Genomic DNA, 250,452 nt, shown 5'->3' on the forward strand with positions numbered 1-250,452 from the left:
AGTTCTATAAACTTAGGTATCAAGGTCAGTCATTCAAGTGTCACAAGTCAAGTGCTAAAAATAAAATACTTAAAAAAAAATAATAAAACAAAAGAAACCGTAAAGAAAAGAAAAAGTGCTGAGAAAATTTCATTTCCAAATTGCACCCTAGTGACACATTTGGAAACCAATCCAGGACAACTACCCCGATTGTTCCACCTTCATGCTCACGCTTCTCTAGATGCTGATGCTGCTCCAGATCCAGATCCATTCCCATATTGCAAACCAGGCAGCGTCACCTACGCTCCCAAGACAATTGATAGGAGAAGAAAAAGTTTTGTGTTGAGCGCGACGTTTTCCGTATTTCCATTGCGAGAGAAGACGAGTTTTTCATTGTTTTTCTTACGACTCATTTCACGTTTTAATTCCTAGAATCCTCGACGGCGGCGACTTTCCGCATCATTTGACACGACAAATTTGCCAAAGCAGCTGGGCTGGGCAAAGTTCACTTGGGCGTGGCAAAATGAATGTGAAAGAGGAGAGTGGGGGAGTGGGGGAGGTGTGTCAAGGAGTTGCGTGTGTTGCAACAGACGCAAGCCGGATTTCAAAATATTTGTCTTGGCATAGCACTAAAAACCAAATTGCTTGGCCCACTAAGTGTTCAATTACCGAGAACTACGTCAAGCTCACACAGAATGATGAAGATGATGACAGTTGCGGGGGACGGGTCGAAAGGAGGGAAAGGGGAGGGGGACTATGCCAGGTCATAGGCAAAACGCTGATGGCCCACATTGATAGCAGCTGCGATTGATGGGTGCGTCCTGGTTTTGAGCTCATCGCTCGATGGGTTTGGCGGTGTGTCCAGCCAGCAAAACAGAGGAGAATTGGTTTAAATTTTATTTATGAGCTGCCATCAAATCAGCATAAGTAGGTTAAACGCAAATGTCAATCGTAAATTCGCTGACTTCGTTCCGTAAAGCGCCAAATAAATTAAATTGTCGCGTTTCACAGCTGAGCTGAAATGCTAACCAAAGTACGTGCCCTCCAGTTGACAACGAATCCAGCAACCTAACAGCGTCGCAGCATCCAGCATCCAGCATCATTCCAGCATCCTAGCATCATCATTCGCATCCCTCGACATCCGCAATATTTCATAAACTTGAGAGCTTGGCGAATGGGCGTGTCTTTCGCTCATAGAATTAGCTAATGCTGACATAGTTACAATGAATGGCATAATCCCAGAATGTCGTTTGCTTAGCCGCTCCATCCCCTTCCTCACTCCCCTCTCGAGACCCCCGCAAGTGGCAGCCAAATACAATAAATGTCCCACAAGGAATGGGGCAATGCTAATTTGCAGCCTATTGCCCGGGAAGACTTCTTGACTTGACTATAGGACCTCTTAACGTATCTTCATATGTTATAGGATTTGAGTACAGAACCTTTTAAAGTACCATTAAATATTTTAGAACTTGTCTATAAAGTAAAGTCTGTTAATATATTATAGAACTTGACTGAAAGACCTTTTTAAAGTATCCTAATAAGTTTTAGTACTTTTCTATAAGAAATTTTAGAGTATCTTATTATGCTAAACTTTTAAAAGAGTCATCTATAACTTCAGTTGATGAAAATAATGCTACTATGTTTAAGAAAAGAAATCGTTCGGTTTAAGACAAATTTTTTTTTTAACGATAATCTGGATATAAATTGTTAAGATTGAAGTTAAGAAATATTTAAGTGTTAAGGAATTTGCTTGAACTGAAGAATGTTCTCTGCATACTATAAAAAGATTCACCTTTCATAGTATTTAATAAATGTCCTCAAAAAGTAATGTAATATGTAATGGTATATTAAAATACTATAATATACTTAAGATCCTTTTTTAATACTTGCTTTCGATATTTTAAACCTTAATCAAATGTTAATCATTGTGCACTTTACTGTATACCTACTTTTAAATATTATTATTATCTTTTTTTGTTTTTTAATATTAAGTCAGCCAGTTCATTTGAAACCATCGTCTAAAATAAAAAGTATTAAACATTTCATTCTTTTTCTCGCATTTAATAATATGACATAATTTCTACTTTTGTATAATGCACAAAAGTTGTATCTAGCTTTAATTTAACTTTCTTTATTTACAAACTCATTCTTGCGGTCATTTGCAATCTGTAAACATGATCAAACATTTTGTTGAACCCTTTTTGTGTTACGTACACACGATGTATGTATATTGACCTTATCATTGAGTGGGCTGCAAAATGGACACATAAGTTCAAATGTATCTATAAGATACTTTACATTTTATGCACTTCCGCAAACTTGACGATTGCTTGAAATTTGACAGATATCTAACATACTTATGCTTAACAACTCAAATAAAATGCCATTTTCCTGCCAATGTGTTCCACTGACTGACTGACTGACTGAAGCAAACCCAAAACCAAACCGAGAACCGAACCGAAAACTAAACAAAAGAGCAACGAGAAGACTTTTTTTTTGCTTTGTGGTGAAGTGGTGGTGGGAGGGGGACGGCAACAGTATCCATTCTCTAGGGCGGTGCAAAGGTCGGCAACCGGCGAGGCAAAGGCTCCATTCAATAACTTACACACACACAAGCACACACGCGCGCTGTGTAATGTGCATGGGCAGAGCGAACTGAAGCAAACAAATATTTATAAATGCGCAAATAGAAGAGATAACACATACACCCTCACACACACACATTCGCTCACATGCATACACTAATACAGAGAGCCGCTCACTTTGCCGGGCAAAGCATTCGAGATTCGATTTCGCATCATCGTGGAGTCGTTGACGACGGCTCGACGCTTTCATTCATTCATTCATTCAGCAGCAGCAGTAACAGCAACAACTACAAAGCAACAACAACAACAACAACGAGAAGTTACATTTTTATTGCTTGGCATGGAGCATATGAAAGCGCCGCCAACGCCGCACACACACACATACGCTCGCACACACACATCCCAATCCTTCCGCATGTGAAACTTTACTGTGCTTTCTTCATACTTTTTCTCTCCTTCCTGCCAGAAAAAAAAAAGAAAAAACGCGCAGGCAGCCAAATAAAAAGGACTACCAAAGCGAATGGATGTGGAAAGGATTGCTTGCGCAGGAAAGAAATATATTTTTCCGATATTTTAACATGAATTTTGCATATTGTTAATTTTGCCTTTCAACTGAAGCAGCAACAGCAGCCAGGAAGCTTCAGACAGACAGACAATCGTTTCTTTTACGCGATGGGTGGTGCTTTTTCGTAGCATTTAGCTTCTGTTTGTCCACAATATTAAAGTGCATATGCACAACGCACATACACTGTCATTTGATCAGCTAGCCCGCTGCAAAGTCGATAGACGATACATGAGGTATTTTTGCACTTTGGTATATTTCTGTCTTGTCTATTATTTATCGGAATTTTTGCGATAGATTTTTTTCGGCAGTTATGGTGATCGCATCGTCGTGTTCGGTTGTCATATTGACAAGTGTCGTTCCGTAAATTGCAATAATTATTCGAATTGTTATTGCTGCTGGTAAAGTGCAAGTGTTTCGCGTTTGTTAAATGTAAATGAGCAAGTGCGGGTCGGGTGTGAAAATGTGTTTATGCAAAATGTGTTCGTTGTGTTTCTTACTTATGCTACGGGGCAGCAGCAGCAATAACTAACACAAGTACACAAGCAGGACAAGTGAAAATTAGACCATGCTTGCGTGTGCTTGTGCGTGTGTGTAATTATATTAAATTCTTGCAATTGAATTATTGTATTTTACACAATGCATGTACAATAAAACAATTTTGCATATCTAAATACATGAAAACACAAATGCAAAACCAAGTGAACTTTTCATTTTGCACAAATTTTTTCAGCGCGTCAACTTTTTTTGTGTGCTTGTGTGACAGAATAACGGAATTAGATGTCACACATTTTGGCGCTTGCAGAACAGCAAGAAGTGAAAGCAATGTAAGTACTTTCATTTATTATATGAATTGACAGCAATTATTATTATTATTAAAGAGAAATTACGTCGTTCGGTTTGCTTAAATTTTCATAAAATGCATAATGCGCAATGCATTAGCAGTGTAGAAGGACTGTCTGCATATTGCCATTTGTACCATTAAGTAAGAGCGAGACGTCCTTAGTACAAAGAAGTGGGTATGAAGGAATTCGGCAGCGCTGCTGGCGAAGATCAGCAGCCAAAAAGAGACAAAGGCTGCGAAGTTATTAATTTGGCGGACAAAGGGCAATAAGGAATCTAAAGTAAAAAGTATAAATATGTATGTATCTTTCTATTTTAAGAGAGTGCAAAGGGTCGCCGTCTGTTTCTTAATGCTTTCAATCATGGGACTCTCTTAATTAATGGCAAAGTGCTTGTTAAGGTGCTCTCTTAAAACTGAAGAGTTTGTTAATTGAATTTATGTGACACGAAAATGCAATTTAATAATTAATAAAGCTTATTTTTTAATGTGTTCATATGTTGTACAACACATATAAATAATTATACTTAGAGTAAACGGTGCCTATTTGGCTAATTAAAGGTTATGACACACTCGACTTCCACTGCTCTCGTTATGTATTCGTGTGCGTGTGTGTGCTTGTGTGTGGGAGAATTATATACGTATGCCATACATGAATGTACATATATTTGCTAGCTGCGTGCTGTTATCTTTGTGTATAAGAAATTTGTCTAATATTTCAGCTGCAGCATGTGGTTGTGTTGTTGTTTTGCTTAAGTTAGAGCTGCTTGTTGTGTGTGGTCCTTCTTCTGTGGTCTTTCTGCCGTTGCCTCACTGCCCTTTCACATTTGACAAACCGCTTAACCTTAACCTTAGCTTAGTTTCAGTATGGAGCTTATGCATATTTCATTTAGCATTACTCATTTTATAGTAGCTGGCTAGCAGTGTAGTTGTAGTTGTAGTAGAGTGGCTAATGCTATATTACAACAACAACTGGCCAAAATGACTAATGGGCATCGGACAGGAAGATTATGGAGGCGTTGCAGTTGCAGCAGCAGCTGCATGGCTTGATAAACATTTGTTTAACATGACCATTAAGACAAGTCAAACTGCAAATGCACACGCACACAACACAAACACACGCAACACTCACACACACACACACACATACACACATGTAGAGACAGTCATTTGGCACACTCACATAGTAATAAGTAACAAACTACAGACACGATTACAACCAAATGACACAGAAAATCACTCCCGCCCGTTATGTATTTGTATGCTTGTGTGTGTGTGTGTGTGTGTGTGTGTGTGTAGATGTTCGGGTTTTGTTTGGTTCATATGTATGGGAAGTAAATTAGCCTAGTGTCCATTGGAAGCACAGCAGCCTGCCGCATGCTATTTATGTGTATGTGTAGTCCGTCCCCCATCTCTCTCTCCCTTCTTATACCCAAAGGGCGGAGGGACGGTCGCAGTGCGTGCTTGCAACCCACAAATACGCGCCACAATTCCATTGGCATTGCAGAAAGCTATCTGAAAGCAACAATACAACCAAACACTGACTTAGTGACTCTCGCCAAGCCATTTGGCCATTTGCTGTGTTGCCCCCATCTGAAGCGACGTGGAGGCTTAAATCGAAATTCATGCGGCCATTGCGGGCACTCGCTTTCGATTTGTTTATAGCTGTGTTTAATAAATTACAAATGAACTTGCAACTCTCTCTCGAACAGTCGCGTCAGAAGACCATAAAGTATATATGTATATAGTATACATCTGCTGCTTATACTCTAAAGTAATTCTGCTAAAAGATACGCTAGGCACGATTCTTCAAAGTGCTGCTGCCGCTAGAGCCAGAGAATCTCTGCAAGGACATCCTTTGATGGAAAAGTGACTGTTAGGAAGCGGAAAAAACTCGGCTGCTATTTGGAGAATTGTTTGAAATGTTTATTTATTTTGCTTAGCAAATATGTTAAATTTGTTTGTGCATAAATATTTCTACAATTTATTCTGTTTTCAATCTATAAAAACTAAAACGTAATTTGCATTTTGCAACTCAACAGTTTTTTTCCAAAATGCTGCAAATATTTTTTGTTCATTTTTATTGCTGAGCAATTAGCATTAAATAGCGTTTGGGATTTTAAAGTATGCACTTCGTAGAATGCGATGCAAATATTTATTGTTCCTATTATTTAATAAATTTTCTCAATTATTTATTGTTTCAGGGGCAAAGGCAAGTGTAAAAGTTTTCAACATTCCTCTCGCTCTATGCTTTGATAATTTTTGTTATTTTGTTTTCACAGTCAATGTTTATTTGGCTTGCTTGGCTTTCTATTAGTTTTTGTGAGTGTTTATATGAGGTCTAAGAAATATGAGCGTACTGTGGTAGACCTCCTGCCGACCTCTCACACGCCCCCAAGCACACACACACACACACATACATTGGCGATGTGGTCATAAAAATTGTGTGGAACAGTGCAAAATAGCAAATGCTACAAGCGCCAACGAACCAAAAATGAAATGGCTTAAGCTTTGTGCAAAGCGTCTGTTTCTGTTTCTATATCGCTTGCTCTTGTTGTTTTTGTTACTCTAGTTGTTGCTGTTGTTGTTGTTATTGCTATTGCTGGTGTTGCTGCTCAAATATAAATGCATTTGCGCCCGACCACAAAATGTGTTCAACCGGAAATTGTACGTGGAGAGTGCATGAGTGGGCGGTTTTTGGCTTTGCGGAAGAGGGGCCAGGGGGCAGGCTCCTATTGCGACTGGTACTCTTATGAGTGTGTGTGTGTGTGTGTGTGTGTGTGTATGTATGTGTTGCATTGGGCAGTCATTGCAGTACGTTCCATTAGCTTTTTTAAGCGCTTATTGCCGTGGTCGCTGCCTGGTCGCAGTTTGTCTCCCAGCCCCGCTCGATGACGATGATGATGAAATTTTAACAGATTTTTGCGTGTGCGGCTTTTCTATATTGCGGTTGGCCAAAAGCGGCTCTCTCACTAATCTGCACCTATGCGCTGAGTGCTTATGTCACTCGGACAAATAGTCAGTTAGAACATTGAATCCCCTCTATCCAACTGTCTGTCTCTCTATCTGTCTGTCTGTCAATCTGTCTGTCCTGTTTGTCGAACAGATTTGTCGCTTTTCGGTTGTGTCATTCGCTTCTTATTTGCATCGATGGGGATGCAAAATGGTGCATAGCAGTTATTGGACTTGTTAACGTCATCATTGACATCAGTTGCACCTGCCTGACACAGCACACTATGCATTTTTTTTTGTCTTTTTACTTGTTATATATATCCAGGCAATGACGCGTCAAAGTGCAAATGAGCCAACACACGAACACACACACACGGTCTTTTGCATACTCGTAAGTAGGAGCTTAGCAAACAGAAGAAAATGCATCTCATGCAATATGCAAGAGGTAATCTCGTTTCTTTTAATCGCTGTTTGACATCAAAATTAGAATTTCTTAAGATGCTTGGCATGAAGCTGCAGCTGTCTCTAAGATTCTAGAGAGAGAGATAGAGTTGCCTTTTGATTTAGCTCGATGTTTGCCATAGCTATTCATGCACTTCCAGCTCGCGCCTTTCACTTCATTCATTCATTTGGGCCTCAAAACATTTCCTTTTTAAATGCGTCTTCAATGGACGCTTCTTCTTGTGTAAAGCAAGCGTCACGTTCTTTGCATAGTCAAATTGAAAATTGATGAAGCACCAGATTTGTATTTTCTTATTTTGTCTCTTTTTTTTACCTCAGTTTACTTGACATCAAATCAAAATTATGCTTCCTGTTGCTGGTTCAGGATTATTCAATGCAATTGCCATTTGCAAGCATATTTTATAATCCTAAAAGGAGTTGTTCTTTCTTATATTTTTTTGTTGTATTTTTTGCGCTGCATTGAACTTTTTCTATTGCTCATTTTTGTGTGTGTGACGTGGTGTGGCAAAAGCATTTGGGAATTTGCCCTGGTCGAGCATCCACTTCGTTACCATTGATGCCCCATGACACGGTCCAACAATCGCTCACTTTGACGTCTGCTTCAGCCCATTGTTTAAAGTTTTTTCCTCACTTGCTCTCTGTCGTTGTTGTTTTTGTTTTTGTATTTGGCTTTTGTTTGAATTTCCATTCTATTCTTCTGCACTTTGTGTGAGTGTGTGTGTGTGTGTAGTTATTGTACCCTTTTTTCGTTAGAGTATTTGGGGTATTAAAGCCTCGTTGATGTTTTGGTCAAGCTTTAATTTTATAATTAAATAAATGTTTTTTTTTTTTTTTTTAACTTTATCTTAAGCTTTTATTAAACTAGTCTAGCACTTGTTTTTATTATTTAAAGTTTTGCATGGAAAAAGTGTAGCAACTTCGTTGAAATTCAACTCGAATATTTTTGCTTTATGTTTGCCATTGTATTATGGTTTCCTTGTTGTTTAGAAGCCCCAGCTGTACTCTGGGTGCCATCTGGAAGCACTACTGCTAACTAGTATATACAGAGGGCCAGGGCCTACATGCATTCAGGTGAAACAGTTTTGCAATTTCACGCGGCCAGCATCTGGACCTCAAATACTGGAATACTTTCGCCTGGGCCTTTCGCCCACCCACAGCATAGCACTTAGTAAAAGAATTTGCCTCCTCTACATCATTCCAAATCCAATATTCCTAGTTTCAGTTGCGAGTCGCCCAACGTCAGCAGTTGACTGAAAGACAAATGGAAGCTTCGGTTGCTTGGCTACTGGCGGCAGCAATTAAAGGATTTCATGTTCTTGCTACTGATGGACCTGCTGTTGCTCTGCTTCTTCTGCCTGAGGATGAGCTCACACACACACATACATAGAAAAAAAATGATTTTTTTGTTGGCTCTTGTCTCCATTTAGTCACTGTTAGTTTTAACTTTAAGGGTCATTTGTCTCTTGCAAAAACTTTTCGTCTCACTTTGTTTCGCCAAGTTGCCATGTCATTGTGATGGTCCTTAAACTGGGTCGCCTGTCTGGTTGAATTTCATTTTTGGGTTTTGGGTTTGAGTTTGTTGGGTTCTCGGTCTCGGTCTCGTTTTTATTGTGCAGTGGACCACAAAAATGGCGCTTGACCTCCGCCAAATTATTGGTCATATTATCCACAGCTTTTGCTCTCTCTCGTGTTCATATATGTATATTTCATATATATTGCAATAAACAATATGAATTTATATGTGCTGTGAAACATTTTAATTAATCACTAGAGGGCATCAATTGCATTTTGTATGCTAATAATTTATGTTATAAATATTGCAGCATCTCCTGTTGCAACTTCCCAACTTCTCTCTCTCTCTCTCTCTCTCTTTTCCACTGCACACACCACAATTATATCCATAATTTGAGGTCGATGTGGAGAATTGGCTGAATGGGCTGAAAGGGTAAAAGCGATGGGCACGTCTATATAGAATGCATTCCTAACATGCGCCTCGTAATCCGCCCATGGCACGAATTTGCAATGAATTGATATTCAATTATGCCAATGACTCTATGCCGCCAACACAAATAAATTGTTTACACAGACTGAAGGGGCGTGGCAATCACCCATGGTGCACTTAAATCTCTTTCCACAGCACATCATAAAACACAAGAGTGTAAATAATAAATATTTATTTAGGTTTGCAGTTCATATTTTACAATATTTTATGTGGTTCTAATTGTTGTTAAAAATGCACACATAAATATGATAACATGATGCATCCGAAATGCATATACAAAAAAATAATCACTCTCCCTCTCTCTGAAAAGGAGCATTTCAAAGCTTTTTTAAATGATTTTCATGTTGAAAATCTTTATCACATCTTCATAAAATAACTGCAATTGAAGGAATAATTTTGTATTTGAATTATTATTTGTTGATGTCTACTGAAAATGGAAAGGTATAAAACGAAAGCATACTTTAATGGTTATTAAGTATAGTTATAAATCACTTTTATTTAATTATACGGCACAATTTCGATGCCAACTATATTTCTCGACCAACTCAAGAATAATATCTCGCATCAATAATTTATAGGTTCGAAAAGACTTTTGCAAACGTTCTTCATGTACTGTATCCTTTTTAATACCCGGTTTATGTACCAAAAACGCATTGTCCAGAGTGTGGAACTCGTAGTCCAACAAACATAGCGTATAAATCTGAGTCCATTTATCCCACATTCCCTCCCAAGTCAAACGCTCATAGTAGTGTGGATCGTTCTTTGTTCCAATGCATATTGGCTCCCAATATTTATAGTAAGGTTTCCATTTGGTCACATGAAAGACTTTTATATTATTAGAAGCGTTTTTGGAGTTTATCCATTCGGATAAGCGAGGTCCACTGTGACACGAGGGGCAAATTGTTAAATGAAAGGATTGAGCAGAACCCTTGGCAAGTAAATTTTGCAATTCGTATTTTGTACTCGGCATAGCAGATGTTTGCTGCACCTCGAAGATCTTTAGGGGATAAACAATCCGTGTCTCAGACTTTAATAGAGTATGATTATTTTCAAGCATTTGTAGAAATCCTTGGGCCAGTCCAGGCGAGGGATAAAGTTCGATGTCAGAAGCCAACACAAAATGTGTTAAAGCCGCATCTATGGCTATATTGCGTCCTACATTCACGGGATATTCTAATCCTTTGCTCAGTCTGTAGAGATCACGTTTGAGCAACTTATCAAATGGAGGAAGTTCTCTACAATTTATTTTCCATTTCAACAATGATCGTGCCTTTGGTATTTTCTTTGGTATTTCATTTAAATCGAAGTAAATGTGAAAACTAACCAATTCTTTTATTAGTTTCTGTTGTGAATCACACTGTCTTAGCCATAGAATGCTCTTCAGTGTGTCCATAAAATCCAAGTCGGGTGCATAGAGTGCTAAACTAATTGGCGATCGCCAACGTTCCACCAAAGGTCCAACATTGTTCAGATAACGATAATCTGCATGCGTAGTGTAGGTAACATTAGTGGAACATCTTAAATCACCGTGACTTGCTTGTATATAGTTTACCAACACCCAGAAATTGGAGTGCACAATGTTTTTGGACTCGTAAACTTGATCCGTACAATCAACCAACAAGCGTAGATTTATTAATCTTGCAGTTTCTTCAGACGATTGAGTTCCAACTGAAGGGATCGGGAAAGTGTTATAAACTAAAAACAAAAATAAAAAGCATTGCTTTCTCATATTTTGTTTTAGAATTATCGCCCTATAATTGTGAAGAGTTTAAGAAAGTATTTTAAAATTGTTTAGTTTACTTAAAATTTACTTTGATAGATGCCAACTTTTATACTTTTCTGTCAAAACCAAATAGAAAATTTTAAAAAGCTTTTTGACTTCACTGAATTGAATAATTTAATCTTTAGATTGGTTTAAAAGGCACGTTTTAAATTGCAACTGACTCTTAAATTCCATTGTGTTAGCAATTTCAAAATTCAATATGAAGGTGAATAAAAGAAATGGACATAACTTCTATATGTGGCCAATCCTAGACAATAGTTGTTTGACAATTCATCTAGCACTTAATAACACTACAGATGCGTTGACTTTATGAATGTAGTGCTTCATTTCCATAAAGAAATTAAGTGTCACTTTTGCAGCAACACAAAAATTATGCATGAAAATTGATTAGTTTTCCCATTGCGAGCGAATCAATGAAATATAAATAATCTGTTTTGAAGTGGGCCTCGTATCGATTAGCAAACATTTTAATATGCAGCCTACGCAAATATACAATTAATAAACAAAATTAATGTACATTGTTATTCATTGTACTCACCGGTACACAGTACCTCTTTCCCTCACTCTCTCTCTCTCTCTCTCTCTCTGATTCACTCACTCTCAGTGCTCACTCATTATAGTCTTCCCGGTTGCCCGTCCACAGCTCCCGCTGGACAACAAATTTTAATTATGCGCCATCGAATGGCGGCGCCAAAAATACTATATAGAAAATATTAGTAATTACGAGTTGAAAATTCATGAAAATATAATTTGCGATTATTGTTATTAGTGTCAGGCAACAGGCTATGATTATGGCTTGCTTGTGTGCTGAAGCTAAAAACCCCAAGCCAAAATTGTAAACCCCAATGCCAGAACCCAGAAACCAGAACTCGCCGACGAATAGAAAACTTTCGATGGTGTAAAAGTTTTACGAGCGCCAGCGTCGAGCGACGAGCGACAGCAGTTGAAAAATTTATAAATTCAATAGCACCTAATTAAAATTAAATCTGAAAGCTTGTTGTATCGACGCTGGCACACAGCTTAGGCAACAACAACGACGATAATAAAAGCAACAGCAACAACAACAACAACCATGACAACAATTACAAATCCAACAATGCGCTGGGCAAAGGATGCTAGGTTCGTTCGCTTTTGCTGCTGCTTTCAGTGTTGGCAGGATATGCACGGTAAATGCTATAGCCGGAAATGAACACGTACTCTGTCTGTGCGCAAAGAGAAGTGACTGTCTGTGTGTGTGTGTGTGTGTTTAAGCAAAGGAAAAAGTTTACCAGTTGCCTTTACCTGCACTGTGCGTGCTTATTTATGAGTCTTCTGTGTGTGAGTACAATATTAATTATTGAAAGATTTGCTATCAGCTTAAAGTTTTAGCTGCATTGAATGTTTTTAGGTGCCTCGCCTCGCACATTTAAACCAAGAGAAGCAAATAGAAGTCACTTGTCGTATGCATCATCATCATCGTCATCACGGGGCCAATGGCAAATCCAATTTAGAGTATCCAACATCTTTCGTTCACACCATAGTCCCAAAAAATAAAAAGGGAAGAAAGGTGGCCAGCAAGTACTGCGTGGCAACAACTTTAACCCATGACTGAGAGGTCACTTTGGCTTCGGCTGTTGGTTGCACTTACTCCACTCGACTGAGGCACTGGGAAATGAACCAATAAATCAGTTTATAATGGCAAAAAGGCAAAAGCAAAAGCAAAATGATGTCAGGACAAACTTTTTGGCGCCTCTGCAGCAGCAGCAGCAACAGCAGGAGAGAGCAACAGAGCAGCTGCATAGATCAATGTACACCCAAGTCGAAAGTGTTTTTACGATGCGCCTGAAAGCAACGCAATGGAATTATATTTACTTGTGTTGGAGCCAATAGGCAAGAGACGAGAGACGAGAGACGAGAGACGACGACAACAAGACAACAAGAATGGTCAATACAGAGCAGAGCTGAACTGAACTGAACTCATCGGAGGGATGCGGTTGGTTGGAAGATTGTTAGTAAATGGCATTGTAAGGGATACTGAAAACGATTGATGACATTCAACGGAATCAGAGAGAATAATTCATGTGAACTAACTGACTGACCAATGTATCCGGCACAGTTTTGTTGGAACTTGAAAATAGTGCGAAAGATTTGCTGTGGATAATGCTAGCTAGAGTTAATAATCGTAGGGATAGTTTATTAAAAGTAAATGGATCGAAAGAAAACGTAGTTGTAAAGGTTATACAAAAGTATTCTAGTATAAAAAAAATACCATATTTCATCTAAAAAATTCTCCGAAATATATTTATCAATTCTTCACCTCAATTGCACAACATTTAGCAATACCATTATTATGATATATGGTTTACATATCAATAGAGAAATGATTTATGGTTTCTACTTTTTGTGCAGCCCTGGAAAATAATGACGCCAGCTGTAAAAGTGCAGTCAAGCATAAAACATGAGAGCAGCAATTGGGAACTGCTGTGTAAAAGAACTAACAAGTGTTGCAAAATGCTATAAAATGTTTTGCATATGTATCTCGAAAATCGTTGTGACTTTTACTTTGCTAAATATGACTGAAAAAGTCTGGTTGTCAACACTTTGCAATTGCCAACAACAACAACAACAACAACAACAACAATAACAACAATGAAATGAAATGATATCAATTCGAACAACAACAACAGCAACAATTGCATAGACAGTGTCAGCCATGCTGCATATTTTAACACTTCCGGTTTGATTTCAAATTGCAAACAAAATGGCCGACAGACGTGTTTCCGTTTTTGGAAAAGGCAAAAGGCACCTGGCTCGCTGTATGGCTGCCCATGCACAATGCCCATATAGCAGCGTATGCCATTATTATTTATAGTACACACGCACACACACACATACATACATACCTATATGTTTATATAGAGAGTCATATATAGAGCTGCACGCGTAATCGTAAGCTCTTTCGACTGCGGCACGTGGAATGTGTCGTCCTCATCATAACTGGTTTATGGCTTAGGCCACGCCTTCTAAAGAAGGCTCATCTCTCTCACAATGCTGCTGTTGCTGTTGCTGCTGCTGCTGTTGTCATAACGATAATCAATGTGAATAGTTTCTGACACGCCGTGTGAGCTTTATTTTACATTTTATTCTTCTTTTTAGGGCTTTGGACTAGCAATGTAGGGCTTGAGTTTGGGTATTCGATGTATGCATGCATGTAGGTTTTGTGTGTTTGGGTTCGGGTTCGGGTTTTAGCGCTTAACTCTTTAATCTTGCAGCCTTTTTTCGGCTGTGCGCAGTCGACATAAAAAATTTACCAGTTGATTTTATGCTGGATTAAGCTTAAACTTTATACTAAAAGGAACTAAGCAAGCGTAAATGGAGCCTGCTCTTTTTTGTATTCACCCTTTTTTTTGTTCTTCTTTCTTCTCTCTCTTTTTTCTTCTGCTTGTTTTGTTATTGCTGTTGTTGTTGTCTTAAAATTTTTGTGTGCTGTGCCTGTGCTTTTGGTCCTGATTCTGGTCCTGGTCCTGGGCATCAAGCCCTTGTTAAAATAGCTTTAGTGTATCGAGGCCCTTCGACTCGCTTCGTAACCAGCCTAGCGTGCTTGGGCCTTGCCCTTTTCCATGTGTGTGTGTGTGTGTGTGTGTGTGAGCGGGTTGAAGGACGCTCTCAAGCTACGTCTGACTGATTCCGGCGCATTCTCGTAACCCGAACGGCGGCGGCAGCGGCGGCGGCAACGGCTGGCTTGAAATATTTGCTGTGACAGTTTTTGGGTAGCTTGTTCACCAGCAGCCAGAGTCTCTTCCACCCAATTCCCCAGCTCCCAGCTGCCATTTCATATAGGAGACCATATAGGCATCTCTACACACACATAATTCAATGCGTTTGGCGAATCGAAAGCCCATCAAGCAAGTGAATGTTTGTGTCAGTGGTTTATAGGCTTATACACATCGTAGCCAATTTTGAAGCCTGCTGCAACTCTCGGGTAATAGCTCCATTATATAATTATTGTGCATTATTGTCTGGGGTTCCGTCACGTCCCATGATCCGTTCGCTTACCTCTACGATATATATATAGTCTATTGCATAGTGCAGACATTGTCGTGCCATGAAGTTGCTACTCACCTGTTTGCCTCACGGTTGGCCTCGCCTTTGCCTCAATTGCCTGCCTGGTTGCCTGCCTGCCTGGCTGGTTGGGGCTGTCTGACTGGTCAGCTTGCGTGATTTTATTGGGTAGAAGCTGCTCGTTTGCCACATTACATTAATTTACTCCGTATCAACGACGCAGCTACGTTGAAAGGCAATAAAAATTTGTGTCATTCAACTGGCACGACGCGGCCAGCCCCGATTCACACTCACTCTTTTGGCCTCGGCTTTATTCGATAACCAACGATATTCCATTCTGCTGCCGCTGCCGCTGCCTGGACAGAATCCAATTTCATTTCAATTGACCAGGCTATGCATATATAATGTTATAGAATATGATTTGCAATCCAACGCCAATGCGACGCGTAAGTGTTAATATTATTTATTATGTAGTAGCGTTCCCATATGAGAATGTTTGTTATTTACCTTACTACTTTAGTTAGATTATTCGGATTGGAAATTAAGTTAAAGTATTCAAAAGAGTTGGACAAATTTATAAAAGAAAAGTTATTCTTAAGTTTGGTCAATTTTATGAAGAGTGTCTTGTATTCTTATACTTAATCTTTTAGATTTTCGAAGATTCTATAATGACTAACTTCTGCCTTGTTCAACTTATAAGTGTTAATATTATTATTTAGCAAATAACTTTAGCTAGAATGTTGTAAATTGGAAATTTAGTTTAAGTATTAAATATAATCGGATAACATTAATGCAGAGGAAGTCAACTTTAAGCTAGACTAATTTAAGCCAAAATAGTCAACATTCTTCATCATAATCAGCAGATTTTTTAAGTTTATCTTATGATCATAGTAAAGTCGTTAAATATTGTTTTTAATTATTAGAAGAATCAGTTGAATTACTTAATTCAGAGTACTCCACCTTCTTACTATATGCTTAAGTATTAAAAAGAATCGGAGAAATAGATGGGTCAACAATTTATCTTGAAACTATATTACTTTAATTCGATATATAACAAATTCTTATATGTAATCTAAATTTATCTATTTAGAAACTTTTTGAAGATTTCATAATGATAAATTCGTAAGTGTTAATATTATTATATTTAATATATGACCAAGACTATTATTTATTAGTTCGAGTTGTTCAATATTGTTTTTAGTTGTTAAAAGAATCATTAGAATTACTTAATTCAGAGTATTCCACCTTCTTATGCTTTAGCTATCCAAACATTTCTCCCAGCTGCTTTACGATCGGTATGATTTACGTTTCCATAATGATCACAGCAGAAGTTTCGCCAGCCACTGAAACTTGACATAAAATGAGTTAACGATCATTAAATGTTACTATTATTGCTGTTCTGTAATGGCCCAAATGTTCGGCCGCCCATTAAGAGTTTCCATTAGTTTCAGTTGACTTGAAGCATTTCATCGAACCGCAGCAATATGGCTTAATAATTACATTTCTTGTTTATTACGGCGACGTGCTGTGTATATTGTTGTATGCTATATGTTCGGACATATGTATAGTAATTGTATATATGATCAGCAAAGACATTGCAAATAAATCAATAAATACATATATATTTTATACTTTTTTTTCGTTTTTTGTTTTTTGTTAAATGCCCGCGGCTTCTTTGTGCCATGGCCAGTAAAGAAGTAAAATGTGTAAAAGAAAAGCGAGCACATTTATTTGGCTTGTTGCGGTTGCTGCCGCTGCTGCTGCTGCTCGACTTCGTCGGCATTTTGGCCCTCGATGCCTCGATATCTTCGATGTTATGCTGTAGCTGCTTTAGCTACCGGACAGCAGCACCCCCAACTTCAGTTTGGCCACAGAGCCCGCTGGGCCTTTGTTGTTGCGACGGTTTTGTGGTTTTATCCTTGCAAAAGATGAAGCTGCCCGGGATGGGAAATCTGCCTTGCCTGGCTGGCTGGCTGGTTGGTTAGCTGGTTGCTTCTCTTAAAGTGAAAATGTGACGAAAGCATTGAATTTATTTCACACATAGAAATACTTAGACATTCGCACACACACTCACACACATTCCGGGCTCGTTCCCTCCGTAGTTAGCCGCATAAATTGGTCGGCAACTAATTGAAAATGCTTCTTGTGCTTGTGGTTGTCTCACCCACACACACACACGCATACACATGCTCGCCATTACAACACCCCTGACTCACTTACATTCACATACAGATACAGGATACATATGCATGTACATTCAATAAACTACACACACATGTGTGTTTGTGTGTGTGTGCCTTGTGCGCAATCTAAACGCTAATTAAATGATTCAATGATTCTGCTCTCCTCTGCCATCTCTCACTCTCTCTCTCTCTCGTTCTCCCCCATTTCACCCTGGCGCTACACTTTATCCTTAGCTTGTTGCCTCCCTCTCGCACTCTCTCTCGCTCCCCACCCCTTGACGCTTTTGCAGCTACTTTACCTTAATTTCTTTTTATTGTTTTTCGCATGTTCTTTCAATTGCTTTTATGTTGCAAGCAGCAGCAGCAGCAGTGGCAACAGTAGTAACTGTAGCAGAAATGGCGACCAAAGTCCAAGTAACTCCTTCAAGTGAGCCTGACGAGTGCTTTCAAGATTTGCCATGTGTGTGTGTGTGTGAGAATCTGTGTGCAGGTTAATTGAATTTTATGTCTTGGTCACCAATCCGACTTGCTGCACCGCCTTCTTGTTACTTGCCCCCGATTGCTTCTCTCAGTTGGGAAATTAATTTCCTTATATTGACTTTTTTCGCTTGCCATTCGTTTCGTGTGTTTTCCATGCTCAATTCCAACTATTTATACACTACACAACAGCCCATTGAAAGGGAACCGAACAAGGTTAAAGGTTTTATTGAAGTAAAGTATATATTTGGATATATATTTTGAAAAGTTAATTGGGTGGATCACTCAAATTAGTTCTAGAAATAAATCAAGAACTTTTGTTAAATATAATCACATTATTAACAGCCATTTTCAAGTGGTTGCAGTGTATTTTCCAGTCCATATGTTCTTTTATCTGCAATCAGTCTTATTTTTTCGCATACAACTTCTTGAGAAATGTATTGCAAAAACTAGAAAATTGCCTGCGTCTAATGAGCAAATGATACAACAGGATGTTGTAGCGGAGGACGACACGAGGGGAGGGAGGGAGGTAAACATAGGAGAGAATATTGCACTTAAGAAACGCGGCAGAGAACGAGAGAGGTATTCACTTAATTTTAATGGATTCGCACTCGCAATGAACCGCAAGCATATGCAAATGTCTCGAGCACCTGCTAACAACATTAACTAGCATGAAGTGAAGTGTTGTGCCATGGCGATGATGATAATGAAGACGATGATAATGATGATAAGAGCGAGAGAGAGAGAGTGAGAGTGATGAGATGAGAGATGAGAGATGAGAGGAGTGCTCATCGTTTGCCAAGTGTGTGGAGGAGAGGCCTCTGCACTCCATCAATAATTATACCGAGTGTATGCTGCATACATTTTGGGAAGAACATCTAGCGGAAGGAAGTTCTGGGATGGAGCGTAGACGAAAAGGAAAGGCTGGAAAGCCAGTGTCGAGGTTGTCGCTATTCGCGCCGTTTGACTGTGCAAATGTTTGTACAGCACTCGAAATGTGTGTGCGTGTGTGTGTGTTTGCGAGTGTGTGTGTGTGTGTGTGCTGCAACGTTGTGTTGGCATTCTCACAAAAATAAGACGGTTAACATTTTTGAGTGCTGCAAATGCACAGATTGTGGCCGAGAGGGGGAAAAGCGAGTCACGCGGGGAGTGAATCTAGTTGCTTTGCTTTGCTTTGCTCTTTGCCGGCTGCACTTAAATATTTTGCATATGCGTGGAGTGGCCTCAACGTCGCTGCGGTTGACTACAGCAAGTCCTAAGTACGCCGCTGCAGTTTAAGCAGCACACACACACATACAACACATGTGCTTCTCTCCCCTCAACATAGCCCCAAACACACTCCCCCGCACACTTGTTCCAATTTGTTGTGCAAAAGATGCGACAAGTTTTGCATTAGTATTTACTTAGCGCCGCCTCCACACACACGCTGGAGGCCTGAAAGGCACTCTAGACACGAAGTTTGAAGTATTGGTGTGAAAGTGTGATAGAGAAGAGAGAGAGAGAGAGAGAGCACTACAACAATTTGCCAAGTAATTCCTAATTAATGATGAGACAGCGAAAGTGTTGTGGTTCGGTTATGCGATACGAATTTACAATGACTTCTATGGAATGAAATTGATTTGGAAGTTATAAATAAAAGCTGTGGAAGGTAACTCGATATTTATTTGCCGGATTGTAAGCATCTCCAATACATCTGATGTGATATTATATATCTGCCAATAATTTAATTTCAATTAAATGCTGCTATTTTATTGCAGTAATATTAGCTTACATTATAAGTCCCAGCAGTTCTTAATGATAGCAATGCTGTCGTTATTACTATTAATTTGATCATTCTATTATATCCCACACAAGATATAATATCACACACACACACACACTTACTTGAACCCACGCGGAGAGGCAAACGCGGCATAAACTAGTTAGTCTAACTTCAATGCCAGCACGCCTTCATTTAATTGTGTAACACAATAAAGCAATAAATTTATAGTTTCCACACACAACTTGATAACTTAATTTTCAGCATCATTCCGATGCCAATACTCTCTACTCTCTACTCTCTACTCTCTACTCTTTACTGCAAACCCTTCGTGTATGATGAGATTTTTCTACAGAATGAGAGAGGCAACTAATTTGCTCAAATATACAGAAAACAAGCAGCAGCATTCATTTTTCCTTTGCTGATGGTGTAATATGAGCTGCTCTCTTCTCTTCTCTGAAAAACCAATTTATTTAATTTTACGCAGCAGCATTTTTTCGGCGTTGGTGCTGCTTAGGGGTTTTTATTGTATTTATTTGAGTTTGCTTTTGGAGGGTAAGGATGGGATAAGCTGTTGCTATGCTAATCAAGAGCCAAGCAAGAGATGAAACGAAACAAGCGGATGTCATAGCATAATTTATTATAGTTTTCCAACCGCAAGCAAGACACATGACAATGCCGCATCCCTTCCATTCACTTTCCCCCCTTCGCATCAGTCCCATACTTTCGCTCTCGCAGTCTCTAATGCCTTTGTCTGTGTGGAGGGACGCGAGCTTCGCCCAAAATTAATTGAATTTTTGTACCACAAATTCTCTAGAATTTCTGGCCAGGCATTTTCCGTTTAATTGCTGCCATCATCAGCGCAGCGGTTAAATTTTTGAGATCGAAAGAGCACACAAAGCAGCACATAGTTGGAGCATGCGAAGGGAGATACGAAGGGCAACCCCTCTGTCTCCCCACACCCCCCCTTTCTTCTCTTCTGGCCAACAACATTTCATTTCATATTTAACGCATTTTTGCCATCAGTCTTCGCCTTGCGTCGTCGTCATAGTTGCGGTTGCTGCCCCTCTTTCTTCTTACCCAAAAAGGGAGTCGGAGCGCAGAAGTTGTCTGATAACGAGACAGAGAACGAGAAAGCCTTGCGGTTAGCACCGGCAGCAATCAAAGCAATTGCCGTCTAGGCCTTTGCTCTCTAATAAAATAATTTAATTGCGGCCATGTGGTATATCAAATTATTAAAATATATAGAGTACACATAGTTCAAAGCAATACACATGCAATTAGCCAAGCCAAAGCAGCAAACCACTTGGTTAAAATTTTCAAATACATTCTTTACATCATAAATATGAAGCGATATACCAAATTAAATGTAGAAAATTTTTGATTTTACTTGATTTTATAGTTTGTCAGTCAATATTGGTAATAAATAGAATAAGTTTTCTGAAATCTCAAATAACACAATATTTCAAATTGATTTTATTTAAATTATTTTTTAGCCACCAAAAAGTATGCCCCGAATTATCGGTCCATAATAGTTTTAACTTTGTCAGTCAATAGTGTTAATGAATACCACATTTGAAATTGATTTTATTTAAATTAGTTTTGTGCCTCCACAAAGTATGCCTAAAATTAAACGTATAATATTTTTGATTTAATTTAGTTTTAACTTTGTCAGTCAGATATTAATAAACTAATAGAATAGTCTAAATTGAAAAAATTTCAATTTGTTTGTTGCCTCCAAAAAGTATGCAATATTGATTTATATAAAAGTGGTCGAAATACGAATTTCAAATGCCATTTTGATAATTAAAATGTCAATTGAAGTGCTGTATATATTATATTACCTTCCACTTTGGCGGGGGATTACAATCATTGTTTATCGCACTGCAGAGAGCGAGAGAATCACATTAAAATTGATTTACTAATAAATTTCCACTCGCTTATCGAAACGCCAACGGAGAAAGAGACTTTTGTGGGGCAATTAAGATTGGGTCAGATGAGGAACCCAAAAAACCGAAAGCAAAAAAAAAATAAGAATTCGAATTCAAATTGAACTTTTTTATCTATGCGCTGAGGTAGACAACAATAAATTCTGATAAATAAGTGGCAAGGCATATAAAAAAAAAAAAATAAAGAAAAGCAGCAGCATTTGCTGCTTGCTTGTTTTGGTTGTTTGGTTGTTGGCCGAGTCAGCAATGCTTAAATTGCCCACGCAGCCAATGCCGCTAAAACCGAAAAAGACCAACTAAGTCTCAACCAAAAAAAAAAAAAAAAAAAGAATAAGGAGAAGAGTAGCCTAGAAGCAGTACCAAGTTGTCAGTTGCCGGTGTTCCTCCGCTGTTCCCCCCTCCGAGTCTGCTGTCAAAGAGAAACCATTAAAACAAACACACGCACAAAACATTTCTCGATGCATAAAAAACGGGCAAAACTCTGGCTAAAGCAAACCGAATATATACAACAACAATAAATAGAAGAATAACCGAAAGAGAGAGCGGCGCATTGTCAAATTCTTTTGACACTTATCCCTTGCCGCTGGAGAAAGGGAGAGTCAGCAACCAGCAGCCAGCATCATCCCACATTTCTTCCCTATCTCCCAGACAAACGTGCCAAGGACCTTACTTTAGGCCCTTTGGTGGAACTTAATATGCAAATGCGGCTCATGTCTAGGCCAGGGAATGTCACCTGTCTCGCTCACACGCATGCAGACATTTCATTCGGTTTTGTGTGTGCTTCATTATTATTATTATTATTTTTATTTTTGTTTTATATATAGCAGCAGTGTCTGTTGTTGTTGTTTGTGGTGTTGAGTATTTTGCTGGCTGCTTTCTTGATTTTTATTACAAGAATGCGAACGTCGGCCGTTTTTAAAGCCACCACAGGACACACACAGGACCTTACTCACACTCGCCCATACACAATCGTACATAGATATTACGAAGGCTCGGCAAGGAGCGGTTTCAGCTGTATGTGTGTGTGTTTACATGTAGCAACACTTACACGAAAATGATGAATGATTTTATGGTTTGCTTGACCTGAATTTTATAGTGTGCATGCACGCCGTCCCCTTCTTATGTCTCCGTCTTTACCTCTTCGTTCTCACCACACACACACAAACACACACACACCCCTTGCCGCTGTCGCCTGAGCATTGCGAGTGGAAAATTTTATGTTTGCATAAGAAATTGGATTTTTGCATTAGTTATGGAAATGAGAAAACTTCAACTTGATTTGTTTTTCACTGGCTGCTTGGTCTGGGTTTTAGGTTTGGTTTGGTTTGGTTTGGTTTCGTTTGGTTTGGACTCGGCTTGGTCTGGGTTTTGAGCCTGGTCAGAAACAGAAGTGGCAGCACGCTCAGCAACTCTCAGTAACTGCTTTGGTTAGGTTCATCTTTTATTTTCTAGTTTTTTTCCCTACTCTATTTTTGTGTCTTCTTGTACTCGTCGGCTTTGGGTTTTGCACTCGTCGTCGTTTGTGGTGGTCTCCCTATGAATCTATGGCTTTTTGGTGATGTTCTTCTCTCATTCGTTCGTTCACTGTGCCTAATGCTTATTAGATTTGGCTCATGAATCAAGCCAGTTTGCAAAACTACCAGAGAGACCAGACCTGATGCTGCTGCTGCTGCTGCTGCTTGCCCCCGCCTGGTATTGCTCCCCTGGACATTAGCCTCAGTGCAATCACTAGCTGCATCTCCAGCTTGAATGCCCCTATCATCTCTCGCTCTGCTCCGTAGTTTGCTTGCCAGAGCAGAAGCATATGCCAAGTGGAGGGGTGAGTGCAAAGTGCAAATACACAATGGCAGCAACTTTGGCGCTGCAACTACGAGAATATTGCGCAATATGCCACGATATATATCGGTCGCTGTGAAAAACAAGTAAGGAAGCTACAGTCATGTGTGATCGACTGTGAGATACTCGCTACCGACTTTGAATAAAAGCAAAACAGTGCGGTATTATTCTTAAAATATACCAAATTAATATACCGCTAGAATACTAAAATATGCTAATAACTGTATAGAGTGCAAAATATACTAGATTGTCAGCCAAAACAATTAAGACCCCCAGTAACTACATATTTTTTCGCAATACAAAAGTATTTCTTAAATAACTTATATAAAACATTACAATTGCTGTCGAAAAAAATTATATCCATATCTCTTATAGTTTCTAAGATCTAGGTGTTCATACGGACGGACGGACAGACAGACATAGGGACATGGCTATATCGTTTCGGCTTTTGACACTGACCGAGAATGTAGATACTTTATAGTTTTAATACCCTTCTACCCAATGGAGAGCGGGTATAAAACGAGTGTATCAAAAGTAAAAACAAACATTCGCGCAACCCACGAAATATTATATAGTATATTGTTCAATATACTCACGTAGATATATGTATAATACCTACATTTTATATGTACAAGTATTAAGTATACGTACTCATATGTTTTTATTTGGTTGAGGGAAAATAAGTAAATCCTTGAGCGGTGGCGCACAGTGGCAATAAAACGTGGGCGTTACCAGTTTTTGGGGTTTTCCTTGAGTTCTCTCTCTCTCTCTCTCTTCACATATGAAGAGTGTGGGTGGAGAGTGATGTGTGAGTACAGCTCTGACAGACACCCGGAGGAGAAAAAGTACGAAACGAAAATCTGATGAGTTCGGGGGTGTTGCCTAGCATTTTGCAGACGATTGACGCTTCTGGCCGCAACAATTGACCGATTATAACAGAAGCCAACGCAAGAAGAGCTATAACAATAACAATGAATTGATATCGTTCGAGGCCAAGTACGCTGTAGTCGCTACGTATTATACCCTATAAAACGCAGTGGGAAAATGCCAATCCACAGACATTTATGTTATGTGAAACGTTGCTAGTTAAGCTATAAAATTGCCAAGGGAAAGAAAGCTGGCAAAGCTGTAAAAACCATATTAAGATATTTTGTGTAGCCAGTTTTGAGTGAACGTAAAGTTGTAAAATTTTATGTAGTTGCTGCTGTGATAAGATGCAGATAGTATTAAATGCTATAAATATGGAAAATTAGTGTTGTTCAATCTATGGTTGGTTATAAAAATGTAACTATTTTATATACAACATGTTTAACATCACTGTGATGCCATTTGATACTCTAACTACAGCAACACATTTGGCAACGTTTCGTCGCTCCGTTTTAATATTGGCAACTTTTTTAATTATTTGCTTGAAACGTTTGTCGATTTGTTCGACTTTGCTGTTGATTTGTAGCATTGTTGCTGTTATTCTTGTTGTTCTTGTTGTTGCCACTGCTGCATGGCAGCAAACTATGGCGGCAATATGTGCCAACGGTTGAATAATCTGTCAATAAGCTTTTGTCATCGTTTGGCTACCAACAGAAGCAGTTACATTGAGACTAGAACGACGGCTGCTGCTGCTGCCGCAAACAAACATTTTGCTATTGGATGCCACAGTTGCCAGTTGCTGGCCCTTCGGGTGCTAAAGGTTTTGCTTTGGAAAGGGAAGGAAGGAGAGTGCAGAAGAGAGCGAGAACGTTCATATATTGCGTCTTGGGCGCGGCTTCTTTTGCGAGCCAAGGGCTAACAAACAATAAAAAAAAGAATGAAAGTAGAAAAGTAGAAAAGGGCATCAAATTGAGAATGGGGAGAGAAAACTTTTTAATAAAGGTCGATAGCTGCATGTCAATTGGCATGTTGCCGCCTCAGCCGAACAGCAGAACAGCAGAATTGAGCAGAACTTTGTGGCTCGTCACGTCACATCACGTCACGATTAGCTTGGCAATAGTTCACTCTTTTGCCTCAGCAATGGCAACGGCAACGTCGTTGGCATCCGCATCCGTATCCGGTTTTCAAGTGGGCGTACTTCAACTCTGAATGTTACTTTGTCATCCGTTTTATCACTTATTACTTCCGTTGCGACACTTTTACGAAGAAGAACACTCTCTGACTTTGACAGCAGCGGCAGCCGCTTAATTTCTATCACCTTTTGCATTTTAATTCACTAGTTTTTCTATAGTTGGGGTCTGCTTTTTTTCTGTGACTTGGCTTGTAATGAGTTTTTCGGCCAAACCAAATGAGAAATGCAATTTCAGTTGTTATTTGCATTGCATACTTTGTGGCGTGCGGACATTAGCATTTATATGGGTAACTTTTCATTCATCTAATTGCTGCTTGGGAGCTGCCAAAATAAATCTTGGCCGTCGGCTAGAACTACTCAAAAAGTTACGCTCTTCGCTCTCACTCTCTTTCATTGCCTGGCCAATTTCAAGTTGCCACTTGCAAGTCTCTCTCTCTCTCCACCTAGTTTGAACGGTTTCTGTGCCCCGTTTTGGGGACGGCGGGGGAGAGCGATAAAATATACATAAATAACCTTTATTACACATGCTGCCGCTCAAGTGCTCGAACTTTTTCAAGTCCACTTTGCACAGTTGTTTTCGAGTAGTTCGCTCTGCTCGGCGTTTTTCGGCGTGCCTTGTGTTTGCTGCTGTTGTTGTGGCACGCGTTTTAGCCAGCAAACAAACGCTTGATTCCCACAACGCGGCAGCGCAAGAAAGTCAATACTCGAAATCAAAACCCAAAACACAAAACCCTTACCTACAGTTCAAGGTACCAAAAAATGGTTTTGTAGCCAATTCAACTCTTATGTTTTATGCTTAGAAATTAAATGTTTAAATCTACACAGAGAGAAATGAATTTGGATTGAAAAGAAGATTGAAAATTATAATCTAAGAACTTTTTTCGATCTTAAAATAAAATAATTCTGTTCTTATTTCTTCAAAGGGTGGAATTTCCTTCCTTTAAAATTAGACAGCATACATAAATCTATAAATAGCACGCAATCTATTTTTCTGTTCTTTTATTTTACACAATCTAAATTTACGATTGTTATATCCTGATTTAAGATTTTGGCTTCTTTGTTCGTTCCATTCTTGAAACAATATTATAATCTTGGATTTCAAGGGCAATCGAGATTTTTTGTAGAATTTCGATCTTGATTTAAGAATAAATTTTATTCTTGATTTTAGCACATTTTTTCTTTCTGCGTAGTTCAACTTTTGATGGCTGTGAAATATCTCCCTAACTAAATGTTTAATTTCAAGCGTCCTCTTAAACGTTTTTGATCTAGTTATGATGGCTGTGAAAATCTGTCTGTTTTTGCTCGCCTTCATGAAGTGCCGCCAATATTAGTTAATTAAACCCGGAAAATCCTAATGTGACCTAATTGGATTCAGACGTTGAACGTCAGCTGTACGGATACACGTTACATGGCAACGGAGAGACCAAACACGATGCTGATAACATCCTAGCGTCAGTTTTTTTTTCTATTCAGCTGGCCGGCTTTATGTGTCGCACTCGCTGTTGCTTTTGTTATTGTTGTTGTTCTTTTGGCTTTCTTTTGCTCGCCAGTCAGCTCCAGATATGACCCTTTTGATATGTGCAAAAGAACCGTCCATCAGCAGCTTGTTGCTTTTGCAAAAGAACGCAAGGACATGCGGCGTCGGCGGCTGCTGTTTCCATCGGCTTCCCTTTGCTCCAATGCTGTTGCTGTTTTTCCTTTTCGCCGCGCTTCCTAATCCTACAAGCAACAATAAGCCTTGGTAATTATCTGCAAAGTGACCATTAGGCGATTAGTTGACGCTGCTATGCTCCCTCTCCTCTGCATCTTCTTTCTATATAGTTTACGCCCTAACTGGGCTAATGTCGACAGTTGTAAGTAGTGTAAGTAGCAGAGCGTCTAACTAAGTATTTGTGTGTGAGTGTGTTACTGAAGCACAAACTTTTAATATGTTCAATGTTAGTTAGTAGAAAAATAAAATAAAAGTAATCTTTTATGCTATATTACGACAGCGAAAGTTTAATATTATGAAACACTCTGCTAACTAATTATTAAATATATGTAGGTACTTATATTAGAAGTATATAGCTATTAACTTTATATAATAAAATATAACAAAAATTGCATATAGCAAGTTAGGTTTATTTTGTATTCATTAAAAAGATCTTCAACATGTTTCCCTTTTTATACCCGCTACCCATAGGGTAGAAGGGTATTATAACTTTGTGCCGGCAGAAAATGTATGTAACAGGTAGAAGGAGGCATCTCCGACCCTATAAAGTATATATATTCTTGATCAGCGTCAACAGCCGAGACGATCTAGCCATGTCCGCCTGTCCGTCTGTGTGTCTGTCCGTCCGTCCGTATGAACACCTAGATCTCAGAGACTATAAGAGATAGAGCTATAATTTTTTTTCGACAGCATTTGTTATGTTTGCACGCAGATCAAGTTTGTTTCAAATTTTTGCCACGCCCACTTCCGCCCCCGCAAATCAAAAAATCGAATAACAATCGTAATTTTAAAGCTAGACTAGAGTATATGCAAATTACAATACTACTAAAAGCGTAATTCCTACTTACTATTGCTGATAATCTGGTATTTTTTGCACTTGTTGGTATAAACTTGAATATGATGTATGAGTATTATATATATGTATAATCTATTAATTAAAATATTCAAAAAGTTCCTTACCCTGTCCCATTTTTATTTTGCAATTCAAATATTTTAAGGGTTTTTTTTTTATCACCAGCAAACCTAAATAACCTATTACTTAAAATTATTCTATATTACTCAAAATATTTGTTGCCCGTTATCGTTATTTTATCAAATGCAAAGATAATTAATTTCATTTGCTAGCTTTCACTGTCTCATAGTTTTGTGTTTATTAATTTGGTTCATTCATCTAGCTTTAGTAGATTTCTTTGTTGAATTTCTTGATCTACTCTAATCTTATACAATCTTCAATTTAGTCTCTCACTCGTACTTCTGTTCATTTATCTTTATGTCTTCCACCTTTGCCTTGCCACAGCACAGCTCCCCAAAACACGACAAAGAAGTTTCATTTTCTTGTGCGCACTTTGCGCATCGCATTGCTTTTGCCTTCATACTCATTTTTATGTTCATCTAATTTGCATTTGCATAGTTTCCTTTCCTTTCTTCGACATTTGCGACATTTTCATTTTGCTTTGTGTGTAGAAAGAAAATATGATGAGTGGTGTTTTAGCTTAAGGATAAGAGGGCGCCAAGCGTTTCCCTGTTCTCTTACCTTTAGGCAACGTTAACGTTGATGGTTTATGAACTGTTGCATACATTTTGGTTTGGCTAACAAGCTGACTTAGTATGTGATAATTTTGCTGGCCAATAGTTTCATTTTCCATGTTTTTGTCATCAACTGAAACGACGACGACAATTTTGCAGGGATTGCGGCAAATGCTTTAGCTGCTGCCGCTGCAGTTGCTCAAAGTCACAAAAATTACCATAAGCAGGCCAGCTAGGAGAAAGGAGGTCGCTTTTTTTTTCCACTCGTATTTCGATGTCTAAGTCTAAGCACACGCGGCGCATTGAAAATTATTTACGATAACGATCGCATAATCATAATAATAATCACATTATAATAATTCTTGGCTTTACGGTCGGCCACTTGGGGGCTCGATGCGGCGCACTTCGGCTTCGGCCTGCGGTCTTTTCGCTCTCTCTCTGAGGACGTGTAATAATAAAATGCAATGCCCATCTGCCTCAACTGGTTGGTTGGTTGGTTGGTCGCCCAGCGTAATGTGCGCTGGGCTTATAAATAAGTCTACAACGCACACATTGGAGGCGGGTGCAAAAAACCTCAAATAAAAAAAAAGCAGCAAAATCGAAGGACATAAAAGGGGGCAGTAACTACATTTTGAGGTGGCAAAAGGGGCAAAAAATGGCAACTGCATTGATGTTATTACCTGGGCTGCCAACTATTTGCTAAAGTCAATAAACCAAAATGACAGGCCCGACAAACTGGGGCGGAAAGGCGACAATATGGGGAGTCGCTCTTGCTCCATTGGGGAGCTCTTCTCTCTCTCTTATTTGGACGGACGACACGAGACGAGACACCCTCACACACACAACGCGTGGCAAGAGGCCAACGGACGAACGGACGGACGGAGCCGCTTTTCATATTTCCCATTGCAGTTGTTATTTTATGTTTTGTTCCGCTTGCAGCAAATTATTGTTATGCTTCTGGATTTTGCGCATAATTCTGCAGTTTTCGTTGTTGTTTGTTGTGTTGTGCCTGCTACTCGTGTCGTTGCCGTTGTTCTTGTTGTTGTTTGAGCTATTTCGAGTATGTTACTCATACGCCATGTGAGCCCTGCTCTGACATGCAAATTTGTATGCACTTTTAAATGAGCCATAGCCTCAAATATGCCACCACCAACCACCAACTACCATCAACAATAACAACAACATCAACAACAACAGCAACTATAGTATTTTGCATTCTTTTTTTCCAGTTTCTTTTTTTATGCATTGTTCCCCATTTTCAATTTGTTTTCTGGCCAGGCATTTGGCACGACCAGCTGAGGGTAACCAGAAGAGCAGCTGTCGTCGTCATGGGTTTGCCATTTTTGGGTAAAGCATGGTGAATGCATGACGAACTTTGTACTCTTCCATTGAATACCCTCTAAAATAATACTATTTACGTTGTGCGTATACTTAATATCAGTAACAATCAAAGATATCAAGTATACCCGCACTTGTCAGCGTTGTCTACTTGATCTACCTCAAACAAAAATTAAACGTATTCTCAATTTCAATTCAATTAATTTAATCAAATTTTATACGCTCGCGATATCGCAGAGTATAATTTAAGCTAATAACTATTACTGCCCAATGGGTGGTGTCTTTTATCAGTTATTTGCCCATTGACAGCATTACGAAGTACTGAAATAGGATTTCTTTTGCAAATCCATCAAGTCATTCTTTAATCGCATGCACATTGTATTTAACAATGAGATTGTGTTTACTCACATGAGTATTATCTATCGCTGGAGGTTAATTTGATGCCGTTTTATAAATAGCCTACTTAATTATGAGCAATAGATAAAAGAAGAGAAACCTTCCATGCGTAAACTATGAAATACTTTAATGAAACACACACTTCGATAAACGTACGTCACAGGTGTTTATCTATGCGAATTCACGTGGAGCAAATCTTTGTCGAATCTTAATCTTAAGAGTATTGCGTTTTCGGATTTGTGTTGCCGATTTCGAATTGCTTGAATAAGTATTTTGGTTTAGTTTAGCACGCTGCGGTTGCAAATTCATTTCACAACAAAAAAAAAAAAATGGAGAAAAAAATGTAATCGACAGCAGGGAGAAGAAAAAAGAGTAAAAAGACTTTGGCAAGTTTATTTATGCTTTGCGTGTCTGCTGTGAATTAGTGCCAAATTTGATTATCTATGGCCGAACACAGATAGACACTTACTCATACAAATACATTTAGTATCCTCAGACACACACAAACACACACACTTACACACAGAGAGCCCACACAGCTACAAAACACGCCTAAAAGTAAGTCACGATGTTTCCGCCAACTGCTGACAGTTGTTGTTGCTGTTGTTGTTGCTGGCGTGGGTGTTGTTGTTGTCGTTGTTGTTGTTGTTGTTGCTGTTGTCACTGTCTATCTGCTTTTATAACGCCCATATTAAATTGATTTCTTTAATCAATTCAAATATTTATGGCTTTCTGTAATTTTTCATGTGAACGCGCTTCTCATTCCCCGCCCCAAGCATGCTTTTTGATATCCATTCATTCAGCTTAAACGATTTGAATCGTGGTGTTTTAAAATTTTTGTTTGCCCCAAAGGCAATTTTTCCAATCTACATTTTGCAGCCAGGGGGCGTGCCTCGCGCCTACATTTGCGTGTTGCCGCCATCAAGAAAGATTTTTTGAATGTCATAAGTCACATGCCAAGCGGTAATTAGTGTAAACTCGTTCTCTTTCTCCTTTGACCTTTAAGAAGGCGCAGCTTGCGGATGGAACACAAAGTAGTTCAAGGCTTTAGCTGTGGCAAACAATTATTATTTAAGCTATTAATAATAATGAAATTAGCTGCTTTCTTTGCTCTCTATCTCTCTCTGTGCTGGCTCTGGTGGTGTTAAAGAATTAGTTAATTTATCAAGTTCTTGTCTCTCGCTGAACTTTTCAAAGCAGCGCCAACAAATTGTACTTATTTCAAGTTAAGTTCTTCATGTCGACTTTTTTTTTCTTTACCTCGCTTAGAAACTAATTTCAAAGTTTTTGAAGAGTTCAGCTGGGTTGACAAAGGTCAATGGCTTTAGGGGGCGGATTGAACTAGTGGAAAAGTCTCAAAATAGATGTGATAATGTTGACGTAGCTACCAATTACCTCGAGCAATAATTGAAAGGGGAAAACTATTTAATAAAATATTATGCAACAATGGAGACAATGGTTGCAAATCAAAAGAAATTGCTGCCGCCGCTGTACAACACAAATTGAACTATAGAGTGGCTGTCACCTTATCGATTAGTAGTGCAATATACAGTATAGTCTATATACTGTTTATATGTATGCATGTAGATGAGGAGGAAGATGAGGACATGGCTCTATCAATGAATTTGTCTGCTGTGTTTCTTTGTGAACGAACGAACGAACGAAGGAACGAATTCAATGGCTTACGCCAGCAAGGAAGCGCATTATGGCTTCCCGGCGGAGGCTGAAGAAGACTGGTGGCTGCCACAACAATGAATGGCGCGAACAATGTCTAAATCTTTATTAATTCGACTATTTTGTGAAGCTGTTGCCAGACTGCACAGCTAACACAGCTGAACACAGTCGAAGGAAGCGAGAACGTGGCTACTCTGTCAAGTCTGTCTCTCTCTGGATGTTGGATGGGAGTGGACCACTCAACAAATAAATTAATAGCCATCAATCAGTAAATCCGCCAAAAGGACCTTTTGCTTTCAATGCAAAAGGTTCCTGCTCAGCAAAGAGCGTGTGCCTGTCTCCCTCTCCCTCGCTCTTTCTCTTTCTCTGTATGTGCGTGTGTGTATGTTCGTATGATGGAGACGCACAAAAGCGCGCTATAAACGCGCTCAATGAATGGCTAATATGCCCACTGCACGCGTCCTCCGCATTTTGGTTAAGCATGGCAGGGGATAGTGCGGAGTGAAGTGGGATTAGAAAGGGAAGAGTGGAGGCTGCTGTTTCCTCTTTGAGGTCACAACCTAAAGCTGCTGTACGTGGCAGCAATTACGGTGAAGCAAGCAAAAAAAGTGTGCATAAAATCCGATTAAATTATAATGCAACATTTTTTCGATTTTACAAAAAGTTGGTGCAAAAAGATACATATTATATTTGTATTTTGTTTTGTTTATGTTGAAGCAAATGCGTTGTTCTCAGCGCACCCAAATAAGCTATATAGCAAACATATTCAATGCGCTTCTGAGAATTGTTTACATGGAGACTTTTGTGAACTGACTTTGTGTGATCAAGCGAGCGGATTCTGTTGAAATAAGTCAGTCTATGCTGTCAGTCCTTGACCTAAAGCACATTTGTGAAACAATAAATTCAAAAGTTATTTTTTCCTACGGTAAATAGAAAGTATGAAAATGTATAACAAATACTTCATCCTTCTTATTTGTAAATAAGAAGAAGAAATGATTGTCTAGAGATAGCTTTTAAATTTTAATTTTTATGATTCCTGAAAATTCGGTTGCAATCAGATGAAAATTGTAGAAGTTATTCAAGAAATATTTTGTATAGGATTCTATGGTATATTTTAAATGTAGTACTATATAAGTATACCAATTATAGCCTTTGACATATTTTAGAATTTTTACAGTATATTTTATAATTATGGTATATTTTAAATGTACTATACCAAATACAGCTATCGAATTATTTTTAAAATTATCTTGGTATATTTTAAATTTAGTACGCGGGTATCTCACAGTCGAGCACACTCGTCTGTAGAAGTTTAACTTATTTTATCTGTATCAATATCACATTTTTTGATACTCATTTCGTGGCAAAAAAACTATAAACCATAACATTTGTAAATTAATGAAATTTAAAAAAATTCAATATATCATGATGATGTTTAGATTTCATTTATACTTTTTTTTTTATCAGAATCAATATTATATTTTGATATTTTTGTTGCAAAAAACTATTAACTCTAAATTTGCAAATTGACGTCTATTTTGTTAAAAAGAATTCAGTAAGTTCTGATGATTTTTTGATTAAATACATTGTCGTTTTTATCTGAATCAATATCATATTTTTGATGCTTCATTCTTTACCAAAAACTATTAACTGTCAATGGCAAAGAGCATTTCAATTTCTGTCGCTGATCCGATGGCATGCGATGGATCATTTCATATTTTTGTGTTGCGAATAACTTGACAGTTTGCAGGAATTAACCGATTACATGCTAAGGGGGTGTGACAGTTCAATTTCTTTAAGCGACATCTGAGGGCAACGCTGGCAACTGGCAACCGACAAAACAGGGAAACTGGCAATCTCCAGCTGGCAAAAATGCTGCACACACAGACACAGAGAGCAGGAACAGCGTATGACAAAAGTAACAGCAAGCAACAACAGCAACAAGGAAGAAGAACAAGAAGCGACTCATAAATCATTCGCGACGTCGATGTCGAGTATGATGACGACTGGCAATCGCAGGATCTGATTGACTACTGTCAGACGAGAGGGACAAACCAATAGAACCTAGGATAGAGAGAGAGAGACTGCGAGTGTATGTGTGTGTGTGTGTAGACGTATTACAAGCATTGATGCTGTAAGCATAGACCATATATGAAATGACACACAAATATATGCATAAGTGTGTGTGTGTATGTGTGTGAGTGTGTTTCTAGTACAACGTGCATTTATTTGTAGGCGACACAGAAGTGAATAGAAAGAGAAGGCAGGAGAAGACTGCTGATGTCGAGAGAGTTCTATGGAAATGCTGTGGCATTCATATGCACAGCTTCATGTTGTTGTTGCTGCTCTTCTTATTCGAGTTGCTGTTGTTGTTGTTGTTATTATTGTTGTTATCGCTGTCGCAGTTGGCATTGTCGTTGACTGCGAAGCCAGCAGAGCGAAACAAATGAAATGTGACACATTATGCGACGAGGCGTATAACTGTCTCTCTATATCTGCTTCTGTATCTGTGTATGACTCTCTATGCATGCGCGTGTGTGTGTGTGTGTGTATTAAATCACATCGAAATGACTTTCGTACTCTATCAATGTCGAAATTATGCAATAACTTCAATTGATTACAAGTGCGTGAGTAATTTAATGGCAATACTCTCCTCCACCATATAGAAGCTCGCATATCGGCAATCAGTGGCAAATGTTGCCCTCCGCTCGCACCGATTTTCGGAGGACAGTAAAACGTTTAAAGTGTCATGTTGCGGCCTCTTCTGTTGTTGCCTCGTTACGCGGCACTTGGCTGCCTCTTTTTTTTTTTTTGCTTTTTTACTTTATTATTATTTGCTGTTCTCGTTGTTGTTGTTGCTGTTTGCTTTGACAACCCACTTACTTAGATAGACGGGCACCTGTCTTGATTGTCCTGGTTCCATGCTGAGCAAATCGCACACATTTCGAAAGAGAGAGTTGGGTGTAAAACCCTTCAAGTTGACTTGGTAGCCGTAGCCCTTGCCATTGGGACGCTGTGTGTGTGTTATCTGTGTGGCAGCGCTTTTTGCTTAGCTGCCTGCTTAGCTGATGGCTCCTGGTATTTGGTATTTGCCTTGACTCAGGTCCCGCATGTGCTGCGCTCTGCTGCTCGCCGCCCATATCCAGTTAAAAGGATAATGGAGCACAACAATTTTTACACGCATATATTTTACAAATATTTGCATTTTTCCCTCGCTGCCTGACAAGTGAGCCGAGCCAGCCAGCCAAAAGGTAACAACCATGTGTGTTAGAAGTGAAAGGAATGTAAAGTGAAAGAAAGCGAGAGAGAGAGCGAGAGAGAGAGATAGCTAGCCCATAACTTTGGTAAACCTTTTGCATTGCTTCTTTTTAAGACACATTTGCGTCGTACTTGTGTCGGGGTTTAGGCCTGAAAAGCCTCAACTGCACATAAAGGGATTGAGTTTGTATGTCTCGTTCTCCCACTCTTTATCTCTGTCTCTGTCTATCTCATGCCATGTTTAGCAAAAGGATTTGTGTTTGTGTCGCCTTTTGTAACAAAACCTTACGCATTTCTCTACTTATGCCGTTTTGTTGTTAGTTGTATGTCTGTTTGTACTATGATCGAATTACGCGCCCTTTACATGCTTTTCTACAATGTGATCGGAAACATAAGATATTTGCATAAATGCAAATAACATTTACATTCAAGTGCTTCTCATGCTGTGCTTTGTGTGCATTCAGTGCAGTTTATGGTCAATTTGTAGCTAACAGGTTAATCGCTGATGTCCAACAGGGAAACAGTTTATTGTTAGGAAATTTGTAATGCAATTAAGCGGGAAGCTGTGATAATAGAAGAGTAGTTAAAATAGTATAAAGATTGCAAAAATAAATAAAGAATTTGTTTTAGTAGCATAATATTTTATTTATTTGCTGATCACTTGAAAGCTTAAAAAATATATGTACAAGAGGCTTTTGGAAAAACTTAATTTTTTAACGAAATTTCCGAATTATTTTTTAAGATTCATTTTTAAACAGTACAACTTTTTCAATTTCCCAAATGTGAGCCCCTTGAAAATAATAACAATTATAAAAAGTAATTATATATAATAGAGTTAAACAACGCTTGCTTCACTCCCAATCACATAGTCCACTTATTGTGCCAGAAACATTTCAAGTCCTTGCTTACGCATGAATTTGCCATTGGCATTGAATGGCAATCTGTCCACGAAACGAACTCCGGCATGCAGATGCTTTGTTTCAATCGGCAGCCGCTTGATCACATAGTCAACGATTTCCTTTTCGCTAATCTCACAATCGGGATTCTTGAGCACCAAAGCACCAGCTGCATCGCCAATTAGATCATCTGGAACGCCAATGACACAGCAAGCCTTGACTTGTGGCAACTCCAGAATTGCATTCTCAATTTCCGTAGGCCAATAATGAATGCCCATGTACTTGAGGGTTTCCTTTTTGCGATCCACAATATACAGATTGTTGTCATTGTCAAAGTATCCCAAATCTCCCGTATGAATCCAACCTTCAAAGTCTTGCATTTGCCGTGTTGCAACTGGATTGCCATAGTAGCCATTCCAACGCTTACCCGTATGCACATAGATCTCACCCACCTCATTATGGCCTAATCTCTTTCCAGACTCGTCGACAATGCGTATCTTAATGCCCGGATTTGGATGGCCAGCTGTTGCTGCATTGCGGATGCCAAAACTCATTGTAACTATGCCAACTTCGGACATGGCATAACCCGAATTGTAAGTAGCTTCCTTGAATAATTCCTGTGTGCGTTCCAGTGTCGATTGCGACAAAATGCCACCGCCATAGTTTAGATTTCTCATCGAGGCGAGCGCTTCGGGTGTGGCTTCTTTGCAGGCGGCAATGGCAGCCAAATGCACCGGAGCCAAGGTGGCATAATTGATTTTATATTTACGCACCAATCTCACAAAGTATTCCGGGGAGAAAGGTTGGTCTGTGATGATGCGAGTGCTGCCAAAGAAGGTGCTGAAAAGGAAAGCCCACAGGCCGCTAATCCAATCCAAGCCGCTTGTGATGAAGAATATGGTTTCGCTATTGACCAGCCTGTAAAATGTTGCCAAAGTCAAGCATTAATATGTTTGTTGAAGAAGTTCCTTTAACTTACATTTTATCCTGCACCAACACATTGTTTGAAACACAGACAGCTTTGGGCAAACCCGTGGTGCCAGAGGAGCAGAGTATAGCAATGGTCTGATCACTGCCATCTTTAAGTGGTTCCGGTCTAAATTGAGATTAAAGTTATAAAACAAAAAATAACTCACACACTTGCTAAGCACTTACTGATAAAACATTTCAGTAGCAGTTTTGGTCAACAGACTCTCAATAGTCAGAACATCTTCAATGTGGCCAGAAAGCAATATAATTTCGGGATTCCATTCCTTGGTGGCTGCATGAACCTTATCATAAAATTGTGCATCACAGAATATCAATGCAGGTCGTGTTATGTTGTACATGTATTTGAGAGTCTCTGCAAGGCAATTGATTAGTTGACTAGAATGTGCTAGAATAAAAGAGTTTTGTACCTTCATCGAAAATGGGATTTACACCGTGGAATGGTGTGCCATTTAGCAGGCATGCCAAACCCATGGGCATTACATAGGTTGTATTCCTGCCCACGACACCGACGACACTTCTGTGATCCAGGCCACGTTGCTTCAGATGCTGGGCAATGCGAATGGCCCAGGTGATGGCCTTCTCGTTGGTCACAACAATGCCATCGCTATCTGATATCTGTGACATTATATTTCGGTATTTATTTCGAGGATATTTCTAGGATTCTTTACTCTTTTGTTCTTCACTCTCACCTGACACACGTTCTTGGGATAATTATTCATGGTATTGAATATAATTCTACCCACTGAAGTGTCATCACTGTACATGGAGGATCGTTCAGGACCACTCCAGAGCTTGTTAACACTATCCCAGGTCACTGTCATTGCACAAAAGATTTGTCAACTTTAACGTTCTGTGCGATCCAAAGTCTTTAAATAGACTAACCACAGAATCGTGATTTATTGCCTTATCAATACGAAGTTACCCCACGGTTAGTTCTTTTATCAAATCACAAGAAAATATGCTCAACCAAAACACTTAACACTTATAGATATTAAAGCTTATCATTTATAACGTACAACTCAAAACGAAAGCGAAAAGATTAAAGTTGCTTAATAAAGCTGCGCATACCCTATAATTATCAATTTGCGTATTTCATTGAATAAAATTCCAAGCTAATCAACAAAATATGTTTGTGCAATTGATAGAATTCCACAAGTTCAACAACTTTGTCAAGTGCCAAGATTTAGATTGTCATACATTTATGTTTAAATGATTCGGAATGTTTCCTTTTTACATTGATAATTTTGCATTTGTTAATTCCATTTGTCATTTGTAAGACAGCAAGTTGACAAATTGAAATTGCTTGACATAATTTCAGAATATCAATTCAATTATTTACAAAGCAGTTATTTGGTTGGTCATCTGTAATTATATTATTCATCATTCACATTTGAATAACTTAAATTACAATATACCTTGCTTTTGTGTCTGTGCATAAGAGGGTATAATTAAGTGAATATCAAAGATAAAATGTAGATTTGGTTAAATGTTGAGAGTGCGGTGCGGTTTTAATTAATTTCACAAATGTTTATTTATAGAGTTCTTATAGTCTCACAATATATAATTAGATGAACAGCAAATGCAGCAAATTGAATTCAACTGAATGCTCATTTGGGTACTTTTTATTTGAGGGTATTTTTTATTGCCATTCAACTGACTTGAATGGCAAAAAAGTACACTAAAATGTGCTAAATAGCATATGAGAGGGTCACAAAAATTAAAAGAAAATTCATAACTTTAAAGTTACAGAATTTGTGCTTGGTAACTTGAAGTTGAGCAAGTTTCATCAGAAAATTATTATGATTTACAATTAAAGTTGAAGATTCTGTGCTTGGTAACTTAAAGTTGAGCAGCGTAAATTCCCATTATTTGATTTTATTATTATCACGACAATTGGTTCGTAATGTCATCAGTGAATTATTAATATTTACATTTAAAATAAATAAATGCAAAATGGGTTTACGAAAAATAATCAAAATTTATGAAATGAGTTTTCGATTTCGATTTCAATTGTAAATTTAAAGCAACAATTTCATGTTTTTTTACTTTTCTGATAATGTTGCTGTTGATTATTATGCTAATATGCAAATTGTGATGCCGATTATAGACAGTTGTGCTTGGAAAAGTGCACAATATTAATATAGAGATTCATTAACATACACTGTGCAAATTTGCTTTATTTTACATAAATTGCGTATACGCGATGTGTGTCGACTTTAATTAGCTTTCACACCCTTTCACACACATACTGTCGATGGATGCTGCTCCAGATGCAACAACAATAACAACAACTAAGGTCAATGTGCACATGCTTATTAGTTGTGCAGCAAACTCGTTGTAGGATATGGGTCAAGCAGAGAATGAACGCTTTGGGCTTCGTTTGGATACAACGAAAAAAAAATGATGTGTGCGTGTTGCCAGTTTGCCGGAGCATAACAGCCATGCATAAGTGGCAAGCAGCAGCAGCAATAGCAACAGCAGCAGGTCAGGTGTTAAAGCTGACTTTACTCACTCTCTGTTGTTGTTGTTGCTGATGTGGCTGCTATCTGGCAGGCTCTGGCATACTGTCGACGTCAACGTCAACGTCGAGCCGCACTCATCCTAGAAACATAGAAAAGGCGAAAAAAACAGCAAAAAAAAAAAAATGAGAGAAATATGTGTTGTTGGCCTAGCGAGAATACTCTGCGTGCGAGGCAAGTGGCGCCAGTTTGTATTGTCATCCTTTAGCCGTCACTTTTTGTCTCCGCTCTCGCTTTGCGTTGCTTTACTTTGCTTTGCTATTTTTCTTGCTTTCTAGTTTGAGTTTTTTTTTTTTTTTTTTTTGTTCTTCACGCTTTGCACTGAGCCTGCTCTGTCTCTTTGGCTCAGTGTCTGTGTGCGCTGGAGCGCTTTTTCTTTTCTATTATTGTCTCACTTACAAGTGTACCCGATGTATTATGCATATCCTGTAACACTCCACTTTTGTTGTGCATTAGTCAAATGTGCGCCGCCGTTTGGGGCGAAGAAAAAAGGGGAAAAACTCTGAACTCAAAAAGGGAAAGCGCGAAGTGATGCGAGAAAGCAATGGTCATGGAAATGGAGCACATTTAGTCACACAATTGGCTTTGCATGGCCAACGAGCTAAATATGGTTGTCAAGACTGACTGAAGCCTTTTGTTTTTGCAGGTGAATGGAAAACAAATGAAGAAATTAAAGCGCCGAATTAATAAGCACTTTATCCATTTCCTGCTGGGCACTTTAATTGGCCTGGCCTGGCCTATGCAAAGGTTTTGTGTGTCCCAGTCGTGTCCAAGTCGAGTCTTTAGCTTGCTTATGCGACTATTAATACGCTGCCATAAGCCACTGTAAATGTCTTTAGGGGCCTAGTCTCTAGTCTCTGGTCTCCCTGAGCTCAGCTCTCAACCTTTGCTTCGTTACCGTGTGGCAATTATCAGGGCAAAGGCGTCGGTGTTGACGTCGACGTTGACTGTGGCAGCGACTGCGACTGCCTCTTGGCAATGCCATAAAAGTGCCACTTAAACTGTTTTAGTTTCTCTTTTTGTGTGTGCGTGTGTGTGTGTGCGTTGCTTTGAAGTTGCACGTGGGCAAAAATAGTCACACTGGACAACAGGAACGCATATTAAATTGGTAGCGAAAAGTCGGAGCAGATAATTGCTTCACAAGTGCATAAATTTAAAGCGCGGCAAATGAATAGTTGAGTTTGCAATGCAGTTGGACATTTGCTGAATATTTAATAGACTTCATCGGTTTTATGTCAGTTTTATTAACACCGATTTCAATTAGCTTTGGCTTACTAAATTATTAATTGGCATTTTTGTATACGAGTGTGTGTATGTGTGTGAAATTGCTGCAACCTGTTCGTCGTCGTCAGCGTGAGCTTGTTTAAGCCAACTGTGGCAGTTCAGGCAGTTGGCCGACAGCCGGGCCCAAATGCGAGACGTGTTTAATTGCTCGATTAGTGAGCAGTTTTCCTGGGCAGCCTGCGACGATGTTGCCGCCCACAAACCGCCCTCCTCGAGGGGGCGTTTTGTCTGTTGTCGCTTTTGTGTTGGGCAAATAAAAACCTGGCAGCGGCGTCCTCGACGCCGTCACCAAATTCCCTAAGCCATAATCTTGAGCTCCAAACGCAAGTGCGAGAGAGTGCGACAGAATGCTAGAGAGAGGGAGATGCTTGGCAAAAATCTGGTTTTCAATTTCATTTTCACTCGAACAACACTTAAAAACAGTCGCTGAATTAAATTATTCAAAATGTCAAACAATTATTCAAACGCCAACGGAACTGTAACTTTGGACTTTATGCAAAAGGGAGCGATGATTCTCTTTCAAGGCCCTCAGGGGGTACCTGTTATGCTTGTGCCTCTGTCACTGTCTCTGTGTGCCTTGGTGTCTCTGTGTTACTGTAGAGAGAGAGAGAGCAAGTCAAGTTATGATTTAAAAAGATATTAGCCTTGTTCACAGTTTGCTGCCGGTTCCTCTTGCCCTTTGTACTTTATGCAAAACAGGGCACAAAAAAAAATGTATATGAAAAGATGGAATAAACGTGGTGCAAGCTTCGGCAAATTATTTCTGCAAAGAAATATGAAATATACTAACGTAAATATACTAACTTATATACATATACTTTACTTGGCTTGTATGTGCGTACGTTTAGAGGGAGCACATTGTTGGGGAAATTTAATTATATCTAAAGTTGAGAGGGCAGCTTTATTGCTGATATTCTACGCATAAACTTTTATTAACTGTGTGCGCGCTCGTATTTTGCAATTTTCTTAACTTTTTGTTGATTTTTTGGTTTTTTTTTTTCTGTTGGGTTCCCCCGCAAAACCTAAACTGAGTAGATTTTTAAAGCGCGCACCACAAAAGTATGCAACTGAACTTTGAACTTTTTGCTATTTTTAAAGAGCCGCAAATGCTGCGCCACAAAGAATGCTGTAAATATTGAATGTGCGATGCGAGCGCAAGAGTAACGTAATTTGTGCAACTCTTGTTTCTATCAATCAAAGGCTCAGGCCACAAAAGCCGCATTGCCACGTCACCCAATTCGCACCCCTTTTTACACACACACATTCGACAACCAGTCGGAGAGAGAGTAGAGGAAATGTGTCGTGTTAACGTGCAAGTAAAATAAAATGTAATGGAAAAAGTGGTTTTTATTTTAATTTGGTGGATGGAGTGACTACGAGAGATAGATAGAGAATGAGGAAACCGGCGGAGAGTGAGGGAGAAAGAAAAGCTTTTGATTAAAACCAAGGCCTAAAAACCGAAACTAATAAAAGTTTCTAATTTCTCAATTTAGTGTCGTGTGTGATGTGTGTTTCTGTTTATTGACAAATAGTGTCAATGCTAATCAGTTCCACGAATCGAGTTCGGTAAGAGTTTTGCAAACCAAAATAAGACCAAACTGGTTCAAAGTGGTCGAGCAGATCGTTACTAGCTAAAAGAGTTCTACGATATTAGGATTTGAATTTCATCAGCAATCTCTGCTTTGCCTGATTTACATCTGAAAGAAGTAACTAGAATCATTGTAAAGGTAATAGAAAACCTTCCTCCTCAGCTACTCGTCATCTTCAGTTCGTCTTTTAATAATTCTTAAAATTTGTATATTGCTTTTAGTTAAATTGTCTCTATAAATTTACAATAGTTTACTACTAGGGTCTTAGTTGTTTTAGTTCACAATTTTGTATTATTTGTTTTCTATGGTATATTTTGAGTGTACATCAATATACCAAATATAGCATTTCACAGTAGAGCACACTATTCGATTCTTACTGGTTTTTTTTATTTAATAATTTTTTACACAAATTAAATTAGTTTCTTAGGATCATACATAATGAGCGTGTGGCAAGTTGTAAGTTTGACAATCAATAATGAATGCGTTGGCGATGGCGAAAAAGCATAAGCAATGTTTATAAATCCATAACACAAACTTGGCGCCATTAAAACAAGTTTTCTAATGTCTTTCAATTACACTTGACGCTCATAAGTATGCTATGATTAATGTAAAGACTCAACTCCCACACACTTTGGCACACACACATACACACTGAAAGAGAATGAAGCACGCGCCCTCTCATTATCGCATCGACAATATCCCAATGTCCATTTATCATTAGCGCAATGAGACAGAGCCACACTTTGAGTGGGCAGCAAGCAGTAGCAAGAAGGGAAAACTGGGCAGTGGTAAGTGTGGGATAAGTATAAGGGAGCTCAGGATAAGGAATAGCTCTTTGGCAAACTAAGTGTATATATCTTGCTGAGAGTTCAAGTATAAGGCTGGCAACTACAACCATAGAAGCTGCATTGTTTCCACTGACTTGCCATAATTACAACCAGCTGCAAAAACTTGACTCGGTTGCCTGACAAAATATTCCATTTGCTTTTGGGCTTGTGCTTGAATTTTGGACCAGTTATGTCTGTCTGTCTGTCTGATTGACATACATTTTGAGCGGCAGCACTAATTGATGTTAATTTTGGGCATAGCGCAAAGCGTTGATGGATTGCCACAGTCAAAATTATGTTTCGGAGATCAACTCGTTGCCAAATATTTGTGCCTTGGCATTTCCTCAATTTGCCTTCTTCGTGCTCGTGTTGTGTGTGAGTGTCAGGATATTTTAAAAATAGAATGCAAAGCTCAATCGACGGGAAAAAGTTAAAGCGACGCAAATCGAATCGCAAACGAGTTGGGATTTAGTTGGGTATACATACATATATATACTATATGCCTTCTGTGCGTTGACGATGACGACGACTTAAAGCATCAAGAGGTAAAAATACAACGGGCGAATGGAGAAGAAGGAGAACAATCATTGACGACACTTGAGCAAAAGTTGCCAGTTGCCAGTTGGCAGTTGTCCTTGGTGTTTTGCTGCTCCTGCTGGTGTGAGAGTCGAGCAGAAACGGTAGCAATTTCTGAATTTATTTTTATCCGTTCGGATGCCGCGGAAATCCTGTCACTGCTGCTACTCCAGCTACATCTTCTTTTCCTTTCCATCTCTATATATAACCCCCACTCCTGCTGCTCCTTCTACTTCAGCTCGTTGTCACCATTTGGCGTTTGTGCCTTGTCGTCATGTCGTCGTTGGATGTTGACGCGTTTTGCGTGCCTCATTCGCAGACACTTTGATAACCGCATTGCAACCGGACTGCCTGTGGGTCTCAACTGCCATCCGGTGTTGCTGTTGCCGTTACTACTGCTGCTCATCGTCATCGTCTCAGTGTCTATGATAACAAATGCAGCACCAACAGAAGCAGCCTTAATCAGCTACAGACTGTCCACTGGACTTCGACTTGGAGTTCGAATTGAAGTTTATGTTCCACCCCAACTGCAAAACAATCACTCAATGTTTGACTTAAGTTAATCGCCGTTGGCCTTCACGACTTTGACGAGACTTTGACTTGGACTTGACAGCCAAACTCATACGCTAGCACATCACAGAGAGCAAGAGGAAGGATAGATGAAGGGTAAACAGAATTGATTGCGTATATTTTCATTTTGTGTGGCATTGAACGCAATAGCATTTCATTTTCCAAGAAGTTACTGCTGCTGTCGAAACGTGCAACATGGGTGCACTTGAGACATCTGCAGCTGAAATTATTTATGTATAAGCAGCTTCCAAGATACGATGAGATTTTGGAATAATCAACGGCAAGTAGAACAGAGAATATTATTTTGTACGGCAAAAACTATTGTTGCATTCGGGTCTTAGATTTCTTTGCATGATAATGTTGTATAGATAGATATAGCTGAAGGCCTTTGCAGCCATTGCTTTATAGCTAACCATTTTAAATAAATAAATATGTATAAAGTATGTATAGCATTTGGTATTTTGTAGTACATTTTCGGAATATTATTTTTGACATATTTTTATGTAGTAGTATATAGATATACCAAATATTGCATTTTGGGTATTTTTGTAACTTTATGTAACAGTATATCGATATACCAAATATATTCTTCGGTGAATTTTAGTATTTTTCGGTATATTAATAATAGGTAACCTGTATCTGACAGTCAAGCATACTCGAATTCAGCTTTCTTAATTATTTTTATTATTAAATTAACACGTCGAAATAGTGGCAAAGTCTTCCATATTAATTAGTATGAAATAAATGATAATCTTGATTAAAACACGAGCAATGCCGTCTGTTAGCTGCCGTTGCCAGCTGCATAAGCGTGACTTTTTAAGTGCAAATATGTGTAACGCAGCACTCTCGCTCTTTCCCCTTGAAGCACCTTTTGCAAGCTTTGAGTTTAGTTGGAAATTTGGTTTTATTTGGTTTATAAGAAGGTTCTTGACTAAATATTGCTGCAACCCTGAAACGCACTTTGCACAGCTATGCGTTATGTGTGTGTGTGTGTGTGTGTGTGTGTGTGTGTGTGAGTGTGATTCTGTTTGGCCTTTTGGCTTAACTTGCAATTTGGTCTGGTGTACGGGTATCCTTGCTGGCTGCCATTTGTGTTAGTGTTTCCTTCGACCTGCTCTACTCTGCTCAGCTTGCTTGCAACTTATGCGTGACTCGAGTGCATACTCGAGAGCCTCGAGTCGGGGGCTAAAAGTGTACGCAGCTAAAACTTTTGCCACTTGAAATTGTATTTTTTTCTCTCTGCACTCCCTCTCTCACTCTTTTTTTTTGTATTTTTTTTTGTGACTCCGTCTCTGTCTGTCAATTGCTGTCCCATTCACTCGTGGCCGACTTTTATGCAAATAAATGTTTTTACTCATTTTAATACACATTTTTATGGCACTTTTACTGGTAATGCGAACCAAACTCTCATCGCTTGCCTTTCATTTTAGCCTTTGCCACTACTACAACTACAACTACAAGTACGACTACTATAGCTGCATCCTTATCGTTAGCCTCATGCTCATGTCTCTCCTTCAGATTTAGCTTGCAGTAGTTCACTCTGGCTTGGCAATTCTCATCTCATCTTTCATCTCGTTAGTGCGTAGTATTTATACAGGAATTGGCTCAATTTGCTCTCGATTTATGCAGAAGATGCTTGAAACGCTTCTCGCTGCTTCTCTTTGATTGTTTGCACTGATGCAAACCAACCATTTGCTACTTAATTGACTTGCATTTTGTGCCCAGCGATTGCCATAATAATGGCCCCTAGAGACGGCAGCGTGAATCGGCAAAAACTAGTTTCTTTGAAAACAAGGTCAAATTTATCGCGAGCACACAAAAGTTTTCGCTCGTTGTCTTGCTGCCGTGGCGGGACTTCACCGCGAAGAGCACTCGAATATAATTTGTTGAGAAGCCCAAAAGAGAGTAAACTTTTAAGCAATATAATGTGCAGCCAAGATGCTGAACTGTCTTTAAAAACAAATGCAGACAATAGTCTATAAAAATGAGTGTTGGAAAGAAAAAATGATTGTTGGCCACATTATGCTAATATTCAGACTTTTGTTATCAAAGACAGAGTATGATTACAGTTGTATAGCTTAAAATGTCACTTGGAATGCAGCTCGTTCCTTAAAGCTGAGTTGCTATTTATAAGCAACCATTACTAAAGCTTAATTCTTAGACTGGTGTTAGATGCTTTACTAGATAATTGGTATATTTTTCACTGTTTGGTATATTTTGTAATTTTTGGTATAATTTGAAAGTCATCTGTGTAGTTTGGTATTTTTCGTACACAGACAATGAAATATTTATAATTTGTACTATTTGGTATATTTTTAATATGATAATATATAAATATACCAAATATAGCCTTTTTTACATTTTAGTCTTTTTTCGTATGCAGATAATACTCAATAAAATGATTTTTGTAAAGTAAAATTGTTGACCAAATTATGCTAATATTTAGATTTTTGTCATCAAAGACTAAATATGATTAATGTTTATAGCTTAAAATGTCACTTCTGCTGCTTCTCTAAAAGCAAGTTTCACTCGCCCATCACTAACGCTTAATCCTTGGACTGGTCTTGGATTAGACTGCCTTCGTTCCATTTACAAATACATACATATACATATACGTACTATATATGCGATATTAGTTCTTGTTGCTGGGCACAATGCTGAGCACATTTTATTGTGCAATTTCTGGGTGCGACAATTCGACTTGGTAAAGCGTTGAATGATCACAAGGGATGGCAGCAGCTGGAGGGGAGGTAAAGGGGTGAAAGCGAGGGGAGTGGGATAAGTATTGGTAAACCTTTGCCTTTTGCTTTTTGGCCGCGCTTAGCTGCATAGTAAGCGATTTCCGTCACTCGTCAAAAGGTGGCGCTTTTGCAATTGAATTGCAAATGGCGGCCGTTGACGTCGTTTGCCAAACTGATGGCGACGGAAGCGAAGCCATCAAAGGTGGGCGGAGGCGGCGGGTATAGTTGCCATTCAATGGCTTTACTGTAGTAGTACTACAACACGAAGAAGTGGCAGGGGAGGGTTGGTTGGTTGGTTGCACGTTCTCAGGACTCAGGAATCAGGACTCTTGATGGCTTCTACGGGCATTTGGCTTCAGGCTGCTGACTGCTGACTGTCGATTCCTGGCGGCTGTGTTGGACTGCGGTTTGCCTGACGCGTCGTTTACTTAGCGGCCCACGCCGCATGCCGCATGCCAGCCGGTCCACCAGCAGCAGTCGGCTGATTGTTTGTTTGCCTTGCGGCATATTTATTTCAAACGAGCCTGCACTTATCGCCAACGTCTCTCTTTGCCTCTCCCTTCATGGATTGAGGCGACTTCAGCGTGCTGTGGCTAATGCAAAATTCAAGCGAAATGCGCTGCAAATGAGAAACTCTCAGAAACTTGGCTGAATTCACGCCAAAATGGTTTCCGGCACGGAAGCGGAAGCCAATGACGGCAACGCTGACGTTGACTGTGACTGTGACTGCGACAGCGACAGCGACGCGTCGCCAATTTCTGCTTTCAGTTTATTTATGTTTTCAAGCCGCAGCAGCCGAAAAGGATTGCGCAAGCATTGCCTAATTTAATTAGTTGTCGCCTCCAACGATGGCGAACAAAAAATAAAACAAAAATGGCAAAAAAGTAACTCGGCTTTTCACTTGGCTTGGCCAAATGATTTACTCAGTATTTTTTCTCGTTGCCGTCGTTTCTGCTTTTTTTTTTTTGTGTTATTTGAGCTGCCGGCGGTTGACGTCGCTTGTCATGTTTGTGACACACACTTCAGTCAGGCAGCAGGCTGTGGCAAGCAACGATGGGGTACGGATGGGTTTTTGCGTGCTGCATGCGACGGCGGCGGGTCCTGTGGCTCTGTCGTGTCCTTGTCACAGCGCCTGAGTTAGCGTCGCACTCAGTCAAAGTCCGGAGTCTGAGTCACAGTCTCGTTCTCGTTCTCAGTCTCTGTCTCAGTCTGTTGCTGTTGGAGCTGCTCTGCAGAGCCTCTGAAGCCTGTCAACGTTTTGCAGACTGTATAAAAATGCTGTCAAAGGCGGCCATCGTCCTCATGTTCGTTCTCGTCTTTCGCAAAATCGTCCTCGCCCTCGTCCTCGGCTTCGTCCTCGTCTTCGTCGTTGGCAAGGCGATAAAAATCCTTTTGATTAGAGACCCAACTTGAGAAATTAAATTGTGCTCACCTGGCAGCTTGGCTTGAGCTGTTCCAGCCGCCGCTTTTGCTGCTGCTGCTGCCTTTTCAACTCAACCCCCCTCTGACTGCATTCCCACTGATGCGCCTCGCTTTTCGCTTTGGTTTTTTTTTTTACCTTTGCCAAAGCTGAGCTGTTGCTTCTGATAAATTTTCTTATTTCATGGTTCGTTTTTTAATTTATATATATGTATGTAATTTTCTTGTATTTCTCTGTTTTTTTTTTCTTGTATTTTCGATTTTGCTGCTTGCGGCATTTCCGCAACAGACGACGACAACGACGACGTTGCTTGTTGTTTGTTATTTGTTGTTTCACAGCCGGGCTTTTATAAGTATATAGTATAGTAGGGTAAAGCGCGTCAGTCGTATGCTCTTGTAATTACAGTTATGTCTCTGGGGTATGAAAGCGATTGCCAGTGTTCTGGGGACTGTGCAGCTGAAGCTGTAGCGGTTTGGGGGCGTGGCAAATGAGTAAAACGCTTTTTAAATATTGTTTGGCTTTAATGCAATCTCGCAATCCAGATTACTTACACTGCCAAGCTGCTTAGCGCCGAGTCTCGTGATTGCAACAGATTCTCTCTCCCTTGGCCAACCTTTGATATTGACGTATAGTAACCATATGTGTGTATTTGTGCGTGTATGCTTATCGAGATTGCGATTGCGATTGCTGTCAGCGATGTCCTTGCTGCTGTGTCTGCCTTTGCCCCCCCCCCCCCCCCCCCCCCTATATATAATGCCTTTTCGATAATGAAAGAGCTTTGCCAACCTTGCTTTAAAGGTTGCAATTGATTGCCTATTGATTGAAAATATGAACAACGTTAATACATTATTAAAATAATGAAAAGATAAAATATATATTCCATAATACAATTTATTTGCGCGAAAACAGGTCACTACATTTGCATACAGAAAATACATTTTGGTCTTGACATTTTGCCACGAATTTATATTGTTTATAAATTTGATATACAATATTTACTAACACAAATATTTTTACACTTTGAAAGTTTTGTTATTAGAACCTTATTGTTTTAAGCGCACGGCCAGCTGATGATTCTTTTTTGTGCTTTATTTTAGAAATTGAATTTAGTGACATTGGGCTACTGTTTTTTCCACGGTCTTCAGCGTCATGTGAATCTAAAATAAATTCAATGTCGATTATTATTTTAGCGATGTTATTGTTTAATATATTTGCTAAATGTTTTACAACTTCTTCAAAATTGTTAGAAACTTTAACAAGCGTTTAAACTAGAGCCCCAAATTTGGTATTTACAATAATAAGAGTTATTATTATTCCTAAAAATTTGACTGCAATAAGACAAATTTATAGCTTTGGCTGACAATCTGGTTTATTTTGAACTCTATGGCATATTTTAAATGTAGTACTCTATAAGTATACAAACTACAACCTTTGACATATTTCAGTCTTTTTTGTGGTATATTGAATTGGTATATTTTTGCTTTTATTAAAAATGGGTTACGGGTATTGATTTCATATTTCATTTTTGTTTAGATCTGTTGTGCAATTTGAAAAGCATATTTGTTAGGCTCTTCGATTATTCCATAATCTTTAAACAATTTAAACACCTCTTTACATTATTAATAATTGCATTAAAAATGTTCATACAATTGGTTTCTAATGCATAAGAATAATTATTTCACATAAATATTTGATCAGGTTGTTTGGTGGAAAAGTTCAAATACAAACCACAAAAGTAGAAAGCGCTTATTTAATAATTGTATAATAATTCTAGTAATCATACCAGCTTGTTTAATTACCTCATAAGAAATTTATGCGCCAAAATTACAAACTAATTGAATAGTCGACTCTACCTTAATGGAACTTTCGTTCGCCCACAACTTAGAGTACATGGCAATGACGTTAGAATTCGCCATGACAGCAGCAGCAACTATTTCTAGATTTACATCTATGTCTATTATTATCATAATTAAGTTTGGTGTCACAGCATTCGTTTCATGGCCAATTTTTGGCATATAGTTTGTCAACATTAATTTCAAGGCCAACAATTTTAGTCAATTCCATTTTATGCCCTGTTTTCATTTTCGGTCATTTGTCGCTATTCTTGTTGGTGTTGTTGTTGGTTGCTTTTTGAGTTTCTGCTGTTTTTGTTGTTGATGTTGCTGTTGCTGTAGTTGCCCCCGGGGCGTGATGTTGTCGTGCGCTGACATCGCTGTAGCTGTTGTTGTTCTGCAGAAAGAGGGAGAGAGAAAGAGCCAGCATCATCGTTAGCCATGGCCTTAACGCTTTGGCACCCAGAGCACTGTATGTCCTTTTCATCCAGTTTCTCGCTCCTCGCTGGTTTATTTTTCCTATCATCACACTTTTTGCATGCCTTTTTTTTGTATATTATGACAGCAGCAGTTGAGGCAACGAGCCGCAGAAAATATAATGAAAAATAATATAAAAAAAAAATAAAAATAAAAAAGAAATTTAATAATGCCATCAACAACAAATCTATTTGGTTGTTCGTTGGTTGTTGTTATACTTAGACAATGCACAGCAGCTGCTGCTGCTGCTGCTGTTGTTGTTGGTCCTTGTCCTTTAATGTTTCGGTTTTGGGTTTTGGGCTTAAATAAATCTGCGGCTATTCTCATTTTTACCTACACTTTTAATTGCATTTTGATGACGTCTTAATTTTTATTTCAGCTTTTTCTCTCTCTCTCTCTGTCTCTCTCGTTGCCCCACAAAAATCCAATTTCGCTGGGGTTACCAAGTCGCCTACTTTCTTCTCCTCCCTCGCCTACAGCCTTTTCTCTTCTAGACATTTTGTGCAGAGGGGGAGCTGTAGCATTTTATGCGCTTAATCTGCTGTTGCCATTTTTCAAGGTTTCCTTTTTTCGGCATTCTGCTGCGCGCGCCCCGCAGCAGCCACAACAACAAAAGTGATGATGAGAGAGAGTGACTGAGGAGGGAGAATGTAAAGGGAGATGTAGTCAACCGGCAGTACATTAAAACTCCGTGGCCGTTACATTTTCTGGGGCTGTGTTTTTGTGTATTGTTTTTGTGTGCGGCAATTTTTGGCATTTGCTGCGGGGTAAAACAACAACAACAACAGCAACAACAATAACAGCAACAAGCGGGTTAACATTGTTGTTGTTGTTTTAATGTCGCGTGATAAGCGATTTATGGCGAAGCTCTCACTCTCTCTCTCTCTCTCTCTCTCTCTGTCTCTCGCTCTTGAATCGGTACTCGAGTTGTTGCTGGCGTTGCGCTTGACTGACTGACTTGCCATGGCACAGGAGTTGGGGGAGACATAGACATAGAAACTGGTAGCTGGACTGACTTAATTCTGTTTAATGGCATGCCATGGTTATAAACTGCAAATGGTTTAATTGTTAGGCTGAAGCAGCACAAGAGAAGTACACCAACAATAAAAACCCCAAGTCTAGTGATAAAAACCTTTAATGTTAGCAACAATAATTCAATGATAGCCTTTGAACTTTGCTAAGCTAATTTACTCGAGTTGCTGCTGCATAATTTATTAATAATAATAAAAAATCTTGCTTCGATTTATTTACTTTTGCCTTTGTGTGATTCCCCTGAAGTTCTTTTCTTTTCGATCAAGATTTGTATACACGGTATCCGTGGGGTAGAAGGGTGTGTAGCTAGCAAAAGGATTGGTGTCAAAAGCGGAGATGATACGAGTATAGTCATGTCCGTCTGTCCTTCTGCCCGTTCACCTAGATCTCAGAGACTATAAGAGATAGAGATATAATTTTTATCGACAGCACTTGTTATGCGCAAATAAAGCCTTTGGTATATTTTAGTATTTTTGTGGTATATTATTTCGCTATATATTAAGAATAATACCGCACTAACAATATGGTATATTTTGCCATAGTACTACTATATATCAATATAAATATACCAAATATAACCTGTTGCATTTTTCTCTATTCTTTGAAGTATATTAATTTAATATATTTTAAAATGAATACCGCATTATTTTATTTTCTTCTTACCCGTTTTCTTTCTGTGTAATGCATTTTACTCAATTTTAAATTGAAAATCAAAAGACCATCAATTAAATTTGCTTTTAAAAATGTGCCACCATAAAGCGCCATTTTAATCTAGTTTCATGGGCATAGATAAGATCTTAATTGAATTGTAGAAAGAGAGCATTTCAGTGGCGCATATTTAATTGTGGAGCCAAATATACACCATGACTTACGGCAGTTGGAACTTAATTGAGTTAGCAAAGTATCTTATCGCTGTAAATGCACTCAAATGCCAGCCGCTTGAGCTTGAACAAAATACGGGGAAAAGAAAATGAAGCAGAGCGAAAAAAACCTGCTCAAAATGGAAAACTTTAATGGTGAGGAAAATAAGGAACCAGAATCAACATAAACAAATATTGTATGCATTTACATATATACACACATGTATCCTTATATATAATATAATTGTAAGTGTATGCGTGGCTATGAATGGGCAATAAATAATGCGAAATGCGAGTGCTACTCCCAACTCCCACTTCGCACATCCCACAAAAAAAAGCAGCACATACACATATAATTGTGCGACGCCGCCTTGTGGCAAATCATAAAGAAAAAAATGCCGTTATCCTCGTCATTTGTTGCCTGTTGCCATGCCAGGGAAAATGCTGGCTGTGACTGCTGGCTACGTTAAAAGCAGAAGCAGGACCTCCTGCCAGCTGGTCAGCCGCTATATTTTGGTATATAATTAATTGTTGTTGCCTCTACCTGACATCTTCTCCAGCTCCTGTTGCTATTATTGCTGCTGTTGTGGTTCTTATTATTGTTGTTGCTCGACTCGGTTTTCTTGTTACCTTTTAAAGTGCGAGCGAGTCGAAGGAGGCCAATAATGAAATTCACTTTAAGTTTTTCAACCATGGCTCGAGACATGAAAGCGAAAAGTTTGTCTTATTCTTGTTGTTGTTGTTGTTTGAAGCGGCTCGTCTCAACGAGCTTCTTTCTGCTACTTCTTGCATTGATGAAGGCTTATTTTACATACAAACTGTAAGTGTGTGTGTGTGTAGCTGTAGGTGTATTACTCGTTGTCTGTCTGTGGGTGGTATTTGTTGTTGCTGTTGTTGTTGTTAAGCAGAGGTTAAGACGTAATGCCTTAAAGCCGCCAATTAAAAGTTTTGCTCAACGAGGAGCTTGTGTCGACAACGTTGTTACAGCGCCTGATTTCAGCGCTTGATAAATCTTTAATTTTTTTTTCGTTTCATTTTCGTTTCAGTTTTTTTTGGTTGTACCACAGCTAGCGCAATCCCATTTGCCATTGACCCTCGCCTTTGATTTTGACATATACCTCTCAGTGTTTTTCCTTTATGCACCCCATTTTATCAGTGCTTTTGGCGTGGCTCTCGTTGTTCGTTCCTTTTGGGGCACCGAGGCCCAGTCGCGTGTGGCAGAAACGGCGGCAGCGGCGGCGGCTGTTATTGAATTTTTAAGATTTATCGATTTTATGTGTGTGTGTGCATGGAGAGTTACCTGACTCGGGCCTGGCAGTGCTTTGAACTCCTCGACAGCAGCTGCCGTACTTACACATGTGACTGTAGTATATGACCCGATGTTATAGTCAATGTAAAACACACACACCATAAAAAAAAAATAAAACCAACGAACGAACGAACGACAACGCCTGTTGTTCGAGGGGCTATCATAAATTAAAGGCCTTAATAATGATAAATGCTGGGAACGGGAAAGTGCTGGGAATATGGCCAATGTGAGTGAATTTCAAGTAAATCAGCGTCGTAGTGGCTTTAAAAGGTTAAACACTGCACTTCCGGCTCAGGTTATGACTCAGTTACAACTCGCTACAAATCATTATCTCACTCGATTGCTGTCCTTGCACAAGGTTGCATTTGGAACGTGATTGCAGTAATTTAGGCATTAATTATTCACGCGAATAAGTTTCCTTCACACACACTCTCAGAGGGAACTGAAGCTTTGACGTCAAACCGCAATGCAAGAATTTTGGTGTTGCTTTATGCCACATTCACAGTTTTGAGGCTTATGCGGCGTATGCGTAATGTTGCTAAGTAAGCCTTGCACTTGATTTGCTGTTGCATCAAGTGTGGTCTTAAGTTAATGGTATTGATGGAAGTCAAGGATTTTAAATGGATGTCGTATATTTATTTAACATAGATTAAGGTTCTTTTAACCGTCTCGACTCCAACGTTGGTTATGACTAATTTTTGCAATGGATGATGCTAAGAGTTAATTCTATTTTTGTCAGTTAGTAGAAGTAGGTATTTAGATATGTTAGTTTACATTAAACAAAATTGTTCAATTACACGGTAAAACTTAATGTCCAAATTTATCAAGGAAGGGTTTATTAATGTGTATAATCTCTAAGCAATCTTTATTCCATTTTGCAATAAAGAAAATCAAAGATACTTACTCATTTTGAATGTTAATCATATTTTGCTCTATCAGGAAGTTTTCTTTATCGATTCTTCTAAAGCGAATTTCTAATATGCCTTGAAAGTCGTTTAATATTGAAATCAGATACTATAAAAACGTTTTTTTTTATATCAATATAATCTTCAAAGCATATTTATTATTCCATTTTGTTATAAAGTAGAGTGAATTCATTTTAATATCGTGCTGTAAGGCAATTCTCTATATTTATACAGTCTCTAAGCAGTTCACTATTATAGATTAAGTAATTATTATTATTGAAAATCTTTAAGAGCTATTTCAACTTAAAGATATTTTCTTAAATAAATATCTAACGCATTTTACTACTATGCATCAATTTATTATCCAATTTTACATAGCTGGATATCTGCTCGACTTCATTGTGCCTTTCTACTTGTTGCTTTTCCGTAATTGCAAGAAATCTGAGCACAGCACATGAAGTCACCACTTCATTTGAGGTTGACAAACATATCTCTGTCATTTATTGCCTGATCATAACTATCCGTTAGCACAATGAGACTCATCAATATCAATTAATGAGCTGCTTCCCAAACGGAAGATACGCAAATTGTGAGTTGGACAACAGTTATTGTCGTATCTCTCTCTCTCATTCTCTCTTTCCCTCTCGCTTCATATGCTCTTCCGTTTGCATTAACACGTATTTATCAGAAATGGCAGAAAGCAGCAGCAATAACAAAGCACAGCCAAACAGACAAACATGCCAGTTGAAGCGCATTTGTCTACAATATTTTTCGTGAAATATGAAGATAATTATTGACAATATTGCCAGTGAGAATAATTACGAGAGTGCGAGTGTCGAGTCAAATCGAATCGAGTCAGTCAATCAGTCACTCAGTGAGTCAATCAATGAGTGAGTGTGAGCAGCACACACGCACGGTGTGTTGATGAGGTGTGACAGATGATAAACCATAAGTGAAAGTTGTCGAACCACAGCGCACATTGCACACAAATGAATTATTAACCCTCTCTCTCTCATTCTATCTCACTCCTTTTCCTCCATTCACTTTGACTGCCATCGTGGCACTCATCACATCAATGGAATCAGTATCAGTGTCAAGTATTTTTCGGGTGTTGAGCTTTTTGACAAATTGACTAAATATTGGTTGGTTGGCGTTGAAATTAATAACAATCGATACGTCATAAATTTATGCACGTGGCACACAAATCAGACACGCACAGCCAAAAAACAAATGACAATCGACAAGCGACTAAACTATGGGGAGTTAAGACTTCGGACTCGAGAATGAGAATGAGAATTGAAAGTCAATCGAAGGTGGTGTTGGGCAAAAGAAGGAACTTTGTTATTATTATTTAATAACCATTCACAAGACGGGCGTTGAACTTGATGAATCAATAAAAACCACAAACCACGCAGTAGAGTCAACAATTGGCCAACAGGAAAACGACTTCAACTCAATGGCACACGCTCCTAATTATTCCATATTGTAACAACATGCTAACTGAGACCGATATCTTTTATCTTTCTCTTTTAGATATTTGTTGTCAAACGACTGCAAATTGTTTTTATAATTTCTGTGTCGTCGTCGTCGTATCTTTTTCGGCTTTCGGCTTATCTGTTGTGCCTACCCGACAAAAGGAACAATGTCTGTTTTTTTTTGTTGTGCTTATTTCCAATTTGATTTGCATGGAAATGTAATCGTCGTTATTCCTCTGTGCGGAGGGGGCGTGGCCTGCCCCTCTGAATTGCGTACAACGCTAAATAAAGCAACAATAACAAGAAGCTCTTGCTCTTGCTTTGGCAATGTATTTTGTATTGAATTTTTAATAAGACAAGCTGAGATCTTGATCTGCCTCCTTGAGTCTCATCTGCTGCTGTTGCTACTGTTCCACGTTGCGTATACTTGTTTTCAAATGGGGCACCCTACGCATTTAAAGCATTGAAATTAAAGCTGGCCAAAAACTTTGCTTTCTACGAAATCAATAACATTACGGCACAGCACAAACAGTACAATTTGTGTTGTGTATATGTATGTATGAATAAATAACACTAAATAATGTAATTAATTTGTAATGAATGTGCAAATTAGCCACTTGCAAATTCTATTCAAATTGCTTGTTTGCTTAGAATTGTGCTCTTGGTTTCCTGGAAATCAATGCGATACCTGCCTCTGTCATCCATGTCAGATTGAAGAGGAGGAGCTGCCACAATTCATGCTGCTTTGATGCCCAAATACATTTATGTTGAATAGATCACTATATACTTAACACAGCTTTGATTATAAATAGCTAGTTTCACAACTCTCTCTTTCTCTCTCACTTTATTAATATTGAATTAGCCTATTATATATTGGTTTTATCTAAATTCTACTTGAATGCCTAAGCACACCTTTGTCTAATTTGCTAGCATGTTGTGACCACATAAATTAAGTTAGCTAATTTTGCAAAGGCACTCGAACTTATGTCTGACTTTAATTTAATTGTTAAATTCAATATGCTTTACAGTGGACAGTGGATAAATAAAACCAAAATTGGCAAGATTGTAGATTGTTGTATATTTTTTGAAAGGAATATAAAATACTATTTATAATTGTGTTTAAAGAAGGCTGAAAGCAAGTAAGAAAGCTTCAGTGTGCTCGATTGTGAGATACCCCAATGCGATATTATTCTCAAAGTATACCAACATAATAACACAAAAATACTAAAAATCTACCAAAGAATACATTTGGTATACTGATGTAGTACTACATTCAAAACATACCATGGAATGCAAAATAGAACAGATTTTCAGATGTTCCATTATGCCAGTTACACTAATTAGTCATAAATTTACTTCTTTGGCCATATCAGGCTGATATTTAAGTAATTTACAAACAGAAAACAAAAAAAAGACGAACTTGAACATATGCTTGAATTTAATTTAATTGCGTAATTCAATACGTTCTTCAAGACATTCAAAATGCCTTTCACATTATTCGTAGCATACTTTTAGGGGCCACATTTTTTTCTTCTTTTCTACGAGTTATTGCGTTTTGCTTTGTTTGTTTGTTGCTCATGCGAAATGGTAATAAAACAAATGCCTATAAAAAGCAACAGATACAGTTTTACAGTTACTTATTTGCATAATGTGCCCACACACTCACACACACACAAACACATTCGCAGAGAAGCAACAATAACAAATGCAAATAGCAGAAGGCAGAGCGAAAAACCCCATTTGGAATAGACAGAGTATAATTTACATTAAATTGCTGATCAATATAAATGTATCTATCAGTTGGATTAGTTTAATTTGTATTTCTATTTCTGTGTGTGTGTGTGTGTGTCTGTGTGTGGCATTAAATCGTTTACCTATTGCAAATTGTGATTCAGCCTTAGGACTTCCACCACGTATTGTTTATATGCAGATACAATACAGTTACTCCCATACACACACACACACACACACACACACTTATATGTATATTACATGCTAGATATAGTTATAGAGATTATAGAGATGGCGGTTCACGTGGTTTATGGGGAGAGGGGAGAAATATTTTTGCATAATTTCTCGCACTGATTTGGTTGGGGTTTTTGGTTTTTACGCTTTGTGGAGCCATAAATTATGCTGAAAAATTGAAAATTTTTCGGTCAGTCATGGGACGCGGAGGCTCACAAAGTAATTTGGTTTTCGGCATATTGTGGTTGAGGCGTCAAATGTTGTTGTTGTTGCAGTTGTTGTTGCAGTTGATATTGCTATTAGTATTTTGGCAGTGCAAGCTGGCAACAGAATTATCATTTGGCCGCTGATTTAATGCCTGATATGTCAGTTGATTGCTACAGTATGGGTGTGTGTGTGTGTTTGTATTCTATTTTGCATTCACATTTGCCAGCCTGATTAATGTTTGATGTGCCATAATTACATAGGTACACACACACACACACACACACAGAAGTTTGTTGCATGCATATTTTGGTTTTAGTGGCACTTTTATTGAACGCACCAACGAACAAACGACGAACGAACTGGTTTATGTTTATGCAATTTCAATTTGTTGTGCAATAAAAGCGATTTGTTTTAATTACTTACGCACATGGCATTTAATTATTTTTATTGATTAAATAAAACAATTAAGTTTATGTAAATTAAATGTGAACGCAATGAACTGCCTCTGACTGCCAACCAGACATTGGCATTGGCATTGTCGAAGGTGAGGAGTGGAGAGGGAAATGCTTGATGGACTGTCTCTCTCTCTCTCTCTGCTTCTCTGCTGAGTACCTCGAGTCAAGTTAATGGAATTACTGAGCAGCGTGCGGTGCTCGCGTAGTTGTCGCAGCTCTCCTTCTCAGTCTGGTAAAATAATTTAAGGCCAAGCATAGAAAATTAATGAGGCCATTAAATGCTGAAGACGCTAAAGGGACGACACACGCAACACACACACACACACAGCTATAACACACACACACACACACACACAGTCGCATTAATATGTCCATGTAGGAGACAACTCTTTGTTGAGCCTCTATTTATGACTGTGGGTCTCTGTGTGTGTCTGTGTGTGAGTGTGCGTGTGTGCCGGCTGTTATGCATATGTCTCTCTGTCGCTGTCTCTGTGTGTGAGTTGTGTGTATTGTGTATTATTATAATGCATGAGATGAAATGCGAAGACAAAAGCAGCAGGAAGCAGCGACAGCAATCTGCGGGCGTATTAGTTTCTCCAACAGGCCAAAGCTAAAGCTTTAAACAAGTTTTTGATATATCTAGCAAGTTGAAGGAACTAAAAAAGTAGAATATTATTATTATTAAAGTATCATAATATAAATGGTATTGGTGTATTCTAGGTGTTTAATAGAAGTTGGAATAAGTTAGAAGAATAGAAAGTTGATTAAACTACTAAATGTTTCCTTTATCTAGAATGAATACTATTTTTATACCCACTACCCATTAACTTGTGTATTATAACTTTTTGTCGGCAGGAAATGTTCTATATTATTATAATTATAAGTATTATTATTAAGAAGTGAAGTAAACCAAACCTTGGACTATTCTCCGTATTTGCTTTGGGGACTAGGTGCATTTTCAAATATTAGGAATTTATACTACTTTTCTAGTGAATAATTTTAGTAATGATAATGATTAAAGTTGTCTGAAATTTCGAAATTTTCCTTTTATGGGCTTTGGGCCTTAGGTATACTCTAAAATATTTCAAATAAATACTACTCTTCTGATATAAAAATAATCTTTTGTTAAAAAAGATAGTAAAGTTGGCAAAACTTTGAAACTCTCTTTATTAGGTTTACGTGTATTTACTTTAAATTATTGAGAATAAATACTGATGCAGGGCTCGTTAAGCAGTTTTTACTTTTAATGCATTATCTAATATATGAAAGATGTTGCTTGAAAGTTTCAGTGTTCTTCTTTAAAAGAAAACTACAACTTATACTTAAGTTCATAAATAGTTGATGAATTATATACATATTTTGCATTTATTATTCTAAAAGACACTCTAGTTGATATAACGTAAATTTCTATTTTCTATTTCTCTTATTTACTTTGGAATAGTTAAAAATATGTCTATGCCGCATTCAAAATTATTCAAAATATTATCATAATCTTTTCTGTTATTGCAAATGATAGTAAAGTTGACAAAGTTCAAAATATTCCCTTTTTTCAGAACTTGTTTTAGACTATTATAAATAAATACTATTTCCCTGTTGTCGTTAAGGAGTAATTAATTATTTTAACACATATAATAAATAATATGTGAAAACTACAATGTTCAACTGCTCACTTCCACAAAAAAAAGAAACCCAGAGCATTTGTTAGTCGTGAAGAAAGGAAAGATACGCACATGAGAAAAGAAGTCTGCTTTGCTTATTTGGTTCTTATTTAAGTTGTGACCGCTTTTGGCCGTGGGCCAGAAAAGCCTTTAACATTATTTTCTGCCTCTTTTTCTCTCTCTTGCTCCTCTGTGGAGCTTGAATCAGCTGTCGCTTTGTTGTTGCCGTTTACATCCATCAGCGAATTTCTCAGTCCTGTTTATTCCTTCTACCTGCTGCCTGCTGCTTGTGTGTGTTTGTGTGTGTTTGTGTGTGTGTGTGCTGGGCGTGTGTCTGTCCTCGCCTTGTTATATTCTCTGGCTATTGACTGATGTGCAGTTGCGGTTGTAGCTCCCAAAAATAAACTGCCGTTTTCAACAATATTTACGGTCTGTTAGCTTAGGCATATGAGAGTGTACTCTCTGCGTGTGTGTGTGTGTGCGTGTGTACTTAAGTTCATCTTGCTTGTGGCATCGCATACCCTGTATCCATAAAGTGTATTAAAGTCATGGGTATAAATAACTGCCACGCAATGCTAAATGGAATCTCAACAAAAACTTCACAAACTTTAGAAGGGGAGAAGAGATGAAGTATTCTCTAGGGTATCGCAGCGTCAACTTGTAGTTTGCTTTACACTTTGTCTGCGCTTTTTTTTTATAAATTTCTCATGCTAGGCATTGGGCCAGGTCGTTAAACAGGCCGCAATGCATGGACATAAAAGTGCGGAGGAGCACCTGGCGGCGCTGTCTTCATTAGACTTCGAGCTTCGAGATCTAAGCCAACTTGTTGTTGTCGCTGTTGTTGTTGTTTGGTGTTGCAGGCGCTCTTTTATTTTTATTTTTTGCGTTTTCGGGGGCGTGGCTAGGGGCACGTTTTGCATTTTGGTTATTTACACAGGCGGAACAACGGCACGTATACGTAATAAAGTTGAGCAAATAAAATTCACTTTCCTTCAGCGTAAAAGTTCTAATTTTTTCCACTGCTTTTGCTGTTCGTAGTTGTTGCTGTTGCTGCTGTTGTTGTTGTTGTCGTTTGTTGCTGGCTCTGTTTTGTTTTGTTTGGCTTTTGTTGGGCTTCAGTTGCAACCTAAATTTCATTTGAGGCACAAAACTTGTTTAGTTGGCAAACTTTGCGCGTCGTCAATAAGGCGGCCGGGATACGGATTGAGAAACAGTGTGAGAGAGTGTGATTAAGAGAGGGGCGAGGGGGTGACGGGTGCTTCCCACCGCCTGTGGCAACAACGAATCAGACAGTTCGACCAACCGAGCTTTGCCATGATATAATCTCGTTCTATTGTTGTTGTTGTTGTCTCGGTGGCACCTTTCCACTTGCCCCGTTTCAGTCGTATTTATTACGCGCTTTTCTCCATAACTTCTCCCTCCCCTCCACCAGGTTAATCCAACAGCACGCATGCCAAACATGTGTAGCTGCAAATTTGCAAAAGCCAGGAGCAAGAGAGAGAGAGAGAGAGAGTGAGTGGGGAGGGGAGAGGCGGCCAGACATGCCCAGACTGTCTACCTGGGGCATTGCCAGAGTTCACATTGAAAGGGTATCTGTGTAGTATCAACGAACTGTGAACTCGACTCGAGTCGTCATCAGAAAAAAAATGTGAAAAGATGAAAGAAGCTGTGCAAAAAGCGAGAGCACACAAAACTTTTGCCAGCGATATGAACAAGAATTTAATAATAAGCAACAGCAGAAGGCTGCGAACGCAATCAGACATTCGTTTAATTATTTAAGTGAAATAATTCTGGCAAAAATGTTTAGCATACTTTTGGGAGCAACTTGCAAAAAACTGAAAGAAATCTCTGATAAAATTGAATAAAGAAATCATTAAAGCACACACTCAAATGTATTATCGATCGGAATTTAGTAAAATTCCCTTCGCAGTGGAGTCGAAATTAATTTAATTACAGCACATGTCTGGACGCTAGTTGTTTGCATTATTTATTAATGCACGAAAATATTACGTATACGTGAAGTAGCACAACATTTGGCGTGTTAAACATCTCGTTCTGCGCGCTTAGCATATCGATTTATGTAATGCTTGCCATATAGTGTTGTGTGTGTATTCGTGTGGCAAAGAGGGGGAGGGAAGGCAGGGGTTAGGTTAAATGTATAATTGGCGATTAGACGATTGGCCCTAATATGCCAAACGCTACAATGGTTAACAACAAAAGCGCAGCAGCGACAGCATTCGAATTCGATTGTCTTTTCAACTGTGCACCTCTCTCACTCCTTTCGCTGTCTCTCTCTCTCTCTCTATCTCTCTGGTCGGTCTTTCGCTGTCTCTTTGGTTAATTGGGTCACGCCCCCTTTTGCTACCTACCTTCTTTGCTGGCTCGCTGTAAAAGTAATGACAACGCAATGTTCTTTCGTTTATATATTCATTCAGATATATATATATATATTTTTGTTTTATATATATATATGTATATATATATATATTTCCTTTTGCTTTGTTCTTGTTCATTCTTCATTCAGTTGTCGCATTCAATGCATTCAATGCTTTGCCTTTGTCTCGCTTTCCATACAGTTTTTTTTTCATTTTCTTTGAAGTACATACATCTATATACTATATTATTATTATTTATATTTATATTAATATGTAGTTTTTAGGTTTATATATCTATATATTTATATTTATATTTATATTTATATTTATGATACATTACAATTAGCATAACTTAAGTATTAAGGTTATTTTCTTTTATTTTTTTAATCGGGATATTCTTACACATTTGTCTTAGTTATTTCGCTCCCGTTTTACTTTAGATGCAAAGAAATTAAAGTCTTTGGTTTACCTTAAAAATACAATGTTTCCATTTTCTTTTCGATATTCATTTCTATTCATTCTTCTCTTATTTTTTTTTTTGTTTTTTTTTTTTGTTTAGGTTTAAGTACGTACAGGCAATTAATATATGTGGATATATTATTTAAATTGTCATTCGTATATTTCTTTGTCTTTCGTGTGATGTTACTTCAAGTGTATGCGTGTGTGTGTGTGTGTACTTTGTTCTCTGACATTCACAAATGTTTATTTACGTATGAATCGATGAATATGTTTGCTTTTCTTTCACTTTTCTTTTCTTCTTTTATAAACATTTTTCGTATTGTTTTCTGTGTTTGGTTGCCTAAAGTTTAATGCCAACATTGTGTGGAAATTTTACATTTTTCTTTTCTCTTGGGGCCAGCTGCTATCTCAACTTAACTTTTTAAATTTGTTAAACTGGGTCAGAAATTTAATTGAAATTGAAATTTTCTTAAATTCGAAAATCAAAATCGCATTGAATTGGAATAATTGCAATTAATACTCACTGGTAATGTGTAAAAGGAAAATGTTGTTTACAAATTAAACACAAATTATTATTAAACTATATTTATTTATAACACTAATTATTCTCTCAAGTTGAGTTTTCGCTTTAATTTTTCACTGGCCACACAAATTTTCCCATTTCTTCTAACAATGTTTCCATTTCTCATTTCTGGCATAAAAAGTTATTCAATAACATTAAGAAAAAAACGCAAAATTAATTGAGTTGCAACTATGAAAAAATTGAAAAATATTTGCTATGAGTGAAAATTAATACACAAATATTTTTGCTTATTTTGTTTGCATGTTTGAAAATTACGAAAGCATTTAATTACGTTAGTGAAATGCAAAATAAAAAGATCTTCAATAATTTGATGAAATATTACAGAATGAATAATAATGATATGCTTTTCTCGTATTTTACAGATGTAAATCCAAATTGAAAACGTAAAATATTCGGTAAGTTTTTGCTGGAATTGGAAACAGACTTGTTTTTGTTTGGTTTGTTTTTGTTTACGGTTTTATATTTAAGTATATACAGAGAAAAGTCAGACAATTAGTTAATTTTAGTACTATGCTATTTCTTAGTTATGTTTTACATTGAATTCGAAGTATGGGCCTAGCTTTTGGTTTGATCTTCTCTCTCGCTTTATTCGGGATTGTTTTCTTGTTTGGGGGAAGTCTTGAGAATGGTGGTTTTTAATTTTATAATTTAACTACGACTTACATTTTGAGTGTCTGTTTTTTGTATTTTATTTGATAATAGGGGGAATTCTTTCTTTTAGCAATTTTGGCTTTTGTTGAACAACGTTGAAACTCTCGCACACACACACATACACACTGACACAATACACACACATACGCATATACAAAATTACAATTAGAGTTTGAATTTAACATTTACATTGGGGCAAAAGCTGACTTCTTGGAGTATGTAACTGGCTGAGTTTTTCTTCTCTGTGTGTTGTGTGTGTTAATAATTTTGTTTTGTTTTTTGTTAAATTTATTTATGCTTTAGTTTTGCGGGGATTTGCGAGAGTTGACATCGTTTTTTATGCGTTTTTTTTAGGTATTTATGTACATATATAAATCTTAGGGCTTTCTAGTTAGTTATGCTTTGCTTTGTTTTAGTATTTTTAGTTAGTATGCAATATATTTAGTTTTACTTTAATTTAGTTTATTCATTCTTTCATTATGCGTTTATGCCTAAAAGTATACTTTACGTTAATTGTTATTTGTTGTTGATGTTGTTGTTGCTTTTGCTGCGCGCAATTTCTTCGTTTTCTTTTGTTTTCTTGTTTTTTTATATCTCATGGAAATTCTTATTATCATCATTCGCATTGATATCCTTTTTAATCAGACACGTATCACAAACAGTTTTTGCTTGCACAAAAATTTTCTTTTTTCAAGTTTTTTTCGTTTTTTTTTTCGTTTCTTTGCTGAGCCCATACAAAAATTACATTTATTTTGTTGAGATTTTTCAAGTTACGTTTTTAGTATTTTATATGCTTGTTAAGTTTAGTCAGTTCTGCTTGAGAGTTGGGGGTTGAGGGTTGAGGGGTAGGAGGAGTTAGGAATAGGAGAAATGGGGAGAGCTTAGACATCGGTGCCGCAGCCCTCTTGGTAGCCCTCGTCCGGTGAATTGCGGCTGCTGCTGATGAGAGCACGCTTCAGCGCTGTCACGGGCGGCAGCACGGGCACGCCCCCTTTTTGCCACACCCGTATCGTCTTGGCATTCACCGGCTGGCCATTGGGCAATATGGAGCAGGAACTGGCAGCCGCAGCTGCTGCTGAGGCGGCAGCTATTTGGGCTGGTGTTGGTGATGAGCTTGTCGAGGCATTGCTACTGCTGCCGCCTCCATCGTGTAGGCGTGGCAGTGTGCGGCTACTAAAGTGTGGACTGCCGCTGTGCGTCGAACTCGAGCTGTGATTCAACTGTTGCTGATGTTGATTGAGCGTTGTTGTCAGCTGCTGTTGCAGCTGCTGCAACGGATGCATTTGCAGCTGATGATTGTGTTGATGCTCGGCTCCCGGCACCAAAGGCAGTCCATAGTCATTCGGATAACCCGACGAACCGCCTCCGCTCGATAGATTCGTCGTGGCTGTCGATGTGCTCGACGTGGCAGCTGCTCCCACTGCCCCAGTTTGTTGCAAGTGCGTCCGTGGAAACGTTTTGCTGAAGTAATCGCTGGCCGCATTGCGTTCATGCAAATCGTACAGTTGACTCGCATCGATGATCGGTGTCTTATCCGTGTACCGCTTCATGAACAGATCATCAGCGGAGCTCGCAGCTCCAGCTGTGTGTTCCCACAATCCCGAGGGATACAAGGAATCACAACCATTGGCGCGACTGTATTCCCCGCTGCCGCTGCCCCCGAGCTCTTGGCCCAACATCGCCGGCAACTTGAGATCGGCAAACTCATCGCTGCCAAAGCGTTTGGTATCATTGATCAGATCCGGATTGTTGCCATGTCCCGTCGATGCGCTGGGAGAAATAAAACACGATGCAGTGGAGAGCACGCTGCCAGCATTATCGTAACCCTGTGTGGCATAGGGAAGATCTGTGAGTCGCGGTGGCTTTTGCACCGGATTCGCATTGCGTTGATCGTGTGAGGAGCTTGTGGAACGTCCTCCTCCTCCACCTCCCCCGCCCGTGGAGCTACCCTTGCGCTCTAGAGTGCCCACCGAGCTCAACGGATTGCTGCCATCGATGCAATTTGCCACCGCACCGTTGGCAATGACAATGCCACCGATGCTCCCGTTGCCTGTGGCCGGTTGCGTTTTATTCGTTATCGAATTCTGATGATTCACCGATGTGATGACCTCCATGTGATTCGGTGTCTTGCTGTCCACATACGGCTGACGTTTCACGCGCAACAACAGACACATAATGGCCGCCAAAGCGAACACAATAAGTGCCACCAATGCGGCGCTCAATCCAACGATTTGTCCGCTTCCCAGCGATGCCATGCCTGCGGCACGCATGCTCACGTGCAACGTGAAATTCGCCTCGGCGCTGCCTGCACGATTCTCGGCAACGCAATAGAACTCACTCGAATCGGTCTCCTGGGCATTGGTCAGGACGAGGCGTGAACGCTTCTCGAAGCCACCGGCCTCCAGCTGCTCGAACATATGCACCCGCTGATAGGCGCTGAAGGCGCTGTTGTTGGCCAACTGCCGTCCGTTCCAATACCAATGGATGCTCGCCGCAGGCACACCGCGTGCACGACACGTTATCGACGCATTCTCGCCCATGGCCGTTTCCACGTAATGCGAAATGGGCAACATTTCGGGGCGACACGCGAAATCATCCACATGCAGTTCGGCAAAAGTCCGATCAATGATGCGCTCGGGTCCCCCAGCACAAACGGGAGCAACCGGATAGGGAATGTTGCGTTGCATTAGCCAGAGTTTAGCATCCCTCAGACGGCAATCACAGAGCCAGGGATTATCATGCAACTCGATGCCGTGCAGACGACTCAATGTCTCGATGGTCTTTGGCAACAGTTCGCTCAATTTATTGCCATTCAAACGAAGGAGGGTCAAGCCCTGTAATCCACTAAAAGCCTGCGTTGAGATCGTTTGAATATCGCAATGCGAAAGATCGAGTTTGTGCAGCGAAGGTGTGCTGCTAAAAGCCTGAGCTTCGATCTTGTGAATGTGATTCGAGGCGAGCGTGAGATCCCTTAGAGATGAGATATAACTCAGTGCGAGACTTGGGACTGTCACCAGCAAATTATGCGATAGATCCAGCTCGACGAGGTTCGTTAATCCCTTGAAGGTTTCCCGCTCGATTTCGCCAATTTTGCAATTGCGTAAATACAACTTTTGCAAATTCAACAGATTGGCGCGCACAAATTGTTCATTCGCGAGAGTTTGCAGCTTATTCCCGGACATATCGAGCACTTGGGTGTTGGGATCAATGTTCTCGGGTATTTGTATGAGCAGACGATCGATGCATTCAACGGTCTGTTTGCCTCCCTTCCACTTGCATGCGCAAACCGTTTGACAGCTGCTCAGCTGTTGCACCGGATTGTTGTCCGCATAATATGGATTCGATGATGGTGGAGGTGGCACATAGCCATCATCGGTCATGGGTTGACTATCGGCTATCGGGTATACCTCATTGTGTTGCGATGACTTCGATGATCCCGATGATGATGATGATGAGGAGGAGGAGGAGGAGCTTGCATAGTGTTTGCCAGAGTTGTAGCGATTGGCCAATAGTGTGCTGGGCATTAGCAACACTAAGATAATCCTCATCATGACTCTGATATGCATGATGTGTGTGTGTGAGTGTGTGTATGTGTGTATGCGTGTGTGTGTGTGTGATAAGTCTTTTGAGATATGCGCGATTTACGGTTTTTTAGGCCATGCCAGTCGGCTAATGTTGCTGCTCTCTTGGTTTTAATTACGATAATAGTGCAAACTTCCGTGTGAATTCAGCGTCGAATGAATTTATTATATATTGGTCAAGCGGAAAATTGATTAATTGCCCAGTTTTTCGCGCTGTTTTTGTTCTTATTGTTGCTGTTGTTGTTGTTGTAAATATTTTCATGTTTTGGCGTAATTAGCGGCGCCAAGCGCGACGTTATATTTATAGGAGCGTCTCTCTCTCTCTCTCTCCCTCTCGCTTACACTAGATGATAATCGTTTTTCTTCGCACAGCCGACAAAAAATATATAATATAATAATAACAAACTGCCAAGAACGCACACAGAAACGCAAGAAAAGCGAAATTTTTGTATATATTTTTACGCAACTGGCCAGCTACAATTTTCTTCTATTTTTCTTGATATTTTTTGTTCACTTTTTTGTTGTTGTTGTTGTTGTTTAGCGAGTTTTGCCACGCAAAGCTTTAATTTTCATCGCGTTTTCGTTTTTCGTATTTTTTGTATATTTTCGTTATTATTTCTTTTTTTTTTTTAGCTGCTTCTTCTCAATGATTTTCTTTTTCGTTTTTTGTTACGTCTTTTGCGTTTTTTCGGCCTCGTGGCCTGCAATCACAACAGCGATAGAACCATGGACGAACCTTTTGCCGTTGTGTTCAAGTTACACACATTCGCGCGACGAGAAAAACACACGAAACCCCCAAAAAGCAGAGTGTGTGGGTGGGAGAGAGACGGAGCGGAGCGGAGTGGTGATGAACGGGGAAGAGACGAAGAGAGAGAGTCAGCACGATGGTAAAAACTCGTCGTCGTTGTTGCTGCTTCTGCTGCTGCTGCTGCAGTATGAGGGAAGAAGATGAGCGCTGGGGGGTGTTGAGGTCGTTGCTGGTGGGTGGTTTTGGTGGTTGGCCAGCAAAGAGCTTGCTGTTTGCGAGGTGCGCGTGATGAGTTTATATATTCACCAAGTTTTGTTGTGTGTTGCTACTTTCATTGATTTTGAAAACTGTTTCACTTTGACATCATTAGCATTACTCGTACGATTATTATTCGCATGATGATTTTGATGATTATTGAGCAACTTGATTATTAGCATTGCAAATAAATTTCACATTTGATGCACACAACATTTCAATTTCAATTTCATTCACACACTCTTTTTATGCTTTGATGCTACCACGGTAGTATTATGATTATTATTATACGGTATTGTGTAGTGGAGAGACGGTTACACACGGACTCTGTAATTGTAGTAGTAGTACAACACAACGACGCAACGCTGTCGCAAGCAACCGCTCGGTAGCAATCATCGACTTAGACTGAGCGACGAGCTGCTCAGCTGCATTGGCAAAAGCGAAAGCCTCCAAAGCGAAGCAGCGAAGTTCACGCCAGCAGCAGCAGAGCGACGGCGTCTGCTCGGTTTCGGTTCTTTTGCGCTTCGGCTTCGTCGGCTTTGCCGTTTCGCTTCGGCTTCGTGTCAGCTGATGCATGGGCCAGCGAAGGGATGAAGGTTTGCTGAGGAGCAAAAGTGCGGGTAGAGTTATATTTTTGTCTCTCTTGGCTTCCTTTTTGTCATGTGTGTGTTGCTTTAACCGATTCGTTGGCAACATGTTGCTAAGGCTCCAAACTTGTCCTAAGCCTATCAACATTTCATGCTTTGATTTATTGGTTGCGTTTACGCTGAAAGTCGGTTAATATTAAATGTAATTAATTTATTTATCTTATAGATAATTCCAAAGCGTGTCGGATGTGATAGTGCATTTGGTTTTTTTATTTACGCACGGCTTATTTGCGATTTGATTAGTGAAATTCTATTGAAAAATTTGTTGGACACTAATGATGACTTTGCTTTTTAAACACCGTAATCAACTAGCAGATAATTAAAAAATTTATGCGACAAACAAATTTTTTAGATTAGTGCCAGGAAATGTTTATTAATTCAATTGAATTAGCTTGACAAAGATGTAAGATATTTTAATTAAAATTTGTTCAATTAAAAATGAGCTGAAATTTGTATATTACAAAATATGAATGGTGTACCTTTAAACTTATTTATTTCTATAACTGCAAATTATGTCAGATTTACAGCTGAAATCATTTATTTAATTAGCACCTGTAAAAGTTCATTAAGAAGTGTTTTTTCCTACTCCGCTGCTCGGCTTTATTATAATGATCAGATGTTGGGCTTATAACGATAACGAACTGCATGATCTTGTGAAATTTGAATGAGTAAACAACAAAAGCAATCAACGAGAGTCTGTTCTGCTCTTTTTCGCCAACTAATTCTCAACGTGTGTTGTTGGAGCCAGAAAGACAGACAGACGGACGGACAGACAGACGTTTAGACTGTCGGGCAGACTGACCCAAGCGACCTACTCAAGCATGAAGAGAAGAACCCGAAAATAAATAAACATGAAAAACTTCTTTGGCTGCAAGACGAAAGCTGAGAAGCAAACATGGAACGAGACAGAAGCGAAGAGCGACGACGGCGACTGCTCTCAGTACAGTCTTGAGTCTTCTGTGGCGACGTAATTCGTATTTTGACTGAATGAGTCACATCCGCCAGATACACATGCATGCATAAAGATACAAATACAAACGAAGACGAATGTCTGAATGTGAATGTGAATGCGAATGCGAATGAATTGTATTGCATTCATAGCTGCGAGTGCAGCGTGTGCAGAATTTCACAATATCATGATTCAAGTCGCTAAAATACCAAAGCCAAAGGCAATGTTCAAGATCAGCTTACAAAGTAGCGCTGTGTGGCATGAATGTATCTACAAGATACACAGCCGTGAGTTGAATGTGTGGGTTTTGCTCATGGGACAATTCTATCTGGAATTAAGATCGCCTTGACTAGTTCACTTGAAACAAAAAAGAAGTTGTTAGAAGAAAAAAAAAGCAACAGCTTTTAATGATGATGCCAACGAAAAGAGAATAAGAGACATGAGACTAGAGACTAGAGACTAGAGACCAACTGCCAGACTATGGGGAGAGCTGTATGTGAGCCGCTAAACTAATTACCTCAACGACAAACGGCAACAGCAACAGCAACAGCGGCATATAAGTTACTTCACCTGCGTGCCTCTTTGGGGCAGGTAGCTGAACGTGTTGCTTGTGGCAGTTGCTTTTGGGAGCGGGGAGCGGGGCAGGCAACATGCTGCATGATATCGTTTCATGATGTTGTTCAGACAGGAAACGAGCTCTGCTGCAAGAAATCTGTAGCTTCTTCCCTTTCGCCAACACTCCGTGCTTATTGCATATGAATGAAAATTGTATAGAGACGCATCTTCCAGCTGCTGCTGCTTCAGATACATACACATGAATGTATCTTTATGTTTGTATGAAGCCTGAGAAGTTTTCATTGCAATCTTGTTTGGTTTAAAACTCTGCGCGTTTGTTTTTGTTTGTTAATGTTGCATTTTCATTGCGCTTCTCTTCTTCCTATGCGCGATATAATTGCAGATACTCGCTGTTGTTTGGCGTGTTTAGATTCAGATAGAAATGTACAAGCTGTAGAAATGTAATTCAATTTCCAAAGCCTTCTAAAACAATGCGTATAAAAGCAACTCAATGTGATAGACATTGATTAAGGTCAGTTATGATTGACGAAAAGTGAAATTCCCTCTAGCGTGTTATTGCGCTGCGTGTGAGGGAGTTTCTATGTGTGAGTGTGAGTGTGTGTGTGTAATGTGTGAATGTTTCACTATGTATGTGTGTGTGTTCTTAAATTACGAATCAGCGAAGCAGAAACAGTTGCTTTGTCTTGCGTTAGACGCATGCTGCGCATTGTTGTGGCTTCTTCAATGAAGTTAATGAAACTGTTAATATCATTTCATTGTTTAAATACATATCTGCTTTATAAATGCCTTTCAAATATCATACTTAACATTGTGCTGGCTAATTAAATGCCAGTCTTAATGGCTGACAGTTTAATTTCAACTAGGAAACTGTCTCGATTCAAATTGAAAGGAAATCCTGTCGTTAGAAGAAAATGTAAAAGGGAAACTAATCTACAAATCGCTCAACTAACTTGAATTCTTTTTTAATAATGTCTGGGCAGTTATTGTTACTGCAAAGTAAAACAAAAACAAAGTGGAAAACACAGAAAATATTTGTATGTTAAACTTTATCAGTAAATCATATGAAATATGCCAAAAATTCCAGCGAAAAAAATATTTAAAAATGCGAACAGCAAAAATGTATCGAAACTGACGAGCAAATCTTATTTTAGAATATCTTAGTAGCTATTGTTTAACAAAATTATAACAAAGACAAAGAATATATAAACTGTTTCATTCATTTGTTTAAAAATACTAGGAATTAATTTATATAAATCTGAAGCAAATAACAATTGAGGGAAACTAATGTCAAAATAGTTAAAATATTTTGAATTCTTTTTCTAAAATTATATAAGCAGCTAAGTATAATATATAAAAATATTTTAATGTAAGCATCAGCAGTAAAACGTACGCCATGAAAAAAGAAACGTTTTTATAAGCGCTACTCGTGGTGGTATAGTTGGAATAAAATAGTATATTGATATACCAAATGTAGCCTTCGGTATACTTTATTTGGTTGGTATATTTTATTTTGTTTTATACACGCTACTCATGGTGGTATATTTTGAATGTAATAGTGTATCGATATACTAAATATAGTTATCGGTATAGATTAGTATATTTTAGTATAATTTAAGAATAATACCGCATTTTTTTGCTTTTATAAAAAATGGGAGCCGAGTATCTAAAAGTTGAGAACTATCGACTGTAGCTTTTTTCTTTTTTTTGTATACTCAATATATAAAAATGTACTGCTATAATATCCAAATCATATATGATTTGTTATTTGTTTTTATATATTGTTTGTTTTTGTTATATATAACAAATCTGAATTGTTACTACTGAAAATTACGGCGATTTTTTTAAGGAAAATTATTACAATATTCTTAACAAATTGTTTGTGCCGAATATCATAAGTAAATCATTTGAAATATCTAAAATAAATACTTACAAGTACTTTCTAAAAATGCAACTAATAAAAATTGTGATAGCTTTTACAAAATTTCCACTGTCGACAAATAAACCGGATGACAATTCTAAAAATTATTACCGCTTAAATTGATTGAAGTGCATAAAACTATAATTCCACAATTCTCTTAGCTTTTTCTCTTTCTTTTAGTCATGTTTTAAAAGTCACCGCAATACATTGCTAATAATCGGCTAATCTTAAACACTTTTTTCATGGTTTTGTGGCGAAAGTAGAACTCGTCGACTATGCAAATCGTATTTGTTATGTTTTTTTTTTTTTTTTTTCTTGTATTTTGCACAGCGGAAGTAGTCAAGTCGAGAAATCGCTGTGAGTGCTTTATGATCGTTATTGTTGTTGAATGTTTTTTGCTGTTTTGCTGTTTTGCTTTTTTGCTTGGTTCAGTCACAGTCCATCTCCGTCTGTGTATTTTGCCTCCCACTCGCACTTGACGTTTGCGTTTTGCTCTCACGGTCACACACATGTGGCAACAAAAAAAAAAAAAAAAAAAAGAAGAGATTCTTCGACTCTGGCTTCTTGTACATTATTTGTTTGACTTTCACATTTCGTTGTACACACATATTTCTCTTTGGTACGCAACAATTAGCCGCAGTTAATTGGCCAAAATGGCTTTGCGCTACGCTTTCTGCACTTGCTCGCTTATAATGTTGGCCAAAGCTTTGCTTCGCTTTGGCTTTGCTTTGTGACTTGAACAACAAACTTCCGCCAAGAGGAAGCAACTGTAAAATCTTACACTGTTACATCGTGTAATTAAAAAAAACAAGAAAAAATCGCAAGCCGCTGAACGAAAGATGCCGTATCGAGAGAAGGGAATGAAGTGCTTTGCAAATTCTTCAAACAAATATTTGCCAACATAATTTCTAGATAGGGTCTCCAACAAAAAAAAAAAAACGAATCACCTGCCGTTCAGGCCGTTGGGGAATTTGGTTTCGCCACAAGAGACAAAAAAAGGCAGGCTACAAGTTACACACTAACAAGCAGAGGGAGTGAGAGAGAGAAGGGGAGTGAGAGAAGAGGCCCGATTCAATTGGTGGTAGCAGGATGCTGTGTTTTTGACCTTTGTGCTTGTAATTCTGCGCCTAATTGCCCTTAATTTATTTAACTTCAAGCTGTGCACCGGCGTCGACCCACAGAGATAGAGACCGGTAGAGAACGAGAGCAGGTTGATGCCTCTGCTCCTGTTCAGTGTCAAGGGTTTGCTTTTTGAACCGGCGTCGTCGCCGCTGACGCTGCGTGTTCCTTTGGACGTGGATTTCCCCTAAAATGTTTGCTATATATCTATATAAATATGTTCTTTTGCTCTATGCTGATTTTAACGAGTGTCTGGCGGCATCATCAGACTTTAGACTTCCAGTCTTTAGTCAGGGATCCCATTTAGGATACCCTTTTTGTGGGCTGTGTTCAGTGTGTCATTAGGCAAGTAGCAAAATGTAAACAAAACTGTCTGTCGATTAATATTGAATGTAGATTGCATGTGTATACAAGTGAGAATTAATTAGCATATGCATTAATCTTAATTATTGACCACATTTTGAAGCTAGTCGCCGCACAGTTCACACAATAATGACTGACTGTGAATCCAGCCAAGTGTATTAATGAGTTACACATGTAAAGGGAAAACTAGCTAAATATCTCAACTGATTTGCTCACAATAATGGAGCTTAAGTAAATTGATTTTCTTGTGCATAGTTAGAGCAGAGAATAATAGAAATTGTATTTGTATTGTATAGTGAGTGATTATTCTTTATCGATCTACAAAAGCATATAAATCAGCTCCTTTATTACTTATAATATCGGAGATATCTTCTAAACGTTAACTTACATATTCTGAAAATTATCTATAAATGTATTATGATACTGATCTAATGAATGTAAAATTTTATATTCTACTAAACATGGCAGATGATATTTTTAAAATATCTTTAGTTCATTCATCAAGATCCTTAGTTTCACATATCCTAAAATTAAAATTAAAATTTATAATGATGTTGTAATGAATGTTATGTTTATTATTAATTTTGACAATACTAGTTAATTCTTTATTACTTTAAAAATTTGTATAGCTTAATCTTCATATTAAATTAGATTTATTTAAAAAACACTTACTTTTAAGATCGCAAATTCTTATAGTTCGTTTAAGTATTATTAAGGTTGATGTGAATTCGTATAACGAATAATAATAATAATAATAATAATGATAGTTTTGTTTTGTTATAAAGAATTATTTTAAAGATTGAAAATTATTATAGTAATTCTTAGATAAATAAGATTAATGCCAAGGCAATTGAGTATTTAAAGAGAATCTTGCAGTCGAGTCCCAATATTGGTTAATTTGACTCAAATGCCGTGTCTTAACTTGACCACAATTTGATGTTAAATCTCCTGCTGATGTTGTTGGAGTGGTCGAAGAAGTCATCACTTGGCCACAATTGAAAAGGCATTTGAGCGCATCTCTTGACGCCCAACTCTCTCTCTCAGATTCCTCTGACTCTGATTTTGACTTCAACTGCTGTGACTTCAACTCTGAAGCTGAAGCTAAAACTGACTGTGGCTCTGACTCTGACTCTGACTCTGGTGTGAGCTACTGGGCACTAAACGCTCTAATTATTTTCTAACTGTTGAGATTTAAATGTCTCTCAGGCGTTGCAGTAGCAGCAGCAGCAATGGGAGAAGGAGCAACAACACCAACAACAGCAACAGCAGCAGCAGAAAGCGCTTTATCTTCATTTAGGCATTAAGCCGCTTAGTGCAGTCGTCGTTGTTGGTTGTCCTGGTTTGTGTCCTAGCTGCTGACTTGGTCGCTCTCGCTCTCTCTCTTTCTCTTTTTCAATTCCCTCTCTTTCTCCGTCCGTTTGCATTTAAACTGATTTGGTTGCTGTTGCCGACATCGCCTTTGGCCCCCATTTTGTGACCCCTCAACACCTCCTTCGGGCACAACGAACGCACAGCTCGCTGGCGAGCTTGAGGGCAATTATTCAAAGCGTCTAAATTAGGTAATTGCCCTTTAAAGAATCATGCTAATTATTTATGTTTATGCCTTCGCGTGTGTGTGTGTGTGTGTGTGTGTGTGTGTGTGTGTGTGTGTGTGTGTGTGTGTTGCGATTGTGGCTCTTTCGCATCCGCATATAGAGCCAAAGCCCAAGACCCAAGTTCGAGACCTCTTGTTGTTTCCATTGCATTTCGGCTGCGTTGCTCTTGTCATCATCCTCCCCTCGAATCGTCCTCGGGACACTTGTCCCGCGCTTGTTTGCGGCCTTGATTAATGAAGTAGTCCTGCGGCCAGCAACCAGCAACACAACAACAGCAACAGCAACACGAGTCAACGGGCAAGCTTCGTCTGCAGCTCTCTCTCTCTCTCGCCAAGTTGACTTGTTTTGTTTAGATTTATGTCAAATTGTCGGCTACGCTAGGCGAACGATAGACCGAGAGTTCGTTGGGGAGTTTGGCTGTTTTAAGCTTTTCAATCAAATCGAGTTCAAGTGGTTTTCAGTTTTCGGCCCGTGGTCGACTTGGGCGCAAAATTAATTGTTTGTCTAATCAGTTCATTGTATGCGTCTGACAACACAGCAGAATAGAACGCAACACAACGCGACGCGACATGACCACAACAAAGTGAATCGGGGGGGAAAAGCGACGGGGGAGAATTGGTAAATTGACCTCTCGGTGTTGTGTCAGCATATCGATGGTTCAAGAGCAAGCTAATGGGTCAACAGGTTAAAGGTTGCAGTTGGCCTTATTCAAGTGATTAAGTGCATTACTCAAACTGATTAACACTCGCACCTAGACAACTACACACACACACACACCCGAACACACCACCACAAGCACACAAAGACACAGACACACACGTTAACAAAAGTGAAATGCATTAAAGCCTATTAAGACTGTATGTGAACAGCATAGACAAAGTGCAGCGAAATAAGTCGACTTTATTATAGGGTATTAAATGCTTAGTAGCTGCTTTTCTCTCTGCTTACGCTTTTCTTGGGATTATTATTATACTGGTGTGAAATTATAAGTCGAATATAAATGTGTGTAATGTCATTTAAAATCTTAACAAGTAGAAAAGCTAAGAGATACCCGCTACCCATTGTGAATGACAGCAAAACAGTTCGGTATTAATTTTAAAATTTACCAAATGAATAGACCGCAAAAATATTAAAATTATACTAAAAAACTTTATTAGGTATATTAATAAACTACTACATTCAAAATATAAGAAAGATTTCAAAAAACCCCCAAAACAGTGAAATTCCTGATATCAATGTCTTAAAAAGTTTTTGCCTAGTTCAGTATATAACGTAAATCTTAGTATTTTAATCTACCACTTCAATTATAAATAAAACTATGTCGAACTTTTCATTAGCATTATTTCAATTTCGACATTTAAGTAAACTAAGTAAATGTTAGTATTTTAAAATACCAATTCAATTTCAGTGAAACCCAATTATATTTAGAACTTTATATAATAAAGTTTCAGCGAAATTGAATTGGTATATTACGATACTAAGATTTACGCCAGTTGAAGTTTTATTTCATATTATGAAAAATATATTATTTATCTTACTATTATATAGTATCTTTAGAAATGCAAATATATAGCTTAGAGGCCAAATCTTCTCAAAGACTAAAGTAGAGCAGCCCAAGCAAAGCTAATTTAAAACGTTGCCACTTTCAACTTCAAAGCGAATTGCAAAAAAAACAAGTAAGAAAGTGTGAGATACCCGCTACCCATTTTTAATAAAGGCAAAATATTGCGGTATAATTTTCAAAATATACCGAAAATACTAAAAAAAAATACTAAAAATATACCAAATGGTATGTTTGGTATATCGATATAGTACACCATTCAAAATATACCATAAACGGCACAATGTGCCAGATTGTCGGCCAAAGCAACTCAGACCCATAGTAAGTAGGCGTTTTTGCCCATACAAAAGTATTTCTTTAATAACTTCCACAATTTTTATCTGATCGCAACCAAATTTACAGGAATCATAACTACTACAGTAATTATTGTATATACCAAAATTCGTAGCTCTAGCTTTAAAATTACACTTGTTATTCGATTTTTTTGATTTGCGGGGGCGGAAGTGGGCGTGGCAAAAATTTGAAACAAACTTGATCTGCGTGCAAACATAACAAATGCTGTCGAAAAAAAATGATAGCTCTATCTCTTATAGTCTCTGAGATCTAGGTGTTCATACGGACGGACGGACGGACGGACGGACAGACAGACGGACAGACGGACATGGCTAGATCGTCTCGGCTGTTGACGCTGATCAAGAATATATATAGGGTCGGAGATGCCTCCTTCTACCTGTTACATACATTTCCTGCCGGCACAAAGTTATAATACCCTTCTACCCTATGGGTAGCGGGTATAAAAATTTTAAAATTGAAATTCCATGATTTTGCACAAATCGACAATAAACCTCAATTTATTTTAAACTGTTGTACTACATTAAACAAGTAAGAAAGTTACAGTCGAGTGTGCTCGACTGTGAGATACCCGCTACCCATTTTAAATAAAGGCAAAATATTGCGGTATCATTTTCAAAATATACCGAAAATACTAAAAAAAATACTAAAAATATACCAAATGTTATATGTGGTATATCGATATAGTACCGCATTCAAAATATACCATACACGGCACAATGTACCAGATTGTCGGCCAAAGCAACTCAGACCCCTAGTAAGTAGGAGTTTTAGCCCATACAAAAGTATTTCTTTAATAACTTCCACAATTTTTATCTGATCGCAACCAAATTTTCAGGAATCATAACTACTACAGTAATTATTGTATATACCAAAATTCGTAGCTCTAGCTTTAAAATTACACTTGTTATTCGATTTTTTTGATTTGCGGGGGCGGAAGTGGGCGTGGCAAAAATTTGAAACAAACTTGATCTGCGTGCAACCATAACAAATGCTGTCGAAAAAAAATGATAGCTCTATCTCTTATAGTCTCTGAGATCTAGGTGTTCATACGGACGGACGGACGGACGGACGGACGGACAGACAGACGGACAGACGGACATGGCTAGATCGTCTCGGCTGTTGACGCTGATCAAGAATATATATAGGGTCGGAGATGCCTCCTTCTACCTGTTACATACATTTCCTGCCGGCACAAAGTTATAATACCCTTCTACCCTATGGGTAGCGGGTATAAAAATTTTAAAATTGAAATTCCCATGATTTTGCACAAATCGACAATAAACCTCAATTTATTTTAACTGTTGTACTACATTAAACAAGTAAGAAAGTTACAGTCGAGTGTGCTCGACTGTGAGATACCCGCTACCCATTTTAAATAAAGGCAAAATATTGCGGTATCATTTTCAAAATATACCGAAAATACTAAAAAAAAATACTAAAAATATACCAAATGTTATATGTGGTATATCGATATAGTACCGCATTCAAAATATACCATACACGGCACAATGTACCAGATTGTCGGCCAAAGCAACTCAGACCCCTAGTAAGTAGGAGTTTTTGCCCATACAAAAGTATTTCTTTAATAACTTCCACAATTTTTATCTGATCGCAACCAAATTTTCAGGAATCATAACTATTACAGTAATTATTGCATATACCAAAATTCGCAACTCTAGCTTTAAAATTACGCTTGCTATTCGATTTTTTTGATTTGCGGGGCGGAAGTGGGCGTGGCAAAAATTTGAAACAAACTTGATCTGCGTGCAAACATAACAAATGCTGTCGAAAAAAAATTATAGCTCTATCTCTTATAGTCTCTGAGATCCAGTGTTTCATACGGACGGACGGACAGACGGACAGACACACAGACGGACAGACGGACAGACGGACATGGCTATATCGACTCGGCTGTTGACGCTGATCAAGAATATATATACTTTATAGGGTCGGAGATGCCTCCTTCTACCTGTTACATACATTTCCTGCCGGCACAAAGTTATAATACCCTTCTACCCTATGGGTAGCGGGTATAAAAAGCATAACAAAATATCCATGAAAAAAGTTAAAAGGCTGCAATTGATAAAATTAAAGCGAATAGAGTTGATAATAAATGTTAGGCCAGTGTTGTTGACTCTTTCGCACTTGTGTGCGAGTGAGCGTTAATTAAAAAGCTGTTGCTGCTTTGATTAGTCTATGGTCTTGGTATTTTTATGCTCGCCTCGTAGCACTAATAAATCGGAATCCTTGCAGCTGGATTTAATTGATTTCATTCCGAGCGGCGGATGTTGCATTCCAATGCGGTCTTTAATTTTCTATGATTTATGCGTTGTCGATCGATGTTCGCTGTTGGCTGTTGGCTGGCTTTAAGTAACTTGGCCTGTTGCTTCTCCATCGTGGACATGCATCGACATGTGCACCTGTGTCAGCCACATCCTGTGCCAGGTGAGCACAGAAAGAAGTCCAACAAAAACACGAAATGAAACGAAACGAAACGCAACGCACACTTCACGACCAAAAGATACAGATACCAAAATTCAGGTTTAACTAGACTTCGCACAAAGAGAAAGAGAGAGCGAGAGAAGAGTCAGGGGAGTCAGAGGAGTCAGCGGAGTGCGGATTGTGGACTGTGGTTGCCATCGCAAAGGGAAACACCTGAAAGAGACGGAATACCTAAACGGTAAGCTCTTGCATTTGCTGCTGCTGCTGTTGGCCAAAATGCTGAAGAGAAGCGCCCAAAGTAAAGTATTTAGAGCGCTTGCCCCTGTTCGGGGACCGGGGCTATTAAATGTCAATGGATTTCTGCATGAATGAGTTGTGTGACTCCTCTGGGCATAGTGCTCCCTGACTGCCTGCCTGCCTTCTTTCCCTTGTCCCCTCCGCTCTCTGTCCCTTCCTTGTCTGTGAGTTTTCGCTCTCGTTTTTACCTTTTGCCCATTTGAGCATTTGATGTTTACTGGCGCACGTAGATTCATTTAAATTTCAATTGCCAAAAATAAATCTCCCTGGCTTGACAAGTGCTTTGGCTACAGCTCCCTCTCTCTCTCTCGCTTTCTCCCTCTCCCTCTCACTCTCTCGCTCTCTTGGGCCGCCCGCAGGGAGTGTGTTGTCCACCATCCGCCTGCAATGCATTGGAATTTCATTTGCAAGGCATTTATATAATATTCCTTTTCATTTTTTGTTTTGCTGTTGTTTTTTGCTTTATAGAATTTATTGAAATATGCATATGTGTGTTTTGTTTGCGGCCTGAGGCGAAATTCTCGGCCCATTTCATCTCTCTCCCTCTCTCTCTCTCCCTGGCTGTACACGATGAACCGAGTTTGAGTTAGAGTTTTTGTGTTTTCTGTTAATTAAAATGTATAGCCGCAGTCCATGGACGGGCCTACGACGACGTGCCCCTAAAATGCTGGTCATAATTTCTCAAGAGCCAACAACCAAGAGCCCCAAGAAGCCGCCGCAGCTGTTGTTAGCGGCGGCTGCAATAAGAGGGGAGGGGAGAACTCATTATGTAATTCAGGGAAGCGCTTGGGCTTATCATAGTTGCGTTGTTGTTCTTGTTGTTGTTGTGGGTTTTGCGTTAAATCTTCAACTAAATATTAAACGTCGCCTTCTCCCATCGACATAATAAAAGCCTTGGCTTCACTTTTATGCCACTTATTGTGTTTAGGAGCAGGAGCAGGAGCCAGCCCCTGAATCAGGTCTTCAACTTCAACTCTTGTCTTGGTAATAAACGCAGCAGCCTTAATCCGTGCACAGTTGGAAATATTTTTCATTAGCATTAAGAGGCAATAGGCAGCAAAAGTAGCTAACACACAAAAAAATATAAACGGAATGAGAGTAAGAGCTGTAACTTGGCCATAAGCTTGCCACGTTTCCACGTGTCGGACTGCTAAATCTTTTTCGGGCACAAGCTGATAACGTTTCGAGGCAGCAACAACAACTACTTGCAACCTCTCCTGAATGTGCCACCGCTGCCCAATCTGCTAACTGCTAAACACATAAGTTTGCCCCCGTGTGTGTGTTTGTGTGTGTGTTGTGGCCTTTATGGCTACGTGTTTGGCAAACGGAAGTGGCCAGATAGCTACAGATACAGATACATATACTTAAGTATCTATATAATGAATGTTTGTTGCCACCTATACTACACCTATGTATGCATGAGAGGGGCAGAGGGATGCCTTTTGCACAATGCCTTCTGTGATTTACACACCACAGTTAAACGCTTTAACGACTCGACATTAGAAACAATTGCGAGAAGTTTTAATTAAACTGCGCCACTCATTAGACGATGCCCAGCAGCTTCTTTTCTTCTCCTCTTCATTTATTTCCTCAACTATATATATTCATAAGTGTGTCTCAGCTGGGTGTCTTGGTGTTTGTTGTCTCTTAAGGTAATTGCCTCGTATGCTTCTTATATCTTTTTTTTTGCTTTTTTCATTACGCTCCAATTACTCATTTCCGTTTACTATTTTTGGATATGTTAGACAATAGCACAGCATTGAGAATTGTTTTGCTATTGTTGTTCTTCTTTTGCTGTAACTCATAAATACCAGTCAAGCGTAACCCACAAATCAAAGTATCTGCGAGAACAACAAGAACAACCAGTGAAAGGCAAAAACTGAAAACTGAAAAACTCAATTGAAGAATCTCATTCTAAGCGTATCGCGTTGCGTGTTTGGCCATGCAGAACAACTTGAAGGTATGCTAATTAGCAGTTCACTCTTGTCAGATACATTATCTTTGGGGTGAGATTAACCAGCAGTAAAAGTTTCTGGTTGCTGAAAACAACTGTGGAAATTGTTAAGAGGAGTGGCAGTAGAAAGAGGAGATGTATAGAGTTGAGTAGAATTTGAACTAATCGTATGTAGAAGTGATTAAAATAATAGTATGTTAATGCTAATGATAGCTTGTAGAGAAACTTCTTAATTTATATATAAATTTTTAAGTATTTTTAATACTGAATTAGGGTTTGAATACAAATTTTAATTATTTAAAATTCAATAGTTTTATTAATTCAATGGAAATGCTGTGTAGTATATGAAAAGTAAGTAATTTTAATTTTCAATAAAACCATATTCTACAAAAATACTAAAATATACCGAGGGTAATATTTAGTATATGGCTATTGCTATTGTACTACGTTCAAAATATACTATAGAGTACAAAATATACCAGATTGACATCTAAAGTTGTGAAAAAATAGTATTTTTTGAATTTAAAAAAACCCTTTAATACCACAATGAATATATAAAAATAGTAAGTAGTAAGAGTATCTAGAGTAGGAAGGATAGATAGTAAGAATAATAATAGAAAATATAATATAATACTCAAATTGAAATTAATTAAAAGTAAATTTAAATTTATTTCATTAACATTCAAAAGCAATAATATTAGTTGTGGAAGTTGTAAGAATACAGAGAATAAAAATATATTTAGTTTAAATTCAGTTTTCTTTAACGATTTCACCTACAAAGTCAAATCGCCTTATTAAGGCCTGATCTTTTGGCTGGGTTGATATTTAACACTTTGACTTGGGAAGTAGAATGACAAGCACTTTTCTGAAAACTAACCAGATATAGCGTTGATGTTTTTGACTGCTGTGAACAGCTTGAAGTTGTCTCTGCTTTCCGGTTGAGCATTGAGTGGAGATACCTTATACGAGTGGCGAGAGCACTTCAAGAACTGCTGCAAGTTGTCGCCTTTTGTGCCACTTCAAACAAAATAACAAACTTATTATGCCCATTTGTTTTGCAAACGACAGAAGCAGAGAGTGAGAAAGTAAGTGCAACAATAGTTGTTGCACACTCTTGGACAGCAAACTGTGACAATCCACTGGGGGAAATAAACTCCACAGTTCCGAAGCAGCAACAGCAGCAGCCACAGCCGCATTGCATCACAGTCCAAGCTGGAAAGAGAGCTGACCAGGCTGAGTTCTCTGTGCTTAAGCTGCCGCGATACTTTTGACTTCCTGCGGCACACACAATCTCCCACACACACACACACACACACACACATACACATATACACACTTAGTCATAGAGACAACAAGAACAAGCAACTGGGCTTAAGCTTCCAAGTGGTAACGCGCTGCGGGAATCAACAGAGGAAGCAAGAGAATGGGTCAAAGTGGCAACTACGCTCTCTCTTTCTCACTCTTTCTCTGTCTCCACACGCCACACAAAATTGCGGCTTTGCCGCTGTGCAACAATGAGATACTTCAGAAAGAATTAGTTGCACTAAAAATTGCAAAAGTCGCACTGGACTAGACTCAACTCGACTCAACTAGACTCGACTGGACGCAATGCAACGCAACGCAACGCGACTCGACTCGGCTTGTCACCGAGGACTATATACTACAAATAATACTCGACCAGGCTAGACTTTCACTGTTGTTGCAACTCCTCCAACTCCTACTCCTACTTTTGTTGTTCCCACTCCCTGCTGTCGCTGTTGCTGCTGTTGTTGTTGTTGTTGTTGAGGCTGTTGTGTTGCGCACTTTGTGTGGCTCTCTGGGTGGCAACTGCCAACAGGACATGGGAACTCGAGTCGCCCAAAAAGGAGTCTGCATGTCTGTTCTTTTTTGCGGTTATGCTGCACAGGTTGCATACACTTTTTTGAAGGGGTATATCTAGTTGATCATTAGTTTAATTACAATTATTATTATTTTTATTGTAATAACGAATACAATTCTTTATTGAAATTAGATGAGGCAGAGAGACTAAGGCCTTCAGGTTATTAGTCTAATTAATGTTAAGGAGTCTAAAGAAAAAGACTAAGGCATCTATTTAAAAACTGTTTATTATAAGAAGAGAATTTTTGTCAAGCAACTGCATAATTTTAAATAAAACTTGTATTTACGCGAATGCAAAATGTAATTTTTGAAAAAAACAGAAAATAATTACAAATTTTATGACAATTGCGGACTTTTTATCTTTTTAAAAAGAACAAGAATATATTTGTAGGCATAAATTATTAAAATTCAATTTTATATTTCTAAATCTTTATTCTTCTGGAAATATTTCTAAATAAAAAAATAAAAGCTACTAAAATGTTAATATATTCCCGTCATCTGAGAATTTGTTGTTTATTAAATTTTCCTGTACGTTTGATATTCAAATGTAGCTGCTATAATTTTGACTAGATGAGTAAAAGAAAGTAAAAAGAAAAAGTTTGAAAACATTGGAATGAAATGAATATGTTGTAATAACATTTTCAAAATTGTTAGAGGAAGCCATCAAAGCACAGAAAAGTTTAGCTAGACTTCAATTAACGAAATTTTAGGTGTTTCTAATTACTAGAGCGATAAGAGCTTACATTTTTTTTGTGGGTGTGTCTCAAATTTCCCGTCAAATGTGTTATTACAGTATTTTTCATTCATTTTTTGTTTCATTGTCAAGCATGAATAATGCACATGTGTATATAATTTAATATTACTAGAGGGTGTGTGAAGCAACAGCAATAGTTTTCTCTGTTCTCGCCGCAGTTTTTTATTTTTTTTTTTGAAATTCCGGCCGAGTCCGCAGCATGAAGTGGCATTAGAATAAAAGGCGACGTTTTTACGCTTGCCGTTTGCCGCTTTTCTTTTTCTTGTTGTTGTTCTTGTTATTGCTCTATTTTCTCCGTCTGCCGTCGTTGCTGTAGTTGTTGTTGTTGTTGTCACTTTACATAGTCGTTTAGCCAGGGCCAAAGTTGCAGACGCTACGAGTACAAATTTTTTAGTTTTTTTTTTCGCTTTTTGAAGGCCAACGGCAATTTTAATTCAGCTTTAGCTTCAGCTTCGTTTGTTGCATTTTGCTGTTGTCTAGTTTACTTCTTTTTTTCGCTGTGTTGTGTTGTTTGTTGGTTTCTCTTCTTCAGTGCTTTTTTGGTAGTTTTGCAGTTTGTTTTTTTTTTTTTGGTTGCCGTTGTTATCTAACATGGTTAATTCAAGGCGCGTCTTTTGCCGGGAATTAAAGTCTCGCAGGCCAAGCATAACGAGCTCAGAGCCAACAGCAAACATACTCTTTGGTACCGTTGATAAATTGTCATGGTCCTACGTCTCCGTCTCCGTCTCCATCTCTGTCTCTGTCTCAGTCAACGACGACGACTCTATTCCAATCTTGTTGCAATGCATGGCAAATTTAGCGTAAAATTTTTGTCACAGTGCATGGAAGCGGGACGCCGCCCGCCAATGACTGTGATTACACTTACCTGTCAGCCAAACGTACTTTTCCCTCCCTCCTACCTTCCCCTTCCGCTTTGTCTTTCTCTGTCTCTCTGTAACTATCATTACAATTCGATGGCGCTTTCTTTACATCTCTGGCTATGCGCTCTGTTTGGCTTCGTTTTATATAAAAGAGAGAAAAACTCTGACTGTGATTGTTGTGAAATGATACAACATAATTATGCTGGTGAAGTCAAAAGGCAAATGAGCGTTAGATTTGGTAACAAAAACGGGACAAAAACAAAACCAATTGATGTCTGAGGGGACGGGAGAGGTAATAATAATAAGAAAGGCTTCCATTTGGACAATCTCGGATCGTTGTCGTCGTCGCATAAAGTCACATGACAATGACAGGGCAAACTTTAAAATCACAAATTTATGTAACCCAAATCTTAATGCAAGCTTTATAGATGGCAAGTATAAAGTGGAAGTTTGTGTGTGTGAGAGGTCATAGAGTATATGTGTCTGTGTGTGTGTGTGTTGACACACACAATCAAGCAATCAAAATCTGAAAACTTTATCCCTATTCATTTACGTGTGAGACCAAACAGTAAACGTCATTGAATTCTATCACACACACACACACAGAGATATATGTATGTAGTTGTGTGCGTGTGTGTGTGTGAGTTTGGGCCACCCTGAAGGCATAATCAAACACAGCAGCGCACACACTAATGCAGTTAACAAACTTGCGGAAATACAACGCACACATAGAAAATATTGCGTGAAGGAGTCTTAAGTGCTGTTCACACGCACACACACTCTCACACTTACACTCACACACACACACGCAGCTCACAGACACAATGATGATGATGTATTGTGTGAGATGTGAATGTGATTAAATTTCCATAGCAGCTCGTCTTTCATGCCAATTTTCCATTAGTGTTTGCCTCAGTCTCAGTCTCAGTCTTTCGGTCCCAGCATCTGTTGCCGTTGCTGCCCCCAGGCCACCCAACGCCACCCATACTTTTACACTTAAAAGCACATCAGAAAGCACACAACCATATACGCAACATATGTCCTGGTGTGCGTGTGTGTGTGTGTTTGTGTTTGATGTATTCCGTAAGTTGCTCGCGTCAAAAGTGATGATGAATAGTTTGTTTGATGTTACTTTGACCATTCTCATGATCAGCAAAAATGAATGTGCTACTTTACTATAATACTATATATATATTATATATATATGTATATTTAGTTGGCGGGTGTATTAGGCAATCCTTGTGTGCGTTTGTCCTTGCGAAAGGTAACCCGAATATAGTCAGCAAGCTTATTAGCGCAGCTCTAAAAACAAAAAGGGTTGCCGGAAGTAAATGTGTAACAACAAACAGTTGATAAATATCCGGCACAACACCAGCTCGTCGCAGCTCGACTTGAGAACGGTTTGAGTAATTAACTTATGATAGCTCTATAGAAATCAGACAAATAACAATGTCCTGACTGGCAATGTGTAAAACCGAAAACTGAAAAGTAATTGGCCATCTGGCAATGTGATGAAGATACAAACTTGTCTCTTGTGACAAGTTTCCCACAACTTATGCAAATTTAGCTGGATTAACTTTTCATGCGAAGCTTGGCAAAATTAATTCGATTATTGATACTATGAGAAAGTATTTCATACACAGAAAAAAAAAGTGCTATAGTCAAGAGTAAAATCTAGCTTGAATCAAGATTATATGAACTCAAAACTGAACCAAGAAAGTTTATTCTTAAATCAAGATCAAAATTTGCATTCTACACTTCAACCTAGATTTCTTTCTCTCTGTGTAGATGCATGTTTCCATTCTTTGTTGGAATGTTTCGAAAAACTATTCTAAAAAGTCTTTGCAGCACTTGAACTTTTACTGATGTTGTTTAACATGGCATATTATAAATCAAATTTAGCTGTTTTATCATTGACATTCGAGTTGCACTCTCTCAGCGCTTGATGGCAGATGCATATTATGCTTTGAATGTCGCTTGTCCTTTGTCCTTTCATCTCATCGCTGTCTCGCTTGTCTGCTGTCCGCATTTTGAAGCTCCGCTAAGCTGCCTTCTAAATGTGCGCTTGGAAACAATTAAATGCTTAGCTCGACAAAAGTCTGCGGTTCGCATTAAATCATCAGTCTGCTGATGCTGCTGCTGTTGCTGGTTTGCCTGCTGCTTCTGTTGTTGACTATCGCCATTGCCATTGCCACTACTCCTCTGCACACATTTTGGTGTCTGGTGTCAAGCTCTACTCCTTTTGCCATCATCCTTGCCATTTTGCTTCAGTGCTCCATCAGCGACATGCAAAATAATTTACATAAGCAGCGACCGCAAACTGCAGCTCTCAGCTCAGCTCCCAGCTATCAGCTCGTTGAATGAGATAGCAAGAGATGCTGTACTGACAAAGCGAGCGAGATCGAGGTACGCCAGGGGATGCCAAATTAAAGCCAAACCCCAAACCCAAATTTAACCCATGCAGGCGAAATCCCTAGACCAGACCAACAACATAGCACAAAAATGAACAAAACACAGAGACAAAAAAAAAAAAAAATAAAGAAGAACAAAAATTATCAGGCAAAAAGAGTATAAGGGACTTGGGAATACCATGTATGTATATAAAACTCTTACAAGACGAACAAACTTTTCTAAAATTAATTAAGATTTAAGATTAACATTTTGTTTTTTTGAGCATCGTTATAGATAAAGCTGAAGGTGTCTATAACAACGCTCTAAAAACATGGGAATTTTCAATCCTAATTAATTTCCAATAAAATGAATATCCAATCACATTAAAAGTAAAAGAAATGAATTAAGATTTCAGATTCAACAAAATTATAAAAATGAATATTCAATCATATTACAAGTAAAATAAATAAATTAATCCATACAATTTGGTTTCATCTTAAATCGTAATTAATTTTTTTTTTGTCATGTGATTGGACATAAAATGAAACTAAAATGATATTTGCTTTTCTTTCTTTTTGATATAAAAAGTTTCTCACTCGTTACAACTAAAGTAACTATGCTAACCATTAAACTTATTGCTTTCCATTCAATCATACATAAAATGCGTATATTTTTAGTTTAGTTTAAGACCTGACTAAAAGATACCAATCACAATATGTTAACTCCATATTAATGAAGTCTTTTATGGAATAACTCTTTCAATAACTAATCATTATAAATCTTTTTTCTATATCGCTTTTGTAATTCTTTGCTAGTCACTCACTTGGAAATCTATTGCTTTAATCTGTTTTTAGTTCTACCAAGCCATTATTATACTCCATTCATTTAGGGCTATAGCTCTACGGGGTATACTAAATATCCATAGGTTTGTGCTGCTTGTAGGGATCCTCTTTTATTTTCCGTTTTCGTTGTTGTAGTTTTTTATTTTTGCTGTCTTTTTTTTTGTTGTTTTTTGTTTGTTGTTAGTGGTTTTGGCTGTTTTGTTTGGATTTTCGTGCATTCACTTGCGGAATTTTTGTGTTGTTGACTCGGCGACGCATATGAATGTATCCCTGTCTCTCTCTTCTCCTCGTATGTGGAGTGCTTCTCTACATCCAACCAGCTGCTGCTGCTGCTGCTAGTTGTGTTGGTCATGGGTGTGAGTGTGCATATGTGTTGGCGCATACATAAACAATGGCAACAACAAGAAGTAGAAGAAGATTCCCCAACCCAACAAAGTACAAAACGCACACAGAACAATGACAAAGAACGCATTTTCTGTCTATGCTCCCCTTGCTTCCCCTACTCATCGTCTATCTCTCTCTCTCTCTCTGTTCTCTTCTTTGCTCTGTGTTCATTCTTGTTTCCCCGATGGTCTTCTCCGGCGGGTTTCTGGCTGGTTTATTATGCAAAAGTTATGCAAAGATAAGCAAAACTATGAGCAGCGACAGCAGCTTGGCTACCAAAAATAGCACCCCTCCCCCCGTACCAAAAGCGTCCCCAAACTTCATTGATGTATAAAGCATTTCCACATCACACGGCGTCCAAAAAAAAAACTAACGCTGATGATGATGGTGAGGTTACCAGTTGCCCGGCTGCCCGGTTGCCCAGTTGCCCAGTTAGAAGCAACTGTTTTTGGGAAGCAGGACAGCTGTTTAGGAGGTTCGCTTTGACTAGAGAACTGAGAAAGAGAACTCTCGGCGACGGTTCTTCTCGTCGTTCAAGTTAATTGTGCGGCCAAATGCAAAAATCAACTTTTTTACAAGTTTTTTTCCCCCGGACTCTTTCTGATGTTTTTGTTGTTGTTGCTGCTGCAAAGCTCGTCGGCACCTCGTGAGCGAAATGGACACTTAAACTCTAATCGAAAAACTTTTGCCCATATACAAGTCACTTTAAAATGCGCTTAATTTGATCAGCAGGCGGCGATTGTCGAACTCAGGCAGCCAACTGTTTGGTTGCTGGTAAATGGCAACTGCGAGTTGAGAACTGAGAACTGCCAGAGTGTTCTATACACAGATTAACATTATGAGCTGCTCGACATGGGCACAATGCTTACACTCTCGGACACCGGGATAAGGGCACTTGGATGTGTTTTTAGTATCCGGGATGCGGACGCGGACGCAGACGCGAATGCGGACCAGTTATAAAGTTGTTACTGCCATTGACGACAATTTGTGTGCCTTTCAATTGGCTTTTTTGTTTGCTCCAAAATGGTTATACTATATACTATAGATATACCCTAACCTCCAACAACTTTTATCGAGAGGTAGCTAATGTCCATGAAATAAAAATGATTGTAAGATAAAAATAACAATTGTGCTTCACTGCAGCAGGCAGCCGAAAGTGTGCTCGACTATGATTTTTGTTGTTCATTTGAGCCGACTTCGAGATACATTTCCTTTAAAGAATTTTTAGAAAATGGTGGCTTTGCTTTGTGATTAGAAAATTAACTATAAATAAAGTACATTGTATTACAATAGAATATGTAAAGAATTTTGTTGCAAATTAAAATAATATCTTTATATTTGTTAGCCTTGGCTTTGATTTATTGTTAGTCGACTAAAACAAAAGTAGATCGTATTACAATATAATATGCAAGGAATTGCATTGGAAATGAAGGTTTCAGTTTTCTATTTCAAAATGAATAAAATCTTTTGAGATTGGAGTTGCTGAACCCAACTTTTATTGGTAAGCTTACATGTCATCGAACTATTTTATTCATTAAAGTTTTAAATAATAGGTAATTTCATTTCAAGGATTATTGAGGATAATTTTGGTTTTTGGGATATCTTATTATATTCATTTAATTTTTACTTTTTGTAATTATAAAATAATTTGTAAATTCTTTACAAATTTTCAAATTTTTACAACGTTACAGAATATCTAGCTCCATTGAATTTATTATGTATTAATTTTTTTGGATTTCAAATTTCTTTAATTTAGTTTTTACATTTTCTTATTTATAGATCATGAAATAACTTCAGTAAAAACAAAAAAACCATATTATATAAATTGTTTACAAATGTGTAAAGTACATTTCATCTTAAGTACATCGTTACATAATATCTTGCTTGATCAAATTCGTTATATACAATATTAATTTTTGCCTACAGAACTTCGGAAGTTTAGATACTTATATACAAATTCTTAATTAGAATATTGAATAAATAATTTTTGATCATAATGATTGATTGTTAGTGTATCTTAAAGTCGTTAGAATATTCGTACCAACACAAAGATGCACATATCTTTATCTATGTATAAGTGCGAGCATTGCTGAGTGTGTGTGTGTATCATTTCAGTTGACTGTCGCTGCTGCTGCTGACATCAGATCGAGTGTGCAGTTTTTGAAGAGCGTGTGAAAGTCAAGAGGATACTTCAGCTCATCCACACACACACATATGCCGAGATATTGTGATATCGTTTTGTGGTAGCAGTCGGCACTTGACGCGTCCTGCACCTTACCACATCCACAATTCCCCTTCTATACTCGAAAGATAAATCCTCCAAAAAAAGAACGTGGCATTCTCTCTCTATTGTTCAATTGAAAAATTAAGCAGCCACTTTGTCAAAATGTTGTTTCAATGGTTGCCCCAATACATTTGCAGCTCAATATATACATCGGTGTGTATATATCCTGCGAGCAGCGATAACGCAACCCATATCCAAAGGCCCAATTGCCAGCTTTAATTGTAAAACATCTGTGCCTGACATGCAAATGCAAAAGGTTCTTCCCTATACCTCCTCCTTCCCTACGTCCCTCTCGTTGTTTTCGGGGACCGTTGTCGTCGGTTTGATGGAGCATACTCGCTTGGCACTTATTACATTGGCATCCAGCGTATGGTTTTGTCATTTATTGATGCAAATTTTCGTCACGCTTTTGCCTTCTTTTCGAAGGGGATTTCAAGGGGATATCAATGGAATGGAGGAAGCAGAAGGGGGGATGGTGTACACGAGACGCCACTTAATTGACGTCTACGTCGAACACAAGTGCGCCAAGCACTGATTAGGGTTGCCATTTGCCTTATAGTATATATATTTTTGAGCTTGACTCCTTCGACTCGACTCGTCCATGTCATTGTCACCGTTGTCAAAAGTTTTTCTTATTTTCATTTTTTGACTTTTTTTTGGGAAACCTTTTTCCGCTGGTTTCATTGGCATTTCCAGGGGAGGAGGGGGCGGTGAATGGGGTGAGCGTTTATTTTATGGCATTCGGGAAAAATGTTGTCATCTTTTTAAGCGGCTTTTTTGTTGATTGGACACACGATTGAGTTGACATTAATAGCTACTTGGAAGTGTCACCGTTGGCAGCAAATGACAAACAATGCCAACTGATAAGCAATCAATACTCTCTGTCTCACTCGCGCACTTTTTATCTCTCTCTATCTCTTTCACTTACTTTTTCTTTTTCCCAAGTCTCTCTTCATTTAACTTATAACTTCCTAAGTAGTCAGGAAAGTAAACAAAACGTGAAACTCTATCGATGCCCACACAATCTTCTGCATAATTTAAGTGCACCTAATTAAGGCCCTAATTATGAACTTTGTAATAGTGCAACATCATCATTAGCGCGGTAAGAGTAATGAAATTATAGACTTGACGGATATCCTGTTATATTTTTATAATATTATAGTTAAGATCATGCTTTTAAATTGTTATTTTCAACAGCTCTTTGTTGCCATTCATCTGGTTGCAACTCTGAGCTCTCAAGTCTTTTGTACTTCATTAGCACCTAGTCTCTATGTTAGCTACTCGGTTTGCTCCTCAGGCTCTGATTCTGATTCTGACTCTGACTCTGACTGTGGCTGTGCAACGCCCACAGTTGAACTCACCTGAACTTATTACTTGGGCGTGGGCGTCTTAAAATCCCTGCTTGTTGCGCCGCAATTAAATGGAATTGTGTAAAGAAGTGAGAACAAAGCGACACAATATTGCCATTGCTGTGATTATGGCAATACCATGAATTCACAATTAAATTAAACCTATTACGAAAAGCTTTAAAACTGATTTAAAACGAGTTAAAAAATTGTGTTGAAAATATACTTGAGGAAAATAGATGTTAGATGTTAAATGTGTTGGTTAGTTTAATGACGTGAAAGAGTTAATAAATATAAATAAATATTTCCACATGAAAAATATGTTTTTGAATAAAATTGCAATGAAACTAAGCTAAAAATATATATTGCAGAGATAAATTAAAGTAAATTGAAATAAATGAAACGATTTAAAACCTTTAAGAAAATTTAAAAATTTGATTTAAATTAGTTGATTTGCCAGAAAAAAAATGATTTAATTTAAAACCTTGAAGAAAGCATAGAAATATAAATTACTACATTTTAAAATATTGGTCGTCAAATGACAAGAAAAAGTTATCGAAAAATAAATTTTAAGTGTTAAACAAATTTGTGACCTTTATTTAAATCTACAAATTTGAGAAAACAAATTACTTATTTATTTATTTATTAAACAGGTTAGATATAATAAAACTTTTCACTAACGAATTTCTAAAGCACTTGAGCAAAGACCTTCGACTTGAAATACTTCTTAAATATATTCTAAATATAACAAAGAAAAAAGTTTATCGAATTTGCATTGCATATAAAAGTAAATTAAATAAAAATTAATAGCCTCAAAACTATTAGAAATCATACAACTTTTAATTGAATTTAGAAGTTTGAGAAATGAAATTAATTCATAAATATATACTAAAGCTGACAAAAAAGAAAAGTTTATAGAAAATCGTATTTGCATTCCAAATAAAGGTAATTGTAAAATATGCAGTTTCAGAGAATGCTAGTTAATATGTAAAGAAAATACTTCAATATAGACAAGTTTTTTGTTGCATTTTTCATTGTAGACCCTTTTTCAAAAGAATTTAGTGTATTTCGTTATGTTTTTTTCATTCCATTTTGTGTTAGATATGCTTAAGAGAACATGAACTCATGAGCTTTTCTTGTCTGGTTTGCATCAGTGGGCGTTTTGCTTGTCATTTGATAATGTGGGGCTGATTTTGCCAAGCTGCATTCCAAAAGCAAGAGCAAGAGCAGCATCATCGTAATCATCAAGTTTATCATCATCAGGAGCCAAAAGCAGTTGAGTTGACTAAGACTGTGGGCGTTCTTTTGTGGCAGGAGTGGCATGCACGCTTTTTTCATACATACGTACTGACTATGTGATCTACATGGCAATGCTAAGATGCATCGAAGAGACATCAACTCGAACTTAGCTAGATGCCAGTTCATCTTGAGTCAATGTGGGCGGTTTTCCTTTTTGCCAAGATGCGATGCTTTCATGGTTTTCTCTCTCTGGCTCTGGCTCTGGGTCTGGCCTTGTCACAAACTGTGAGGCGCACCTTGTTCCTATTGCATTCAACATTGCCAACGTCGTGTGCTGTGGCAATTCAGTTTGCTGTCGCTTTATTTTTATTTAATTAACTTCATTGCATTGCCAGGACAGAGAACTCGGCACAAGCAGCATGCAACCTACCTGCCCTCACTTCATCTCTGTGACTTGTCTTCCAATTGCTCTTCTACCCACATGCAAAGCTTTTGCCTGTTGTTGCCTGTCGACATCGTCGACGTCGTCGTCGTCGTTTCAGCACCTTGACAATGACTTATTGTCGCTATCCAGCATGAAAACACAGACCGAGACCAGGACGGAGAGCCATCTGTGGAATGAGGCCAGGCCTGGGCTCATCTCCTCAGTTCTCATTCAGTTTCATTGGCAATTCTTTTGCAAAGTGGCCTTTCTTGTTTGCTGTGTTATTTTTCCTTTTTTTTTTTGGGGAGAGTGAGTTAAAGCGTGGGTTTTGGGTTTGGCTCATGTGGAATCCACACTCTATTGAATGTAAATCAATTTATTTTTGCTGCACACAACTTGAAGTTGAAACTAAAGTCGATAAACTGATAAACTGCCAAACTGGTTAGTTGGTTAGTTTAAAAACTCACAAAACGACGAAGGTCACTTGAGACTCTCGTCAAAAACTCTCGTGCATATTTTCGGAGCATTTTGCAGGAGTCTTCAGAGCCACAACTTCCTGTGGGTTAATGGCAAATGCACATCCTCTCTCTCCCAGTGGTATTCATGACGCTGCAAGCATTTAAGTGTATCCCTGGGAGCAGTAATTATAATAACCAACCAGCCAAACGAATATAACGAAAACAACCTCAACATCAACCCAAAAAAGCTGTTGAAACTAAGTTCGCAGAGTCTCAGTCTCACTCTTAGTCGCATTTGGCTTCTATTTTCGCAGGAGGCGCACAATGAGAAACCGCAAAGTCATCTCCGGTTTATTTACTGGCTAACAGATACACATAAACCAAGCAGAAGCGCACAAAAATAAAAAAAAAAAGAGAAGACAGTTCTAGTGTGGAATACGCGACTTGAAGTTGCGCTGCAAATTAATGAAATTTAAATTGATTGACTTGACTTTGGAGTTGAAATTCTTTATAGTTTTTTAAATTTATTAATTTTAGACGAACGCTGAGAGTTGACAAATGGAAAGAGTTATTTTAGATTCTAGCAACGTTGTCTATAAAGCGATGGAATATACAAAAGTTGACTATTTGGTCAGAGAACTTTTATAGTATCTGATATTGAGAAATTATAATAAAGTAGCTTTCGATGATCTTTTATAGAATGTTTTTATACATTTTTTTATACTTTCATGAAGCCTTTTCCTCGCCTCTCGGCTGAACATAGGGTATTAACAACTGAAGCCACATGAATTTCGAATTGTATGCCATGCCACAGAGTTTCAGATGCACAATTCCAAAAGGTACACTGAGCGCACAAGAATAAGGAGAGTCTATAAAACAAAAGCCAAGCCAAAAGAGTGACTCTGCTTGTCTGTTTTCTGAGCTGGTTTCACGTCCAGAGCGATACATCGAATTTAATTTCCTGTCAAAATCGACGACGAAGTCGAATGTTAATGTTGTTGTTACTCTTGCTGCGGTGTGAGGCATTCAAGCGTTAAGAATCTGCCTGACTTTGCTTGCCCAGTTCTTTGGCGTTCTTGGCCCAAAGTTAATTTTGCGGCTTTAAGCACTGCCTTGTTGTGTTGCTTGTCTTCGACTTTATTTCACAGAATTTCAATTTTGAGACTTGTCTCAACGATGAATGAAATTCGCTTGCAATTAGCCCCCAAGGCTCAGACTGCGACTGAGGCTGAGTCTCAGTCTGAGGCTCCTCCAAGTGCAGGAGGCACAGCCTGTTGGCCCTTTTTTTTACGGGGGGCTAATGCAGCTGCCATTGGCAACAACTGCCACAAACTGGCACGTGATCAACGCACCAAAAAAATATTATATATAAAAATAAAAATAAAACATAGTGAGAGAATCATCGAGGCGACAGTTGTGTGGCAAGTTCAAGAAACACAGCCTAATACGATGAATTGCTTGAGCGGCTGACGCGTTCTTCCGTTACATCTCTTCCTGCCCTCCTCGAGTTTGGACATGTGTGTGACGCTGTCGCTCTGTCTCTCATATTTTTGCCGGCCTGACACTATTGAGCAGGTTTCGGGGGCCACATGTTCATCTGCCTTTATTTTTTTTTTAGCGTGTGTGTGCGTTCATTCTTTATTTTTGGCATTTTATTTAAAAGAAAAAAAATCGACAAAAAAAGGCAGCGACATCGATATCGTCCTTCGGAGGACTTGGCTTGGCTTGGCTATTTTTATGGGCTTCGTCTGGTCATAACTTTGGCTGAAAAATCGTTGTAGAAAACTGCCGAAGGCTAACAAATGTGAAGGATACTTGGGCAAGCGAGCTCTTTGTTCGCTAAGAAGGCCTTTGACAAACTGTACAGCATAAACGCATAAAAATAAATGGAAAACGATTTCAGTTTTGACGCAACATGTGTAATTAATAGACTTCAAGTCGTAATACCCATCTTACCATCTCCCACGCTTACACTTTCGACTGCCTCGACTGGGCAATATGTGTGCAATCAGAGAATCTATACAACCCCACGCAATGGCAACGCGGCGTATGATGAATGCGAGCTCGTAAAGCAACAAAAGTCTTTGACACTAAGGTGTCTATTGTATTATTTAACGGGATTTCATGCGACCATCACTCTCAGTTTCCCCCGTTCATTCGCGTTCTCTTTTCGACTACTTGAGAGCGTGTATGGACTAGGTATATATACGAGTATCTACCATAAAATAGTCCGATTCTCCCCTTCAACAACAGCCCTCAAGTGCGACACATGTCCTTGTGCGGCTTTGACTTGCCCCAGCCGAAAATAGCCAGGCAACAGCAGAACAGCAGCAGTAGTAGCAGCGAAAGCCGTTACAGACGCAGAACCTCAGTCAAAGCCAAAGCTACGGAGCCAAAGCCAGAGCCGGCTGTGCATGTTCTCCAAGTGTGTCACTGTCACACTCGACGATTTGGAACAACAGCAATAGCAGCAAACAAAATCCAAATACAAAAGACAATAGACGAAGCTGTCACACTATGGCTATACACTAACCGCAAGCAGCGAGTAGGAAGTTCGAAAGCAATGTAGCGAATAGAAAGTATACTATAAAGTAACATAGTTGAACTTGTTGAAAGTAACGAGTAACGAGTAGCGCCTATTGCAGTGCCCGAGCAACTGTAAGTCTCGGTATGAAAGTAATTCAAGTAATTCTTAATTATACAATTACATTTGTAGCAAGTAGGAAAAGTAACGAGAAACGAACAAATGCTATAAAATTAGTATATAGTAGTAGCGAGTGACGATTGTTTGTTGTAATATGAAAGTAGTATGAAGAAAAAGTATAGTTAATAATATAATAAGAAAGTGTTATACTATAGATCTTCAATGACTTATTTCAAAATTGAATTGGTAACGAGTAGCAAATGTAGCGAGTGACCGTCAGTCTTAATATAGTAGTGAGTGATGAGCTTTCGGTTCTTAGAGATTAATAAAAATTAACAAACTCACAAACAAATGTAACGACAAAAATTACTCGCTACTTTAAAGGGTCAATATTTGAAACTATTCTATGGAAACAACTCGTTCGTTTTTACCCAGCGAATTGTTTCATTTTCTAAATTTTCATACTAAGTATATAATTGAGCGCTAAGTAAAATGTGTTAAAGTAAACAACTCCTAACTGAAATGTCTCATTAGTAAATATTTAAAACTTGGAAAACACGTAAACACGTCCGTCGCTTTATAAACAGACTAAACTTGTGCCCTCTAATTTAACCCCAGACCCGCACACGCTTAAGACTTGTATTAGTCTCGAAGTTTGAGTCCATCGTCAGAGTTTCCGCTTGAACTAGTTGCTACACAGATTCGCAGATACTTTGCCGGATCCGATAAGCAACATACCCGATCCGATTATGTCCAGTGGAAGACATAGTCTCACACATGATGGCAGACTAGAGCAGAGCAGAAGCAGAAGCAGAGAGGAAGGCAAGTGGCTTTGGTTCCTCCTCTATATGGTGGTAGTAGTATTCAAGCCCACAAGTCGAGTGTTTGTTATCTGTCGCTTTTGCTGTACGCTCTTGACGCCGTAGCAGCGATGCTTGTTGTTCCAACAGTTGTTGTAAGCTGGCAAGGACATGTTTGTAGGCTGCAGACTGTTAGACTATTTGGCCGGGCAGCTGCGTTCACGCAAATAGAAAAGATACTCAAGGCACTCATTTGAGCGAGAGACGAGACGAGGCTTCGCACAAGCACAATCACACACACATAGTGAGGCACACACTCACATACACGTAGGCGAAAACTGTTACGTGATGAGTGCGCGTCATGCGGGCGACCAGAAAACAGAACCACAGGCAGCAGCAGCAACCACAGAGGCACAGGACGAACTCTTAGCTAAAGAGACACAGATAGAGAGAGAGAGAGAGAGAGAGAGAGAGAGAGAGAGAGAAAACAAAACAGAGCACAACAAAACAGCCATCAGTGGGCGTTTAAGCCAAGTCGCCTGATGTCCGCAATGAGATTTAAATAGAATCAAATTAGTGTGCCATTTGCATCGCCCCACTCATTTTTGGGGAAACAGACGACACACAGGATGCAGGATAAGAAGATGCGAGGTAACTCAGAGAGAGAGAGAGTTTGAGCTTGGAAGTTTAGCAGTTCAATGGACGAGAGCTGCATGAGGAATTGTTTGCCGTGCAGCTTAAATCGCTTACCGAAAACATAAATCCAAATACACAAATATATATACAATATATAGACAAAATGGAGCAAACGCAAAACGTAAAACGCTTCGATGGTCGACGGTCGACGACATTTCAGTTTTTGGCCCTTTGTCAACGGTTTTTTGCCTTTAAGTCAGGTGCACAAACACAAACAGAGAGACGGGGCTAAAACAGACAGCCAGCCAAGAGTTTTGGCAAACCAGAGAGAGAGAGAAAGACAGAGAGAGAGAGAGCGAGTGCCGAGCATCGCACCAATGTGGCAACGGCATTGACAGTTTGAGCTTAAAAATCCAATTAGTCTTTGATTTGCATACAAACATACAAAAGAGGCAGCAGACGCAGAAAGCAACAACTACAATGAGAGCACGAGAATGACAACGACAACGACAACGACAACGACAACAAACAGAAAAGCAACAGCAACAGCAGCAGAACGAAGGAGGAGAGACAAAGTCGCAGCATTTCTTGCTAAATATTTTAAGACCTACATTCGGATTTGGAATCGGCCAGGTTACAAACATCTAAAGCTTAAAAGACAGCCGGGGCCCCCAAAATGTCGCATATGCCATTGAGATGGGGCACACACAGAGGACCGAGGAGGTGGTAAGTGTGTGGCAGAAGTGGCAGGAGGTTGCGGCGTTGGGGTGAGGAGGGGGTGGGAAGCATCTTCTTCTTCAGCCCGCACCACAATAGACAATTGGATTTTTGCGGTTTCTAATCCAATTTATTTCGTCTTAAATACGAAAACCTGCTGCTTGCCTCGATTTTGGTTTTGCCTCAGCAGCACTTGGCTTTCTCTCTGGTTCACTCTATGGGTCCTCTCTATGTTGTCCTTTTGCCATTCATTCTATGTGTATGCGACAAAGTATCCTGTTTTTTTTTTTCTTTGGGGTGCGGTTCAATGTAATTTAATGGCTAGCAACGGTCAGGACACATGCACACATTAATACCATATACATATACACACAAACAAACACACACACATTCACACAGTAAGTCGCAAAGTTAAGCCCTCACAAATACACACAGACAGGGGACTTTTCCGGACAGCGGGAGAGCGAGGGAGGGAAGGGAGGCATACAACTGAATCACCTGCTCACTCAAATCGCCGACGACAGCTCTCAGCAAACTAATTTAAATATTTCAACAATTAAAGAGTCCAGGCAATTAAAATAAACCAAACACCCAAAAGCGCCACCGCAGCTCACAACACAACAAGAACAACAAAATCCGGCAAAACAACCACAACAACTATAACAACAACAACAACAACAAGAACAACAACGAACAGCAACAGCCAGTGGAAATGAATTTTGTGGGCATCTCTTTGTAAGCAGTCGAACTTTACATACACTACGATGACTCGACCAATTTGAGCTTATTTAGTCAGACGTAAGCATAGATTGAGAGTTAATCAACAAGGATATTCCACAACTCTTCTTCCTTGCCCAATTCTATATTGTTTTGTTGCAAAATTTCACAGACATTTGCCATTGCATACTTTTAGGCGTGCTGGGAAATTCATTACACACGAGCAGTAGAAGTTGAAAATCCCAAGTTTTGTGCAATAAATTTGCAACATTTTGGAAAAAGTAAAGTTGTTCGGTTTGCAACGAAGTCTAATAATTGTAAATAGAAGTTTATTGACTTATTAGAATGTAATTTAAACATTTGTGACAGCTGTAATTCGTTTGCAGCCAATAAGAAGTTAGCATGAATATATTATTTTTGTTATTTTTGTTTTAGATTTATATTTTTAATAACTTGAAATTTGGAGTGCTTATGTAGAATACACATTTATTTAATAATTTGTTGCTTTAAATTGAATTCTCTAGTAAGAACATGCTGACAATCCTGTTACATTTTTTTACTATTTTCATATATAGAAGTATAGTTTTAATATATTTTTCAATTCTTTTCCATTGGGAAATATGCTGCTCTCCCATCGATATGATATTTTAGTAGCTTGATATTTTCATTTATTATTTCATATTTATAAAGACTTTGACTTTAAAGATTTTGAGATTTTGACAAATCTCTTTTATCATTAAATATTTACATAATTTTAGTACAAAAACAAATTTGAAAAAACTTGCGACTTTAAGCTAATATATTTATGTAGATAAAGAATTTCCGATTTTTTTTTTATATCGTTTACTTTCTGTACAGATTCATACATATCTGTTAAATAAATCTGTTTCCATTATATATAGAAATATAATTTATTAATATTTTCTTTTTTCTTTACAGAAATGTTCTGCATCCCATCGATGTGAAATTTGATCAACTGTAAGTAATATAAATTTCAATAATTGTTATCTCATATTGAGCAATAATTTCCAAGCCTGATTAATTGACAATTAGCTGAAATTTCTTTATCGATAAGAATAGATTCGATAACTGAGACAGTTAATTGGAAATGGCTTGCATAAATTAAGCCAAAAGCTTTGCTTAGCCATATTCGTTAGACCCGTTTATTATCAGGGCATAACAATCAACACCGTGTGACTAACAACCTGTGCACAGTCTTGGCTTTACTAGCTTTGTCCCTTGTTACCTTACCCCGTTGCCACTTTCTCTCTCTCTCTCTCTCTCTCTCTGGTTGTACAATTGGCCATCGCTCAGAGTGCGTTGTTTGTTGTGGACAACGTTCAATCAATGTCAACGTTGTTGTCATCCGGCTGCCCGTGATCCTGCGTTACTGCTTCTGTTTTGTGGCCGTGTTGCTCCCATTTGCCAGGCTAGATATCTGCTTTTGCTTTTGCTTTTACGTTGCTCTTTTGGCCAACCGCCATTCACATTTAGCTAGCATAATTTTGAGTTCTGTTGTGTTTAGCGGGCGACAATTGCTTGACGAGAGAGTGTCGTGTGCTTTTTTAGCTTTTGGCCATGGCAAATTTGCCACAATGTTGAGCAATTGACGTTCACTCAGCGATTACAGCTGCCTCTCTCTCTCTCTCTCACTCTATCTCTCGTTCACTCTCTTATCTCTTGTCTCGTTCCGCATCTCTATCTGGGTTGCTATCGCCGGCTCATTGGAGCCTTGTGGACCCAAACAACTGTCAATATCACACGCAGCGCTGGACACATGACCGACACATTGACACATGGCGTACAAAGGCAAAAGACACACTCACACACACACAGGCACAGACATATGCGCTTGCTATCTAATGTGCTATTGCTGTCTCTTTCGACGTTATGTGTGTGTATGTCGTCTGTCGTCTGTATTCTGTCTCTGTCGATGTATTAAGTGGAAACACCTTGTAAAATGGCTGACAGGTGTTAGAAGACTTTGCAAGATTTATGCGCTGACATTAACATGAATATGTATTAGTGTGACAGCACTGCAAGTTGTCTATGTGTATGTGTGTGTGTATATGCCGGTGTTTGTGTGTGTGCTGGTCGCCCAGGCAGTTAAAGGATAACAGCGCATTAAGTTAAGCATTACAACAACGGCAACAATTCACACAGCGTCTCCACACACACACACATAAAGAAAGAGAGTGAGAGAGAGAGACAGACACACACACATAGAAACACGTGCCAGGACACGCTGTGGTTGCAACAATTAAAGTTTATTTGCTGCGCCCACACACACACATACACACACTCGCACACACACACCTAGACACACGCACTTATTCAGAGTCAGTCAGTGGGACATAAACATGGCATGTGTATGTATTTATAGTCGCTCCACCTTGCCACAAAATTAAATAAAAGCAAAAGTCAACAAGGAACATAGATTTGCTTTGCTTACCTGCGCTTTCTGACCAGGCAAACAACAACAACAACAACAATAATACAACAACAGCACACACATACATGTAAGCCATCATCGTTATAACGGGACAACACAGACCTAAAGAGACACGCGGCAGCCTTAAACAGGACCTCACCTGGCCTCTAGACAGACCTCTTTAACTGCTAGCGATGTGTGCGTGACTCAGGACAAACGATCATGTAGAGGGGGGAATAAACTGCGATAGTTATGCGTTAAGATGTATTGAATATTTATATAGGAATATTGTTGATTAATTTTAAGAAAGTTCACTTAATCTAGTATTCAAATTTAGATCGTCAATTGTGCAGCTTAATTTGATTTTCACTCGGTTTCTCTTACGTTCTTTTGATATATGTTAAGCTTGAGGTTTGTTCCGAATACGTTCCCAGAATGTTTTGGTACTATGTATGTTGCTGTTCAATTACTTAATAAATCTTTAAAACGGGGAAAATTAAATAATGTCGTGCATCTTTACATATTTATTGTGCTAAACTGGGTTTGTGAAGTATTTCCTTGATCCTTTCCTTTCCTCTGTTAACAAATGCAGAATAGATTGATCGCTTGTACGGATTTGTTAAGATAAGAGATTTCATAATACTTTAAGCATCCTTACTTTAAGCTTTGTTTTCATTTCGATGCTTATATATGCATTAGAAGATGCATACGATGAAGCTATCCACATGCTATAGCTTTAATCTTTCTTATATAAGTATCGATTGAAGAGAATTTCTTGAAACATTAACAGCATTATAAATATATTTAATTATTGTTAATGATATTCATATTAATGACCCATTTTTAGCATTTACATTTTAAATCAATCAATTCGACAATTGTTTCCCATTAAAACGAAAATCATTTCAACAATCCGTTAAATGGATTTTATAAATGTGCAGTAATGGTGTGTCGCATTTCAATATGTTAATTACGTCTAATTCAATAGCAATTAAGCATTTATACGTCAAAGGAAATTTCCAATAGATTTGCTTGCAACAAAACACATTTCGAGTGCCGCAGACATGAGTATTTATGTTAAAGTCTGTTCCATCTCTAGCTATTTCGATTGTTGTGAGACGTCCTGCAGTCAGGTTTGCTGCTGTCAGCCATTTTAGTGTATGTCGTTGTCGTTGTTGTTGTCGGTTGTTGCCATTGTTGTTTTCGTTGTTGTTATTGTTGTGTTTGTTGTCTGGTCTTTGCTGGTTGCCTCATTATGATTGTCAAAGTGACGGACTGGTCATGCAAAGGTAAACACAAAATGTGTAAATACAAAGGCATATATCAAGGATATATGTCGGTGTCACCAGTTCTCTCCTTGTGCCTCCACACCTCTCCTCTTCTCTCTCTCGCACTCCGCCTGCATCTGTCTCACTCGACTGCTTGCAGTGTTGGCATTGTAATTATCATTGCGACACTAAATATTTGTTGTTTGCTTAAGTGCTTTGTACTATGCCAACCAGAATTACAACAACTAGGAATCAGCAGCAAAAGCAGCAGCAGCTAGGCAAATCAATAAGCAGCCAGCCAGGCATCCTTTAACTTTACTTACCTTTACCTTTACAGAGAGAGAGAGAGAGAGAGAGAGAGGAATGAGAGAGTTGAGTGTGCTGTGATAGCATTGCATACTTTACGGCTTTAAGGCCGGAAATTGCTTTTTATGCGCCTTTAAGTAGGCAAAACGATTCATTTTTATGTCATTTTTGCCTGTCGTCGCCTGTTTCGAGTTCTCTCTCATCTTTTAGCCTCAGCCTCATCCGTTGTCCTTGTAACTTCTTCTTCCCATTTTTGTGTTGTGTTCTGTGTGCGTTCGTCGTCATTCATTATTTGCACTTTTTGTTTCTGCTTCGCGTTTCTCGTAAAGCTCATGAATTTTTTATTATGTTTTTCCGGCTTTACAGCACGCTGCTCTCCTTCTCCCTCTTCCCTCCTCTATCCCTCCTCCACTCCCACCTTTTACTCTAACGCTCCACTTCACACTCGCTCCCTCTTTTGCCTTTTGTTGTTTCATTTTTAAATTATTAAATTTTATTGGCGTATCATTTTTTATGTGCGACCGCTGCTGAAACATTATATTTCGATTAGCACCTGTTTGTTGTTTTTTTTTTCCTACTTTCTCTCTTTCCTTTTCTTTCTTTTGCTTGCTTCTCTTTCTAACGGTGTCAGCTTGTTGGGGTGTTTTGCTTTTGTTGTTGTTGTGGCGATGTTTGCGGCATTTCCCTCTAGCCTTCTGTCGATCGTCGCCAGACAACTTCCACCTGCTAGACAACAGGTGCCACAGCTGTGACCTTGCCCCTCCTTTTATGTCTCTCTCTCTCTCTCTTGCGCACACTCTCCCCTTCTCCTCCTCTCAAACTCTGGCTGCCCTCGTCCTTATCGTCGTTACTTTTTATTGCCCAGGCGCAGGCTTAGTTGAAATTTCATCGGCACATAAATAGCGACTCGTTTTGATTTCCACTAAATTAAATGCGATTTGTGTTTCAACGAAGCGCACCGCCTGCCAGGCTCTCACACACACACACACACGAACAAACACACACAACAAATTTGAAGTCGAAATGGTTGAGAACAAAGCCACTTGCCGCAATTTGCTGGCATCTGCAGTTTCGTAAGTAAAAGTAAAAGCATAGCAAGTAAATCACAAAAATAAAAGTGTCTGCAATTCCGCTTTACATTTTCACCAGCATTACGCCCCTTTTTAAGCTATAAATTACTGTTGCTTGTGAAAATTAATTCTGCATAACGAATATTTCTTTTACAAGTGTCTTTAACTTTTATATTAATTGTAAATTGAAAGTTTATTATTCCTCATCTGTGTGGCTTTCAAATAAAATAATGTGTAATTCTTAAAAAAAAAATAAGTGATAAATTGTAGGTTATTTTTTAAAAAGAAATTATGTCGATTCTGAAAAGCATAACATATTGAATATTCTCGTTCAAGTTTTTGACGGCATTACGGCTTTTTAAACTATAAATTATTTTTGTTTATGAAAATTAAATCTTGAACTTTATTATTGCTTTTAAATGTTCCCAATGGAAATTCTGTATTATTTGAGATTTAACTTCCGGTTTAAGAATCTGCAAGTAAACTATATATTAAATACATATATATACATATATTTCTTTTTTTTAAATAATTGTTTTTATAGTATTAGTTTTATTAGTAGAGTTCTTTAGCAACAATATTTTGAAATGCTATAGAAAATCAAACAACAAACTAATTATTTCAAATGAAATTGTTTCGAAATTGTTATTTTTATGTTTTCCCGATCTACTTTTTTATGAATTTTATACTAAAAATATATTATTTTCTTTATATTATTTAAATAGGAAATATTTCAATTTAAATTTTTAAATTCTTAGCTCATTTTAAATAAGCTTAGTTTTTTTTTATTGTGATTTTTAAAATTTAAGTGAAATTGTGGTGATTTTGAAATGCAGAACATGTTTTATATTCTTGTACCGTTCGTTAAATTATTGCAATGCATACTTAAAGCAAACATAATGCACTTTGCGGTTTTGTGCGAAGAGTTTTGTAAATCTCTATATTTAATTGACGTTAATTGAAATCGTTAAATAAATCGAGTGGCATGGTACATTATACCGTAATGGAAAACAAATTGCAGTAGAATGAGAAACGAAGAAGTGCAATGAATAAGATGCGAGAATATTTTCAGATGTATTGAAAGGACTTCGATTGCGTGTGGTCCTTCAACTCTCTCGAATTGCAGTTGTCAACGCTGAGCTTGAGTCCCCATGGGGAATAAAGGAATGCTGTTGCAACTGCTGCTGCAGCTGCTGTTAATGTTGCTGTTGACGTTGCCTCTTGTTGTGGCATGCAGTTGCCTCCTGTTGTTGTTGTCGTTGTTATCGTCAGGCCGCCTTCGACAACTGCAACTCAATGCCAACTAATTAATGTGGCGATATAATGGCCAATATACAGACCAGAGCAACCTGCAACGTGGGTGGGCGACTGTCACGAATATTTCGTGATCGGGTTGGTCAGTTAATAAACTGTCAATGTGTTGTATCTGTGTGTGAGTGTATCTGTGTGTAAACTTGTGGTCGAAGGCGTTGAATGATGCCATTTAAATTGATTTTGGTGGCTCATTCAATCGCCACGTTGACATTCTTTCTATGGCAACTGCAACTGAAACTCGGCCAACAATTATCTTCCTCTCACTCTCTCAGTACCTCCCTCTCTTTCGCTCTTTTTGCCCCCCTTTTATGCGCTGCGCTGTCATCCGGCCATTGCCTCATGCGTATTTTAATTGAATAAACAATTTGCGAGCATAAAAAAGTGAAACGAAAAAAAAATTCGGCGTCTGCCGCCGCTGCAATCGCCCCGAAGACAAACAACAGTCAATGCCAATTAAATTGGAATTTTAATTAGCGTAAGTTGCGCCGCATGACGTCACAGTACTCAGCAAATGGACGACGCAATGTCAAATGGAGAGTTCTCTATATAGCAAACAAAAAAGAGAACACAAAAAAAAAATGTTGAATTGCTAGAGAATCAAATTGAATAGCATGCGAATCCATTGACCAGTCAATAATTATAATTAACGGCTTGTCTTTGACTTGAATCCATTGTGTGAGAGCGAGAAGCAAGTTGAATAATCGATCATTATTTAGGGATTTTCGGTCAATGATAATTGACACGAATTGAATCAGACTTATTTGCAGCGCAGAGATTTTTGAGAGATTTTTGCAATGTGAAATATTTGTAGTATGTGTGGAAATATAAAGAAAAATGACATGTTTTTACATGGCTATTATACAATAATGCAGTTACAATTAATGAATGGCAATGGCTTTAATAAAGCTTTAATTTGCATTGCTTAAATGCTTATGAATGAGGGAATCAATGCAGAGAAAATTCAGTTATGAAATGAGTAACTCAGTGCAATATTTCTGGACGATTTTTTTGTAAATTTTACTTTAAAGAATTTGAAAAAGTTGAAGAATTTAAAAAAGGCTAGTCCGAAACTTTATATTTAGTACATCATCATATTACGATATAAAATAATGTTCTTAGATAAATATATTTAAGTGTACAATGAAAAAATGTTCCATAATAAAGATTTTGGTTCTCGTAGTAAGAATTTTGAAATACTGCGTCAAGAATATAAAAATCTTAATTTAAGAAAGCACGGCATGATTTCGAGAACATTTAAGATATAACACAAGTTTTTATTGATGAGAAAAAATTCCTGTCTAAAAACCTTATCATAAGATCAAAGAAAAATATTATATAATATTTTATTGAGTTTACTACTTGGTTATTATTTTGTCATTTTATCCATTTTTAGCGCATTCATTTATTTATCAGTTATCCATTTATCATCAATTCGTGTCGCATTTGAGAACTCAATACCTCCTCTTTTTAACTGCAATTAAGAACGGTTCACGACAGCTCAACTAACTGAGCTATGAACGAAAAAATACTTAAGGCTAAATAAAACCTTTATAGGCATTTCAATGGATTACAGAATTTTGCAACGCAAATTTAGTATTTATGTTCTTATTTTGAGAATTTGTCATTTTTCAAACCAATGCTCTTAATTTTATGAATTTGTTATTAAATAAGACCACTTTTAATTTAAGATCATAATTGTTAAAATTAATGTTCTGGATTTTAAAAGCTGTTTTTTTTCTCAGTATATGCATTTGAAGTTTGTTTTTTTTTTTCAACTTAAAGAAGCGTACATTTGTGACACTAAAATTCATCAATTTGAATCGTTAAAATATGCTAAACCATTGTTTCATTATAAATAATTTATTGCATTGAATCAACATCTATTTCATTTTAATCAACATTTCGACATTTAAACCTCAAAGCTGAAATTCAAATTAAAAACGCAGACAATTTAATAAAAATCTACGTAACTGATCCTCGGCCTTAGGCAAAAGTTAACTCACTTAGTTGTGGCTATGAATAAATGCGAATGAATTCGTATGACAATCGTGCTGTCGAGTGAATAGCATTTAATATTCGTAAATCGAATATGAATATATTCCAGAGCGAAGCATAAAGTAAACTAGCTATTGAAAAGCTTTACCAAATGTCAATATCAATTATAAATCGCTTGGGCATTCGGCGATGCAACTGCAGTTCTCCCCTCTCTCCTCCCATCGAACGATAGTTGCAATATCAATTATAGAAAGTTTTACGAATGTAAAAAAGTGAACAGTCAGTTGTTAGTTCGAATAAGAGGAAGAGAAAGATAGAGAGAGAAGGGGGAAATACTGATGACAGTTGTGCAAAATCGGGCAGTTCATTTGTTTAAACAGTAAGTTTATCCACACTCACACAATTTTCACACTTTACGCTTTTCTCTCTCTCACTATCTGTCTTTCTCTCCCTCTATTACTCTCGCTCTCTCTCTTTCTCTCTTTGTGTGACGTGTGTAAATAAATAAAAAAATTTCAAATTCAAATTTTCGCAGATTGTCCCAGGACGAATGTCCTTTCGTCCCTCTATTCTAGTCTATAGTTTATGCAGTTGCGAGTTGAGAGTAACCCAAAAGGGAAACACCGGGAGTTTTTACAGCCATTCCACTATTTAGTCGCTCGTCAAACATTGGACACAGGGATATATGTACCCATATATGTATGTATGTGTAGATAGTAGACTAGTTTTGTGCCATGTCCAATGCTTTCTGTTTGATTTCATTTCATCATTTGACGTCTGACAATTTGCCGGCCGATTGGACTGCACTGGACTGAGTTTTGTGTTGGGCGAGTGGTTTAAAGGATGAGGAAAAGAGAGGAGATGAGAGGCAGCTCGCTTTTGGTGGCAAACAACTCCCTGTTGCGATTTGCCGTGTGAAAATTCAACGCTATGATTTTTGTAATTTGATTTGCAGATTTCCAGCTAGGCAGACTCGCAAAACTCGTAGCTGGCGACACGTATCGACACATCAAATAAATTGCTTCCCTTCTCTTTCTGCTCTCTCTCTCTCTCTCTCAGCTCTCTGCATTCGAATTCCCAATGATGAGCTCACTATTCGAATTCTGTCAGCTGGCAGCTCGCAGCTCGCGTGGCAGCTCCTCATTCCTTCAGCTCTCGTCCTAGACTGGTTCTGGTTGGGTTTTTTGGGTCTGGCAACTGGCAACTGGCAACTGGGACCTGGTTTTGCGTTAGTTGAGTGCTTTTGGGGCTTTGCTTTTGCCTCCTAGTTTTATGATGATGTTGCTGCTTTTTGTATTTGATCAATTTGTATTCTTCACTTATAAAAGTTTATTTTGCCTTGCCATGCATTTCAATTTGCCTTCAATCTATTCCCAAAAAAAAAACGGAAAACTCTTTTGCCTGTGTGTCCCATGTTGTGTTTGTAACGTCAGTTTGCCTTGTCATGTGTCAATTGCAATGTTTCCCGTCCCTATGCTGAAGAATTAAAATTCAATTCTATTTTCATATGCAGAAAACGGAAATTGCAAAAAATGAAAGCACGAAATCAAAAGTTGCAACAGTGGAAAGTCCTTTGATACTCTTAAGATCGTTTGCAACTATTTTTGTGGCTGTCTATTAATATATAATATATGAGAGTATATTTTATGCTTGATGAATTAAGATAAGAATATGATTTTATATTGATGCTAAGATAATAAATTATTCTTAAACAATTTTAAAAATAAGCTGCTTTAAAGTTGCTTTGTAAGCCTTCATTATTTTGGATTACATTTTAATTTAAATTGGAGAATTCATATATTGATATGAATGTGATATTATATTGAATTGAAAATTACATTAATAAATTATGTTAAATTAATCTTAAATAATTTGCTTAAAGAGCTGCTTGAAAGTTAAAAGATATATTTTTAAATTCTTTTATGATAATATGATTAAATATTAAAGTCTTAAATCTGAAAGATTACTTAGTCGATTGCGTTAGATTATTCTTAAATATCTTTTTTTACTAGAGGCTTTAAAATTGATTAAAAAATTATATATATGAAATATTTCGCAGCAGTTGACTTATAAATTAAAGGATACAATATCTTATTTCTGTTATCATTATTATTTAATTCACTTTCTACAAAATTATTTATAAAGATCTAATATCAAATTAATGGATTTTGGTGATTTTCTTATAATTTACTTTATTTTCCTTGATTATTTTAAATTATTTTTTCCGTTTACACTTTATCTTTATTAAATTTATTATTTGGTTTTATTAAATAATTTTAAATTCTTTTTAGAAATTATATTAAATGGATTTATATATTTTATAATTTTTATTTTGTTTATTTTAGAATATATATTTATTAAATATATTATCGTTTTAGAATATATAATAATTTGATTTATTTTATTATTTTTTTGTTGTGCTTAATAGAATAGATATTTACTTAAATAATTATTAAAAATAAATTATTTCATTTTCTTTAGTTATTTTATAATTTTTATTTTAAGAATATTTATGATTTCTTTAGTTATTTTTTTTTTCTTTTAAGAGTACTTATTTATTTAATTTATTATACGAAAGAAGTCTTAAATACTTGACTTAAATCTAATATATGGAGCATTGTTAGCTTTCGCATTCAACTCAAATATATAAGGGTATTAAAAAGTCTTAGTCCTTCAACATTCATTAATTGTTGTACCAAACTTATGCAAAAGTTATTGAACGTTTCATCAATCTGAAGTCTGAGACGAGTTGCAAGTTTGATGCTGCTGCTGTTGCTGGTTGCAGACTCCTTTGAGTCGTGGTGCGCTGTGGCAGCAAACATCATTAAAGCGGCATCAAAGGATGTCGCTTCATCTGTCGTTTGATTTCAAGATTTAAAGGTTTTGTCAGGGTTGTTTTTTTCAATTCGTTCGATTGACGGGCAGCCATTAAGTCAAACTGTGGCTAAAACGGCAGCTGGATAACATTGTCTCTCAATCTGCTGCAGATAAACTGGAACTGCTTATAAATTCTTTTGTCTTGAAGCCAACTGTCATCAGTCCAGTCCCCAAGGTTCGAACGATGTGGCGGCGGCTTCTTTTTTGTGTGACAGTCCTGAAGATCGATGCATTCAATATGCAAGAATGCAGGACGAGTTGAAGTTGTTGTTGCTTGTGCCTGGTTAACTGGTTTTTTATCTTTGTGGGCCAGCTGCAAGCTATCTTTAGCTTCCCAGTATATGCCGAAACTCTTACTTAGTCCTGATCCGATTTCATTGGAGGCAGTTTTATGACAACAATGCCGCTATTAGGAGGCGAGAGTTGCGACAGTTTTCGAGCTGCTGCTGCTGCTGTGATTGCATTTGGGCACATGGATCATATCGCAGGCCTATGATTTGATGTCCTGGGCAGCTCTTGTTGGCCGCCCTTTATTGGCCGGCCATACGAAAATGAGCCATAAGTGGAACAAAGCTTGGAAACGTGACCAAATCAAATTTAATGTGCGTTGCCATGCCACATTATGGCCAGACTAGAAGAGAGACGGAGCAAAAGGGAGAGAGAGTGCAAGTGGCGCCCTCTTGTGGACAGTAGCTGTGAGCAAATTTGCTTTGCCAATTGTAGAAAATAGCTGCGAATTGTTGTTGCTGTTGTAATTGTGCGACCAGTTGGTTAAGCAAGCGAATGATTTATGCCCATCTCCACACATACTCACACACATACACACACACAATTCTATAGATTTCGGCGCGTATTGGGATAAATATTTAAAGAGCACGTGGCCATTGTAAATGGTATGTCATGTCAGATGGCGCACAATTAATCAAAGATTTGCTTTTCGGCGCAAAATAATGAAGCCTGGTCGATCCATCCTCAGTCTCACTGTCTCTCTCTCGCCCTCACACCTCGCTAAATGTCCCCAAGGAGGCGGCAAGAACGTCTCGATGTTGGCAACAAATGTTGCCAGCAAAGTGTGTTGCAAAATGTTGCCAAACCGTTTGGCACAGTCAACATTTCCTCAAAGTTGCGCTCTTATTCAGCAGAGTTCGCTCCGATTTGAAAATTCTCTCTCTCTTGTTCGCTCTCTCGCTAACGCTCTCAGCAGCCTGTTGTGTGTACACAGAAACGAGTCGAATTGAAACGAAGAGATAAAAAGGGGCACGAGCACAATGTGAGCACAGGGTGTTTCGCATCTTCATCATTAAACAGCCGCAGACGATGGGCGTCTGTCAAGTGAGCTTCATCATAATTTGGCCGTTAATACTCACTCATACAGTCGCACACACACACACACACATACACACGCACACTCAGACTTGGCTCATATGTGAAGCCTTTTCTGGGGCTTAGTCGTCACCTTAGGACGCTTTACATCCTTGGCACCAGGCAACACAACACATTACACATTTTCAAGGTGTTTCCTTTTTGGCTGTGCGTATTGTTAAATATTTAATCACAAAATTTAATGCGCGGTTTTTTCCCAATGCTCGCAAAAATCGACTATTCTCGACGTTTTTTCTTTCTGTCTGTGTCTGGGTTTGTGTGTGTGTATTTTTTTTTTTTTTTTTTTTTTTTGGCAACTTCCGTGTGGGAGTTTCGCATTGTTTTGATTGTCAGGCGATAGGCACGTGTCCCGAGCTCAATTATGATTGACATTCAATGTTTAAATGGGTCTAGATGTTCGATCAAAATTTGTGGAAATAAATTGAGCCCAAGGCAACATTTGAATTTTGTATTGATTAAAAAGTGCATTTAAGTGAATCACTTTTTTAAGGAGTCGTTTATTCCTACAATTTTTTGTTGTCTTAAAGGATTTAATTCAATACTGAACTTTAAAGCCAAAGTTATATATTTTTCTCACATCACTTTTAATTTATAAATTGGAAATCTGTTTCCTTATGCTTTGGACTATTTTATTGAAATGTTTATTTAATAAACATAAATATAACAAGTTTCACAAATAAATCACTTAGATTTGACCGAAACAAGTTGACAAACGAGACTAAAATCTATTTTTGTTAATTTATTTTGACATGGCTAATGGAATTTTTCAAACAGCCAATAATTTTTGTTTTTTTTTTCTTTGGTATGCATAAAATTCAGCGCTTAAATTCTAAACCACATTTTTGCATTCGTTTTGGGCATAATTAATTAACTTAAGTGTCTACTGAATATGGTATATTGAATTTTGCTTTAATTTTGTGCAATGAAATCCAAATAGAAAGTGTCGAAATATAAAAATTTGAAGTGCAGAAGTGATAAATGAATTAAAAAACCTGATGAAAATATGCTTTTAATATAATATTTGTTTGAATATGAATTGCATGTCAATTGTATTAGCAAAACTAGCTAAATTTAGCAATGGAAATATTTTTATTTCATTCTTAAAAAAAAAAATATATATATATATATATATATATATATATATATATATATATAAATATATTTATTTATGCTTTGTTCTACAATTCTTGAATCTAAACAATTTGAGTTTTATCCTGAAAGTATGCTTGAAAATGTGTCGATAAAATGTAGTTTTTATATTATTATTGTTTTATTAATTTCTGAAAATTAGCTAAATTGTTCAATGGGATAATTGTATTTGATGTGCTAGGTAATTGCGTAAATTTCTGTTCTATATATCAATTGTATCCTAAAAGTATACTGTAAAATATTTATTATGTATATAAAAAATAGTTATATATTATTATTCCTTTTTTTTAATTTCCCAAAATTACCTAAATTTTTAAATGGTTATTAATTATGATACGGAATTATTTCAACTGTTTCTGGTTTGTAAATTAAATGTTGTTCAGGAATTCTTATATGCATTGCTATATTAAAATACCAAGTATAGACTTTGGTATATTTTTAGTGTTATTGTGGGATTTTCATTCGATATATTTTAAATTTAATACTGCACTGTTTTTATTCCGTACTTGTTTGAATTTCCGAATAGCTTAAGTTGCAATAATTTTACACTATTTTAATTTATGTATATATAGTATACATTTCCCCTTTAATAAAATACCACTGAAAAGTGTAGAGCATTTTAAGATATTCCTCAAAACCAATTAGGTTTCATTTTGCTGAGATCTTTGAGAGGTGCAAACAAAGTCAAATACCAAGAATACAAAAAAGCACAACAACAAAAACAAAAGAACAGAATATTTCGCGCATTCTCTGTTACTTTCTCTTAAATGGTAATATCTTGTTTTCTCTCCATTTCATTTTTTTTATGTAATTATTTTTAATTTTCGGTCGAGTTTATGTTTGCGCAACGCGGCAACTTTGAAGTGGCAGCTAAGCCGTCCTTCTGCGTGCCACATGCCCCAAAAACAAAATACACAAGGCAAACATGTCCACATCTAGGGCTGTTGCTCAATCGTGCGAGCCGTGAAGATGCCTCCTCCTCCACCTCCCGAAAAGAAAACCAACAAAAAGTGCACAAATTGCGTGGTGCAAATAAAAAAGTCGTAAACTGAGGCTGAGAAAATGTGCAGAGAGAGAGAGAGAGAGAGAGAGGAAGAAGGCAAGCAAGGAAAGCTTTCTTCTTCGTGGTCTGCCTTGCGGTCAGTTTGCTGCTATTTCTTATTTAATTTTACACTTTCCCTGCCAAGTTGGTAGCCTTATTTACCTCTCGCCTCTCCTCTGTCCTTCCTCCTCGGGTGCCTATGGGGCGAAAGCCTCGATAAACGTTTTACATATGCTGCGCATGGGGAAAAGACTTGAACTCGGATTTCTAGCAGATTCTACTTGGTCCTTCTGCTATTTTGTTTTGTTTTTTTTTTTTTTTTTGCTGGCATTCTGTGGCTCTGGTCACGTTTGTAAAATTTTGCAAAAATTTATTTAATATTTTATTCTTCCTGTGGTGCGGCGTGTTGCAGTCAAATTGTTGTTGCTGTTGCTTCAGTTGCTGTTGCTGTTGCTGCTTCTATTGCTGTTGCTTGGCTTTTGTTCAGTTGTGCTCAGCAATTTAGTGAAATATTTTGATTGCCAAACATGGCCTGGCTATGGCTGCTGCCATGGCGTTTGCATATGAATAACCGACAGCACTTAGCACACACAGACACATACATACAGATGAATGCAAGTGTGTGTGTGTGCTCTAAACGGAAGTGGCAACATTGGCGCCACAGCAAAAGTTTTTGTCGCTGACAGGAAGTTGCAATTTTGTTTGCAATTTCCTTCAGCGCACATTTGCCCAAATAAGAGAGAGAAGAGTGTCGTAAGTGGGGGCAGAATGAGAGATGCAACTATAATAACAACAACAACCACAACAATACGAAGAACAGGAACAACAATTCGAACTCGAACTCCTGCTGCCGCTTGCAGCCTTCAAGCCTGTCGAGCTTGTTTAGTTAACTAAGTTGCGGTTATTACGACAGCAAAAGCAAATGAGACAGAGACGGAGCGATAAAACCAAGAGCGAGTGAGAGGGGAAATGGCGAGTTTTACACGTGCGTTTCGTAGCTCAACATGCCACAGCTACGCTCGCTGTTCGCTTTTCACTGTTCGCTGCCAGCGTCAACTTTGCCTGCCAAATTAATTTGCAACAAAAGTTGCGCAGCGCATTAAACAAATTGAAATACGCAACAGCAAAACACGGCCACAATAACAAGCATAACTGCAACAACAACAACAACAACAAAATGCAGAGAAAAAACTGGAAATAAAACTATGTACATAGAATAAAATGCAATATGGCTAACGTGATGCATATTTCAGTTAGCTGTTTTAGCCGCACTTTTAACTGCAATTTCCAGATTAAATATATGGCGATGAAAGTATATGGCTCTCTACGCATTCTGTGAGAACTGTCAGCTTATTGCTATTTGCGGATATTACTTAACAAATTACGATGGCAAATTATACTCGACAGCCATTAGCATATAAAAACAATATGTTAAAGGCTGTGGCACAAATCATTCAGCATTTATATAGCTTTAGATAAGTGTAGTATATTTGAAATTAATTCAGACTTCTTTATTTATAGTCACTTATATATATTGATGTATTTGAATTATGAAAATAGCGACAAGCACTTTCAAAGCTATTAATATTTTTCATAAAATCATTAAATGTTAATGTTAATATTTATGAATGCATTTGAATTTAAAAAAATTCTCACGTTCACTTTGAGAGCTTAAAATAATTATGACAAATTTTAAAAATCTACTGTCGTGTCTGCAAAACATTGCGGTATTATTTTTTAAAATATACCAAATAATATACCGTAAAAATTCTAAAATATCCCAACTGTCATTGTAGTATATCCATAAGTAACATAAAATATACCACATAATCTACCGCAAAATAGTAAAATATACCGAAGGTCATTGGTGGTATATACATAGATAAAATAAAATAAACTAAATAATATACCACAAAAATACTGAAATATGCCGACTGTCAGCAAAAATATTAATATATACCGAAGGCCATATTTAGTATACTATAGAGTTAAAAATATACCCGAATGTTAACCAAAGAAGAAGTAACCCCGATTGCATTTGGATTAATTTGCCATTCGGAAGTATTTATTAAATACATTTCCTGATAGCAGAATGTTATAATATTTATTATTATACAAGCAAATACTTACATAAATTGCATTTTTTGTTAAATTTCTGGTGTTTTTTAATACAAAAATATTTAACTTATTTTATTTCTTTAATTACAGAATAAAGCAAAGCATTTTTTCAATATGGTAAGTCAATCAACATTTAATTTTGAACTTTTATATTTAAAACCGAAATAGTTTCGTTATTCAAAATTTCACTTGTAATTTGTATATTTCCATTCAAAATTCTTTCGACATTGTAAAAATCATTCAATCACTTGAATTGCACACAACATTTTTGTTTAGTTTGGAAGCTTGATTTTTTAATCAAAAAATCTTTAAGCAAAGCACACGAAAATCTCGTAATCGTTGCTCAATAAGCTGACAAAACAAAACCCAAAAAAACAACAAAAAAATAAGAAAAATACCTAAGCCCATTTCACTTTTATATGTGTATTACAACAAAATCTGAAAGCATAGATTTTATTTTTGCTGTAGAGAAAAATTTGCAGTCGGCTGGCTCTGGACATGCCACGCCTACACGCCTCTGATTCATAGACAAATAAATTATTTGCCACAGTTGTCAGAGTGTGGCACTGAACGCGTGCGTGGTGGGGGGAGGAGTTGAAAAAACAAAGCATAAAGAAAAATATTTTTTGTAAAAATGTCGACCAGAAATTCTTTTATTTATTTATTTCATCTTCATATTTTATTTACAAAATTTTTCAATTGACGGGATTTGCTGTCACGGACAACAACTTGAGATGCTTTAGAGATGATTATGTTGTTGTTGTTGTTATTGTTGCCATTGCTGTGTGTGTGTGTGTGTGTGGAGGCGGGGAGGGGTCATAGGTCAGCTGGCAGCCGTGAAAACGCAACGAATATTTTTGGACATAATTTGCTCAATCATTTGCATAATTTTTGTAAAAAAACAGCCGCTGACTTCTCCAACTTTCACTTCAACTTCTCCGTCTCCCACTTTTCTTTCTTTTTGTATCTCGTTAACAAAAAAGATGAAAATAAAAAGTGAAGAAAAAACTCCACGCAAAAACAAACAAAATGTGGCTTGTGTGTGTGTGATAAGAACGTTAAAGAGATTTTGCCATTGCATACTTTGTGGCTACTCACACACACACACACACACGCAGTCTCCTAAACACACTTCACACGCATGCAAATGCGTTGGTGTGGGTGTCTGTGTGTATTTGTGTGTTTCGTAAAAAATAATTGTGTTTACTTTGCTTAATGCGATCAATGCGCGAGTTGTAGTCGGTCGCACATGTCTTGTATCCGCCAGATACTTGTATCTATGTGTGTAGGTGCAAGCACATATGTATGTATGCATGTATGTGTGTGTACTTTACTATGCGTATGCGTGTACTTGGGCGCATATCAATTTTGTTTCTAGGTCGAATTGAAATCAAATTTAAACGCACGTGTCTCTAGCAAACACCCACTATGTGTGTTTTCAAATACTCTACACCTTTTTTGGAAATGGTTCTATTAGTTATGTAATGTAAAATGTGGCTACGTGTATAAGGAATGGATAAGAGAAGAGTTAGAAAAGCTTTGATGGAATTTCTTGTTATGTATCTGAAACTCTTCTTAAATTCACAAATGGAATCTACAACTGAAGTTGATCTATTAGTTATTTAATATGAAATGTGACAGATAAAAGTATAAAGAATCAAGAAAGAGTTAAAAAGAGAAAGAGGAAAAGGAAGAAGAAGGCTTAGATAAGCTTTGTTGTAATTTCTTGTTAAATAAAACTGTTGTTACCTACTCAAATGAAATCACTTTATGGATTTGATACAAACTTTGTAGGGTATAGATAGAATATCTTATAAATTTTCGGACAATAAGAAACTCTTAATAAACTTACGAAATAAACCAGTTTAAGTATTCAAAATAAACTTTATTTGTATTGCTTCAATAAAATAATATTTTTTAAAAAGCTTAGATATAATTAAACATAACACTCACGTATTTATAAAGCACTGGCTGCAATAAAATAATATAGCAGAGACTTACAAGACAACATTTTAAAATTAGGTTGATTTTCTTATAAATAGTAAATTTGTGCTGATTGATTTATTATTATATATGTTTAATCATATTTGTGAAATAAGTTGAATCTCCATGAAACACTTTTCTCTAAATTGAAATTTTGAATAACCAAAGAACTTTATTGTTCTTGATCTAAATACATATTCAAAAATAAATGAAAGTCTTTTCAGAGTATTAAGACTTCGACTATCTGTTACTATTTTCTTTCCAGCCTTTTATGGTTGTACTTTCTTGTTTTACGCTGTTATCTTCTGGTGAGAATCGTGTTATTATACATATCAATTTGAATTTGTGCGTGTGCGTGTGTGTGTGTGTGTGTGGGTTTTCACATTTATCGATTTATTAATGGGATTCCAGCAGCTCATGCGATTGTCAAAAAAAAGGAGGCAGAAGAAAAACCAAGGCAAAATATTGAACATTGCCGACGACGACGATGATGATGATGATGGTGTTACCTCCTTTTCTCTGTCTTAGTCTCAGTTTCAGTTTGAATCGCACTCTCGCTCAGGTGTGTGTGCGTATGTGTGAGGCCAGACAGCGAATTCTACAGTTGCCACACACACATTTTGTGTGCCACTGAAACGAGTCTATGGCCGGACAGAACAGAACAGAGCAGACAACATTCTCTGAACATTTCAATCAGAGTCTCTCCCAGTCTGAATGTCAGTTTCGGCATGTAATGCAAATCTCTGAGGCAAGTGAAGGCAGAGGTGGAGATGGAGTTGTGATGCGATGCCACAACCATGGACATTGGTAGTCACAGTCGCAGTCACAGTCGCAGCAGCACAATACAATTGGTTTAAAATTTAAACTTTTAGCTCGATTTCAATGTACCCCGAGTAAATTGGGCAAATTCGTTTGCTCGTCTCCCTCTCCCACCCACGAAAAGCAAATTTTTCCCTTTTTCGTTTCTGCCACACTGCGTCCACTTGCTGCCCCCTTCGTATTTGGTTTCAAACTTCAAACCTCTCCCCTATTCTCTGCCCTTTTTGGCTGTTGTGCTTGTAAATTTGCGTCAATATTTAAACAAAAATTTGAGCAATTTTTTTGTGTGTGTGTTGGTTTGCTGCTTTCATTTTGCGATGCTGGGGCAAACCACTCGAGTCATTTGCGATGCAAACTTAATTACATTTTCATTCGGTTTGCCAAAAGTAGTTTTGCAATTTTCGTTTTCGGCCAAATGAAACTAGAAGTAATTCACTTTGGCAGCCATGATGTTTGTGCTAAATATTTCAAAGATATCATGCTTTTATGCAATATATTTGCAACTATCTATACGTAAATAGTTATAGTACATAAATAAATGAAATGAATATATGATGCCTGTCTGTCTGTCGGTCTGTCTGGCCTGGCATTCGTATCGAATTAAGCTGCCACTCACTTGACACACACTTAAGAGGAGCAGCAAAAAACAAATTGAAATTTATTGCTAGAAAATGATTATTTAATAACAATACTTGAATAAAGAAGTCAACCAGCCAGTCAGCTAGCCAGAGACATTCATTCACATACACACTCACTCACATTCACTCGATTCATTTATTCAGTCAGTGGAAAGAGAAGAGTGCTTGATAAGATGCCACACACTGCTGCATAAATATGCATATGAGATTGGAGTGTGCATATGATTTGTGGCAAGTGTCTACTTCGTTTCGTCTCTATTCTCTGCTCTCTGCTCACTGCATTTGGCTCGTAATTGTAACTGTCATGTTGCCGCCTCGTGTCAACTCTCAGTTAGAAAATTGAAATTTATTTGCATTTTTGATTCGCCAGTCGTCATAAATATGCACACCAAAAAAACAGATAAAGAACCGAGAGTTTGATGGGCATTTTTGTGTTTTGTAATGAAGAGGAAGCCAAAAGAATTTTGCTTTAATTGCGCTTGTCAACGCTGTGCTTTACTTACTCGTATTACGCAGTACGAATGGCTATAAATAATGCTTGAAAATCGCCAAAGTTCATCAAAGTTAGAAGCCCCGCCTCGACACTGATTGAAATCGAAACCGAAAAGGATTCCCAGACACACCAAAGTAAAACAAAGTAAAGCAAAGTAAAGTAAAGGATTGCCTAGCAAAAAACACCGGGTGCAAAGTACTTTGACTTTGGCTTATAAGTTCAATGCGTCCACTCTCGGCTTACCCTCAGAGTATTCAGTACTGAGCAGTGAGCACTCAGTATTATCAGCTTGGCCAGACGAATAAATCTGCAATGGTAAACCAATCTGTTACGTGTCGTCTAGAGTCTAGTCGGTGTGTGTCTAGCACTTTTAGCAAACATCATAAACTGGCTATTTATTCAGTTTATTTCATTATTTTGTATTGCATTGCAAACAAGTGTGTTTTATTGTTTGATTTTTGTTTGACCTTATGAAAGAAGGAATGAAGTTTGAAATAATTGTATATGGCACAAAACGGCTGCTGCAATCGGCTCTTATTTGCTTTGGCTGTCAATTTGGTAAATTTTTACTTTATGGTATGAAAACTAATAATGTGAAATGAATGTAATAGTATATACCGAATATACCAAATACATCTTTCGGTTTATGTATCTTTTATATGGCTAAAAACGGTTGGGTCTTCGTTGCTTTGCTTGTCAATTTAGTATATTTTTCACTCTATGGTATACAATTTAATAATATAGAATTATTGTAATAGTATATACCGAAAATACTACTAAATACATCTAACGGTAATTGCATCTTTTGTGGAATGTCTTAGATACATTGATTGACAGTCTAGTATATTTACTCTTTGGTATATTTGGGATGTAATGTTAAATACCAATTAATGTTTTTGGTATATTTTAGTATTTTGGTATGAATGGTTGAATGTAATAGTAAATATCAAATAATTCTATCATTACATTTTAGTATTTTTGGAATACTAATTCGGTATATTTGCTTTCATTAAAAATGGTTGGGTATCTCATAGTCGAGCATTCTTGATTCTAGCTTTCTTTCTTGTCCTTAACTGTTTTTAATCAATCAATTTTTATTTGCAAGTTTTCTAAATGCAAAGTTTTTATTTGCTGCATTCCCCTTAGTTGTAAAACTGTTAAGTAATTTATGCTTTACAATATATAAGAATGTCTGTACATATGTATGTACGTATGTATGTACAGAGGCTGACAGGAGCCTTGATTGACTGCACGTGTCTGCTCCATATCTTAGCCCCCGAGAATATCCATAGCAGAGCATTCAAGTAACCCCTCTTCTTCTATACAAACAATATACACACAAAGATGTGCACGAATTTCTGTTCTATTTATCTTATCATGCATCTGGAGAATCGAACGCTTTTGGCTTTCATTTCGACAAAAGCTGCGCGTCACTTAACATCATTTGTTTTGTTTTGTTGTGTTGTGCTGTGTGTTTTTTTTCGGGGTTTTGTTTTACCGACAGCTGCTGCCCTCGAATGGGAATTTCTTACGCTCTATTTCATCGCCCCCCACAAAACACAGAAACAAACAAACACACACACACACATTTTCATTCTCAGACTGTAAGCAGCACAAATGTGCGTGAAAATCATAAATTACTCGAAAAAGTATGCAACATAATACCAGAAATTTGTGTAAGCGCATCTCCATTCCCCCCTGCCCCAAATCTTTTAGCTCTTGTTTCCTGCAACCCTCTCTGCTGCTGCTGCTGCTGGGCCATAACAACCCTAAACGCATTTACTTTGCACTCGGCATAACCCAAAACAATGCAAACAAACAGAGAATACACACTCGACTCTTAGGAATCTTCAGGTCGTTTTGCAACTTCAACATAAGCAGAGAGCTGCTCTTTCTCCCAATTGCTGCCGTTTGCTTTAAATGTTATAAATAAATAAAGATAACTAAACGAATGCTGCTGCCTGCTGCCTGCTGACTGCTTTTCCCCCTTTCGACTGTTTGCTAAAATATCTGCAATCACTAATGAAAATTGCATAGTTTGGTCAGCCGTTGGGTATTCCAAATACGATATCATCCACAAATCTATAAAGTGTGTGTAGCATGTAACACATAACTTGCTCAGCATTTGTTGCGTTTATTTTGAGTGGTATTTTTTTCTGTACTCTGCTTTTTTGTTGCAGCATTTGTTTGATACCATTGAAATTTGGGCGTTTTTCATATTTGAAAATTCGGAAGCATTTGAATATGCTTAAATGCGCATTTGTTGCAGTTTCACAATTTATTGTTGCAAATACTATCAATTTCACTTTTATTTTTTGACGTTTTTGAATACTCTGCTCAAGTTGATATCCGGTGTAGTTAGTTGCGTTTTTTCATGCAGCGAGAACTTTTCAAAATGTGTCGAAATATTCAAGAGTTACTAATTCTCTTGAATAATTGAGTATTTACTTTACATTTAAATTCTTCTTCTATATTTGAATATTTTCTGAGATGTTTAAACATCTATAATACAATAAATGAACTACATTTTTTTCTGTTACTATTTCCCATTTAAAAACCTCAAAATTTCTTTTCGATTTACCACAAAGCTTTTCACTTAACTATTGCTCTATGATTCACAAACATTTCAAAGTCATATTCACACAGCATATTCATGTGCATATTCAGTGAAATTCATAGTCAGCTAGGCTCTACACAACACTAAAAATTTAGTTGGTTGATTTCTTTTTATTCCATTTGATTTTATTTTATTTCAATTCAATTTGTTTTTGCATGTTTCTGGTTTAGTTTTTGCGCTTGCCACTTGAACAATTATTTGATTGAGTTGCATAAATCCATCTACTCATGTATGTACATATATATGTTTGTATGTGGAAATGTGTGCTCTCAATATTCATGCATATATCTATATCAGATTCACAGCATTTACGTCCCTTTCCTACAGAAATTTCTCTATCTCCGTCTCTGTTGCGGAACTACGAGCTCACTAATTGCAAGCGGTGCGTTAAAAATCCAAAACGAATGGGAGAAAACGTATAGAAAATAAATCCAACAAGAGCACACAGCACTCAGATGGATATGCGTGTGTGTGTGTGTAGGACTTTGTGGCACGGTGGCAAAGCTAGAAGTGCCATGCTGTGCGTCTAAGGGCCGAGAGCTCTGCTGTGTTGGGAAGCAGCGGCGGCACTCATTTAAATTTCATGCTTATTGCCACAAAATAGCTCAGTTGCCTGCAACTCGCTGGCTGCACTTGCTGCTCCTGAACGTATCTTTCTATATGTATCTGTATAATACCATATATATACTATATATCACACTGACAAGCGACGATGGTTGATACCAGACCGAGGCCAGGGCCAGCCAGCAAGCCAGCCAACCAAAAAACAAGCTCGGGGAAGCACCAAAATAACACCAGGGGACGTCATATGTGTGTGTGTATTAGTGCAGTGTATGTGCGTGTGTGTCGGGATGTGCGTATGTATGTATGTGCGCGCTTGGTTAAGCTTTCAAGTAAAAATAGCAAAAATGCTGTCAACATAATAACGAAATTTTAACGCGCACTGCGACCAACTCTCTGTCGCTCTGTCTCTCATCTCATCACCTCTCTCGCTCTCGCCACTTGCCCTCCCCTCACAACTCTCGACGGTCTGGCAACGCCATTTCAACGCATCAAGTGATTTTTTATGCCACGCAACAAACAAACGTAAATAGAGCATGAGCAACTAGAGCAAACTACGTGAAATGCAACTGAAATAAATTACTGATTATTATGCAATTAAAATTTCATTGCATGACGTAATTTTATCAAAAAGAAATGGAAACTAGTTCTTAGCTCTAAATTTAAGGTGCCATTTAATACCTTACTCTAACTGTAGGGTATGTAAGCAGTCTATAAACTCCTCAGACTTCACTTGTCTAGGTTTTTCGTTGTTTTTTTGGCAGCAGGAAAAATGCTGGAAAAACGTACGGCAAACTAAAAACAGAAATCTAGATATAAATAAATTGGCGTGGCTATGACGCTTACACGGGGCATGCAACAGTAGCAGGAGTGGCAACATGATGGGAAGGTGGTACGGAGCGGGGGCGGTGGCAATGCAACTTACAGCTGGCCACAAGCGAAGCCCAGAATCAGGCTGAAGCAGCATTCACATTCACATCCACACAAAATTCGTATCCACATTCACATCCTAGCTCTAGATCCAGATCCACAACTACACCAGCTCGTAAATTCGCCACACACAGAAACACCAACAAAAAAAAGTTGCACGAATAAATTAAATTTTGTTTTGTTGCGGTGCAATGCAAGGGCAAAAAGCTAAGTGAATCATGAGCATACGAATCCCTGAGTGTCAGTAACTGTATTTAATTTTTCCATTTCAAGCACAATATTCACGCTACTTGCACCCAGAATATTCATTTTTGCATAATTTACGCTCGAATGTTATTGAAAGGCGCCTAAGCAATCGCAATTCCCAAAAACTAAAATATATTATATATGTGAGAGAGCTTAAAAATTGCAAAAATATCTGTGAAATAGGTAAAATAATCAAATATTACATTTAATAACTGCACTCGATGTAGAACGTTGATAGAAAACAGAAAATATGTTTTACATAACCCAGAATCCCATTTACTAATTGTGTTCGAAAAATACTAGAGACGATAGAGAGAGAAAAATAAAGCAGAGAATTTTGTGCTCTAAAAGGAATTTCAGCTCTTCGAAGATGTGTACTATAAGTTTTTCTAGCTTTTCTACTTCGGCTATCGAAACCCCTTTTTCTTTAATGAAGTCTACTATTTTAGTTAGTTCTCTGCACTATTAAGATCATATTTTCGTAATGGAAATGCATTTTAGAGAGTTATGCCAACGAACTTGGCTCCAAATTTTATAGTTAACTTTACTTCAAAAGCATTTGCAAAATGAGTATTTTAAGCAAGATTTTCTTTACATGGATTTTTGTGGAATGTACAAGAGTATTCAATAATCCACAGAGAAATTATTCTAATTTGCACTGTTATTACATATTCGTATAAAAAATACTTTATGGATATCATGCTGTGAACTGACATTGCGCTTTTCTCCATGGGGAATCAATAAAGTGAAGCGAACGCGACGTTTAGACGCATCTCAAAGCCTGTTGCCCAGGTGACGTGCAGTGTCATTTGAATATAGCAAGTATATATCTTACGGATATATCCTTTAAATGGACGTGCTAATATGCAGCAGAGTTGCAGCTCAAGCTATTCCACGAATTTCCATAGCCCTTTTTTTAGCACTGAGGCAGCTGTAACGCCACTTAAGCAAGCAATTGGCCATGCAACGAGCCGAGTCGAGAGTCCAACTAGAAGCGCGACAATGGCAACAACTGCGACAACAACAATAGCAATAAAAGCGCAATGATTTGACACTTGAGTAACGCGACGATGGCGATTCTGTAGAAAGTTATAAAGCATTTGTGTAAAGCTGGCATCAAAGGAGAAAACGCCTTCCGCTGCGATTGCCATGACTTCCCCTTGGGAAGCGTAGGAATATTGCTTGCCACCCTCGGTGACATTGTCAATTGCAATAAAAATAGAAATTAAATAAAACAGCGACAAAAGGCCATTGGATGTCTCGACAATGGCCACCTGGATTAGCCACTAGAACAAAAGCCAAAGACTGAGGCAGCAGCAGCCAACCGCCAAGCGTTAACGTTAACGGCAGTCAAATATAATTATGGCCATAACAAAAATGGTAGACGTTGTTAGCCGCGACAACGCGACCATTGCGTGGTCACTGACAATGGCACAAAGAAAAACGCTAAACAGCCGCAAAGCAACGAGCAAGCGACACATCCTGCTTGGTTGCAGCAGGGTACAGGCAAATTATTATCATTTCTCCTTTTTGTTTTTGTTAAGTTTTTCTACTCCCAACTGGTCGTTAAGGTGGCATAGCGAGAGCGTTGTTTAATTAAGCCAGCTGCTAGGATAGCCCAGCTGAGTTTTTTGGATGGTTGCTTGGGTGGTTTGCTTGATTGCCACTCAACTAGGGATTTAAAATATGCGACGGGCGTAGCGAAAAGCAATCGAGGCAAAGCGAAGTAAAGTGCCAGACTCAGGGATGAAGACGAGCTGCCTTCGAAAGGAAGTGTTAGGGGGAGGATAAACTGCCAAGCCAGGCCACTTAAGCTATCTACACGTGTTGTTCTCGTTGCTGTTGTTGTTATTTGTTTTCTGTTGCCTTTGGACTGGTGCTATGAAAACGAAATCAAAGTTTGCCAGCCTCACCTTTAGTATAGTTGTTCAAATATGTCAACAATGAACGACGATGCGCTGTCACAGTGGAGCAAATTGCGAAAGTCATTTATCAAGATGGGAATGAGTTTGTTATAAACTTTTTGTTGAAGCATGCCATAAATGTTCTATACTGTAATAATGATATAAAGTACTTTAAAGCTTGCGTTTTTCAACTTAATTTTGCGTAAATTTCAAAGTCGGTTTTCTATCTTTTACACCCACTGTGCGTTGCACTCACGACGTGGTGAGCTGCTAAAAATTTGCCCAGACTGACGCAATTTATGGCCCCAGTTGACATTTTGTTGCAATAACCCGCAGCAACTTGTGCATCAACAACAACAACAGCAACGACAACTACAACAGCAAACAACTACTACAACAAGCAGGGCCAAAATGAAAGCACAGGAAACAGCATGTTTCATATTTTGCCAAGATGCTGCCGTTTCCCTTGGCTTTTCCTTTCCTTTACTCTTACTTATCTGTTAGTCGCAGCAGAAGCAGCAGCAGCTCTGAGCAGAGCAGCGCAAGATGAGAAAATAGAAGAAGCAGTGGAAGCAGAAAATAAATGGAAAATTGTTGCGAATGCAGCCAAAACGAACAGTAGTTTGTTTCTCTTATTGTTTAGGTTCGCGCAGAAACAGCCAAAAACACGTGTAAGATTAAGCCAAATACAACGAGACAGAAATTGTTGTCCAACGACACCAAGTCGGCTTTTTTAATGCTCTACATTCTTTTTTGTCAGTTTCTCGTTACTTGTGGCGCGTTACTAGGTATCGATACTTTATGTTCTTCGACTTACTCGTTACTATATACTCGTTATGAAGTCCGCATTTATAGATTCTAAATTGATCATAAATTTTTGCTCATTAGTTGCTTACTTTTTCTAGTTAAGGTTTTCTTTCATAAGTGTCTGGTCATTATAATTTTTATTGATTGATAATTGACTTTAAATTAAGTTAACTTATTGAGCATTGGATGTCGTTTACTCGTTACTTTCTACTTAGTTGGCAGCAATTGCTATTCTATTGCCATTATCATATGCAGTTTGCTAATGAGTGTTTACTCGTTACAAGTTCTACTTTACTAGTCATTCGTTACTAATTTTACGGTTAGTACTCATTCGTTAGAAGTTAATTGTGACTCGTCGTTCGTTACTAGTTGCTTTTCACTATTCGCTTGTTGTTCATATTTGTTCGTATATTCTCTAATGAGTGTTTACTAGTTATTCGTCACTCGTAACTATTTAGCTTTGACTGGATTGAATTTTGGATTTTGACTACTCATTCGATAGAAGTTATTTGTGACTCGTCATTCGTTACTAGTTATTCATCACTCGTCATTTGTTATTATTCATATCCTTATATATATTCGATAATTTTTTACTCGCTATCTACCTTTGTAGCGTATTCAAATTGGATTACACCGTGAAATTACCATTTTTTAGGGTAGAGCATGTGCAGAAAGGCAGCACAATTTGCTACTGTTTGCTTGAAGATATGCAAGCAGTTTCTTTGGGCAACATTTTGCTCACAGTTACTTTCTTACTTGGGCCATCGAGCGTCGCTTCGGATAGCACGCTCGCGTTTTAGCCACATGTTATGGCCATGCCTAGCCTAGGTTGTGGTATATCAGCTCTCCTACGCTCGCGCATTTTGGGGCACGGTCACATACCATACAACCTTGAGTGAAAAATATTGTATGCGAGGCAAAGTTAATGTGTGTTTACGTTTACATTTTGGCTTTGCTCGCTGTAAACATGTAATTTTCAACAGCTGCCTGACAAGAAGGAGCACAAGCGGAGGGTGGAATGAGGTGCTGTAGCGGACATGTGGTAGGGACTCTGTCACTTATGGTGCTGCTCTTGCTGTAGCTGCTGCTGTTGCTGTTGCTGTTTCTGCGGGTGTTGCGCCACATTGCACACGCATTTGAAAACAGTCTGTGGGCGTTAACAACAAAGCCACTGCGGCGGAAAAGGTGACGAAGAAGGGGGCCCGGAGATGGAGCCAATGCTGGGGGAGAGAGCGAAGGGAGACGCTGGTAGTCGGAGACGGATACGTCGACGGCGAAAGCTAAACAGACGCAGAGTTGGACATTTGTTTGCATGACGCTTAATGGCGGTTGAAGAGGGAACTCACAGCGAAGGAGGAAAGGAAGGAAAGGACTACGCGTGTTGGAATATATCCAGGTTGCCAGGATCGAAGCGACGCAGGTGTGCACGTGACAAATGTCAAGCGTTTAACGGGAAATTGCCACCAACTGCTGCTCCAGCAATTGCTGACCTTTTCTGTTTTCTGTTTTTTATTAAGTTGACCACAACAAAACGATTTGATAGCAGATCAATGCTGAATTGATAACTGTCACTAAGTCGCACAATTTTGCTGCATTTGTAAAACTCTTTGTGGTCCGCCCACATTTACCATTGTCCATTGTTCACTCGTTGAACAACAAAGTTCGTGTAATTATTAAATTTATAACAATTATAATATTGGAATTTATAGTTATTATCTGTCCATGTAATCCCATATATTACAACTGATGTGGCGATTTAGCATGTTGTTTACTTTTGTTGTGCATTTGTTATGCATCAAATCATAATTAATATTATCACGATTGCGTTTCTATTTTCGTGCAGCTAATAAACGCTTTTCAAGTGTCCGCAAAAGTCCTCCATATGTCAAAACTTGTTTAAACTGTTGACATTAGCATTATAATTGTCAAGCCCGGTTGTTATTATTTCGCCAAAAAGTCCACAATATAGAAAAGTTTTGCATTTTATTTGCTTACAAAAGCAAATTAACATTTGGTTGACAATTTAGAAGTTTTGGTTTTTAAATTAAGAATGAGTTCAAATTGTGCAATGCAAATATATATTAAATTATTGTTGATGATTTTTGATTAGAAATTTGCGGCGAATTCAAAGTAGTTTAATTTATTATCTTATTTTAGTTTAATGAACTGATATTTTTTTCGAATTGTGATTCAATTTTTTATTCTATTTTTTTTACTAGACTAAAGTAAAGAAATTAGGAAATTTTTGCTCATAACTCATCAGTCAACGTTCTGTTAATATAATATTCCAGCTTTCGGTAACAACAAAAGTTGAAAAGTTAAAGCTAACGATGCCATCAAATCATTTAGAGCTTGCAGCTTCCAACCGTTTTTTTATAGGCCATCAAAATGTGGACTGTGTCCAGCCTCAAAATTGTTTGCCGAATAAGGTGAAAAACATTTTCAGTCAAGAGCTTTGCACCTTTTGGCCAAGTTGCCTGAGTTGGTAAACATTTCCGATTGGTATTTCTGCTCTGCTTTGGTCTGGCCTATGCCCAAGGACTCGCTGTCTTCTACTGCTCCTTCCGCTTGAGAACTGGAGTCTGGAGTCTGGAGCATGGCCTTTAATGGGCTCGCTTATTGCTGGTGGCAACATTGAAATGCAAAAATAAATGCGCTGCGATAAAATGCAAAAACAATAAGAAACAGTCGGCAGACAACGGGAGCGGCAACAACAAAGTAGCAATAATAACAACAAAAAGTAACAAAATGAAGAGCAGCAACAACAAGAAGAACAGAAATGCGGAGGCGAACACAACGACAACTTCATTACGCGTGATTTAAGGACAATTGTAGCCGACACCTAACACAAGCAAAGAGGCAACAACTTTTTGGCCAGGGTTGTGTGTGTGTGCGTTTTGCGTCACAAAAAACCCAACCCAACACAACACAACAGGACACGCCTCCATGCCCTTTCTCCCTATGCTACTCACAACGTTTGTCTCGCTCTGTGTTGCGTTTTATTTATTTAAACGCATTTGTGTAAATTATCATTTTAAATTGCTGCCGCTGCCGCTGCTGCTGCTGCTGTGAGAGAGCGAGCGAACGAACAACTTTGAAAGGTAGCATCATGACGATGATGGTGTTGAGATGGTGGAGGTGTAGTCAAAGTAATATATAAATAAATGAATGTTGCTTATACGAAAAACAGGCTTTTGCCTGTGTCTCCTCGACAAAAACATCCTGCTGCTTCCCGCGCCTCATTTTACTTACTTTACAATGACATTTGCAATGTAATTTAATGAGTCACAATCTTGTTCTTCAAACTGCCTGACACTTCCGCTCTGCGACTTAGTCGCAAAACTGCCGAAGATTGATGTTTTAACCGGCAGCATGAGGGGGAGACGAACTTTAAATGTATTTCTGAAAAAGAAAAACGAATAATTTGCGCATAATGATGATGCAAGATGATGGTCACTCAACACACACTTTTCTGCTGACCAAGTCTTTATTATGATGTGTTCATGTTTCCTTCCTTTTTTTTTTTTGAGCCTCTCGAGTTAATTTGTGGCCGCACGCCAGTTGGTCAAAAAAAAAAGAGGGAGACACACATGTGACACGAGAGGCTGTGGTGCAAATTTTTGCGCACGAGCGAAGCTTCAATTTAAGACGAATCGCAAAAAAAAAAAGGAAAAACGGAAAACAGCTCCATCGAAAGTGGAACAGAAGTTAAAGTGGCAAAGCGAGAAAGAGCGAGCTAAGAGCGAGACTTGAGGAGAGAAGCTGACTCGTCGCCGTTTGGTGTCCTGAATGCCAAGTAAGGCATCTCTAAAGGAGTCGCTGGCAAGTAAATCACTTGAGCAGCAGCGCCAGGCACGCCGCGTTGCCATTTTGATTTAGCAAAGACTCAAGGAAAAAGGTAACTAACAAGGGGCCATACCAGACAGGCAACGGCAACGCAGTCCAGTGCCATGATATAGTAGTATACTATGCTCTCTTTATTCTTATTTTTTTTACTTCTTTTCTGCTTGGACCGCACAATTTTTCTTCGTTTTGCTTGGGCTGCTGGGCAGCTGGGAATGAAAGCGTTTTTTTGAAAAATTGCTAGCTACTTTTCGGGCTACATCACGTCAGAGGTGAGACACACTTAGCTCACAACTCAGAGCTCTCGCAACGGCATAATGATGATGTCACCATAGCCAACCAAAATGTGTGTGAAGTGTGACTAGCGACAACTAGAAAGCCTGCTGCTGACTCCGTTTTTAGGATTTATTTAAGTATCTGCTACAGATTGACGCAACGTCATCGCAAAAGCAAAGCAAAGCAAAGCAAACGCAGCTGCAGAGATTGAAGCTGTTCGTAGCTAATCTTGATGATAAGCGTCGCAAAACTTTTGTCGCTGGCTTTTGGCTTAATGAGGTTTTAATAAAAGTCAAGCTGCAACTTGTTCAATCTATATACGAGGACACACACACACACACGGACTAAACGGAAGTGTAGCACAAAAAGAAAGTGGCCACGCACGCCTGCAAAAGCCAAAGTGTATAGAAAAGGTTGGCTTAGGAGAAAGGGGAGACGGAGCAAAGTGGAAGAGTGGTCGGAGGACACTCAGGAGCTGTTGTGCATTTGAGCGCAAAACTTATTTCTGTCACGGAAATTAAATTTGCTCGCTGCGGGGCCAAAAGCGAAGGCCTCTTTCTCTCTCTGTTCGCTTTCTATAAGACCGCCAAGCTGTGAAGCTCTTTGCCTAAATCATGCCCGACAGCCAAAGTATAGAAGGCCATGGCCAAAAACATGCCAACCCCGCCCTCGTTCACAAAGCACAGAAAAAAAAAAGAAAACTTCGCACAACTTCACAATGCCCCTCAACTTCCGCCCTTGGTCGTCGCTGTCGTCGTCGTCGTCATCATCCTTCTTGTCTTCCACTGCTAAGGCGACAATTATACGCTTTTAATCTCTTTTGAACGTCGCAAACGTGCTCAAAATTTTCAAAATCTTTTCTCACCCGCCCCTCAGAGTCAAGCGAGAACTTTGCTGCTGATAGACGGGCTTTTCCACAGCCTCAAACACACACACACACACACAAAAGGGGCGTGGCTTTCAAAGTGTAGCGTTAGGGGTAAATGCTACGTAAATGAAACACGCTAAAAATCTATTTGAAAATTCCCCAAACAATGCGACAGACGACAGCCAAGCGAAATCCTAATACGAACAGCGAAAACTTGAAATTCCTTCACATTAGAGTAGTAACAATTTAAATAGAATTGAAATGGTGAGCCAAAGGAAATCGTTTTGGGCTAGCGAATATTCTCATTGTTAATTTAAAAATATAAATTAATTGATATTTTTCTGATAAGGATATTTATATATATATGATATTTTTCTATATTAAAAAGACTTATTTCGCATTCGAAGCGAAATAAATACAAGTGAGTTTAGAAAAGAATTAGAAACTAGTCACAAAAGAAATAAATTATGCTTTTCTTTATTACGTATACGCAATAGAAAAAAATTTATCGAATTAGAATCTGAAATACTAAATATTAAGCATAGACAAAATTGAAAAACTGAACTGATCAATATTACTACACTAACAAGTGTTACGTATACGCAATATACTGGTCTGCTCAATATTACGTACTATATACGCAATGTCTAAATAATATCTCACAAAAAAGATTTTTAAATTCAAGAATGAAAATAAGTTCACACCTAAAAATGACTGAAGTTCTAATTTTAGATTCCTCAATCTTACGTATACGCACTGAAACTGAAATAATGTCTCTGTACGTAATGACCAAAGCATTCCCCAAAGGCAAAGCATTTAAGTTGCTGTTCTCTAATTATACTCGTAAGCAAATTGTCTGGGTATAAATTTAATGAATAGTTGACTTCGTAAATGGACGAATGAATCAATCAATATTACGTATACGCACTTGTATGTCGAATTAGATGCATGCTTGCTTTGCAATTGAAGCCAATCAAAGTGGGGCTATAATCTACGGGACATTTAATGAATGAATCTGAGCTGAATCATCGGCCAAGGCATTACAACTCAATTCACGTTAATTTCACAAAATCTGGCAGCAAATTTTTGATGCTGCACACAGTTTGTGGTTGGCCTGAGAGCGAGCCCGGGGCTGAAGGTTGAGGTTTAAAGTTGAGGTTGAAGGGACAGGGGCATAACAATTGTGTTGACAGCCGCGGGAATGCGTTGCAGCCAACAAACAAACCGCGCAACAAGGCCGCAACAAAACTGGCGCAACAATGGCGTATGTTGATGCAACATTGTGGAATGAGCAGTAGCAGTGGCAGCGGCAGCGGCAGCAAGTGAGAGTAAGAGTGATAGTGAAGGCTGTGCAAGGTGGGCCGTAAATCAGGCAACAAAAATCCACCACAACAATTGGGGCGGCAAAGCGAACAGGCGGCAACTGTAATGACAATCGACAACAATTACAATCAAAAAAGCTCAACGCAGCGACATGCAAAATGAAGCCATTGAGCCCAGCCAGAACCTTAACCAGACCCAGACCTAGAGCCAGAGCCACACAGTCGGGCCAATGGAACAGTCAACCAACCAGTCATCCACTTCGGCCAGGACCATAATTACCTTTTCAGGGGGCGGCGCAGCGTTGACGTCGCTGCCAGCGTCAGCTCTAACGTCAGCGTCTGCCACAACATTGTAATTTTGATGTGTTGGCCACAGGAGGAAAGCGGGAGAGACAGCACAGCGGAGAGAGAGAAAGAGAGAGCGAGAGGGGGCCTGGTAATGAACAGTGGGGAGTAGCAGTGTTGTGTTGCCCAGTGCGAGGTCAATAGCTAAAATATTCGCTACATGACAGGTCAAAAAGTTGATTGCCTCATTTATTTTTCAATTACGACATTTATCCCGTCAGCGCCAACTACAACAATGGAAAACAACAACAGCAAATTGCAACAGCAAATGGCAGCAACTACAAACATTTGCTGCTACACATAAAAAGCAATGCGAGACTAATTAAAAAATTCAATGAATAAATGAGAAATCACAAAACTCATTAGTCGAATGCCAAATGACAAGGCGGCAATAAAAACAACAGCAACAACAACAAAAGCAATGGCTACAACATAAACAATCAACAACGGACCAACAACAAAAACAACAAGAATGAGTAACGAAATCAAATGACCCGCAATAACAACAATGATAATGATAGCCGGAACAACAACAATAACAACAACAACAACATCAGCACTCACTTAATTGATAGGTAGAGCATTAAATGTGCTCGGGAATCACACTTTGATAACGCAATCATGTTTCTTCGGAAGTCTAAATACCCTTTACATATTCATTTATCGAAATTTTAAAATTTTCTTTTTATTTCATGAAGTGTAAAACTTCTTTAAAGCAGCAAATCTGAAAATGTCAAAAATACTCTCTACATTTCTATCTATCATTTTATTAAGTGCACTATTTTTAAGACAGCAAATCTGAGTAACTAAAAAAGTTTTTTTTTTTTTAAGCTATAAATAGAATTTCCTCAACCAACATCAATTTAACTGTGAAATATATATTGCTTATTTAAATCAAAATAGTTTTCTCTTATCACAAAGATGATTGAAAAGCACAACGGAGCAGATCAAATATTCCAATTTAATTGTGATATACTATCTCTATTAATCCAGTCGTCAATCAATGACAACAAAATTTAATTAAATAAAAACACACACATTGCTGTTTAACCTATGAAATAGTCTTCAATGCAGACAATGAATATTTTATCAACTTGAAATTGAAATAAATTAATATTTTCATAGAGAGAGAGACACAAATTTTCTTGACTTGACACAGAGAACACAGCATTTAAATAATTTTAAATAATATGAAACAATCAATGCGAATACAATTCGAAAGATTGAAGCTTTAGTTAAATGTTGAATTGACACAGTTAAATGTGTGTGATAAGATAAAATGACAAAAAACACTCATAAATAAATGCGCATTCAAATACTTCAAGCTCTTTTTTTTATGTGTTTTTGCATTATTTTTGATGACAACTTAAACTATAATTAGTTTGCAGGCGTTTTAATTGTAATCAATTATTATTTTTCATGCTACGAGTATTAATTATGACATTGATTGAGATGATTTCACGGTAAGATGAAATAAAAAACGCATTTGCCATTTATTTCATTACAAACTATACACGTTTTTTTATGTCGTTGCTAAAAGGGCAGAATAATTTTAAATACGAATTAACAGCAGAGACAGCAGAACGCAAAAAAAAGAGAGATGATTTTATAATTGCTGCTCATTTCAATAAATACTAAAGATTGTGCCCAACGGCATTAATCTGAGTAATTGAATGAAAACACTTTTACATTTATCAATCGCATTTAACAAAAGGTGTAATAAAGAAATTGCCAAAGCTGGCTGCAGGTGTTGTGTATAATTAATCAATCACTGATCAATTTATGAAGCAGTTAAAACGCTTAAGATTTAAATTACTAATTAGATTTAGATTTACATTTAAATGAAACTAATTAGCTCTATTTATTTAAAGAATATTTACTATGCTTAGCAACTTTAATGCTTGCTCATTAATTTCGACAGTTTTCATGAGGTAACACAAAATATATTAAGCACCTTTCCAACAGATACTTTTGTAAATACCTCTAAATTGGGTTAAGGTTATTCGTTTAACGTTAACTAATTTAAACAGCATATAAATGTGCTTTTGCGATGTGCATAACAAAGTTCCTTCGTACCGACTGACAGATGTAGAAAAAGAATTAAATTAGTAGCCGACATCTCTCTGCTTTACTCTCTTCCGCATGTTTGAGCGCTTGAAACCTTTTTCTATTTTTCTCATACGCAAACATTGCCTACTTTTTGGCGTTTGCCGTGATTCAGTCATTTATCGAGGCTCAGGGAAATGGTTAAAAGAAAGGCGGAGAGAGAAGCATACATACATACGTACGTATAACCCAGGCTGCTGACTCGGTATCTATGCCTAAATGTTAATATCAATGTCTGACAGTTTGGCTTCCAGTTCTCGCTCTGAGGCAGAGATGTCGACGTCGTTGCCTATCCGGTTGCCGGCTTAACTGTCATGCAACTACAGTAAAAAAAAAAACAAGTAAGAAAGTTACAGTGTGCTCTACTGTGAGTTACCCGGTACCCATTTTTAATAAATCTAAAGAGTCTTTGAAATATACCAAATATTATGTAATACCAAAATAATATATTTAAAATATTGATGTAGTACATTCAAAATATACCGCAGAGTGCAAAATATACCAGACCCCTTGGTAAGTAGGCGTTTTTCTCCATATAAAACTATGTTTTAAATAACTTTTACAATTTGTATCTGATCGCAAGAAAATTTCAGGAATTAAAAATACTATAAGTATTATTGTTTGTACCTCTATCTTGTATCTCTAACTCTTATAGTCCCTGAGATCTAGATGTTTTTCGGACAGACAGACAGACGGACATATCTATATCGTGTCGGCTGTTGACCCTTGAGGGGATCGGAGATGCTTCCTTCTGTTGCATACATTTCCTGGGGTCACAAAGTTATAGTACCCTTTTAGCCTATAGGTAGCGGGTATAAAAATAAAAGCCGATGCGAGGAGGCAAAGCATCTATGAGCTGGGCTGTTAAATGGTGAACGCGGCGCGGCGCAAAGTGATAGAAGTAAATTCGAATGCGGATGCCGCGCCGTCCGAGAGATAGGACGACGTCGACTGGGCCAAGGACTATGTCTGGGATATATTAGTGGGTATATGGTTTGGAATGAAGGATGGCGGGGGGTACTGGGGCACTGGTGACAGCGACAGCAGCCGCATCACCACCGACAAAAAAGAAGTGAAAAATAAATAAAATAGAATGCTAAAAATTCAATTTGCAAAACGTTATCCGTGGGATTTACATAAAGCAGTCATTTTGAAGTTATACGCAGACCGAATTGGGACATACTTCTTATGCGAATATCTATGTGTGTGTGAGTGTGTGTATGTGTGTGGGGAAGGAACTACAAGAACACCATGTTACCCTCGTTGAGGGTAAAGCTAAAAACCCGCTGCCATGTCAATAACTTTGCTTGTATTAGTCATTTGAGTAAGGCAGCGGATTCAGCTCTTCGCTAACGCGCACTCTTTCACTCTCTTTCACTCACTCTCTCCCGCTCGCTCACTCTGCGACTCTTTCTGTCGCTCTCTGAGCAGCTTCTCAGCCGCAAATCAGTTCGACTTGTGCGTATTTTTCCCTCTCAGCGTAATTCGAAATTTTTTACTGCGAATCGACGATTGAGTTTGGGTTGCAAATGGAAAACCATCAAATTTATTGAAATCACTTGCTGCTGCTGATGCTTCTTCGCTTCCTTCGATTCCTCCAATGAGACGTCGTCGTTGTCATCCTCGTCCTTCATTCGCAGCGTCTTTGCTTCCCATTTCTGGTGCTATTGCTGCACTCTAAAAGCAATGTCGATGTCCTTCTACTGTGCCGCATCCATCCTTTGCTATTGTAAACATCAAATCACAGACAGTAAAACCTCAAAAACACACACACACTCATCCCACACACACGCACGCACGTACAAACACATACGCATAAACATAAACGTAAACATAAACAGGCGCAACGTAAAGCATCTGGGCAAATGTCCTTTTTGGTCATGCGGGTTGTCTGCGCTTTACCAATCTCTCTCCCTCCACCATTTATTTCTCTACTACTTACTCTCAGTTCAATCCTCAATTTTAAGCATTGCGCTGTAAATTTCGTTCAATTTTCTAAAAAGTTTTCGCCCAAAATTGACTTGCTTGGCGTTTCGTTCTCGTTGTCGTCTCTTCAGCGCGTCTCGCTTGGGCATCAAAAAAACAAGACGAGAGCACTACAATAAATAACAAGCACCAATTGATCGGGAATGCGTTTGAGGTGGACGACGCTTTAATACCCTGTAATGCACTGGGTATAAAAGGAGGTTAAGTAGAAATTGTGTTCAAGGTTGGAGATATTTTAAACTAAATAATTTGATTTTATTATATAAATAAACTAACAAATATATAAGCAGTTGTTGGAGAATAAACAGAGTTATCGTAAACACAATTATATACAAGAAAATTAACATATAAATAGAAGAGCATGTCTCTAAAGATAATGCCAATAAATCAAAAAAGTTGATTGAAATTGATTAATTGATTTTATTACAATTCATTTTATCAAATTAAAGAACTGAATTCATTAAACATTTATTATTTCATAAGAAATTTACCTATAAAATAGATAGAATAAAATAGCAGTTCATAGTTAATCAACTTCGTTCCATCTAGTGTCTAGTGTCTCGTAAAACGCCATCTCTCTGTCTCTGCACAAATAAATCCAGTAATATTTTAAATTCTTTACAATAAATTCCAGTCGGAAGAAGTATCTCAATATATTGCTACATGAATACACTTAAAAGCAGATTAAAAATACTTACATATATCCGAGTGAACGCTCGTTCTTCTCTAGGCGAGGCAGCTTCCTGTTTATCCGTCTGTCTGCCTGCATAGTAAATCTCTGTCTCTACCACTCTTTTTGTCAGCATAGTAAATCTCTCTATCTCTCTTGCTCTCTACTCGTGTTGTAACACATTGTGTCACAAATCGTGACTGTTTTGGTGCTTGTGTCTGTTGCTCAAGTCTCGTTACGTGTGTCATTTGGCCGAAATGCTGTCCGGCTGAGAGCTAAGTGGAGTGCACAGTATGTAAAGCGTAAAAGAGAGCGATGGGAATCAATAAAAGAAAACTTTTCTATAGTGGTTAGCTGAGATCTCCTTGAGGCAGCATATATTTTGCTATGTTTACAATGTTTTGCTGCCCAACTGGACAGGCGTTGTTGTCTTCTGTCTTTCTCCCTTTTTGGTGGCGTCTCCTGTCGCTGCTTAACTCACCTGGCAACAAGGATTGCTGCTGCTGTTGCTGGTGTTTGCTTTTATCATGCAATAAAAATTCAATCGCACACACGCTCTCGCTCTCTCGGACAAAAGCAATGATAGTTATGTAGAGAAGGCAACTCTGGGTTGTCCCTCTACAGTGCTTAAATATTCACATATCGCAAATTCAATTGAACGCAACGCACAGGACAAAGCCAAGCCAAGCCAAGGCAATGCAAGGCAAGGCAGAGAAGGACATCCTACGCAGTATAAAATGGTGTTGACAACAACAATGGGAATACATACATACAGATACACACACTCACACACTCTTATAAGCTGACAGAAACACAGACGCAGACAGGCGTGGAGTGAGAGAGGGGGAGGCAAGGGGAGAGACAGTCGCAATCGTAGTTGAAGCTATGAGGTAAGGACGACGGCCGCAAAACGTTACTTTTTATATGTTAAAAAGGATTTGCGGTTAAGCCGAATGGACAATGGAGCAGGCAGGACACACACACGCACACACACACACTGCTGACTGTCTCGCACTGGTTGCATGCCACATTCCTTGCCTCTCGTCGGCAGGGGTGTGTCTGGCTGGGCAGTCGGATAACATCTGCACATATCCTTTTGGATTGCGCTAAGGATTGAGCCGGCTAGCCGAGCAACTTGTTTGTGCTACTAATAGGGATCAACATTGGGCAGCCTCTTGAGACGGCAACAACACACCACAACAAACACACAGACACACACAAACACACACATACGCACACACACTTTACTGTTAGTTGCGGAAACAATTCGCACAGGTGTCCTCTTAGTGTCCTCTTCAGGGAGGCGTTTTTGCCTAATAACCATCGATATATTACCAATTTGTCTTGACGCCAGGCATATTACGCATACGCAGCGTATTGCAATTATAGCGTAAAACGAGAGAAATAATCGCATCAATGTGAATTAAATTAAAAGTTGCGCAGCGCATTGCGTAAATCACGCGACAGGCGGGGCCGGGTGCGGGGGTGTGGCAGTGTCTTGAGAAAATGTGGTGCGTAAGCTGCACATGCTAAAATTCACTTAAGCACTTTTTCGCCTTCAAGCTGCGTAAAAAGGCAGAAATCAAAAGGAGCAAAAGTTTTTTACAACTCTTAGCGAGAGGTGTGTGCGGGGGAAGAGGGATAGGGGGGATAAAAAATTTGCAGCGAACGTGTTGGGTAAACACAAAATGGAGGCAGCTGCTACACGTACTGCAAAAAGTGAGAGAACGGAGAGAGAGAGAGAAAGGGAAGCGGAGAGAGAAAGCGTCGCTCTAATACAACGACCAAAGTGATTTTAACGCAATGCAAACGTATCAAGCAATGGAAGGAGAACGAGGAAATACCGAGAGGTGGGGCTCAAGTGTGTCGAAGGATGTGGCAGAGCAGCAGCAGCAGCAGCAGGAGCAGCCAAAGCGACAGCAGCAGCAGGCAATGGGTAGGTAAATTAATGGCGCTTAACTTCATGTTTACAAGACGAATGTGCAATGCGGCAGCAAGCGACGGGACAGGTGAAGGAAAGGGAAACGAGACACTTGCCTATGTGTGTGCGTACTTCGATGTGTGATGTGAGACAAGTGCAGGCAGGAGAACAGAGATCTGTGCTCGACTCCTGACTGATGAGCGTATGCAAATGTTAATTTCAGTTTGACGTTGCCTGATGACAAGCACAACGAAACGGAACGAAAACGAAACGAAACGCAAAACGACATTTTGTGAGGATTTCTCGCGAAATGCCTCAATGTTGGTTTCCAACTCCATCTACAGCTACAGCTCAAGTTGGCTGCTGCTGTTGCTACTAGTGGAGCACTCGCATCGAATCTGACTCTGATGAGCAAAATGCGCGACGCAGAGCCGATTAAAAGTTACCACGACAACGTCCCATCACATCACATCCCATCGCATCTCATCACACACATCTCTCTTAACAACACACACACACACACTCGCATACTCACATTCAGAATTACCGAAACACTTTCAGAACTACCGAGAGCAGGACCTTAATGCCTTTCCATAACACAGAACGGAACAGGGATGCAGCATGGCAAGTAGCTAGCAAAACACTTAAGCACACTGCGCAGCCTTATTAGCCCAACTTTAATTAAAGACCAAAATCTTAGTACATTAATTAACCCAAAAGCTGTACAACCTCAAAGAGTGACAACTTTTGAGCCAGATTTGAGGCAACTCTTATATACAGAAGTATCTGCCATTATTAGCATGTGCAGCTGACATTTGAGGCATGATTGATGAAATTTCTATTACAGATATTCAACATTTCTGCTTAATTTTTTTTTTTAGAAGAAATTTAGTTGTTATTGCGACATTCTGTGATTTAATTACTAACTAATTATTTGTAAGGAAGTAGAGCTTTCTTTATTCCATACTAAGCCATTATTCAGCACATCATTATTCAGTATTACTTTTCTCTTCAGAACTTGTGAAATCCAGATGTTACTCAGAAAAATTGTTTAATTTATTCGAATTTTCTTTTGGTATCTTTAGTTATTCTTTATTCTAAACGGTATATTTGTATGGTATAGCAACAAATTTAACTAGTTGCCTGATTAAGTATACGACAAGTTGGCAGCTTCAGTTCAATAACAATAGTTTCCAAACGCTATGAAATACAAAGAAAGAATACGGATAAAGGAATGAATGAATGTGTTCGAAAAATATTCAAGCTTTATAGGCTGATAAAATTAGTATATATCTGTATTCTTTATGATTTATGATTATTGATTGTTGTTGGTATTTATTTTTCGTTTCTTCAACGTAAATGTGAGAGATGCTTTTAATCCAAACTAATAATAGACGCCTATTTAGTGCGTCGCTTTTTATACTAACGAACTAGAGTTCAGGTCTTTATTTCGAAATAATTTTGCAGCCCTGTAGTTGACTTTTAGTTGACTTATGCACACACTCACTTAGTTCTTGGGTCGTTTTCCCATGACGTCGTCGCAACTTTTGCGCTGCCATTAGAATAACTGTAATAATTATATCACTAATGTGCACTTACTATTGTTGACTTGTGACGAGCCCCAGGACACACTCCCCTCCCCCCGTTCCTCTGCCCCTTCTCTGTACTATTTTTGGAGGAGATTTATCAAAGAGTGCACATAAAGTGCCTCCGCCCCTTGCCTCGGCCGAGCCTATTGCTGCTTAAAGTATTATGTACTGTCGCCTCGTCCATGGCCGGAAGGTAAATGCGTTATTTCAAATTTATCGACGCACTGGGAATGTTATTATGGCGCAAATCAATAATAAATATTGACAGACGACAGTTGAGAGGAGTTGTAAGTTGTGTGGGTTGAGTTGAGGTCGAGTTTGGAAATGGAAATGGGAATGGGACTGTCTTTAAACATTAAATATCGCATGTTGTCAGTTAGTCAAATGCGTAAAGTACGCTTCGATAGCGGAGAGCAGAAATCCATTGAATCATTGCGAACAAACCGAATCTATATTGGGAATCATTTGAGCGACTTCAATGAAGATGATGACTGAGTGGATGGGAGGGGAGGGCGAGAAGTGTGGTGCGACCATGACGAATGGCGACATCGACAGCAACGACGACGACGACGACGACGTCGACGATGTTGGCATCGCTGCAGTTAGATAGACAAATACAATGGGGGATGGTAAATTGAAGGGTGTGGGGGGAGGATGGGGAGGAGGTTTGGCACATAACAAGCTCAATCAAAGACAAAAAGAGAAAAACGAAAAAAAACATCAAATCAGCACACACACACAGATACATCCTCCCACGCTCACACGTACACTTAGAGAGTGCGCCTGAATGAAGGACACGCGATTGGATCTGTATTGATATAAATTGCTGGAGCGACTAACGCGAATTACAGCGCGAAGCAAGCGAAGGCCAAGAATGCGAAAGAGCAGGGAATGTGGCAGGGTGGAGGGGGTTACAAGAAGAAGAAGAAGAAGAAGAAGAGAAGGCGGGGGGAAGGGAAGCAATGAAGTCGAGCTGGGAGAACGCCAAAATGAGAACGAGACGTCGGCAATCATGGTGAACAAATGAAAATAAAGAAATAATAAAATCAAGCAGCATATTGATTGATTATGCAGCATAAGTAATGAATATACAAATACACACACACACACATACACACACTTTCTCTCACACTTTCTTAGCTTAAGATTTAAAACAATCGGTTGGAAATTATTCTCGGCATTTTGGCAAAAGTCTTTGGAGGCAGCTTCAGCAGCATCTCGAAGCTCTTTAACTTTGAGTCAATGAATGAATGAATGAATAAGTGAATACCATTCAGCAGCTTGCACTGACTGGATAATTTATTTGACATTACGCATACGCCACGTAATCGTAATGCAAGTAAACAATCTGATTTGCAGTTGCTTTAACTCAATGATTAATTGCTGCATTGTCTGTAAGCAGACTGTGTGTGTGTGTGTGTGTGTCGGTGTATGTGGCTGTGTGTTAAATGTGTGTATGAGTAGTGCATATATGTATGTGTGTGTGTGTGTGTGTATAGGCTGTGAGGAAGTTGCTTGTTTTGTGGTATGGTGTCTCTTTTATTTATTTGCAGCGCAATGAATTCAAATTGCTTAGAGAAGCCAACGCAGCTTCTTCTGTTCTGAACTTCTCAGGCAGGGTATCTGCACGATTTTTTAACAACGAGTCTTAGTTGCTTTGGCTGACAATCTGCACTCTATGGTATACTTTGATTGTATGTCAGTTCTATATCAATATACCTATTTGCGCTGCAGGTAATAATAACTATAGTTTTTATGATATCTGAGAATTTTATTTCGATTGGAAAAAATTTGTAGAAGTTATTTAAGATATTCATACATACTTCTGAATGACAAAATATGCATACAGCAATAGATGTCATGGCTGACAATCTGGTATATTTGACCCCTAAAATAGTTATTTATCGATATGCCAAATATGGCTTACGGAATATTTTTTGTTATTGCGGTATATTTCCAAATTGTTTTTCGTAATCAAATTTAAAACAAACTGCTGAAAATATATTTACTTATCTTATAATTTATTTATTCTAAGCATTAACAATATTTTTCTCTTTTTTATTCTAGGTAAGTGTTCTTTTTTAAATTTGTATTTCATATCATGTGAGTAATTGCACAAATTTATATTGCAGCTATACGTTTACTACGTGCATTTTAATCGAATGTTTATTTTTGTCCAAGATTTTTTGACTTAGCAATAACTGAAATTGAACAGAAATCAAATATCAGAAATTGTCACGAAATTACATTTTCAATAATATAAACTCAAATGTCTGTTGTCCAAAACTTAGTGAAATTTTGTTATTGGAAATAATGAGACATTAAATATAAACAAAATATCATCAAGATGTTAACAGAGGTAGTGAGGGAATCTTTGAGTTTTTGACGCAGTTCAAGTATCATTTTTATTATAATACATATTAAGATGTTTCTAAGTAATCACACTTAACAAATTCTTAGATTTTCTAGTGTATAGCTTTGTCGACTTTCCATTTCTTATTTAATTCCTTTGCCTGCTTCGGTTTAAATTTATGTTTACCAGCTCAGCGATTTATATTTAATTAAATAAGCGACTGCATGTGTGTGTGTTTTCATCTAAATAGGATATGCGATAAGTTATGCTAAACTCGAAGAATCTTGCAGACACTCAAGTGTCTTGTGGGGTAATTTATGCATTATTTTCCACTTAAATACGCCCGCCAGGCAAAACGATAGGCCAAGCACACACACATACAAACTTGCACACACACACATTTATAGAAGCTTTTGTTGTTTTGTATTTGCCACACAATTCGGAGAGAGAGCGTGAGATAACGAAGCAACAGCAAAATTGCATCGAATGGAAATGATGTTGCGCTAGCAACCCGGTTGGCAACTTGATTAAGTGATGTCTAATCGAAAATGTATGAGTTATTTGCATAAATGATTAGCACCGGGGCACAAATACATCCACATCCACATGTGCCACATGCCACGTGCCAGTCGACGCTTGCCACACAGCCGGCAGCCAGCAGCCAGCAAGCAATGTGTGTGTCTCATCTACCTTTTGACAAACACACAAAAAACTGCTGAAATTAAATGAAAAACACATTAAGTCTGCAGCGCGAATGTTATGTATGTGTGAGTGTGTGTGTGTGTGTGCGAAGGGGGTTTGGCCGGAGGAAAGGGATGCGGAAATTGTGCCTCACGCACTTCTCATTTATTGTTGGCCTTGGCCAACGCTCAAAAATATTTCGCCCGCTTTTGTGGAAAGTGGCAAATTGCTGGCCAGCAGGCAGAAGCAGACGACGAGTGGCGAGTGGCAAGCGGCAAGTGGCAAGTGGCCGAATGTTGCGCTGTTGCGTTGCGTTGAGTTGGTTGATTCGTTTCCCTGTGGACTGCAAGTTGAGTTGAAAATTAAATACCAATTTTTGACCAGCTGCCGTTGTTGTTGCTGGTTGTTTGTTACACAACTCTGTTGTTATTCTCGTTGTTGTTGTTGTTGTTGTTGCTGGCGTTGCAACATTTCAAATAACATTTTAACTTTCCCAGCATAGCGCAGACAATGTGGCAACCAAAAAAGAATGAAAAAAAAACCCTCCCGACGAGATGACGACGACGGCGACGACGACGGTATTTATTTATTTGTATTTGAGCGCGCAGCTCAATTACGTTTAACGCTTTTGACGTTTTACAACATGGCCAGCGCGTTGGCTTGGCCATGGCCCGAAACATAGACACACACATGTATATAGGGTTGGGCATCGCTGATTGCGGACCCTGAACTGAACCAAACTGAAACTGGTAACAGGAGAGAAAGAAGAGTGAGAACAAAATGCGCGCGAAGATAGCCCCAACATCGGCATTGGCCAATGCCAGTTGAGTTGAGTTGGTAGCAAAATGAAATGCTTGGCCAAGCGATGCGCAACGAAATTGTTGGAATTTCAACCTTGTTTCTGGGTGTATTTGGTTGCGCTTAATTGGTTCTGTCAGCAGCAGCAGCAACGGCAATAGCAACAACGGCAGCAGGAACAGCGACGCCAGGACAGATTAAAAAAGTTCTTTCCTAAAACAACATTTAGGAGCAGTGCGAAAAAGCGAGCTGCGGAATTTAAAGTATGTGTCTGAACGCGCGTTGGCCAAACAATTTGCTTAGTTATTGATATGAGAGACAGAGAGACAGAGCGAGAGAGCGTATAAGAGAGAGGAGGAAAGGGAAGCAAAGCAAAATCCTTGCCATCCTGTGAGCCACTTCATTTCCGGGCTTCCGTTTGTAATAATGAGAGTTTGCAGTAATCTCGCGAAATGTACAATCAGAAGCATTCGAGGCTCGTCGAGGCGGAGGAGAGAGAAAGAAAGAGAGAGTTGGAGAAGTGGAAGGAGAATGCTGCCGGCACGTGAACAATGTGCCATTTTCGATTTTGCTGGATTGGTTTCGCTTCGGCCAAAAGCATTTGCTCTGTATTTAGCTTTCCTTTTCGGAAAACGACAGTCGCATCGCGTCCTTGGGCATTGGCAGCCAATGTCCTGTGAGTGCGCTCAATCGTATCAAAAAAGAGTCACGTACTCTAACAGCAACAGCAACAGCAACAAAAGCAGCAACCTCACAGCCTTAACTCGAGCTGTTGCTGTTGCTGTGGCTGAGCTGTGCTGTCCTCCGCTTTTGGCTTCGTCTGCGCTTTACAGTTTTGCACTCAATTGCTTATGAAATTAATAGGATATGTCAGTGTTTAGTATTGACCGGAAGTAATACAATTGATAAGGATTATGTATGTCTCTCTAGCAACGTGTGCGTGTGCTCGCTGCTGCGTGCTCTGCTTACTGACTTGCCAACTAACGACATTGATTGCCCAACTGGGCGTATGAGTAATATTGACAGCAGCTCAAGGCACTGCCAGTGGCAGTAGTTGTGTGTGTGCTTTGGAGCTGCAAACACATTAACATATATTATATAAATGCTAACTGACAGACCTTTCAAACCTGTTCACACTACTCTTTTACTTTTTCACTAGTCTTTTTAGTTAATGGTCAGACTATTAAATACAACATAATTCAGCTTTTGCTTAAGCCGAGTTCAGTAATTATCGTTTTCAATAACTTTTATTGAAAAGTGTTTCAATAATTAGCTTTAATTTCATGTAGATATTAATTTCAATAAAAAAAGGAAGATTCAATGCTGATAAATTCAACATATTTCAGTTTTTGCTCAAAGTGAGTTGAATAATAATCACTTCGAATAACTTTTATTGAAAAGCAAAAGTAAACAAAAAAATAGTTTTTATTTCATATGAATATAAATTCGAATACTGAAAGGAAGATTTAATCCTGAAAAATTATAGTGTTTGAAGGCTTTTTGTTTTTTTTTAGTTGACATATAGATATATCGAATGTTTTTTAATTTAAGCTACGAACAGTTTGAATGATAATTTTAAATAACTGAAACCTGGAACAGAATTTAAACTAGAGAACCAATTTGAAATAGTCTTCACGTTCAAGTTCTTAATGATAATCCTTAATAACTGAAATATATTTTAAATTCGATAATCAATTTGAAGTAGTTTTTAGATTAATTTAAAAATTTATTTATTTCCAATTGTTACAAGTTATTATTGAACACATATTTTCGAAATATTTATAGTTTTATATCGTAAAAATATCATGATATCAGCATTCTTCATTTTTAATTGTAAAAAATCTGTGCGATCTCATACAAATTGCATTACAATTGCTCTGTAATTTGCGCTAATTAGCGAGCTGTCATTTTATTGCCATTATGGCCAGATATTTATTGCACGACTAGACATTTAATGGCCCTGTTTATGGCTAAGCGAAGTCCATCTCTAGTTTCCACACACATAGGCATTACAATCGCCAATTGGGGAGCTGTGTGTAGGCGTGAGTGTGGTTTGGCATACGCGTCGTATGCGTCATTATTAATTCAGAATTCTCATTATGCTGAGCTCCCCCACGTTGATTGTGCGAACAACAACGGTCAACGGGCGACCTGCTGCCAGTTGTTTTTATTTAAATAATTTAATTGCTTTTCGATTTGTTTACAAGCTGAAAATGCAAATTTCGCATAGCCCGCAAGGCAGTCAATTGACTGCGATTTAAACTCACCTCTCTCGGCTTTCTTTCCGAGTGTGTGCGTTTGTGTTGCCATTGTAAATGTGAATATTTACTGATAATAAAATTAAAAATACAGCAAGCATATTAAACAAGTAAAACAGTTACAATACTTGCGTTAAGTTCCACATTTAATGCTCGATATTGAGAGAAGTCTCTTGGCCATCTCCAACTCTTGCGCTGTGCCATCAATACTATTTACATTTGCAATCAAGTTGGCCTACGGCTGCTTACATAACCACATTAGCCAAGTGTGTGTGTGTGTGTGTGTATGCACAACCAAAGCCAATAGTCAAACAAGCCAAGAGAAGCAAACCCAAACTCAAAGGCGGCCAATTCAATTTGTTTGTCTCGCTGCGATTCAACCCTCGACTGCTCTAACTAAATCTTTGGCTATTCCCACGTCGCATTTGCAGCTCCACAGCAGCAGCAAAGCAAATGAAATAAAATAAAAATGAAAGTCGAGAAAAAGAATGCGGAAATTATTATTGGTTTTTAGAGCTCTCGGTTGCTGCAGCTTCAGCCTCAAAGATCCCAGCGGTAAACTCGCTCTTGCTCTCGCTCTCTCTCTCTCTCTCTCTCTGATGAAGCAAGCCAAAAACTTTACTGGACTTAACTTTTGCCAGGGCCAACAGCAAGAGCAATAGCAGTTATAGCCATTGTCCCGAGGAAGTGGAACTTTTGCTCATGAACTTAATGCCCATCCGGCTTCGACTGCATTATGCGTGAGGTTAGCAGCCATGCTCCCAAAGGGGACAAACACACATACACACACACAGTACACAGATAGATAGACACATGGTAAGCTTGCCGCATGGGGCAACAAAAAGCTGCTGCTGCTGCTGCTCCGGAAGTTATTGCTGACTTTGGGCATTATTCTTAAATCCGATTCAATTAAAATGCAACCAAAATTGCATATGCAATGCAATTTAATTAACGTTTCTGGAGATTTTTGTTTACTGCCGTTCACCGACCTCTCTCTTCTCTCTCTCCTTCATCTCTCCGTAGTCTACAATTTCTCTTGCTGGCCACTCTGGTCAAAGTGGATATAAATATCCAGTGAGGCGTGTGTGCATGGCAGCATATCCTTCATATCCTTCACTTCATTATGCAACAATTATGCAGAGCAAAGCATGCGTTTAATCTTTTGCCCCAGCTCACACAATCATACACAGACACATACTTACAAATGGATGCATATACTTTATATATGTATATTAATATGTATGTTCTGAAACGTGCTCGCTCTTGTCTCTGTCTCTCTTTCTCTCTTTTGCTTGCCTCTTATTGCATTTTCTGTGCGATTTAATACGCATTTAAATGCAAATTTGAATGCGAAATTATCTACGTGAAGAAATCTTCAGGTTTTAATAACATTTATCCGAAACTCCACAACTGCAACGATGATTATATGCGGGTGCATATTCAATATGTATAGACTTATTTACTTTCAGTCATCATCTACTGCCCCTTGCGTGTATGTCCCTTCCATAAAATATATACAAATATGTTAAGGCAAAATATCATTTTTAATCACGAAATTCAGTTGCCCTTCCGCTCATTAACCCTTACGAATTGCTGCAAGTAAACGAAAGAAAAATAAGTAAGAATGCTACAGTCGAGTGTGCTCGACTGCGATATGCCCGATAACTATTTTGAATAAAAGCAAAATAGTGCGGTATTATTCTTACAATATATAAAATTAATATAGCACAAAAATACTAAAAATATACCAAATGCTTTATTTTGTATATTGATATGATATACTACTACAATATACCAAATTAATATAGTATGCCTCAAAAAAACTAAATACACTAATGGCTAATTTGTTATTTTGATATGGATTGCAAAATATACCAGATTTTCAGCCTAAGCAACTAAGACCGGTAGTTAGAAGGCGGGGCTGTGGGCGTGGCAAAAATTTGAAATAAACTTGATCTGCGTGAAAGCATAACAAGTGCTGTCTACAAAAATGATAGCACTATCTGTTTTAGTCTCTGAGATCTAGGTGTTCATATAGACGGTCAGACAGACAGACGGACACTTTATCCCGAGACGATAACGTGCCGTTGACTCTGGTCAAGAATATATGTACTTAATAGGGTCGAAGATGCCTTCTTCTGTCTGTTACATAAATTTCCTGGAGGCACAAAGTTATAATACCATTCTACCCTATGGGTAGCGGGTATTAAAAAAAGCTGGCTTTATGAATTTAATTATTTAGCATAATTAATATGGCATTAATTGCGCAATTTAAGAACTCAAGTTAAAATCCCTGAAAGCGTAGCATACCCCATCCGTTGATTGGCACATTTTTTGCATACCATAGCGAGGGAAGTTAAGGGGGGCAGCTGGGCATGAAAATTGATTAACCTCGGGCATAATTGAAATGACTGAAATACAAAGAGCGAGAAGCAAGTTGTGCGAGGTGCGAGAGATGTCACTTTATTAGTGCAGAGCAGCATATTAATTGAATGCAAAAACAATGGACAACAACAAGAAGCAATAAACAACAATAAGAGGAAGAGCAATAATAAATACAGAAGCCCATAAATCGAAATCTAATCAAATGCCAATGGCTGACTATGAAATGCTTGAAGAACTTTTCTTTTTTTTGTATAGGAGGCGCCAAATGGAGCTCGGGTTGAGTGAAGATTTTATGAAATCGTCAACAACTTTATTTGTTTTCAATGGCAATATTTTTCACACAGACACGAGCAACAAGACAGCAGCAACAAGAGCAAGGGATACAGATACAACTGCAGATACATCCACAGATAGCGATACAGTTGTAGATACATATACAAAGATACCACCGCCACATGCACGAACTAGATGGCTACTATCTTTATTTTTTTTTTTTTTGGCCTCGGTCTACTCGAGGTCTGGGGTTGGCTTTTTATTAGTTGAGGCAGCTTGCGTTGAATTGATTTGTTGTTATCGCATTGTTGCGGCCAGATGGATGAATGCGGCCCAAAAGGCACGAAAAAAAAATAGAAGAAAAGAAAGTGGAGACGAAGTCGGGCAGAGAAAAGCGCTGGCCAAATGACAATAGTAGCATCGGACAGACAGTGGGACATCAAAATTGAAAATAAAAGCAACATCTGCGCTGTCAACAAATAAATCAGCAGACAATTTCATTATTTGACAGTAAACGCGATAAACTGTACCGAAAATCGAGTCAACGTGACCCCAGCAATCGGCAAAGTAAACCAGTCTCCCCCTCCACTCTCTACTCTCCTGCCTCCTCTTCAATCACGTCACGACAAATAAGTAAACAGCTTGAAATCAGGCCGAATAGAGGAGAGAGAGAGAGAGAGGGAGACACCCGCACTCCATTTCTCTTGCTCTATGAAATCTTACTTGCCACAACAAAATCGTGTAAAGTTGTCGCCTGTTGACACCGTCGAGATTTTCGGGAAAGGGAGGGAGTGGGGAAAGGGAAAGGGAAAGCGATGGGCAAGTTTTTCTGAAAGTTGCGATGGCACACACAATTAGCAGCTTCCTCTCGACTTGCTTTATTAATTGAGCTGCAAAAGTTGCGCCAGAACGCGCGCGCCACATAACCGTAAACGTAAGCGTAACCCTTACCCCCACAACCCCTCAACCGCTCACCTCTTAGCCCTTACCTTTCACTTATCCTTAGCGCATAACCTAGACACAAAACTCGACCCAAAACGCCGCACACACACACACACACACCTCGAGTAGACCTAAGTAGACCAGCCAAAAGGACGACACACGACAACACAAGCCGCAGCTTCGAGTGGAGTTTATTGGCGGACGGGGATCGAGAAGGAGAGGGAGAGGGGGCGTGTCACTAGAGTGGGAGGTGGCAATGGCGGTGGCAGTTCAGTGGCAACGTATGGAAATGTGTGTGTGGCATGTACACAAAAGTTGCTCCTGAAACTGAAAGCGGGGGGCAGAGGGTGAAGTTACCACAGAAAATGAAAGTAGCGGCTGACTGGGATTCCACACTGCTCAAAACTATGCTTAAATTATTTATGAACACACATAAATATGCCATTTAAGTATTATTATACTAAATTTATGTATTTACTCAACTGAATATTGGTTTAAAAACTATCAGAATATTGGCATTTTCAACTGCATTGAAAAACATTTAAATGTAAGACCTGACAAATTTCCAAATTCTAAAATCATTCACAAGTAAACAATTTGGAGAAAAGGGCTTCTTAAATGCCATAACAATTAAAAACGATTTAACTTTTGATTTCCCTAAATCAAGTTGATCTTAATTTCAGTTCACTTTAAGTTAAAAGCTAACAAATTTATTTTGAAAGCAATAATACATCAAAAGTGATTATAACTCATAGAATTTAATTTCAAAAGCAATACTAATTCAAAAATAATTATATACAATTTGTATATTAAATTTCATACCAAAGTGTCAATAATTGTTCTTCCATTTAGTGTTGCAATTCAGATTTTATTGACGCCAAACTTGTTATTATCATTATCAATAATTATCTGTTGAGAACTGACAAAAGCAAGCTTTATCCGACTATTATACATTGAAAATTGCTCAATATTTGTTTATAGAAAACATATTAAAAATGGTAAAAAAAGATATATCTTAATCTTGCTGTCTATAATACTTTCAGATTCTGGCTTTTGATTTCTGATTGATTTCACTTTAACTAAAAGTTTAAGTTTAATTTTAAAATCAAATTAATTCAAAAATGGTTATAATGAATTTGTATATTAATATTCAAACCAAATGTCTATAATTGGTCTTTCATTAAAGCGGGTGAAATGAGCAGGATTAAAACAATAGTAATATGATACATTGTTTATTAATTTTGTAGTTTTTCAAAACAATCTACATCAAATTCTTTTTCGTTTTGTTATTGTTTTATGCATATTCAAAATATTCCTTATCTATAATGTGCTTGCCATGTGAAACGACTATTTTTCGTTGTGTATCTAGCGTTGTTGGTAGCACTAAAATCAAAAGAGTATTTGGAGTAGGATGAATGTGCGGGGAGGGGGGACACAGGCATAGTTGGAATGCTCGAATAAAATTTCATTAAATACACCAACATACTCACAGACAAGTGCACGCAATTATGGTAAGACAGTTAAGTTTTTGATTGTGGGAATCACGCATGAGTACGCACACCAGCATACACACAAAACTAACACACACACATGTATGTATATGAAGATATACTACATACGTATGTGCATAAATGGAGAAACAGACAGAGACAGAGAGAGAGAGAGAGAGAGAGAGAGAGAGAGAGAGAGAGAGACAGACTTTGCACGCACTCTGCACGACTTTTTCTACGAAACAATTCTCAACTCAACTCGTGCACTCGCCAAGAGGCAAAGTACGCAAATTTTCATTCGTTGCGGGTTTTAGTTTTAACAATTGCCTCAATTTATGTCTCAAAGTTTCAAGGCACAACTTCTGCCAGGCATTGTCTATACACACACATGTACTCGTATGCATGTGTGTGGATGTGGCAAATGGGCGGGGGGGCTACCCACAGTCAACTACGCGTGTAATAAATTTCAATGCCTTGTCGTTTAATTAATGATAACAAATGGGGTGGAGCTCTCCTCCTCCTCCTCCTCCTGCTCAGCAGCCACTTCGAGCGCGCTCCTCGTTTCACTTACAAACAGAGACAGCAGACGGCGGCAGACGGCGAACACACGCATAGACAGTTGTACTTGGCGTTAATTCAATTTAACAAATATTGACATATGCTAATTCATATAAATGTTTGTCAACTCCCCCCGACGTCTGCAGACTTCAGGCTCGATTCCCATAATTGATTGTAAAAATGGCAATGAGCCGCATTAAAGCGCAATTATTTGCAGCTGGCATTAAGCGAGATGTGTCAGTTAGCATAGCATTTAACCAGGATTTAGTGTCACTTCACTTCTCCTTCTACTTATTCAGACTCACTTCTATATAATACCCCTACGCATTAATCATATTTCTCTCATTACGCTTGCTGATGATGGTGAATCGAATTCGATTCGAGGTAGAAATGGAAATGGTAATGAAAATGAAAATGAATGCTCTGCTCGTCAGTGGAGTTTTGTTTAATCATAAATCGCCAACAGAAATACAAATAATCGAGCCCATTATGGACATTGCTCATAGCCCGAAATGGCATTGGTAATCTATGGTATGCGTTTTCAATTAAGTTTCCCACACACACAAACAAAACATCAAATAAATGGCGAGATATATGCTATAGTGGCACACGTTTTTCATAATCATATTTCACCGCACCTTTAATTTTTTTTTGTTGCTATTCACAATAGTTAATAGTTTGCTTTTATGATATCTGACTAACTTTTGGTTTTATGGTGCGTAAAACTTTTATGTTAGATAGATTACCTGATAAGCATTAACGTGTGCGGCATCTAAAATACATTTTAATTAATTTGTTAGACACTCTCAAAATGATATTTAAATTATGACTGCAAAATAGTTAAGGTCTTGAACATAATTTAACACTCTATTAATAATTGCAGCACTCACCTATTAATCTATTTTCTAATTATAATTGATGCCTTGCTTAAAGTGTATCTTTTAGTTATCTATATTTATTTGCTGTGCACATTAGTAAAATACCTAGTATCCAATATCATTAATATGCTTAACAATTTAACACATATAAGTAGAATTTTCTATTTAAACATTTGATACTTCACCTCAACATAAGTTATAGCTTGATTCAATTTCATTTTATAACATTTCCATCAAGTTGAATTAAATTGTGTCATAAATATCAATTTGCTGCTTATTAATACTTCTAGTCTTCAAAATATTATTGCAATTTATGTGCATAGCCCGAAGAAAAACATTGGGAAATATCGTAGTTTAAATTCAACTCGTTTGCTTCGCTTTAAAAGACGGACTCTAATCCTAAAGCAATCCTGTAGATGTTGATGGTAATGATGTCTGTTGTCCTGACGACTCAATGCAGCCGAAAGGCATCCAGACTTGACACGCCATTCGGGGCATGTTTTGGGATCTGTGTGCGTCTCGTTTTAGTGCAATCTAAGCCCACTTACAATTACTATAGTCCGATTTCGAACAGCTGCAGCTCACTTACAGGTTCTGTGGTTAGCTTTCAGTTCGCAGCCAGGCAGCCAGCTACTTGCCACACTATGAGTTCTCTGGTCTGGCTGCCTGATGCTCTTAGCGCATTGTGTGGCCGAAAATCTAACAATAATTTGGCTCGAACGGCACACAATCAATGGCTATAGAAAAGCCGAGGCTCGTTCTATTCACTCCTAGTCAAAGGCGGCTGAGACTGAAGCAGAAACCATTCCCATGCTCATTCAAGTCGTTGTCGCTGTCGCTGTCGCTGTCGTCGTTCGCTCATTGACAGCATCTGAAGTTGATGGCCAGCACATAATGGCAGACTAATGACAATAATCGCTTCGCTTTTTGCTTGGCAACTCACACACATTCACTTGCTATAAGAAACTGGGGAAATTTATGGCCAAGGGCAATGGCAGCAGAGCATTAGGAGAGCAGAGAATGTGGGGAGAAGCTAGTCCCGGGTTAAGTCCAGCGACACACTCACACACACAGTAGGACATTTGATTTATAAATGTGTCGTGCTTTGCTCAAAAATATGTTAAATTATTATGCCCGAAGCGGCAGCAACGGGGTTTGTCTAGAGGTGAAGGTCATAAGCAGACACAAGAGACAGACAGAGAGAGAGAGAGTTGTGTGTTTGTGTGTGGCACTTTATTAAATTTAAAATCAACTGAGCTCTTGCTCTCCCATGTGCTGCGCCTCGTGTGTTTTTGCATGCAATATACATACGTGCATGTTGCAACTAGCTGCTGCCAAGGTGGCATTGCCCCGCCTTGCTGCTGCTGCTCCCTTCGGGGAAGTGCAACGCGACGCGACGCGACGCGACGCAGCGGCACAGCGGATATGCGGCGTGCGCACCATTATTGCGCCATTAAATTTGTAAGTCAAGCATTTTAATATTTGGGCCAAACAATGCAAACGAAGCGAAGCTCTATACCCATGGCTACAAAAGCAAACCGACTTCGTCGACGTTGCACGCGAGATGTTTCCCCCCAGCGAGTTGTGTTCGAGGACCCAAAGGGAGCCCCCAAAAGCTGTCTAAAGGAGCAACACACACACACACACACACACATAGAGACAAGGCAAACGAGGCAGCAACGACAAAGATATGCAATTTCGCATATGTACTTATATCCTAGCGACATGAAAAGGATCAATTGTGGCAAAACGAATTGCATACGAATGCGCTGTGCTCTGCTTCTGTTGCACACACTAGCGGCTGCTGTCTGGTGGGAAGGGGGTAGGGGGCAGAAACTTGCAACTGCTGCTACTCCGACTGGGGCAGCTTTCGTTGCAAAACGACAAAGTAATCCCGGATTTGCATTTTATCGGAATGTGGCGCCGTCGGCGATGCTGCTGCTGCTGCTTACCCTGCTTCCCCTGCTTCCCCTCCTCCTCCTGCTGCTGCTTGTTGTAACCTGCAGCAACAAACACTGCGGCACAGTGGACTCCAGTCAACAGTGATCATCAACATTTACTTAGTTTATTCAACTATTGTGCATTTTAATGCGCTTCGACAGCTGCCCAATAAATGTCTAAATAGTAAATTATGCAATTGTCAGTTTAATAATTCAGCCATATCAATTTACAATTATAATTGATGCACAACTAAATTAAGTTAGATGAATGCATTTAACTAATGAATGACTTCTTTGTGTTTGTTATCAAAATTTAATTACAATTTATTCTATTTGTTTAGCTTTGTTATAATAATTGTTGAATTTGTGAGAACAATTTTGAATAATAAAAGAATTTCTCGTAAAGTCTATAACGATATTGTTAATTGCTCTTAATATCCATGCAAAAGACACTTTTAAATTTGTAATTAAAAAGAAAATGAGACCGGAAAGTAGAGTATAAATTAGCTACGATTTTTCTATGAATTTTCGTATTTTACAATTCATACAAATATAAAAATTGTTTTCATATTTCTTCAATCGCGTTTAAGCCTAAAATCTATTCTCCAATTTAAAGTTCTTTATTTACGATACTTTGTATTTTATATTTTTTAATTCCTATTTTAAGTGTTATTTTAATTATTTTTTTTTTTTTGAAATTCACATATATTTTATACAAAAACTATATTATATTAAGCTATTTTATCTTTAATCATAACATTACCTAACTTTTTGAAAAAATTTCAGATTTAATACGGATTCGATTTAAAGATAAATCAACAAATTAAATCCCGAATTCAAAGCAGAATTAGTGCTTTTCTGAATAATACAATTTTTTGGCCAATCCAGTTATAATTCATTTGCTTTGAAATTTATGCTGCATGGCTTAGTTTATAAATCGATAGTCGAAAAGTCATAACTAACATGTCTAAGCTTCACAGATTGCGTGCAACTAATTTATGTAGAATGCAGAAAGTATGGTATGCTTTAATTTATCCGCATAATTGATGCAAAAACGTAATTGGAAACAGACAAAAATGTTCATGCATTTTCAATTAATGTTAAACTTTTCTTTGGCTCGCAGTTTAGTTTTAGTTTTTTGTTTTTTGTCGTTTGTTAGCATAAATAAATATAAATAATGTAAAGCGTAAAAAAAGGACTCAAAAGGAAATTATGTGAATGCTAATATGTTAGGAGAAACTTTGTTGCATTTCGTTAGTAGTTTAACTTTGACTTTATTCACTGTGTGTGTGTGTCTGTGTGTTGGGAGTTTTGGCTAATTTATTAATTTATTTGCATGAAATATTAACGCTTTTAATAGTTATTTTTAGACCAATGTTCAGCGAGTCGAGTCGAGTTGCGTCGCGTACTCTATGTAATTGCTATCTCGCTCCCTCGCAGTTGCGCAGTTGCTGTCTCTGTCTCTCTCCTGGCCGTAAGTCAGTCATTTGCATGCGTCGCATATTTGTCGTTACAACAGCCAACTGTTTGTTATGCAATTGCAGTTGACTCCCGGAGTTGCACTGCCCCGCAATGTTAGTGTATGTGTGTGTGTGTGTTTGTGGCATGCATTTGTCTCCTCTGGCTGCTGTGTGTGGCTTTGTTTGCCTTTGCTACAGCGATGGCGATGGCAGCTTATTCATATTACATAAACTGACTGTGCGCGTCTTGCGTAACGAATCGAAACTGCAATCAAGTACGTGGTGGCTGGCTGGCTGGCTGGCTGGTTGGCTTCCTGGCGTAGCAGCAACATGTCGCAACTCTCTCGCTGCTGCTGCTGCTGTTGACCACCAATTGTGGCAGCAACTAACTGCCGCAAAAGCAAAAATACAGAAAATAAAAGTGGAAGCGTCAAGTGCCTGCTAATGTGCAACGCCGTTGACAATTCTAATCAAATTTTTCGTAGCCGCCAGCAGTTGGCGACGTTGTCGCCGGGGCGTATGCGTAATAAATACATACATATTTTGACACTAGCACTCACACACACACACCCACACACATGTCGCTCACACATGTAAAATGTGCGATTTGGGCAAGTACGTGATGCTTTTGTTGTGTACGAGTTTTTCGGGCAACAGTTGCCACACAGCGTCATCATAAGGAAAACAGAAAAAGGAAAAAAAAAGAGAAAAAAGAAGCTCAGGCTTTGGCAGACCAAATACAAGCACGCAGTCAGTTTGTTGGCTGTTCTTGTTGCTGCTGCTGCTGTGGCATTCCAACTTGTGCCACACATTTTTTAACATTTTCGGCGAGAAACGCATTAAAATTTGTTGCACGTCGCATAAATGCTGCCCGTGTGTTTGTGTGTGAGCCAAATGGGTGGCAAGGCCAAACAGTTTGCCCCTTTACCCTCCCTCTCTCTCTCTCTCTCTCTCTCTCTCTCTCTCTCTCTCTCTCTCTCTCTCTCTCTTTCTCTCTCTGTACTTAGACTAGTGTGGCAGGTGCGAGCTTTGAGGCTGCCAGATTGGGCAACACACACACACACTCACACTTACACACACCTCAATGTGGTTAGAAATAAAAACAACAAAAAAATAGAAGAAAACTTTTTGGCTACGCTCTCTCTGCACTGCAGGCAAATAAATTTGCGGATAGCGAAAAACCAAAAACAGCACATAAAATCACAGCTAGAGTCTTAGCCAGACTTTTGCCGATGCCGACACTAAAAAAAAAACTCGATAGACAGCTAGACTAACAGAGACAGCTGTGAGATGAATCGATGCTCTGTCGATTTTCCAATGACTTTTCCCCGTATAAATTGTGAAATCGTATTGCTAGACGATAATTACAGTTCTGATGATGATGATAACATCATAATCTCTCTCTCTCACTGTTTTCTATTTTAGAGCAAAACTGGCAGCCTGACTGACTGATTGCCAATCAATACACAGAAGAGAATACTTCACACTCTGCTCTGGACGATATTTTCCGGAAAAATAAGGTAAGCAACATATCAGTTCTTGCTACAGACTTTGATTTGGGTTTGAACTTGTTCTTATAGTATATGAAAGCAAGCATATGCAAAGCACTAAGTGTTGTAATAAGAACAATTGATGCTAAATGATCAATGATCATAGAAGAGTTTTAAAAAAGAGAAAGCTGAAAACTTCATTTTACTTTATTTAGTTTTTATTTCACCAAAAAATTATCACATTTAACCGGACAAAACGTTAGGGGACGATATCTTCAACAAACATCTACATATAGCTGTGAACTTTGAAATAGCGGGGAAAACTAACATTATAAACGGATCCTTCAAACCAACATCTGTATTTATAGGTTGGCATGTTAATAATGTATTTGTTCCAATTTCAATGCAATAATTTTAACGAATTTTAAATTTTGAAGATAACTATCATAATAGGAATTAAACCCTTATTGAATGATATGAATTACTCCTATATCGGGTTAAAGCTGCTTTGGCTGACAATTTTAGTATATTTGTGGTATATTATTTAGTACATTTTAAGAATAATACCGCACTGTTTCGTGATTATTCAAAATGGGTAGCGGGAAGCACTCCCGACAATTGTGTAGTATGCATATGTATTGAATATTCACTGTATCAAGAGTACTTAAAGTGAACACACTGTAACACTTTGTTGAAAGGGCAAGCGTCAGCATTCCGCTCAAGTAACTCAAGTTTATTCATATACCCTAGCGCTCTAACTTAAGAGAACATAATTATATACATATTATATACTATTAGATTTACATAAAAGTCTCTCTATGGGCAGCACAGCTTCGAGACTTAGGCTTTCTTAGAATCTAAGGAAGAATGAAAGATGAAGATATGTTACAAGAAAACATTGGAAGTTGCATCTTCGCTGTTCCCAGAAATAAAATAAATATAAATCAAACTTTAAAGTGCTTTTCCGATATCACAGTAGTTTTCGTCCTTGTTTAATTGTACATATCAGATACTAAATATAGTATACAGCATTAAACGTAAACTAACATAATATTAGAGTGCTAGTAACGAAACTTTCCACATATAATAATAATGCATTTCAATTAAACTTTCAACATATAATAACAATGCATTTCAATTAAACTTTAGTGTTGCATATAATAATTAGAATTCAATGGTAAACCAATCTAACTTGGTTGAAATTAGATCTTGGAAAACGCATTATCAAACCATGAATTAGCATTGAGCTTATTTAATTACTATCTAACTCTGAGCATTTCTGTCTGCCAAATTACTTTTCCCCAGCTGACAGCACAGAGTAGAGTGCTTGGTTATTAATTCACAATGCCAATAGCCTATTCGACATTCGACAGAATTGAAAGGCGATAATAATAAGCTTGATGACGAATATTATGCTGTTGCCTGCCTAACATATTATGCGAGCTAAAGAAGAGAGAGAGAGAGAGAGAGAGAGAGAGTCAGAGAACATTCTATACACATTATTCAGGTGGCCATTAGCAATGCTTTTGTGTCGAATTACTTATGGATGGAGATAGAAGAGAAAGGAGAACTTTTCCGTTCCCTTGCCCCTTCAACTCGTCAGTTAGTGAGTGAGTCGGTTTGCTTGCTTGCATCATCTTTTTATCGTCAGCAATTACTCTAAATGGCAGCTCATCTTGGTCTTGGCCCCAACTGGGCCACAAGAACACAATTTCCCAATACGTATATCTATATATATGTATATTCGCATTCGCATTCGTATCTTGGCAATAGTTACGGCCTCAAATTCGCATGCTAAATGTGCAATCTGAGGCCACTAATTGCAACGCATCTATCAGATACGCGTCCAGGCAGGCCTTAAGAATTGACTGTGTGTTAGTATAGATGTGTGTAGGTGTGTGCGTGTGGCATGCCACGCGTGTGTATATGTGTGTGTGTATTGCTCTGATTTCTATGGTAAAGGCAAATGAAAGAAAATTGTAAATTGCTTTTAATTAAAAGCACAAACATAAACACCTGCTGTTCTGTTCTGTTCTGTTCTGAATCATGTGCTCCCTTCTCTAGTATTCTATTCTCTGGTGCCTTTGGTTTGGAGTCAAGTCCTGGTCAGGACACATACGCTTACGCACATACCAATAAAACAACTGGCGGAAATGAAATCGCAGCAGCAGCACTTCGAAATGCTTTTGCCTTTGCTGCCAGCAGCTGTCGTGCTTGACGGCGTTTTTGTTGGCAAGAGAGTTGTTGTTGTTATTGCTGGGGGCGGGGGCGGAGGCATGCTACCGCAGGCAGCACCACATACGTTTCCGCTGCTGCTTTCGTGGCACGACGCATTAATAAGCCTTCCCTCACGGCCAGAACTGCGAGCTTCGAGCGACTGGCGTCAGCTGGCTGGCCTTTGGCCTCGCATGTTGTTACTCATACGCCATGTGGGCTTTTGTTTTCTGTTTCGATTTAACCAGACTATTTGCTCGACGCTGAGCTTACAGCTCAGTCTCGCTCAGTCTTTGCTCATTAAATGCCTCGCATTCGTTTGCAATGCACTGCAAAATCAAGACTTTACTTAAAGATTTCATTAAAAAAATGTTTTTTATATTTCATTATTTTTCAGCCATTCAACCTTATTCGTTTGCCTTATTGATTCTTAAAAGTTAAGTTTACTGCCAATTTCTGTCAGTGCATTTGAGCAGTCTATAAGGCCGCGCGCTCTGCGCTGACTTGTTGCCACAATGTTGCTAGCGTCAAGTGCGCCACATGCCGCATTTGCATGCAACAATCGAGGCGATGGCGATGGCGATGGCAGTGCAAACAACGTTGTGCCCCATCGTTGCGGGCTTGCATTTATTGCATCCTGGAGTCACTACTCGAAGGACCTCTCGCTGCCTGCGCTGAGTCGGCCTCAGTTTTGTTGCAGTTGATTGTTTTCGTGCGGCTGCCGCACCGCAAAACTGTGAAAATGTGAAAATGCACGAAACAAAAATTGAAAATCCCGCCACCATTGCCGCAACACCAGCATCAGCAACAGCAACAGCAGCAGCAGCAACAGCCGCACAATGGGCTGACCAGCAGCCGTTGCACGTTGCATGCTGAATGCCTGCATCTTTGCCTGCCTGTGCTGGTTCCTTTTGTTGTTGGCCATGACCAAAGTCGAGTCGAGTCGAGTCGAGTCGAGCCGCCGCCTCAGCCATAAATAATGCAGCATTATTTTCAAATAAACTCGACGCTGTGGCTGCCTAAGGCAGCTGCCTTTTTTCCCTATTCTCTCTCTCTCTCTCTCTTTTTTCTTTCTCTTTCTCTGTGCTCTGTTCCACTGTTTTCTCGTCTGCCGCCAAATGATTTTCACACATGAAGAACGTGCAAAACTGCCCATAAATCTTGGCGGTCATAGCGTTTTTTTTCGGCGTACTTTTCTCTTTCCTTTCCTTTCGGTTCCTTTCATTTATATTTTTGCGTTGTTTTGTTGGCCCGCGATTTTCATTGAATTTGATTCGCAGCAGCAGAATGCAAACAACAATTGCAACTGGAGGTTGGCTCTTACCAACTGGAAACTGGCAACTGGCAACTGGCAGCGTTGTCGTTTGGCCTTTCTACATTTACAAGTGAAATGTTTTGCGGCCTGTCAGCCAAAGGTTTGCTCTCTGCTCCTCCTCAATTGTAGGCAAACGCCTTCGTCGTCCAATATGCAATTGTTGTGCTACTTTTGCCCAGCAGATGCCATGAGATATTTTCCATAAATGGCTGACAACAAAAAAGTGTTACACGAGAACGTGCTGCATAATAGCGAGCAAGATACAAAGACAAATCGTGGAATAAAATAACAACATATAACATTTCAGAGGGCGGTAAGAAAAGCACTAAAGTTACGGAAGTTTTAGTGTGTGAGAAGTCCCATCACATAAGCAAAAGTTTAAAGCACATTCTTGGTATAATAAAGCAAAGATAAATTTATTTTAATAATAAGTTTATTAGCTGCAACTTATAAGCACTTACAATTGTTTTGATCTGAATGATCTCTCTAGACTTCATAAGCCATATTTTGAAACACTCATTTTATATTATTGAACTCCTTACTATATGATTCTAAGATTTATCGGAAATAAGCTCTTTCTATAATAGGTTGTGATGGTACTTACTTTATTCTTCTACTGGTTTAGCTACTTAATAAAATGAAAATTAAAAAAAAAACTTCACTTAATTGTTAAACTCTCTCAGTTTCTAAGCTTTGCTTGATAAAGTTTTCCGCTGAAATTCATACATTTTTCTAGTCTTCAAATATATATTGTATTCCAATTTATTTACATAATTTACTGTTTAACTAGCGCCTTATCCAGCAACTATTCTAAACCTTTCTTATATCTTTAGATCTATTTGTAACTATAATTTACTTCCATTTCTCTTTACAATATAAATGGTTTAAATTTCCAATTAAGTCTCAAGTTTTATTATCTTCACTTACCTAATTATTGCTTTAAAATATAAGCCATACATTTATTAATGTTATTTTATTAAAATAACGAATACAATTTCTTATGAAATAAGCACAGCGATGAAGTCCTTCAGGCTACTTTTTCCTTTTATGTTCACTCAAGATTCTACATTTCCCATCATTTGTGCTGACCTGGTCTTTATCTAACCGTTTGATCTACATCTCAATTGCAAACAAAGTATTCACTTTATTCACATAGAATGAGTGTACTCACATACTCATAAGTGTGTAATTCCTGAACTGTCATTGCACTCTCTCAGTCGAGTAGAAGTCACAGATTTATAGCAAGTTAATATGCTCATTTCACCCATTTCACAGTGCCAAAAGAGGGCATAAAAATTCGCTTGTGATAGTTGAATTGCTTTGCCCAGCCACTGCCACAGCCACTGCAAGGACTTCTGCCTCTCGCCTTTGCCACTCTGTTGCCCCCTTTTCCCCGCCATCTTCTGAGTTGTCGTCCTAGCTGTGCTCCTCCTTTCAGCTTGGCACACGGAAAATTATTAGTTGAGCATGTGCCAAAAATATTGCTGAAGACGTTGCCATCCGCCACCAAGTATAGGAAGTATACCACCCCTCTTCACCCCCTCTTTCCATTCTGTAGCCCCTCTTGAAAAGCCTATGGCATTTCTATAGTTGGCAGTAGGTCGCAAAATTTATGGCCGTTGTCTGTCGCGGACAAAGAACATCTTTGAATGTTGTATAACTTAAGTGCCAGTGCAAATTTTCTGCCACTTCATGGCTAACACACACACACACACACACACACACACACACACACCCAAACACACACACATACGTGTGCAGTGAATGCAATCCTATATAGTGTGTGTATATATATGTACATAAAACTTTATATGTGTGTTCGTTTTTGTTGCCATTCGCATATTTTTAGTGTTTTTGTATGACAGCATCCTTTATGAAAAGCCATTCCGCAATTTGGCGCTGCCTTCGAGTGCAGTCGTCCTGCCAGGACGCGAGCCAGCCAGCCAACCAACTAAGGACTCTTCACCGGCAAACATCCTGCCAACTATCTATGTGTGTGTTTGTGGAGGATCGTTGCGAAAAAATTTGTGATAATATTAGGTCTTAATTGTGTTTGGCAAATAAGTACGAGGCCTAAAAACTTTAATGTTGCCATTTGCCATTTACCGTAGCAGATTCAACAAGAAAATTTAAGTGGGATAGTGGAAGATGGAGTAAATTAGACAAGGAGAAAGAGTCTAAAAATAAGCAATGAATTGGCAAAATGTAGTAGCTGAGATATAAGTTCATATAATGAGTTGATATTAGGTAAAGAATTACATAGGTGAAGAGTGAAAAGAAAATGCAATGAACAGAAAACAAAGTAATGCATTCTATGCATTAAACAAAATGCAGTAAAGGAAGGAGTAAACACTAATGGAAGATGCAGAAAGTTTTGAATAATTATGAGGAAGCACTTAGCAATAAAGAAATATAATCATAAAATAAGGCCGTATTATAATTAATAAGTTAGGAAGAATAAAAAATCTACAAAAATATTTAGATTCAAATTAATATGTAAAATTAATTATTGAAATTAAATTGGAATTTGTTCAGTAAAAAATAGACAACATAATTTAAAAGTTGAGTAATGTAAGATAAACTTAGCTAGAAACCTTATAATTAATAAATATTTATATGAAAACATATTATATATAAGTAATGCTATGACAAAAATGTTCCGTGCAACACAATCTGAGATGAAAAAAACATATACCAAAACATTTTATTATTAAAAAGATGAATCTTAAAGCTCTTCAATTAGAGCTATGGATTATTTTTCTGTTAGACGAATTAGTACGCAAACCAAAGAATGATATAATTTATATATTTTATCGTAAGACAGAATAAGTTTCTAAAATCAATCTTAGCTTTAAATATAGTGCCAATCTAGAGCTATACGAATAACCTTTACTTATTTTTTAAATAGTTTCAGTTTATGGTTTTAACTGTAAATAGTATTGCACGCAATAAATTCCCCCAAAGAACTTCCAATATAGCAAAGAGTTAAGTTTATGCTGCTAAAAATAACCCAATAGAGATGAACTTTTGCTTGTCATCTATAGTATTGAGTTCTATAAAAGTTCTCGTTGCGCTTAGAAAACCAAAATATTTGCCAGCTATAAATAGTGATATTCCATTTGCACCTGCTTACGCATTTAGCCAGACATTAGCTGCGATTTGTTGTGTGTAGCCAAAACTAAAAAGCCGCAAGCGCTCCGTTGAACCCTGATGAGACCCTGATGTTATCTAAAGCGTGAACAGCCCATTTGGTCAGTATGTGCTGCATATGAACTGTGTGATAGCTTTGTAGCCATTGTTGTCTCCAATCTCTTGCCCTCATATAATCACACACACACAGACACTCATACACTTTGTTGATGGTGGTGGTCTGGCTAATGGCAGGCCGAGACTGGGCGAGCATTACAGGTAATTTTGCGATACGCATCTCACAATTGTTGTCAAATAGCGAATGGGGGATTGGGAATTGCGGAATGCGGAATTACGGAATTGCCAACTGCTGGTCATGTGATGTCATGTGGGGGCATCTGGAGCCAGGACAAATAATTTAAATTAAATTTGAAGTAATGTTATTGCTGGCATTACAGCAACTGTTATTGTTATTGTTATCATCGCTTTTCTTTTCAGTTTCGTTTTTTTTTTTATTGTGCAAACAACTGGCAACAGGGACAACAAATTTGCTTTATTGTTTTTCCATTTGCTGTAGGCCTTAGTTGTAGGTCCTTGCCTTGGCCTTGAGTCGAGCACTTCCCTCTCTCTCTCACACTTTCTCACACTTACTCCGTCTCGCTCTGACGCTGATGATGGTAATTTATGCGCTTGATTTATGATCTGTTGCATAGTTTTAGGCGCATTCATCAAACGAATGAAGCGTATTTTAAACGTTTACAGCGAATGGCTCCATTGTTGTTACTGTTGTTGCTGTTGTTGCTGTTGTTGTTGCGGTCTTTGGGGCATCATAAAATTAAATTAAACACACAAATTATTTTCATTTTAATTTTCATTAAATTTTTATGGGCCCTCCACATTGTTATACATATTGTTGTTCTGCTGTTGTTGTTATCTCTGTGGGTTTGTTCAGTCTTTTTTGTCTTTTTTTTTTGGTTGGTGTTGTTGTTGTTGTTGGTGTCGCCGCAATTACGAGAAACAAATAAAAAGCAACAAAAACAACAAGGTAACAGCAGCAGCAATAATAATGTCACAGGTAAAATGGCTGCGCGACAACAAAATTTATGGTTCCATTGCTTGGGACAAGGGAAAAGAATGAAGCGAAAAACTGCGCAAATATTTAACGATTTGTGTAATTTTCTTGTTGCAACAAATAGCCAACATATGTTTTAACTACAGCAACAACAACACCAAGAACAACAGCTACAGCAACAGCAACAGTAACTGCAACAGCAACAGCAACAATTATGTATGGACTATAACAATAACAATTTAATGGGCTTAAACGAGATAAGCCCTCAGCCACATGCAAAGCCAAATAATGTGGTCCCAAATCTCGAGCTGCCACTGCTGCTGCTGTTGCTGCTGTTGTTGTAACCAATTGCTGCTGCTGTTGCTGCAGTTCAAGCTGTAATTCAATGTTTTATATATGCAATTATTTCTGCTTAATTAAACCACTATCGACAGGGCGGGACTTCGTGTTCATTTGCTATCAGCAGATGTTCGCCATAATCGTTGCTGCCTCGGCCATATTTAGTTGTGTTTTCTTTATGCACTGTGGCAATGTTAAGTCTGCTGTTGCTGTTGCTGTTGCAATTGCCCTTCTTAATGTTGTTATTGCACCTTGTTCAAGTGTCGTTTGAGGACTCAACTTGTGTGTGTTTAACCTTGATCAATTAAATGTAAAGTCAGCCTTACTTTTGCTCCTTCTCTTAGCTATTTACACAATTTAATGAAGAGACTTCATTACGTATACGTATGTGAAGTCAATACATATGATAGACGACTAGACTTCATTATTTGTTATAGCTCAACAGCAAAGCCAACAAATAATTCATTCACCAGCAGTAAACTTATATTTGTGGATTGAAATAAATACATTTACATATATGAATAGCAAACTCTTCTCTTATCATCAGCTGCCCTTAGCTTAACTCATTCCGTCTACAATTTAATTATATGCGCTTCCCCTACAAGTGAAGTCTCCTCTCTCATCATTACTCGAATTCTCCTTCCATTTCTCACTCATTTTCCAGACCATTCGTTGGCTGCCATCATTGAGTTGAGTTGGATCAAAACATGTTTTTATTGATCTAGCAGCAGGAGAAAGAAGCTGAATTTTGCGACAAACTAGAATATAAATTGATGGGCAAATGTGAAACACGAATCAGCTAGAGCCGCCTCACTGTCTGCAATTAGTGGGCACAATTTCGATGAGCACCTAATTTCCTCTCTTTAAATAGGGGGAAAGGAGGCGCAAAAAAGAAAACATTGCCGTCGACAACAGACAACACAGCAGCACGGCAGCACAACAACAGTCATAAGATTTTTCCCCATTGCGAGTGCGAATGCGATGCGAGAGTATTTCTATTGCTTTGCCATTCCATTCGTATTTCCATTTCCGTTTCCCATGAGCGGCCATTGCATTAGCAATTCAAATTCGATGCTCGCCATTAAACTCATTAACTGCACACAGAGATGCAGAGAAAGAGACACGAACGAGAGACACGAGAGTAGCCCTCTAATTCGATAGCGATAGAGACAAAAAAAAAAAAAAAAAACTATGTACATAAACAGTAAGCCAATTGAGAGGTAATAGAAGCAAGCTGAGCCTGAAGAAAAAGCAAGCAAGTGCGACTTTAATGACTGCAACAAACGATCGACAAATGAAGAACTCGCTCTTCATTAGCAAAAAGGGATATCAGAGAGGCAAAAACGAAACGTAAATAGTACCTATAACATAAAAAAGGTAGGCTACAAACTCCAACAACTCCTTCGACAAGTGTTGAGGGAGTTTTCAGGGAGAGAGACGCAGTTGTAGTTTTGCATAGAAAACCCATTTGCACGCCGTTGTCAGCGTCTGGGTCGAAGTAGTTTCCTTGCTGACTGGCTGCCTAGTTGCCTTCCTCAGCTAGGTGTTTGTTCTGCTGCTGCTGCTGCTGCACAGGAGGATAATTGACTTTCAAATCAGTTTGCTATAAATTTTTATCGGCACTTTTGATGCTGTCGCTGGCAGCACACGACAACGACGACGACGACTCCACAATGTCTGGCGTTGCCTCGCGGCGACTCCATCGACGATGACGACAACAACGGCTGCAATCAATTGCCAAAGTCAATGGGGACCGTGCTGGTGATAATTGCCAGGCGGCAATGGCTAAGGACCAAGGCAGCCAAGGACCAACGCCAACGCCAACGTCCTGGACAAAACACCACTAATGAGTTTTATTGAGTAGTTGCTGTAGGTCCTTGTCGTCCTCGTTATGCATGTGATCTCTCTCCCTCTCTCCCTTTCTCTCACACTCTCTCACTCGCTCTCCCCTTTACCCTTTACCCTTTGAAGCTGCGAATTACACCTGGGGGCACCAAAAAACGAATTTGATGACGCACGGAAGCAGTTAATCAAATCCGTAAGTGCCCCCGGCTAACTCGAGTGCTGCAGTCACTTCACACACACACACACACACACACATACATATAGAGTAATTGCATTTAGAAGCTCGCATGCTTCACTTTTGCTCTCCTTCCTCACACACACACTCACACACACATTGCGCATACGTTACACTTAAGTCTGGGACACTTTTAGCCACAAGAATCGACGAAAATAGCTTGAAATTGTAAAGGGAAATGAAAATTGGCATAAGCACGTAAATTATGTGCTGCCAATTAACAGTTCCAAAAATTTTTGCACGCAACTAAAATTGAGCAAAAAAAAAAATAGCACAACGAAAGCAAAAGGCACACAAAAAGAAAAAGGAAACGAAAAAAATAAATAAAAATATTCCCAAAAAAAGAATCAAGCAAAGACCGAAATCCACACGGCACAGACGCGACGACGAGACGCAACAAAAGCGCTGGCAAACGCATAGAAAAACATGTAAGAAATTAAGCACAAGCGGGTGTACTCGACTAGAAAATACCGCAAGCAGTCTGTGGCCAAAAGTCTGCTGTTTATTTAATTATTTTATGGATTTGTGTTGTGTCTGTCGGTGGCTTAAGCAGTCGATGCTGTGCTTTTAGAAAACTGAGTGTTCTCGACATCGATATACCTCTTTTTCTTCTTTATATTTGCTCATCAATTTATGCTCTTATTAGCAGCGACTTGTTAGCGTGCTTTGTGTGTCTTTTTTTCTATATTGGAAATTGTTTTCTTTAAAACGTACTCGATTGTCAAGTACTTCATAAATAAATTACAATTTAGTTTGTCTTACAATTATTCTATACTCAACACCTTTTACTTGAGTAGTATTTTAATAATACATTTATGCATTCTATACTCAACATTTTTTGAGTAGTAACACATTTATAATTTCAACATTGCACATTTACCAAAACTGAGTCACCAACAGAGCAGACTTTAATTCAACTTCAGCTTACAGGGTGTTGGCAAAAATGTACATATATATAAATAATTTCGTCACGACATAAGTGGCATCATTAGAGGAAGTGTGTGGCGCACTGGTTGACTGCCACCCACTCACACACACACACTCCTACACCTACACCTACTCCCCCTCACCAAGCACCCCCTCATCCGTCTCAAGTGCTTGACGTAAAAAAGTCAAATACCGAAATTGCCAAGCAGCCAAAGAAGAAGAAAAAAAAAATTTACTGAAAATGAAAATAAAGAAAAAGGAGAAATGCCCAGCCAAGTGAGCCTGAGTGAGTGTGTTGGGACAGGGGAGGGGCAAATGGGGGGCCGAATGAGTGCGAAGAAAACATGGTAATTTTTCATAAAAACCGCCAAATGCGCACACAACCCGAAGGCGAAAAAAAAATGTGAAGAAAAACCGCAGAAAAACCGGCAAAGCGGCAAACAAAATAAAAAAAAAAAAACAAGAAAGAAAATGTATATATACGCGTATATATTTTGCTGTCCTGCGCGGTTTTGGCTGCCTGCTTCTTTAGTTGCTTTGGAATGTAATTCAAAGACGTTATAGGGTGCTGAATGGGGGGCGTGGCAAGGCAAAAGGCGATGTTTATGCGACGTCTTTTGGCATTTAGGCATGCGAAATGCGTTGCCCCAAATCCTTTTTACGTGGCAGCCAAGGACACAAAACACAGCACAAGACAACGCGCCATATGGGCCGCAATTCTGAAGTTTTGTGGCCAAATAGCCGAAACCATTCAGCCAACAGCAAGATTGAGGCATGATGGAGGACAGCCACAAAAAAAAAAATCAAAAAAAACAAACAAACTTTTTACGCGGAAGCGGTGACGGAAATGTCAACAAAACGGCAACTCCGATGGGTGGCCAGTCTCCAACAGAGTGGCAGAGAGGAGGGAAGACGGAGGGCAATCCAATGGGGGATTGGGGACCCAGTCATAATCATTCCCTGCTGAAATATTATCAAATTGAGGCAATTGATTTAACCGCCAGCGGGCAAACGTTGCGCTAACAAGCCAACTCAAGTCAAGCCATAAAGCAAGCAACTTAACAAAGCAGCAAAGAACAGAGCGCCGCAGTCGCCTTTTGTCGCGCTTCTTGGCCAAACTTGAAGTGAAATATCACTCAAGTAAGACTTTGAAATTATTTATAGTTTTGTGATGAAACTATTACATACAAAGAAGTTACCACAGGAAAGGGAGAGCAAAAGGGAAAAGGCAATTTATAAAGTTGCAGTTTATGTTGTGAAACTATTCGCATAACTCACACTTTGCAAATTGTAAATACAAATAGAGATTATGAGTAATATGGCTAAAATATAGCACACATTGAAGAGAGAAGTTTAATAGTTAAATAAAAGTTTCCTCTATAAAAGGCGATTTAGCATCCAATTTATAGCAATACTTTTTACTGTAAGATACCTTCCAAAACAGTAAATGTTTTCTATTTTAAAGGCGATAGCAAAGTGATAAATTATACGTACAAAGTTAACACTTATTAGAATCTAAAACTTCACTTGTGTCTTCAAATGCCAAACTAATTATGTCAAATTTTAATAGGTATTATTTAAAGATTGTGAGAGGGAAATTTCACACCTGCAACGAGTTAAAATTAGTCCATTTGCTTTGAACACTTTTTCAAATTGATAATTACCCGATAAAGTTGATACAACGTACTTATGTCGAATGCGCGTCTTTGGCAACCTTCAAACCTACAGTTAAATTTAAAACGCAGTCAAAAATAGTGTGCAGCAAAATGTGACGATGTAAAATCGATATCGCTGTCGAGTGCGATTTGAAAGCAAATTGCGCGCCGTTGGACTGATTTAGCAATGGATTTGTGGCCCACGCCATTTGGCGCCTCTGATTTATTTCCGTCAAGTAATTGGAAGCGTTGCCAAGCTCGAAATGCTAGAGCATAATTAGTGGCATGCTCAAAAATAGACCATAAATAATCGTTGCTAACACATTCACACAGACACACAGCCATACAGGCATAGATGGAGAAAGGACAAGTATAAATAGAGGAAAGGAGTGTGCTGTGTACATTGTGTGCTTCTCTTGGGGCGTTTCTCCTCTCGTTTTCCTTTGTAGACGTGGTCGTCGTCGCTAACGCCGCAAATTGTCTAAGGCCCTGCATAAATTACTTAAATGTTTTCCCAGGAAATGAAGATGCTGCTGCTGCTGCTGCTACTGTTGTTGGGGCACAATGAAAGAGCGTTGGCAAAACGAAGGGGTAGCCGACTTGCCCGGGCAACGTGGCGTATGCGCAATTTTATTAAATTACATTCGTGTTTTGGCAAATTAATTACGAAATTATGTTGTCGTCTGGCGCCTAACGAACTACATAGATACACGAGTATCCAGCCCATTCCCATTCCCTAACCTTTCTCTCCACTTCTTCTCCTCTATATATCGTTTGCTGTTGCCTTGACAAAGCCATCGACCATGGCCAAATTCTCCTCTCACTGCGACCAACTTTCCATACATCTCACTTATCTTTGAATGTCAGTAGCAGCCACACACACACGAACATACAAACACGAGTACGAACACATCGAAAGGCTGGCTCGCATATTAAAAGTAATTTTGGCTCATTTTTGGCATATTTGCTTTGCCCGGCAGGACACTCGCCGCAGGACAACACACATTTAGTTGGAGAGGGGGGAGAGGGGGTCTCACATAACCCGCGCAGATTACTCAGCATTTCAATGTCGCTTTCGTAGCCATTATTCTGGCGTACAGCAAAAAAAAACTCACTCACTGCAGCGGGAAACAGGGAAGGACAAAAGCGGGGGGAGTAAAAGCGAACAAATCTCGGTCGCAATAAATTTGACTTTATGTTCATGGCTCGCTAACCAAATTATGTTTACAAATTATGGCAGATAGAGATGTACACAGTACCTAATTAAGCCCTTCTTCCTCTCCATCGCAAAGCTCGCACATTACTCATACGACGCATTGGCTGTTCTCCCAAATCACTGTCAAATAAATAACGTTAATTTGTTAAATCGGCTAAAGCGAATAATCCCCCCTTCCATCTTCCTGAAATGCCATTTAGCACAATCGAATCAGAATGTGAGCGAAGCGTTTGGCAAAGTTAAAAATCACATTTGCATATTGCGAACATAACAATAAGAAAACCAATGGCTTGTGACGTAAGCGAAGTCTCGAATCGAAGCACACAAGTTATGGGACAGCAAATTGAACGAGGAATAAAATAAAATATGAAGCAAGGGAAAGGACAATGAAATCAACTCACATGATGTTACTTTTGCTGCCGCTGCTGCTCTTTTTACCTGCTGACGAGCATTGTTCCTGCTCCGACAGTTTTGCCAAATTGCTGCTCGACTTGCAACAATCTCTCCCTCCCCTCTGCTTGCCTTCGCCTAGTCAATCTAATGGGGCACGCTTGGGTCCCCGGTTAAAACGCATGTGTACGCTTCATTTATGCATTCATCAATCAGCTAACCAAGTGTAAATTTTTGCATTTCCTGTAACTTTGAAAATAAAACAGAGCACCCGAGAATTTGAATTTGCACCCCAAAGTAACCAAAAAATAAAAGAAATGAAGAAAACGGCACCCAAAGTTAAATCAAACACCCTAACGCCTCCATTTCCCCCATCTCCATTTCCATCTCCCAAATGCCTGTTCACCGCATAGCTGCTTTGTCTTTTGGGCTTGTTGACGGCAGCAACCAGGAGGGGAGGGGGAGAGGGAAAGGAGCTGGTGAGCTGGGGAGCAGCAGCAGCAGCAAAGGAGAACGCCCTTCATTTATTTTATTTTGAAATATATAAATCGCACCTAAAAAGTATGCTACACTAAACTTTGATTCATGGCGCAAAGTTTTCCGTGCGCTTGAAAATTCGTTTTCCTTGGCCTTACGCACACACACACACACACACATACACCGCATACACATACACATGGACTTGCCCACACTTCCTTGCAGATGTTGCCCACAACGTTCCGGTTCAACGCTTTTTACGTGCTCAGCTGCCACGCCAAGTTGCCGCTTCCCCTGTGCCCCTCTGCCCCTAGCACCTTACACGTTGAAATTTGGCTGCTCTGGCAAAAAAAAAACAAAAACGATGAGAGAAAAAAAACAGCAAAGAAAATTTTGCAATTTTCCCTGACGCCCATTTAGCACTTGGCCATGATACGCAGTTTCTCTTTTATTTGCTGTGAAAATAATAGAATCATAAACTGAAACGGGGCGTGGCAATGACCAGAAGAGAGGGGAGGGGAGGGGAGCACAGTGCCTGCTAGCAGCAGAGACGCACGTGGTGCGCTTTGAAGTGTTTGATGAAATTTTCGACACTTAATGATAGCACACGCAACACCCCGTCAGCGAGTCAACAGCAACAACAGCAACCAGCAACAAGCACACTTTGGCTCCGTTGCCAGCAACACATCATAAACGTCAACGGCCATGCACCGCAGAAATGTTAACAATCGGAATGCGAAGCTGCAGCACTCCTCGTTGCTGTTGTTGCTGTTGACTCCGGCGACAAAGAGAAGTGAGAAAAGAGAAACGAGAGACGAGCAGAGGCGGCCGTGCAATGGACCGCCAATTTTCACTGGTAATGACATCGCTCCGGGGCAGTTGTGTGTTGCCTGGCGCCCAGTTATGGGCCTCAACTCTCTGCTCTGCTCTGCTGTCGCTGTCACACTGTCTCCTCCTGCTTGCTTGCTGACGTCCACTGTGACGTTGACTACATAAATAGCAGCCGTTGCCAGCCAGTTGTTGAGGCCCAATCTCCAAGCCTAAGCCCCCAGTGGGGAGGGAGGTCCAAACAACTGATGCAGCCAATAAAACCAACCGAGCCAACCAAAATAACTGCATGCAACAGCCACAGCAGCGTGAAAGGGGCAACAGCAAATGTCCGTTGACAGCGCGCGAACATTTTCGTTTAATACTTATTTTCAGCTGCAGCACATTCAAAACTGAACTCAAAATACTCTAGTTACGCTCTCGTAAAGCGCATTTAATGACAATCTAATAACAAAAGAGCTGCGATAATGATGATGGCATTCGATGGCTTACATCTGTTTGAGTAAGTGTCGTAATAGGGAATTGACAGGCTGCTGTTGTTGCTGGATGTATTAAATTTTAGAAAATATTTGTTTTACAAAATAAAACGCAATGAAAATAGAAACTACGAAATTAACACGGTTTTCATATTTACACATTTACAATTAAATAAACTTGTTGCTGGCAGAGTGACCGCATTAAGCAGCTGACAGTGTGGTCGCGATCCACATATCGAATTGTTATCGATAGCGACAAAGTTAGTATATTGTGCGTGTGACCTTGTAAAACGCACAGTCACACTGATCAAGCTTATCCTCGTTCTGGTCACTTTTAGTGCTTTTTCTACTTACATATGTTTTTCTACAAGTGCACAAGTGTTTTTACAAGTATAAAATAAAAGTGAATGTGTAATATCCAATATTGCTTAATATTGTAAAATGTAATGTGTAATAACATATTTTAATATGCTTACTTAAAACAAGCATATAAAAGAGCTGCTAATTAATGGAATTTTTTTTTTTGTGTATATTTTCAGCTCCCCTTTCGTCGATGGATTTAATGCCAACTGAAGAGATTTATTATGCTTAACATTACGGGTGAGTCTTATTTATATTATTGACAAACCATAAAGCGAATATACATATACTTTGTGCAATTCTTTTCACAACAAAAATGTATGGTATATGTATTTTGTATGTATGCTTGTAAATTTTTTTTGTGAATTTCACTTACCATACTAAAGTTGACAACTTCTGCAATATTTAAAGATAGCAATGCAAATCTTTTTTCTGTTTGAGCTTAACAAATTCTCTACATTACTTTCCTTCTTTCTTTCTGCTTGTGTTTAACAAATTTTCTATACTACTCTACCTATTTTACATATGTAGTCGATAGCTGCTGTTAAACATAATTCGCATACTTGATATGCAAGTCGAGTCGCATGCCATAATTATGAGACCCCAATTTGCAGGCTTGCCTCTCTGTCTGTCTCCCTTCGCTGCATCCTTTTTCCGCTTTTCGTCCTGTTGCCTGCCTGCCTGCCGTTGTCAGTGTTGGTCAACAGCTGCTGTTGTTATGGCTGCTGATGCTGGTCTTGTTGTTATTATTGTCTGTTGTTTTTGTTTATGCTGGAATTATGTTGTTAGGCGTGTTGTTGTTGTTGTTTTTGTTGTTATGAAAGCCCAGCCAAAATACGCTTACCAGCCGAGTAAAAATTGCATTTGTATTGTCGGTTCGGTTCGGTCATGCGAATAAGCGAAGCGAAGAGGCAAAAGTTGAAGCTGTTGCTGCTGTTGCTGAAGCTGAAGCGAGGCGCCAAACGGCTGCCAATTGCCAAATAAATTACCAAGCTTACAGCCAGCCCGAAAAAAAAACTAAACTAAACCGAGCACAGTTACCAAGGCTCTTAGCCACACACCCAGTAAAGTATGTGTGTGTGTGTGTGTGAGTGTGCTGGGCACAATCAACGGCAACATTAACGATATCGCCTTCAAACTGCCGACCTAACGACAAGGGCCCAACTTTAACCAAGCCGCATGTCAAACACGCAAACCCTTCAATGACAAACCCCAGCCGAAAAGGGGGTGGGGGTGAGACGTTGGGGGTTGCTTGGTTAGCAAGTGTGGCAAGTGTTGTGGGCTGAAGCCAGGTGAGCAGTTGAGCAGGTGGCCAGCTGGCCAGGTGCTGGCATTTGGCTCGTTTCCCAGTTTGCCCAGTTTCCCCAGTTTTGCTGCTTGTTGCGTGTCCACTTTCACTTCCATTTCTGAGCTCCATATACATATACTTAATTGTATGTGTGTGTGTGTGTGAGTGTACCGAGAAATTGCGGTTTGTTTGCTGGGTAATTACATTTTGGCATTTTCACCGAGCACTCTACTTTTTTCTCTCCTCTCTCTTTTGCTCTTGCTATATGTGTGTGTGCTTGGGCATGTCAGCGTGATAATTATGCGACTATAATCGCACTTTTACATGCCAGCAACAGTCGCAACTCCCCCTTCCCCATCCCCTCCCCATGCTTAAAGTCGTAGATCGGGTCTTGAAGTGTGTCCAACAATGTCTGGGACTTCGGACTCGGACCCCTCTTGATTGTGTGTGTGTGTGTGTGTGTGTAGGGAACACTTGAACCCTAAAACGAAATATGTCGAGCAGCGTCAAAAGTCAGCAGCCCCAACTAATTAACAGGCCGCAGGTACAAAGTGACCTCCATAATTCCCCTCCAAACACGGTTATACAATGATGATGATGATGATGACGATGACGATGATGATGATGGCACATCGCAAATGCCCAGCTCTGCCTTTCGCATACTACTTTCTCATACAATATTAAAGGCAAGTTGGCCGAGCTTAAACAAAAGCGAAAGGCATGTTTAATCATAAGAGCAAAAACAACATTGAAATTGTTGCCGTTGCTGCTGTGGCTGCTGCTGTTGCTGTTGCTGTTGCTGCTGCCTTTGGCAACGGCAACTTTTCTGCTAAAACTCGCAACGACAGCGCACAAAAAAGGGTTAAGTAAATATTGAAGTGAATAAAAACCATGAAAAAGGAGCCAGTTGGCAGAAAAAACACACCACGCACACATACCTAGAAAGAGAGAGAGAGGGAGAAGTAGAGAACACACAGTTAACTACTCTTTTCGGCCGTGTCGCGCTAACTGGGCGACACTGGACGTCCACCGTAACTGGGCGTGGCAGAGCGTCACAGCAGCAAGCTATAGTCGAGGCCTTGCAGCAGAGAAGAGAAAAGAACCGAGCTGAGCTGAGCAGAGTTAGCTGCAGCGGCTACCAATTAATGTCCTTGTTAGGCAGTGGCCTGTAAAATTGGCTTAAAAAATATGTAACCTTATGCGAAAGAGAGAGCCAGCTATGGCTATGGGCAAGTGTGTGTGCAAGTGTGTATGCGAGTGTGAATGTGATTGTGTGTGTGTGTGTATTTAAGTGTATTTTCCGCTTTGTGTGAAGCTGGGTTTATGCGCGGTATATTCTTTGCAATATTATACACAAAGTAAATTAAATATAAATTAAATTATATAAACATAAATGCATAAATTACAAAGAATTAAAAAAACATACTTTTTAATGCGATGCGAAAAAATATATAATTTCCAACTATATATGCATACAATTCGTTAAATGCTAAATTGAAAAATTTGTACGTTTTTTTTTCTATGCATAAATTAAGCATTTAGAACTTGCATTTTAATTTTTTAGTTTTACATTTACATTTTAAATTCAAAATATTAAGAGAATGCGAAATTCTTTTGATCAACTTAGATATTAGCACTAAATTATATTATTTTCATTTATATTTTACTTATTTATACATGCATTTCCAATCGAAAGCATAATTTTTTGAATGAATGCAAAATATAGTTTGAGAAACTTAGAAAAATTGATTGCATCAACATAGTTTTGTGAGTTTATTTATTGTGTACTCGATTATTTTTCCAATAGGAATGTTCACGACATCAACTTGTTGCAAGGAATGTACGTTATTTTCATTTCAACAACAATTCGTTTAAAAATCTAAAAATGTAGTTCGAATACATGCATTTGGTTTATTTTGAATTGTATTTTAATCAAACAAATTTTTATTTTGAAACGAATTCATGTTTAGCTGCCGTTTAAGCATTGTAGTTTTCATGATCATCCACAGTTTTATGGCATAAACTATAAATTCAGTTTCTCTTTGTATGCACAAGCACGTGTGCATGTATGTGTTAGTGTGAGTATGGGTTTGTGTGTAGGTGTATGTGGGTGTATGTGTTGTGGCTGCCAGCACAATGCAATGGTTACAGTTTCGCTTGACGTTGAAGTTGACGTTGCTTTTGCTATTGTTGGAGCTGGGATTGCTTTTCGCTTTAAGTGAAATAAAGTCCATAGTCGTATAGCGCATTTTATGGCCGAGCGACTGTCATTATTTAATTTGTGCATCGCGGGGCGTTTACTCGCATTGGTGACGCGACTCTGACATGGCAGCTTGGCAGTCTGGCAGTCTGGCAGCCCAGCTGGCTCGATAACTGAGCACTGCGAGTTGTGTGTGTGTGGCAACACGAAGGCTTTAGCCATGCACAGAGTTGAGTTGAGCCTAGAACAACTGGCTGACATGGCATGCAATCCGCATAACGAAAGGCTGTGGCCGCATCTGATTCGGATACTGATAGTGATTCTGATTCGGATTCGGCATTCAGCATATGCCAGCAGCTCAAAGCGGTTGCACGTCACGCAAAAACTGACCGAATGTCGAATCAAAAATGCAACATTTCTGAAGCCGAATGTGCCCCAAACCAAAGCACTCTTCAAGGCTGCAGGCCAAGTGTTCGAAAGAGCCAAAAAGCGAGAGAGAGGAAAAGAGAATGAAAGGGAGAGAGCATTGGCAGTAGAAGACACATGCCAACATACACCGCACAAAGCACAAATGTCCAGGGACATGAAACAATAACAGCAGCAGCAAAACAGGAATCCAGCGGCTGGGACGTGCATGTGGCATGTCGAAGGTGGTGGCAGTGACGGGGAAGAGTGAAGAGTGTGGAGGGGGAGGGAGTGAAGCAATAACCGCAGGGCCAGAGAGCAAGCCAAGGCAAGCCAACTGCCAGTGAAAGTGGGCGAAAGTTATCAGTGTTTGTGGGGTGAAAAAGGGTGCTGCGAGGGGAATCTAATCTGTAAGCATAAATTCCAATCATTTTGCAAATGGAATGTGCAAATGCAAACCAATAAAACCGCAAAACACAACACAGCAAATGGCAGGCGATTGAAGCAGGAGCAGCAACAGCAACAGCAACAACATCAGCAGCAACAGCAAACTCAGACAGCAACCAGGAGCAGTAGAGGGACAAACAGGACTCGTAAAGGGAACTCTGTCAATAATACCAAAATGGTAGCAAACAGTACGTGCGGTTCACAATCTCATCTAGCGGATTCTCAGGGTCAAGTGAAGCTTTTGACCAACATTATCATCGGTTTGTCTTTAGGTTTTATGCTGCAGCCAAAAACTGCAAAGCACAAAACTGCAAACTGCCAACTCTCAACTGAAAACTGAAAACCAAAAACTGTTTCTTGCTTCACTCGCACACTTGTAACTTGCAATGGCATTGTTAATGAACTCGACTGCAGCTGCAGCTGCTTTTGGGACCCTGACTGCGAATGGGAATGGTTAATGAGCGGCTTGATTCACCACAAAAAGCTAGGCACTTGGCCAAAGGGGAGACAGAGAGGAAAAAAGGAACAGAGAGAGAGAGATCATTTTCATAATTTATTTATTAAAGAAAGTTTCGTGTGCTGTGTGTCTATTAGTTTAAGCCATGCACTTGGGCATTTTCAAAGAGAAGTTGGGTTGCTCTTGGGTGCTTGACTAATTGCGGTCAATGAGCTGATGAAGCTCCCTAGTCAAGGTGAGATTTTAGAGTATCTCAGGGTTATAATTGCTGTGGAAACTTGACTAAAATTCTCATCATATTTTTGAAAGCTTAGATAAGGAATTTCATTTAAAACCTGACATAGACACATTCTTGTGTTTAGCTTTAAGACTAACTGCATATTTTTGCAATTACTACACTTCTATTCTTCTTCTTCTATTTCAATTAAAATTAAATTTCATTTACTTTAAAAACAAACAATAAAATTCTTCAAATACTTAAACTTTTCAGACCAATTGTCAACACTTTCAGTCATTTTCATTACCTTTCAAATTAACTGAAAATATTTTCAATTGACTAACGAACTTTGTTTAATTTATAACATTTTAATAATCCTAATCAAAAATCGTTCCACTACCTAAACTTTTCAGACAAATTCAAATTGTCAACTCTTTCATTGAGTTCAAATGAACTGCAAATATTTGCAATCATTCTCTTATCTAAATATGCTAAAGACATACAATAATTTATAGAATTCATAATGAACTCTTAAAATGAAAATAAATGAACTTTCATTAAATTTAAAAATAAACAATATAAATATACATAGTGAAACTCTTTTGACAAGTGCAAATTGTCAACATAATTTTGTTTCGTTGTTTGTTGTTTCGCATAAAAGTGTTTTAATGTTTATGTTTTGGTATTAACAAACAGAAATCACATTTTTGTTGTCGGTTGCGACAGCAATCTCTTTCATTTAAATTTAACTTGATTTTTGAATTAGAATTTTCGCATTTTCATTTCAATTCCGTAAATTAACTTCCTTTTAAGTTAATTATCAAATTAGACAGAAAACAATTTTTTCTCTCTGGCTGAATGTGTGTGTCTGTGTGTGTGTGCAGGCGGTAACAAAAGCGACCTTCAAGCCAATTGTGAACACGGCTTTGACAGCTCCCGACAAGGACTTGCTCTCTCCATCTCTCTCTCTCTGTCTCTAGATCTAGCTCAAAATGCCTATGGGTGTGGCTGAGGATGCGGATATGGATGTGGAACGCTACCCTCGTCGCTCTCTCCGCTGAGTGACATGCATTTTGGTCTCGAAATATAATTAATGATTTGCTACGCCTACCAATTAAAAGTGTCAAAAGCAGCAAACGGCAGCAGGACCCAAAAAATGCCAGTGTGTCTCGTGGAAGGGCAGAAAATTCGGTGCGGTGCGGTGCGGTTGCCTCTAAAATGATTTTCACCCATGAAAATTTCTCACTCAGATTTCGTCTCTCCTACCTTTTGCTCTGGCGCAGGTTAATTGAATTAATCTCGTCAGCATTTAAATTTCAACAGTCGAGAGTCAAAAGATGACGGAAAAAGTGTTGCAGGGGGCAGGCAAGGGGACAGGCAAAGGGAAGCTGTTAGCTGAACGGCTGAGTAAGTGCTGCCATATTTAAAGCGAACCCTTTTTACACGTGCAATTAAAAGCCATTTTTACGAGCAATTTGCGAAATATGATGACAACGATGACAGACAGTGTGCTGCTGTTGCTGTTGCTGCCGCTGCTGCCTGAATATAATAATGACAATAACAATGTCATCATCGCGATTGCTATTGTTAAAGTGATGATGCCATTCCGGCATTGTAACTGTAATTGTTAACCTTGCCATGGCCGCCATTTGCAATTGAAACATCAAAAAATGTGTGTAACGCCCTTTAGACAAATAGATATCGCAGAAAAATGGAGTGCAGCCCCATCCCCCCTCTCTCTTTGTCTCTCTATCTCCTTTCCTCAGCTAGAGTTACACATTCAACGCGCCATTCGTGGTGCGAAATTCCTTTGACATGTAAAACATCTCATGGAATGCATATCGACAAAAAAAAAAAAAAAATAGAAACGAAGAGTACGAGAGTTGCCAAAAAATAAAATGCGCAAAAAATCGAAAAATACTCGAAACGTTGCCGAAAAAATGGCAAAACAAATTGAAATGCATGTAAAATTCAAATGAGAATTAAAATACGAAACCTATTTGCCCTGAAAACAGGTGCGAAAATTAAATAAAAATCATTTTCCATTTCGGTTCTCATTTTTTTCTTTTGCTTTACATTACTTCAATGTAGAAACTGACAAAGCGAATATGCAATACAGTTGTAAATTTTGGCCTTTCAGTTTGTTTTCGTTATTCATTTTTTTGTTTTTTTTTGCGTTTTTTTTATTTTTGTTTGGCTGTGGCTGTTGTTAGTTATTTGCCTTTACCGTGTTTGGTTGTGTGTGTTTGTTGGACTGCTAATTGAATATTTACACATGTCTAGCACATTCAACGTGTTGCTAAAAATTAGTTACCAAGCGGAACTATCAGTGCATGTAAATTAGGCTAAGTGCATGGGAAAAACTACAAAACTAATACGAGAATTTTGTATTTTTTTCGTATTTAGTCCAATTCCATTAGCATTAAACGAAGATACACCTTGAATTAGCTGTTATTAGAGACGGAATTTCATAATTCCATTCACTGTTTATAAAGTAAAAAATATAAAACAAAAAGATTAAAGTTTTATAGAATAACAAACAACAAAATTAGTCTGCCTTCATAAGCACTGCTTGCATCGTCATGATAGTATAGCACTGCTTGCAACTTTGCATAGCAAAGCAGCCAGCTTTTGTTAGTTATACTTACGATCGCACTGCTTTCAAGAGGCTGAACCATTTGATAGCCACATTTTATTGGTTTCATTGCCAATTCAATCAAAGTGGCAAAACAAATTATTATAAACATTTCACTATCTTCTCAACTATAATCCTTTAAAGAACCTTAGACCTAGTCGAGCTCTTTTAAGCGCTCTGCTGAGCATAACAACAATACGACGCATATTGAAAACGCATGTGGAGAGAAAGCAAAACGAAATCGAATTTCGTCCCCCTCTTCTTGGAATTGCAAACTAACAATATTGAGTGACTTGGGCCCAAGCCAAGGAAACTAACTAATCCTTTTTTGCACATTTGGCTCTTTCATTTTTGTATTTTTTTTTCTTCTCTGCCGTTGTTGTCGTTGTCCAATGGCAATCGAAGCGACCAGAACGAAAATGTCATCATCAGCAGCTTGGCCCAGCTGCCCTTCTCTCTTCGCCCCCTGCTGCTCGACCGCTAACAATCCGATCCATTGCAACTCTTCGAATCTGGCCCCACACACAGTAAGAGAGAGAGAGAGAGAGAGAGAGAGAGGGAGAGTATAGTGCCACTCAACGTAACTTTTTATGTGCAACATAGCAGAATGATTGTGTTCCGTTCCAGAAATATCAGCACAACAAGCACGACAACAACAGCAAACAGAACTATAACAACTGTAGCAATAGCAACAACGACAACCACAACAACAACAATGAGAACGACTACAACAACATCTTAAGCCATTTCGCATAAAATTTCACACACCATTTTAGCCAAGTGCCACATTACCTGCACACAAGACGGGACTCAACTGAACTCGACTCGACTCTACTCGACTCCTTTCGACCTCAAACCTGGCTGAGAAACCCAAGCAGCCCACCAAACCCTTCTCCCCCTCCCCATATATGGGGAGGAGAATAGAAACCCAAAAGCAAGAAAAATAAAATGCTGGGAAAATGTTGAAAAACACGAAACTGAACATAAAAATACCTTTTGACACATGCAAGCCGAAGCAAAGCAAATGGGAAGGAATAAGGCAAGTAAGGAGAAAGTAGAGAAAGAAGGAAAGTAAGTGGAGTAGCTAGTGGCAGCTTAAAATCAGCGTCAACAAGAGCAAGGCTGAAATGGCGGTGGCCAACACGAGTCAAGCAACAACAACACACACAAAAAAAATCTTGAAAATCGCATTTTAAGAAGAAGTTCGTGTGGCTATAACGGAAAATCTATAAACACACACAAACAAACACACAAACGGAGAGAGAGAGCCATACAGCTGGTTACACACTTGCAACTAGATGTGAATGGGGGGGGGAATACATGGAATTGAAGCTTGAAATGGACGAGGACTACTCTCTGTTTGTGTCCTCACAAACAGCCAGCACAGCAAAGCATGTTGGCCCAATCCAATACAATTTTAACGATAATGCGAGCCAAGAGCGAGCCAAACAAAATTGATATGGCCAACAGAACGGGGTATTAAACGAGCACAACACACACACACACACATATGTAGCTATGCATTGACACATACACACACAGAAATACATTTGGACAATGCAATGTTCTTACGCTCTGTTTGTCTCTCTGTGAATGCAAATGAAAATATCACGTAAATGATGTAGTTGATGGAGATGAAGTTGAAGTAGGAAAAGTAGTTTGGCATTAATGAAACATGCCTAAGAGTGAGAATACGAACCCAAATACGAATTCGAGTACAAATACAAATTCGAATATTGAGTTTCAAGCACTATTGTTGGCTTCATTAATGCATTCATAGTCGAAACAATGAAGAAGAAGGAATTTTTAAGTGGTTTTGCGATTGCGAAGCTGCCTAATGTAAAAAGTTGACCAAAAAAGCCAAAACTCTTTCCAACTGCACTTACGAAATTGTCTGATTAAACGTTGGCAAATGACTATTTGAATATATGGGAGTTGCCTAAACAGAAACTGAAAATCAAAGCATTAAGGAATATTGGAATATGTAATATCAAACAAGTAAGAAACCTACAGTCGACTGTGAGATACCCGCTACCCATTTTTTATAAAAAAAAAACGTTGTGGTTTTCTTCTGAAATTAATATATGTATGTATGTACATTGAAATATACCAAAGACTACATTTGGCGTATTAATATATAACTACACTGAAAATATACCATAGAGTGCAAAATATACCAAACAGTCAACCAAAGCAACTAAAACCCGTAGTATTTCTTAAAAAACTCCTATAATTTTTAACCGATCGTAATCAAATTCTCAGGAATCATTAAAACTATAATTCTAATTGTCAGTACCAGCATTCCAATCCCAATTCTTCTTATATAAATCAGCAGTTTATCCCGTAATTTCATTTTATTCAACTCTGTACATACTTCATAGTCGAATAGTGAATATTTGAATTCTTCAATATGGTATTCTTAATGCTTCATTCATGCTGTTCTATAAATTGAATTTGTTATATGATTTACATAGAATTATTTGCAATCGCTTGTGTGCAAATAATGCATGTGAGCAAAGCGAATAATGCGAGTACTTCCTCAGACAACAACAAGTGCAAAGTGACCCAGTCTCAAAGGTGCCAAGCAAAGCTACCTCAACTCAAACTCATACCATTGCACTTCCTCTTCCGCTCTCTCTTTTGTCTGTGAGTCTCTTTCGTACTATTGCAAACTTGGCACAGAGACACGACGATACATTGTTGCCATAACAATTCGCAACGTAAGCCCAATCCGACAACCAAATAAGACCAAGCAACAACAAATTATGACAACAAATTGCAAACAAACAAGCAACAAACAAGTGAATCACCTTTAACGCTTCCTTTTGCACTTTTAGTTTACCGCAGCGTCGCCTTTTCCAATGGAGTGGTGCAGCTCCTGCTGTTGCTGCTGCAACTTCTTGTGGCGGCTCCTGTTGCTGGCAACTGGAAAAAGAAGTGTAAGCAAGTGCCAAGTGCAGAGCAGAGCAGGCAAGGCACAGGACTGTGCTTCTCGTCTTGTCATAACTTCAGTGGTTGCCTTCAAGGCGAGCAGCCAGCCAGACAGCCTGAGAGACTAAGAGACAGAGAGACAGACAGACGGACAGTCAGACAGGCATTGACAAAACTGCACAAGCGAAATGAGAGTGTAGAGTGTCGGGGCCTAAAGACCGAGACATGCATGTCAAAGGACAGCGACAATGAGAGAGTGTGTGTGTGTGTGGGTGTCTGTGTGTGTTGCTTAACACTCAAAAGCGGAAGTAAGCGTCATGTTGCTGCGGTTGAGAATGAGGCACCAAAAGCAGCCAGCAACAAGAAGTGCCAACTGTAGAACAGCAAGTGGCAAGTGGCAAAGTGGCAAGGATAATGTTGAGGAGAGAAGGAGTGAAAAGGAAGGCGACAGAAGTTTGTTTTCTTGCAGCGCATGACTGGCATTTGTGTCTGCTGCTGCTGCTGTTGCTGTTGGTGTGGCTGCTGGTGTTGCTGCTACTGCAATGACAGCAAAAACCAAGACAGCAAGAGCTACAACAACAACAACAACAGCGACAACAACAACAACAGCTGCTCGACAGGTGCGCAACACAAACCGACACAAAAATATCACTTTAAAGTTTCGTGCTCTGCCTGTCGCTCTGCTAGTTTCTGACATGAAATTGCATTACATTTCGCACAGCCAACGGCAAATAGCAGCAACAACTACAACAGCAGTAACAGCAACACCAACAACAACTTGCTGCAACAGCAACATTAGTCGCAACACAGAAGCTGCCAGAGGCAATGAGTTGGCGTTGCGTTTGCTGTGAATTGTCTTATTTTGGCAACTGTCATTTGGTTTTTGTCTCACAATGAAGTGTACAAATTAGTTGGCCTTGTCACAAACAGCAACACCAACAGCAACAGCAACAACAACTTACCTCTCTTCACCTCGCCCTCCCTTGCCACGCCCTTAGCTTGAGTTGGCCAAAAAAAAAACCTTTAAGCGAGTTTTCATCGATCCGCCAGCAATTACGTGCAACGCTCTGCGGAAACAATTTATCAGGCTAGCCAACAAGACTAAACTAGTAGCTAGTCGACTACCGAAAAATGCTGCTTCTTCTATTTGCCCCATCATCTTCATCCTTTGTCAAACACTCCCTACGCCCCCTCCCCCGAAAGCTTGCTTTATCGACCCCTTGCAAAACATCGCAATTCGAAATGTATGCCCAAAGTGCATGCCAAAGGAAATTTTCTTTAACAGCAGCAACAAACAAGCAAAACAGCAACACGCAAACATGCTGCGAATTTTGAATGCTCTTTAAAAGAGATTTAAAGTTGGTAGGCAACAATTTTATTGGTCTTAAATTATGATTGTCAGTGAAACTTCAACCTGCAAGTATATTAAAATAGTTTCTTAAATATCAACTATTTTGTTGTGTCATTGAATTATTATGATGATTGATTTATGGCAATTACGAAATCAAATTAACAGCTTTTAATTGGCCAAGTGAAATTCATTTTTTGTGTCTTTTAATGCCTATAGCTTACTTTATCTTATTTTACTATCGAACCATATTTGTCCTTACTGTGTAATTATGCATTGAGGCAGTTATCACCTAATCCTTTAAATACTCTGCGTTTAAAATGATTATTGTCTGAGTTGCTCACGGCAAGAAATTGTCACTACATTCGTACTGTATTTAAATTAACAATTCTTTCGCTCTTAGCACTTAAAGAGTGCAAAAAGTTTTGTTTGCTTTGTCAAGCAACTAGCTTAGCTAATATGCCCCGCAGCAAGCAAACACTTTACAAAACAAACAAAAAGAGCCTTGAACTATGGCAATACAAACGGACACTCGACACTCGGTGCTGGTGCAATGAACTCTTGACCCGCTCCCCTTCAAGTCCTTTGCTCACTCCCCGTATTTCTTCTTCTTCTGTACTGCTGCAGCTCTCGCTAAGCAAAACGCCCACATCAACTAAATGTGTTTCGTCGGTTGCAGCAGACTTTGATGAAAGAGAAGAGACGAGTTTGGTGGAGTGAAAATGAGGCGAGGGGAAAGAACTATCTGTGTGTATGTGCATGGCCTCACTTGAACTGTGTTGTGTTGTGTTGTGTTTAGTTGGCCAGTTTCGCTTGTCGCTGGCTCGTTGGCTGCCAAATCGTCACATCATTACTTATACGCTTGCCCAAAATATAGTGCTTTGGCCATTTACGTTTGCCCCCCCTCCACCCATTTCTCTGCAATGGACTTTTAGAAGAGAGGACTATGGACAAATTGAAAACTGGCTAAGCAAAATGCACTTAGCACACTAAACTCAAACCTCAACTCGGACTCGTATTTGAACTCAAACTCGGGGAAAACCCAATTGCACTGACAACCGGAAAATTTATAGAGCACGCCACGTGGAAGACGATGAAGATTGTGAACTGTGGACGACGACGACGAGACGATGCAACAGAAAAGAGCGATGAGAGCGATGCAAACGGGCAATTTGGCAAAAGCCAGAAAGTCGAGTTAGCTGCAAATTCAACACACAGCGGCGTGAGTGAATGAATGACTGAGTCTCGACTCTTACGACGAGTGTTCGTCTCTCTCTGTTTCTCTCTTGTCTGTTGTCTGTTGTCTGTCTAATCGTTTGGGGCTGGGGGTTAAATTAACACGTATACGCCGTGTGGCGTACAAGATTTTTGTCTGTTGTCTTGTTGAGCAATTGGCAGGCAGCAGCAACACTCGGGAACAGTTGCTGCAACTCTAACTCTAACTCTAACTCTAACTCTACACCTGCCTCATACTTTGTGGCGTCTTTTTGCCACTTGCAATGCGCACGTTTTATGGCCACAATTTCACAGTTAGCCAAGCCAAGCCAAGCCAAGTCAAGTGAAGTAAAGACGCGGCAAAGGAATGGAAGAGCAAGGCGAGGCATTCAGGCAACCAGTTAAGGTGCCAATATTGTTGTTAACTGCTGATAGTTGCTACCGATTGCTGATGTTGCTGTGCTGCTACTGTTGCTGCTGTTGCTCGTCGTGTTGCAATGTGCCTTGGCAATGCAATGCGGCAAATGCGATTGCCATTTGCTTGTGCCACTGCTCCTTTCATTTGCCCCTCACTCTCTTTTTTTCTCCTCAGTCTGCTCACAATTTTTATTGCAATTCGCTTCGTCGTCGTCCTCGTCCTCATCGTTGAGGCCACTCAGCAAACGGCAATGGCAACAGCAATACGGGGGAAATAGAGCACACAGGGAAAATGCCAAATATACGAAATACGAAAATACATTTTTAGTTTCTAATCGACGCGCGTTCATCGCATAAAAATAATGCAATAAACGATAATCCCGCCAGCCAGCTGCATTTTTGCCTTTTGTCCGCCTGTTGATAATGGCTTGTTTATGGTCTCAATGCGAATCTATAAAACAGCTCTCTCTCTTTCTCTATACGGGTGTATTTATCCACATACATAAATAGCTAGGTAAGTGTACATTTGCACATTTCTTTTTCCAAGTGACTTTTTAAGTAGAGCAGCATGTTTGTTAAGTCTTTAATTAAGTTTATTGTAGCATGCAAAACATATAATATGCTTTAAAGCAAGCTCGTAAAAGGATGTTCTCAATGTGAATATAAGTTAGAAGTTAGTTCATGATCCAATTATATACAAAACTTTGCTGCCTTAACAATCCTTTTTAGGAAGCAATAAATTCACAGAGAGAGCGACTATAGAATTATTAAAAGAGTGCTAATTTTCGGTATGTTATTTTATATAAATTACAAGGAAATTGAAATGCTTGAATACTGAATAAAATATATTCGATTAGTGAATTCTTCCAACTGAAGTTCTTTTTAATAACATTCTAATATCATATATGCTTATATTTTATTACTTACAGTTCACTTATTGCTGCAGAACTTTTGTGGAGAAAAATAGGGGTAAGTAGAACTATAAAAATTAATATTTGATATTGTTGGATTAAATGCTAACCTTTAGAATAATTAGAAAACCGATCACCATTTATCATAACGATATATTCTTCACTTCGCCCAAATGTATTCTCAAGCTTATTAACTACAATGAAATTAGTCAATTTTTCTCTTAAACTCAATATTACACTTAGAAAACTTAAGAGTATTCAAGCAGTCGTTAAACCATTCAGTCCTTAGTCCGCTAGTTAATGTATCTCTTCTTCTGGCCCTTTACGGAAATGATATACAAAATTATGAGATTACTTTAAATGGCAACAATCTGTTTATAAATTGAGACATTATTTGAGTTCAGTAGCTGTATGCAAATCTTAAGCTTTACCTGTTTTCATCTTCGCCATTTAATGAACTTTGCTTAGAGACTTTGTCGGGTGGCATCAACAACTTAAACAAGTAAAACAAAGAAAATAGAAAATAGAAAATAAAGAAAGCAGCAGCAGCAGCAGTTATCTAGAAACTGAGAACTGCGAACTGAAAAATGGGCTACAAGAGCTCTCTGCAAATGATAAACGGCCCAGGCTGATGGAGCCAAGCAAGCTGAAGACTATGACAATGTCAGAGGCGCTTACAAGTGGTGAATATGCCAACAAGCGGTGGAAAGGGGAAGGAGAAGAGAAATTAGGATCGGAGGAGTGAGAGATGCGATGGAGGATATGCTGCTGCTGTTTGTCCTTCTGTTTGCCAGTTTGCCAGTTTGTGGCATTTTGTGCGCCACGCGAAATTTAACAGCACAATAAAACACATCAAATAAATTTGCACAGCAAAATTTTAGCTTATCAGCGAGGCGTGGCAAACGGGAGGCGGCAGGGTAAACGTAGGCCAAAGTTTCTATATTTTGTGTGTGTTTGGTTGTTTTTTTCTTTTGCCGCGAGAGATTTAATAGCAAGTTGATAAGCCAAGTGGCAGGAGGAGAGAAGGTGGCATTGTAGAATGCTCTAGTGGAACCGCTTTAAACTCGCTTACGGTAATAAACTCACCGAGGCGTGGTGCTATTTTAAATCTAAATAGACCCGTCGAGCCAACTTGAATTTATTTTACGATAGAAAAAAAACAACGACAACGACGATGCCGAGCAAACGAAGAAGCGCAAAAAATCAACAACGAACTGAAAACAATGGTTGGCAGAGAAAAAAAAGAAAAAAAATACCGCAGCATGCATAATTTCGAATGCTTTGCGGGCTGCCGACGCAGCCACATTATGCAACATTCCTTTCAACAAACACACACACATACACACAGAGAGTGAGAGGAAGGGGTCGGGAAATGAAGCGACCTCAGTGACTCGACCACACGCTCATTATGATAATAATAATGCGAGGCTATTGGATGACAGAACGGGGTAGGGAATGAATTCTTATATTTTTTCAGTTTTTCTGTGTTTTCTTTTTTTGTTTTTGGTAAGCGGTCGAATGCTCTCCAACGGTCAAAGCCCACAACAACAATTAAAATGTTATTAAGCGCCCAAATTTATGCAATGTGCGAACGTATAGCTCAGCTCAGCTGGGCCAAAAATTCTATCTACAACTACAAAACAACAGCTCCACCTCCGAGACTGTGCTGCCAACTATGTTACAATGAGTTGGCGAAAAGAGAAAGAGTAGGAGAGAGAGAGAGAGAGGACCAAGCCATAATGACAATGGCTAAAACTAAACTGAACCTGGGACAACGAAAATGAAATATGTACACACATGCCACAAAAGTACTACACACAAAAAAAAAAACGAATCTATCCTTGCATGTGGAAAGAGAGAGATAGAGAGAGGGAGGGAGGGAGGGGCAGCCTGCAAGCATGCAACACATTTGGGATTTGTTGATTATCAACATACACTTGGGACTATTACAACAATAAAGAATACGAATAACAATAGAAATGTTTACATGTTTCGTTTGTGAAATAAAAATGCAAAGAGTCCCATAAAGCATATGCAAATGCAAAAGACAATTAGCAGGAGGCGGCAGCAGGTCTATAAAACCAAGTACAACTCTCTCTCTGCTCATTTAAAAAAACAATTTGGACAATAAACACGATAATGTGATAAAGTAAATTATAAACGCAAATGCGCAAAGCAATCTACTCTGCAAAAAGTACAATCAACGAATGGAAAAGCCAGAGAAAAGCAAAAATATTTCTGAAACTCCATCAATGCCATTTGAACTGCTTGTAACTGCTTTGAACTGCTTGCAATGCATTCTTCTAGCATTCCAAGCTCTTTTAGAAAAGTGTGAGTTACCATAAAGCTTAGCCTTAGATATTATTTGTTTTATTCAAAGCTATTTCAAATTACTTCAACGGAACGAAAGTTTTGCACGCTGTCTACTGACAAGTTTACTGCCTGAATTTGTATGATGAATGTCCGTTCATTGAGGCAATTACTTTACAGGTGAATCGCAGCAAATAAACATGCAAGAAGTTCGTGAAAGTGATATAAAGGAGTCAAAGTAGTAAAGTAAAGAGAGAGTAATAACAAAGTTTTGATGTTATACAGCAGTAAAATGTGCGTAGATTATCGATATAATAATCAAGGATATATGTGTTTTATAAGAGAATACTTTAAGCTAGACAATGAATACAGAAGAGATTTTACAGATAGACTCTTTAAGAAAATCAATGGAATAGTTGAGTTAATGAATATCATCAAATAAATCACCTCCACTGAGGAATTTATTGCTGTAATTTATGATTCATATACATAAGTTTCAGACACTCGCATGCCAAGTAAAAATTGCAATGTTAACCACAACACAAAAAAACAGCTAAATGAAATAGTTAACAAATAGTTAAACTTGTCTAAAAATGCAGCCACTTAATGAACTACTTTAAATAATTTTCCAACTGAAAATTATTTTCATTTACTAAACTTTGCCGTCGACCGAGCAACGCCCAAGTCAGCGTCTGTTTGCCCCTACTCCTCCTTCCCTGCACCCACTTGCTTGCCACACAGTGGCTGCTGCCACTTCTGTTACTGGCTGCCGCCTACTGCTACAGTGGCAACTTTCACATCGTTAACAATTTGGCAAGATTTAAAAATGTCGAGGTGGTGGGGAGCGCGGGGGAGATTGAAGAAGACTTCCAAATAAAAATATCACTTTACTGTGTCGCCCAAGTCGCCAACGTCTCTGCCAAGGACGGGGTAATTTATCAAGACAAAAAGCAAAGCAGAGCAGAGCAGCAAGCAGAGCAAGGCAGAGAAGCAAGCAGTGAGAGTGAGCGAGCAAGCGAGCGGCTAACGGAGATGAAGATGGAGATTACGATGACGATGACGATGGAGATGGAGATGGAGATGCAGAGTGAAAGAGATGGAGATGGAGTGCACATGGATACAGAGAAGAGATGGCAGCAGCAGATAAAGCAAAGCAAAGCGAAGCATTTCACCAAGCGTTCCTTCGTTCTTATAGGTGTGTCTGTGTGTGTTTATGTCTGTGTGTGGTGGGGTGACGCTACACTGAAGGGGGCTCGGCGGGGGCGTGGCAACTTTGGCGAGCTCTCTTCTTTGGTTACTTTCTTAATTTCATTTGCGACGCTGCCGCCAACGTCGACGCCGACGGCGACGCTGACGCCAACGCAGACAGTCGACAACTTTGCTGCTGCCTTTGCTGTTTTGTTTTTCAATTTCGCCATGGGAAACTTTACCAAATACATCTCAAAAGCAGCAGCGACAACAACAACAACAACAACAATATCGTAAGCAACAGCAGCAGCGTCGACGAAGACGAAGACAACAACAAAGATGTGCAAAGTTTCTATTAAAACGGATTTAATTATGTAATGGAATCATGATAAATTTCGCGCAACGTGAAAAGTGTTGGCCAAGGCTACCAGCCAAGTACCTGACACAAAGGCCGAGGCAACCAGAACCAGAAAACAAAAACAACAACAACAACAATAAGACCATACAGCAACAGGAGCTGAACAGCGAAGCAGTTCCCGAAAAGGGGTTACAAGATGAATAACTAGATGAATAGGCAGACAGACAGTAGGTAGACGAGATACGAGATACGAGATACGAGAAGGCGAACGAGCGACGCAGCAACAGCAAAAGCAAAAGCAACTGCCAAATATCTTGAAAGTTTCAAGACTTTCATTTCATGCTTATGATTAACGCGAGAACCAAAAATACGGATGGGTTGTGCTCAAAGTGCTATTAGAGATGCTTAAACAGGGGACGATAATTTACAGTTACACCACTAGAAACTACGGTTAAAGTGTCAACATTATACTGATAAAGAGTTTATCTATATATAGTATATCTTTCTCAATATCTACATTATCTATATTCTATATTCTGAATTATATTTTTCATTTTCTATAAACCATATTACGTATTCTATGTTCCATACCTCATATTCTATATTCCATTTTCTGTATTCCGTATTCCATACTCCAAATTCTATATTCCTGATTCCATACTATTATATACTATACTCTATCTTTTATATTCTTTATTCCATATTCCATATTTCATATCCCATATCTCATATTCCATACTTCCTATTTTATATTCATTCCATATTTTATCTTGCTGATTCCATATTTCATATTCCATATTCCTGATTCCATATTATTTAAATTATATTCTCTCTCCTTATATTATATTAAATTTCTTTTCTATATTACATATATATATAATTAGCTCTCTACTCACTTTACAACCTTTCAGGATAATATTAAATTTCTGGAAAAATTTTAAATTAATTCCGACAAAACACAAAGTGCTTTTTCTCGCTTTTCCTCGTTCGCTCGTTACAGTTTAAGTTGCAGCCTTAAGTTTCAATTAAAAACACATTATCTAGCAGATATGGTATGTGTATATGTATGTATGAACTACATAGCTGTAAGCCAGCCCACATGTCAAGCTTTCTTTTCACTTGGCTGTGGTAGTGTGAACATTCTCTTTGGTTGGCACTGGCCACTGGCAACTCGTTCTCTCGCTCTCACTGACAACTCACTTAAACTGCAATAAATAACGCAGAAAAAGGTAAAAACAGGCGACACACCTGACAACACCTCCAAACGTACCCTTCTCATCCCCCCTGAGCCGCCATCACTTGAGCATCTCTATCTCTCGCTTTATTCTGTTTGCCGGGCATCAGGTTTTCGTTTTGTTGTAGTTAGACCCGTTGCGGACTTAGGATAGCTGCATCGCTGATAAGGCTCAGGCCCAAGTGTCGAGCGGATTGGCAATCTCGCAACCCTTCGCAAATCCCCAACAAAACGCAACGAGCATTAAAATAAAATTAATTCCCCTTTTTTTTTTTGTTTGTTATACTTTTGTATACATATATATATTTTGCCTTTGCGGCAACACGAACAAAATGGCAAAACGATTGACTATTAAAAAGGATAAGGCATAATATTTTTCGCATTTGGCGGTAGCCGTAGCAATGGCGGTGACGATGGCGGTGGCGGTGGCATCGCTGGTGGCGTCAGTTGGCCCACTCGTCACGTAAATGTAAGAAAAATAGTTTACGGCCGGGACTTATCTGGCAAAAGCCAATAATGTTGCCTTTAAAATGACAAAGCTGCCGGCACACATACACAAGGAACAACAATGCAATAAGGAAACATAAAAACCAGCAACTTAAGGCTTAAATAAAAATGAGCAAAGTTTTGTCCCAGCCACAAACAGAGATGATGACGAAGACGGAAGACACACAAGAGGAAAATGACAGACGGATGGGAGTCGTTACTCAACTGTTGCCCGAACGACACACAAATTTTTTAATATCTTTTATTGTTATTGGCGCTTTCTGCTGCTGCTTTGTGCTCTTGTTAATGTTGGGGATGGCAATTAAACATGGAGCCAAAAGTTCGACTCGAATGTTGCGAGACTCTGACGCTGAAGCGGCATGAATAATTTCTGACCAGGGAGAGCAGCACAGTCAAGGCCTGACCAGAAAAACTTTTTCAACTGCCTTCGGCTTTTGTGGCATCATCATCATCACAGAAGAGACATAGCCACAGCCATAGAAGAGAAAGAGAATCGACTCACACATGTGCTAGATTATGGTACGTTTAGTGGGCAATTATCGCCTGCAGCGCCCATAATTATCACACAGAGTCCAAAGTTGCACTCGCATCTCATATTCAAAGCTGTCTCTGACGCTTCTCGCTTCTCTCGCCAAAAGTTGTGTAGTGGGAGACAGTCCCAGAACGCATCGTTTGCCATGTTATCTCTGTCCACACATGAGCGGCATACACAAAAGGCAGCAGAGAAAGACAGACAGACAGACAGAGTGAAAGAGAGAGAGTGGAAGAGTGGAAGAGAGACCTCAGAAAACATACATAAATATCACCCAGATGCCCTGGCAGATGAGTTGAGTTGCGTTGCGTTGCGTTGGAGACACAATGGACTACAGCAGCTGGAAGTGGAAGTCGGTTGAGATGACGAGCGAGGAGCACTACCACTAAAAATAATAATAAACGTAAATTTCTCTAATTTACACACACACACACACATGCTGGCATAGTAAGTGTCTGACAGCGAGCAAGCGAAAGAACTATAAGAAAACACACAGCAAATTGAAATAGCAGCACAGAGAACGAAGTTGCGATACTCTTAAAACTACACAATTAATTGAAAGATTCAGAACATTAGCATAATTTAGTGTATTTCATTGAAAAGCCATCAAATTTATTGCTAAAATAATTAATAACTTCTGCGAACTTTGTCTGAAATTAAGCTAATTTCACAGAATTATTTATAGCATACTTTTTGGGGTCAGCATAGCAACCTAATCCATTTCCACAGAAACTGCCAATAAAACTTGAGCTGTCCATTTCGTGAAATCCCGTGAACTATAAACCACAATGCGAAATATATTTATTAAGACAACTTTTTACCCCTTCTCTTTGTCTACCTTTGTCAATGTTTGTTTGCTTGTTATTAGTTAATTATTAAAGCATTTAAATAATTGCTCCGCAAATTCATTTGCCTTAAAATGTTTCGGCTTTATTCTATTAAACGAGCTTATGAGATTTGCAGTTTTCAAGATATTCGCTCGAGGAGTTGACTTTGCTTTTGTTTGTTGCTGCTGCGGCTGCATTTAATGAAATCCTTTTGAGCCACTAAAATAGCTTATTAATTAAGTAATATTAAACTGCAAATTAACAAATTTGTTTGTGGAGGGTAAGAAGAAATTTTGCCTTTTAAAGCAAATACAACAAGGTGAAATGCTATGCATAATTGATTAAATAATCAACAGCATTAAGAAATGCAAAACACTTGTTTAGTCTGATTGGCATTGAACAATCAAACAATTAAGCTTCATTTTTAAAGTGTTTACTTTCGGAAAATCATTTAAATTCTAGGATACAATTTGAATAGAAAACAAAATCAAACACAAAACGATTCATTTAATTGAAATCATTTTCAGCTGAGAGATTTTTGGTAAATGAAACCAAATAAGGAACTCAAATTCTGCTAAATAAATCGCGCATAATTTGAAAGTTCTTGAGGCAAAGAACTTTCACTGTAGTCAGTCAGTAGTCTAATTAAGGGTGAAATGCCAACTCATATGGCATGGGAATGCTCTCATTTGACTATTTTAGTTAGCCAGGCTTAAGTTATGTAGTTGACCAAGCTCTTACTGAGCCAATTTGAAAGTCATAATACCCTTTCACAGAAATCTCATTGCACGACAGAGACGACGACAAAGAAGCAAGAAGAGCAGCAGAAAGAGATCCCTTGCTGCAAATAAACAACAAAGTCACTGAAATTTAATTTCCCAGCAACGACAACAGCAATAACAACAAAGGCGCCTCTCTGGCAATGGCAATAGCAATGGCGATGGCGATGGCATTTGGCAACATGTTCATGTTGCCTGCTCTTAGATACTACATGACAGCAACAGTCGCTGGCTGCCTGCTTCGTTCCCCTCAGTCTCTGTCCTGCCTTATTGCCTCAGTTGTCAGTTACCGACCCCATCTTCTTCAGACTTAACCTCTCTCTCTCCATGCCACGCCCTCTGCTGCAGTAGCCGAAAAGTTGCCTTATCACTTGGGCGCATTTACATAAAAAAACCACAAATAAAAGTTGCCAACTAACGCAGCACAGAACTGAGCCAAAGAAAATGAGTATGTGTGTGTGTGTGTGTGTGTGTGTGTGTGTGCTATGAGTGCCATCTTTAGACACCCCTCCCTCCGCTCTCTTTCCCTCCACAGCTCTGGGTTTCATTCTTTGGGTTTAAGCGCGAGTGAAGTAGCGACGTCGGCGACGCGCAGCTTAAGCATTAAAAACTTTTCACATTAAAGCACATTACAACAACAAATCATAGAATGTTGAAACAAACACACACATACACAAAGTGACTAACACGCATGCAACACATTTAGATAATATGCTACAACTGCTGCGGCACAAACAAATGACAATGCGAGAAGAGCTGTGGGCAAGGAGAAGGAGGAGAACGGCAGAGGTGAAGGGGAAGGGGAAGGACGGCTGCTCATGTGAGTTGTAAAAAGCTTTGGCAACAATGTCGCCTGAATGTCGCGCATTGTTTCCAGGCCGCTGCCTTGCGACACTAGCAGCAGCCTCCCCTCCCCTTTCCTCCCCTCCCCTCCCCTCCACTCTACTCCTCCGCCACCTTTCCCAATTTTGCCCCAAAAAAGAAAAGACAAAAAAAGCAAACTTTTATTTTTTGTTAAGCACATTTGCGCACTTTCCTTACTTATAGCATACTTTTAAGCGCGAAAGCGCATTAGCCAGGCAATGCATGAAATTAAATTACATATTGTCCTCGCTGATGACCGCGCCCCTTCCTACTTCCCTCTCCCCCTCCTCCTCCTCCTCCTCTCATCAGCCTTGCTGCTATTGAATGCAGGCGACGCACAAACTGCTAGCCATATTCATTAGACAGAACGCGGCCACAATACGACCCATAACACTTTCGGGCTATGACCTCCATCAAAAGCCAGGGCTGCACAGCAACGAATGCAGCAGATGCATAATAGGTTGGAAAGTATTGCAGTATTATTAAATTATAAAGAATAATAAAAAATTATAAATCTATTTATTTTATCCATCTCAATCAAATATCACTTTTTGACAATTTTTCGTTAATCCATCTCAATCTAACAGCTCCTTTTAAACAATTTTTTATAATAGTTTAAAAATAGTTCTATTATCTGTTCTATAATTAACAATATGAACCAACAAACTTTCCGCAAACCAAATTAATGCAAAACCTAAACGCCAACTCCATATAGATAATTGTTGAAGTATTAGTGAAAACTTAATTTCAATAATTGATTGATAAACTAAGCTTTGAAATATTTTTGGCAACAATAGCAAAAATGACTATGATTGTTCCTGTTTCTTAATTTTAAATGGATAATAATAATCGATTATTCAAAACTTCCTATTTAAAATTTCCTATTTAAATAGTAATCTCAATAATTGATTGTTAACTGATGTTTGAAATATTTTTGGCAACAATAGCAAAAATGATGTTGATTGTTCCTGTTTCTTAATTTTAAATGGATAATAATAATCGACAATCGATTATTCAAAATTTAATTTCCTATTCAAATAGTAAACTCAATAATTGATAGTAAACTAATGTTTGAAATAGTTGTGTTTATCAATACGAAAAGATACCTTAAATAAGAATTTCATTTATGGATAACTTTATTTCCCATTTTCTCACTATTCATACGAGACTATGTGATTAATTGATTAATATTAACAGTAACTTAGTTAAGTCCACATAAAACTATTTTCCAAAAGAATCCCTTCGATTAATCGTTTCGCCTGCTGCAACGACAGCTGAAACTGCAATTGCAACAGCGGCAACAGCAGCTGCAACCCTGGGCCATAACACTTGATGCAATGACCTGCTTAATAATGTTGACAACCCTGGACAAGGATGTCGGGAAACGCTCTCAAAAACTTGTTATGTCGTTAAGTGTGAAACTTATTTCGCACATGATGGAGACATCCCCCTCCCATCCCCAAGTCCATTCTGCAGCTGGCCCACTGCTTTTGCTGCTGCTGTTGCTGTTGCTGCTGCTGCTCCTGGTTGAGCCTCCGCTGAAAATTGCAAAAGAAATCAGCAACAAAAGTTTCTCAGTTTTTGTTTCTTAAAAATCAAAATAGCTAAAAAGTAGCGACAAGTGTTAAGAGCCAAGCCGGGAAAACGGAGAACGAGAGCGAGCAGCCGGAGGTAAACGGAGGCAGCAACAAAACTTTTTCGGCCATCCAAAGGACACACACTCACACAGGACGAACGAGGACGACGACTTGGAAAGCGGAAAGTAAGCCAAAACAAGTCGACAAAGTGCGCGGCCAATCTTAAAATAAACTGCAGCTGCGCGTAAAAAGTGACAAGTTTTTTGGATAGAAAAAGGGCATCAAGCGGAGCTGCTGACAGCAGTAGAGGGCAGCGGAGGACTACAGGACTACGGGACTACAGGAAAACAGGATGCTGGGCGGGCAAGTGGAACATGTGTCCCTTCAGTTATTGGCAACTCAAACGACGAACAGTCGAGAGAGCACGTGACATATTTTGAAACAGCGATGGAATTGGCATGCTTTTTGGCTTTAACTTAACACAATTCGGCCACGGCCACTTCACGAATGAGTCAGCAAAGTTTCCACAAATTGAAGGCAGTCCAAAAACAGACAGAGACCGAAGAGAGAGAGAGAGAAAGATGTAAAATGCGTTGACAGCGATGTGGTTATCATTTGACAGTGTTGAAAAATACGCGATGACTGAAAAAAACCAAGTCACAAACTTAGCATATAAGTGGCAAACATTAGTCAGCTGCTTAGATTTGATTATGATTTTAAACAGAGGTTATCAACAACTACAGCTGATGAGTTAACAAAAAAATTTAGAGAAATGTAAAAGGAAATTAAAAATTGTTGCTTAAAATGCATTTAAAATAAAGGCCTAGAAAAATTGAACATGAAATGAATCAATAATTTATTTCTGCAAAAAGTTTTCTATATGTTTTTACTTTTATTTCAATTTTAATTCATTTTATTTATTACTCACACAATGCCTTAAGCTGTAAGCACTTAGTCAAAGTCTCTAATCTTTTACCCTTTGTTTTTATTTCCAGTTTTCAACTAAATGTTTGCCTCTTTTACTTTTTGTGACACTTTAAAATGGTAAGTACTTGTTTTTATTTCAAATATTCGTACTGTATGTATACATTATTTTTAAAGTAAGCCTTGTCTTTAGCTTTGCTCTTTACATATTTTTTTAGACAGCTTTTTGTTTTGTGCCAGTTCATTCTTAAAGTTTTGCTTCATTCTGTGGCATTGATGCGAAAATACTGCGAAGACTGATAAATTCAGTTGGCAACTTAATCCCACAACTTTTGCAATAGCAGACTTTGCCATTTCTTTAAAGTTAGTTTTTCGATTTGTATTTTTTAAATTTTTCTCTAAGATCTTAACGAAGAATGTTAGACAAAAAGTGAGGCGATGATCGAATTGTAATAGTGCAATTCATTTCAAGGTGCTTGGCTCAAAGCTCATTGCATTTTCTAGCTGATTTTTGAGAGTTGAATGCAAATGCTTGGCAATTTATCGACCAGGCATCGTTCAAAATTCAACGCAATCAGAGCGACGAAAAGTGGCAAAAAGCAGCAAGATAAAAAAAAACCAAAACGAAAACACACAAATAGCAGCGAAAAGAATAGTAAACCGAATAAAGATAGAAAAGTATAGAAGTAAAGGAAAACGAAGTGGAAGACGAAAACGAAGATGCAAGGATTACAATTGAAAAGTTTTGCAATACGCGTCGCGAGCTGCGCGCTGCAGTTTCATATCAAACTTTTGCTATTGTGTTTTCATGTGTCTTCTTTCCCCCATACTCTTCGAAGGCTACACGTTGTCTTGCACTTGGCCACTGATAACACAGAAGGCGCCGACGCTTCGTCAGCCAAATGCACTTTTCGGAGTTATCAAAGAGTTTAAATTGCATTGCCAAGCCCAATGCAACGAAAGAGCGAAAAGAAAACTGATAGAGAAACGGAGCAGGAGTGGGGTGAGTTGGAAGGAATAGAACTCTTAGCAACAATTTCAAGCGCATTATCCAAAAGCTCTGTCTAACACACAGACATCGAGACACTGGCACTCAAAAGACAAAAGTCAAACTTGGGCTGCTCAGACAAAGCCCAAAGCCTCATTGCTGCGCCTCAGCTCAGCTCAGCTCAGTTGCTGCCACCTTGTTTCCCTTCTGCTGCTGCTCTGCCAGCGTCATCTGTTTATCTTGTAAGGTAAATCATTCGAGACTGAAAGTCAAACAGCCAGCAAGCAGCAGGCAGAAGGAGCTACTGCCGTAGCAAACTTTTCAAAGTAGTTGAGACGACAAAGACGGGAATTGAATTTAAACAATAGCCTCTGTCACGGGACACAACTCAACTGCAGCCTCCGCCTTATGCGTGTTGCAACTCTGCACCTGGGTCGAAGCAGCTTGCCGCATTGCGTCCACTTTTTCCCTGCAAATTAGTCGCATATTAAAAATGTTTGGCCAAACAATGACGAGCATCGTGCATCGAGAAGCCGCCCCATTGGCGCAACGTCTTATGCCGCAGCAGCAGCAACTGAAGCAACTCTCTCTTCTCTCACTTCTCTTGCATGCCTTTCCGCTTCCGCTTTTGCATTTCCCGCTGTGTCGGCCAAACCGCTGGCAATGTAGGGTAAAGTTTTGGCCATCGCTCGCTGCTGCTGCGCTGCCAGCAAATGAGAAAAGTTTAAATGACGCTGCAGTTTGCAAATGCCAAGCAGTTAAAAATGAGAATATCTCTCTATGTGTGCCACCGCCGCCACCAAAGCAAAAGAAGCGTAAGAAGCTGCCCCATTTGTTATCGACACAGTTTCTCCTCTGCACATCTCCATCTCTCCTGCTGAAGGTCAGCTCAAGAGAAGGCAGGTCGAAACCAAATGAAAGCAGTTAACAGCTGCAGCTTGGCATAGCTCAACTATAGAGCGCTCTCTATTAACAGTCGAATGGAGCGTAGAGTCTGGCTTGCATGATTAAAAGTATAATCAGAAGAAAACTAAATATTTAGAGAATTTGTGGTGAGCTAAAAGAATAAATCAATAGTTAAACTAATCGAACTAATCAATTATTCAACACATTTTGAACTTGAGGTTTTATTAAACTTAACCAATTGCTGATTAGAATTTATTGTGCAAAATCTTTTACGATTTGCTCGTAAGCTTATAATCTATTGGTGCAAAAATAAAATTATATTTGTAATTCAACAGTAGCACCTCTCCTTATATTTCGATCTCTAAAAATTACAATATTTATTTTATTTTTATTTTATTATATTAAATCTAGTATTTAATACTACATTTAATAGAGAAGAGAGTACTGGCTGCTGAAGCCTTCGACTCGAAAAAAAAGTATCTGTACTTATTATACCTTAAATTTAGTTTTCATTTTAAAATTGTACATTTTCATTATATTATCATTTGAAGGGGCTTGTAATGCTACAAAATTAATTTCAACAGTTCATCATAACTTTATACTGTGTCTAAATCGAATAAAATTGCAAACAGATTACAAAATCTTTGTATAGTAGATCAGCACCAAAGAATAATTTTACCATTATCGAACATATCTTTTAATATAGATTACTGATTCAACAATTTCACTGTTTTCATAGTAGTTGTCAGTTTTATGAGATTTATGTTGAATAAGAAAGAGTTTAGCTGCATTCTCTCACCTCTATTCCGTATTTGGTGGTTTGAAAACTAATTAAAGAGTATGTGCTAAACGTGTAAACTTTGTTCTGATTAACTTTCTCTTCAACTTGAGTTATTTTATGTAGAACTTGAGTAATTTATATACTTTGACTTAACATATATATTGAGTGCTTATGTATATGAGTAAATTAAGCTTTTTTGTACAGTCACTCGCACACAGACATAGAGATACCCACATAGAAACTCACTTTGAGAGTCTTACAGGAAGATGCTCTCATCAAAGTACATGAAATGCTGCTCTCGTTGTGCTCATCTATTCATCCATAACTGGCATTAAAACGCAATCAGTGTTTAGCAGTGTCCCACTTGTTGTTGTTATCATTGTTGTTGTTGTTGTTATCGTTCTCCTCTCTTCTTCTTGTTGTTGCTTACACAAAAATCACATCAACTTTGCTATGTTTGCTCAATTGCTTCGTCCACGTTTCGCTTTGAGCGTTTTCATTTTGTTTCGACTCCCCCGCGACCTCGTCTAACTTTTTCATTAAATGTATTTCAATACTTTTGGCACTGCTCTTGGCTTCTCTCTTCCTCTTCTTCCCCCTCTCACGCTCACTCGCTCACTCACTCTGTGTCTGTTTTGCTCCCTCTGCTGCTTCACTGGCAATTTTTTCCACTTGACCAATTCATTTTGCGCACTTCACACAGCATCCGCCTCCCATCGTCAATTTCTCCCTCCAATTGCGATCGTCGTTCCACTCCTCCTTGCGCCCCTTTCTCATCCATTTACCGAAACTGATTTTGTTTTTCTTCGCACCAAACTTTCAGTTGATTTAGCTGCCCCCGCGACGCGACCCGAAGTTGACTCAGCTGCCCAACTGATTGGCTGGGGCAGCAACAGCAGCATCAGCGGCAGCAGGCAGAAAACTTTGCTTGGCCGAATTGCTAAATGAAATTCCTTGATCAAAAAACTCTGTCAAGGTGATTGTTTTCAAACCTCAAGCGCTTCAGCTTCCATTTCTGTTCAGTTCCAGTTTCAGTTTTGCTTCACTACAGCTTGATTCAGTTGCACTATCTCAATGGAACTCCTTTGGAAGCATCTCCTTCTTCTCCTACTTTTACTTTACAGGCATTCCGCTTAACTGCTATATATGTATATACACATTTTTACGGTCAATTGGCGTTTGTTTGAGCCTTCTCCGCCTCCACCTTCACCTTCGCCTCCGCCTGCGATTCGTTCGTTGTGTCTCCTATTTTGGCTGTCTCTTTGGTTTGTTTGCACAACTCGAAACAGGCGCCGCCTGGCGACCAACTTTTGACCGTTGCGCCAAAAAAAAAAAGAAAAGAAGAAAAGTTTTTAATTTTATTTATTGAAAAGTTTGTCCTGTTATTTATTTTGCAACCGTGTTGGAAATATGACCAAAAACGAACCAAGTCTAGTTTAAGGCTTCTCTGTCTGTGTCTCCTTCTCCGTCTCTGACTCCTTCTCCTTCTCCGTCTCTGACTCTGTGTCTGTCTCTATTGACTTTAAGTCTTGTTCGAAATCTGTTTGCACTCGTGTATTCAAAAGGAGCTTCATTAAAAACTCATTGGCACTTGCAACTTTTTGGGGCTATCATTACGGGGGCTTCGTCAAACTAGCAGCAGGCAAAACTGCAACATTCAGTAAACTGTTTGCCAAATGATGTTGGCCAAAAATTTGTCAAAACGCCGCACCGAGCCGGGCAGAGTCGAGCCTGGCCTGGCCTGGCCGCCAAAACTTTTACCCCAAGCACATTTAAAAATAGCTTAAGACATGGACACGATGCCAGCTAGCAACAACTACAAAAGAAGCCAGGCAAGCAAACCAGCAAGAACAAACAGTGCGACCCAAAAGTGCTTGGGCAAACCACGAAAAGTTCTACAAACTGCCCGAGTATCATAAATTATGGTTAGTTAAAAGTTGATACACAGTAAGAACAGCAAAAGCAGCAACAAAAATCGATGTAGCACAGTTGCTGCTGCAGCATCTAATTAACCAGGTCCAAAGCAATATAAAACTATACAAATGCATTCCATTCGATTTTATTGTTTACGCTTTTATGGAAAAGTAGAGCACAACACACTTTTGATTGTACGCAATTATAAAAGCATTCTGGCAATCTCATTTGATTGCCAGTTGTGGGCCTTTAAACGTGATCGACACATGCTATGACATTGATTGAGTCCAATATTGCAAATAATATTAAATATTGCATTTTATGTGCTAATATTTATTTTATCTGCTGTTGTTTATAGTTCATAAATATTAGTTGGTTTGAAATTGAATATTGAATCACTCACATGCGGTTCAAGCATGCTTCTGCACTGCTTGCTAGCGTGCAACTGCTTGAATTTTGTGGCTATAAAAGCGCAGCACTCAAAAGTATGCAATGCTTAATTTAACTTGAAAATCTAATGAAATGCGGCTACAAAATTTGGTGTGTGGGGGAGGAGTTGACGAAAAATTTTACATTTTTAATTGCTTGTTGTGTTTGTTTTGTCAACGTTGTTGTTCGTGTCATTCGCTTTGTTGTTGCTGTTGTTGCTAATCTAATTTACTGCCTGCAACTTTTTTGTGAGTTGTGTTTTCCGTTGGCCTCGCATTATGACGAGGCATTCTAATTAACTTTTGTTTTAGTAAGTAGAAAGCAACTTGAGAGTTTTGTTTTTGCCTGCCCCCCTCTTCAACACGAGTAGCTGCTGCTGGCTTTTGGCTGCCACACAGAGAGTGTTTTGCTCAATGTGTCTAGCAGATACAAAGCTGGAAAATAAAAGAAGAACAAAATTATATGCATACTTATTTATGAACTTGTTTCTCTGCCAGCAAAATTAACATTGACAACAGCAACAACAATGAGAATAGCAAACAAACAGAGAATTCCTTTTGTTGTTGGCCACGCAATTAAATTGCTTTTGCATGTCCTTGTTGTTGTTGTTGTTGTTGTTCTTGCTGTTGTTGTTATTTTTATTTGTTGTGCCTTCACATCGCACCGCCTTTTGTTTGACTTTGCGCTTATTTGACATTTTTATTTTGTTTTATACATTTATATTTTTGTATTTTTATTTTGTTGGCTGCTGTGTTTTAATTCAACGTTGTTTGCACATAATTTTTCGGGAACATGCGTCAAAAAGCAAACAAATGCATGAATAAATACACACACACACACACACCGAGCGAATGACAATGAATGAATGAATGACTCGACGAACGAACGGAACCAACAAATGAATGAATGACGGAATGAATGAATAAGCAAATGTGTTGTTTGAAAAATGCAAAAGTCAAATACATGTACAAAACCAACAGAATGACTGAATTCAACGGATATACAATGTTCTCTCTCTCACTCTTTCTCTCTCTCCCTCTATGTTTTTGCCTAACTATTCTAATTCCCCTTTCCCCCTTTCGAATACTATTTGATTTGATTGTATTTGATTTGATTGTATGACTTCAGGCCAGCAGTATTGTTTAATGATTGATTGATTATGTTTACGGCGAGTACCGCGAATTAGTAATAAAAATATACAAAATTCATATTTACACTAGCTGCACTGTACGCACAGTGGTTCCAAATGGTGATTGCATTAATTTCAATTTGCCATAAATTGCAGAAATTATTTGGTAGAATGAGCATTGAAATATACTTTGAGCATTACCAATAATGGGAACATAGAAGCAATGCAATTTAGTTGTATTAATAAACATTATCTTGGCCATAAAATGAAATGTTCACATAATTATCTGGCAGGTTGCATAAATAAACAAGAGAAGCATTATTTGCTTACGTCACCTCGTCGATTAATTTAATTCTATTGAGACAGTTTAGACTTTATTGGGTTTTCACAGGCGAGAAGACGCTTCCAGCCACAAAATCGTTTTAACTGTGCTCAAACAAATCTCAGGCTCCTGCTTCAAAATGTACGGTCAAGTTGTCATTTGGGGAATTGAAGTGTTTGGCAACACACTAAACTAAACCGAGACTGAAACTGAAACTGAAACTGAAGTTCAGACTGAGACTGAGACTGAGACGCTCTCGGGCCATCAGCAAAAGTTCTTTCTTTTGCCATTGAGCACTTCAGAGCTTTCTCGATGGCGTAGTCAAAGTTTCAATCTTTGCCCTTTGATTTGTGCACAAATAACCGTAAACAAATTACAAATTAATAACATACTTTCCTGCTTAGTGCCACACAACAAACAGAGCACGAATGGAGGAAGATAATTGAGGGTATTGAGGGTGTGCCTGGCCATAACTTGTAGCTATCAAATTGTTGCCGATGAGAAACGGTCTCAGATAAGAGGCAGAGCAGAGCCAAAGCCAAAGTAGAAACTGAAGCTGAAGCTGAAGCAGACCAGCTAGCAGAACGAAATGCGGTATAAATTTACATATTTTATTGAAAATTGAATAGCGTCGAGAGCGGTAGCAGCAACGACACCGACACAGGCAGAGGCAGAGACACAGACATAGAGAGCTAACACAGCACACAACACAGCACAACACAACGGAATGTAACACAACGCAACTGTAAAGCAAAAATAACAAAGTTAACAAAATCCAGAAGCAAAAGTACCCAAAGAACCCAAAGAACAACCCAGCGAGCAAGAACAAAAAACCAAAAAAAACCAAAGAGCGATGAGAACTTTTTTACAAGTAATACGAAAAAAGCATTGAATGGAAGCATGCACAATAATAACAAAAGCTGAAGCATAGCGCTGCCAAATGAGAAGACAACGGTCAGGGAGGAAGGAAGTGAGGTAGGGATGGGGTGGTTTGGGGAGAGGACTGTGAGGACCATGAGTTTGGGGCAACGCCCCAAAATGAAACTGCGCCCGACTAGATGAAAATATGACAGTAAGTTATATGCTAAACCCAAATAGAATGGCAACAAAGAAAGCAAAACAAACATTGCAATTTGTAGTGTTGCGAGGTAAAACGAGAAATCCAAAGCTTAACTACGGCACTCCGAATAATTGATGCTCTATAGTGAAGATTATGCATAAAATCAAGCATCTATTTATAACATAAAGAACACCAAAATGGAATACCATGATATAAATATGATTTTAGTTGCGTTTTGTTTTAAATCTAGACATCTAATTGTGTTAAGATGTGTCAAGTGATATAATGAAGAATTACAATACAATAAGGTTAAACAAAACTTCCTTTCTATTACGAATCTTTGGCTTTATACTCATGATAATCCAAAAAGCTAGATCAAACCTCTAATAGTATAGATTGATACTTTCATAAGAGATTAGTTAGCAAAAATCAAAGCGTATTTTATGTTATCAAGCCATTTTCACTATGCAACATACTCCACAATCAAATCGTAATACCTCACAGAAACTGTAGTACACCAAAAGGAAATGGAATAGGGAGGAGAGTGGGGAACGGGGAGGGTGAGCTTAGTAGGGAGCTAGCATGCTTCGGCGCCTGGACAGCTTACACGGAGATTCATTTCAAATCAATACACATAAAGAATAAAGGTAGCCAAAACCCAATGAGCAAATACAAAGTGAGCGAATCCGCTGACTGACTGTGTTTTTGTGTGTGTGAATGCGAGTGTGTGTGTGTGTGCGTGTGTGGGAGTGAGAATGAAAGAGACTTTTAGTCTGTGTGTGCAGGTGCATAAGTCTTTGCGTCGTCTGTCAATGCAACTGGGCCAATTGCAGATTGTTGCAACTCGTAAGTTTCGCTTTATTTTCCCTCAAATCCAATCGTGTTATGTATTATGCAACACAAACTTGAGTGTTAAGGGATTTACAGCGTTGTTCTCAATTACGCATTCACATCAATTTCACGCATTCATTTGTCAAGCCTTGGATTGCATTGGAATTTCAATTAAATCATAGCCAAGCAAAGACTTTTTTTACTCACATAAGCTATTATTATCAAAAGGTAAATCGAATTTGGGAGCAACATTGTAATATCAGCTGATTACCTTATGAACACAGACTACGCTTAATTAAACTTTCTGTGCTTTTATTATATTTTTTTTAAATTGACTGCTCTTGCTCGTGCTCATTTCTACCTGACTTAAGGTTGCCCCTTAGTGTGTTCTATTGTGGCAAATGTTACGCAACCCGAAGCCTTCTTTACCCGTGGGCATAATTGTCCTAATTACTTTCATCTGTTCTTTTTTTTTTGAGTCAAGTGACAAATTGAAGTACCAAGTGTTGCTTTTGTAAATAACTTGGAGTGGAATATGTGAATTTCGCTTGACTCTGCGCTACAGGGTATCTTGTGGTGTAGCCCACTTGCTGTTGTAAAGTATTCCCATTTGCAGCTGCGTTTATTTTGGGAAATATGGCTCAACACAATGGCGAAACCCGATCCAGGAGTTTTTGTTTGTTGTTTGTTGTTTTTCCCGCACAAATCTCTTATAAGTATGCCACGTTGAGGCTCACATGGCGCATGGTGAATTAATTAGCTTTATGCTGAAAATAAACTCTTTGTTGCTGGCAACTTTAGCCATTGATTTTTTCACGTTGCATACTTTCGAGCGCAACAAAAAATGGCTGTCGTTCTTGCTGTAAGCAGTTTAAAGCAGTTGAAAATCTGAAGCAGAGTTGGAGGTATCAGGTTCGCTTTTGGTTAAATGAAAAGCAAACTCACACACAGCAAATCATTTAAAATTGTATAAACAATGCACACGTGCGTATCCCATACCTCTCACACACACACACACACACCTCCACACACTCACGCTTGAGTTGTGGTTGGTGGCGTTAGCAAGAAAGAGTAAAAATTGTTGCTAAAAATGCACAGCATAAAAATGCAGCGTACGTGTAAATTTACCGCAAGCAGTTTGTGTTGGCAGCCGAAGGTGGAAAATGGAGAGCGGAGGGTGGAGGGTGGCTGCCTCGCTGCCAGTAAGTCAGCCCAAAAACCTTGGCTCAAAGTTTTCAATGCGCGTACTGGAAAAACAAAAGGTTTTTTATTGAATTCTGAAACGTTGCGTTGAGCGATGCAAGATGCGTCCTTCCCCATCCAGATTCACATTCACATCAACCTCTTACCTCGCTCCATACACCGCATTGGAGCGGTGTGTTCTCCGCTCTCGACTATCTGGCCCTTTTGAGTTGAGGGCAAAAAAGCCAACGAATGTCACGCTGCATTTACTAGAGCTCCAGCTGCTGCACCCTTCGACGACGAGGTGCACTGCCATTTGATTTCGTCAGTTTGCACGTGCTTTGTTGCTACTTTTGGCTCAGCTGCAGTGGCAGCTTATGCTTTGAGGGATTTGCGGGCAGACGACGATGCATTGCAAGTGCGATCAAAGTTCAACTGATTTTCTTTTTTGCTCTTTGCTTTTTGTTGGTCTCTACGCTACTGCTGCTGCGTATATTTTAAAGCTTGTCAAAACATTGCCATAAATAAACCGGGCTATAACCGAGGGTGGCTCTTACAAAATGTTCTATGAAACAACTTAAGCTCGAAGCGACTTGCAGCAGTAACAGTTTTTGCCGTTTGCAGTTACAGTTGCAGGTGGTGGCAACATTTTGCTGGTAAATAATACTTAACGGTAATGGTTGCGCTTGCAACTTAAGTTCCATTCACCATCAAATGTCTTTCAGCTGCCAAAATGGGCAATGAGTTCTTTGAGCGGCTTTAAACAGTCAACACGAATAATTTGAAAAGACCCTTGCGGAAGCAGCTTAAAATTGCTGCCTTAGTTACAGCTGCAAATTGTTGAAATTTTGTGTGACAAACTTAAGACTATAAAGGATATAGAAAGAGATAAATACGAATGAAAGCATTAGAGATATGGTTAACTTTTTATAGTAGTTCATTATCTTATTTAACTATACGTTTTGTATGCTCAAGAAATTTACTTATGTACATTAGGATAGGCAGACAAAAGCTGACTGCGATACCATACCCAATATGCGCAAGCAGTGCAATTTTCTCACCATCAAAAGCAAGCAGTACATTCATTCATAACTTTAGCAATTTATTAATCGATCGTTGGTGACTGGAAAAAGTTCCTAACTAAGCTTGTACTTGTATTGATTCCCCTATATAGCAGCAGCACATAAAAATCTTGTGCTTAGTAATTATTACATAAATCTTGTAACAAAAATGTGGCCGAAGGAGTAGTCCGAGTTGCCCATTTCTCATGTCATTTGCATTAATGATGATGCCGAGAGGAGCCAAGGCAGCCGCCTTTTGATTATGAAAGATAGTCGAGTGGCATTGGTAGCGTCCAGTCAGAGGCAACGACAACGACGACGACAACGACTACTACAGCGGTAACGACATCAATGCCGCCGTGGCGACTCAATAAGGCTAAAAGCCAACAGAGCACGGCCTTGGTATTAGGCTAATTGCTGGCGAACAGGGGGGGAAGGATTCGAACTGGGAGAGGCAGCTGAAAAGATGTCCTCCAGCGGGGACACGAACAGAACTTCGATTTGAAGCACAATGGAGGGGAATGGGAGGGAGAAAGTGGCCAAAAGGTGGAGTGGACAACGGGTCTTCTACACTCTGCCTGTCAATGCCAACGAACGCTGGGTTTAATCAACGTTGGCCAATTCATTTTTTTTTTTTTTTTGTTGTATTTTTTGTATATTTTTTCTTGTCGTCTGCTTCTTTATGCTGTGCTTCGGCGAAAGATGATGATGATGATGATGCTGGCGATGCTGATGATGCTGCCAAATTAATTCAACAAATTCAATAAAAACAAGCAGCAAAACATGGCAAACAAGCCGATGGATGTTCTCGATGCTATTACGGGCCATGCAATCAAAGAGCGCACAAATAAATCACCAGGCTAAAAACTAAACCTAAAGTTGAGCGCGGGCGGTGCGGCAATGGAAAAAGCGAGAAAAGTGGGTGGTGGAAGGTGGGAGGTGGATTGGTTGGTGGCAGTGTCGAAGCTGCATGGCCAAAATGTCAATGCAAATTTAATGGCTGACAATTTATATGCATGCCAAGTGACTTTTGGCCAACTACTGAACTTTCTATGCATGCAATGGTATAGGTGTGCGCAGTGTGTGTGTGTGTGTATGGTTGTGTGTGTGTGCCTTTGTGCATGCTAAGGTGGCATGCAGCAGCGACAGCAATCAGAGGGGCAAGAAGCAAAGAAGGCAGGAACAAAAGTTCCAAGGTGCCAAGTGGCTGTCAAACTTTTGCAAGCGCACGCTGAAAATCGAATCGAATCGCGTCGAATCGCCCGGCAAAAGCTAATGGCAAAATGAGAGAACTAAAGGGGTGAGAAACGAAGAGAGAGAGAGACTGGGGCGAATCGTTTTGACCCGATGTTGGCTCCTGGTCGCGACACATAAATTAAGGCAACGCATTGCTCGGCTGCCGCAAAGCGTATGCATGTTAACATTAACGGGTTATTTACGTCTTTTCCTCGACATTTAAAATGCATTTCCTTCACCTGTAACTGCACCTCACCTCCCCTCACTTCTCAACCTGCTCAACTGCACCCTGGGCAACGGTTCCCTCTTTTTGTACTACATGGTAGTAGTATAGTACCGAGTATATGGTAAATTGCTTTAAAGTGTGTATTTATAACTCCCCGCGAGAGCTTTATAGTCGCATGCCTGCCGCATAAATACCAAAAGCCACCGAGACGACAGCCAACGAAATGTAAAGATTAACAACGCCCGCAAAAAGTTGTTCCTTCTTTTTACTTTTGCTTTTGCTTGTACTGTTTCTTGTACTTTTCCACAGCAAATTTGTTGCTTTTCCGGCGATGAAAAGTTGTGTCGCAAATCTTTAATACGCTTTGATGGATCGCTTTCAGGGCGATAGCAACATTCTCGCTCTTTCTCCAGTTCTCTCTCTGTCTTTCTCTGCTGTTCTTTAGTCTCTCACAAACTTCTGTTCGGTTTGGTGGAGCTTATCAATCAAGATACGAGTATTTATAGACAGCTTCAAGTGTGCATTTGAGCTGCAACAAGATTACGCTTAATTTAACTAAATTGAAGTATTTTGTTTATTTCTCATTCAATTTATTTATATTTTATGATGCAATTTTCACTTGTTAGTTGTCATTTGTGTATTAACAAAAGAATAGTAATTGGACAATGGAATATAGACATCGTATAAATAATTTGGTTACTAAAAAAACCGTAATTGGGTAATGGACTTCAAATAAATGACGATTTAACTATTTCATTTAATTGCTAGTTATCGACTTCTCATTTCGGAGCAGCTTTTATCTATTTATTAATTGATTGTTTAATTACAGTACGCGTTGTTTAATCAATAATTATCATTTTGAAGGCATTAAACAATCTACTAATGTGAAGTTGAGTTGTACCCTAAACATTGTTAGCCATCATATTAGCTGTAATGCGTTGTTGGCTTGTACTGCTTCAAGTCTGCGTATCTTATGGTAAGCAGTGCTAAATGGATGCGCATTGCGCAAACTTCTTATACTGCTTCATCAAGGTATTCATTTCAATGAAAGCAGTGCAAGTAAATGTGCTGTTCAATTTAAATACCTGACTTCTTTATTCATTTATATTTTACACCTGCACTTATAATAATATTATAATTGATATATTATTTATACACGTAACTGAATTTAAATACCTCAACTCTTCGCTTTTAATGTATTATAATTGATACTTCAGCTGACATTTGACTACTACCTTTAAATAATAGTTTTCCCGCTTTGGTTGAAACATTTTCACTATCATAACCACATTTAATTAATTAAAAAAGTGACTCACCTAATCAGTAAGCATAAGTAAGAGAAGTTGACGTTGTTCATGCTCTGGTTAATCGATGATGATAGTTGTTGGTTTTTGAATTGTCTGGTTGTCAGATTGTTTGGTTGTTTGGTTATCTGGTTGTTTGGATGCTTGGATGTTTTGGTCATTTGCTGAAATGCTTTTGCAATGCGCACGTAACAAAAGTCGCTTGTTACTGTGCAGCAAAAAGTGTGGCAGGCAGCACGAGAAACCAATGGCAAAAACCGCAAGAAGTTGGCCATTTGCTGGAAGGGTTTTTTCTTCTATTTTTTATTTTTGTATTTCTCTTGCTGCTGCTGCTGCTGTTGTGTTGTGTTGTGTGTTGCTTCTTTGAGTTTGGAACAGCGTTATGCACTTAGGCGACGACTGGCGTTGAGAGGGCCACAAAGAAATGTTGCCAAATCAGCCGCAGAGCAGCTGAGCGGCAATAACTGGCCTCCAGTGAGGCGTGGCCCCAGGGCGGTAGAATGGAGCGTATAAAAGGCAAAGGTGGCCGCAAAGCAGTTTACCAGACAGCGACAACAGGGCGTGGCAGCAACAACAGCAACACCAACAACATCTCAAAGGATAACACTTTTAAAGGATAAGAACGTCGACGCCATGGCGATACCCTGGCAACTGCTGTGCCTGGCAACGCTAGCGGCAACGGTGGCAACTCTGGCCATGGCAGCCACACTGCCACACTATGCTCCAGACGATGCCATGGTCATTGGCGAGCCGCTGGGCACTGCGGATGCTGCCGATTTCCACGCCCATTTCCTCGATGACGGAGGGACCGGGGACTTGGAGACGGCCGCCTCGAAGAAGCATGAGGAGGCGCACGAGGAGGAGGGCGAGGAGGAGTCGGGCGAGAAGAAACACAGTGAGCACTACAAGAAACATGGTGGCAAGAGCAAAAAGGGTCACAAGAAGGGCGAACACCACGAAAAGGGCGAGAAAGGACATCACGACAAGGAGGGCAAAAAGGGCGAGCATGGCGAGGAGGAAGGGCACGAGAAGAAGCACAAGCACTCGGAGAGCCATCACAAGAAGAAGAAGAAGGGCGAGAAGGGTGAAAAGGGCAGCGAATTCGAGGATCATGGCTCCTACAAGAAGGGACACTCAATCAAGGGCAAGCACAACGTGCACAAACTGAACGAGGACAAAAAGGAGAAAAAATACTATGACGAGGATCACGATGAGGGCGGCGAGGAGAAGCACGGCGCCTTCGAGGAGGGCAAGAAGCACAAAAAGGGCAGCAGCTACAAAAAGGGCGAGCACAAAAAGGGCGGACACGAGGAGCACTACGGCAAAAAGGGACACAGCAAAAAGGGACACAAGAAAAAGGGCCACAAGGGCCACAAAAAGAAGCACGAGGAGGAGAAGAAGTGGGGCCACAAAAAGGAGCACGGCAAAAAGGGAGGCGAGGAGCACAAGAAAAAGTGGCACAAATCGCAGAAGAAGAGCAGCGAACATGATCATGGGCATCATTAAAGGATTCGCTGGCCAAAGAGCTCTGGAGCAGCAGTTACTACTCAATTTTCTTCTTTATGCTTGTTTTTCTTTTATATTTTCTTGCAAATAAAACACACAAAACACATCCAGTAATCAAGAGATGTTTGCTATATTTAGCTGAAGTAAAAAAGCTTGCGATTGGTTCTACATTTAAATTTGTTTTGAATTTCTATTATAGAAAATGAGCAACCTCCCCAAATATAGAAAGAAATGAAGCAGAAGTAGTCCAGTTCATCGACTATAAAACACTTACATAAATAACCTAATATAAATGAAACAAGATTTAATTCTTTAATTTGAGATTTTAGGTTCATTAAATTAAATTTCAACAATTTCAATATTCAACTAACCAACTTAATTTTTATTTGAATTATTCCAGACAAACAAATAAAAAATGTCACCAGAAAAGGATTACAAATAAAATTTAAGTAATGAAATTCAATGTTTATTTATTATTAAGCTAGTATTCTTTTAAGATGATCCTTTATATCAATCAATCAGTGTCTGCCAATCCACAATGAGCTAAGAAGAACGTTTTTTTCTATTCTAGAACACACCAGAGTTCACTGACATTTGCGTAATTCGGAGCTCAAAACGTTGCTTTGCCAATTTCCATTCCAAATCACGACCTGCTTTTAGGAACAAAATTCAAATTTTAGCATATTGCACAGTTCAAAAGCTCAATTGGCAGACACTGGCTTTGACGTCGACATCGACGTCGACGTCGCCACCTGCATTGTCCTAATTGCCAAAGGGACTGGACAGACAAATGAAATATGAATATGTGCCTGGCAATGCCCTCTATATATAGACAGAGCGAAAGAGGAGGAGAGGGAGTGTGAGTGAGTGAGTGAGATGCGTAGACCACACAGTGAAACACACACGCTTAGAGTGGGCCGTGTCAAAGGTTAATTACGCATGCTGCAGCTCGTTGGCTTCCCCTTTCCCGCCTCGTCTCCCTTCTCGACCAGCAACGAAGCTGGTTATCCTTTGCTGTGCGTCCTTGGCAAGTCCGTAAATCGCTTAACGCACACTTTGGCCTTATGCTGAGCCTGTGTGTGTGCGTGTGTTTGCTTAAGCCATTTCCGGTTCGATTTTAGCCAGAACGCTGAGTGCGGATGAGAGGACAAGCATCTTTGTTTGGTTTCATATGCTAATCCTTTCGAGCTGCGTCATAAATCATCCTCGTCCATGCGACACTGCCTCCACTTCCCATCCCTTTAGTGTAGCAAACAGCGCCTCAATCGGAGTGGCATCAAGACGATGACAAAACTGCTCTCAGCCTCTACCAAACTTCAGCCATATTTTTGTCTGGCTTCAGTTTTCTATTATTGCTGAAGCCAAAGCCGAAGCTGAGGCTGAGGCTGAGGCAACGTTGCTGCAATCTGCTGGGATTTGTGGTAGCCGCAATGACACAAAACAAAAGCAATAACAACATCATGAATATAACAAAAGCTAAAGGCTTCCCAGACTCGTAACGAAACTTGGCCTCAACCCCTCTTTGGCCTTTCTTTTCCATCTCCATCTCCAGCTGCAGTCAGGCATTGAAAAGTGTTTTTGTTTAATATGCAACGGCCAACTTAGCCATGTGTGTGTGCGTGTGTGTGTTGCAAGTTTTCTATCTGTGTCTGCAGACATTGGGAAAGCTCAGGTAAACCAGGTGAGCAGTCAACAGTTCATGCCCCTTCACAATTCTCTTGTTGTTATTGTTGTGAAATTGCCTCGCCAGCAACAACAACAAAACAATCTCCCACATGGCCAGTGGGCAAATGCATTAACGAAAGTGCTGGGAGTTGAAGAGAGGGATGCAGAGAGTGCAGAACAGTCGGGGGGATGCAGCCAGCCAAGCTGAAGGTGATGTCTAAGTGCAGGTACCAGCAACAACAGCAGCAAGGTAGTAGCCATGTATGGTATCAGCACTAAGAGATCATAATTCACATAACTCGGCTAATAATTCAGTTAAGTTGAAATGCGCAATATACTAGCAGCAAAAGCAACAATCCCCCAACACACAAAACACACACACACACAACACAACACGCACATGTATATAATTCAATGTGCTGCGCAACCTGGAACCAGTGAATATTGAATGTAAATTGATAACCGACAAAGAAAAACATACTTTCAGGTGTACCTTAAAAATATAAACAGATTGCTAATTAAATTTAAATCACAGCATACTTTGAGAGACCAACAAAATAAGCACAAGCATCCGTTGAACTATTTGGCAAAGCATGCTTTTAGGCAGCGGCAAAAAATAATATGTTGCTTTTAGTCACGCTGAGAAATGGCTGTCAAGAGGTTTTCCTGTACTTATTCTACTTACCATTTAATTGCAGGTCGGCGCACACGCTTAAACACGAAAGTTGGTCGTCCCCTACTTGAGAATCAATACAAGAATTTCACTTAAAAACTTCTCGGTTTGCATGTGAGTAACGTTTCATTTAACAATAATAAGTGCAGCATACTTGTAGGCAGTACGCAGAAAACAAAAGCCCTTGCCCGCAGCTCGTTTGATTCATGGCAAAATATTTACAGCTTACTTTTAGGATCACTTAGAAACTCCATTAAGCCACAACAAAAGTTAAGCTTTTAAATTCTATGTCACACAACAACACAACATACATATGTAGTTCTTCTATTCATACATATTTCAGTGTATGTTTACTTTTTAAATTTTGAAGTTTTGTTTAGAGATTTTGAACTGGTTCACAAGCACTCATAACCAACTGGTTCATTTACCCAGTGCTGCACATGCCTTACTATGTGAGTCTGCTGAAGTATTGTTGCCACTTGCAACATGACCTTCGTATGTGGCAGGACTTGAGGATGCCACTGATACTGCTGCTGCTGTTGCTCCTGGCTGCTGCTGGCTTCTACTGGCTGCGGCTTGGCACCACTGCAGCAGTTTTAAAGGATTTTCAATGTTCTTGCAAATTAGTTAAATCCTCTGTGAATGTACAAGTGTGTGTGTGTGTGTGTGTGCATGAAAAAGTTTATTGTTTTTGGGGATAGAAGCTGCTACTGCAGCTTTTCCTAGCTGATGATGATGATGTTGCAGTATGTTTGTTACTCCGGCTGCTGCTGCTGTTTCTGCTGTTGTTTGTGGTGTCCTGGCTTCTCTTTGCTGAAGCTTAAGCCTGGCATATGCTCTTCCCATTGTGTGTGTGTGTGTGTTTGCTTGCTTTTCTATACCCTTGCAGAGTGTATTGTAATTAAGTAACGTAATGTGCAATGCATTGAAAGAACCCATTTGATACTCCAAAGAGTCCATTTGACTTGCTGTCCATCAGCTTAAAAGTAAAGTTGCTTTTGCTCTAAATATTTTGCCAACTGTCACAGGAATAATCTATTCAAGATTGACATTCTAAAAAGACAACATTGCTCGACTCTCTATCATAATAAATGTTTGCAAGTTGTAGTTAAACATTTCGAAATAATTTTGAAAGAACTTTTATTTAAAAATAGACATTAATTATAGTAAATAGTTAAACTTACAAGCTGACCATTAAAACAGAGCTTTATAATTAATTCTACTGGTCAGCATTGTATGCATTTTATAGTCTTAATCAACATTATGTACAGATATATACATATATAATTTTGTTAAAAAACTCTTGCTGTATTTTTATTGAATTTTCAATTGTTCATAAAATTCATAAAGACACCTATCGGAAATACCGCAAGACTTTTTGGACAACCTTATATATATAAACTTATTATAATTGGCATAAATTAATTAATTAATTCCTATTCAACATTTTATTCAGATAACAATTAGTAGAAATAATTTTATTAGACATACTTCTACGAAATTACAAATTTTATTTAACGAAGCAACGTTATTTTAAAGCTATTTTTTTCTGCTATAATTTAATTTACAAGTTGTGTAGTTAAACTAGTTTTTCTAAAGCAATTTTCTTTATTTTTTAATGCAAAATTAAAGTAAACTTTAATACTTTTCTTCAGACAGTCACAACTTTAGAGAAATTTAAAGTAAACTTATTATTTAACTCGTGAGAAATGCATAAGAGCATTCAATATTCGACTCAGCATTAAACTCAATTTTTTCCCCCTTTTTTTTTTGGTTTGCAATTTTTGCAAATTGTTTGTAGAGCTTGCCAACTTGCAATGTGCATATTAAGTGAATTTTGTTAAATTAAAATAGACAATTAATGATTAAAGCTTTGCAACTGCGTCTCTCTCTCTGTGTGTGTAAGTGTGTGTGTGGCAAATCAGATAGTGGAAATGGTTAGGCAGGAGCATCGAGTGTGTCGTAGACTGTCCACTGTCGAGTGTCGACTGTCGTCTGCTTTAACCAATTAGCATCGGCCTCGTAAATATGCCACACGCGGCGCCACAGCCCGATGCATCAATGAATGTGTCAATGATTAGGCAGCCGCTGTGGCACAATGGCAAATGATAGCGCAAATGTAAATGTTGCACTTAGGTAGCCCAACTGCAACTGCAACGGCAACGGCAACAGCAGCTGTCCCAATGGAGCAACAATAACAAGCTAATGCAACTGCAATGCGAGGCACGAATGGGAGGCAGGGGAGGCAAGAGGCAAGGGCTGTGGCAAAGGCATGGCTATAATCAAGCGAATGGATGCCAATGGACAGCACACACACACACATACACACACACTCGCCCATTGCACTTAATTTATTGTGACCAATATAACGTCAGAGGAGGATAAGCAAGAGCAAGGAGACAATGTTGCAACTCCAACTCCAGCTCTAGCTGCAGCTGCAGCTTCAGCTTCCAGCGCCATCGGCAACAGTAGCAAGAGCAACAGCAACATATCGCTTGGGGTTTTTGTTGGCCGCATGTAAATTGAAAATTATGGCAATGCGCAACAAGATTAGCCCACGTCAGGGTGCATGCCCCATGCCCCCATCGCATCCTCCTATGTGTATGTGTGTCTGTAACAAGTTCAAATGAATTTATTGATGTTGCCACGAGGAGGAAGCATGAGAAGCAGCAGTGTAAACTAAATGAATGAATGAACGAATAGCCAAATGAAGTTATGACTTAATGTATTCGAATCGCAACTCGCCACTCACCACTCGCCACTCACTGTTAGCTGTTCGCTGCTAGATGCTGCCACATATTGTGGCAGGTTCGCTAAGGGCAAGCTAATGCAATCAACGCGGCAAATAAACCAAGTTCAAAGCAAGACTGCGAAATGAAAGACTGAAATTAAAAACCCAAAAGGAAATCAAATATGATGACTCACAATGCTTGCCACGTATTGTGGCAAGTTGATGTGTACTGAAGTTGCAAGTTCTGAAAAGTGCAAATACAATTTTATAAATTTCAAGTTTGAAAACGATTTTTAATTTTATTTAAATTTAATTTCAAGAAGAATTAAAAAAGAAAAGAATTTATGAGTAATTCTTTGGTAACAAAAATAAATCTTGATTACCACTTTAATTGGAGATAAGAATAATTTTTGAAATTATTTTTCTGTTGCAAAAAAAATAGAACGAATTGGTACGCAAACCAAAAAATTAACGAATTTTTTTATTTAATATTAAAACAGAAAAAATGATTAAAATCAATTTTAGCTCTAAATGTAATGCTTATCCAGAGCTATAAGAATAAACTTTTATTATTTTTATTTTTAAAATTGTTTTAGTTGATGTTTTTTCACTGTAGAATTACCCATATTACATTTATTACATACTTTATTTCAAAATTATGAAGATTTTTCATTTCTACTTTAAAGAATTTATGAAATTCATGAAAACTACATACGAAGAAAAATTTAAAATTCATTTTCAAAAAAGTATAACCAGAATTCGAGTCAAAAAATTTAAGTTAACATTAATTCAAATACTTGCCTAGATTTGTGATCTTCCTTTTGAATTTTAAGCTTAATAGAACTTTAAATTATGATCTTCCTTCTGAACTTTAAGTGGAATATAACCTTAAATTAATTAAAATTCGAAATTTATGATCTTTTTGAACTTGAAGCTGAATAGAGCTTTAAATTAGTTCACATGAACACAAATAATTACTTGCCAATCATAAGCAAACGTGCTTCTAAGGCATTTGATATTATTTTCAGCTATGAGTTTATATATCAAAAACCCCTTGCCACAATTTTGCCAGTCTATTAAGCTTTAAGTGGCAAGAAGTCAGCTGTTTGAACATTCTGCCAGACTTGCATAGATACCTGATATTTCAGCCATATTTCAGCTGTCAGTTTGTCCAACTGTCAGCAGCACAGCTCGCTCTGCTCTCCCCTCTACCCTTTACCCGCTCTCTCTCTCTCTCTCTCTCTCTCTTCTCTCCCGCGATGACTGACACTCGCCTTCCACAGTTGCCTCTCGAGGATTTTTCTGCTGCTGCGCCATTTTGACACAGAATCTGACACTCATCCAATAGACGATGAAACGAAGGATGCGGATGAGCACATGGCTTGTGGATGAGAGAGTATGAGAATGAGGATGAGGATGTGAATGTGGATGTAGATGTGAATTGGAATGAATGCTGAGCAAAGATGTGGACAAGTGTTTGGCGTTCATTGGCGCAGCAGAAGCAGCAGCAGCTGAAGCACTCATCCTAGCCATGGACAGATGAGCAGAGGATGAGCACTTGGGCAGTTTTTGGGTGGGATCCGAGTGCAGCAGAAGCAGCAGCAGTAGCAGCAAAAGTTTTGCAGCTTCGCCTTATTATGCAAATGTCCCCGCACCGAATTGAGAAGGAGCTCCTCAGTTGCAGCATAAGCTGCATGCCAACGTCATCGATTTATAAGTTATGCAAGAGAGCCCATCACTCTTCCCCCCTCTCCCTTCACCCTTCACCCGTGTCCCAATCTCATCGGCATTGCTCTTCAGAGAATCGACTGTTTGACTACTTTGTAAGCAATGGTTTACTGTTGTACTTGCCACTTGCCACTTCTGCCTTTTGCTGACTGCAATCACAATTCTCTATTCTCTATTCTTGATTTTTATTTTCTATGTTTTTTTGTTTTTTTTCATCTTCATACACTTCTGTTTTTTTGCTTTTGTTTTTTGTGTTTACCAGAATCAATCTTTTGGCCACGGCTCTCGCTCAGTTTCCAATTAGAGTTCAGGTTTTCCCAATCCCAATTGCGGCAGATGCAGCTGCTGATTGGTTGCACACAAACAAAAAGCTGCATATAAACAATAACAACACCAATAACTACGACTACAATAACAGTAACAACAATAACAATGTATATCAATGTGCATATCTTTTTACAATGTGATTTAATCAAAGTTTTTTTCTTCTGCCCGCCGCAGTCGTCGGGGCAGTTAGAAAAACTGCGAAAAACACGCCAAAAGAAAATCTATTTCATTTCGCATTTCAATGTGCCCTCTGAAATTGGGTAAGTGAAAAGCTGCGCAAGAATTCCAACCAAAACGGCTGCAAAATACTCTTTGTTTTATTAGTAGGTGATATGTTTACACAAACAATCGCTAGATGGCGACAGTGCAAGTTGATCGCAGTCACTTCGTAAATTATATATGCGAAACTATTTCGAACTAATTAGCAGTTAAGAATACGATAGATTGTTGGTAGATGGCGCCAATGTGCTATCAGCTGCTTCATAACAAATTTTGTAGCCTGGATTAAAAGCTTGACGGTGACTTTAATTAAAAGACACTTTATTTAATGTAATAAATAATAATACTAATTTAAATTAAATGTGTATTATTTGATTAAAGTAAAATCACGTGTGCCTGCCATAGAATAACCCCTACTTGCTCTCTTTTTGACTCCATCATCTAGATCTTTCACTCTGGCAACTCTCAAACAGCGCTGCGCTTCGATAGTGAAAGCTCTTTCTGGTTACGCACCGATAGCAGCTCACAACTCACATGCAAAGCTGCGAGCGAGCCAAAGCTTTGCGTTAAAGCTTACGCGCGTATGTATTTGAGATCGTTGGATCCCCGTCGACTTCCATACACACACACATACACATACAAAACGATGTATTGGAACTTTTCGAAGTTCGAGCGACAACTTTGCTTACGCTAGTGCTCAGTCGGTTTTAGTTCTGTCGGAGTAAAGCAGCAACGTTCGCAAGTGGAACGTCAAGATAGAAACGTAAGCCCCAAAAGCAAACAAGAAAAAAAAATCAAACACACACACACAAGCGAACAGCGAAAAAAGTAATTTAGAAGCAGTTTTAAAATTTAATAATACTATAAAAAACCAAAGCGCAGGCTTACAACTTGATTAGGTGAAGCGGCGAAAGAAAGTGAAAAAACAAGAGATGGAGAAAAAAGCTTGCATTTTGCATGCGTATTAGATAATGAATGCAACACTGCAGAGCCAAAGGCAAACAGAGGAAAAAACACATAACAACTGTACGACGAGAAAAAATTAAAGTGCGCATAAAAAACACAGAAAAAATACGGAATGAAAAAACTACAATTTGTTGAGTGAAAAAAATAGTTGCACAGTCAGCTGACCTTCCGCTCGCGCCCGCCCCAATCGTGGGTCTTGTGATCTTAGGCTTAATAAGTCTACCCACCCCAAATTGACAATAGCAATTTTTTTTAATTCGGTTTATTGTTGGAGCTGCTCAACATTAAAGCCGAATGCAAAATTCAATATGGTGGCGCACTTGTAGTTAGTTCTGCATTTTTCCATTTGTCAGCTGACAACATGACAGTAGTCTTGTGATCAACGTCAAAAGCCAATTGTCAAATATTCGAGTTCGAAAAAGAGAGCGAGTGTGAGTGAGAGCGAGAGTGAGCGAACGTTCGTAGAGTTTGCTGAGCGCAGCTCAACGCTGCGCTCACTCTCCGCTCTCTGAAACTCTTACTCTCCCCTTGGTTAACTAGATAACAAAACTGGAATCGCCCGCATTTTTTTTTTTGCTGCTCGTAATTCGAATATACGAAATTAGAAGAAAGAAAAAATAATAAAAATACGTCTAGCAACTTATAGTTATTGTGTAAACTGATTTAGGCTGGTAGAGTTTAGTTTTCTTAAACTTAGTTATAAGTACTCTTCTCTCCCTTTAATTAAAAGTTATCAATGTCATGGAAATCGCTTTTCGAACTCGCGCAAAGCTCTGTCACGTGAAATAAAAGCTCTGCTTATTAACTTTTATTCATTCAACTGGCATAATTTTGCTGAATAGTTAAAAAAATACGAACACTCTGAATTACGTTGCTTGCAAACGAAATTAAGCAAAATTTAAAACAAAAAAAGTATGTGTACATAGATATCTCTGTGTAATCAAATAAAAGTTAGTTTCTTAACCTATATGGGGGAGTTGCCAAACTATACTACCATTAGCAGCGTGCGCCTTACATTAACCTGTTGTCAGCTGACAGTGATAAGAAATTTTTCAACATTCAAATGCGAGTGTAAAGTGAAAACTCTTTAGTCCGAACTGAATATATTATTAATAGTGCTCGCTAAGCGGTTTTCACTGCATTTAACATAAAATTGCCTTGTTTTAAACAATCCTCAATATTTACTTACAGTTGTAGTGCCAAAATATAAAACAAAATGTCCAACTTGAAGCGTTTCGATGACGAGGAGCGTGAGTCCAAATATGGCCGCGTCTTCGCTGTGTCTGGCCCTGGTGAGTAGCCTTCAACACCGGCTCTTCAACTTCATCTTAGCTAACTATTTCGTCACTACTCGCAGTCGTCACCGCCGAGGCTATGTCCGGCTCTGCTATGTACGAGCTGGTGCGTGTCGGCTACTATGAGCTGGTGGGTGAGATCATTCGTCTGGAAGGTGACATGGCCACCATTCAGGTGTACGAGGAAACCTCCGGTGTCACTGTCGGCGATCCCGTGCTGCGCACTGGCAAGCCTCTATCTGTGGAGTTGGGTCCCGGTATTATGGGCAGCATTTTTGATGGTATCCAGCGTCCATTGAAGGACATTAACGAGCTCACCGAATCCATCTACATTCCCAAGGGTGTCAATGTGCCATCTCTGTCCCGTGTGGCCAGCTGGGAATTCAATCCCCTCAACGTTAAGGTCGGTTCTCACATCACCGGAGGTGATCTCTATGGTCTGGTCCATGAGAACACCCTGGTCAAGCACAAGATGATTGTCAACCCACGTGCCAAGGGTACAGTGCGTTACATTGCCCCCTCGGGCAACTACAAAGTCGATGATGTTGTCCTCGAGACTGAGTTCGATGGCGAGATCACCAAGCACACTATGTTGCAAGTGTGGCCCGTGCGTCAGCCCCGTCCCGTCACCGAGAAGCTGCCCGCCAATCATCCCCTGTTGACCGGCCAGCGTGTGCTCGACTCTCTGTTCCCTTGTGTCCAGGGTGGTACCACCGCCATTCCCGGTGCCTTCGGTTGTGGCAAGACTGTCATCTCCCAGGTATGTCAGCCACCCTGTTGCCTCTATTTACAACTGTCACTCATTTCAAATACTTTTCACAGGCCCTGTCCAAGTACTCCAACTCCGATGTCATCATCTACGTCGGTTGCGGCGAGCGTGGTAATGAGATGTCTGAGGTATTGCGTGATTTCCCCGAGCTGTCTGTTGAAATCGATGGCGTCACCGAGTCCATCATGAAGCGTACCGCGTTGGTGGCTAACACCTCCAACATGCCTGTCGCTGCTCGTGAAGCTTCCATCTACACAGGTATCACGCTGTCCGAATACTTCCGTGATATGGGTTACAACGTCTCCATGATGGCTGATTCCACCTCCCGTTGGGCCGAAGCCTTGCGTGAAATTTCTGGTCGTCTCGCTGAAATGCCTGCCGATTCCGGTTACCCAGCCTATTTGGGTGCCCGTCTCGCCTCCTTCTACGAGCGTGCCGGTCGTGTCAAGTGCTTGGGTAACCCTGAGCGTGAGGGTTCCGTCTCCATTGTCGGTGCTGTGTCGCCACCTGGTGGTGATTTCTCTGATCCCGTCACCTCCGCCACTCTGGGTATTGTCCAGGTGTTCTGGGGTTTGGACAAGAAGCTGGCTCAGCGCAAACATTTCCCCTCCATCAACTGGCTCATCTCGTACTCGAAGTACATGCGTGCTCTGGATGATTTCTATGACAAGAACTTCCCCGAGTTTGTGCCCCTGCGTACCAAGGTCAAGGAGATCCTGCAGGAGGAAGAGGATCTTTCCGAAATCGTGCAGTTGGTCGGCAAGGCCTCGCTGGCTGAGACCGACAAGATCACCCTTGAGGTGGCCAAGCTGCTGAAGGATGATTTCTTGCAACAGAACTCCTACTCGTCGTACGATCGTTTCTGCCCCTTCTACAAGACCGTCGGCATGTTGAAGAACATCATCGACTTCTACGACATGGCCCGTCACTCTGTGGAGTCGACGGCTCAGTCCGAGAACAAGATCACCTGGAATGTCATCCGTGAGGCTATGGGCAACATTATGTACCAGCTGTCGTCCATGAAGTTCAAGGTATGTTTTCAATACTACTTGGTTTTTTTTCAGGCAGCAAACATTATATTTTTTCTTTAATTTACTTTCAAGGATCCCGTCAAGGATGGTGAGGCCAAGATCAAGGCTGACTTCGAGCAACTGCATGAAGATTTGCAGCAGGCCTTCAGAAATTTGGAGGATTAGAGCGCATTGGCCGTACTTTTACACCCTAATCTTATATTGTTATGTAGTTAACTTTTAAATATGGCAACAACAAAAACACGTTCATATTGCTGCGTACAGTTCCGTCAAAATAATTCCGTGCAACAAAAGAAGATTCCACAAAAAAAACAAAAAAAAAAGATAGTGAAAAAAATTTAACGAGAGAAAAAACAAGAATTGAAATGAAATTACTACTATTGTTAACATTCCTCTTCTAAAATAGCCTGCGAGCTGAAAACATTCCGGCCTGCGGTTGCTATACAACTTCTTTCCCATCTACTCCTTCAACCCCCAAATGGCCATGCTCAAAGAACAGCAACAACAACGTTATTAACGTCCTTCTATGTACTTCCATACACACATACACTCGCACAAACACACACACACATACGCAAATACAAATGCATGCATAGTATTATTGTTTAATGAATGGAAATTCTTTTGTTTATTTGTGAAAAAAAGTCATATTTTCTCTTTGTTTGTTTGTTTGTTTGTTAAACTTATGTAAATATTTAAAGTATGAAATATTAAATGTACGAATAAAGTGCAAACAACAAATACATTTAATGTAATTGAAAGTCAAATGGCTTTTCACTATTTCTCCTTCTAATCACACACATCTCCAAGACGAAGAGTGACCCTCCAACATCTTCCCCCATTCTGGACTCATACTTATGGATTGCCTGCAGCTGTAGTAATGAAAGTCAAGTTGTGCAAATATTCATCACGTGATAATGAGGAATTCAAATAAAGGGCAAAAATAACTAATTAAATGGCTGCTCTCTCACCATCTTAAAATGAAAACTACGAAACAATTAACAACGATAAATATGAAACGTGCAATGAAAACTGTTAAATTTATAATTATTGTAATTTCTTTGCACATTGTATCTGAAACCTGATAACTATGAGAATTCGCGATTGTATTGTTAATTAATGATAAGAAAAAACATTTCTCTAGGAAGGAAAGATAGGGAGAGACTGCAATGTTATCTATTTCACCAATTTGCGTTACATAATATTATATACATAACATATATTGCAACAAGCATCTTTTAATCGACAATTATGTCTACTCACAATGTAATTTTACAATGTTTTTGTATATCACCCAAAAAATCAGGTAATATTTTTAAAATCTGACAACAAACATATATTCTTACTTTATATGTATATTCAATTTCTTTTATAGGAAAACAACTATATTCAATTCGTGTAACTAAATTATTCGTCGTTGTCAATTGAAGAAGACACCAAATCGCATAATGGATAAGCCCTTGTGTCAATGCACAAATAAGAATTACTGTCGAAAGCCTCAAACGAAACCAGATAAGTCTGAAAAGGAGAAGGAAAAAGAAAAGGAAAGAGAACGAGAACGGGAAAGAGGGAAAGAAAAGGACAAGAAGGCGAAATCACCACTACTGGAAAAGAAGCCATCGATAAATATCAGGGAGAAAACGGAGGAACTGGAGTATGTCCCCACAATGCGACTGGATGGCACGACAAACACTTCCTTCATCAGTGACACTTCGATTCACACATCGGAACAAGCCACACAAGGATCCACGGTCAGGATGCGTGAGACTTTCGAATCGAGGCGCTTCACCTCACGATCGGTGACATTAGTTGAGTCCCGAGAGCCCGACTATCAAGAAGGTCGTGTGTTTGGTGTCTCTGGCCCTGTGGTCAATGCGGAGAAGATGGCCGGCTCTGCGATGTATGAGTTGGTGCGTGTGGGACACTTTCATCTGGTGGGCGAGATCATACGCTTGGAGGGCGATATGGCCACTATACAAGTGTACGAGGAAACCTCTGGCGTCAGCGTGGGCGATCCTGTCTATCAAACGGGAAAACCTCTATCCGTGGAGCTGGGTCCTGGCATCATGGGCAGCATTTTCGATGGTATTCAGCGACCATTGCGCGCAATTAGCGAGCTGACCAATTCCATCTATGTACCCAAAGGCGTCGATATAAAGAGTCTGTCGCGTACCACTAATTATCCATTTGAGCCGGCTAAGTTAAAAATCGGTGATCTCATCACTGGCGGTGATATCTATGGCTATGTGAAGGAGAATTGCATGGTGGAGCATCGCTTGATGCTTCAACCTCGTGCGCAGGGCAGAATCACCTGGATTGCACCACCTGGCGATTACAATGTGGATGAAGTCGTTATCGAAACGGAATTCGATGATCATGTCACCACTCATTCCATGCTGCAGGTGTGGCCAGTGCGTAAATGTCGTCCAGTTGTTGAGAAACTGCCCGGCGTCAATCCGCTGCTAACTGGCCAACGTGTGCTTGATGCCTTTTTCCCCTGTGTCCAAGGTGGCACCACAGCCATTCCAGGTGCCTTTGGCTGCGGAAAAACTGTCATCTCCCAGGTAAGATTAGATCTAGCTGTAACTGAGCTTTTTAACTAATCTTGTTTCTGTCTGCTTCATAGACGTTATCAAAGTACTCAAATTCCGATGTTATCGTCTACGTTGGTTGCGGCGAACGTGGCAATGAGATGTCCGAGGTACTGCGTGATTTTCCCGAGCTTACCATCGAAATTAATGGTACCCCAGGAGACGATCATGAAGCGCACAGCGCTGGTGGCCAACACCTCTAACATGCCGGTGGCTGCTCGAGAAGCTTCCATCTACACTGGCATCACGATATCCGAGTACTTTCGTGACATGGGCTACCACGTCTCTATGATGGCGGACTCCACCTCCCGTTGGGCTGAGGCATTGAGAGATCTCTGGCCGACTCGCTGAGATGCCTGCCGATGCCGGCTATCCCGCCTATCTGGGTGCTCGTCTTGCTTCCTTCTACGAGCGTGCTGGTCTCACCAAATGCCTGGGCAGCCCGGATCGCGAGGGATCCGTGTCGATTGTAGGTGCTGTGTCGCCTCCCGGTGGTGATTTCTCTGATCCCGTCACCTCTGCCACGCTGAGCATTGTGCAAGTGTTCTGGGGTCTCGACAAGAAGTTGGCGCAACGCAAGCACTTTCCCTCGGTCAATTGGCTGCAATCGTACTCCAAATACATCCGTGCTCTCGATAACTACTACGAGGAGGAGAGTCCCGAATTTGTAGAGCTGCGTGCCCTGGCCAAGCAGGTGCTGCAAGAGGAGGAGGACTTGGCCGAAATCGTGCAGCTGGTGGGAAAAACATCGCTCAATGAATCCGACAAAATTACGCTCGAGGTGGCTCGAATGCTGAAGGATGATTTCCTGCAGCAGAACTCGTACAGCGTCTACGATTGCTACTGTCCCTTCTACAAGACAGTGGGCATGCTGAAGAACATGATGGCGTTCTACAGTTCTGCTCTGCAGGCCGTGGAACACACAGCTGGGCAGGAGGCTCACGTCACCTGGGGCCTTATCCGTGAACGCTGCGCCCAAATGCTTTATGAATTGGGCACCATGAAGTTCCTTAATCCCAAAGACGGCAGGAAAGCCGTTGAGGAGAAGCTGGAGCAACTATATAATGTTGTTATCAAATCTCTACAGGATCTCGAAGAAAATGTTGCGTCCTATGTTTAATTGACTAAGAAGAATGTAATGCTCTTAGAAATCGATTGTAATAATTTAGTGTAACTTTCTATTATTGTGTATTATTGAAGTAATATTGTTCGATATCCAAAAAACAAATTAAGCTATAAATATTTATGTCTTTACTATTGATAATGTACGTAGTTGTTGCTCCTAGCCACATAGAAATAAAAAATGTTGCCTATCATAAAGGCGCAAAATACATTTCCTTTTATTCGATTTTTAGCCATAACTCGATCAAATCCTTAAGGATATTTCTAGTACATACCATTTTTAATTCAGGACATCATGCACTTTTGAATGTCATTTAACTATTTTAAAGTTATAACAAAAAAATTTAAGTCAAAATTTTTCAAGGGGTGAGTATAGAAAAAATTCAAAAATTGCGGAAAATCCGTGGTATCTCGGACATTTGAAGGACGATCGGGATGTCCTTTGGCGCAAGAATAGTCCTAGTCAATATAAACTGATTGGTGCATTCAAAAGGACGAAAGTCCTGCAAACAGCCGTGTTACAAGGACATTTTTCTATATACAAAATAGCTATTATCTCGGCCGTATCCTGTCTGATCCTTGCGAGTCCTGTGTCAAACAAGAGATATCAATAAGACCTATCATCCTGCCAAAGGACATTCAATTCGTCCTTGCGGTTCTCGAGATATCCTGCAATTTGTAATTTTCACACACTTTTCTTGGTTCTGAGACTGAAAAATTACGAGTGTTGGATTCTTAGATGACACCGTGTTTTTTTTTATGCCAATCGATAGAGTTGGTCCTTGCGATCCTAGCAATGTGTGTCCTTTGAAAATGCGGTTGGAAATGACCGAAATATGACTATTTTATTCACCTAAGTACTTTGTATGGGTGCCCCTAAAAGTATGCAATGCAATCAAAAAATGCTGACATAATTTTCGTTTTTTGGTCATAACTCTGCCAAATCCTTAAGGATCTGACAAGGACACACTTTTTTGAAATTAGAGTGACCAGAACTATCGATTGGCATTCAAGGATTTTAAGGATCTTTTTAAATAAAGGATCTTCAATTTTTGTAAGACGTAGGCATAGCAAAAAAAAGTCAAATTGAAGGACGATCGTGATGTCCTTTGGCATAAGGATACCTGTAATCAATACAAACTGACTAACATACTAAAAAGGACGAATATCCTGTAAACAGCTGAGTTAAAAGGACTTTTTTGAGTACGGCAAATTGGGTATATCTCTGCCAAATCATGTCCGATCCTTGAGAGTCCTGTGCCAATCGAAAGATAATTATGATGTCAATCATTATTTGCAATAGGTGTCCTTTGAATACGCGTCAGGATGTAGCCAACCTATGATTAATTTGGTATTGTACGCGTGCCCCTAAAGTATGCAATAAAAACAAATTATATAGAGGAGAACAAAATCCGTTGTTAATTTAAATTTCAAAAAACGTTGATATTAAACTCATTACTTAAAAAATACTTTTTTATAGTCGCTAAAGTTTCAAAAGAGGCAATTCATGAAGTGAAATACCAGGCGACCATAATTCAGCAGCCAGCAGTAATACGAAAAGTCAATAGCGCCTCGTGCTCCCGCTCTGAGAGAATCGCAGAGTTCTCAGATGCTGCAGGGTTAATCCACTTACTAATTTATTATGTTGGGCTGGTGAGAAATCGTGGCCAAAAATTGTAATTTTCTTAAATTCTACCAGGCGCACAGAAGTGACTAGAAGGTAACTGTAGGCAAATTCACTTGAGCCAAACTCTGACCAATCAGATGCAAGCTCTAACAATCCCTCTCTTAGGATCCACACTCAAATGAAAGCTTTCGGGGTCCCACTCTTAGGATCCACATAGAAGAGCACGCTCGCAGAAAAAATTGGCCAATGGCAGCAGGGCAAATTTGGCTGCATTTCTAGATCAATCCACTTGCTACTCTATTATGTTCGCCTGGTATTTCAGTTGCTCCACAAGGTTTTTTGCAAGGAATCTCGTCGAGATTGTTGTTCTTATTATTTGGAACGTATTGTAATCGATTAGCTGTCGTTAAAAAAGCGTTGTTCAGCTGAAATAAAATACTTATACTTACGCTGTTCTGATCCATATTGTATTGATATGTTGACTTTACGTTTGCTCATCTTTTGTTAGATGTTTTTAGTTTTCAAGAGTCAAAACAAAATTGTTTTGTTATGCGTTATTTATTTATACAAAGTAAAATAATTTCTAATTCAACTTAAATTAATTTACGGTTATCTTCAATTAATTTTTCCGCTTCGCTTTGAGCTGCCAAGTCGTCGCGTCCGCTCATTAGCTTTTGCTTGCGAGTGCAACACCGAATTGCAAAAGTGATTTTTGTTTTTTTTGTTGCGTTGCAACTTCAACCGCATCCTTCCGTTTGCATAAAAGTCTGAGAGATATTTAATCCTTTTTTGCCAAATGTTCGGCAAATTCGTTGGATAATTTTCGCCACGCCAGGCAAATGTCGACGAATATTCGTTGATTTATACGAAAAGTTTGTTAATGCGCTCAAAAAGCAGCAGAAGCAGCATCAGCATCAGCAACAGCGGCAGCTTTGGCTTTAGCTTTAGCTATGGTTGAAACACGCCCCCGAAACTCAGCCACAATTTCCGCAGCGCACCGAAAATTTGCCAAACCGACGTCAACCCTGAAGCGAACAAAAATGCAGAGATCGATTTCGATTCAATTAGTGGAAATTAAATGTAAGTATACTCAGACACACACACACATGCACATGCACATACATATATTTTTGTTGCAATGCATTCGTATTTGTACGTTTGACTTTGTCGATAAGCTGTGTGGTGGGAGGGTGACGGCGAGGGTGAGGTCGAGGGTGAGGGCGAGGGTGAGGGGCGAAAGGCATTGCGATGATTACATTTCCGCACTCAGCGCTCAGCTCGGCACCGCAGCCAAGTAACCAACTCAGCCATAAAATGAGCGCAGCAGCAGCAGCAGCAAAAAAACCAATGACGTCGACGACGACGATGAGAATCAAGCCAAAAATCAGTTCAATTGCAAATTGAAAATCCCCTTACAACTTCCGTTTCCGCAAGAGAGCGAGAGAGAGGGAGTGAGGGAGTAGGTCGCTCAGCTGCCATGACAAACGTGGCGTATGAGCAATGCACACTAATTGGCCGCCGTTCGATGCCGTTTGCCGTTTCGGTTGCCACTGTCAGTGGCATTTGCGAGCTGCCACCAGCCACCATAGGAAAACTACCACACTGGCACCCGCAGCCTCCCTCCGCCCCACCGTCACCCACATAACCAGTCAACCACTCAGCTCAGCTGCCATTTTGAGTTGCCAGTTGGCAGCTTTTGGCTTAAAACCGGAGTTGCTGGCGTAATTCAGACCGGGTCGCAGGCAGGGTCACAGCCTCAGCTCAACTCGATGCAAAGTAGAGAGCGAGAGTTGAGATACCAAGAAGAAGAGAAGGAGTGAGAGGAGAGAGACAGAGAGAGAGAGGGTTATTGCATAATTTGAAGGGGTTAAGCCATTGAGCTTTAATGCAAAATTTCAATTGAACGTCAAACAGTCAATTCGCTTTAGCGGCGATAATCGTAAAAGGATAATGGCGCTAAAAGCGCATAAAAAGGCAGCCAAAAGGAGTCAGCACTCCCCATAGAATGAAACAGAAAGAAAAAGACTCACTTGCAGCCAGTAGCTAACGTGTGTGTGTGCGTATGTTTGTTTGTGTTTGTGTTTGCGTGGCGTCTGTTATGGCCGCTGTTTGGCATAAGTGTGCACTCAATTAAAGGATATATTCGGGCGCTGGCTAACGGCCGCTTCATCTTTTTTGCCTGCCTAGATAAAGACTAGGCACATCACACACACACACACACACACACATCTCCTGGGAGTGAGTGTCGAAAAAGATTGTGACAGAGCAGCACAACTCGTAAGCTGCTGGAGAAGCAAATAAGGAAAATAAATAGCATAGGATTGTAAGCAAAAAAAACATAAACTATTTGCATAGTCGAAATTTAAATATCCTACCGAAAACATATCCTACAAAAAAGTAATCACATTAGAGTTAATTTATGTTCGAGACTTAGAAAACTTTATTGATGTTAAAACAGAATTAAATAAAAGTATTCTATAGATAAGCTTGTTCAATTGATGTTTAAAAGTTCAACACTAAATTGAAAAGTATTAAGAGTCTTACTGCTGTTAATTCTCTTTACCTATAACTTAAACTACAATCAAGTCCAAACTTTTTGAAAGTTAACATAGTAATTTTAAGAATTATAATTGATTTCGATTTATGTTTACTTAAAGTATTTTATAAATTGCAGTTTTCAATAAAGTTGGTTTTATTTGTTTTAAAAGAGTTCAACTGAATATTGAACTGAAAAGTTAAGATAGTTCTAAGATTGTTAAAAATAAATGTCTGAATATTATTTAGATTTGAAAAGTATTCAACTAAATGGAAGACTGCAAAGTTGGCTAATAAATATTTGACATGATAATTATTTGTTCGCTAACTTTGCTGCTTTCCATTTAGTGCATTCAAGTGAAATTATCAAGCAAATTTATTGCAGTGTACCAATGACAATAAAAGTCCTTTGCAGACTGCATTGCAATAACTAAGAAGTGAACTCCCTCATATGTGACTGTTGACTGGTTTTCTTGGAGAGCTTGTCAAATGTATATTGTTGTTGTTTGGTGTTGCCGCAAGGCCAAATGGTTATCATAAGCAGACGTCAAGGACAAGAGCGTTAGCGTCTTTAGCTGCCATTTTGGGGGCAACTTAATTTGCAACTTATACGCAAAAGCCTTTTGATTCTGTTATTTTTCGAGCTGGCGCTGCAAAAGTCTTGATTTCCCCTCCCTCTCTACCTCTGTCTCTTTCGCTCACTCTGTCACTTTGCATGTTGACCCATGTTGTTGTTGTTTGTGCTTGATGACGATATGTCCTTTTACGCAGATTTATAACGCCTGCAGTTATTTGGCAAAGTTAAGCGAACCCTTTTCTTTATTTTTTCTCGTTTTTTGTTCTCTTCTTCTTTGGCGTTTTTAGGCCTGCTTTCTTACGCTTGGCTCTACTTAGTTTTGTATGCAAAAGGGTCCTGTCGCTCATTGTCCTTTTTGGCCACAGTTACAGCTCTGGTTCTTGTTCTGGTTCTGGCTTCGCTGCTCTTCTCGTTGTTGTTGTTTGATATACTTCTGATTAAGGGAATTTAAATTAAGCCTATGCAAATGCGCCTCCAGCTGTTTTTGTGTGCTCTGCTTGTTCCTTCTTATTGTTGCTCCTGTTGTCGCTTTCGCTGTTGTTGCAGCGCGCGTGTATCCTGTTTCAAGTACTTCCTCTACCCTCTCTCTCTCTGTCTCAACATATAATATTAACGCCACTTTACTGCTCTGACCGACATGTCACGCCCACAAGCCCAAACAACATATGCTTAAGAAACTGTCATATTTTTATGAGTCTGCAATCGCATTAGACATTATTAGCTTCAATTCTCTGACACCATAAATGTTGTACACATAAAGTACAATTCTTGTACACACACTTACAAAAATGTATGAATATCTACGTATTCCTCATTTAAAACTATTTATATAGGGCACTTGAATTTTAGTTCAATTGCAGAATACATTTTAAAACTCTTGCAAAAATATATAACTTCTTTTTCTAAACTTAACTTAGGGATATTTCTACTACCCAACATTAGTTAAAGCGTCTTCTTGAATGTGAAATTCATATTAAACACTAAACTATCCTCAATGATATTGATTAATAAGTTAATATTGTAAACAAGTATGACTCAAAATTACAACTTACAAAATGTTTCCTATACAAATGTTTAACTAAATGCACATTATTATACATAAACATATCAGCATACATACATATAATATTTCAATGTATAGTTAAGTGGACAGATATAAAGACGTGTTAAACTTTTATCACCAACGAAATTTGCGAAAAATTGTTCGAAAGTTTCACAGTGAAACTATGTGTATAAAATTAATTATTAACTTCCTCTGAAAAAATATTTTCATGCTTTTCAGGGCGAACTAAATGCATAATTTGTTTTAAAAAAATTCTTCCAAGAGCTCAATTAACATATGTAACACTTATTAGAATACTTTATAAAATCAATAATTTATATTGATGTATTGTACATGTACATATTGTACATATGATCTATACATATAGTATACTATATACTATATATATATCACATTACAATGCGAGTGTTTGCATAATAAAATACATAACTTTTTACATACATACTCACCCACAAGCAACACCTATTCGCAAATAATATTCACACACACGCTTCGTAACATATTCATGCACACACACACACACACACACACACACAGAACAGTCACCCACACACCTACACACTGACTCCATTCAGAAAGTTTAACCATAAAAATTAGCTCGGTTGCCACTGTTGCTTTTGCTTGCGCCTCTTAGTGGCATGAGGCAAGTAGGTCCCATCGTGCCACAACACACAACTGGCCTATCCAAAGATGAAGCTGCCTCACAGCTTCAGATTCAAGCTTCATTCATTCAGCGCGTCCCTTCATAGACTGTGCTGTCTGCTCGCCATGCAGATAATGAAATTGTTGAGCAGAGTACAACGAAAAAAAAAGAGAAGAAAACCGACACAAAAAAAAAAAAAAAATTGAGAATGAAAACAGAGAAAAGTTTCGCGTTCTGTTCATCAGGCGAGGCAAACATTTTAAATACAAAAGGATATGCGTGGGCAGACGGCAATTCCCAGCACACAGAGCACTGAACACTGAGTGCTCCTCTCGGTCTCGGTCTCGGTCTTGGTCCTGTGCCGTCGATCCTTGCCGTCGCCTCGCCGCAGTGACATTGACGAAACGCTCGAAATTTACTGTACTCCACTCCAGCCGCATTCCTCCTTCTTCCCTTTGGTAGAAGTTCTTTTTATGCTTTGTTACTTTGCGGTTGCTTCTTCAGTTCGTTTTGCGTCCTGTGCTCGACGTTTCCCGGTTTTCGTCATTGTTGTGTTTACTTATCCCTGTCGAAAAATTTTTTGGCGAAAACTCATTGAAGCGCGCGTCCTTGATGCGGTACTAAGGGAGGAAGGGAGAAAGGGAGAAAGGGAAGATGGAGTCTACGATTCTAGCGTGGCAGCGACTGCATTTAGTCAAAAGTGATTGAAAAGGCATTTTGTTATAATGCCAACTTAATGACAACGAAATTACAGCAAAAGCCAAGCCAACGACATCAACAACAGCAACAACAAGAACACCAACAATGGCTAAAAGCAGAAGAAGCAGAGGGAAAGCAGCAACCCACGCGATGCTCAGCTAAATGAGTTTGAAATACTTTGAGACCAGCTAAAAGTTGTTCTCCACTGCGTATACGTAACATGCGGCAATGAGTAAATAGATACATTTATCCCCCGTACATTTGAGGGCCATAGCTACACTATATTTATTAACAGATTCTTTCTCTTCCCTGCCATCAATCAATTTCCCAATAGTTGCAGCGAGTTTATTAAACTTTTTTATACACTTTTAATGGCACGTTCGCAAAGTTTACATTGAATTACATTCCAATTACACCCACAAGTTGTACGCATATTACATTTAAATCTTTGTCTATTTTTAACTGCAGCAAATCCCCCAGAAGAAGCTGCCACCTACGCGTGTGGCAGGTATGACAACAATTAAATTGTTTACGCGTCTGCAAATTTATGAATGATTATTAAAAGTTGTCACGAGCATCTCGTTTGCTTTTCTCTCTCTCTCTCTCCCTCGCGGTGGATAAGCTAATAAGAACGGGACTTTAAAACAGAAATAGCAATGTGCAGCACAGTTGCTGCGGAATTTATTTAAATAAAAGGAAATAAAATACAAGAGAAAACATAAAAGAAATCTCGAATACAGAAACAACTTTCAAATATGTTTCATTTAGGTTACACTATTTCAATAGTATGTTTGCAGAACTATGAAGAAAATTCTATATGATTACTTAGATGAATAAAAACTTTGAGTTGTCATCTTCGAGATGCAAAAACAGATACAAATATAATTAAATTTAAATACAAAAGCTTCTACTCTGTATAAAGATTAGGCTACATAACTAAATCATAAAAAATGCATTAAAAAGAAAAAATAACATATTTGAACAACTATGTAATTATTTGTTCCCTTTGGAAGTAAAGTCAAATCAAAGCCAAAACACAATTATGCATAATTTATATGTCCAAGACCAAGTGTGAGTCTTCCCAGTGGAACTTTTCTGTGGAAAAGTAAGTGGGCAAGTAAGTCATTACGTTTTGTTTACTTCGACTGTCCTGCACACTGGCCTTAAACAAATACGAGCAGACAATAAATAAACATATTCAAAGCAAATTACACAACATTCCCTCACGTATTACATACAAGAATTGTGCTTTGCTATGCTAACCTATAAACCTGCCCCAAAGCTGGGAGAGCACGAGGATGTTATCCGGTTGCGGAAGCGTTGTGCATAAGTGAGCATAAAGCAATTGCAGAAAGCTAACTACATGATCTAACAGCTTAAGCATAGCATATTATGCTGCTATAATGGGGTCTGGGCAACAACACGACTCTGAACTGATTTCCCAAATCCCGACGAGACAGCAATAACACAGACTTTGGCATCGTGACGCTTTCAACGCGCGATGCCAAAAAGAGAGTTTCAATTATTAATGTTAAATAAAATGCAGTAGAGTGTCCGATGCACAAACACTCACACACACACACACACTGCTGACATGGGAATGCAAATGTAAATGCAAATACAAATACGAATACGAATGCAAGGAAATGCGATGGAAAATGTCGCTGGAGAGTCTGAAGAGAGAGAGTTGCCTCACTGTGCACGTAGCCGAAAAGTATGCTATTGAAATATTTATGCACCGCTCGTTCACTCGTTTGCTTTGTTTGCCTGACAGAGGAATGAGTGTGCTCAGCATACATATGTGTGTGTGTGTGAGTGTGTGAGTGGCTGATTAAGCATTTGACATACATATTTCCTTGCAGCAAAGGCGAGTTCCAATCGTATTAGACATGCAAAAACAACACGTGCCAACACGCACACTCTGCCTCCCTCTCTCTCTCTCTCTCTGTCTGTCTGCTTGTTGTCTGTGTCGCATTTTCCTATTAGCAGCCAGTCGAGCAACAATTTGAAACAAAATATGCAAATGCAGCCAAGCGTATGAGCTATATAGACTAACTCCCCATTCATTCCTTCCTCGTCTCCTTGTTAACTGAGTCTCTCTCTCTCTATCTCTCTTCCTCTCTGTTTCTCTCACCCATTTTGCCGCATTGTTTTTCACTGTCTGTTTGTCGCTTGCCGCCTGAATGATTCGTAGCATTTGCCAGCCAAATTTATAGCACGTGCTGCAAAACTTTTCGGGCTAGAAAAAAGAAAACGAATTTTCGAAATCAGAGAAGAAAACTCATTTTTACCCTTATCCTTATCTACAGTTGCCACAGCCAGTTGGCGATTGCAGGTCGCAAGTTTCACTCTGTGTGTGTGTGTGTTAGCAAAACTCTAACAAGAGAAATGTTATGTTGTCTTTTTAATTGAATTCGAAAGACCGCATAACTGAAATCGCAAAGCCAGCCAAAATCTTGGCCAGCAAAAAAAAAAAAAAAAAAAAAAAAAAAACGAACTTCGACATTTCGAACATCTCTCGACCATTTTTTGGCCCCATTCGACAGGCAATAAAAATGTTGTAAAAATCGCAAAAAGTAATTTCAACAAGTAGAAAAGAGTTCAGCTAATCTAAGGTGACTTTTAAATACTCTTAGAGAATAAGTATAACTTCTATAAAAATATGAAAATATAGTTTTATGTTTACAATGACTTTTATATATTTATGTTTCTTGAAGTTATTAAACAACAGCTTAAATAAAATTTGAGTTGCATAAATTAAGTAATTATCAAAACTATTCTGTATTATAAAGATAATATAACTAGTGTTTAGCTAAGTTTCTTGAATGAAAATAAAATATTTTTAATTAAAAACTTATTTTAAAAGAATCCTACATGAAATTGCGCAGATAAGTTATTTAATTTAATATGTATTTTCTATTTATTGTCCTACATAAATTTATGCGCATAAGTAATTTAATTTAATATATATTTTTCTTTCATTTTTAAGTTTTTTCTTAACATTTTACACAATTTTTTGTAAGCCCCGCCTTATGAAATGCCTCTAATTAGTTTCAAACTTATTCTCAATTACTTTTTTTTGGTCACCTTTATGACTTAACTTACTCGTACCCTATTCCTATATAAATTGTAATCTAAATGATCAGACCTTTCTCTTCTAATATTATATTTTAGTATTTATTACTATAGCTGTCATCTTTACCGCCATAGCTGTCATACCCTTTCGTGGATTGTATCTTCGGTGAGTGAGCAGCAGATTACATGCGATTGCCAGCGAGCGATAAGCGACTAGTAGTAGACCAGGTCGTCTTCAGTTGTCGTAGCCTGCGAATTCGTAACCCGCATTCACATTTCGCTATCCGCATCCGCATCAACATCGGCATCGACATCGACATCGGCAACTCTCAACTGGCAGCATCCGCATTCGGAGCGTCCGCCCGGTTGGCCGGCTCAATTAGTTGACGCATTAAGGGGATCTCTGGAGCTGGGCGAGCCGAAGGAATTTATTGTGTTGCCCCGGCCGAGTTCGTGTTAGTTGTTAGACGCCGTTATCGCTGCAACCAGGCGCTGCTGTTCGACTCCCCTTATCCCCCTGCTCCTTGAGTGCGTCCTGGTCTCGTAATTGACTTGTTGCCAAGTAATCGTTGCCTGTTAACTGCTGTTGTCAGGGGATTATCTACAGTTCAGTTGAAATCGACTTAGTGCCCTCCCCCCATCTCATCGTAATAAACTACAGCCTGGTCTGGTCTGGTCTGGCCACACTGGCGATAGCTGCTGGGAGGTGAGCTCATTGAAGTGCATGAAAAGTGAAAAACAATAAACATGCTTAGCACATTCTCCGACGCCAGCGTCAGAGTCAGAGTCAGCTACAGCTTCCAGCTTCCACAGCTTCCAACTTATCCTTAATTCGAGTGCTTTGTTTTGTTATTGCTGTTGCCTGCGAATTCCTGGCTAATTGGTTTTGCATATGTCGAGAGTCCTTCTCGCCAACTCTCACCTGGCAGCCACCTGCGAATGCCCTCAAGTGCAGCAGCATCAGCCGCTTCTACGCTCTATATCTGTTATACTATCTGACCCACTCTCAAACACACCGGAAGTAGGCAACAAGCGGCGTCCGCAGCAATCAACGCTCAGCGCGCTCAACGTTCTATTCGTTAGCTAACCCCCCCGGCGATGGCGGTCACTTTAAAGGCATTGCCATAAATGTTACATTCGGCTTTTAGCCGTACATTCGCTCAAAACTGGAGCGTGCACAACTTGTGGCATGATGAATGCAGATGAGGCTAGCCAGCAATTTAGTTTGGCTTTTGAAAAGTCAGCGCGAGCAGACAGCTTATTTCAATCCATACGGTAAGCACCTATGCATGCGTTCCCTCGCACCTTCCCATCACTCCTCACCCTCATCACATCACACATCCTCTGAAACCACCCATTTAATACGGGACAGCGCGTTGCAACCTCTCTCGTACATCAACCGCACTTGTGGTCTGTCGACTTTTGCGCTCATCATAACTTCAATACCCTGTTTAAGTATGTGAAGCGCTGGGAGTTTGTAAACTCTTTAGTTATTCAAAGGTTATCAAAGCAAAACAATTGATAGAAGAGTTAAACTATCGATAGTACTATCGAATCAAGATTAGCGACAAACTATCGCTATAAGTTACCGATTTTATCGCTACTGCCCATTGTTAACGATTTTATAGTTACAACTGTCAAAGTAATCAAAGATATTTTTTCTTAAGAGTTATCGAAACTATAAATAGCACAATCGATACTCATTTATGATACTATCGACTAACATATGAATATGTATTCGAAATGCCAGTTTTTATTTTATGTTTATTAGTCATAACGAAGCTAATAACCAAGCGAGCTTCCATCGCAGTTCTAACTACAATAATTTCTCTTGTAGACAAAATGTTTAAAAAATTTCAAATGCACTTTTAATAAAAAATACAATTGATTATGATAAAAATATTTGGCATGCATAAAGCATTATTTCATTTTTATTTTTTCTTTGCTTAAAAATTCTATAATTAAATAGCGATAAGCATTTTAGTGATTACCAATTGTTTGTGTATATTAAGTTTGTAGGAGTGCCTGGGTATTGACATTAATAAATAAATGATAGCAACAAACTCATTAATACAAAATTTATGTTATCTGTCTTTCACTTTTCACCGAATAAAATGTTAACATTTCTTTCTACAGCTATTTTTTCTTTATGGTACATAATTGCAATTTCAATGGAAAGTGTAAGGTTCAAATTCAGCAAGAATTATAAATTGTGATAAATGACGAAAGAAATAAATAAATCTTGGTTTATGCAAGTTTTCTTTTTATATTTTTAGTTGACGTTCATTCATTCATTTATTCAGTTATAAATACGTACTTTAGTCTGCTTTATCTCTGACTGTTGCTCTTACAATTTCAAGCTGGTTTTGTTCAAGTCTTTCACTCTTTCCCTCTCCTATTCTAATTCTTTTTAATACTGGTCTCAGTCAAATGGCAATTCATAAGTTTCGCATTGAAAGCGAGCTGCTTTCTTAACTATTTAAATCTTGTTTCTTACAAATAAGAAAAGAATCATTTGGAGCTTCAAGAAATGTATGCTCAGATCTTATTAATAGAATTTTTGAATGATGTCAAAAGCAAACTTTTAAGTAAATGTAATTAGAGTGAGAAGTATCTAACAAACTTATTTATAAACACAAAACAGGAAATATTATTATTTAGAAAATACATTTAATATTAATATTATGAATATACATTTTGCTATACCTTTTTTAAATTTTTTTTTTACATAGCACGTATTTAAAAGTCGATCACGTTTCGACACTGCTTTCTCACTTGTTTTACGTATTTATTTATTTATTTATTCACATTTACGTTTGCCTGATTAGCTTGACACTGAATTGCTATAATAACTACTTGCTATATAGCCTTCTGCAAGTTTCAAGGTAAATTTTGAGTGGTCTTTTCGAGTGCATGAATCTTGTTACAGCTTGTTATAAACCACCTTTTTACACTCTTCACCAAAAGCAACACACAACCACATACACACACACACTTGTACACTTTCCTATAGAGCCTCACTTTTATGTCAGACACCGTTTTCAATGGGGTTTTCTCCCTTCGACTACTTAATGCGCTTTTAAGCGCGCTAATTAAAAATGTGGCAATTGCACGTTGCGTTTTTCCTATTACACAGCAAAGGCTCTGCTCCTCACTTTTTACTCCTCCTTCTCGCCTCTCCTCTGCCTCATCTCTCATGTCATTTATCCATAATGGCGTCAGGTTTTCCATTGCAAAATGGTGAAGGCGGAGACTGCGTAATTAACGCTTTCACTTTTGCCTCAGACGCAGCTGCTCCACCTGCTCCTTCCCCTCCCCCCTCTCCCTACTCTCCCTCTTCTCTTCGACTGGTACTCGGCAGCAGCTTTCGGTGGCTTTGGCGCTGCTTTACTTATATTGCATATATTTATATATTAAAATGCAGCGAACAGTCGAGCGTAAGCTGAGAAAAGAGCTAAAAATGTAATAACTCTTGTTGTGGCCACGCCCCAAATCCGGATGCTAACGCAACTCGAATAGAAGAGGGAGGCAGTTGGGGATGCGGAAACGCTCCTTTTTTTGCCTGCGTTTATTTTGTTGTTAAGCTGCTTTTGTCCGCAGGTGTTGCTATTGTTGGTTTAACGCTCTGCATTGAGCTTCGGCTTTGGCTTTGGCTTGGGCTTGGGCATTATGGCATACAATTTTATTTTATTTTTTTCGCCAAGTCCAAGCTGCTTATTAATTCAAAATTGAGCGTCGCTAATAAGCTTACCCGGCTCGCTATCAAAAAAGAAATCCCAACCAGTTTTGCCTGCTTTTTCCATTCGCTTTTCCTTTCTCTTATTCGCTCTTTCTTTATATGCTCTCGCCGCCTTAATTGTGCGCTAATTCTAATTATCAGCAACACATTCGAGATGCAGACTCCACTCTTCCTCCCTCTCTCTCTCTCTCTCTCTCTCGTTACCATCTTCCATTTCACCGACGGCGGCTAACGAGTGTTTATTAATGCTGCTAATGGCGAGCTGCCGCCTTTGATGACGTCTCCTCCTCCTTCTTCTTCTGCTCCTTCACCTCTGCCGATCTCCTCTTTATGCGCCTCCTCCTCCTCCTCTTCCTCATCGCTTACAAAATACGCGCGCGCTACGCAATTAGCACACAAATATTTCCGCATGTATTTCGCTCTTTTTAAAAGTACCGAAAAAAGGGTATTATAAACTGGAGCAAGTGTTGGCTTGCGAATGCCACACAAATGAAAAAGTTAAATATATCACTCATTATGTTTTTACACAATAACTTTGTTCACATTACAATATGTCGATACCAACGATACAATTAATCAGTGCTAGTCAAAAACGGCATAAATTCATATTGTTTTAAATGGGTGTTCAGTCTTTTAAAACTTAGAGGCAACACCTAAAACTTAAATCTATTAATATATTGATTAATTTCATAACTGTTCTGAGAGCTTCCTACGAATGCTTTATAAACACAAAGAATATATATTCAAGTAAATGTTCAACCAAAGCCAAAGTTGCTTTAGAACTATTTCAAATGCATAGTTTGGAATTTACTATTAAATATAACTTATCAGAATTATTTTATATATTATATATACTACATATACTATATACATATATATATATACCATATTTTATTACTATGAAACTATATTTTTATTTATAGTAATAAAACTTCGCAACTATGAAATAAGTCATTCTCATTTTACAGGCAATCTCCTGCGTCGAGCAGTTTTGTTTCTACACACACTCTCAAATATTTTTTCTGCCTCTCAAGCGACCATAAAAATGCTCCAACCGAATTGTAGTAATTACAACAATTTGCATAAGCGGGCAACGTGCAGGCACAAGAGACCAAGTGTGAGGGAGAGGGGTGGGAAGTGAAAGGGGAAGCAAACGGAAATCAAAAAGCGCAAAGCACAAAAGTATGCTACGCATTTTGCAATTTATTCATGCAGACAAGGAGCGACGACAACAGCAACGGGCAGTGAGAGCGACCCAAAAATAAAAAAAAATGCCGCTAATTATGTAATATGAAAATGTGACGACGACATCGTCAAGGACAAGGACACGAATCCGGAGCGCAGACTAAGCTGGAATTATTTGCATATGGTAAGCAGAGATCTGAAGCAGACAGGACCCTTTCTTGTATTGTAAAATACCCTGGAATAAGACTTTGAGGCTGCATTTTGAAATGTAAAGACAATCAAAAATTGTTTTGCCAGATTCATTTAATCCCTAAGTATAGAGTAGCCAACAGTTGTGTGAAGAAAAAGTACTTTTCGTTGATCAACATTTACATTTAAATATACATAAACATAGAGGAGCATTCCCGGTATTTTTACTACAGGGTAGCGATAAGTCATGCATGTTTAACCAGCATTCTTACTTATTTGCCTCTTTTCTTTTTGGTCATTAACAAATTCACTTAACACTCTGCATACTTCAACATAATTGTGTGTGTCTACGAGACTACGAGAGGGACAAGTTAAGTGCTCTTTTGATACCCTGTAATCAATAATAAAGGAGGTTGACTTACCGCTGCAGAAATGTGTGCACACAGCTCATTTGTCCAGTTATTACAAAATATACACAATCATAAAACAAATAAAAGAAATGTAGATACGACTGTTGTGCTATCCTTTAAATGTAAAGAGTTGCATGCAACAGAGTAAAATAACGAAAGTCATGTAAATTATACATAGAATTGGATAAATCGAAGTCATAAAGCTAATCCAAGGTTGAAATGGATTATAAAATTGATGAAAACTGCTGAAATTTTCGGAATCAATTCAGCCACCGAGTTCTGGTACCCCTGAATATGTAATATATTTTGAAAGTTATTATTAGTAAATAATTCATGAAATAGTTAGCAACTGAAAAGATGTTATATATAATTCATTGGAAAATTATTATTGAAAAAAAATTATTATTGAAAAATAATTATACAATTTACTTATTGTTGAAATATACAGATTGTAAATAACAGAAGAGAAAAAAATATATTTGTATTTGAATATCACAGTAAATATTGTTTCAACTTAATCTGTT

The 250,452-nt window shown here is 38.8% G+C and overlaps 6 protein-coding genes and 1 long non-coding RNA gene across 7 annotated transcripts; 4 read left to right on the forward strand and 3 right to left on the reverse strand.

Annotated features, from left to right (window-relative positions):
- The first annotated feature begins 3,451 nt into the window (after positions 1-3,451).
- Positions 3,452-219,516, forward strand: LOC127565122 (uncharacterized). The gene is made up of 10 exons (XR_007954510.1): positions 3,452-3,953; positions 36,749-36,863; positions 64,741-64,773; positions 102,702-102,740; positions 118,806-118,832; positions 162,081-162,175; positions 178,803-178,863; positions 193,113-193,152; positions 204,266-204,314; positions 219,470-219,516. It is a non-coding gene; the product is annotated as an uncharacterized LOC127565122 (long non-coding RNA).
- On the reverse strand, positions 9,850-11,221 carry LOC117565995 (beta-1,4-glucuronyltransferase 1). The gene is made up of 2 exons (XM_034245414.2): positions 10,936-11,221; positions 9,850-10,865 (listed from the first exon to the last, which is right to left on the reverse strand). Exon 2 carries the CDS (start codon positions 10,774-10,776, stop codon positions 9,886-9,888), a length of 891 nt encoding a protein of 296 aa, XP_034101305.1. The 5' UTR covers positions 10,777-10,865; positions 10,936-11,221; the 3' UTR covers positions 9,850-9,885.
- Positions 36,054-38,364, reverse strand: LOC117565994 (uncharacterized). The gene is made up of 5 exons (XM_034245413.2): positions 37,950-38,364; positions 37,668-37,875; positions 37,426-37,612; positions 37,250-37,366; positions 36,054-37,188 (listed from the first exon to the last, which is right to left on the reverse strand). Exons 1-5 carry the CDS (start codon positions 38,079-38,081, stop codon positions 36,249-36,251), a joined length of 1,584 nt encoding a protein of 527 aa, XP_034101304.1. The 5' UTR covers positions 38,082-38,364; the 3' UTR covers positions 36,054-36,248.
- On the reverse strand, positions 63,427-70,025 carry LOC117565992 (uncharacterized). The gene has a single exon (XM_034245410.2). The coding sequence runs from the start codon at positions 68,593-68,595 to the stop codon at positions 65,911-65,913; it is 2,685 nt and encodes an 894-aa protein (XP_034101301.1). The 5' UTR covers positions 68,596-70,025; the 3' UTR covers positions 63,427-65,910.
- LOC117564937 (cylicin-2) lies at positions 218,156-219,084 on the forward strand. The gene has a single exon (XM_034243890.2). The coding sequence runs from the start codon at positions 218,197-218,199 to the stop codon at positions 219,067-219,069; it is 873 nt and encodes a 290-aa protein (XP_034099781.1). The 5' UTR covers positions 218,156-218,196; the 3' UTR covers positions 219,070-219,084.
- Positions 219,517-227,034: 7,518 nt separating the features above from the next.
- On the forward strand, positions 227,035-231,228 carry LOC117565993 (V-type proton ATPase catalytic subunit A). Its single transcript, XM_034245412.2, has 5 exons — positions 227,035-227,175; positions 228,570-228,670; positions 228,736-229,433; positions 229,496-230,473; positions 230,546-231,228. The coding sequence occupies exons 2-5, from the start codon at positions 228,595-228,597 to the stop codon at positions 230,636-230,638; spliced, it is 1,845 nt and encodes a 614-aa protein (XP_034101303.1). The 5' UTR covers positions 227,035-227,175; positions 228,570-228,594; the 3' UTR covers positions 230,639-231,228.
- A 562-nt stretch (positions 231,229-231,790) lies between these two features.
- On the forward strand, positions 231,791-234,308 carry LOC117565102 (V-type proton ATPase catalytic subunit A-like). The gene is given in 4 exon segments (XM_034244060.2): positions 231,791-233,037; positions 233,100-233,219; positions 233,221-233,390; positions 233,392-234,308. Coding segments are annotated over 4 exon segments (2,199 nt in total). The 5' UTR covers positions 231,791-231,921; the 3' UTR covers positions 234,185-234,308.
- The last annotated feature ends 16,144 nt before the right edge of the window (positions 234,309-250,452 follow it).

Source organism: Drosophila albomicans, chromosome 2L (assembly GCF_009650485.2).
Source record: "Drosophila albomicans strain 15112-1751.03 chromosome 2L, ASM965048v2, whole genome shotgun sequence".
In the NCBI taxonomy this organism is placed as follows: Eukaryota; Metazoa; Arthropoda; class Insecta; order Diptera; family Drosophilidae; genus Drosophila; species Drosophila albomicans.

Coding starts and splice junctions, on each gene's coding strand:
- LOC117565995 (XM_034245414.2), bottom strand. CDS start 10,776: ATGGACACACTGAAGAGCATTCTATGGCTAAGACAGTGTGATTCACAA.
- LOC117565994 (XM_034245413.2), bottom strand. CDS start 38,081: ATGACAGTGACCTGGGATAGTGTTAACAAGCTCTGGAGTGGTCCTGAA. Junction 37,876..37,949: donor ATCCCAAGAACGTGTGTCAG/GTGAGAGTGAAG, acceptor ATAATGTCACAG/ATATCAGATAGCGATGGCAT. Junction 37,189..37,249: donor GTGTTGGTGCAGGATAAAAT/GTAAGTTAAAGG, acceptor AACATTTTACAG/GCTGGTCAATAGCGAAACCA.
- LOC117565992 (XM_034245410.2), bottom strand. CDS start 68,595: ATGCATATCAGAGTCATGATGAGGATTATCTTAGTGTTGCTAATGCCC.
- LOC117564937 (XM_034243890.2), top strand. CDS start 218,197: ATGGCGATACCCTGGCAACTGCTGTGCCTGGCAACGCTAGCGGCAACG.
- LOC117565993 (XM_034245412.2), top strand. CDS start 228,595: ATGTCCAACTTGAAGCGTTTCGATGACGAGGAGCGTGAGTCCAAATAT. Junction 228,671..228,735: donor CTTCGCTGTGTCTGGCCCTG/GTGAGTAGCCTT, acceptor CACTACTCGCAG/TCGTCACCGCCGAGGCTATG. Junction 230,474..230,545: donor TGTCGTCCATGAAGTTCAAG/GTATGTTTTCAA, acceptor TTTACTTTCAAG/GATCCCGTCAAGGATGGTGA.